At 40.6% G+C, this 266834-nt stretch overlaps 2 protein-coding genes across 5 annotated transcripts; one reads left to right on the forward strand and one right to left on the reverse strand.

Moving 5' to 3' along the window:
• The first annotated feature begins 28090 nt into the window (after positions 1-28090).
• On the forward strand, positions 28091-228103 carry TBL1X (transducin beta like 1 X-linked). Of its 4 annotated transcripts, none has more exons than XM_084289294.1 (17): positions 28091-28190; positions 82272-82344; positions 131913-132020; positions 169862-169969; positions 189956-190101; positions 192854-193103; positions 199269-199401; positions 207692-207833; positions 210658-210721; positions 210825-210922; positions 212456-212516; positions 215860-215981; positions 217458-217532; positions 220040-220167; positions 221317-221482; positions 222536-222637; positions 223771-228103. In XM_084289294.1, exons 4-17 carry the CDS (start codon positions 169912-169914, stop codon positions 223795-223797), a joined length of 1572 nt encoding a protein of 523 aa, XP_084145420.1. In that variant the 5' UTR covers positions 28091-28190; positions 82272-82344; positions 131913-132020; positions 169862-169911; the 3' UTR covers positions 223798-228103. The 4 variants fall into 4 exon arrangements, with proteins under 4 accessions (XP_084145420.1, XP_084145422.1, XP_084145419.1 ...); XM_084289296.1 differs by having other exon boundaries at positions 82272-82340; XM_084289293.1 differs by lacking the exon at positions 28091-28190 and adding an exon at positions 28396-28797.
• Positions 228104-241461: 13358 nt separating this feature from the next.
• On the reverse strand, positions 241462-255062 carry GPR143 (G protein-coupled receptor 143; the record flags this gene model as incomplete). The annotated part of the gene is made up of 8 exons (XM_084297975.1): positions 241462-241761; positions 243188-243305; positions 245818-245926; positions 248210-248319; positions 248599-248691; positions 250136-250230; positions 253135-253244; positions 254819-255062. The coding sequence occupies 8 exons, from the start codon at positions 255060-255062 to the stop codon at positions 241462-241464; spliced, it is 1179 nt and encodes a 392-aa protein (XP_084154101.1).
• Between the last annotated feature and the right edge of the window lie 11772 nt (positions 255063-266834).

The following is a 266834-nucleotide window of genomic DNA, read 5'->3' on the forward strand; positions in this document are numbered from 1 at the left end:
CTCAGCCTCTCAATTCAGCCGATCATCAGTTCCTATCTCATGCTCTAAACAAATTACCCACATTAAAAATGCAAAGCCAAACCCCATGCTCTGCTGGCTGGCATCAATCCCCTGGCTTGGGTGGCCCCGGTCCAACGGCACCATCTGAAGATCTCGCCAAGAAGCTGAGTGAAAGTGCATTCGCTTGGGGCTGGTGCTGCTGCACGGCTGTTCCCTGCCTCCGAGCCAGCACCAAGAAACATCCCCATGCCCTGCAGCCTGGCTGGGGGCAGGAGGGCAGCAGTCTGAGCTTCCTTATGGCATCTCCCTTCCCTTCCCTTCCCTTCCCTTCCCTTCCCTTCCCTTCCCTTCCCTTCCCTTCCCTTCCCTTCCCTTCCCTTCCCTTCCCTTCCCTTCCCTTCCCTTCCCTTCCCTTCCCTTCCCTTCCCTTCCCTTCCCTTCCCTTCCCTTCCCTTCCCTTCCCTTCCCTACAACGATTCCATAAATTGCCCCAAATATGATTTCACAGTTAACAGAGCCACCCCAACTTCTGTGCTTAGAGCAGATCATATTTCACCACTGAAATTTTTAGAGCAACACTGACAGCATTTACTTTTCTAAATTTCACTTTTCTTTTGAAGTAGGAATGGATTTCTTTAATCCTTTTTTTCTTATCAGAAGCCAAATGAATAAACAGTGTTGCTGAACCCTTACACTGAGTAAAGGGAGGGCAAGAGAGAATTGAAAAAAAAATAGGAAAAAGTGGATTTTCTCTCCACAGTTTGTGGAGAACTTGTGGTAAATACTTTGTTGCAATTTCAGTTTCAACCCAATCTGACTCAAATGATAGGTTTTTTCATTATATGGCAGCCTTGCAATCAAGTGTTTATCTTTGTACCCCTATGTATTCTGTACAGATACTGAAGATGAAGCTTTGTTCTGTGCCTATCCAATATTGAATTAAGAGCTGGGGGAAGGCAGGGTGAAGATGCTTACACTCAGTATGTTTTGATGACTCATTTTACACTGAAAAGTTGCCAGATATGCATCATTTCCATTTGCTGGGAAATGCTGTTTCAGTCGACTGAAATTGTTTTTGATCTAGGGTGGGGGTCTTCAACCTACAAACAAATGGAGACCACATGGTAATTATCCTCATGTTGATGCCAAAGCCAAAAAGCTGCTGTTAACAAAAAAAAAAAATAAAAAGAAAATGAACCAAAAGAAGAGAAACTGTGTAGCTAAAATCTGTGCACATCTGGAGTATAATGAAAGGGATGTCAAAGACCACAAAGTAGATGTGATGAAACAAGAAAAAATAACATACATCTTCTCTACGTGATCAAAACCTGAGTCTATAGCACTGGAGCACCTGAATATCGGTAATGCCTTAAGTACAGTAATACAAAAAAAAAAAAAAAAAAAAAACTTGCAAAGGTAATTTAGGTAGCTGGGAAACTAGGGCACATTCTGGTTTGGAAGGAATACACGGATTTTACATAACCTCTGTTCTTCCCACTATCTTAAAGATGAAGATTAGATACTTGTCAGATATCTGATTTCAAAGAATTTCTGAGGCATTTTTATCGCACTACTTTTTAAAGAGGTGGAGCTGCTAGTGGTTTTATAATGGAAACAGTTGCTATTTACAGGCTTTAATTTAATTGCTTAATTGCCGCTTCAAAATGCAAAGGACTAGAACTTGAGCCAAGAGTCATTTTTCTCAAAGAAAATATTTATTAAAAATGAAAGCCAACCTTCGCCGTATCATGCAAGCTGGAAACTGTAGCAGAGCTGGTTGGGGAAACCGAGTCAACTGCTCAGCCACAGTGGAAAAAGAGACCAAATAAGAGATACTTCTTTGCATTTCCCTCCGCCCCCAACAGCCGCACTTAATTTCAGTGACTTTGTAGAAAGAAATCTCCACAGTTTTCTCCCTCTTCAGGAATGTCCATTAATGCAGCCTTTAAGTTCCTTAGGGTAAACATACGCTCTCCGAAGGGCTAAGAGCAGGTCAGGTAAAGGGTTTACCATGTTGCCTAAGGTACACATCTGCTTAGTGAAGTTCAGAAGGAAGTCTAAACGAGTGCCGTGCCTAACTTCTTTTGACTGGATTGTCTCGTTAGGTGGCTTGCCTATCGAACATGTATGCCTAAGTACACATGGAAATTGGCCGTGTGATTGCAGTAGTATTCTGATGGGCATCAGCTAACAAAAATTCATATCCATGGGGTTTTCAATGAAGGATAATCATGTCTAAGGCATGAATGCGATTGTCTGGAAAAAAAAGTCCTCTCTGTTCAGATGCCTGGTTTGACAGTTTACAGCTGCCTCTACATATCAGAGATAACGAGAAAAAATAGATGTATGGAAATCGGACACACATTATAGAGATAGGAGCTATCTTATTTCACAAGGCTACCTCATGAGATGACCATTTCTTGGCCCAAAGCTCATGTGGCAGGCATGTGTGTGAACATCCAGCAATAAAGGACTCGACTTTGAATTCCTGGCATCCTCAGCTGGCATCTAGCTGAAGAACCCAGGTGATTCCAGATAGGTTGTTCTCATTGCTTCTCTTCTTTGGAGAGCTTCATTTTCAGAAACTTTCTAATGGTGGGTTTATCTCCAAGCATGGGAAGCAGAGGTGGTATGCCTACTGACGGATAAAGAAGTATTTAACACACCAGTACAATCCGTTATGGTAATATATTAAGGAATATCTTGTGCATCTGTGCTATAGTAGACTTTAAGAATGAACAAACTGACATTTGAGGAGCCTAATGGGTCATCTAATCCATCCATGCAATATGCAGAATTAATAACTGTGAGCCCTTGGATATTATCCTGAGAGTAAGCTCAGGAACAATAAATAATTTATAGTCCATTTATGGTTGCAAGTCTTTCATTCTTACAGATACATTTGGAGCAGGAGCAGAATTTAATAGTGCAAGAAGCACAACAGGGATGGCAGCAAAAAGCTCCTCTTTGGTGTTATCTTTGGACACAATGGTCTGCGCCAAGCTCTGCATAACTCAGCCAATTCTCACCCTTGCACATTCAGGCATGAAGTTTAAATTCTCAGTAGACCATTATAAGCTCTCATTGAAGTTGGTGTAAGTCCAGAGCAGTTCTGATGAAGTCAGTGGATGAAATTAACCTGAATTTACTGCTGTGTAACGGGGAGTGGATTCTGAGCTCATCCACACATTTTGTTCTCTAAATTTCTAGGCCAAATCCTGATAGCTTCATGGAGGCAAAACCCCCGGTTTGTCATCAGCAGAAATTCTGACTGGGCCAACAGCCCTAGGTTTAGCCCTTTAGTCTCTTCTTATGGAGACTTTTAGCCATGCACTCCTAACAACTCCATCTGTCAGCTCCCCACTCCTTTTGGAGACTGACAACAGGGACTGAGGGCATGGAGTCTGGAGACTACTAGAGGTATTTCCAAACTGTATGTCTACCAGAAGAGCAAAGGTGCTTGGTAGGGCAATGCCTGCTATGCCACCAGCCCACCCCTCCCCTGAAGGGCTTGAGCATTTTCTGTTTGATATCTGATCCATCCCCACTTCTGAAAAATTCACCTTTCATTTCTGCTTCCTCATTATTCTGCCTCCTTGTTCATCTCTTTAAATGTTATTCAGGCGATCTACTTTACTACTGCTGTAGCAGAGCAATGCAGAGATTGGCAACCTAAGACTCAAATTTTCCAGCGGAGCTTATCTGCCACAAGCTGACAGACCACTGCTCTTCACCGTGCAGCCTGTCCACCAGGCATCAGTGATTAGCATGAGTCCCTTTGAGTCCCTTTCCTGCATCCTCAAAATCCTTTTCCCCTTGGAAGCAAGCTCTAAATTGCACTGCATCTGAAATGAAACTCTCTGGGCTTGTACTCTGAAGTGCTATTACAATTGTAGGTGCTGTAATGTAGATGTTTTATACAACAAAGTAATGTTTTTCATGAGAGTTTTATGTTAATTTCTTCCACTTAATTGCTATCTACAGGGGGATCTCTTTTCATTAATTTTATAACAATAGCCTTATTGCTCCATGTTTTTATTAGACCTAAAATTGGTATAAAATGACAGATGTTTACAGTTTCACTGTACAGCAAATGGAAAGAAAGACTCGATACAAATACAAAGAAATTATATCAAATCTAGCTAATTACTAAACACAAAACACGTAGGTTCGGGACAAGAAAGTGGCACAGGAAATAGTGAATCATAAAGGCAGAGAATAGATAGATATAGTACTCTGAATTGTAAGTCTCTGAGAAACAGACAAATGAAGGACACTGACAGTTTTCCACAATAAAGTGTCTTCCTAATGCACCGGAACCAAAATTTTACTTAAAGAAACCAAAAAATCCTTCTTAAAGATGGGCCTGCCACTCTGTTCAGACTCTGACAGTAAGCTTGAATGAATTAACTGGCCATAACCCAAACCACTGTGACTGGGAATTTATGGAAACATGGCATATTCCCTCTTTTTCCTTTCCTAAATTGTGATAATTTGGTGTTGAAAAATGCCTCTTGCTGTGTTTTGAAGCCCATTCCTAAAATGATCGATGATTGCAAAATTGCTTGTTGCAACATCTTGAATGTTTTAAGTCCAGTTTTTAAATGTCTCTGATCTCAAGGCCAAAAGACAGCTTTCTATCGACTCCTGCACAGCCTGAGACCCATGCTGAGAGGGTCCCAGACCTTCACCAATGCAGGTAGGTGCCCGGTGGTGAAGAAGACCGGGCGGACTGGGGGGCAGTGCCACCAGGCCGCGTGCACCCAGGCTGTGGTACCACAAGGCCTTTGTCAACGGGACTGCCACAGAAATGTTTTTGAGTGACAACGCTGCTGTACAGACACCTGTGATGACATTAGGGTCCAGTGGTGCTAATAATTTTGTACAGAGGGGTGGTGGGTCATGGCATGCCCCTCCCCACATGCTCAGAGGCAGCGGCAGCGTGGTGCAGGCCCTGTGCTGCCCACCTGGGCATGCCTGCAGCCAGAGCTGCCAGCACAGCCCTGAGCATCACAGCTTATAGAGCACGGACACAGCCACCCTCCGGAGCCCCAAGGATGCTATTTTAGCATTGCTTCATCCAAAAGAAGCTATTCAGTGCTTCAGAGAAACTTTGGCCGTTCTTTCTTCACTCTTGTAACTTCAGCTGGAGATGATTTTGTTCAACCCTCTTCATTAGTTATTCAGTGATACAGAGGGCAAATAAGTCTAGAAGAGAATTGCAGAATTCTTTCTTTGTCTTCCTACCAAGGCAAGCCCTTTTCCAAAGCAATCCATAAAGGATTGCTCTGCTCGGCTAGATGGTTTTGCAATGCCAGGCCTAAACTGGTGTCAGCAGCAAATGAGGACAGCCCTGCCAAAAACCTCTCCTATTTCCTTTACAAAGTGTCCACTTCTGGAAAAAAGATCTAAGATTTGCAGTTCAGCTACGATGTTACTTAATCTAAGTGATTTAGCTGAAGTCACAGGTGCTACATTTACACTTGCAGCTTTGAAACAATTGGCGTTTGCCAAGCAGAGATAAAGTTAATGCTTGTCTGCAAGTTTGGAGGTTTTTTCATTATTTTGCTCATGAATTTAACTATTTTTTATTAACTTTGGATGACTAGAAAGATATAGCTGGCTTTTTAGTTCCAGTGCTAGAAGAATATACCTCCGGGATGATGGTCTAATTTTACTTCTTGACATGCATTTTATTTAGGGAATGATATATATCCAGCCCACTCAGCACCTGCTGTCTTCAGACACATCAGTCATTTATGTCAATTATGTAGGGTCCCCCTCTAGACTCAAAAGAGCAGCTCTTTCACTGCAAAGCCCCCTTCTGCCCTCACTTGGTTTTTATCAGATTCTCATCTCAAACTGCTACCACAGCCAGCTGTGCTGGAGGGGTCGATGCACAAGGAAAGGGCATTTTTCAATTTTGAGGTGAGATACCCCAAAGAGCTCTAGCTCTGAAACTTAGACTCTGGAAATGTGTCATTCCTTTCCTTTCATCCCATATTCCTATTTGCTTAATGCTGTGTTCATAATTCAATTTCACCAGCCCACCAACTGGCTTTACTATGCGAAGCAATGCCTGACTCACTGTAAAGATCTACATAAACCTGCAACAGAGGCTTTTGAAGTCATGCAAGGCTGTTCAAAAAAAAAAAAAAAAAAAAAAAAAAAGGGAGAGAGAGAAACCAAAAGCCATCTTTGTTTCATTATGGAATTTTAGGGGAAAATTCTTCCCATTATAAAATGAGAATTCCGCAAAATGTTTCAGCTGAACAAATGAATGCAAATTTGTAGTAACTAGTATTTAAATGAGAACAGCTTTTGCAAAGCACTCTGATGACACGTGGATTCATTAAGAATGACAGGAATAGGGAATGTTTCCTACATTTCTGCCGTAATGCTCTTAGCTCCCCAATTAGGAGCACGCTAGCTCTGCTGTGCCACAACTATGTATATGTTTTACATACTGCTCCTGTGGGCATGTACTTCAGGCTTGCCATGTGGGACACCAGTGTTCACAGGGGCCTTGGTTTCTGGTTTTGCCCTAGCCCCGCTGGTACATGGACAAGGTCAGTGGACAAAAGCAGCATAAATGCATACATTTGGGCACAGAAAGTAATAAACAAAGTAATAAAACAAAGCATTGGCATCATGTCAACAAGAAATTTAAGAACGTCACTTCAATTTCTTTTTTCAGAGCAGCAAACACTGATAACTGTTTCCAAAATAAATCCTGAAAGATATACATTAAGTCTCTGAAAATGTTTCATCACTGTTATTCTACTTGTAGACAAAAATGTCTGTAATCTGCATCAGAGAAGCACTGAGGGCAGATCTGCATTAACTGCCTCTGACTGTTGTGCTCAGCAGGCATGTACAGCTGCTGGTCCTCAACTAGCTCTGGGTTCTTCTAGCATATTTTTGGATGAGCGGGATGCATAGCTTTAAAAAGAAAACATTTGCCAGACCACACATCATTTCATTTTTGCAGCCCTTATGTTTAATAAACTATTACTTCTTCCACAACACTGTAATATTTTCCACAACACTTCACTTTTCCAGAGCATTGTCCAAACCTCCTCTGGGCTCTGCAGCAGCCAGTACTCAAATTCTCACATGATTTATTTTCCCAGGCACCTTTAGTTCTCTCATGGATATTAAAAGAGTAAGTTTTAAATATACACACATATATAACAAAATATTTTTTGACAATTTCAGAAAAGTCCTACCATTTTTATTTCTTTCTTAAGTGTGATTCAGTCTTTATTTTAGTATGAAGTTAATGTTCTGTGTTTCCTCCTGCAACAACATATCCTGCTTTTCCTTTGATTTGTTACTTAATCTATCCTACAACTAGTGTTGTGGGTTTTTTTTGTTTGTTTGTTTTGGTTTTGTTTTTTAACAATAACAATTAAAAAAGAAGAAAAAAAAAAAAGAAAAAATGAAAGGAAAGGAAAAAAAAAAAAGCAATTGTGCTTCTTGGAAGACCTGCTGATCAAAGAATGACTGTATTGTATTTTTGTTCTTCTGCTCTGTGAGCATAAAGATACACAAAGCAAAAGTGCAAATACAGATACCAAAACTATTATGCTCTGCCAACTTTTTGGACTGCAGAATTTCATTTTTAAATATTTTCATAAGTGTATTTTTAGGCAGGAAAAGTTAGTCCTTGTTTTCAAGAAAGCGTTTTAAATAACTTCAGAAGAAAAACTTAAAACTAGTGTCAAGCATGGCACTTCAAATAAAATATTTTACGACTTGAATGTCCAGAATTAGATACACAAATAATTTTTTTTTTAATGTTTAAATTTTTTTTTTACATGTTTATGAAAACATGTATCCACCATTCATTTCAGGTATATCTGAAACTATCCAAGTATGAGAAAACTCCACATAAATGTGGAAGAAACTGCCAGCCCTTTGTCATCAAGGTCTGAATTATCTGGCTTGTGAATGTGATGTAAAGCACTAATTACATAAGACTAAAACTCATGGAGCTTGTAAACAACAACAAAACATTTAAGTGGCTGTACTCAGAGATTTAGTGACTGACCTGACAGTGCATATATTTTGAGTAATGCTGAGGAAGCGGAATCAGAGAATCATAAAAATGTTGTTTGTAAGGGACCTCTGGAGGTCATCTGGTCCTGCCTCCCATTCAGAGCGAGAGGATCGCCAGCGAGCTGCTTCCTTCTTGATGCACACGTTTGATGAAGCTAATTCAGAACTTCCTCCCAAAAAAAGCCTAAGCCGGGACATCTGGAGCATTGGTTGGGTTGCTACTGCACATGGCGGGATAAGATCAGCACCTTTGTGCGAGTTCAGCAAGGCATCCCAGAAAAGCAGGAAGCCAGATGAGGGGCCGCTGAGCTCGGCCTGGGGAGCACACAGATTGCAGTGCTCATTTCTCAGCAAAGGCATTGGCCACAGTCCATATGTCAATAAGTCCAGTATTGTTCCAAAGTCAGACATTCTTAATTATTTTGGACATTTTTAAAGCCAAAAGATCATCCCATAGAGAGATGAGGCTCTCCCCACAGATTCTTACCATAATCTCATAATCCTTCACTAAGCTAGGATATATCGTAGAGAACAGTGTACATCCTGATTAGAAATTTCAAGTTTTGAAGACTCCATTGCACTTTAGAAAGTAGTTTCAGTGATTAATTAATCTCACTACACAAATTTTGCTTATTTTTATTCTATCTTCTTCTAGCTGTAGTTCTCTGGCACTGCATTTTCCTAAGAATTTTTTTGCTGGAGCAATTTACCATAAAAAAATTAATGTTTCTGTCCTGATGGTACCACAGAACAAGATGTTTTTTTACATGATGTATCTTCTGGTCATGGTCCTATTTAAAGCACAGATTTGTCTGATTATGATTTATTAGTATTTTATTTATCCCCTCCACTGGAAAAGTTAACACACAAGTCACACAGGCTGGCACACACACACATGCACACAGAGGTATTTTGTTTCTCTTTAGCCTTCTTAATCTAGCTAAAATGATTTATAATGTTCAGAGACAGACTGTAAGGTATTTTACTATGTCAAATTCCAAGGATTTTACCATTACCCCAAAAAATAAAACAACACTATGAAACCATAATGGCATGCACAGCAATCACATATGAGTACTTCTGTTTGAAAAATTATCTTTCTTTTTTTTTGTCACCGTGCACAATTACAGAACAGATGTCATGTTGCTGACTCAAGTAATTTTCACCTTAGCTGTCAGGTTACTATCCAAATAATTTAAAGGAATGTTTTGCTAGAGGAAGAGTCAACCAACTTGTTCAGCTCTCACTGAAGGTGCTCTATGAAGGTGTTAATTTCCCAAGCAGGAATTTGAGGTCCTTGCAGCTCTTACTTCTCCCATCATGAGCAGATCTAGTAGGGATGCAGGGAATTTAGGTGAGGAATGGGGAGGTAACTCACCTGTTGGTATCACCAGTACCGCCCATTCTCCACGTTATTACCACTAACTCTACTTCTTTGAGCAGCCTAACTCTCAGCAGTGAATGAAGTACCACATTGACTTCCCACTTTTTCTTTAGATGTGTGTGAATGCTAAAGAATAACTTGAATTCTGTATCATATGCATTAAGAACATATTAACTACCATAGTACCTCAACATCTTTTTGCAATGATTGCTCTTCTAAAAGGGTAAATAGCCTAGAAGATGGATCATAACTTGCAAATACTATCCCATACACATCCACAAAAGTAATAGTAAGTAATAAAAAGTAATAATCCTTCATATATTTGCAGTGAGTTTTTTAAAGGAACAGGCCCTTGTCATGCTTTTCACCCTCTGCAGTGTGAAGTGGGAGACTACTCTGTTCTGGGACACTTGCCCAAGGAGGAATGCATAAAAACTGACATTGCAAATAAAATTAAATAATCTTGTGCCTCATATATTTGACAGAATTCACTGCAATTCTGTACAGTTGGTTTATTAAATTGAAATGTTCAACTTTCAAACTGGTGATACTCATATGAAATGATATAGCTGTGAAATAAGAGTGACTGGGGACATTACTGAAATACAATCCTCAAAATAGAAAACAATATCAATGATTTAGGATAATTTCAGTGTTTGACTCAACGTAGCATTATCCTGATTTTTTTTTATTAATTTTGATCCATTTTAACTAAGATCTGTTTCAACAGTAAGAAGCAATGACACCTAACAATGAGGAAAGTTTAGTCTGCGCTAGTGCATATAATAAGTAAATATTTTTCCTTAAAATATAAAAAACAAACAGATTTTATAGGTGGGTAAAGAACGATTGGTCAGAATAGGCCTGGCATTCTGAAGTAAACTGATGGATTCATTTGAGGTTTGAAATATGCTCTATCATGAAGAAGGCCAAAATAAACAGCTAAAGTGATTAGATATTTCAGTTCATTAAGTGAATATTTTAGTATGGACAAGTAATAGATTTGTAGTAGAATATTATTGTAGTCTTCATTTTTAGTTCTTTTTTTTTTTTTTAATAATTTCAAGAGTAATGATTTGATTCTTGTCATTGTATAACCCTTTACATTAACTGCTTGGTATGATCATTAACATAAACTCAACAAGCAGATAAGAACCAATGTCATTCAGTTCATACAGAGATGTTTCTTAGCTAGTTTTATTGGCTTTTTTTGTCTTTATTTAATACGAATATGTAGGCTTTCTTCCATACATGGAAGTCAAATTTGAAATCGTGGCTGGACATACAAGTCTTATAATTTCTTGAGATGCTAAAGCATGACGGCAGAATGGAGCATTCGGTAGAAAGATGGTGGCAGGAGGTAATCATTTTAATTACATCTTATTCAGAAGTTCCATTTCTCAAACTCCACTTCCCCGTGATTAGATTTTGTTATGCCTTTGTGGAAAGGTCAAAAAGCTCACACCAGCAAATAACTGCTCAGTGTGTAAATGTCTATCCATAGTCATCTTCTCTTCTAAACTTGTAAGTTTAATTCCTTGCATGTAATGAGACTTGTCTCACAGTTTCTACATCATTTTATCTATTTTTATCTTTTTCTCGTATTTCTGATTTCATCCTGAAATGCAAGTCTCCTCCTTGAATATAACGTTCTACATGCAGCATTATGTGTATGGGCACAATCACTTTTCAGCTTGGTACCCTATTTTGTACATCTGAGATCACAGATGTCTCCTGGACATTTGCTTTCTTGCCCGTGGAGCTCCTCTGAGTGGTCACTTAGAAGCGATTACCACAGTTACTTAAATAATTCCCTGTGTGACTGCTTACCAAGACAGTCTCCTGTTCCCAAACCATAACCTGCAATTCTGCTCTGTGTGCATTTTTTTCTGTTTACTTTTATTAAAATGCATCATGTTCATTGTGACAACCTAATTAAGCCATTCAGCTTGCACAGCACAGGTAACCTTCTTCCTTATTTACTACCCTGCCAATTTCTTTGTCATCTGCACACATTATTAGCGCAGATGCTATATCAGTGTCTGGAATGATTGCTCATCAGATGGAACCACTCTCTAGCAAACCCACCAAAAAGGGCAGATATTTTTATACATTTCTAATAATAACTCCATTTTGGATCTATATGTGACCCAGGTTTCAATCATTTCCTCATTAATACCATGTCATACAAGCTTTTTAATTAAATCATCTGCAGTTCTAAACTGATATTGCAAGCTCAGATAAAACCTTGTCTTCTGGGAAATAAGCTTTCCCATAAACACTGTGTAGGTGGGGACTGATGGGGATAGATACTGCCTTATTGCGTCTTCCTCCTTCACTCAGTGCTAGGGAAGTCCAGGAGGACTGTCCAGGCTCAGAAACAGACCAGGAGTTTCCCACGTTAGTCCCTGCATGTCACAACATTGCCCTGGCTGTAGGGAGCAATCTGAGAAAAAATGAGTCCAGAAGGTTTGCAGTACCTCGTTCCTCAATAGGCCTGCTTCAGCAGTATTCAAAAGCAAACAACGTCTTCCATTAATTTACAAGGATTTATTTCTGTGCTCTAAGTTAGATACCAGTTTAAGATGTGGTTAGAAGTTTTGTATGTGCGTACACAACACATTTTTTTGTCTAAATGGTGAAAACAGATAAATGCTCTGGCCACAGAGCCAGGCCTAAACATGCAGCAACGACAGAGTAGTCCTTGTCCAGAGGGACTGACATTGCCCTAGAGACTAGGTATCCATCCTTTTCCAGTCCTGTCAGCTATGTGTGAAATCTCCCATTAGTAATCTTGCACTCTAATGCATCAAGGCCATTACACGTGAAACGATCAAACAACACACAAGACACCAGCTCTGTTTAATATGAACACAAGGGGCCTGGTCTTCCACAGTGCCAAACCTGCTCTGGCCAGTTCTGAAAGCCTTCGAGGTACATCATTTCCAGTGTCAACTCAGGACTTCCAGCATTTCTGAAGAAGTGTTTGAATCCTGCCAGGTGGGTTTCAATAAATAGCTAGCAGTATATTAATAAAATCACCCTGACAGTGTGAAAGTTTTGGCACAGCGTGAGCAAAAAAGAGCCAAATATGCACCTCAGGTAAATGGCAATACTCCCATTATATATAGTTATGCCAATTTATACTATTTCCTGAATTTATGCATTTTCCATTGGACTTTAAAAGAGGTCCATGGTTTAGGCATACTTATATTCACACTTTTCAAAAGACTTTATTTAACTTCATAAGAGTATCTTTTCCTGTTTCCATTACACTTCTGAGTAAACTGCAGCCAAAGCAGGAAATGCCTACATCCACAGCGAGGACGGGTGCAAATCAACATTGTCCAAACAGATTCTGACAAATAATAGTCTTGCAGCCTTCTTGTAATTATTGTTTTTTTACCTATGACACATCCCACTTATCTTCCCTGTATTTTTTGCCTATTCATTTTTGAGGAGAGCTATTACGTACTGCACCTTGTTTTTTTTGTTTTTTTTTTTTTTTTTTTTTTTTTAAGTCATTCATATCCTGGCTACAAACCTGACTCCTGTTTCTTCACGCACCTTAAACCATCCTGATTTGCAAGCTAGCCATGCTTAACCTTCTCCTTACATTTCATTTTCTCTGGTCTCTTTCACTTCCCTTCCTCCTAGGCAAATACTTCCAAAAGACCAGATCCAAAATGCATGCTTGAATCCTGAGTTTTATATCTTTTCTTTATTTTCTTTTCATTAAAAAAAAAAATAAGTCTTTATTGTGGTTGGTTTTGGATTGTTTTTATACACTTAGTTATGATGATTTCTGGCCAAACCAAAGGAACTTCAGTAAATATTTTAAAAGCATTTCCAACAGTCCTGTTAGAGGCTTCTAACATTTTTACTTCAAACTTTCCCTGCATTTGTCAGCCTGAAGTTAAATTTCTATTCTGACTTAAATGGACAGTGTACACCAAGTGCCTGCCAAGAAAACCTGTAGATGTATCTACCCCAAACACTGCAGAGTCATACGAAGATATCAAAGCCAGTCTAGTCTGGCTGCTGGCAGCAGCAGCAAAAGGAATGCCTGTGAAGCAGTTGCTCCATTTAGCCCTGGAAGAGATTCCACAGTGCACTGCACACAGTGGCATGCACACATATACCCTTTAGCTGCTTTCAAGTCCATTACTGTGATTTCCAAGAGCTTTCAAGCAAATTTGGGGAACAGTGGTCCAAAATAAAGTTTAAGTGGCCACTCATAGTATTTTTTTCATATAAAAATTAAGTGAACAGAGTTACTTTGTCGTTGAAATAGTCAGAAGGCAGAAGGCCTGTCATCTTTATAGAAACAACCCGTCTGAAGTAACTGATCACTGTCTTCTTCTTGGCCAAGTTGTAAATGGTTATACATGTAAAATGTCTAATAGCTACAGTGTGAGGGAAATCTTAATAATAAATATATATATATATATTTGGCTTAAAGTCTTGAATGTCAAGAGCTTTTCCTGAGGTCCATGTCTTACTAAATGCAGTCAAAATTTGTAGATGAATTGGGAAATGATTCAGTGGAACGAATAGGGGTGTCTCTAAGCAATGCCAGAGAAGGGAAATCAGAAAATTTATGCTATCCTTTACCTCCAACTCGGAGCCCCAATTAGGTGACCTAAGCTACTAGGACATCTATCAAAGGTAACTGCCAAGTGATCTTTTAAAGCACACACCTGTCCAGTTAAATAAAGGAACCTTTCATGCTGCGGCTAATATGGCTCTGCGATGTAGCTAGACAGCGATACTGATACCTTTAAAATTGTGCTGTTCTCTTGCTCCTTTAATGTATTTTTACACTGACCGCTCACACAGCAGAGGTGGCACTGGCAGAAACCTCAAAGCCAGTAGAATCTGCTCCAAGGGCTAATGAGGCTGGTGGAGAATCCAGGCTTTGGATGAAATTCTAGAAATGCAACACAATGAAATGTATAATGTGAGGGATTTGGTGGGTAAGGGAAATGTGATCCATGATTAATCTGACCTTCCTTTACCTTGTTGAATCAAGCTCCTTATTTGGTGCGGGCTATAATCAGTTCTGCCATCTGTGGCTCTTTGTTAAACCAGCGCTGTTTATGTTTAGTCAGCTGTGAAAAGGGACTGAGAGAATAGTTTCTCCAGTGCAAGGTGTTAATGTCATTCTCCCACCCACATCCACTTAAAAAGAGAACAGAATTTCCTGTTAGAGGCTCTTCAACTTAAAGGTGAACGATCTGAATCACAGCTCCACACACAGTAGATGTAATTCCTTTTGCCTGGCTTACTTGAGGACAACTAAACTCAAATATCACCGCTACCTACCTACCTACCTACTTACCTTTCTTTCTTTCTTTCTTTCTTTCTTTCTTTCTTTCTTTCTTTCTTTCTTTCTTTCTTTCTTTCTTTCTTTCTTTCTTTCTTTCTTTCTTTCTTTCTTTCTTTCTTTCTTTTCTTTTCTTTTCTTTCTTTCTTATTCAAGTTTAAAAGTCATATGGAGGTTTTGTTTTAAGACTGAAGCAAGAGGCTGATTTATGTTAAAACATTTTGCTACTTTACCTTCATATGATACAGCTAGGAAAATTCAGATACAGATGCAGTCATTCTAGCAAAATGCACGCCTTTTATCTACACATCTTGGATTGGAGAGCTGATTTAAATGTATTAAAACAGAACCCTTTCTATGGCACAAGGAACACCTCCAGCTACAGGGTTTGCCTTTTTAATTTCATAGGGTGTGTCCTCTCAGGTATAGGCTAAGTTCTAGTAGCCATTAAGGCATAATGATAAAATAAACCCTAAATGGTGAATAAATCCTGAATGTGCAGGCTTTTTGGGTAGGATGTCACTGTAAGCATTAATTAAATGCTATAAAAAATAATTTTATTGTGTTTCCATAGACAGCTAAAAAGGGGAAAGCAATGATATAGACAGAAAAAAGCAAAAGTTTAAAAGGTCAAAGTTTCAACTACTATAAATGCCATAATTCCACGGACTGCAGGGGATTCATAGCAATGTACATTTGTTGAAAAGCTGGCCCCACTTTAAAATGACAGAATTCATTCAATGACAACATCATGAGAGCCAAGATGCAGCAGTGTACAGGATGAGTCAACAGAGAGATCTTTTTTGCCCCTCTCTTTCTGAACTACCTTAAATTCCACCATTGCCCCCAAAAGAGGATTATTTTCTTGCCTTTTTTTTTTTTTTTTTTTTTTTTCTTTCATTAAAACCCTTCAGGAAAGAAATCTCTCTTGGCTTACCCTAAAGCGCTTGAGCAAGGCTACCCCTCAATACAAAGTTCAGTGCTGGCCTCGCTGGGGTACAATGTAGTAAAAACTGTATTTGACACTACGGGGACTTTAGAGCAGGATAGCAATGCATATTTTTTTCCCCTGCTTTAAAAACACATCTTTTTGGTCGTGAAGAAACACCAGTCTCTGTCCCAGCTGAGAGCAAATCCCATAGCAAATGGGACCATTTGTTATGGCTCATGGAAATGTATATCACTTCCTAATGTGGGAAAAAAGTAATAAAAAGATGGATGAATGCCCATCCATTTCTCTATTTGCTCAGAAATCTAGATTAGAATGTTTTAAAAGATAAACTATTAATTGGCACATTTCTCAGTAATTTATAAAGAAGGTCAAATGCATGATAAAATGTGTCAGAGGAAGGGATTTTCTTTTTGTTTTTTTAACCTTTAAGCTACCAGGAAGGCTAATTCTCTCATAACTTTGCTCGAGGAGTCATTGGAGACCTCACATGCTCGCTTTGAACTTTTCTGCCCTGAAGAAACAGAGAGAGAGAAATTTTCTTCTGAGTGTTTTTCAGTACTTGAGCTAAAATCAAAACCAAACAGTGTGAATAAAACTCACCTTCCTCTCATTACTCAGGATTTATTTGCATAGATTTTTCTGATGTCATTATTCTCACCTGATCTCCTTTGTCTTTGCCTGGAGACTGCAAGGAATTGCCCAGAAAAGGGTGATCTGAGATAAATTTCTACCACAACACAAATGGGAAACTTCCCTCTCTTACTTTTCAGAGATATATACATCATCTGATCTTTATAATTAAAGAGAAGGAAAAAGACCATAAACTTAACCTTCCCCTCCTTCTTTCATAATCCATTATTAGTAACAGTACCGTTTTCTGTAGGGTTCTCACATGTGTCCTTCATTATTCCAAAAGAATAGGATAAGATTAGCTTGATCTATCAGTGACATTTTTCCCTGACCTTAAAAAAAAAAAATGCTGCCTTTTAATCCTCCCCATAGAAAATAATGCTGAATGAGTTTCTGAAAGGTGGGTGAAATAGCTGCCATGGCCTCCAGGCAGCAACAACACAAACGCTAACAAGTTATTCTGGTTTTACATGTCTATTCACCTTTATAGAGATTCTACCACCTCTGCTTCTCAGGCTACATGTGTTAATGCTCGGGAAGTTCTTTTGGGCCCTATAAACAGTCCCATAATATACTTGAATGTAAACTGAAATAGTTTCCTCTAATTCTCTGTTGCCTATTTAATAAGCATATTCTTGCTCTGCACAACATTTATGTAGCGCCCAGTCTTGCCACCCATACACATTCTCCCATTTTATAACCCTCTTTTTTTTAATTTAGCACAATAGCTTGGATTGTGACAATTGCTTATTCAGGTTCGGGGAAAGTAAAAAATGCAAAATCTCCTTCTGCAAGGCCAGCCCACATCTTGAATCCATCTGTTGGCGTGTGTAGGAAAAGTGGAGCTGATGCCCCCGCCGCGAGAAAAGTAAGTCAGGAAAGGGTTAGGATAGCGATAGGAAGGGCAAGGAGCGACTGAATCTACAGCCTCGTTCTTTGAAATTGCTGGAAGGAGGCAAAGCGCAGGGAAAAGATGCTACGTGTCATTGTGACCCACTGTGTAGAAGGTTTTCCTTCTATAGGAAGCCCAGCACCAGCCACATCCCTGAGAGCCCAGCACGGCCACAGACGTGGCAGTGCTGCTGCTGCCAGCAGCTACAGAACAATCCAACTCTAAGCGACTTCAGCATCACGACCAGTGCGATGAGGTCCTTTATTTTTAATGGGAACATGCCGCTACAGTTTAGGGAATAAATATGCAAACGTCAAGGCCCCGTAGGAAGAACACAGGAGCAGAAAGTAGAATATTAGCAGCAAGTGGGGGAAAGGAGAAAGAAGACAAGCTGGAAAATGGCTAGGAAGTGACAAGTAAACAACAGAGCTCACACCGTGCCAGACTGGCGGCGGATCCAAGCTGCTGCTGCACACCTGCAAGCACAGGCTGGGAAGGGACGCCTCGGAAGTTTAACCAGACGCTATATTCGGACAGGCAGCTGCGGCCATGCCGAACCCAAACGTCTCAGCAGGGACCCACCTGTTCACGATCCTGCGCTAGATTTTAGCCTGGGAAGGGGCAGGCTACAGTTAGGACTGCCGAGTCTGGCCCCGGTCTCTCTTGCACAGAGCACACCAACAGCTACGGGTGAGGAGTCGGCAGCGTGAGAGGTGGCCGTTCCCAGCCCAAGTTTCACAGACACAGGAATGAAAAATACCAGGCAAAAGAACAGGCTTCACGTTAACAGAGCGGCTGGAATTCAAACCTGAAACATTTCAGGGCTTTTTTTCTTTTCTATTTATATAAAATTTATAATACAAATACAAGTGTATTTTTGTACGCGGTGCTTCTCGGCTCTATTTATAATTTGACCGTCATTTTCAAACCTGCCTGATTAATACTAGGCCATTAAAATCATGCTCAAATTTCTAAACAAACATTCTCCTTTTCTTATTGTTGTTGGAAGTGTTGAACTCCTGCCTTTCCCTAGGATGGTTTTGCCTTTTAGCAGACTCTTAGGGCGAGGTAAAACAAATACTTTGCCATCACGTAAGAATCTCAGAAATGAGGCCTCTGAGGATATCCTGGTTTTGGCAGAGGCGCTGCTTTTGCCCCACCTCCCTTGCTCCAGCAGAGCTGGTGTGTGAATGCAGAGTGACAGGGCCGCCCAAAAGCTGGGATGAAAGGGGGTCAGGGGGTCATCTGCCCCAGTCCCTGCCCAAAACCCTCATACCCCTCTGGCTGCTGCTGCTGGGGCTCACTCCAGCCCCAGGGCAGGGCCTTGCTCCGGCCTGTGCTGGGGATGGGGAAGGTGAATGCATTATTAATGCAGAAAGCATTCAGATTCGGGGGGTACAAGGCACCAGCTCCTATGAATCATCTTATGACTACAGTATAAATTATTCAGTAACCATACGTCCTTCTTACAAAGGAAATGAGAGTTTTTGGCTTGACCGAGCTGACGGATTCCTAATGAGACGGGAAAAAAAATTAAACCCTAAATTTGTAAATGTAAACAAAAATGGAAATACAAATGGAAATACTTTAAAACACCTTATTGACAAGATTTGCCCACATGTCACATTTTACTTTAATGGTAACTTTGTGTGCAGACATTTTAGGAAAAAGAAAAAAAAAAAAAAAGCTCATTTCTTACAACGTACGCTCATGCATGTCTAATTTTACTTTGGTAAGTCCATTTATTAAACTATTTTCTTCGTTTAATTGCTTTTTTGGTAGAATGAAATCTCATACATTCCCTAATGTGCTATTTTTATTTTTAAAAAATAAATTTTGAGATTAAATGTGCGCTGTTATGAAGCCTAGGGTCATTTTACCGTGAATTGTAAAAAAGCCAGCACTCCACCCCAAAATCTTCATAAACTGCAGGAAAGTCTGTAGTGAAAATGTGGAACCCACTGGACTTTACATTGCTTTTCTGGTTTAAGCTGCCACTGTTTCAGACCTGTAGAGGCTCGTGCTTTAAAAGACAAGGGCAGTTAGGGTACAGCAAGTGAGGCATTTTGGAATTTGGGATTGAAACTTGCTTTTCTTTTCAAACCTTACACAAAGTACGGGGGGGGGGGGGGGGGGGGGGGGGGGGGGGAATCCAAACTCCCCAAACATGTTCTTTCTAATTTACTTTGTTAACTGCAGTCTCTCCCACTCATCGGTGTACTTCAGCAAGGAAATTGTTCTGCCAGATACAAATAAAATGTACTGAAAGTACTTAACCGATCTGTTGATGGGTCATGTAAACACACTCCTTAAAAGGTACTAATTTTAGTGATAATTACAAGCATTTTACCTGACTACTCTTTTTGTTAACAGTATATCTCAAGCATTAGCAACCCATTTTAGGAATAATACAGTCGTGCCATGAGGTACCTATGTTCGCTGCAAAAAACAAGTGCAAAAGTCAATTTAGAGAGGAAATAGCAAATTAGGCAACACCTGCGAGGTGACCTTTTCTCTCCTGGTCATTCATGGGAGCATCTCTAGGCAGTACATTAACCTGCTACCTACCCACCGCTTTGCAATAAATATCTGAAATCTGCTTTGGACATTTTTCTGCAGAAAGAAATTAGGGGTGAACCCTTTGACTACTGTAAATGGGAAGAAGTGCATTGGCTTTAATGAAGCTCTGCTGTACTGTGTGACGTCTGGATGTCCTCCCTTCATTTTGGGGCATTTCTGATGCAGAGGAAAATGGAGGGGTGTACTCCTGTAGCTGGAGAAGAGGGTCTGGAGTGTTATTTGGGTATCTGTTCTCTTTGCTGCCTCTGAGCAGTCACTTCAGATTGAAGCAAGTTAGGAAAAAAACAAACCAAACCAAACCAAAACAAAAAAACACTTTGGTTTAATTACATTCATTAGGAATGTGAATTTTAATATATACCATAAATCTTTGTTCCTTACCCAAACACAGGTTATTTTGCTCTCTCGTTGACGGGAAGGCATACCACTGCAACTACCTCTACACAGCAGAGTTTTCACATAAAATGCCATCTAAAAATGAAACTAAATCTGTAATCATCCTCATGTACACAAGCCCGTCATTCACCTTTGCCTCAGCTTACCTTTGCGGGATGAGGAGGGCATTACTTCGCATGAGAAGGACGTTGTGTGCTGGCAGGCACCCACTCGGGTTTGCAGTTGCTGTTCCCAGGTGCACAGAGAGCAGGCACCTGCAGGGACCTCGTGCCGACCGACAGAGGGGCACGCGTGCTGTGGCACAGCTTTCCACGCTGGTGACCCAGGCCTTCAGGAAACTTGCCCTTTCTGATTCACTCCAGCACATCCACCAAGCTGGAGGGTTCATGCCGCTATTTAATCCTCCTTGAGAGCATCCTGGTGGAAACACTTCTTTCTGCAAGGAAAATGTTTATGCGCACAACTCCACATGTGCTCTTTGCTGTGTTCGGCAACAAAATGGTATGATCAGCTCTACAAACATACAGGCTGGAGTGTCTAGCTATATTTCAAGCTTTTTTTTTTTTTTTTTTTTTTTTTTTGGCCTTTAAATAAAGTCAGCTGATGACAGTGTGAACTTTGTTTTAGAAAGAAAAAGGGGAAATTGCTTTTCTGCAATTCTGTCACTACACCATCTTCTGAGAAGAAGAAAGAGAGAGAGAGAGAGAGAGAAAGAAAGAGAGAGAGAGAGAAAGAGAGAAAGAGAGAGAGAGAAAGAGAGAAAGAGAGAGAGAGAGAGAGAGAGAGAAAAGAAAGAAAGAAAGAAAGAAAGAAAGAAAGAAAGAAAGAAAGAAAGAAAGAAAGAAAGAAAGAAAGAAAGAAAGAAAGAAAGAAAGAAAGAAAGAAAGAAAGAAAGAAAGAAAGAAAGAAAAAGAAAGACTATAACACAAAATTGATTTGCTACCTTAAAAATGAGGGAAAAGCTTCAGAAATGTTTGTTCATCTGTTCCTGGGTACGGATAGATCTGGGATTGAACACAGATTAATTCCAAGCTTTGAGCCTTGATTACTACTGAAAAGTAAAGAGTACATGGCTGTAAACAGGTGGATGTAAATAAGGGTCTGAATATATAGCTAAACAATAGGAATCTTGCTATGCAATAGCAAGATTCAGCAAAGCCTTTCTTTTTGAACTATGAGGATGCATTAAAGGGCTGTTGGCACATCGGTCCCACTGATTTCAGCTGGACTCTGTGAAAGTAAAGGCTAATGCGTTAGATCCAAGGTGTGTGCTTTTAAATGAAGCCCGGATGCATATTATGTTCGTTGACCATACATACACATAAATAGTAATTTCTGGTTGTGAATGCTCAAATAATACGGAAAAGGTAAGTTATTTCATGGCTCTATTTTTGTTGGTAAATCTGATAATTACTTTGCTGTTTTACAGCAATTTTTAGATCTGTAAAATAAGCTAGTAAGCAAAGTAGGCATACACCCTACCAGGAAGATTCAGACAATCTGTGTTTTTGCAAGCAACCAGGAAGCTTCCACTGCCGCCCATCCTTACGGAAGGCAAGCTGTTTAGATTCTCGAGGCACTGGGCTAAGGGAAGAAATAAAAAGTAATTATAGTCTGTTTAGTGACCACACTCCAGTTGCACATGTTTGCATGGTTGTAGCTTGCAGATAAATCTTTCTAGCTGGGCTACTCATTACTAATACAACCATAAATATAAACATCGACGAGTGCAAATGTAGACTGTTACTGAAATTGCAGGATATCTGAAAATCTTGCAGCTGCTCTTACTCACAGCTAAGTCCAAGTTCAGCTTGAGGGATGGGATTTGTAAAACTGAGAGTCTTGCAGAACTGAGACCTAAAAAAAAAACAGCCTCTTCTCTGTCTTGAGAGTTTCAGAGCAATCAGCTTGAACGATAATATACTCCTACCCTCATCTTGAAGCCAATTCTATGAACACTTAGTGCTGAAATTAGATGCCATTTTATTTGATATGTTTCTAACGTCACAGCATCCCTTTGTTACAAACAGTCTTTGCATTGCGTATTGTTGTAAGTATTTTTACCTAGCGTGATTTCAGCACCTGGCCCCTTCAAGTTCCAGTGGGTAAACAAGTGACTGAAGGCACAGATATACCACAGTAAGGATGTAAAGACACTGTCTCTGTTCTTATTATAGAGGTCTAAACTTAATTTGTTCTAACATGTAAGAATGGAGAAAACTGCGATTAATGTTACAGTAAAACAAGGAGAAAAAATATTCATTAGTTTTTGATTTTCCATCTAACCTTTCTTTCAGAAGCATTTTATTTCTGATAATGTATACAACAGCTATTTTCAATTCAAAGTTTTTCTTAAAGAAAAACAATGACAAAAACACAGCAAGTTTAATCACTATATACTCAAATGTACTTTCAGTTCCACTTTTGGTATTTTTATGAAAATTCTGGGCTTACCTTGCATATCTCAGTTATGTTTCTTCAGTCTTTCATGGTTGAAAGACTGAGAGATATTTATTTAAGTTACAATTAGATGGTTACTGCCATCTAAAAGAAAGAGAAAAAAAAAAGGCTGAAGAGCTAATTCTATTCTAATGATAAGTATAGAAATAATTTTATAAAGAAGAATTTTATGTAAGTGGTTCAAAATATTTCAAGTGGACTCACTTGTATCCTTCATTACAAAATGTTTATTTAATTGAAATGAAAAGTTTAACGTCTTGACAATAGTAAACTGATAAGAGAACTTGGTACAGAAGATACAAAACAATGTAGCCTGTTTTGTCTTCTTAACATTTCCCCTCCTCATCAAGAAAAAAAAAAAAAAAAAAGTACCCTACCCAAGCCAACAGAGGAATCATAAGCAACTGAAGCTTGTGAAAATATTGCCAGTCACAAATTTAGCATGACATAATGCAGAGGAAGCTACAGTTCGAAGCCAAAGCTGTCACGTCTGATTTTGGAAGTCTCAAAATGTGTAGTTAAACTTAGCCACATCAGGCAGATATTCAAGGAGGATGTCTAAGGGGCATACAGGAACTACCTCATTCTGCCGTCTTTCCTAACTGTTGTTTCTAACACCAACATTAAAAGAGATGCTGAAATCAGTGAGAACAAGTCAGCACTAGGGAACTCAGAGACAAACAGAGACTGGAAATAGACTTGGTACCTGAACATCTGCATTTAAATACCCAGTTTTTAAATACAGCTGGACAGAGCATGAAATTAGGAAGCATGTTTTGAATTTTTAAATAGTCACTAATACTGCATTTCAAAGACAGTAATGCTGTCTTTAACACATTTACTAGACTGTATTTTAAATTTAATCACAAAAATTAGCTGAGTTTCTTTCTCCCTCTCATGCATTTTTATTCATGCCTGTATAGAGCACTGGGTCCTGTGAAAAGAGGCTGTAACTGTATGAAGTCAGCTACAATCATATGAAAATTAAGACTGAAAAGCAGGTTTGACTCATTAGCCTTGGAGTAGTGTGGTTTACTGCTAGAGAGAAGGGTTTTGATATTATATTTTTCTTTAGATGTCCTTTCTTGGTTCAAAAGTCCTTGAGAAGACTTTTTTTTTTTGGAAAGAAAATGCCTCAGGAAAAAAAAAAAAAAAAAAAAGTTTGCTTTATACAAAACTATTTGTATTAAAAATATAAAGACAGCCACTTTTCAAGGACCTGTAGAAATACTGTGTGTGCAAATTCAGAAGGCAGAATAAAATTCTCTGTTGTCAGATATGGAGCTTTAATGGAAATTTGTGTTAAATACACTGAAGGTCAAACAGTCAGCCAACCAGAAATTCCACTTCTTGGAAGTCTGTGTTTGAAGATTTTAAGGGTAGAAAATGCCTTTGCCATAGTTTACTCTGAGCATAATACGGGCCATAGGTCTTCTCAGTGCCTTTTGAAACTCAGCAGCTGCGCTTGAGTTAAGATCCCAGTTAAAGAGGATGCACACCAGTTGTTTCATTGGTTAACTTTACCTTCAGAAACGTCGTTTGCTGCTTTGTCTTTAACTTACAGCTCCAGATTCTCCCTACATCGGTGGGATAGATTGAAGAGTCCTCTCAGCAATTTTTCCACATGCTGGTCCTTCTAGATGGCAAAGTTACTTCACTGATAAGTTAAACAGATTGCTATCTTTAAGAAATAAGCCATTTTCCAGTCCTTTAGTCATTATCAGTGCTCTTGTCTGTAGTCTCTCCAATTATCATCACCTTTCTTGCAGTGCAGATAGTCGAATGGGATGACTTTAGTAGCAGTCACACCGGTGCCAAACCCGGAGACAGCATAACCCTGCTCTCCCTCCTTGCATTTCCCTTGTTATTGGGTACCCAATGACCAAGCACAGCAGCTCTTTTGGCTGTGGCAGCACACGAGGCGCTCCCATTCAGTTAGTTTTCTTCCAGCATGAGCATCACTTGCATCAGTTTCCTCAGGATCCTCCACCTCTCTATTCATTGTCCCTAAAAGCAGCAGTTTGCATCTAGAAATGATGCAGCACACCTTGCATGCTTAAGTAGCTATAGAGATTGTGTAGAAAAAAAAAAATACATAAAAAACACATTTTAGACTTCTTGAACCCTGAATTTTGCATTTGGCAAGGGAAGTGATCCATGCATTTTACATTTCACAACAGTGAATCATGCTTCATATCCTGAGTAATCCCACTGGATTAAGAGGAACCTTTAAAAGTGTAAAATATTATAACATCTAATGTCAACAGAAACAGGGAACCGTCGCTGACTTCATCTAGAAGAGTTTTAGTTTGACTCAGGAGCGCACTTCTGAGATTCATCTCCTGACTGCCCCCCGCTTGCTTTACTTGGGCACACACAGCAGAGCAGTTTCAGAGCAGGGGAACTTGTTTTCCTCTGGGTGAAACGAGACCAGCCGAGGCACCTCAGGAGCATGCCCAAGGCGCTGTGGCTGACAATGCTCTCTCAGGCAGTGTGTGGGGCCGGGAGGTGCACCTGGAGGGACGAACGGGCCTGCAGAGTACCCGAACAGCTCAGGGGGATGGCGCCTGGCTAGCATCCCTCACAGCCCTAACGCCACCTCTGCGTAAGGCTGGCTTCCCTGCGGGAGACCTGATCCTGATAATTCTTGCAGTTTTTCACTCTCTGCAGCCAGCTCCTGCTTAGAACTGCTTTCTCTTCTAAAAACCTTTCATGGGAAGAAAAAAGACTTGAAATCATAAGCTGTCCCACCTCCCACACATTAATTCGGCACAGCTGGGGACATGCAACACTGCATGGATGAGGGAGGGCAAGGGAAGAGACGATCACCTCTCTGTTCTGTCTGCCCCAGACTGGCAGGAGGCCAAGATGTCTCTGAGAGTAAATTAGAGCAACATAAAAAATATCTGTTCCATCTGAGGATCCTAAGGGACCCATATAGCTAGCTCAGCCCATCGTGTCAGCCCACTAAATAGATCAGAGAAGCGCAGAGTACTTGCATCAAAGTTTCTGATTTATTTCACCTTAAGTAATAACAATTATACATGTCCCACATACTAAACAATATGCCCCATGCACTAAGGAAGAACGTTTCCCTAACCTATTTAGCAACTGTGCCTTGGAAGAGTCACTGAATATGTTCTTATCATCTTCTATATTGAAGAAAAAATACACTTGGCTTAGCACTTAAACAACATGCAGCACGCTTGAGGAGTGGAAGGTGCGCACTGATCATATGATGGCACGGGCAAGGGACTATGAATAGTGCATCTCAGTTTGAGACTGCGGCAGAGCAATAGCATCAGAATTGCTGTCAGAAATGACTAGATTCCTATCAGGCTACATCTAATTCCTGTCCGAAAAATTTAGATCTCCACATCTCAAAAAGGTGGATGAAAAAGTATCAGAAGAAAGTGCAGGTGTTACAAGCCACATGAAGCAAACTATGGTCAGAAAAAGGGTGGGAAGAAAGGATGGGACCATGCTTTCTCTGAAGAATCAAAACAACATTTTTACACTTTCGACTTCCCCAAACTTTCAGACTTTTAAGACTTTAGGTCTCCCACATTGCTCTTTGGTTTCTTTTCCTCTTCAGACTGGAGAAATGTAGGGATTACAGAACACTTTTGCTCATGTCCGAGAGCATTTGGCCTCACAAATAATGTTGTTCCACTCAAGAGGCCTGCTTGCGTAAGTGCTCATCAATTAAGCAAAAGCTTTCAGTCTGGTCCAAAGATAACAATTAAGTAATATGTGAGGAAAAAAATACCAACGACGGTCTCAATTCCTGAAAATATCTTAGTCAATCAGAGTTTCCTTTTAAAATTGAAACTCTCGGTGTGAACAAACAGCTCAATGAGAAACCCTTTGATGCTGCGGAGCAGTTGCTCACATGACCGACTCGTTAGGAGTTTAGGAGTTCATTTTTCAGATAAACTGAGCGTTTATCTGAAAGATATCAGATACTGTACTGCAAAGGTGCTCACAAAATAGGAATCAAAGCTTGCCACTGCTGATGTGCTAAATTATTGTTGTTGTTATTATTATTAATGTGCTAAGAGTCTTTGGTTGCCCAACACAGGCCGTCTGACGGGACAACTCATAACAAGAAAGCTCTCATAAGCGTTACAGGCCCGGTGCCTGACGTGCCACCTCTCAGTTTAGAGAATATCCGTGGATTACAACACAGGAGTTACGTGTCGCAGCTGTACCCAAACAGTCTACCCAAGGTGAAGCTCCAGGTCAGTTTTCGCTGTCATATCAGAAGTTTTTATACCAATTCTCCTAAAAATGTCACGAGTTCATTTTTATTTTATTTTTTACAGTTTATAACAGGAGCAAATAACTGATCTGTATTTCTGTCACTTTTGTGAGGAGATTTTTATTACCAACGCCTACACACGAGTGGAAGCGCTTGTTTATTTCTAAATGTCTGGCTCACTGAAGGGGATTTGGTGCCATTTGTGCAGTCGGGGGGTGGAAAACCACGGTGGGGGGGCAAAGACAGAAAGAGTTAAACACACAGCAGGAGGCACCGGCAGCCCAGCCCAGCCCAGCCCAGCCCTGCCTTTAATCGCTGATAACGGGGGACATTTCCCGTGGGACGCAGCCCCTGCCTGTGGCCGCCCCGTTACGGCACCGAGGGGCCCAGGGGCACCCCCGCGGCCCTCAGGGCCCATTTGGCGTGCGCAGCTACTCGGCGCCGGGCGGTAGGGCGGTGACGTCAGCGTGTTGTTGGGTCTCGGCGCGGGGTGGCCGGGCAGGCCGAAGGGAGCCCACGTGACCCGCCCGGCGGAAAGGAGCCGGCGGGGGGAGGGGAGGGGACGGGACGGGAGGGGAGGGGGTGGGGGGGGCAGCGGGCGGGCCGTGCCCCAGCCCCCGCTGCGTGCGCATAAATAAATAAAATAGAGACATCAATAAATGAATTTAGGCAGAAATAGATGTATGCACGCACCTTATATGTACATATATAGAGATACATATATATATATGGGGGGGGGTGTACGTGGAGGCCCGCCGCTAACGGCCGCCGGCGGGCGGTTGGCGGTTAACGGGCGGCCGGTCTGTGTGTGTGTGTGTGAGGGGGGGAGGGGAGCGGGGTGGGGGAGGGGGCAGCCCGTTTAACTCCAATTCCCTTCGATTCGGTTCGATTCAATTTAAATTTATCTATTTCTGGCGGGGGGGCTGCCGGCGGGGGCACACGGCCACAGGCGGTGCCTGCCCGCTGCCCCCTGCCCCCCCCCCTCCCCCCCCCCCCGGCCGCCATTCCGCCCCCAAAGTTTCCTCGCCCCCCTGCCCGCCCGCCCGCCGGGGCTCCCTCGTGTGCCGGCCGTGTGCGCCGGGGGGGGGGAGGAGGAGGAGGAGGAGGAGGAGGAGGCGGCGGTGGTGGTGGTGGTGGTGGAGGAAGGGGGGGGGCAGCAGGCTGCCGGCAGCCCGGCCGGGACCCGCGAGCTGCACCATGCGCGGCAAGTGAGGGCAGCCGCCGCCCGGCCCCTGCCCGCAGCGCCAGGTGAGTCCCTGCCCGCGGCGCCCCGGCTCGGGGAGGGGACGGCTGCCCCCCCATCCCCATCCCCATCCTCCTCCTCCTCCTCCTCCTCCTCTCCCTCCTCCTCTCCCGGGGCCCCGCCGCGCCCCTCGCCCGTGCGGCGGCTCCGCGCCCCCCCCCCCCCCCCCGCAGCCCTCAGCCAAGTTTCGGGCGCGCTCCTCGCTTCGTTATTTCCATTATTATTATTTTTATTTTTATTATTTTTTTTATTTACTCCTGGCTTTTATTGCGGCAAAACGTGCGGGGGCTGCCTCCTGCCAGCCGGGGGCTGCGCTGCGCCTCAGCCTGCCCCCAACCCCCCCCCCCCCCCATATCCGCCCCCTACCCCTCCACCGTCTCCCCGCCGCCCAGACACCGGCCCCGGCCGTGTGCTCTGCCCCCCCCCCCCCTTCCCCGTCCCGTCCCGTCCCGTCCCGGCTGGGGGCAGGCGGGCGAAGCGCCGAGAGGGAGGAAAAACGCGAGGCTGCCGCTGCCGGCCGCTGGGGGAGGGGAGCCCATTCATCGCCAGGGCGCGGAGCGGCGGCAGGCAGCGAGCGCAGCCCGGCTCCGGCACCGCCAAGTTTACTTCCAAGTAGGTAAAAACCCGCCGCTCTCACACACACACACGCACATATACACACTTATACACACATACACACGCGCACACCCGGCCCCGGGCTCCCCCCGGCAGCGGTGCGGGGAGGCCGGGGGGGGGCACGGACCTGTTGCACGCCTGCCAAGTGCGGAGGGGACGGGGAGCGGGGAGCGGGGAGCAGGGAGCAGGGGCAGCGCGGCCGGAGCTGCGGCTGGGGGCACCTCTCCACCCTGTGCCCCCTCCACCACACCCCCCGGGACAGCCTCGGTGCTGCGGGGTGAGCGTGCGGGGAGCGCGGTGCACGGGCGGTGACCCCTGACCTGGCTCCCCAGGAGGCATCCTGCCCGGCGCTGGGAGGGGAGGGGAGGGGAGGGAGGAAAAAAAAAAACAACAAAACCACCAAACACACAACAACAACAAAGCCACACCCTAAAAGTTGGGCTCGGTTATTAATTTCTCCAAGTGGGCGTCCGGCTGCCCTCGCGTCGCCGCCGTCGCAGCGTGCCTCCTCCTGCGCTGCGCCACGAGGGTCCGGCCGTGCGAGGCTCAGAGAGGGGCGTGGGGAGGGCGAGCGGCCGTCCTGGTGCGCCTCGTTGCGTGTTGTAGGAGCAGGGACACGTCCCCGGGTAATGCTGCAGGGAGCTCGGTGGAAAGAGCGCCCTGTCAGGGATGGTCGGAGTAAAATGGAGTGCCAGGTTAAAATTTCGGGTCTGATGTTTTAGGCTGGTAGTGTGAAAGTATGTTGTGCTGGAGGGGACTCTGACTGTAGGTAATGAATACGAGGTCTTTGCTGGTGACCAATGTGTTGTGTTGCATCTTTCTTCCTTAGCAATCCTTTAACAGCTTGCCCGTGTGGCAAGTACCAGATTTAACATAACACACCTTGCTCACCGTGTGACTGCACGTGCTGGGCTCAGGCCTTTCCTGCCCTGCAGGTAGTGTCCCATCCGACACAGGGACACCTGGCAGGGTTTGAAGTAAATACCTTCCTTCTGAGATAGCTGATACGGTTGGCAACAGAGTGGGGTTGTCTTGGTGTGTTTTGGTGGTGTTTGTTTACGTTTTTAACAATTACAGATGATAATTGCAACGCCTCAATGACGGTTGTAGTAGTAGAAAAGGGAAGCTCTCCCACAGAGGGTTTGGGGAGGGGGTGGGAGGGAAAAAACGAGTGCTAGAGGGGGAGGATGCTATCACCTTAAAAGTACATTAAACCTTTCTTGGGCTGCATGCGACAACAGTAAAACGTTAGAGATTTGAGCAAACTGCTGTTCCTTGTCTCTGTTTAACACCTTCAGTGACCTAGCGAGCAGCCATGGTTGGTTTTTCACCCTTCAGCATCCTTTTTGTAAGGAAAGGGGGTTAAGAACTTTGTGCGCATGTGAGCGCTGCCAACTACACAACTGTCCGAGAGTCTCATAGGACGCTCCCTCCTTCCCCCCGCAAATAAGTTGTACCTGAATACATCCTCTGCCCTCCTGCTCTCGATGAAGTAAGACAACTTCAGTGTCTGATGCCTGTCACAGCACAGGCAATGAGCTGCGTGCACTGCTCGCTGTTACGGCCAGCGAATTGCGCCCCTTGTTCTATTCAGCGGGTGGCGAGTATCCCCTGTGCTCAACAGGAAGAGTATCAAAGAGCAAAAGTAATTTAAATTATTGCTAGAGATGGGATCGTGTCTGCACTTAAAATTGTACGGCTTCTGCTCTGCCAGTTTTCCCAGTTTGGGCCCTCGTGTTTCTTTGCGGATAGGCCTTTCCCATTCCCATGGCAGCACGGCTGGAGGTGGACCTGTTGGCCGCTTGGTAAACGCAGTGTGGCAGCCCCCTGGGAGAGCTCCTCAGCTGAGTGAGACCCTCCGGTAGCAGCAGCTATTGAAGGCCTCTGTCCTTGGGCACGGAAGGTATCGATGAGAACGTCCTCGAGTGCGGATGGGCTGTTGCTTCTTGGTAGGTGATACAAGCCCGTCGTGAGATGCGCTCAGGACTTGGTGGTGTTCTGAATTGGGTTCATCTCGGAGATCAGGCGGGGAAACCTGTCCCAGGGCTATAGCTGGCGTGCTTCGGTGTGCTCTTGCTGTTTTCTGTTGACAGCTTTTAAAGTTCAGTGCTAGAATTCGTGCTGTAGTTTGTCCTGAACTGATGTTGTTTATATTTTAGTAGTGCCAAGGGGCCCCCATTCAAGTCAGGGCCATGTTGGGAATATCCTAGATGACAGTTGTTATCCTGGAAAGGTTGTAATCGGAGTAAGTGAGAGAGACAGAAAACTGGGAAGGTAAATGGTGGAAAAAACTGGCTCCAGGGAGCAGCAGCTGATCGTGGTGCCCGATCTGCTGGACAACAGCCTAGGACCTCGTCTGGAAGGAGAGAGGAGAGTTGTTCGCACCGGGAGGTGCCATGTGGAGGTAAAGGATCAGATTGCTCCATGCAGCCGGGCTGTGGCCACTTCTCACCTTTGCAACGTGCAGGCCTGACCCTGCCGTCCCTTCACTGCTACTCCTTGGGTTCGTGGTATTAGTTCATGTTATATGCACCAGCCTGCCTGTAAAAACAGCAAGGTTTTGTAACTCTTGAGGGCAGATTCTTTTTCATAATCTTCATTATGAGGCAAGATGGAAGTAATTTTGTAAACTCCTTTTCAGCTGCTAAATTAAACTCCATTCCCTCTTTCCCTCCCTCCTCTTGCCTATTTTTAGTTAGGAGGAAATAGCTGACCTCTTTACAGCAAGAGCCCAGACCCCCTGGGTGCCATTTATAGGTTTCTACCAAATGGCCTACTTGGACAAGTTGGTTGAAATTAAACAAAACCATTGGAACTGCAGCTCCACACAGGAATAGCAGCCTTCCTTAAACATGAAATCGGTCATTTTAACAATACTGCAACCAACGTCCAAAGGTGAGAAACAGGTTTTAGGTTATTTTTCTTTTCTTTGGTAGACAGGGAATATCTTATTCATTCATTTTTTTGTTTTCTTCTATGGCAGTCTGACCATCAATACCGTGGAATTTTGGATAAGAATGGTGTTTTGTTTGGAAAACAACACAAGAAGCCTTTCCAAGTTAGGACTGGGTGAAAACTAGGTGGAATCAGAAAAGGATGTTTGATTTCATAAGAAAAAGCTATCCTTTCTTACCTGTTTTCTTGTATAGGCATCTTATCCTACGCAGAGAATAATAAATTACGGCTACTAATATTTGTTAATTACATGGAAATACATAAAATACATTCTGCAAGCTTGACTGAAAGCACGTTGAACTATGGTTATATGACTTTTTGCCTGTTAAGGGGCACGGGCATTTTGCGTCACCATTCTCGTGCGTGTTTGTATTTTGTTGAAGTGGTATTGATGACTTCAAGCGCTGTGCTCCAGCAGGAAGTGACGGATTTCTTCATTTGTTGCTTAAGGAGAAAAGAGCGTATGGTTATGTGTGCAGCCCGTGTGAGGCCTCAATAACGCCCTGTCCAGCTCCCAGCCACCAAACCCGTTTTTATGTTTGGTTACCACTATGGCTGCGGTAGGAAGAGAGGCTTGGTCTTAGGCACAGCTGGTGGTTTGGCTTCCATTTTTATCATTTTGTGGACTTTATGCAGTAAAAGGGCCATCACAGGGTTTAACCCCATTTCTTGACCTTCTCTGTTTGTCATACAGGCGATCAATACGTGTCTGCTTGTCCTATTGAAATCGGAGAGTGTGCGGAGATTCATTAATTTGTGCAGAGTAGAACTTTATGCCCCAAACCCTACCGTAGCCACGCAGTGTAAAATCATGCCAGTAGTACCGTAGTGTGAAGAAGCAATTATTTCAATTCTTAATAAGCGCGTTGCGTAGATACAGTTTGGCTTGGGTGTTGAGCCTTAGTCACTGGTTACGAGAAGTTACGCAGCCCGCTGAGCATGTGGACAGAGCTGCGCCTCTTGATCCTGAGGTGATAAGGCTTGTGGCTGCTTCTGAGCAAACGAGCAGCGCTAATAATGCACAGTAATTATGTACGTATGCTTATCATGATACCTTTGTCTAATTAAGTGCTGAGTTTTATTGACTGCCATTGGAGGGTGAAACGAGGCTTTTTAAAAAGCAATATTCTCTGCTGATACGTAGCAGTTGGTCTATACGTCAGTCTGCTGCCATTCAAAACACGGCTGCGTTTACTTGACCTAAATCTCATTTGATCCCCTAATTCTTGGTTACCATTCAACTTGCTGTTATGTTGTGGGTTCAGAATGTGTCCTATCATATGAAACCGTAATTTTCTTAGGTGGAAAGATGTGGTAACATCAAATGCGACTTTACTCTATTTCTTTCCTACTGTAACACAACTTTTCCATACCTACAATAAATTATTGATACAGCAAAGAAGCAACTTTTTTTTCCCTTAGGCATTAAAATACTTGGAAAATATCCTTTGACATTGTCTTTGGGAAAACAAAGAGGATTTTCTTTTGGTGGATAGATTCCCTTTGTCGTTCTGCAGAATAATGCATTTGTTGTGCTTCTTTTTGAAGACAGCAAACTACACTGGGCGTGCAACTTTGGTTTCTGGGGCGTTTTGCTGTGCAGCACCGTTGGCTCCTCGTTAATCCCTTACCACTGAACCCAGGCTGCAAGGTGTGCTCCTCAGCTCAAGAGCGAAGCCAACTACATACGATGTATATGTCCGAGCAGAAGAATCGTGTGCTATAGGAGCGCTAGTGAAAGGATGCTGTGGCACTGTTATGATTTACGTGGATAGGGCTGCTAGTGTGTTTTTCATGCTTAGAAGTGTCTGCTGATGAGCCTGTGCTGATTTGACCACGGTCCAGTAGCTGACAGCAAAATCACTGGGAAGAAGTTCTTCCAAAAGAACTGACCTTCACACTGCATGGTTGGTAGATGTTAAGTCAAAAACTGAGCTTTTGAAAATCCATGTATGTTGGTAACTTGTGCTTACAAATTGTTACGGCCATCTGATAGCTTCGGTGTTGTTCAGCAGCTACAGGTTGCTTGTTGTCTCCAGCCCGGTCGCTGCTGGCAGGGCACGAGTGCGTCCAGAGACCCATTAGGGTTCAGACTTGTGTTAGCACGCAGTCTCAGCTGGGATTGTTAACGGGTTTCACAAATACTAATCGTTTAACATGAACTAACTAATTGTCCTCTCTACGTGCACGTGCTTACATACACACAGCCTTAAGGTAGTCAAAAACCCCCAGATTTAGAGAAAAAAGGAACCGTCCCGAGGCTGAAGAAACGTGCTGCGGTGCAATGGTTATGCTCTCGGGCCCTTCACCAGGATATGCAGGGATATCAAGGCCCAGCAGCAGCACCCGGGGCGGTGCAGAGGCAGTGAGATGAGTGTGGGACGGGGCCAGGCTGGCCGTCAGGCCCGTGGGGAAGGTGGAGGTGAGGCACAGCGGCGGTGTGCTGTGCTGTGCTGTGCTGTGCTGTGCTCGACCTGCTCGCTGGAAGGTGGCCAGCTCGGGCACGGCCGCTGTGCTCCTGCACCCACGCCACGGACCAGGGCAGGCGGGGAGGCTGCGGCTGGGGTGCCATCACAGTCATCACCTCTTCATTTCTTCCTCCTTGGTTATTTTAATATTATTTTAATCTTATTTTAGTCCACTATTTGGTTTTTGGTCACTCCTAGAAGTAAAATGCAAACCCAGATCTCAGCAGAGATGGGGGCAGAACTCCCCTCTTTCCTAGCATTCCTCGCAGATAGGGCTGAGCTTTGCTGACAGGGTAGGACAGAGAACCCTAGCACAGGCGGTGCCTATTCATATTGTGGGGATTAGTTTCCAAGGATATATCTATCTGGTGCTTTTTACAGTTACAAAACAAACTTAACTCTTCTTGTACCCCTTTACACGCGTGTAGGAATTAGACGTCTAGGAAAGCAATGTGATTGTAGACTTGATTGAAGCACACCAAATCCCTTTGATTTTTCAGAAGGTATTGCCAATTATCTGTACACAACTCTCTTTCCTTTTGGTTTAACTTTGCTGTTTTTTACTTTTTGGATTTAATTTTGTTGCCTTTTTCAGTCATTTAAAAAAGCTTGTATAGTTCTGTGTAGTTAATATAGTTTACTTCTTTTATTTTTACTCTTAAAATAATGTAAGCTGGAAGGCATAGATAAAAGGCAGGCATGAGAATTATTCTAATGAGGAGCGTATCTTCTTTCCCATCCATCCAGTTCTCAGAAATGAAAGAAAAGAACAGGAGCAGGTGAATTTTTAATAATGTGGCATGGTGTTCACAGGACTTTGTCATTCTGTGTGAAAGGTACTGAAGGTCTCTTTAATTCCATTTTCATTAGTACTTTCTATTTTGTACTGCTGTTATTATATAATTCATTAAGAATTTGTGGGAATCTGTTTTTATATTACAAAAAAAAAAAAAGCAAACTCTAGGCTCTGATGCTTCTGCTTGTATCAGTAAGTGTCTTAAATAACCAGTTAATTTAAATGAGCCAATTAATTTGAAAGCAGAGCATGACAGTGTATCATAAAAATTCATCCAGCTTCATTCTCACAGGATTTTATGTGCTTAGAAAAAAACATAAGGCGAGCTGAAAAAGATGGCCCTAAATACAATACTGGAGAAGAAGAAAACAGTGATTGTGAGCTCTGTATAATGCATGGACTGAAACGGTCTCGTAATGATTACTTTCACTGCTGATGAATCAAGCCAGCTTGTCTGGGGGACCACTGTCATGTATCTGCTACGTAGTCTGGTGGTGCTGGGTAGAGGTTAGGTAAAAAATAGAATGCAGTTTAGGCCATGACGGGCAGTTTACAAGGAAGAGGAGGAAGAGTGGGAGGAGGTTGCCTCAAAAGCCAGGCTCCACTGGTTTTAACTTGCAGACTGTCAAGCAGCCAACAAAAAATTTTTAGGAATGTTTTGAACTGTATTTTTTTTCTTGGCTAGGATGACACATCTTCAGAGCACTTATTCCAGTGCATTTCTTCACTATTATGATGGTAGCATATAAACTATGTGGGTATTTTCTAATATGTCAACGTTATTTTGTGGTTACAGCACTGGCTTTTTGTGTCCGTTTTTTCTTTGTTTTTTAACGCTTTATGTGTATGTATGCATATGTGATCACTGATGTGTATATAATTTTTTTTTCATTTAAATTTTGCTTAGAGTAAGAAGTATATTCGTCATGGTGTCTATGACATTACCAGCAGCATATATTCTGGATTTAAAAAAAAAAAAAAAAAAAAAAAAAAAACTTTTGACACCTGGACGGGTTCAGTGTTCTCTGATGTCAATGTGTTTAATGCCATTATACACCGTCAGTTTGATCATAGTCAGTGAATGGTGGATTTGTAGATAAGCTGTGTTGTGCTTATTAGTGGGTGTGTATGTACATATATCTATACACCTGCTGTATGTCATATAGCATGAAATTAATTTCTCATATTATAAAAGTAGCATGTCTTCTGCACATATTTTAAAATACATATTTTTGTAGTTGCTTACTACTATCTTCAGATCACCATGGGGTTGTTTGGAACTACAACTTTATTCCTTGATTTTTTTTTGGTAAATTGGGATATGTATCTGTTAAAAGAAAAATATGTTACTTAATATCTTTACAAGACGATTGATAGGGCACTCCTTTCTGCAGTTAGATAATTTCAGTGGAATGTGATGATTTATCTGCCTGACATCCTACAGAACTACTATGAAGTTTCTATTCATGTTTTCTTAGAAATTTCAAAGATCAAAATACATTGACAATTTATTTTACATCTAGTTTATTAAAAAGTGTGAATGTCAAGTTCTGCTTACTATAGTACAATCTTACTTTCCATCAAATTATAAATAAATTAGGATAGCGAAGTATCAAAAGGAAATTATGAAAAAAGTTTTCTCTTTTGTTGAAGAGTTCAGGGTTAGAAGTAATGATTGCTTTAATTTGTTAATCTGTAAATTATGTTCTTGGCTAACAGAGTTGAATTTAGTGTATTAGGTTGCTGTGGAACAAACCTCGGTTGCGTTTTTCCAACGTTTTTTTTTTTAACAGCTTTTAAACTTTTTTTTTTTCATTCTTTTTTTCCTCATCTGCTTAAAGACTATTGGAGTTTCCAGTGGTGTTTAAGAGATTTCATTTCACTGGAGGCTTTTAATGTTTCACAATTTTTCTTTGTCAGCTCCTCAGTGTGTGGGTAGTGCTAGCAAGGGCCACGTTGATCATACATTTGTGTTCTGAACATGCAACAAATCCAGTTATAGATATGGTCTGAAACTGTAAAAACTTCCTCAGCAACATGCAGAAGACTTCTAGGATCAAGCCTTACATGATGACGGTACAGATTCTTGACTGGTTAAGTCAGTGTGTTTCAGTCTTTTTTAAAGTGCCTGAGTAATGGTGCGCGTGATTTTTAGCTTTTACACTGAAAGTCAGTATTCTGGTAATGAAATAGGCAATGCAGTGTCCCTTCCTCCTCTTGTAGCCTAATTAAGTAGTCTTTTTCATATAGTATAACTTCTATTATCTGTTTTGAATACCATTATTACCTGAGTCCTCACGGTGTTCTTTGAAGTTCGTGTGGCTGACAAACATGAAGTCCAGATTTGGAGCCCAGTTTCTTTAAAATGTGCAAAAGCTCTCTTGACTTATCTCAGCATTTTCAGAGGTGTAGTATTTTGCAGTAGAAAGTGTGAAACTTAGCAGCTTGAGGTTCTAAGTACGTATTTTGGAAAATGTCCAACTTAGGTCAGTGATTAGAGCCTGTGGCTTTTCTCAGACAAGCGCCCGTAGTTTTTTCAGGCCAGCCCACATCAAAAGGTCTCAAACTCTAGCAGCAGCCGCCCATCGAGCACCTTGTGAGCATTGGCAGGATGCTCTTGTTGTTGTCCATCCGTATCATGTATAGTCTCAAAGCTCTTCTGCTGACCGTGACCTGTTAAAACAGAAGCCCTCAACACAGCCCAGCAGCTGATGCACACCTTTGCCTAAGCGTTACCTGCATCATACCCTCTGGGAGGACCCCAAGCCAGGCTTCACCCTTGGCAGTAGAGCACCCTGCATCTTTTGCATCTGCTCAGTAACAGAAGCAGTGCCTTCTGTAACCCGTGCTGCTACCAGTCTCAGCAGCATGGCTCTGTGCAGCTTGAGATGGATCACAGCCAGCTGACCCAGGCCATCACAGCAAAGCCTTGCTGAGCTCTCAATCCTGCTGCTGGCTGGGGTGGCATCAGCTGGGCTGTGCTTAAAGGCAGAAACCTGGCAGTGCACGGTGCCGTGCTTCATCTGTCATGGGAGATGTTGGCCATAGAAATAAACATGATTTGCTGCTCCCAAGTGAAGGGGGAAAAAAAAAAAAGCCTAGAATGAGTATGGCTGTGTATTGGCAATGTGGTGTATGTGGGCTTTTTTACTTATTGGTTTGCTCTGGGGTAGCTGCTCTATATATGTCAACAGTGGAAAACTGGGTAGAAAGAGCATTATATTCTCTAGTTTTAGAAGTAAATTTTATGACTTGGACATTTTTGATGACTTGGACGTTCTATAGATAGTTCTTTTTTATGTAAATATCTAATTGTTTGCGCTTTAAGCATTGTCTTAATTGTTCTTTTTGTCTTCGGAAATGCATATGGTTACTTCTCTGGTGTCTCAAGCAGAGAGAATGTCTTGCCAGCCTATTTAACGTGCTAACGTATGTGAGAAAGCATGCCCTGTGGCCTGAAACATCGTTTATGTATTCGCCAATTGCCACAGCCTTTTAATTTCTGTTTGTATGCACTGCATTTGGTTAGGTTGAATTTATTATTGATTTCAACAGTTTGCAAATATTATACTGACAGACCGTTTGCTTCTGTCTCCTTTGAGCCAGCATTTTACCCTCATTAGTCTATGGATGTGTTCTTTTGAATGTTAGCCAAATGCGTTCATAAAAATGGCAGAGTTAGAGCTGTTTGACCTATTACTGGTAAACAACATTATCAAAATGTATTTCAGCGTTATACTCTACACCATAATATGTATAAATAGGTATATATTAATTTTTCCCAAGTTTTCCCTTTTTATTTTCTCCAGTTTTCTGAGCTCCCCATCACATGCAGACATTTGATCAAATGTTATAGTTGTCTTCTGGTATTTTTGTGCATTCTTGGTTTGTTTTTTGAAGACTAAAGCTACTAGGTAAATAACAGCAGTAATATTTATCAGTTCTCTAAATCTGTAGTTTCAAACCACAGCTTACAAGCTTCTAGGGGACACAGACTTTTTTTTTAAGAGATCTGTGGGGGAAAAAAAGGAAGTCTATTGTCCTTCTGTTCAAATTCACTATTCAAGGTATCTTTATAGGTCCACACATTTTAAGAGATTAAAAACCACTGATTTAATTATATTGTAAGCTTCTAAAGGATGTGATGATATCTTATTTTTTATGACTTACTACTTTGTGGGTGTATATATCGTACACAAGTAATAATCTTTGTTTTTGCAGGTGGTAATTTATACCAACATTAATTTTTGGCGTCAGTTTTGTTACATTGTGTAGATTTTTTTTTTTTTAATAACCCTTCTCTTTTGTAGGGCTGTGATCTGTATTCTCTGACAGCACAGATCTATCTGGCTGATCTTTAGTTGCACAAAGAGTGATCTATACACAGGAGCATTTGGATTCCTTTAGTTTGTGTTTACCAGGTCTGTCATGTAGCAACAACTGCTGCTCAACTGATTTTTCTTTTCTTTTTCCTTTTTTTTTTTTTTGGTCTCATGCAGCATTGTTTTTGTTTTAGTCTCGATCCATTTGTGTGGTACTATCACATTTCAGTAAATCCAAACCCTTGCATCTCAGAATGTCAGGAATTTTGTTATTTGATGTTACCACCTCTCTGTTCTCTCCTTGGCTTGATGGCAGCTCTCCGTGTTGACGTTGGGAGGTTACGTAGAGGAGGTGAGAGTGGGGGTGGGAAGTAAAGCAGGCTCTGGCTGTTTACACATTCCAGGCAACCATAGATCTGCTCTCTTTGAGGCCAGAAATATTTTCCTTTTCACTATCAGCCTTGCAGATCTGGGGTGTTTGGGCACACTGCCAATAAAAATAAATAGTAATGTGTTAATCTCTTAGGCTGAAATGTAATAAACCGTATTTTACATTTTTGAGCGTGTGCATAAGAATAAAGATTAACATCACTGTAATTAGAATGACATTTTTAGAAATACTGAGGATTATGACAATTGCTACACTTTCTTCAAGAATTGCCTGTAAAAGGACAAAGTCAAATTTGACTCCTTCCTTCTTCCTGGCTTGTTCCAAAGAGAGAGCCACATAATCAAAATATTTTTGCTAATTAGATTCTGTATTTTCACCATGTTTATCTTTTGGCTCAAGGAGCTGACAATGAGACCCTTTTTCTGATTGCTATGTCATGTGCACATTACGTGCATTTTTCATCTAATTTGAGGTGGGTTTAGTCTGCTTTGTAGTCTTTCATTTGGTTACTCTGGTTCCCAGCGCTTACGTTTCTGAGTTCTGATGAAATCAGATACACAGTCACCCACCTGCATGCCTATATTTTTTGACCATGGGAAAGTATTTCCTGCAGTCTACAGTAAAATCCAGACTGAGCAGGCAGGCAGATGAATAATGATTTCTTCCAGGTTCTGCATAATGTAATGAACAGACCTTCTGTTTGTTATTATTTATTATCAGTGTTTGTATACATGTGATTTCCTTCCCTGAAGCTTGCTTGCTTGGGTTTCTTAAAGCTGTATGCTACGTATGCCATCACTGGTTTCCCAAGTGGGGCAGTAATGCCACTTTGTCACTCCAGCAGTTGACGTGGCTCAACTTGTTGTTATTTCTGCTTCCAAAACAAGAGTTTTTGCCCTCCAGAAATACTAGTGTATAATTATGTCACAAAAAACAAGACAGTCCTACTGAGATAACAGCTGCTACCTTCAGTCTTAAGACCTTCCTAGGACATGCAGTGCAAAAGACAGCTCAGGCTGCATTTTTTTTTTTTTTTTTCCAAAGGCAACTAATTGCTTAAAACTCTGCTTAGCTGTGACTGTCATCGAACCGGATTATCAAAATACTAAACCATTTTCTGAAAAACTGTAGACAACTTCAGCTGGACTCCCAGCAAGATGGATAAGTGCATGGTAGTATTCCCTTCTTGAGTACACTTTTAGGAGCAGAGCAGGTGCTTTAACAGGCCGGCACTTTTATATATAGATACCTAAATAGGGGGCTGGGTGTTCGGAAGCTTTGAGGACACACAGCTCTGATTGAAATCAGGAGAATTAGTGGCTGCTTAGCACCTGAGTAAGTAATAAGTAATTACCATTGCTCAGGAGCCTAAATATAGGGGTGCGTCATAAAATTCTGACAACAGGAGATTATGTCCCTCTTTTTCACTTGAAGTTGCATTTTTAAAAGTATTTTAAACAAACATGCAAGTGATTACTGCCAGTATGTATATAGGTGTTTGTTTTTTTTTACCGTCATGCATTTCTCGAAAGGCCAAAAGTTGGTCTCGGTCCTCGGAAGCAACATCTCACATTTTGCCGATGTAAAATACGGGTAGCACCTTGAAGGTGGTGCATGGCCTGTGTTGAAGTGTTGGGGCCTTTACAGTAAACAGGTAACTATGTCTGTTTCTAGTATATGTTCAGTTTTATGTGGTGTAACATTCAACTTAATGGGACAGTGTGCTACCACTGTAATGGTGGTTTGTTTTAGTAGCTGTAACAAGTATTTTCTACCATAAAAACATGAAGACATGTTTTGCGATTGAAGTAGTGGCAACTGGGAATCTTGTTCTTTATTAAGCAAACAGAAACCCTAAAGAAACAAGCATATGAGGTAAAGTGACCTAATGCAAAAACAAACAAGCAAGCAAAACAAAACAAAAATCACACTTCTCAAAATGAAACGTGTTAGTTATGTGCATAAAATATCTAAAAATGTTTAGGGTCAAATAATGAGCTTTGCTATATAAGAATTGTATGCAAATTTCACAGTCTTGGAGGTGTGTTGTTTTTTTCTCTTGCCTGAGTAGTTTAGAAACGTCAGAATGCTGGTTAAGGCCAGATAATATAAAGACATTTATTAAAATAAATTTGATGTGAAGAACAATATGGGATGAACCGTTCCTGTCTGCAGAGGACTAGAAGTAGTAACTTTCCTCTCGTTACATTCTCAACGTATAATGAGAAAGAAGACAGGTATGAGGCATATTCTAGGCTGCTTAAGTATCAACAATTAATTTCAAGCCACAGAAACTGAAATGAAATCGCAGATGTGCATTTAAAGTTTCGATTAGCACCTTTTTGCTAGTAACAGCAGCCTTTTACAGCAGATCACAATATAGCTAGCTTGCACTGTTGGCCGACCTAAAAAAAAAAAAAAAAAGCCTAGGGTTAATTGTACAGCGTTACAGGTATTGCTAAATTACTTTAGTTAAAATTGCTAATTAGTACTCTTTCTAATTATTTCACATTTTTTCATAAGAATCTTAGTTATGAATCTAGCTGATGTAGTATTAAAAAACAAAAAGTAGGGCCCTGCCAAAAGGGCATGCAACCTGTAATGAAAAGAGGCCATTTTAATAGTTAATTTATTTCTTCAACCCAAGTCAATCAATGAGTAATGTGGGCATTTACGTACTTATACCAGAATCTAACTTTGCATCTTCATGGGTTTATGCTTAAATTAGGGAAAAACACAAAAACGTAAAGACAGTTTGTAGTATATCGGCAAGCTACTGTTTCAACAGACTTTCATAGTTAAAAATAAGCTAAAGAAAAGGAATGCAATTTGGCTCTTGCAGGAGGAACACCTCATCCAACTGACAGATTTTTGTTACTTTTTCGCAATTGCTGTTTAGAACAGGTTTCTCTCATGATTGGTTTCACAGTTTTTGAACCTGATAGTTTCAAAGCCTATTCTAGGCTGGTCTGCTTCCTGTGAAGAGTAATGTTGAGTGAGATATGACTAGATGCCACATCACACTGGTAAGAAATCAATTGTGAAGTGTTTTGGTCCTGCAGATTGTGCTTCATGTACTAGATTGTATATTCCTTTGGGGGGGGGAGGGGGTGCAGCTGATGGTGATATGGGGACGTTTTAGTGGGGAGAAAGGCATTTATGCCAGCTTTCCCACATGTTTTGTCTTTTCAGGGCATCCTTATCAGTGGTAGATGTGATTGAGGCTGATAGCAACAAGGTAGCTTAAAGAAACCGTGAGCATTTGCAGAGTGCAAGTTGTCAACCCTAAGTTGAGAGGTGGCCTTTCCAAAAGAGGAAGCTGCTTCTGCAAGTGTTAGTAAATTGCTACGAATTGTCACCACAATGAACCTTTAAAAACAAAAACAAACAAACAAAAAAGACCCTAACAAATGGAAGTAAAAGCAAAAACAAAAACCCTCAACAACCCTCACCAAACTGAATTCAAGCAGGTGACAGACTTGTTACTGAGCACTGGAGGTTGTCTTAGGACCTTACAATTTGAATTGATCCTCAGTTGTCAACTTGTTGTGTGTGGGAGGTAAAGTGAACTTTTCATGAAAAACATTGTTATAGGAACAGTTGCTATTCGTGGCTAATCTGGTATGTTTTTCGTCTATGTTTGGGGGGGGAAGGGAAATGACATGTTTCTAGTCTTCCAGATCAAAGAATTACCTCTTCTATTTTCTTATTTTTTTCCAAGTAACACATCTTTAGATCACATCCTATTGTTTGGCTGCTGGGAAGATATATTTAAATTTTCAGTAAATGCAGTTTTCTTATTTTACAAAACTGTAATTTTGCCATTACAGTTTCAAGCATTTTAATTAAAATGCTGATGATAAAAATAGTATTTATATTAAGGAGTTGGTTTAGCCTGCTAATACAAGATCAAAACTAGGCCAAGATTTTGATATTCTTCATTATGCTTATATAGGCACGTGTATACCTTTCTTCCAGTTGTTCCAGTAACAGGTTGCAGACCATTTCAGGTGCTGTATGATAGCTGGTACTGTACAGGTTGACACTACTCTAAAAAGGGGCTGTGTTGAGAGCCAAGAGCTGATCTTTCTACCAGTTACAAAAATGGCTCTTCCCTCCTTGAATGTACCTCAATTTAGAATTAAACTTAAAGCCCTTTCCTCCCTGCTATCTAGCTTTCCATATTATAAGCATTAAAACCAAAGTGCTGTTAGCTTTTGCTTTGATGAATATGTTTTAAGCTGAATATTCAAATGCCTCACTTGAGAGAGAGACTTCCTTTCTAAATGTATTTATATTCTTAAAGAATACTTCTGTGAAATGTCTGTCTGTATTATAGGCCAGACATTTCCTTCATATAGCATATGGCCATAGGTATTAAATATTTATGCCTGTGCTTAATTGCATGCACAGTCATTTCAGTGAAGGGAACAGTTGTACTCACATGCAGGAAGTTTGGTGTGTGTGTGTATGTTTAGGACTTGGGCATTAATTGCTAGTTTATAAAAATTTACTGTCTGGAGTATAAATGTTTTAAAATACGTCTTAAAGATTAAAAAATAAAATCCAGTTATTAAAAGCTTTCAACGTATAGAGAAAAACTGGTTGGTAGGCCTTCTGGTTAGTCCTCGTGATCCGTGTTTTATCTGCTGTGCAGGTACCGTAGATCTCCTTTCAGTGAAGCCTGGGTAGAGATTTCTGCCCGCTGTCTGCAGCGCCCCTGAGAACAAATGAGTCTGGGAGGCTTCTGTGTAAATAAAATGGCATCTAATAATGAGAAAGTTAGCATCTCTGTTAATTGCCTGGGAGAAATACCTAGTTAGACTTGTGCTTTGAAGGTTTTTTCCAAGTAATCTCCATATCTAGCAGTCTGAATTTTATATCCACTGGCAATGCAGACTCACTCTGCAAGTAAAAGCAAAAAATGTGTATTCTAAGCATTGTCTAGTCACAGTTGGTTTCTCCTGCTTTTGTCCTTAGCAAAATTAATGCTCCCCTTCTGAGATGAAGGTGGCGTGTCACCAAAGGAATGAGATAAATTATAGTGGTATTCAAGGAATAAAATGGGAAGACAAGGTGTCGATCACAGATGAAAGTTCAGTTAGATGAAGGAACCACTTGTAAAGACGCAGTCTAGCTCATAATGTAGGAAGAAGGGAACTCAGTCCACAGACAGCACCTAGATAGAGTTGATGAGCGATTTGTAAGTATTTGTAAGGGGTGCTTGTTACCACATTTCCTCACACAGCTGTTTTTAGAGGCTTTCTGTCCAAGGTACGTACCAGACTTGGTTTACCAGCCTACGTTTGGAAGCAGTGCTGATCCTTTTGCTGACCTTTTTCCTATTGTGAGGTGCATGTGATGCTTGCCCTGTTTTCCAGACTGTCTCTGTTGGACAGTGCCTTGCGCGTTAGCATGCCGGTGCCCGGCTGCAGCCCGCCCGCCCTCTGTGAGCTGTGTTGGCGAGCTGCTCGGCCTTGCAGGCTGCTTCCTGGTGTCTGCCTTGGAAACACGTGCGCTTGGTGGTAGCCACAGGTCTCCTCTGGCTTAGGCGAAGCACCTGGTGGGACCTCGATACACTCTGGTGGAGCCTTGGTGCCTCTTCCAGGTGGAAGAGCATGGACAACCATGTTTTCTGTAGGGGAGTTTCCTGTGGTAAAAGGGATCCGTCTGCTGACTCTGGGGAGGCCAGCGAGGTGTCCAGCAGCGGGTTGAGTGGCACGGCCCCGTGGTGGCCGGGACACCATGGCCAGGCAGCCCGCTGTACTGCGGGCAGGGGGTGGCAGGGGCTGTGCCCCGGGGTGCCTGCACCACGGCCTGCGTTTGATGCAATTAGCTTTTATCGACTAGGACGGCCTTAATAGGTTTCACTTATGTACCTTGGCTTTATTGCAGTCTAGCCCTCTAAATACCCAGGAGGCTCCTAAAATAACAAAGATACTATTAATTAGAAGTCAAATGGCATGTGAGCTTTAGAACAATGCTTTCTTTTCATTTTCTCATCTTACTATGCGTGTTCGTATTGAAAGCTATACCTTCAGTCTTGGCGTTGTGCAACAGCTAAACTGTTCTGACAAGTGATACCTGAGGTTACTGTAAAAAAAAAAAAAATCTATGTAATTCTTTTTTCTTCTCTTCCTCTTTTATTTATTTTGCATATCTGAGACACTGTTGTCACAGTCGGCTTCATTGCAGTCCTCTAAGGCCACTGTTTTTCTCATCCAGTCTGTTGGCTGTTCTACCCAATAGCAAGGAGTAGTTTTTACATAGCAAAAATAACATGCAACGTGTTTTCAAATCCATAAAAGCACACGTAAGAATTGGGACTGATTTAACCTCTCACACTATTTTGCCTCACTTGTTTGAACAGATTTCGCATTGACGGTATCACTTAAAATGGGGGGAAAAGGAAGAGAAGAAAAACTAGCTATAGCTGAATAAAAGATGTTGTAGCTAAAAGCCTCAATAGAATGCATTTCTGTAATTTGTTTTATCAGAAACAAAAGAATAAAAACAGTGTAGTCCAATGTACATTGGACTACAAGCTAGACTCTTCTGTTGCGAGATGAAAATTTGTCTGGGTTATTGTACTTTCAAAAATACATTTGTTTTCTGCTAATGAGTGCATGCCAGATGAGTTACCATTCTGGTCCAAATCTGAATTGAAGTTGGCACAACATAAAGGAAATCTCAAGACAGCTCAATTTCGTAGTCCAGAGCTTCATTTACTGTATGTTTTCTTAGTTCAAGATTACAATAGATCAGGGAACAGGCGATTTTGGGTTACCAGCATGATGTGGTGTTCAGTTCAAATAATTCATATTTTTAGGGATTCTTCCTGCTTAAGCGTTGATTAAAATCAGTATTAGTGCCTTTACAAAATAAAAACCAATTGACTATTTAAAATGGAGCTGTTCAGAGTGGAAAGCTAGCACAGACTTGTTTCTTGCCTGTGGGTTTGAGTGTAGTATTTCCATAAAACCTGTGCACAACCAGCAGTGGAAACTGAATAATCTAAGATAAAGTCTGGAGGCCAATGACCACTACTTACCATCAGTGAGGAACTACAAATAAAGCACAGTGCTTTTTCCTCATGGGATGGTCTGATTGGCTCTGGTGGTATAAAATTTTAAGTTGCTAGGTGTTTTGCTCGGCTGACAATTAGAGCCATTTTACTGGATCTTAATTTGAACTGCCTGACTGTAAGAGTGTGAAAAGGCCGAGAGGAAAAAGAAACTGAAATCATCAATCTGTGTGCGCTGAGCATATCATATCGAGGGCTACAGCCAGAGCTGACTTCAGGCTGATTTCAACACTTAGCAATAGAAGTCAGGGTTTGTGTGGTAAAAGCTAAATGTGGGGCTGGTCCAGAAACTTGCCTTGGGCAATGCTCGTGAGCACGGGGACTGCTCGTGAGTTGGTGTGTGTGGCATATCTTCATGGTCCTGAGATTTTCCTAGGAGGCAGTGCTTGAGTGGTTTGCATTGTCCATCCCTATGTCTGTTAAGCTGTGTCAGCCATCACTGATGTTGTTAATGCTCTCAGAGATGCAGAATTCCTACAGGTTTTGTGAAAATCAGTGGATGAGGAGATGGAGACCAAAGCAGTGCCACGCCCCCCAGCATAGGAAGAACACAGCTCATTCTCTTAGGCAGCAACCAACTTGGTGATTGAGTATGTGCGTGGCCAGATAGAGCATGGCATAATCATATGGGTTAGAGCAGAAGGTTGTGAGGCAGAAGTGGGATATGAAAGTGTAAAAAAGCAACCAACCAAAAAAGCAGATTTCATTACTTCTGTTCATAAAACAACATATTTATTCGTTATGTGGGCTGCAGTCTGTATAAACTTGATTCAAATGCTGTTGCAAGTGCCTGTTTGCAGAAGGGGTATGAACTTACTCTTTCTGAAGTATGCTTTTTTGACTACAGTTGTGAAACGTGGATTAAAAAAAAAGTTATAAATCCATCAGTGAACTGACTATTTTAAGCCTTTCTACTCATGTTTCCAGAGATTAGATTTTTACAAACGAGATATTTTTAGATGGATGAGATGAGCATGTACCACATGCTAGAGTATGAAACAGCTTTTTAAGTTGTAAGTTTAAAGCCTTCTGTTTACAATATGATGTTTTGAAATCTAATGGTGTACAGTGTTTGTCGTGTAGTGTATCATTACAGAAATATAACGCTTTTCCAAATATGTGCAGAATAATTCATTTCTGTGTTGGTTTGAAGAATCATCACATAAATTTTCTGTTTGTCAAGCAACCAGAAAACTTATAATGATAATTAACACTTCTTACATAGTTAATTTCTGTAACTGTTGCATTAAGACTTTGTTACTAAGCTATGTACAGGAACCTGTATAAATTCCTTTGAAATACTCATGTGTGATACGCAATACGCAAAGACTTAATGGTGTGTAGACCGTGGCTTCATCCTAAGCCACAGGAGGACTGTGGATTTGCTTTGTTTTTATTTTGTTCTGTACAGTGGCGCAGCTGGCATTTCCTGATTCGTCCTGTATATAACAAAATGCCCACCTCCATCAGTACTTGCTATATGGTTCTCATCCAGGTTGGTCCTTTAGCTGTGGACCTCCTGTTAATTTTGTTACTAGACCTGTAGAGCTTCGTATCTCCATAGATCAGGCCGAATGTATGTCCTTTAACCGTGCGAATCGTAGAAGAAAAAAATACTCAGGTGTTCCTTTAGACTGGGACCTAATAGAAAGTGTGCTTGTAGCATGGGGATGTGGCAGCTCAGGTATTTTGAAACATCCACGCTTGGCAGTAAAGTGAAGAAGTTTGTTACAGCTTCCACTTGGTGTCTGTTTTTCCAGGCATAAGAAGCTTTATGGACCAGTGATGTGTGCGTGTGATATCCCTGCATCGCTTGCACAGATGGACTTTTTTGTTAGAGGTGCTAAGGTGTTTGTCTGTGGTTTTTTTGTTTTGTTTTGTTTTGTTTTGTTTTGTTTTTTCTGGTTTTATTTAGTCTGTGTAAATCTTGGTCCGTTTACCTGCCCGCTTGCCGTAAGCCAGCTGGTATGAAGTGGTTTAAACAGCGTTACGTTTGGATTATGAAACATTTCTCTAGTAATTAGGTGCTTATTATTAGCTGCGATTACAGCAAATGTAATAGGCATAAATATATGAGTCTCCATACGACTCTAGAACAGGGAAAACTGGCTTATGAAATGACAATATAATGGCCTATTGAGCAGCAATTTTTGCTCCATTGCAAGCATAACAAACAGTGCATACTGAAAGCGTGCAAGTCTTTCTGCAAAAAAAAAAAAAAAAATAAAATCCAAACTTTTATTTTTGAGACAAGGTTATAATGGTGACTGGAAGAGAGCCCAAGAGAAAAATCAGTTGTGTGGTGTTAAGTTCATCTATGATGATGATTTTTCTTGGACTGCCACATCCAACATAGGTCTTGCTTTTGCTTCCTTACCATGTTCAGATTTAATTATCTATATTGGGAATAAAATCCCTTAAAACAGGAAAAAAACATTTGCATTACTTTCCACCCGTTTTGAAATGCTTTACCCACTGCAAGTCACTTTCCCTCTTGCTGCAAAGAAAAAGCAGTGATGAAATGGTGCTTTTAGTGACCATACCAAGTAGTTGGATGGGGTGTGATCCACGGATGGAATGGTTAAAACTTAAAAGCCTCCCTTCACCTGCTTTTGCTCTCTATCCATTTCTCTGAGGAATTATTAACAGGTGCCGAAGGCACAAGTGCTGCATGGCCCTGAACTCTGAATGTACAAAGAAAAGATCAAACATACCTTGGAAAAAAAAAAAAAGTGTGTGTGGGGAACCACTGGAGTTGGAGTTCATTGTGACTATGGAATAGTCTGACAATACTTAACCGTGTTTGAAGTGAGAGTGAAATACAACTGTTAACAATCACAACTGTTGTTTTCCAATCTGTTTTTCACCTCCTACCAAAGGGAGGGCACTAGCAGATCTAGGAGGGACCAGGGAACTATTTTAATCAAATGTTAAAAACTTGAGACAGGTATGACTGGGGGTGCTGCACTCTGAGCGAGATACAGATACTCTTCAAAAATAAGTAAGACTATTTTCCCCTCCCTTTCTTCCTTACATTAGTATATATCACATCCTGCACATCATGTTTGTAAGGCTGAAGATTTTGGAAAGATAACATTTCCTTTCTCCTCATATCAAGATCTCAATCCCGTCTGCGCTGACATTTTAGTTTTTATAAGGGAGAATGCATTATGTAAAGTTTCCATTAGCCTGCGAAATATTAAATTAAGTGTTGAAAACATGAGTTGTTTTTGGTGAGTTAAGCTGAGAAAGCCACTGAGAGGATTTTTCCTCATCAGAAAGAGACAGTGTTTTTTAGGCTAAGTGGAGAACTGAGCTTCCCTGACGCTTGCTTTCCTTCCCCTTTCCTTACCTTTGTTCAGAGAATGAAATGCACTGAACAGAGGCCAAGTTCTTAGTAACACAAGTGAAAGCATAACTATAATTTGTAGTTGGGAATACTGTGAGTAGCATATGTGGCCGTACATTCCTTTGGCAAGATGTTATTCACATTCTCCTTGAACGTATAATTATGTATCATTGCTTAATAAGGAGAGAACTTCTTTGTCAAACATTTCTCTGTAGTATTAAGCTTTCGAGCTGTATATTGTAATGCTATGTTTTGGAAGGTATCAAAAAATTCAACTGCTTCTTTTTTTCTGATTGGAGATAACATTGCTGCAGCATTATCTGTAGTCTAAAATAGGTAAAAGTGTAATATGCTGTAGTGTATTTGTGCATAATAAGTGCGGGAATATAAATGAAATCCGTCTTGACATGCACTCATGGTAACATTTTTCCTGCTTGTTTACAAAATGAAGGAATATCTGTCTCTGGTAGAAAATTCTGTGTTTAAAGCAGTCTCCCACTATCCTTTGAAGTGTTAAATCCTCCTAGGTTTCATTTTTTTTGGCACAAGAGTAGTGGATGTTTAAGAAGCCAACAACATTAGCTTGCACAGGAGCATTCCTGTCTTATTTTTGTTTCTAGGTCTGTTTCCTGTGTTGGGGGAAGGGGAGTGAGAGCACAGCTGCTCCCAAAGTTCAAGATGAAGCTGCTTCTTTGCTGTGTGTTATAAGCCTTAGTCACAGTTTCTTACTGGAAGTCTTTAAATGAGCTTTAGTCTGATCTTCAATTGCTCCTTTATAGGTATGAAATCTCCTTCCTTCTCCCCTCTCTTCCCTCACCCCTCATCTCAGTCCCCAGCAGCTAAACCCTCTCGCTAATAAAACAAACCTCCTGATTATCTGCAAAGCAAATATCCAGGAGAACCCTCAGAAGCAGAGCATTTCAACATGCGTGTTTCTGAGATCCCTCTGGGTAGTTGGCTCAGCGTCAGCTTGACAGAGTGATCGATCAATATTTGGTCTGAGATTTCTTTTTCTTTCATCTTCTTTAAAAATTGCGATGCTTGCCAGCACAATAGATTGACCAGCTTTGGGATCCAAAGTAACCAGTTTGAACCTTTTTTTCTCAGATAAGCTGAATGTCATAAAGAAGGGGAGATTATTTTTCTGCCTGGTTATTTATGGTACCGTAATTCAGATTGAAAAGTCTCTGCCTGTTCCTCTCTCACACCTCCTTATAAATATCTTAAACAAAGTTGTCAGTCTAAATTTTGGCACACATGTTCCCCAATCAGAAACGTTTCTAGTTTTTCAAAGTTATACGAACAAATGAAAACAGTCCCTTCTGCTTGCCAATGTAACATTTTTATTGGCCTGTGTTGCAATCAGGTAGAAAAGGAATAGGCCAAGCCTGCAGCAGGAAGAATGTGGGTGTTGCACCATCTTCTTTTGTGCACTGGTAGGACTTTCTGATGAGGTGCCTTTGCTCATACAGAATAAAATGTTTGGGTCAGAAGGGGAAGCACGTACTGTTGGTTGTGTGCATTTCCTACCTGAGAGCACGTTGAATGTTGGTATAAGAAGGGTATGTTTTGTTTGAAATGTAGAATAATGGAAATTAAAACTGTTGCTACCTCTCCAGAGGCATGTCCAATGGATATGTAGATGGACACTGAGTTTTCAGCTTAGTTATTTTAAAACCTGCAGGTAGTTTCACCCCAGAAAAGCTGACAAAGAAGTTAATGTTAGGCTCTAATGTTGATGTTAAAAAAAAAAAAAAGTGTTAGAATACCAGGAAGGTAGTAGAAAGCTGGGTGAGAGCCAGTGCTGTAGATCTGGTAAATGAGGTGGTTGTAAGCCAAGATACTGGTCCAGGTGAAATAATCAAATAGTGGGTTATTACTGGATTTCATTAGGGAAGGACAGAGGAGAGTCACAGGACATAACTAGTGCTTATCATCACAAATCTGTTAATCTAAGTCTTGCTAAACTACTGGTACCATAATTGTGTTTTGGAGGTGCTTATAGCTGGGTTTGTTTATAATGAAGTAGTGTGAAAACACGTTTAGGTTTCTATAAGGGTGCTCCTTTGGGTGCTGCTCACCCTTGTGATGAAGAAACAAGAATGATACGAGGTGCGATGGACACTCGGTAAATGAACTAGCACAGAAGGTGATGCCATTTACAGTTGCGTCTGAGGCCTGTGTGTACCTGTGAGTCCCACTCCTCCACGCTTCAGCTCTTTCTGTCTGTGCCCTTGTAAACCTTGTTACCACTCACAAAGTTTATATTGAGAGGTCTAAGGCTGGATTGTTTTGTCTAGTTCTGGGGTCTGTAGGTAAAGAAGAAAATAGGTAAAGGCTCAAAGAAGAGTCACAGGAGTGATTAAAGGGCTGGAAACAAGTCTTAGGTGAAAACATTGACGTTGAGGTATTGAGCTTAACAAAAAGCTAAAAGGTATTTTCTGCAAGCCTTCGTAATATCTAAATCTCTGAACTTCTGATGTTTAATTACATAACTTATATTAAATAAATTAAATAACTGGGAGAATAATGGAGTCCCTCTATTCTGTTTCCAGTTCTGCCATGTCCTGACAGCTTTAAAAGCACTACAGATATTATATACAATCAGGGCTTAAGACTGTTCTGTTAACTTTTAAAAATGCACCCTCTTATTTGTAATGAAAATAGTATATCAACCAGTGTATATATATATATAAATATATTTATTTCTGTAGAATTTCTGTGGAAATTAAAAGTTTTTTATTAAACGCCGTATGCTGATGTTGGAGAAAAGTTTTTTATTGTATTTTCTTACAATTAAAATATATATTAAAGAAGAAGTAACACAACACCTAAATTATCAACTATGTTGTAGATTTTGCATAAGTATTCATTATGCGCTGACTTTTCCTATTTAAGAAGTAGGAGGCAAATAATGAACTAAATAATTAATGCAGTACACAATACAGTATTTTCAAGCAAAGTGCTTATGGTTACATAAAGCCGGAAAAATACAACTAAAACCCAGAAATGCGGAGGGGAGTGGGGGAAGGACTGGAACCAATGGGATTAGACTTGTAAACTTTCAGATCTTATTTTCATGTAAGCAATTTTCATATTGGTACATATATATATATATATATTTATCTAAACAGAGCTTGCCTAATCATTCCCCATTTGAATTTTCTCAAGCATGTCTGAGTACTTGCTATCCTATGTCAAAACCAATTATTTTTCAGGTATAAACTTGTCAGCAGATGTTCCAAGGATCCAGTCTGCTTCCACCCTCATGATATGATGGGGTGTGGTGCTTCAAAACTTGGCTACTCTGTACCTGGGAAGAGTGAATCAACCTTAATTAGGTCAGTCTTTTAATGCCAAAACCCTCAAGACTTCCACTGTCCCAACAGATGCATGACAAGAAATTAAACCCACTGGCCCCAGTGCTGTGTGCATGTACGTGAACTCTGGGAACTTCAGTGTTAGGGGAGTTGTAGGCCCGAAATTGTTTATGGTACTAACAGATAGCAAAGGGCCTGCCTTCGGCCTCTTCTCAACTCTCAACAACTGAGCAAAAATGTTCCAAGCAACTTCTGAGTGGTAATAGTCTTTCAAATTACAAGAATATTGAGAACATGTGTTTTTTGAAAGTATTAGGCAGATAATCCAGTTCAGTGCTGAAGTTTCTGGGCTCAGCCCTGCAGTCTGACATAGAAGTTGTGGCTGATTAAACCTGAGCTCATTTGGTTACTGTGTCAGAATTATGGCATTGCTCGGAGCCTTTTTAACTTGTTCCAGGTGAAACAAGGCTCCCTCTTCTAGCTGGTGTTACTTTAAAAAGCGATCCCAAGTTATGAAGGTTACAACAGTCTTGTTGACTGATGTGATCAACAGGGAGAATGATTTCTCACTCATGTATAGCTGTTGGGTGGCTGGGTACACTGGAGTTCTTTAGGACTTGCCTGAATTTTGTTCTAAATGTTGTGTCTGTACGGTCAATGTTCATTACTCTTGCAGATAAGAGGTGGAACATGCAAATGCGTTTATAGCAGTGGTTGCATAAGTCTGTTCTAAAACGCTATATTCTGTTGCCTAATGCTTCTGAATTAATGTGTTTTCTTCACTCAAGAGTACATTATTTCACCTGAACAATATGAGCAAAAATCCCAGGCTTTGGAATAGAGTGATACCAGGGAGGTTCCGTATAGTTTGTGTGAGTACTTGAAAGGGATGGGGGGGGAACCTAGAAAGGAATCTTGTTTACAATCATCCCCTCCCCCCTTCCTTTTCTAGTGTTTTAAGACCACAGCAGGATTTTGGGTGTAAATGATTCACTTGACATGGCATGTGAGAAAACTTGTTTTTAAAATACATACAGATAGATTTTAATGTTGACTGTTTTGCTTTGCTCCTACTTGTGTTCAGCACCAGCCTGTCTGTTTGAGCCAGCATCCTTTTGTGAGATGTGTGCCTGGGGGAAGGGAGGGTGACGTGCCTTTCTGAACTCTGCTGTGATTTACAGCAGTATATTAAGAAAATGGCAGGGCCCGATGATACTGCATCATACATCGTCATCGTTGTCTTTGCTCTGGGTATACTTCCTCTTCCATTATTCTTCCTACTGTTTTCTAGGTCAAAATTTAGGTGTTTGTCTGATTTTGCCCCTGTCAGCTGGCTATCCCTGTAGATAAAATGAATCCTACATTAACTGCATTCTTTTCTTGAAGAGCTCTGTCCTAAATTTCAAAGTGCTTGGAGATGGAATCATGATTTATTACACAGTGTTATCCAGTGAATTGCTTCACATCCTTACTTTTTTGGACGAGCAGGGATGGGGCCAGGGACAGTAATGTCTTCCACCTAGCCTTCATTTTAAAACTTTTTTTTTTTAAACCAAATTCATTCAGACACTGACCACAGGGAATGTTGACATTTTCTTTTGTTTTCTTTTATTATCACAAATTGAAATGAAAAGATGTTAATTTCAAATTCAACACTAAAAATAAGACCAAAAAAGCCTCATTTTCATGCAAGTTATCAGTCCCGATTATCAAGTTGATTGCTTTGCTTGGACCATTTCTACAACATTAAGCATGTATGATACTTGTTTAAAGTAAATTATTAAAAATACAGTATGCTCTAATATTTATATTTTATCCTAATTTGCATTGTATCTTTAATTATATTTGTATTTCTTCCACTAACTTTCCACAGAATATGTTCTTCCTTGGTGTGTTACAAAAATATTTATTTTCCTTTGTATTGATGGGAAATGCTCTTCTGTGAAAAATCCTAACCAGATGTACTTAGAATTGTTGTACCAGCAAAATGATTTCTCATTCTGTGGGCATTGAGTAACTACTTGGTGTTCATACCAAAAAAGAAAATAAAATATTCTTGGCAAGCAGAAGGTACCACGCCCTATCCATCATTATACCTTCTCCTAAAATTGATCTGCTTTCATTATGGCTTGAGATGCCATGGAGCTTCTCAGTATGTTTTCAAGTGCCATGTATAAGTGTTCACGACGAAATAAAGCTGTTTTGTGATTTCCATGTCTCCTGCATTTTAAAATGCACTACAGAGAAAAATAGATTGTTTTGTATTATATATGCTTAGCTTTCACACAGCTGTGGATGTTATTGCTGTAGGCAGCACTTAAAAAAGAAATCTGACTTCAAATTTTGTTTGTCTAGTCTCATCCACACTATTATCTATGCCCAGTGCATTGAACAGTGAACTGAACTACTTCTGGAAGAGGCTTTAAGCCATTCATAGGTGCAATTCACTTGTTGGGAATCACAAGGAAAATTATTCCTGGTTACTCACAAATTTGTCTGCTTTTTCTAACAGGCAGTCCTCTTACAGCACAGAGCTAATGTAGCAAGAGAACTTATTAAAAAATAACATAATGTGGCAATGGCAACACATAAAGTGCTTGCTACAGTTTTGTCTGTCCCTTTAGTCCAAAATAAAGTCTCTCAAACGTATCCTTACTCCAGAATACATCCATGAGATACAATTGAATGTGAAGTCATACTCTGTAATGCACTGATTGCTTCCTTAGGAAGTCATTTGGCATACCATAAAATCAGTATGATCGTAGTAACATGTAGAATTTTCATAATTGCCCTGCAAAGCTCATTTATAACAGTTTCAAGTTCAGGCCATCAAAGCTGAGCTGTTACAGAAACCTAAAGCTAAAGAACGATGTGTTATGTGTGTATCTTTGCATGGTGGTAATAGTCATAGGATCATGGAATTGGTTTGGGTTGGAAGGGACATTAAAGACCATCTAATTCCACCCCCCTGCCATGGGCAGGGACACCTCCCAGCAGACCAGGTTGCCCAAAGCCCCATCCAGCCTGGCCTTGAACACCTCCAGGGATGGGGCATCCACAGCTTCTCTGGGCAACCTGTGCCAGGGCCTCACCACCCTCAGAGTAAAAGATTTCTTCCAAATACCTAATTTAATCTATATTTTTTTTAGTTTAAAGCCATTGTACCTTGTCCTATCACTTCATTCCCTGACAAAGAGTCCCTCTCCTGCTTTTTTGTAGGCAGTAACAATAATGGTTCAACTGGAGAACTGCACTTCCAGCACTACAGCATCCTCTGAGTGCTAAGTGTCACTGATAGAACAGGTTCAAGTGCTCATGAAGAATGTGATCTTTCCGGTCTTGCTATTTAAATATAAAAGGTGACCATATACGGTAGTCTGAAGGTACCTGGGAGATCTTTCTGCAATCTTTTCACAAATGGGTTTTTGCATGAAGATGAACAACCACACCAAGAAAGCAATATGCTTATATCAAGTTGTTTTCAATCCCTGAGTGCAGAAATGAGCTGAGTAAAATGCAAAGTATGCTGAAACATTGTGCGTGGAAATCAGTCATGCCATCTTGGCGAATTACACAGTTTTACTTCTGTGCAGAAGCCAGCAAAATTGCCATGATACGTAAAGCTCCAGGCTCCTAGAAAATTTCAGCCAGCTCCGCAGATGGAGCAAGAAGGGTGAAGGTGCCTTGCTTTGAGCTGTTACATCCCATTTGTCCACTGACTAGAGGAAGAACAGCCAGTCTAAGCTACAAGGGAAAATGGAGTTCTCTCTTTCTCATAGGAAAAATAAGCTTCTTTGTTTCTGGTCCTTCTTCCTTTCCCCATCTAATCGTTACCTCCTCAGGCCTGCTTGCAGGTATAGGAGGGGAGGTAGCCTTGGGCCTATGTTGTGCCTCACCTCTGTCTTCCAAATCTGGAAAGAAGTGGTTGACCTTACTTCATCTGTCCTTGGCCTGAAAAACAGGGTTTGGGTAGACTTTGCTATAGCAGGAAGAGCAGACCTTGTTTAAGAAGAAGAAACACATGTGAGTGCAGGTAGTTGCTGATCCAGGGTAGAGGCAAGCATAAGGTTGTCAAAATGGATACCTAATGAGAAGTTTGGGGAATAGCAGCAAATGATGCTGCACTGTTACGTACCCAGGGAGTACAGCTGCAGCAGGAAACAAGATTACTGTACCCTGTAAAATGGCAGCCCTGTAGCTGCCATGTGTATTATACAAGCACAAGAGTTAAAAAAGTCAAAGAATGTTAGGAGAAAACTAAAGCGTATTCTTACCACTCCCCCCCCCCAAAAAAAAAAAAAAAAAAAGGGTAATTTTTAAGTCAGGTGTTTCTGATTTTTGAACAGTTACCATTACAAGCAAAACACTTGGGCTTATGCTTAATGGTGAACACGTCTTACAGTATTTCAACAAATCTGACACCAAGTCTAATTTTTACATATGGTTTGTTTGCTGCTGATGAGAATTGCATTTCACTGGGGTTTAGATAGAAGAGATACTTGATCTGCTTCGGCAACATCATTCTGTTAACAAACTGCTCCTATCCTTACAGTGATCAGTCAGTTACTTTTCTGATTAAGAAAGGTATGTTTTGTAGTTTGGGTGGGGTTTTCAGCTGTGGACGAATAAAGATAGGTATGACCAAAAAAAAACCCACAAACAATGGGAAAAAAAAACAGTTAATAATATTTGTGCTTTGATCTTTGAAAATCCAGTCATATTTGGAGACAAAGGCAAAAAAAAAAAAAAAAAAACACAACGTAATTTAAAATCTCTAGGCAGCTCAACCAGTGTTGGCTGTTTTAGCCAAATAAATTTAAATTCATACAAGCTGCTGAAATTTATAAAATCTGTCAGTCCAATAGAAAACCCTTTTTTATCCTTATCCATTGGACCAAAACTATGATCATTTGATAAGACAGATCTCTTGTTTCTAGTCCAACTTGATATTACAATGTTTCTGAGCCTTCCTTCCCTCAGCTTCTCCCAGTTAAAACCTTGTCATGAAAGGTAAATAAAGTAACCTTTAGGGAGAAAGCCTGTGTGCCAAACTCTAGGGAAAAAAGAAGTACCAAGGGTCTATATGATGACAATGAAAATCTGCATAATGATGGAAAGGATTTTCACAGCAGTAATAATGCAGCAGTGGTAATTAAGCCACTTAAAAAAAAAGAAAACGTTTGTATGAGGATAAAGTTTTGCAACTGCTGTTGCTGTTCTGCAGTCTTAACAATTGTGCAAAGATGTGTGAAATACTAAACCAAAAACTACCATTGATTTTTTTTTTCAGTAAAATCAGCAAGACTCGCATTCAATCAACTATACTTGTGAGCACGATTCTGCTGTCTGTGGGCCTAGTACTGCAAATCCGTAATGTGTGCGTGCCTTTGTGCTGGATGAGATCTGTCACGTGTGGAAACGTGCCATAGGCCATGCTGGTACAGTGTCTGGTGAAACTTTCACGAAGCCTTTGACATAGCTGTCAAGAAATTCCCAAGCATGTATCTGGAATGGAAGGAACCACAGAGGTGACCTTGGAAATCAGACTTTGTTAGAATATTATGCAACGTATTTTGTAAATCCTACTTAAATGTTTGCAGAAGTAATTCTACAAGTTGAGTTGTATTGCACAGTGCTACCACTATTAAATGCTGAACAACACATTGCATTCACTACTAATAGTGAATGTAAAAGTCATTTAAAATAAAAAATCCTCTGGGCTCTGGAAACCCATACTAGCTTTAGCTTCTTCCTGTAGCTAAAAAACTCAGCAACCTGTTGAATCTGGAGCTGTGTTTCACGAGGGAGGCAAGATCAAGCTTTCCAGCTCCAGTAGAACTGGAGGCAAAGCATGTTTCTTCTGTCTGTAGAGATGATAAGGATCATGTTTTAATAACAAAAACAATAAAAAAAAATAGCAGGATGATTCACATAAACTATTTTCCTGCCTTGGGAGGCCAGTTACCCATGTTAAGGTCTAATTACATGTCACTGAAGTCATCCTTTTAACTCCATTTCCCTTATTTGGATAATTTAGCAACAAGATATCTCAGTGAAAATAGGACAAAACAAACAAATAAACAAAAAAATCTCTCCATGAAAACAGGAATGAAGACACTTTCCAAACACTACACAATAGTCTCAACTATTGTCAGGACTACAAAGGATTTTTTCAATGCTCTTCTTCAATAGGAAGTGCTGTGAGACCAGGCAGTAGCTCCCTAACTGCTTATGCAGTTTTGCTTCAGCACTCTATTCGTTAAGGTTTTCCTTCTGCTCTAGTAGAACAGATTTGCAGGCATGGAGATATAGATGGACAGTATATTTTTTCCTTGTTACTCTAAAATTTAATGTCTCTCATAGTTAAAACTTTTCATCCAGAAAAAAAAAAAAAAAGCCTCATCAAATTCCCAGCAGAAAATACAGAAATAGGGAAATTCTCAACTTTGAATTGAATTCAAGAAAGTTTCTGATACGTCACTAAAATAGTCTAATGATAAACAAATCCCAGAGGAGACCTCCCATAGTGGAAGCCTTCTGACCAAACTCAGCAATTAATTGATCTATATCTAAGATAAAGATGTAATTAATTTTTGATATAATTATATTGTCAAGGGTTATCAAATCAGTACCCAAGGATCTGCATGTGACTTTTTACAACTAAATCAATAGCCCCTGCCCTTTTTTCAGAGATAAAACAGAGAGTATAATTTAGTCACTAATACTGTTTTATACCAATTAGAAGATTAATCAGAACATTTCTTTTTCTCCAGATAAAATGGTCAGGTCCCTTCTCTTGTAGGTGTTGCACCTCCTTAAAATTTAGCTACTTGTCCCTCACAAATTTGCTCTACATACCTCGTGTAAATGGTGAGGCTGTTGTTGCTGTTGGGGTGAAGGGCTACTTGTCCCCAAGGAGCGACCTGAAAAGCTCACCTACAGCAGAAGAAGCCACCCCAAACCAGGCAGTGGGAAACACTGAGCCACGGAAGGGCTGATCCATGGTCTTGGGCTGAAGGTGCACTGGCCTCTGCAAACCTATCTGCACACGCTTAGGTGTGCTGTGTAAATGTTTTTGGGCTGAAAACACACCTCAGATTAAGTAGTTGGAGTTTGGGTAACCCAGATTGCTTTCCTGGGGCTGAGGGTTAGGTAGCTGTAATCCATTCAAATCCCGTGTTACATGCTGTTGTGGGTCTTGTCTGTCTGTGCATTGGACGGGGGAAGGAAACCTAACGCTGGCTGGCCTGGGGAGGTGAATGGAGCAAACAGCGATAGCGATCACCAAGTCTTCCTTCCGCCAGCCCTGCCCTTCACTGCGCATCACCAGGGGCTGGTAGGCTTTGAGGTGCTTGCACGTTGTAGAAACATGACTGATTACCCTAAAAGGCTGGGAAGTCGAGTGCAAGTGCCTCCCTCCTTTGTCTGGGGCTTCGAGAGAATTGCCATCCTTTCCGGGTCAGGAGGGGAGTTATTCGAGTCCGTTCTGCACGTGCTAATCCTCAGCCAGCTCCAAAGCCCATAGTGCTTTGGCTTGGCTGTTGGAGAGTGACGAGAGGTGGTGTGTACTCGCTTTGCCACTACTGCACATTACGCCTAACCCCTACCTTAAAGCTACCATCTCGATGGCTTTAGCATGCAAGTCATGGAGACAGTGGAGAGCCTGGTTAGAGGACTTACAACAGAAGGGAACACAGCATGCATGTGGCAGGGGTGGCTTTCAGCTTGCTGGGTTGATCTGCCCCATGCCTGTCCTCACCTCCTCTCTTTGCTTTCGGCTACAGCTGTGGGATCAGGAGGTCCCCTGCCAGCGAGGAATAGCCCAGTAACCAGGGGAGCATTGCGATGGCCCCAGCAGTGGCAGGCCCCAGCTTGTTCAGATGCAGAACGAAAATCATCTGCTTACCAGTCCTTAAACCCCGTAGTAGTTTGTGTTTCGTCTGCTCCTGGAAATATACTCCATGTTACATTTCCAGTCTTCTCACCCGAGTGAGTTACGGTAGGTGAGGCAGCCTCACTCCATCCTTGCTCCTCTGCCTTCATCTCCATCCTAGGCCGAGGGCTTTCCCCAGGGACTGCAGGGCAGAGGGGTCACCCCCAGCTCCCCGGGGCAGCTCCTCGAACCCCACAGCCGCAGCCGCCCTCCTGCAGAAAGCTACGGGACTGGCAGCGCGGGGCCCCCCAGTTCCCCCCAAGCCTCCCTGCTGGAAGACTGGGCCGCATGTCCAGCACCCCTTGCACATGGTGACGTTTCAGATATTTATTTTTCTGTGGCCTCTAAAGCAAAGTCTACTGTACTTGGTATACTGTGTCAGCTGAATGTTGCCTACTAGGGAAGTTTATTATGTATTTTTTCCAAATGTACTGCGAATACTTGATCTTTGCTTGTTCCTTCTGCCCTTTTTAGTGTGTTAGGGAGAGTGGGAGCATGCAGGCTATGCTTCTACACGGTATTTTTGAGCAGCTCTTCTCTTTCTTGATCTTCAAAGTATGTATTTTTTAGAGCAGAAGGATTTTATTTTTTTTGTGGGCTATTTTAACTGATTAGCCAGTGGTGTTTTCTGTACATACACACACAGATGAATGTGTGGACACATACAGACACGTATATGTAAACAAAGATATGTAAAGACTCTGGACTAAACTCTTTTATAAATTGTGTTCTCATCCTGCTTCACTTTCTAAAAAGTAATTGCATCAAAGGTTTTAACCCAAGTGTATCCATTTTCTGCCTTCTCATCCAACACAACATTGTTCCGAAGTCTGGCCTAATTCTTCACAGAAGTATTCTTGACACTTACAGCACTATTCTGTGTTTGATACCAGAAAAATGTGCAGCAATCTTAAACCTTTGCCAAGTCACTGTTTATCCATGTCTCTTTATCACCATATTTACAGTGTGGTTCTCTTTTTTAATATAAAATGCCAGCATTTATATTGGGACATATATCTCCAGGTATTTGGAGAAAGTCACGACACAGCTTAAAGAAGGGTTAGGCCTTCAGCTGAGAGTAATGCTTAATGTAATCCTTACCTGCTACAATTACGCTGGAAGTAATTTTTTGCAGCTTATTATACTGAAAATAGTTTGTCAAAAAGAATTGATGATCATCTCTGATAAAGAGAGGAATTTCACCATGTAAAAATCTTAGCATGTGTTTTGTTTTTTCTTTTGTGATTGATAAATATTGCAATAATCAGAAGTCTGATGCTCCAAACAAAAATTTGAGGAGTGCATTAATTAATGTAATGCATTTGGATTTTTGTATATGCAGTAATGTGTGCAGCTGTTTTGCCTCTTAAATACTTGGTAAATACTATTTATGTTCAGTGTCACTTTAAGTCACCGGATCATATTGCAGCTGGCTATGTGCAGGGAACTCCTGAATGGGTCCTCCACCTGAAGGACAGTTGAAGCAGCTGTCCAGTATAGAGATACCTGCTTTGGTCTGGCAAATCACACGGATTGCATGGTAGTACTGAGTTTGTACTACCTCGTTGCTTCTGACGAAGTTGTGGTGGTGTAGAATAAGGTAGAAAATGCTGAATGTAAATATTCATTTGTAGTTGTTCCAGGCTTATCACCATGCATTTCTAGCTTTTTCCCTCTTTTTCTGGTATGAATTGATGGTTTTCCCCTTTTGCTGACTAATTTTTACTGTGTCTTTCTCAAATTCCCTTCCTTTCATCTCCTTTGATCATCAGACTATGTTCATCATCGAGAGAAACTGTGTTTCAGATGCTTAATCTTTGACTTCTTCATCCTTAAGCATTAGAGGGTGTTACTGAATGACAAAGTGAGTTAGTAAATGTGATAGCCACTATGTGCTATTCTTGTGATGGCTAAGCATACAGAAAGAAAGACCTCTGAATCTGCGCAATTTATTGGTAACTTGCTTGTCTTGTCAAATTTTGCCCTTCCAGTCACAGAGGAATAGTTTGTTACACTTCACATTTGACAGGGAGTGAAGAGTGGCTGGCGCATGAGCTACTGAAGGCGCCATGGGAGAAGGGGTGGCCAGAGGATGGTTTGTTTCAGGGGTCCTCAGATGAAGGACAGGCACCTTTGGCAGCCGTTAGCAGCAGCAACTTCATCTAAGACTCTCTGGCCTTGTTGCTCTCCCAAAAGGAAAGAAAGAAAGTGCAACAGGCTCACAAATCATTTCATTAATAATAGATGTATATCATACTCCTGGTTTGCTTGGCATGTCTAGTACAGAAAATACTGCCCTTACTTGACAAGGGAGGCGTACCTTATTTTGAGATACAGGAAAGCTATATTGTCATCCCTTGCTAGAAAGTAAGCTTGCGTTCACAGCAAGCACTGCGTTTGCTTATTGCATGTTATATAAAGTCTCCTTTGAACTTGATATGTGTGATATTTCACAGGAACATGGGAATATTGCTATTTTTCAGAATGCACTGTCAGGCAATGCAAATAATATCAGTTCTCAAAATCCCAGGTTATAGGAACATAGTATTTTCTGAAATACGCTATTCTAAAAATGATGATGAAGTGATGACACAAATCAATAAAGCTAGGGGATTTTCTAAGTGGAGACAAGTCTGAAACATCTCTCCTTCAGTCTTCCTGTTGTGCTCTGATGCCAGCTTCTGCTCAAGCTGTAGTTGTAGTGTCAGTTCTAATTCTTCTGAATTTATCTGTCAGATTTATCTCTGTCAGCCATAGTATTTGTGTGCCATCTCATGCTTCAGTTTCTAATGTCTGTACTTAACTGATTTGTTTCCTATCTGCCTAGTCCATCTTTTCATTTTTTTTTTGTGAAATGGATTTATCTTGTTTTTATGATTAAATGGAAGGAGTTGCTAAGGAATCAGATCTGGATCCTTTATTGCATTTTAGCATCGTTCCTTGGAAACCTGATTATATCTTGCAAAGCAGAGTAACATCTCAAAGGTAATAAATCCTACGCAGCTTGTTAAATATCCCACTTTTTTTACTTCTAGGTTCTTACTGAAGCAGAATTACATTATTCAAAACTGTGCTGTGTGTGAAGTGTTCTGCTGCTGCTCTCTGCGTGTGTTAGCAACTAAGCATTTGCCATGCTAGGGCAGAATTACTTTGTCTCAAAGGCTGTATGTTCAGAGTATGATTTCATAACTGTCAGCTCAATGACTTTTTACTAATGATATTTAAATATTTATCACCTCTCAAAAAAAACAAACTGTTGTGAAAAAGCAGGGGAAAGACTTGTGTAGACAAGTTCAAAGCCATGTCTATCAACTACATGGCCGATACTTGTTTTTTGTTATTACTCAGTGGGCTATAAAATTCACTTTTGTGTCTGATGCATTGAAAATGTGCAACATAAATGTATATTTTGGTATTGCTGATAATTGGATTGGAGTTTTGCCAGTAACAGCTTGCTTCTGAGAGTTTACGATACAGATCCATTTCCATTCATGAAATAATTTTAATTGGTGTTTCTGACTGAGAGGTGTTCAGAGTATGTACGTGTGTTTTCTGCTTCTGTCCTGGCTTCTGGATACCTTCTAACTTCATTCATGTGGGCAACCTTCATTAATAAAGAGCTCTTTGGATTTGAGGTATTTCACGTTTCTCTGTATTTTTCTCTGGGGAAATTCTTGTTGCTGCTGACAGTGAGACACCAAAATGGAAACAGTGTGGAGAGCTCATAATACCAGGTGCCTTTGGACACAACGCATTTTCAGTCATCTCTAGATGAAAATCTTGAAAATAAAAGTGTTGTTTTTTTTTATTAAAAAATCCCCCATGAGTTTCAGATTTTGATTTCTTATGATTGATAATGATGTAAATGAATAATCAGTTCAGGAAAGTAAATATATGATGTGGTTGCCTCTGACAGCAGAACTTGAACTTGGTGACCGAAAAGGAACCAGGGAGAGTATTTCTTCAGCAAATCAAGTGTATTTCAGTAACACTTACACCAAAATCAGGATTGTGATGGGGGACTAAAAGTGCTGGGTAGCAAGACCGATTCTTGCTGGCAAGGAAATCCAGAGGATTAACTAAGATGGCTTAGAAGTAAGACACAAAAAAGATGTGTATTCAGGTAGAAAACAGAACTGAAAATAGAAGCGAGCAGATCATGCGAGCACTGACCGCGAGGGAAAGAAATTCCTGCAGTAGGTAGGTGGATCCAGGAGTGTTTCCCAGCCTGGAGGTGGCACCGGGGTCATCTACCAGCTGCCTCCTGACCTGAATGCGAGGGGAACCAAACCTGCCCCAGCTCTTTCACCTCAGCTTCCACAGCAGGGAGGCTGGTGAGTGTGCTGGGGCTTTCGGGAGCGTGGTTGGCCCCTGGTGTCAGCGCCATGGCAAGAGCCGACCTTCTGCTGCTCGCTGGCAGGGGTCTGGCAGCTCTTAGCCCTGCCCCAGGCGGTGGGCAGCGCGCTGCTGCTGTGGGCCCTGAGGCTTGGGGCTGCCGGCGGTGAGAGCCAGCGTGAGCAGAACGTCCCCGGACCGGCAAGTGCCAGCAAAGCAAAATTCGGAGAAGTACAAAGAAGCAATGAAATGAAGAATTATTTCTGTTCTGCTGAGGGATCTAAGATAGGCTGCCCTCTGTATACAAGCAAGCTTCCAGCAGTTACTGAAAACAGACTTGACAGCAGCATTTTTTACAACTCCGTCAGAACTTCCAAGGGTAATGTGGTGAAACTGGAGTTTAAAACCGGCAGGCGTCCTATTTCTTCACTTGTTGAGCTTCCTAAAAAGAAATGTGGCATTTTTTTTTAATTTTTAAATACTTATTACCTTTATTTTTAATGTAAATTTCCGTGTTTTCAATACAGATCTTCAAACAAATAGTAGTCCCTAATAAGCAGCATTCTTTAAGTATTTTTTTGTGTCTTATTTCCTCTTTAAAGTAAGCGTGGTTTGCCTAAGCTTCTTCCCTGCAGTCGATGTCTGCTTGGATAGGGGAGCAGATGCACTTCATGGAGAGGCATGACTGCAGTCAGCAAACTCCCGTTGTGCAGTTTCCTTAGGAATCGTAACTCACAGCATGCTAAGGTTTACTCTAATTTATACACCTAGGACACGTTTCTTAGCTAGTGCAACGCAGTGAAAGGTTCGTGGTGTGGGAGATCTCTGCCCTGGCTTCCACATACCCCTGTCTACTGCTGGTGAATGGCCAGGCTGGGAAGGAGAAGGATTGCTTTGCCAGTTCTGTGTGGGATGAGTGGTCCTGGGCTTCAGCACGGCTGTCTCACAGCTCGGAGAGGTTTCAGCTGCCTCCTTGCTGTAGGAATCTGCCCGGTACCTGTTACAGGAACTGCGTGCTGGGATCAGGTCATGTTCTTGTTCTGCCCTGGAGGGCTGGCAACTTCGGTATCCCTGCTTCATGGCAGCATATCGTGTGTATACTGAGGGCTGCCACCATTCCGGAACGGTGTGCTGCTGAGCCATCAAGAGTTGCCAGTTAGAGAAGATGCATGGAGAACCTCATGTGCATATCGTAATTTCCAAGATTCCCTGACCTCTTGGCATATAATTCATTACCCAAACAACTGAGAACCCACACTTAAAGTGGGATATAATATTATACTACTTCATCAAGACTTACGTGAAGCAAAGAGGAAACAAAGGATTAAGACTGTTAGAGGAAAACTTCTCCCCTCCCCCACCAGGGCTAGTTTTGCTCTAGTTTTTATTTTAAAGTCAAGAAAATTACTGTTTTACAGACTTAACATCTAGCCACTTCATTTAATGCCTAGTACACAGGATGGCTAAATAGAGGAAAGCACATGCAATATTTATGTTGCTGTGAGAAAGCATTGTGTTCTCAACTCGGCCTGATCTGAAAATAAAACCTTTTGTGTCAGGATAGCTCTGTTGGCGAGGATTGCTATTGTTTTTTAAAGTCTGTAATCATATTTCTGCAGCCCCTAGTATTAACAATATTTACAAATACATCATATTTCCATTTGGGATTAAACTGGTCCCATGAAAACACCTACTGCGTCTGATAAACAGCGGTTCTGAAATATGTGGAGCAGTGCACACTTCATGTATAACATTCAAAATGTCACTCCTTTTCCTGGGAGGTTGCCTTTTTGGGAAAATGTTGATTCATGGCCACTGACAGATTCTGCATTTTCTTTTCAAACACGTTCCCCGGCTGTACGTCTGTGCTGAAGGGCTCAGCTCCCTGCTGCCAGAGTAGGTCACTGGAGAAACCGTGGCTGTTTGTGGGAGCGTCCTGTATAAATCTGGGCCACGGGAGGAAAAGGTGAAACCTGCAGTCAGTTCAGCAGCAGCTCTTGAGAGTGATTTAGCTGACGCAGACTGTGATGCAATACTGATAAAAATGTGTGCAGTGCTGAGCAGCAGAGACCGCGGGGAATTCTCCATTTCTGCTTGCCCTCTGAAATCGTAACCACAATACGTGTAGTCTTTGAGGTGAAGAAGATCCCCTTGTTATTTTCAAGCTCTAGGTGCAACTATAGTGTCACAGGGTAATGCCATCACTTTGACAAGAGGATTTCTTTTTTGTTTTGTTTTTTAGCAGGCATGGCTTGCGTGTTACACGAGTAAACCCACCCGTTCTTTCCTGCAAACTGGACAGGGTCAACATGACTGGTAGATGGCAAATATTTTGGTACGGGCTGTTTTCACAACATGCAGAAATACTGCCTGCAAAAGATAAAAGAGCTGAATATAGGAAAAAATCTAATTTCCTTGGGAATAAATAGAATAGAAATTTTTAAGCCCTTAAAAATCTGTTTTTAAGCATTTCGCTTGCTTTCCCTTTTCTCTGTTTCTTTGAGAGGAGAAAACTTAGAAGATGGGAATGCAAAATGGAAAAAAAAGATTATAAAAATTAAAACACCAAAATATTTAAATGTTTTAAATGAACTAATTTTAATGGAAAACCCACCATTTCATTGGTAATTGCTTTTACTTCAGTAAGTTTCCCTTGAAAAATGTCAGTGTTCTCCATATGTGGAAAGGAGAGTGCATATCTTGCAGAGAAGTATTTTGGAGTGGAATATTTCTGTTCTTTTTTCACATCTGCCTCTCCCAATCTTAACAGGATTTATCAGAAAACAACCCATTCACTTTGTTAGCAATATAACTTTGGCTTAATATCTAACATTGGGTGTAAGTGACTTAATGCAGCATCTAGCCAGGGGTCACAACTGCAGGTGACATTTCAGGAAAATTTGAAATTGCTCCTTTTTTCAGCTCTTCTGCATGTAAGCATCTTATATTCACTCCTGTTTTCAGGGAACCTAATATGTGTGAAAGATGCTTTACTGTCATTTGCACTGAAGCATAACTCTTGCAGATGGCATCGAGTCTTTTATCGTTATATTCGTGTCTGGGATAATTATGATGTAGACTGCCATGAGCAAGCTTGGTCTTAAAGGCATAGACATATTGAGGTAAAAAAGTAGTATCTGGTGTCCTTTTTCTGTTGCTGTAACTAGACACCATCGCCCTTAGAGGCCAGCATTTTTTTGAATAGATGTTTGACCCATATTTCATCTAACCAAAAGCCTAATCCTGCAAACACCAAAGCAAGTGTGAAACTTGCTCAAATAAGCGTTTTTTACTGACATGGAGATTGCTGAGGTGAATAGTGACTTACTTGCATGTAGTAAAAAATCCAGAAATGGAATCATGATCTCTCAGAAGTGTAAAGGTGCCCTACAGTTAGACTTTAAAACCTGTTTTATCTTAGCATAAAGAATTGCTGTAGGAGAAAGCACTCCTCTGTGACTTATTTGAAACAAAGCCTTTCAGAAGTCTTTCTTAATATGCAGAGTATGTCTCTTCACATACGTCAAAGAGGTCTTGACTGTGCCGTTTAGTCTGACATGCACTATAGGAGTGTGTTAAATAAAATATATGTAGATTAAAATTCCTGTGAAATTACATTTGTTTTTATTTTGTTTCTTCATCGGTAGGTCCTAGATGAATAATACGAAATTATATTTTAAAATGCTCGCTCTTCCACACTAATGCTTTCTGCTTTTCACTAGATGTGCCTAGTTTAATACTTTGGCTCTCATGTACTAACCAAAAATTCTTGCACCAGTTGGCTGGAACTACATCAGCAGGTATTTAGGTCCAGCCAATTTATACGAGGAGTTTCATACAGTTTCTAAGTAATGCAAATATTTCTGCTGATCTTTCAGCAAAGCCGTAACTTTTTATCTCAGCATCCAACATGGTGTGTTAAATATCAGGTGCTTTAGTCTGTGGAAACTTCCCAGTGCTTTCAGTATATTTCCCTATCATCACCTGTACCATGTCCCTGAGAGCTACATCGGCATGGTGTGGAGATTCCGCATGGTTTGGTTTCAGTGTCAGGTTGTGGGCAACCTTTTCCAGACATCATCTGTGATATTAATTTAATCGGTTATGCTGAGTATTTTAAACACTAGGGTGTCACAAAAGTACTAAAAAAGATGTGTGACCTAATTTATTGTCTGCCGCTCGGAGTCTGGGTGTCCAACCGGTTACTCCGTGTCTAGAACTCCCGTGGGCCCGTGCGGCACGAGCAGTTTCAGGAAATCTTAATTACCTACGCTGTTGCTTTGATGCAAAATCAAGACAATAAACTGAAGGAAGTAGTTCTGGTCTTGTGTGTTTTGCTTTTGATCTGAACAAGTTTAAATTTACTGTAAATTGATCAAAGTTCAGAAACGGAAGCAAAAAGTATCAATGAAATGACGCCCCCAGCAAGCCTGGTAAAACTCCACTTGTAAAACTTTTTGAGTGGTCCTTCTGTAGTCTCTTGAGTCCTTTGTATGGCCATTAACTATACGGTATTAGTTCTGGTTTGCAGGTTATTATCCACCTGAAATTTGCATATGCTGAGTCTTAATGCTGAGTCGTACCTATAACTTCTCTCACATCACACTAATACATACATGCCGCACAAAACACATTCACTGGAAGATCCTCTTCATTGTTGGGTAGAACGGAGTGTGCTGTAGGTAAATGTACATTTAGGAGTTGTAGACTCCCTGCATTTGAAAGGAGTTAGGAGCTAGGCTCTTCAGCATAGGCATAGGCTCTGTCTTGTGCCAGTGCTTTTATTTTTTTTTCTTACTCTGGTGGTTTTTATAAATAAAAGATTCCAAAAATTTAAAGGTGAAATGATGAGGTCAGTCGGAAAGAGTGAGTGGGACTTAGTGACTAGGAGTGGAAGTTTTTATGATAATGATATCTGTTCAAGTGTGTTGTGATTTAAAAGCCTGTTTCTTTCATGCTAAAATCAAAAATAAACAGTGCTCAGATATAGATAATTTAGTATTCTTGAGAAATTAATTGAAAGATCAAGCACCACAAGGCAGCAACGCAAACTTCCTTAATTGAGTCTCGTAACTGCGTATCATCCGTGGCCAGTAGGGGTAATTTACTGTAAATCACTTTAATTCTCAAAGTTAACCAGATAACACTGGTACTACAGTGTCAACTTGAAACACTGCCTGCTCATTTTTGCTTGCAAATTGCAGCGTTTCTTTTACCATTTATACGTACAAAGATTTTCCTATGTATTTGTATACACACAAACTATTTGTCCTATTTGCAAATCTGTCCGGCACATGCATTTGCCAACCAGGAATGTGGGTGGCTTCTGCTAGCAGGACTTTTGCAAGAGGTACTTGCAGTCGGATTCAAGTAAAATTCATTTTTCAAGTCTTCCTGAAGTCATGCTGGTTTTCAACGTGCAGATTCCACATTAGAAAGAGGAAATACATTTCTGTTTTACAAGATTTATGGACTCTGGTATATAAACATTGTCAGCCTAGATCCCAACTGCAAATATCAGGAGATAATTGTCCTGGTTTTCAAATTACTTGCTTTTTGTCGGAATAAGTCAAGTGTATACTCAATCAAAAGTGCGTGTATTTTATATTCCATGTATCATATATCAGAGGCCTAACCAGAATTGTGCCTGATACCTTCCTACAATTTCAGTGAAGCATAACCTTTTCCATCATCCAGAAGAAAAGGGCCGAGGTGATACATTCACATCTAGTTAATGAGTCCATGTGGCACAGAGGACAGAAAACCATCTTCAGCCTGGGGCAAATGGCACTTCTGCAGATTAATAAAATGCTGGGAGTTGCTGCAGCGTTGTAAGGGACAGGGCATCAGCAGAGTCATCCTAACCGGCTGTAGGATGGCTTTTTCATCACTTCAGTTGTAAAGTAGAAGATGGGCACCAAAGCCACCTTGGAGTTACTTTTTCCCATTGCTGGGCAGTTGGCTCACTGCTGCCTGAGAGGAACACATCCCCTGCAGTTTACAAGCTCGGCCCCGCTGACCTTCAGAAACGTGCTAGGTCATGTTAGCTCGGTTGTTTCTGGTCCGTTCCTTCAGTATGCATGAAAGCTCTCTGAAAACATAACTACTAAGGTATTTGTATTTCATATGCAGGAGTGGTGTAGTGAGTATGTAAGCATACAGCTGCTGAGGGGCAATGCTCACGGCTTTGCGCAGCTCCACTCCTTCATCCTCGTGCAGCACTGTTCTGAACAGCAACTTTTACACCACTAGGTACTAGTAGGAGCCATCCCATCTGACTTACGTATCTGTGAGCATTTTTTAAATGCCAGTGGTATGTTCATGTGTGGAAGACAGCTCATAGTACAGCCTTACTGTGAAATGTTTAAGGTATACACGTGATAATGGGCAAAAAGAGAGAAGCCGAGTTCAAATATAACTGGGATATTTATTTTCTTAGAGGAAGCGGTTGTGTGCTGTTTGACTAGAATGCCTGCCTTATTTAAAGAAAAAGACTCCCGTGTGTTAGCTCAGGGGGCAGTGCTGGCTCTGCTGCAGTTGCTTGGAAGAAAAAGTATATTTTGGAATGTAACTGCAAAACATGTGTGGCATTTCTGAGGCAATTAAGAGATTTCAAGCTTTAAGGGAAATTAATTCGTGTTCTGTCTAGTCCTAGTAATGGTCATGTTCCAGGCAAATTTTTCACAAAGATAGGGTTTGTTAGTGGGAATAAGTTGGCATTAGGAGTTTTTGAGTATTATTATGAAATTAACACTATGATGTGAGCAGCTACAATACACTGGTTTGTGTAGGAACCATCAAGCTCTTTCCTTGCTTACCAGGTCAGCTCATTTGTCCATCATTCTTTGAATTTGTGCTGCTGCGTTTTTAGATTTTTTTTTCCTAGTTTTATTTTGACCTGTGACTTACAGTGTGATCTAAATTTCAGAATAAGAAGAACATTGAAATTAAAGATTCAGAGTCCTGAAAACATTTTTTTCGGGAGAACGTACATGTGTAAACACGAGCTTTGAGAAAAGTGGTTATAATGGAGCAGCTTTTGCTCCAACAACTAAGAGCAAGTATGTGTAGGAGGTGGTGACCTAAAGCCTAGAGGCTTGTCTGGATGGGAACACCACAAAAGGGCACTTGCAGTGCCAGCTGAGGACATGAAGATGAGAGCGAGCTGTGATGAGCCGTGAGGTCTGGCCTTCCCGGGTATGTTCTGTGTGGTTCCTCGGCAGCAATTACATGGTGGGGGAGAGAAGTGGCCATCTATAACTGTCTGTTTAGAAATGGCTGTTGAGTGCAGGCACAAGCATTTGGCATGAAGTAACAGGAGTACCCTTGTTACGGTGCTCTGTCAGTTCATCTGTTTGCTGCTACTGTTTGGAGGTGTATATTTAGGATTACGGATCAGAAAGTCTCAGTTGCTAATTCAGCTCTGCAGGCCCCCAGTGTCTGGTCTCAGACAGGTCGTTCTGGTCTTTATCTCGATATGCAAATATTTAAAATGAGAAGAACATCTGTTAACATCATAGGATGCTGTGTAGATGATTTAATGGTTGTAGCAGTCTGAATTAGGTAAAGTGCTGTGATAATGCCATTAATATGGCTCTAAGCCACCAGTATGATGCAGCTGTGAGAAAGGCTAATGTGCTCCTACAATGCATTAGATACAATATTTTTGTAGAGAGAGGGAGAAATGCTAATAGCATATTACAAAGCCTCCCTGAGACCTCATTTGGAATATTGTGTCTGATGCTGGTCACTTACAGTCAGGAAAGATGGCCTTAAATTGGAACAGGTGCAAAGACAGACTACGAGGCTGATCAGAGTAATGGAGTACTTATCTTTCAAAGTGCAAATTAGAAAGCTTCTGTTGTTTAGCTTGGTCAAATGAAGGCTGAGAAGGGATAAAGCTGTTCTTTGTAAATAAATTTACGGATAAACATCAGGACTAAAGAACTGTTTCACCTAATGTATAACCATTTTGTCTGGTTATTGATATGATCAATTGGCCTTGAATGAATTTAGTCAAGAAATTATAAGAAGGTTCCTAGACATTATTTTTTTGAGACTTGGATTTAAAGTATTTGAAGTATTGAGGTCTCCAAGAGGTCTGAAGGGAGACTGAAACTGTTTATTTTCATTACACTTTTTTGGCACTAACAGCATACCTCAGGGTTTCCAGTGGTTGCCTGTGGATAAGAAGTATGTTTTTTCTGCTCTTCTCCTCGTGAACCCTTTAATAACTTATTTTACTTGTCCTCACTTCTACCCCCCATCTTCCCACATTGACCATTGCTGATTACAAGATCTGGGATCAAGGATGAATGACTCCTTGTGGGGAAATAGGCACACAATGGTAGATATTTTAATCCTCTTTTGTTGTGTGATGCATGGCCCATTTCTTGTGATAATTTAGGAGAAGTTGTTACTTTGCAATTAAAAAAATATATCACTGTTATTATTAAGACATACGATATGGCCAGTGACCTTGATCTCCATTTCTCCCTCTATCATATTCTGTAAGTCTATTCTTTCATATACCTACTGTGCTTTTAGTAGGGTATTGAGAAGGTTTCTGTGGTGTTTAGAGCACAAAGAACAGATATCTGTGGAAGCTTCAAGACCAAGCACTCATTGCGTGGTTGCCTACAGTTGCACACCCATCCCGGAGTGCCCATCCTGTGTCTCTGAACTATGTTGAGGTGCACGCTGAAATGTTGCGCTGGTGATCCAGGCACGATGTTGTGGTCTTTCTACTACTAAAACTTTTCTGTTTTCTCCGGAGAAGTTTTTCTGTCTTGATGTCTGAAGGATATATGAGTTTGGGTTGTCGTGTACCCAGGAGGAATGTTGTTAGTAAGCGATACCTTGGTGTTTGGTCATCCTCTGCCATTGCTTTGTCCGCATCCGTGAGAAAGTGAACTTCCAGGGAAATCAGCATATCGTCAGAGACCTCAGGTTGAAAGGGGAAATAAGGAAGGAGAATGAGATGTGAAATTCTTTCACAGGGTCTAACTTTGGTATTGAATTAAGTCATCAGAATGTGGGCAGGAAGTAGCGGATGATAAAGAGCAGCACTTCCATTAGGTTGTCTTGTTTTTCACTAAGCCATACAACCAGAGAGTCGAGTAGTGTTTATAACACATTCATGGCATAGCTGCTTCCTGCTAAGTGTGCAACAGGAAGAAGTGGTGTTCTTAAATTAGTAAGTTAAGGTCACAGAGAAAGCAGCTGGTAAAAGATGGAGTACAGCTTTCTAGATTTTATTCTGGACAGGATTTAAAGAGAAAGATTCCCCTCAGTGTTTCACTGGAGGGCCAGATTACAAATTAAGTCTAAGTTCTTAAGTTACTGTTTTTTTAGACCCAGGCCATATCGTGCCACCAAATGTTCAGCTGACTGTGAAGAGGACTCTGTGCTTTATGTGACTGTTATCACCAAAAAAAAAAAAAAAATTCTTGCAGGGAGCAGCTATAATACTGAATATGAATAAAATACCTTGTTAGTCAATGGAGAACTCTTAGCAAAGTAAATGAGGTAAGCAAGAGACTATAGCTGCTTTTACCAATAGCTTGCCATGTGGTTTTGTACAAATTATTTGAAAAGGAGTCAAATAATTTTGAACAGCTCATTAATTTTTCTAATTGGGGCCAGTTGAACATCGCTTTTATTTTCTCCATAAAAAGACTGGAGCTCCACTTTAGGATGAATTCTCTTTCAATAAATGAGTTGAATTCAGAAGAGTATACTTTAGCTTTGCTGACTAAACTTAATAGCCAGTCTCTTGAAAATTTTAGCCATAATATTTATAGTATAGTAGACAGTTAACGTGATTTATAATTTACTTTGAGATAAAACAAGAAAAACACGCGAGGGAATAAGTTTTAATTGAACAGACATACTTTGGCATATTTCTTTCCCCCTGTCCAACAGTTTATAGATTGTCAATCTGAACAAAAATGCACCAAGAACTTGTCTTTCATTGACAACTGTGTGACAGCAACTGTGCTGTTTATATTTAAACGATGGGATTATCTCGAATACTTTCAGATGGTCTGAAGCGGACTTCCAGCAATGCCCTTCACGATGAGTCGCTATAATTAATGGTTCCTGAAACTACCAGGCCTCCGGCACTTCCTCTCTCCCACAACTCTCCGTGAACTGTGAAGCCTAAGGATCAAAGCAATGCTAACGATATTGGCTTCAGGCTGTACAAATATAAACCCATATCACTTGTGCTGAAATGTTTGCTGAAAAGTTCTAGTGCTTGCCTGTGTGAGCAAGGTAACTACCATAAACCAGACTAAAATTGCTATAGCCGTAACGTTAAAGTCCTCTTACTCTAGTAAGAGAGGCTTTTCTAGGTTGAAGGTTGTTAAGCTGGCAACCTGTTTATTACAAAAACCAGAAGATACCTCCTGAAGGTTCGCAGTGGTGCATTGTCCACACGCAGCAGCCATCAGTGCCTGCATCCCGCTCGTCCTGCGGCCAAAGGGCCGTGTCACCATGAGGGGGGATTTGCAGGAGATGAGGCGAACCTGCCTCTCTGCGTGACTGTCCTGGCCTTCCTGGCAAGGAACAACGCGGGGCTGAGCACGGTGTCCTTCCAAGTCATCTGGCAGGAACCGGCACGTAAACACCATGCCTCTGCCCGTCTCAGGCCAGGGAGCGTCAGCCGGGAGGAGTAAAATAGACTGAGGAGGATGGTTTCAGAAAGTGTGCAGGGACAAACACTGAAGCTCTTCTTGTGTCTTAAAAAAAATATTCAGCATCAATCTACAGTAGTTACAGATGTTTATGTACCCGTTAACCTAAATAGCAAACAAACGGGAACGTGCTGGTGAATAGGAGTGACTTAGAGTGCCAACTTTTGATAAATGTTTAGGATTACGAGTGATAATTGGCTTCAGTATGAGTTATAGCCATTGGATTATTTAGGTTTTGAAGCCTAGTTCCAAGGTCATGACTCACAGTAACAGTCCTGCTTCCTCCACGGGATGTGCAAGTGGTGGATTTGCAGGGTCGGGCCAAGCCGGTGGTGGGAGCTGGGATGACTGGGTCTCAATTTAGCACCATCAGCCAGTGGTATGCCAAGCTGGAGAACGGGAGGTGGCACAGCATTAAATATATTGGTGTTGCTGTTTGAGTCCTCTTCAGAAGAAATAAGGGTGAATACCATCTTACATTATCCTGACACATACCTTTTAACATTCAGTGCTTATCAGCAAGATTCAAGTGTTTTGAGCAGTTTTGTCTCCCTGCATTTAGGGGTCAAATGAGGATAACTAGATATTACTTTGAGCGTTAAGGTGTACGTAATGCAGTGGCTGAGCAAAGGAATGAGTAATTTATTTGTAATTATTGCATTCATTAATGGTACTGCATCTTAATTTTTGTGTCTCAAATACCCAGAACGTTTCTTGGAAGGCTGTCTTGTAGCATACATAAATATTACCCATCATTTGTTTTTTAAATATAAGATATATCAGTGTACTGTCTTTATTTCAGATAAATCAGAGTTACTTTTCTTTTGTTTCAGTGTTGAAAACATGGAGATGTGTCTCTTTAGCAGTCACCTTCTGGCATCGAATCATTTAGCTGTACTCTTAAGTATGCTGTTACTAACTCACCTCCCAGCACTGCAGTAGCAGTATAGCAGGGATAGGTATTTTTTTCACTGAACCTACATTTCAGCTGACGGTGAGATTTTTAAATGAAGGCAATTCAGTCACATAGGTTTTATTACAGGCTGTGAGAATCCTTGAGCTTAAACCTCCTGGCTGTGTTCAAAAAGTTCACCCCTAAGAGAAAGGCTGTCCATTGCTGCCCCTCCTGAGCAAGCACTCGCTCTTATGCATACAGGCACCTACACACACACACAAAATCCCTGCTTAGCCTCCTGGGTATTTCATGGCAGGCCAGAGGATTCAGGGGCTGACCCCATTAGTTGTTTGGGAGGTATAGGATTTGGTAGTGCAGAAGAGCACAAGGGTAGATGAGCAACTATGACTGCGGTTGTTATCCTGGAGGGGTGGGATTGCATTTGAGTGAAGAGGAACCCGGACCTGTTGCTGGGGCAGAGAAAGGCAGAGGAGCAATGTGACTGACTGTGGTACTGTCCTAATGAGATGGGGAAGTCTACTGGTTCACAGGAAGCAGTGAAGAAAAGCCATGTGTCTTTTGCATTATTTTAAATGAATCTTCAGGAAAGAAACCCAGGGCTTAGGCGCAGAGCAGTTTGCCAGCACATGAAGCAAAATGGCCTGTGCAGTGTGCCGTGAAAATGTGACCCTGTGTATTAGAATGAAGTAGGGGTAGAAGACAAATAGTAAGAATTTTAAGCTCTGGGTAGCAATTAGCAACAGAGCTGCTTTTAAATGCAATGCCATCCTTCTAGATTTGTCTTTTTCCAGAACTTCTGTATTCTGGACAGTCAACATGCAGGTTACAGCAAACAAGATTACAAACTTTAGGAAGTTACTCTCAAAGGTATTATGAAAGTTTAATATCAATTTTTCACTTACTCCAATTTAGTGTTTCTGTTTACCTTATTCACCTTTCTAATATACCAGTCCTAAATTGTATTAAAGCTAAGGAAAAGCTTCTTCAGTACTTGCAGCACATGTAGGTTGTGACTCGTAAAGTACTGATTATACTATGCAGAAAGGCAATTGTGTAGTAGTATAATTGTGATTATACTAGTATATACATACATACTATTACACATAGTGTAATTGTGATTATACTATGCAGAAACTGAAATCTGGGTTGTATTTCAGTGAAGAAATGATGGGGAAGAGGAAGAAACAAACATAGGGAGATGAATGGAAGAGGAGGAGTTTCATGAGACAAGAAAATGTTTATGAGAAAAGAAAAAATAAGATAGCAGGGCAGATTAGTGAGAGAACTGACAGGTTTAGGATATATATGTAAATTCACGTTAGGAAGAATCCTACAGCATGTTAGGTTTCATTTATATGAAGAGATATCACATATCCTACTCTATATAAAAGTCTGTGTTACCTCTTCCTTTTTAAAAATGCTTGTTACAAATAGTGGTGATGTCATGGGGTAGTCCAAAGAGCTATTTTTGTGTGTTCAAAGGTGGGAATAATGTTCTTAATGAAATTCTCATCAGATTTGAATTTATTATATAACTGTGACTTGTTTGTGTTGATTTACTCTTAATTCTGTTGTTACAAACCCTATTGTCACCAACCCAATTATTTAAACTATTCTAAAAATAGGACTTCTGCAGTAAATCAAATGTCTTTTAATTTCTTTTATTATTTTACATTTTGGAGGAAATAGCCTCTCACAACTGTATGAAATCATCGTAAATTCAGACTTAACCCCTTTAAGCCTCTTCCCAGAAAAGGGGGAGCTGTTTGAGACAAGATGGGAAGGTATCTTTGGTTGGTTTGTGCTTTCTGGAAAAAGAGATGAATGTATGCTATCATCTGTTTTCTTCCAGTGGAATAAAGATAAGTGCACTTATCCTTGGTAAACAGAGCTGAGAACAACCACTGTTAATTAAAAACTACCTTCCCCCCAGTAGTTAATATACGTGACTGAATCAAGGGCTGTTCTGTGTTAAGAAAGAATGACTTCAAGAAGTGCTAGCGTATTAACTGAAATGTAGAAAGAGTTTAGGTTAAGATTTACACTCAATCTAATTGTTTTTTTTTTTTTTTTGGGGGGGGGGTCACTGTACAAATGGAGGATAAGGAGATGTATTACTGTATTTTTTTAATTTTAAAGTCGAGATGGTGTTAATTTAACATCAAGACTGAAGTACGTGCAATCCACGAAACCGTCATATAGCTGCCCCGACATCCAAATATGTATAGTTGTCTGTGTTTTTCTGTAGTAAAGGATTTCAGTGCCTAAAATTCTACCTCTTCACAGATAGCACTGCTGCTTTGGCTTGTCTCTTGGGATCCTCAAATTAAGTGTTCCTGCACATAAGCAGCTCTGGTGCAGATCTATTTAACACCCATCACTGGAAGCGAGTTCAGCATGGAGCACAGCAGCCATAGCTATGGCATGCGAATCACAAGGACTGTGTGGGAGCCAGGAAAGGAAATACAGGAAAGATAGTCAGCTGTTGTGTTGAGAATAAATCTGAAAGTAAGGTAGGGCAAGAGGGACGTGCAGAAGGGTGAGAGGGAGAGTAAAACAGTGGGAAAACTACTGGAAAGTAAAAAGCAGTGCGAAAGAGCACTGAGATCTATCGGTGGAGGGGACAGAAAGCTGAGAGATGATGCTGAGATTAGAAGGAAAGGTAGTGCTTGAGAGCTGGAAACTGATGGGAATGGGATTCTCATTGGGGGGAGGGCAGGGAGCAACATATCGTGTAATGAAGCGGATGAGAGCAAAGCTCTATTCATCTCTTCTAAAGAGGCAGGGAGACAGGACTGAGATCACAAGGCTGGGCCTAATCACAGGGAGTGTGATACGGGTGGGTGGTGGTGATTGCCCCGTGGTTGGCGCTGGTACAGCTTGGGTGAGGAGAGGTGGGCAAGTTCTGGGGGAGAAGCTGGGTGAGCAAAATGGAATTTCTCCTGCCCCGTGGCTGCTTTCCCAGCAGAGCTGGGAGTTAAACCAAGCTCAGAAAGCTGTCTTGAAGAACATTGTTAGAGCTATGAAGAGTGAGCATTGCAGAGGTGGGAAAGTGAAGAATTAAGGTTGTCTAGACCTTGGTAACTGTGCACCCTTGGATGTTATATTGCAGTTAGAAGTTATATGATCTCAGAATTATATTGTCTTTTTGCAGGAGCACAAGTGTACGAAGACTGTGCAGCAAAGGAGACAGGTCTTTGGAAAATTGCTTTAATTTGTTGTAGAAGCTTTGGGATGGGTAGCGAACAGGACAATGTGCTACACGAAATGAAAGATGCATCACCTAGTTAAGGCAGATCACTACAGCTTCTGCAGAAAATTAAAAAATGTGTAATGCTAGGTGCTCTAATAAATGTCTTTTAGAAATATTTAGTTGAATGCTAAGGTTTGTAATACTCTCAACTCAAAAGTTTAATTCTTTAAGTTCCCTGTCTGTGGTGATCATACATGGTACTTCACAGGGGACTACAGTGCGATCTGTATCATGGCAGTAGCAAAGAGAAGCTCTGTGGGAACCCAGAGCAGATAAATTATAGAGCTGTGCCGTGACCATATGTAATTCAGTTAACGTCAAGATTTTCAGTACTCTGTTTTCTTCTACCTGCTGTGTTCACTGAGTGAGGTGGGGGGTACTGTGGAAGGAAATTGCACCTCATCTCCTAATAAAATGACTGGATATGAACCAATTAACTAGGAATACTTAAAAAATAAAAATAAAAATTTGGACTTACATAGTGTTTGCCTTAAAAATGTTAGTTTCCACCTCATCAGATACCTTTCTTGTTTTGAGACTTACGGTTTTGAGGATGTTAGCACATATATATAGCTTGCTGACTTTATTTATTTATTTAATGTATGCTCTCCTGGGAAAATCTGGATGCACGATATGCAAACAAAACTTAAAAACTAGGAAGCATAGTTATAGTCAGTTTTGAAATTTCCAATGACTTCTAGTAAATTCTTCTTTGAAAGAGAGTACCTTGCTTACTTTTAGGGTGATATATCTATTTGCATGATGGAGAAAATTAAAAATAATTTTCTTTTGACCTGATGTAATTTGAATTGTGCTTTAGGGAAACTAGTTCCACGTTTGTTTTCTTTTTAATTTGGTTATATTCTGACCATGGTAAAAAGTTAGGTAGTAATTACTATTTAGAGAGAATAGCTTCGGTTGTTGTGTTATATCAAATGCATTGCTCTTCTCCTCTGTTATTGTTAGATGGGCTGGTCTAAATTAGATGGTCTAATTCTGGAAAATTTGAATATGTGCAGGTGGACTTTTGTGTCAGTAAAGCCACGCTTATTTAATTGGAACTCCATATGTCTGCAGAAATTGATTCCATATGGTTGAATAGCACATTTTGGAATGGTTCTTTAATCCATACTAGTGCCAGGAGAAAGTAGAATAACTTTATTTTTTGAGCTCCTCCTTAACTGAGTGACAGCACACCTGTACACAAACCTTCTTTCAGTTTTTAAAGTGGCAATTGAATATGTAGGGTTTTCTTGTCACATGTTAACAGTTTTAAGGTAGCTTAAATCTGTGGCTAACAAAGCCTTAACTGTGTTACTTTCTGTTTGTACTCCTAAAAACAAGTGATGAAACATACCTAAATCATGCAATCCCACCTTCTACGAGGTTGAATTTACATAAGGTTTCTCACAGAAAACTCTTTCATTTAAGGCTGTGCTAAGTCTTAAAAAAAATGGTCAAGTAAAAAACGGTCTTTCTGCAGAGAAAAAAGCTCTGAGTTTCCTCCTGGTTAAACCAACTGATGGGAAATAATCTTGTTAGAAAATTTCTTAATTGCTGATAATGTTGGGTCGTAAGAGTTGATTTAATCAATAGATGAACCTAAGAGGAGTTACATAAATTGTTTTTTTTTTTGTTTTTTTTTTCCCTAGGTACCTAAGGATAAAACTGGCGTGAAAGGAAAATCTGGGGGAAACTGGGGAGCTTGAGTGTACTTGCACGTGAGTAAGTGAACATTTAGCCGGAAATCAGCTTTGCAAAATGTTGAAAGTGTTGACTGTTTTTCAGCATCTTCTCACCTACTTGCAAAGTGTAAATTGAGACAGTACCTTAGCTTTTGGATTGAAAAATACTAGAAGTAGTGGGGCTAGCTAAATGGAATGCAGCATATAACCTTCAGTGCTTTTTATTCCTACCCTTAAAGCCTCCATAAAATTAAATGTAGATTATATGCAAGATTCAGGTATTTTGCCTTTTCGGTTATTTATCTGGAGACTGAATGCTGAGTTTGAGTGACCTCTCTGTTTCTTAAACTCAAACTTGTGAGTTGCAATCATTATGGGGCACTGAGGTTCAGCAGGATTGAAGTCCTAACGAGAGGCCAAGTTAAGTATGAGGCCATCAGAGGGTGAAGTCTAAGAAGAGGACCTCGCAGTGGCTTAATATGGTTGTCTTGCAAGGGGTAAATTAGCTACCATTAAAATAGGACAAGAAGAGATTTTATTCATCAGTTTTGAAGGGGCATGCGACAGACCTTCTGAGGCGTTGGAAGGTGGCCAACAGTTCCAAACCCAACCAACACAGGTTTCTCAAAAGGCAGGAGAAAAAGAGTTGTAGCAGTTTCAGCTATAGCAGTTATCCGCCTCGCTTCCTTTCCTGTCAACCCAAGCATTATTTTGGTTACAATAAATTATTCTACATGTCAAAAAGGTACTTTGTTGTATTATTTAATGTGTTTATTTATTCATATGTATTATTATATGAAATGCATATAATTTAATGAGTGGATAAATACAGTATAGCACAAAACTTCTTTCTACTGGTAACATATTTTTAATAATGGGCAAGTTAATTGAGTTTTCTGAAACAATTGCCAGAGCTGAAGCCTTTCTTCCTGCTGGCATTTATCACGTTAAAAGAATTAGTTTTAGTTTTGTAAGACTTCAGTAAGTTGAATATTCTTACTGGTATTAAATTTTACAAACTCTATTTCTCAGCTGAGAGTCACTCAATTTAATCTGATCTTGTTATCAGTGCATTTGATTCTAAATCTGTTCTGTGGTTTAATCATGTTCTTGTGCTGAACTTATAGACTGGTATCTGTCATGTCACTGCGTAAAAAAGTATATTACATTTTGCCATAGTATTCACCGTGTTTCTCTCTTTGCAATACAATAGAAGAAAAAGTATTCTTCATTGGTTTTAATATTAAAGAGAAATAAATATGTACCTTAAAATATGCTAGGCTTTGTAAGCTGTACACACATAAGACTTATAATTAATTTACAACTTGGAAACATTTCATGCCTGCATTCTGCATGATCATTCTTTGATTTTTAAGTTAGATATTGAATCACAAATAATGCTAATGCCTGAGACGTTATTATAAGTAACTGGTTGCTCTCTGGTGCATTTGTTGTTCTCACCAAAGTTCTGGTTCCTGCAAAAATGTGCATCGTCAAACTCGCATTCATTGTGCACAGTTGTAGGAACTGGGACCATGAACTCTAGTGAACAGGTGTAAGGTTTATTAAAGGAGAGAAACTCGGTGTTCTTAAATGATAATGGCATGTTTTTAAATTGAAATTGGCTCAACAGCTCTGTTTTAAATCCAGCAGGGACCTTTGAGAGAGCTTTTTGCCTTGCTTCTTTTAACTTTTGCACTAACGCACAGCAAATGTTTTCATTTATTTCCTGTGTTATCAGTCCTACTCTGCATATTTTAGCCTATTGCTTTTGACAGTGATGAAAGGCAGGTATTTCCTGACCTTTTGTATTTCGGGTGCTACATGAGTTCAGCTGTTCATTTCAAGAATATTTTCTTCTTCTGTCTTGTTCCTGTTTTGTCATTTTGAAGGTAGCGCTAGAAATTCCAGGTGCAATTGCAGTCCTTTTGGAATGGCAATTTAAGTGTTGTGGTTGTGTATGTGAAAAAGGAACTTGGCCATACGAAAGAAAGGTGGTCATTCTGCTGCTGGGCTTGAGTATTTGTAAGGGTAGTGGCTCTTGGATGAAAAAGAGATCTTGTCAATTTTCTGTCACTTTTTACTTGGAAATTGTCCATAATTGTTGTTTGAAGAAGGCAGAATTGTCCTTAATTGTTGTTTGAGGAAGGCAGAAATCAAGAACTATTGGACCAACAGGTGGAGATAATCTAGCTAAACTGTATGGTCTGTGCCTTTATGAATATGAGGTTGATCCCTACTCTAATTCAGGTGTTTTATCCAGTTTATTATTTGCCAGTTATTTGTAGTTACTGCATCACTTACATTTGTCCTCATAAAGAGTAGAAATTGAGTGCCCCAAGGCAAGATTTTCTCAGTTGAGCATGGAAATGAACTGGCCATGCTTTTGAAAGCATTTCCATGTAGCAGCCCGTGTGCCTGGTGTTCTGAAAAGATCTTCGGCTTTGTGGAAATCTGCATCTTGGTGTGAAACAGCATAAAACGTGTCAATGACGCAAGTCTCTGTGTACTGTATTGTGTTATTTTTCAGGGGTTGGTTAGGTAATGTTCTGTACCTTAGTTTGTGGGCTGAAGTGAAGCTGACTGATAGAGCCTGTTGATGCTGTAGGATAAAGCTCTTCAGCTTATTTAGCAGTTAACCTCAGGGAGATTGTTATTATTTTTGTAGATCATATTGTATGTTTCTGACAGTTTTTCAAGATATCATATGCTCTGCTGTTCCATTAGCATGAAAAATAGTCAAGAAGTCTCAGGGGGTTTAAAATGCTTTTTCTACAATATCTTTCTCACGGAGATTGATTAAGTTTCTAATTAGAGATGTATCAACTCCGAATCCACTGAAATTTAAAAAGGCTGATGTATGGTGAGACAATTCTAGAAGGTTGTTTAATCTTATGAGCAATTTTTGGTTGATTTTTTTAAATATATATAGTTTTCAGAGGGCTTCTTTGGTTGGAAAGTGACGTTTGAGTAATGGAAAGTTTCAACAGCTGAAATTCTATTAAAAGGAAACCAAATTTATTTAAACAATTTTATTTATTAAATAATATGTTCTCAGACAGCTAATAGAATTGTACTTGCAGCCTTCCCCCATGCTTTCTGTCTTTGAAAGACAACTTATTTTGATCTGACCTAAAATGTTAATGAAATTATATCTCCTTGTGTTAGTTGCCTGAAGCCAAGTGTCACAGTTTTTCAGTGGTGTTTGGAAAGTTGTATATCACTGAATTTGAAAGGTACAAAAGTCCTGTGGTTGGCCTCAGCATTAAAATATATAGACACTTCTGCTTTATGAGGCTGTAAACCAGATAATTCATCACTAGTGGGGATCTGGAGGTAGCCATGGGCTTTTAAAGAACAATATGTTACATTACAAATTCCTTTGGAGGGGGAGTGTTTGTTTTTAAGGGATTTCTGGAGAGTGGGTGCCAATTATGAAGATGTTGTTTATCTAATAAACCATATATTTACCTGCTTGGTTTGTTTCTCTGTTTTGTTTTCCTAAAAGTCTGAGAGCATTCAAATCTTCTGTCATAATAACAATAACAAGTACTATTGTCTCTTCAAGCACAGGAGGGGAGGGAAAAAACGATTTATTTTTTTTCTTAAATAGGTGAAATGTTCTCACTGCCTGTTCAAATAAATGATGGTGTGTCTACGGTAACACACACTTCACATGAACAGCAGTGCAGCTGTACTGCTGCTGTTTGCCCAAATAACGAGAAATGAGAAGGAAAAGGAGGATGACAAGGGAGATATGTTCAGGAGATTGGCATTGTGGTATGAACAAATTTACTCTGTGGCTTTATGGGGAAGGGGGGCTCATTACAGGATGCTTGATGTGTTTGCTGCTTTTTGATATTATGAAAGCATCTTTAGTGATCCTTTTTGCAAACCAGCTCATGCAGTAACTGGCAAAACAGAAGCAATTAGTGGTGTAATCTCAAAGGGAATCTCAAGCTTCACTTTAAGTGCAATGATTAAATCCACTAAAATGATAACCATTGCTGCCAAGAACTCCTGTAATTGGTCACTAATGTATTTTGTTGTAGCAGTCGATAACTACTAGATTTCAGGCATGTAATTAGTAATGCATACACGTTTGGTCAGTAAAATTGAAAATCCTAATAACCGAGGCTGGAGGGGGCAGAAAGGAACACAGAGCTGGAGAACTGAAATAGCGCTCTGTTGATAGTACCTAACTAGAACTGTATGCTTCAGTAAAACAAGTGTCCTACTGTGCTGGAATACAAATGGGCTGTCTGTGGCAGGATATAGCAAAGACGTTTGGCAGAGAGGGATTTGAAAGCTTCTGGCATAATGTAATTGAATTGGCCATTTCTTTAAAGATACAGCAAATTGTTTGCTGCAGCATTCATCATCATAAGGAAGGTCAGACAGCTTGCCAAACATATGATATTCATAATAAAAAGTAAAACGGCGACGCTTATATTTAAACACAAATCATATTATCATATTTGTAAAAGCTGTGGAAATGAATGGGAATATTTTGGTGGCGCTGAGGCATTAGTAATTTAAGTAAGATTGTAATTCAAGAGGGGAAAAGCTTGTAGTCAGGGAAAAGACCCCCAGGGGACTTCAGCTAGTGAGCAACATATGATCCCCCTGATTTGCGAGGATAGTGGGTGTTTTGGCAGGAGTATTGCTGACTCTTATTTCTGATCACTTAAGGGAAGACAAGCTTATGTCATCCTATTTTTTCCCCTTTTAAGAAGACAAAGGGGAAAATAACAAAGAAGAAGGAATTAAGTGTTCAAAAAGAGACAAAATCTAAACTGAAGCATTGCGGGTGTTTGTTAGAATCGGTTATGTTGTGACAGAACAAGATGATGCAACATGCTGTAGCATATCTGAAATGTTATATGAAATGCTCAGTAGCGGTACACTGGGAAAACCCTCTCAAGTCACATCCAGAACGCTGAACATAAATTGTATGATGACAGGGGCTTTGGGCCGCACAGTGATGCCTCTGCAAATGAGGAGCTGTTAGCTTTTGGGTTCTAACGCATTCAGGAGACTGGCATTTTGATTTCTTGCACCACTGCACCACTGATAGGGTTGGAAATGGGAATCAAAATAATTAGATTGGATATATAGATCCCTGCAAACCAGCCAAGAAAGCGGCGAGGGGTGGGGAGAGCCACTTTCGATTCTAAAACGTGCCTGTGCTTTTTTATGAGAGGGTGAGGATGGAAGATGTAAACTAGAGTGCAGATGCTCACCATTTATATTCAAAGCATGTAATAAAATAATTGAATATATGCTTCCTCCCATTAAAGCCTGTTAAAATCAGTAATAAAGTACATTAGGATTATTTTAAAAGGCAGCTAAATTTTTTGGGCAATATATCTCAGTTACAGTACCAGAGAGGTACTGTACAGAGATAGGCAAACTGGGAACCGTTCTTATACATCACCTGAGGCATTACGCTTTGAGGATTCGGGATTGTTTTCATCAGTGCATTTGCCATTATTTTGTCCAGCAGTAGCTTTGCAGTATGCCCTCTAGCAATTTTTCCACAGGCCAACAGTTGTTCTTCTCCAGAACAACATCTTCTTGCTAAGTCACTCACCATTTTCGCTTTTAAAAAAGACATCCTTCCCTTTATTCCCGAGTTTCCATATCTGATAGAAAATGCTCTCCTTTTTCTGCTATGCAGATTCCTCCATCGGGTATTTGTAAATTATTACCCCCCCTTTCTCTTATTTTGTCATTTTTCACCTGCACAAATAGCTCTTTGCAACACCTAGTCAATGCAACAGTCTAGTAAATACTGAGTACAAGTCTGAAATAGCCTAGTGGTTTCTGTGCTCATCAGTGACAAGGAAAGCAGTGGACTCGGATCCTTTGCTTTGAAACCAGGTGTCCAGATCAGTCTCTGCCAATACTATATGATAATAACACATGCTTGAGTATTTGCCCACTTTTGCAGAAAGCTGTCCTGTGTCCTGTCCTGAAAACAGTAGCTGGATTTGCAAGCAAAATTCAGCAGTTCTTACCTTGGGTTTTAATCACTGGAAAAAAGCTGTGGTGAGCAGTTTCTGAGCATCCTTGTTTGGAACTAAATGCCAGCATTTTTTCTCTGTCTGGTTCCCTGCTCCAGGTCTCCAAGCAGTTTTAAAAGTTAGTTTTCTTACTATGCTCCTCAGTTCATTCTTTCACATTAGGCTACTCAGTTATAAATAAAGACAGTAATGAGGAACAGCAAAGTGATCTTTTCTTCCTGATCTGCAAACCCATAATATCTAAAGCTCCTTCAAAAGTTTTCACTTGTGTACCTCAAGGTGCACTGCATCATATTGTACAACTTGCATCTGACACCACCATTCAGTGATTTGGCCAAAAGTAAATACGGAGTTTTGGTATATGATTGCAAGATAACAAATAAACGGTGTATTTGTGCTATCCATATGGAATGAATGATATGTAAATACTATGGAGGTGCAGCAAAGGTGCAACGTGTAGGAGCAGCACTTGTACTTGACAGCTGGAATTCAGGGCATCTGGGGAAAGAGTTGGGAGCTCTGGAGGAGCTCATCTTCCTAGTAGGAAAATGGTGTAATCCAATCTGTTTTGTCAAGTAGAGACTGAAATTGAGAAGTAATCATCATCTGGTAATGAGCATGTTAAGATGTATGACATGAGAAGGATCTCTTATTTGGAAGATATGGAAATAAGACGTTTAGATGTAGAGCTTAGGGATATGGTTTAGTGGGGACTGTTAGCGTTAGGTTGGAGGTTGGACTCGATGACCTTGAGGTCTCTTCCAACCTAGAAAAATTCTGTGATTCTGTGATTCTGTAAAAAGACGCATTGGAATAAACTAACGGTAGAGTTCAAACAGGAAACAGATTCTGCTATTCCCCCAAAATTTGTAGCTATTTAAGTTGGTAAATTGTTGAAATTGAGATGAGGAATTCATCATTAGCTGACATTTTTGCATCCCATTCAGATTAATTTCTTAAATACAGATTTCTTTCAAAGTTATTTTTAATGCAAAAATTGCATCTTTGAGTTAAAAAACAAAACAAACAAACAAAAAACTCGCATTACTGAGGAAACCCAGTTATATAATACTGGTCTCTTTTGGTCTTTGTGCTTCTGAGGGTCTTTCAGTTAGAGGTTGTCTCCATATATATGCAGATTATTTAGCTGAGGTGACGGCCATATGTTTCTGTGGAAAGTCACCACACAGTCGTCACTGCACAAAAAAACTGAAGAAATAATTCAGTAATTTGTCCTGCTCCTAAAATTACCTCTGTAAGCACTGATGTCCAAAGTTTACTTGAGTGTTTGGCACTTGTTCGGCACTGATGTTTCACATAAAGAATTCGAAAAACTGTTGTGGTTTTTAGAATTTTTCCCTCAACCTTTATCTACAGTGGAATGGGCTGGCAGTATTACAGACTCTCTAAACAACATTTTATTTATGGCAATAATTCTGTAGAAGAATAAATCCCACAGAGAATTGGAAGAAAACAGGGAATGATGTATCTTGGCTTTTTCAGATTGATAACGTGCTGAATGTGAATGAATGCAAATGTGACTGACTTGAGCAAAGAGACCAAATGAAATACCTTGCACAGGTTCCATAATGTCAAAGAGGACTGCCACATTTGATCACCCATGTTTTACTTGCCACCATTCAGTGAATTGTATTTTACACTGGCTGTGATAACAAGGCAGTGCGTTACACAGGTAATGTTTTCTATACCTGTTAAAGTGTGAAATGCTAAACAGTATTTCCCTTTCCAATGTATCAATATCCTTCTATGGTATGAATTCTGAGTAAAGGAAGCACCTTCAGCACCCCAGTATGGTGTTTGTTTTGTCAAGAGACTTGCAGACAGCTTTAATTTTGTATTTTACGTTTTTAAAATAACACGATACAAACATCAGGATGTGCCACATGCCTAATTGATAGTACTGTAACTCAGAGCAAATCAGGCAGTTTCTTCCTTATCGTGAAGACTTTTCTGTGCATTTTGTTATCTTATCCTTGGTTATTGGAACCATGCTTAGGTTATATTAGAAGAAAGCTTCTACTATTGTCTTCAGAATTATGTTCCATGAATATCTTACCCAAGTTATATCTTCAAACTTTTCACTGCCAATGCACGTGAGATGGGACTTTGTCTTTTGCTTTACAACTAATGAACCCAGCTCTTCATTACTTCATGTTGACCTTGCTTTGAAAGCTATCTGAAAATACGCAAAAGCATATGCAAATTCTTTTGCTTTTTCTGATCTATTTAAGTGAATATTTAGAAACATGGCGAATGATCTCCTCATGTGAGGTCATGTAGAATGGTAGTTTCTTTCTAAACTGGTGGAGGAATTTCATTTATGCACAAACTTAGCTGTAAAGAGATGCATACAACTTGTTACTTAAAAACATAGATAGGATGGCTGCCTGGGACTCAATTTTACCAAAGATGTAGAAAATGTTTGTTTGTTTGTTTATTCTTGAAACAAAAACATTATGTTATCCTAGGGGGATATGTTTTTGAAACTTACTTTGTTACTGTAATGGGATTTTTAGACTTTTAAAGCATTAGTTAGTTGTTAAAGGAACAAAACCTTTCTCCTACCCATGGATTGTTTAGAAAAAAATTAGGCTTGTTTAGGAAATGATAAGTGACAGCATTAATATATTACCCTCCCTACCTGGGGAAGTGCTTCCCTTATTTTTCTTTTCTATGCCCCTCTCCAGGAACAAAAGCAATACAAAAATGCAGATGTTGAAAGGCACGAAAATGTGTTTAAAGTATTTTCCTTCTGTCTTGGAACAATGGTTGCTGACAGCAGAAGGCTTGCTTGCTTGTTAAAATTAGATTTGAATCATCAGTGTAATAGCTGTAGGAAATTGTAGGATGGAAGGATGCCAGGAAGCCTATCTATATCTACCCTTGCAGTAAGTGTAAGGTGGTCCCTGAATGACTTTGGCTGGTTCCTCAGTTGAGTAAGCTTGCTCTAAATGATGAGTTATGGAAACTACTTTAAGCATCCTTAAGATAAAATATTTTGTACCTGAGCAAAAGCTATTTAGGTGGGGTGCCGAGAAGAGAAACAAGGCTTTATCAACAAAGTAAGATTGCTGGTACAATTTAGGCTTCCTGAGTGCATGTTCTTGGTTCTTACATCTCCCTTAAGCGGGCCCAAGCTCTTTGCCTCTTACCATTTGCCCTCACTAAGATAAAAAATATATATATCTGTGTTTGAGGGGTTGGTTTACTGGGCTTTAATGATCTTAAGTACCCTGAGAAGTTCTCATGAGCCAGCTGTGAGTAAAGTAGGGGACTGTGCCCTCTCAGAAGCTGCGTCAGAGCCATGATCATTTGGCTTACTCTGTTTCTCCTCAGCTGTTTTGAGGCAGTCCAGCACCCAGTTGTTTCCTTGCTGTAGTTGTTATCCACTGGCTTTGCAGTAATCCAATCTGGAGAAGACAGTGACCTCTCTATGCACCTTAAAGCCATTCACAGAAATGGCTGTTGATGCAGAACACAGCTGCCCATTTAAATCTTTTTTTTTTTTTTTTTTTTTCCTTTCTTGCAGAGGGTCTGGTTGTATCTCTGCTGTGTACTGGCTTCTATTTCATTCCTGATGTGGTTTTTGTACTATTTCCATAAGCAGCTTGGTTCCTGATTACTTCAGGGAGTGCTTTACGTGATATAATGGTAATTGATATCAGCTGAAGTGCTAAAGCTACCAGTCTCTAATTTAAATTAGTGCCAATTTGAGATGGGAGGACTGAAAGCAGAATTGTGCCTGGGAGAGGCCCCTGCTTTTGGAAATTATTTAGTTGGTTCTCATAGCAGAGTAACAATTTTCTGACCTTCAGGTCGTGTGGTTATTCTTTTCCTGGGTGGTAAAACAGAATCAAAGTGGTCGTGAGGGATGATCAAGGGGGAATTTCAGTTTAAGTGTTTAATGATGTTTAGTGCGTTACTGTTCTCTTCATCAGTGCTATGAATGCAATCAGACATATTTTAAAATAAATCTACATAAATAACTGGCTTATAATAATGCAGCATTGGTTTATATCTTTTTCTATCATTTGTTTATATCTACTCCATTTAACACTCTCTCTCTGTATTGTATGTATGTATGTATCCATCTGTATATATTTGGAGTTTATATATACAGTTATTTATTTTACTGAGACATAAGCAGTTCTACAGCTGGACTGTATCGTTTATAGGTATTATTTAATTGTTAGCAAATATTTGGAAGGCACAGGACCACCACAGTTTTGTGAGACTGGTATAGCAAACTTTGACAGTATACCCAAGAGAAAATTGGAAGCGTTGCTTGAGCTCACAAGGCTGCCTTGAGTTGACCTGCTCGTGTGTTCAGTTTATAGATCGTAAGCTGTGCTCCTGCCCGTGTACCAACTGGAAGAGAAGCGGGTTATGTGGGAGATTGTGCTGGAAGTTACTAATGTATTTATGGCTGAAGAAATTGTTGGGGGTTGTACTGTTGTTTTGCCTGGAGTCCTTACAGGGCAGGTAGAGTGATGTCCTGTCAGGTAGGCTTTGGGTGACCCATGTGACGGTGGTTTGGTGGTTTGCACTGTTGCACTCGAAGCTTCTTCTTCTGCTAAGTTCTTTCCAGAAACAGAGCTCAAGGTGTTTTGTGGTTGTGTTTTTTTTTGTTTTTTTTTTTTTTTTCTTTTTTCTCCCCTGTACATTGAGTTCATTATTTATCATTATATCTTTGATAATTAATTCAATTGCTCGTCTTTTTTGTAGTATCCTCTGTCATATTTATGGACTGTTGTTTGCCACGTTTGTGAAGAGGAGGACAAGAGCCATTACTTTTAGTATTCTAGTTACTTGAATTACCTAGAGCTTGGTCTTTTTCTTGAGTGTTTTTCCGATATATGTTTATAAAAGTAAGTCTAACCTAGTCTATAAATGTAAGTGAAACTTAGTATATTAAGATTCTCATGGCCTTACTACTTACATTATTGTTCAACTCAGCGCATTGTAATATTGCGCATCCTCTTAATCATACTGTTAGCCAGTATCATCTTTAAACATATTCTATGTCCCCATGGTGTCTACCTACCATCTGTTACTCTATCCCATTAGATTTCCACCAGATTTCCCATTTTCTCTCCAGCGTACCATGCTGAAAAAAACTCCTTATAGTTTCCCTCATTGATCTCCCAGTTTAGTCGTAATTACACAGCTAATCAGATTATGGTGACTTTTTCTATTTCTCAGCACCTTGTACTTTCCAATTAGACCAAAACCATACTGCAGAACTGCTTCTGTTGTTGTTTGGTTTTGTGTATCTGGAGGCTGTTCTCTTCGTTTCTACACTCAGGTATTCATATGCATGCCGAATGAGTGCAAGTGGTTCTTTTAAGCACTGTTTTCTGTTCAGCTCATTTTATGTGGTAGGTATAAAGACTTACTTTGGGGTCTCGTTCTTCACAACTGCAGCATCTGTTCATGGAGGAGGGATGGCACAGCAGGGGCAGGCTGCTGCTGCCCCTGGCTGTCTGTCCTTGTGCCCTCCGCTTTCTTCTGTGGGCAAAGGGGAGCCAACTCCTTCCATGGTTGACCTCTGCCAACATAAATGCAGGCTGCTGCAAAATGGACTATCCTGCCCTCCCCTTATCCTTGACCCTCTGCTCCCAATGTTGGCTCTATAATTGTGCTGGTGCACAACGCTGAAAAAGTGATTTTATTTGCAAGATGGGCTTTCAGTCCGATCAACAGCCTGATCCAACTCGTATCCCGGCCACATGGCAATGGTAGAGTCTTAAATAAGCCTAGGCTGGCTATTAATACACAATGCTGAGTCACTGCTGAAGCACTTTACTTTACTGTGCACCTTTTCAAAGCAGACTGCTGGTAATTCCAGCCTGAGCAGAATTGCTATAAATTGCAGTTTTGGGCAATCTAGTGTTGAGTGGCTTAGCCGCTGGTGCCGAGAAGCAAGGTAGGCAGATGGGAGAAATACTTTGGTGGGTGTCTGCAGCTAAGCTGTCACTGCTTGAATATCACCGCCCAAACAAAAATTGGTGGAAATTCAGTCCAGTTGGAGAAAGTGGTTTTCAGTTTTCTGTAAAGCCTGTAAGAAATGTAGGATTCGTAGCAAACCTATGAGACATACATATGAATGTGTGTGTTCTTACAACAAAGATGACTGATGTCAATAAATGTTTTTTTGTTGTTGTTGTTACTGAAATATTTTAACAGGCTGGAGCTCAGATCTGATGACAGTTCCAAACAACTGTAATAACATCATTATTGTTAACTGCAAATTCCTCTAAAGTTAGGTAGCATTGTTTTATAGGATAGGAAGGTATTCAGTCATTCCCTACTCAGGTTTTATATTGCCAGATAAAGGCTTGCCTGCTAAGACTCCATGCTTTCATGACTAATGAGCTCAGCCAGTCCTCGGTTTCTGTCCATGTACTACGGGAATTAAACCGTATGGAATATTCCTGTGGAATATTTAGGTTCATTTAGAAATACAAAGATTCATGTGTACAAATTAGCTTCAGTCTTAATTGATTTAGAATACCTGATTAGACAACACAGCTGAGCCAGTGCAACTCTTGCTGCTGCTGAGAGCACTGGTCCGACCCTCGCTTTTGTCTTCCCTCACTTCTGCCCATATGGTGCTTGTCTGACTCCTTGCTACACCACTGAACTCCTTCCTGGAAGAGATCAAGCCATTCTATCTAGTGTGATGTATGAAACAGGTGCGAGAACTTTCTTTCTGGAAACTGTATTTCAGCACAAGGGCTGCAGGCCTAATGAGAAAAACTCTGGTGCCAAAAGGTACAAGCTAGATCAATGTGGGTTCATTCGTACTTAGAGTTTACAACAAAAAAGGAGTGGTCTAGTTTTACATATGTCTTCCATGATATTTTTTTAGATATTACCACTTGCACACAATGTAATAGTCCTGTGGCAAAAAAAAAAAAAAAGGCATTTCTAGCACAGATGGCATGACTGAGAGAGCTGTGGTTTTGCATACTTTGAATTTTAGTGGAGTGAGTGGACTTTCTACTCTTAAACTTATGATATCCTGCATTCCAAAATAAAAGATATTAAAAATGCTGCGATGCATGTATACTTGGCACAGAAACAATGGTTTATTACTTTGTCTAGCAAAAATCAATGGCCACAGAACCAAAATGTTCTTCACCAGCCAATGATGTTGAACTTCGCTGTGTTTCAGTAATTTTCATAATTGATGATGGAATCGCATGTCTGAAATATGGGTGCTCTGCCTGTGTTTATTCTGACTTACTGGGCTTCTGCAAAACTGGGAAGCCGCCTTTGGTACGGTGCCATCCCTTACAGCAGCCTCGCTGTAAAGCAAGGCACAAAGTGACGCTGTAACTTTGGGGAACAGTTCTGCAGTTCGCGGTGTTAAGAGTGACTGGTTGGGTACCCTCTTGGTTTAAAAACAGCCTTGGGAAGCATGGCACAGATGTAAAGGTTGCATGACCAAACTCTGTTCTTGTGCTCAAGAGCTGGAGCAGGCACTCCACACAAGAATCACCCATGTTGTCGTCTGTGCGCAGCGGGGCACCTGGCCTGGGCAGTTGCCTTGTGCCTGCTTTGCCTCCGGGTGGGCGAGGGCCCTGGTGTGGCCCAGAGGTGGCCGTGTGGGCACAAGTCCCCCACCATGTGGGCAGCCTTTGGGCCTTGGGGCCCGAGCAGCAGAGCCACATGCTGGCTGGGCGCTGCCTGAAGGTACATTTTGCATTTCGGGTGGTGAAATGAGCCAGGGCTCAGTGGGCGGCAAGAGTGGAAGCAGAGGGATTTTAGCAGCTTGGTTTTAGCTGCCTCTGCTGACAAACCTGAAGTGGGAACTTTTTTTTTTCCCCAGCAGCCTTGAGCGTGGCTGAGTCTGAACACATTTTGCATGGGACAGGAAAGGCATCTCCCTGAGCCTGGGGCTTTTCGCTGCCAAATTTCACAACACTGCTGCAAAATAGTGAGGTTTCCAAGAATGACAAGAAAGGGGATTACAATGGAAAACAGAAGTGAACTGAACTATAGGGGCATGGCTTCTTGCCCTACATGTGGGGCCAGCCCTTTGTATTTTCAAGTGATTAGCCATTTTGAATATTCGGAGCTGTGCACTTTAAAGAGTGCTCAGCAGTTTTGGCAGTCTGGTCCCCTAGCAAATTATTGGAGAGAGGTTACTTGCAGCTGTGTCACTCACAGAAATTACATCAGGTATGTATGTGCATACAGGTGCACGTACGTGTGTGTTTCTGCCAACTGCACATTAAGATTGTTTTCTTCCCCTTCTCACACCGAGATAGAGTTGTTTTTAAAAACAAGTCTGAGGCAATGCCTGAGACCCAATGGCTCTGTAAAAGCCAATTTCTTTTTTTTTTTTTTTTTTTTTTCCCCTAATGGTAGTTAGTTTGGGGAATGCACGCACATAAGGAAGCAGCATTATTTCAGGGATCTCCACGGTTTTGCAGGGCCGCAGGGTGAAGCCAGCTGAGAGGGTAAGGCAGAGCGCTACAGCATATCGATTTGTCTGCATCCAGGCCTCCCCAGCCTCCCCCCGGCCCCATCTGCTGCCACGGCGTGACTCATATCAGGCAAGTGCAAAAATGGCTGTGGTCGCTACCTGTTTGTGGGTGATTGGCTGTTTTTCCCCTCCGAGTGCTGCAGGCACGGAAGAGAGCAGCAGCGTATCAAGCACTTCAATCTGGTTTGCCGAGTGTAACAGCTTAAGAGAAAATGGCTGCCTTGTTTTCCAGAGCTGTCCTAGGGATGACCATGCAAGAGAAAATGAGGATCTGAGCATGAGAAATCTCTAAGTAGTTTCCCGGGCCATTTAGCATTTCTAAATACACGATGAAGGATCCTTTTTCTTTCCAGGTAGCTGCATGACTTCAGTCCTTTAAGATTTACCATTCAGCACGGTGCTTCGGGCTGGTCTGCCTGAAGGATGGCTGGCTCTGCTTACAGGCAGCAAAGGAGCTGCTCCAAATTGTCATAAATACTCCTTGGGAGCCTGCTTGATGCATGTGTCTGTGTGCGTGTGTGCGTGCGTGTGTAGATACGCATACATACATGCATATATATAGGAGGTGAGATTTTAGGCTTGAAATTTGTCATCCAAGGTGTTGGTTCTGTACTCACTCACTTCTGACTGGTTATATTAATGAAGTGTTGTTTTCTAAAGTATACAGTGCTTTTCTCCCTAAAAATGGCTTTCTTCATTTTCTCACCTTTTGAGTAACACGGCATTATAAGCAGACATTATGTGACGGGAAATAGAAATGCATATAACCGTTACATTGCAGCATCTCTAGGCCAAGAAGCTTTTAATATTAATGCAGAAATGATCTGCACAAAACAATTCCCTCTGAATAACCTGCTACAGAATTGTCGTCTGTTTAAGTGCATTGTGGCATTTTTAGGTACGATAATATTTTTTTTAACCAAAATGTGCTACTGTTTTGCAGGGGTAGGTGGTTACCTTCCATTCTTCAAAGGATTCCAAAATGCTTTAGTGAATTAATGCTCTCAGCATCCTTTTGAGAAAGGCGGAAATGTTATACAGACTTCTGAATTCTAGGAGAGCTGGAAAATAACTTAGTTGAAATATCATGGGAAGCCTTTCGAAAAGAGTGAGTAGGTTATTTGACATTTGGACCTTTAATGTAAGTGACTGTCTCACAGTCTGGTAGATTTAGCTGTGGTGGTTTGAGATGTGACAATTATCTGCTGTACCCATCTGCAGGGCTTAATCCTTCATCGACTGCTCTGGCAAATGTGAGCTGGCCTGTGGGCTGGAGTGGGAGCACTGGGGCCCTGTGCTCGTGTAGCCCCTCTGCCTCGTAGGCGGTGGTGGGGCTCTTGGGCCTGAAAATACCAGAAATGTTCAACAGCCAGGCTCGTGACCATCCTCATCTCTTTAGAGTGTAATAAGGGAGAGGAAAAAAAGAAAAGGGAAAAAAAAAAAGTCGGTTATGTAGCCTTTAAATGTGGGCTTCCCTACCAGCTTCCAAGTGGCGCTTTTAAAAGTGTTGATTTCAGGTTACTAATAGCAATATCAATATTGTGGCACTGATGTATGTAGATTTCTGCAGACTCGTTTCTTCCCTTGAGTAGGCTTTTCCTCTCCTTCCTGTCATCTCTTTAACACAATAGCACAATAAGCCTTTTCTGCAGAACCGGTGTTGCTTTAGAGCATAATCACGTCCTGTGCAGTCCTCATCAGTTGAAAGCAGAAGGGTAGCATACCCTTCATTTTGCAATGGAGAGCTGTAGAGAGGGAGAGAGGTTTTGCCCCCCTTTTTCTTAAATTGACAGCACTGAAAAATCTCTGCTAGAGCACCTCCAATTCTGTGAATGCTACACTGCACATCAATGCACTAGAAAGCACTAGGAAGCACTAGAGAGCAAATGTAGCTGATTCCCAAAGACTGGCTGTGCTGCTTCAGTGTCACTGCAAGCCCAGGGACCAGTTTGGAAAACTCTTTAGAGAGATCACTGCAGCTGTGCTGGTATCAAAGATAAGATGTGTTTCTGTGAATCAAACACCTACTTTATATTTTCTAGAGATGTGTAGATAACTGTTCTTGTATTGGGAAAAAAGTGCTTTATCAAGGAACTATACATTCACTTTGTGTGTATATCAAAGGAATAGGAGGTAAACTAATTTGGAAGAGATACTGTGTTGTTGTTGTTTTTTATGTATTTTTCTATCACTGTCATTTCTTTTTCCTAATTGTTGCCTTTGGAAAAGGGGAGAGGAACACCTGGAGCAGAGGAGGTAAAAATGAAACTGGAAAGTAAACTGCAGTTTTTGTTCTGAAAAACCCTTTGGAAGGAATACCTGTTTCATACTGCTGTGCCAGCATGGAAGCTGGCAGCGCTGCTCCTTCCCTCAGAGCAAGGCTCCACCGCAGTGCTTTGTGGAGTAGACTGGCTGTGCCACTGCCTGCTTTCATTGCAGCCCTGGCTTTGGGTAGGTCCCGCAAGGTCTGCGACAACATGAATTCAGGCAGAGAGCGACAGTCTCGTCAGGTGTTGTCAACTCTTAGAGATACCCGCTTCAAAACAAAGAACAAATTATTGTATCGAAAATGATGATTGATGTTTGTTCATTGGCCGTAACAGCACTGCACGGTGTGGGGTGATGTACAGAAGCACAAGTTAGTGTGGTTAGCAAAGCAGTGCAGCTTCTTCAGGGCTATGCTTTACCTGGGCCAACTATATTTTAATACAGGAAAAATTATACAATGTGGGACGTGCTGTGTCCTGCAGTACTCAGGCTAATAGGAACATCTCCTGTGCAGCATGGCCTGGAGATACACCCATTGTTTTATTTCCATCTCCCAGAATACATCTACCCTGTGTTGATTTTGTTCTTGGATTATAACTTGTGAGGCAAGGATTATCATGTCTCTTTTTTATTTTTATTTTTTCTGGATTTTAATAATTTAGTATTTTTAACTTACAGTCTTACATACAAGATACAGGCAGCAGCATAATACAAATAAGTCTACATTATTATTCATCAAGGCTTCCTGTCCTTTGTTATATCATGTAAACAACTGTCTGGATTGGATGTTTCTGAGTTTCTCTTAACTGGTAGTTCTCACTAACAATTCACCAGTGTATAATTCTACAGAGAAGAATAGATAATTAAGGTCAGGCTAGGAGTTTTTATTTGTCTTTTAAAAAATTGTTGCCGAAATACGGTTTGAGAATTAGGCTCATCTAAGTGAATTCCAAATAGGTAAACAAAAAATAGAAAACTTATGAGAGAATTATATTGATGTTCTATCTTGCCACATAAATAAATTTTTCAGTAGGTTAATAATGTGGAGCTGATTTGGAAAGATCTTTGCTGTTATTTTTGTTACACTGTGTGGATGTTAGGCTGTGGATGTTAGGCCCTGAACCTGACCTCCTGTAAAATGTTTACAATTTCGTGTTCTCTGTGTTCTAAAAGTGGAGCAGCATCCATAGTCTCTTGTTCTTGTAGAAGTTCTCCTTTTTGACACAGTGAAACCAGAAACCAGCTGTTTGGTTTGCAGGGCTGATGTGCTTGATGCTTTATTTTTCAATTTCCTCAATAAGAGGCTTTTCCCAAATTGTAATGGTGCTCTGTTAACATAATGAAGTTATTTCTTATTCACACCAAAAAATCTGGTAAAGTCTCTCCACTGATTCTAGTGGGGTTATGTAAATGAGTAAAATGATCTATACTAATAGCTTTAATTTCTCAGCTCTTTATTGTAGGTTTTCTTGAAATAGAATATTCATTTACAGCACTGCTTCAGGATGCATTGAGCCTCCCTGTCTGCTATACACCCCTTCGGCTTCTGTCTTAGCTGGGCTTTGAAGCGACAGGATGCCGTGCACATTCTGGTTTCCACAGAGTGGGGACAAGAGAAAAATAAAACTTTTCTTTGGGACTTTTTAACCTTCTTAAAGAATATGGTACGTCTCCGTCTTCACAGTCAGGATCCGTTTGCATGCCCACCCAGATACAAAACAAGTATATTCAATATACAAGGATTTGTTGAAAAGCGAGCCTGTAAGCACAGTGTTGCAGCCTCCCATCAGGGAGGAAATGTCTCTGTTCTCTCTCCTTTCTATAGCATTTGGCACAGCTTCTGGGGATCAGCAATGGGTGTTTAAATGAGAGTCCAAAGAGTTCTCAGAGGACCGAAAGTCACAAGGATGCTGACAGCTCCAACGCCGAACAGAACTTTCCACACAAATAGATTTTCTTGCTGACATTACCAAGTAAATTCCATATCAGCCCTTGGATTCACAGTGATACACGAGGCCTAAACAGTCTGCAAATGGATTTTCTTCTATTGCAGAAAGCGGTTCTAGATGGAGAACCCCAGAGACAGAGCTTGCTTTCAAGCTTGAGCTCTCCTGTCTTTAAGCAGATGGAAACAACAACAAAATAACAAAGCACGTGTGGTTTTGTTTATTTGTTTTCTCTCTTTCAGTCATGGGCTTTTCAGTTGCTCTTCACTTAGTGTTGCATTTCTCAGCCTAGGTTTCGAGGCCAACAGCCCATCCCCAGCTGCGTGTTGCTGCCCTGTTTAGCTGTTTGCTGTCCCCTGAAAGCGGGGTTGCCCTTTCTGCTGTGGTCAGCTCCAGGTGCCTCTGCTGAGGAGGAGTACAGAGGAAAAAGGGTAAATGGGCCTCCTCTGGGCCAGAAAAATGCCAGCAGAGGCTCTATCTGCCAGACTGTGGGAGCTTCTGTCATCGAAGCCAGTGCCATTTGGGAAGATGGGGCCCTTAATGATGCAGATACACTTTCTATGCATAAGCATGGTATCTCAGCTGGGCCAGAAGCAGCTTTCTAATGGACACAGGTCCTCAGATCTGACAATCTGTTCTGCTTTAGAAAGTCTGGCCACCAGAACTTAAGCTAAGGTGGATATATTATTCTTCCCTGCCTGCCCATTTAGGCAGTGAAGTACTGTCTGTCTTCCATCCTTTGCTTTGGTGGAAGCTACTTTGCACTGCTGATAGCAGTGTGAGGCTAAAGGTTGTTTCTTAATGCCTTTTGGCCCCCAGAGCATATCCACATGAGCAACGTGCCATTAACTGCAGGTAGCAAAGGCTTTTTGACTCGGATGGCTGTGGTTTGAGAGAGTTAGGCATAATTATATTATTTGTGACATGTACGAAAAAAGTTGATTTTGAAAGATGGCACATCTATTCTAAGGAAAAGGGGGCCACTTACATTGTAACATTGCAAGGTACTTTTTTAATGTGTACTCTTGAGGGAGGCTTTCTTTGTTTGTTGTTACTTCTGTTAGGCCTGAAACCATGAGGAAATAAAACTGAAACTGTATTTTTTTCTGGAGCATAGAGTTTAAACCAAGGACAGGTGAGCAAGTTACTGTGTGCTAACAAGTTACTTCATGTCTAGGGAAGAACACTAAGTTAATTTGCACTACTTCTTGTGTATCTGAAATGTCTGCACAGATACAGCACTCTGTTCATACCAGTAGTAAGTTACATGATGTCTACAGGACCAGTGACTAAGCCCTAAATGCTGTGCTCTCCTGGGATTAAATTTAGGGAGGGACACTGGGGTCAGTGATAGTCACAAAGGTAGCCATGCACAAAAGGTAGACTACACAATTCCCTAGTTGCAACAAAGAGCAGAGTAAAATATTTCATTGTAGTTGTTCTGAGGAAAGGTATCCACTGGACTTTTTGATTGTAGCCTAAATTGAGAGCATCAGCAGTTTGAAAGCTGTTCTTATCTGTAAATTGGACAAATTTGGTCTGGAAGTAGCAGAACACAAAAAGCATGGAGCTCAATAATGTTGTCACTAGAATCAGCCTTCACATTAAGATTTGCAGACCTGGGTTTGGACCTCAGATTCACCAGTGAAAATCTGGAGCAGTTTACTCTGTAATTTGTTTGATTCCCTCCAGACATACTTTGCTGTAACTGAGTTCAGACCCGGCCAACACAGTCCAAACTAAATCATTCACCTGTTTATTCACCTATGCGCTCATTCATCTACATACCCACTAACACACATTTCCTATAAAGCCAAAAGACATGCACATATTTGATAAAAACTCAAAAATTTGAGTAATCTTGAAATTCATGACTTCTGACAGCCATGAAAAGTAAGCAGCCATATCCATTGCCAGTCCAGACAAATTAACTAGAGTTATCTAGTATCCTTTCTTTATATAGTTTCTTATTGTATTTTTAATCAATCTTCTTTTCACTCGTTATTTATTATTCATAGCATTAATGAGTTCGCTTCTTGGCTTTTATTTTCATAATAATTGGTGTCTCGGATGTTTTAATACAGTATCTGTGCTTGGTTTGATTCCTTGCTGTAGATGTTTTAGTGCTTTTTTCACTGTGTGTTTTCCTATTCTGTCATCTGGAAATATTATTAAAGATATTATATACCTTTTCTTTATCCAAAGTCATGGTGCATCTGTTGACCTTCAGGGCATATTGCTGGGCCATCTGGTTTTCAAGGGAAGTGGGGGTCGGGAAGGAATGGGGAAGGATTTAAGGCAGAAGGAGATATTAGGTTACGTATTTATTATTTGATTAAGGTTTTGTTTTGTCAAAGGATAAGACTGATTGGCACTTTGTTACAGTGTTTGACTTTCTGTAGTGTCTGTTTTTTCTTGCTGTTTGTTTTGTTTTGGAGTTGTGCTGGTCCCAGAAAGTTGTGTGCGCCTGTGCTTCGGTGTATCAGCATAAACAAAGCAGTGTGGCCCCAAAGTGCTTTGAGGAGTTGACCAGCACTGCTGTCTGTTAGCACCGTGATTGCATTACGTTGTTTAGAAGCTTGTTCCTAGACTGTGCTCATCTCTCAACTGGGGACAGTGTTAGTTGCTAGTGAGGAATTAGCAGGACAAGGTACCATCCTCATTTGAACCTAGAAAAATGAATATCTAGAACACGGCTGTGTTCTGGAAAAACACTTTTACCCCAGTTTTCCAAAAAAGAACCTGATTGTGCCCACATGTGGCTGCCCAGTTTAGATGATCCATAGCATGTGCACACGAGATCCCGTTCTGTTTCTGCTATTGTCTCTCCAGATTGAAAGAATCTGATGTGCTTCTGTGGATCTCACTGGGGGCTGGAGGCAGAAGGGAGGAAAACAGAGAGCATTATCAGCTCTGAGGGGTCCTAGCTTTTCCAAATGGCCAATGTGGCAGTGATTCCCTGTTTTTGATGAGGAGTTTAACATTAGCTAAAATCTTCCATTTTTTTTTCATTTTTTCTCTTAATGCCCTTAAGAAACCATGAGATGACGATCTAGGGTATAATATCTTTTTTTTTTTAATTATTATTTTCTCAGTGTATGTTATATATCATGAAATACACTGTAACACATAAAAAAAATCTTCAGTTTTCATTTGTTAAAAGCTCGGTTAACCAAAGTCTCATGAATGAACTGAAAATATGGCACAGGCTATTTTAGAATGAGAAAGAAAAGGCCTCTTAAGTAAATTTGCAGGATAAAGTAATTTGTTTCAAATGAAAACGAGAAACAGCTTGGTTATAAGAAAAGTTTAAACTCACATGTTAGAAATAATCTTCTCTAAAATAACAAAGAGCTAAGTTAAATTAAAGCAGAATTTCCAACATGAAATTATGTTATTGCTCCTGAGTTAAAATCTGCTTAAAACACAAAACACATCCCAACACATCCCTGGTATTCAGGGGCGTGCGTGGGGCAATTCTAGTGAAAATTTTGATCCCAACCCTTCTCTTCCCCGTGTAATCTCCCATAACTGATACCCTGTAAGACAAAATCTCCCTCGAGTCCAGCTTCTCTTGCCCTCTTGCACATCTGATAACCTAGCAAGTGAAGTGTCTATGTTACAGTCGTGAGAACGTGATAATCTCATTGTACGCTCCTCTATTTACTAACGTCCACGATGATTATTAAATACTCAATTCATCGTCAGTCTTCTCAAAAGATTTATTTCTCCCTCTCAGTCACTGCATTTTAGAAGGAAATAAGCCAGCTGAACAATACGTTTTCCTTACAAATAAAATATCAGTGTAAATGGATGGAAAAGAGTAAAAGAAGTGATATACCTTTGTAATGCTTAATCAGTTCTGCCTGAAATTGGGGAAGTTCACAAACAGAGGGAGAAAAAGCTCTATACTTCGAAACAGAAAATTAAACCACATTAGGAAAGTTTGCTTCACTCGTGATTTCCAGGGATATTTCATGTTTATTGTGCTTTATCAGCTCGATATGTTATTCCAGTCTTGCTCCTGGGTATTTTCTTCATTTTCTGTTAGATAAACTCTACATTTCAGATTGAGGCAAGAGTTTTTAGGAGTGTGCTTTGATGTTTTCCTTGTAAGCTAACAACATCATTACAAAGGTTTACCTAAATGAACCTCTCGGCCTATCATCCTTCTCACTTCTTTTTTTTTTTTTTTTTCTTTTTTTTTGGGTGGGAGAGGATGGGGCGTGAACTAATTCCAATTTTCCTAGCTATTGTGGAACAGCAGACAAGCAAAAGTTAGCAGACTATTGTCTTTGCCCTGGGATTTCCGATGTCTATGATCAAAAGCCTTTCTCACAAAGCCAGGCATGGTTTTGCAAAAATTCCACCGAGGGGTCATAGCTGCTTGAGTTAAAAAGCTTTCAAGACTATGTAGCTTTTCTTAGGAAAACATGTTAAAACATAAAACATCTGTCAGAAGAGTTCTTTGTTTGGAAGGCTTCTTGAAGCACACCTTGGAATTTCCTTCCTTGGTGATCGTGGTTTTGTGTGGTAAACATGAAATAACCAGCGGTTATGTCACCTGGGTTCAGCATCTGAGGCGTTTGTGGAGGTGTTAAAGAGACGGGGCTTTCAGAGTATTTCATTGTGCTGTAAAATATCGTCTCGATACACTCTGAGGTAATTGCAGTTTTTGCCTTTTTTCCACAACAGGCATTAAAACCAGACACAATAAGAACACGCAAAAGCAAGGAAGCATGTTGTGTTCAGGATAGCATACGGTACTAAAAGTTTAACATTTAAAACTTTATTTTCAAAACTGTGTAGATTAATTTGTTCGGCTCTTTTTATTCTGTGGATCAGATCCTCACCTTCTTTGTATTTGAGTGTGCTGAGCTCCTGCATACCACTTTTTTATTCATGTGAAATGCTTATGGAATTGTAAATTAGATTCCTTTCTGGCTCAGACATCAGCTACATCATTAGCTAAAGTCTAAGAGTTGAGCCAAACCTTATCCTGGCTGCCTCCATAACGATAATGGAATTACAACAGGTGTGGTGGCAAAAGAATTTTACGACGACAATCTTGATTGCTTTGGTTAGCCATAACAGAGAAAATCTGTTTGACTTTCAAGTCCAGAATGAAATTGTAGGATGTGAATCTGGAATAACCCCAGTAAGCTGAACAGATTTAGTGACAAGTCGTTGGAGTCCCTTAACAAGAGCCATTCTTCCCATTCTTTTTTGAAAATATATCTGAAGGAATAAAATGGCTTAAAATTCTCTTGACTTTAAGAAGTGACTTTTTTTCCTCACGAGAATAGTACTTTTTGGGTTTCTTACCAAAGGTATGTTTTTCATGGAAAATGATCATCTTTTCTAAGGATCTAAAGATTGCAAAGGACCTTAGTGGAGTAGCTCGAGGGATGTTTATACGAAACATTTTCCAGATAGAATGAGCAGCATGAAGAGAAACATAAAGACTACAGTTTGAAAGCGTAAGTAGAGTAAGTAAGTAAGTAAGACTAGGATGCAAATAAAAAAAGGAGGTTGGAGAAGGATGATGAAGGGCCGTAAAAAGACAAAAATTACTTACATTTGAGCTGAGTATGAATCATTGGTAAGCTCATTAGAAATGTTATGCACAAACTTCGTAATTAATAAGAGTTGCACATGTGTATTATATATATATTAAAACAACAGTAAAGTTATTTATATGACCCAGAGATGGTGATCTAGAAAAATTTGTGGGTTAAAGATAATGTTATCAAGGGTCACGAGTCTGCATGACAAATAAGGTGACTGTCATGTTGACAGTCTTGACAAAAGTAGCAGTTCAGCAAGAGGGATTGCAGACCAAGGGGAAAAAGAGTATTGAGTGTTCAGAGTGGTTCTGGAGTTGACAGCCAAAAGTCCTGATTGCATCAGAAGAGGCTGGAGGTTCAGGTCTGTGATGAAAACGAGGCAAATCTGGAGCACAAAGTATCCATGAATAAGTGATAATTAAAATCACTTTTGCATGAGATTCCCTGATGAGCAGAGGAGAAGGGAGTCAAGGGCAGAGTTCTGTGGAATCCCCAAATGAAGTATAAAATACAATTAACAGTGATAAGGAATGTTTAAAACAAAGACGTGTTACGTATTCTGAATAGCTTATTTAAGAAGAAATTTTAAAAATGAGCAGTTTCTTTTTCAATTGAGAGCGTGTTTATATGCTGCATTCATGTTTCAGTTGATGGTATTTATTTTCATTTTATTTTTTGGCAGTAGGATCAGATTTCAAAAGTAGGAAAAATCAAGAGTATGCAAGAGTATTTTAGGATATGCTAGAAGCCGGAGGAATAAAACCTACCATCTTCTGATACACATTTTACATCTGCAGTTTATGTTGGTTGCAAAGGAAAAAAATGTTGTTTTACAGTTTATTGAGTTAAATAATACACTAGATTGAATTAAATCTCCATTAAACAGGAAGGAATATTGAGGAAACCAGTTTATTTACATGAGAGGTTCCATTAAACCCCATAGACAATAACAGCGAGTAAAATAAACTGTATAATGTTGTATCCAAGCAGACAAGAGGAACATGAGGGCAGATTCATTTAGATTTTCAGGGTGATGCTATCTGACTTTTTGTTTAAAAAAAAGTGCAGATTCAGACATGCATTTACATACATACATGAGAAAGAAAAGTAGAAGGCAGTATTTCTAGCCTGTTGGCTGTATCCCTGTTACTTATTAGCATAGGGTCTTTTGGGTGGGATCATCTCACCTAACTTCTCAGGTAACAGAGACATCAAGTAACAGAGGTGTCTTCCTTCATCATCAGGGAGTAAAAAATGGGTGCTCCCAGCACCCGACCTCTTTCCTTCTGGGGCAGAGTCTAGCCCACAAGGCGCATCATGCTCCAGAAGTGCCCGTCTCCTGACTTGGAGAGGAGCCTTGCTCGGACACAGATGTCTGTGCTGTGCCTCTCACAAAGACGTCAGTGCAGGTACCAGCGTCTGCCGCATTCCTGTGACCTGAACGTGGGACTCCTTAGTGCTCCTGAACGACTTAGAGAGCTGAGCTTGTGTTTGTTTTGTCTGTAGTTTTAATCAGCTGTGCCCTCCGGCCAAGGATTTTATTTATCCTAATTGATATTTGGTGTTATGACCTTTCTGAAATGAAAGTAACGTGTTATAAGGTACTTGCTTAGAGGAGAAATTGAGGTAAGTTTCAAGGCAGAGAAGACACTGAGGTAAGAACATGAGTGCGCTGTCAAAGAGATCCCACAGCAGACGGTACTGGAAGGGTATTGAGTGAGGTCAGCATAGTCTTGGGAGGAGCTGGGTAGCTCCAGGCATGTTTATAACTAATTTTTGAAATACTACAAGTGTAGCTCACATTATAAATAACCATATGTTCATTAAATAACTGAAGAAGGGAAATCTGGGAAAAGTTTGTCCAGACATTTATAACTTTTTAAAAGGGCAGTTGATTTTTTCCATATGATTTTCAGGCTAAGAAACTATTTTCATCTCTTGAGACTGCTCATTGTTGTTGAGAGCTGCAGTAAAAGAAAAGAGCGAAGTTATCATCCAGCCTTAAATGCAAAACATTTGGAATTTAAGCAGACTCTTGGTTGCCTGTGTAGCTTTTACTTTATAGATGAGGTCTATAGAAAGGCTTCATTGAAAGCTTAATTTAGCTTTTTGGTTGGTTGGTTGGATTTCTGTTTGTTTGCTTTTCCCCAAAGTCCAAGGGGATGGTTGAATGCTTGACCAGAGAAAGAAGAGTGTGCTTTCTGCCTACCAAGTTGAAGATGAGATGTTCGATACATGTTATGCAATTCATCCTCATCTTGTCATGAGGAACGTACAGTTACTCTATTTTAAATTTTGTACTCAACTATAATATAAATGTATACCAAAAACGATAAGCTTTATATGAGGAGTATACAATGGAAGTGTATTCATAAAGTAAGAGCAAGAGTAGTTCACAGGGAAGAAACTGAAATAGATACAGACACTGTTATAAATGTCAAGTAGAGTTTGACAGCTGGTAGGTTGGAGACATAATTAAAAAAAAATCCATACATGTACAGACTGCCTTTTAGCATGCAGAATTGGCACATGGCAAAACAAGAAGGTGAGTGGCATATGGGGATTAAGGCAGCTGAGTTCTAGCGGAAACTGGAGGCAAACAAATAGGCCTTTGAGACAAAGACAAAATGGTAGTGGTAGTACTGGTGCCATGTATTTGTTGATTCATGGCACAGCAATCTACACTAATTAAAGGAAGGCTGTCTTGTGCAGTTTCCTATCCCGGTCATAGCCACTGTAATACAGAAGAGAGAAAGGTATCAAAGGAAGGCAAAGATGCCCCTCTAACAGGCTGGTCTGTGTGACAGCCCATTTTGATGGAAAGGAGCAATAAGGTCTTTGCACACCAAACCACATCGTTAGAAATTGGGGTGGATTGGATTAATAAAGACATCTAGGGGCGATCCAGTTTTAAGCAAGAATTAGTATTTCTGTCAAATGTCTTTTTTTTTTTTTTAAGATTCTTTTGCATTTAGACATCTTCTAAAGTATTCCTAGGAAATTAAAGCTTGAAGGTGGAATATTTGTGCCCTTTATATATTATTTCCTTTGTATTTATTTTTGGCTTCAGTTTAGATTACAAATACATTGGCGCTTGGCTGTGACCCTACAGATGGAGAAATTAGTTTGGTAATGTAAACTATTTTAGGAACTGAGCCTTGCATTTATTTATGCATCTTCGTTTTTACTCTGTTGCTTGGATTTCTCTGGATGTTTGCATTAAAGTTGCATTTAACCACTTCCGTTTTTTCAGACATGCTTTTTAAATCAGCGTTCTGCAAGTCTAGCAGTATTCCCCGACACGCCGCATCCACTGTGGCCTGTTGCTGAAGCATGAGAGTATGCTGAATCATAAGTCAATATGAATCTATTAAAAATAAAATACTTTACTTTTTACTAGAAATGGAACAGATTTTCTTTACATATGAAATGCGAAATCACGAGCTATCATTAAATCCTGAATTTATTTTATTATTTTGATTGATCTGAGCAAAATTGTATTCAGACAGTATTTGCTGCTGCAGTTTCAGAGAAAGTCATCTACTTAGCTCTGAGTAGACTCAAATTATACCGCTTTCTAAGTAGTAAACCTGTAACTGGTAGCTGTAGCTTTTCCAGCAGGTGAAGGGCTTTTCTTCATTTCTGTGTATCAGTTTAGTGAGTGGCTTAAAGACGAGAAACTGCCTGGCAGATTACTGGTAGGAAAGCCCCTCCTTTCTTCCAGTTAGTAAGTTAATTAGAAAACCAAGACAGAGGGGCTGGGATGCATTGGTTTTACAGTCTTGGAGGATATGGAGACCAGAAATACTCACTTCATTTCACTAGTTATAGATTCTTCTTGTATGTATTGAATTGGTTCAAAATGCAGAAAGAACTGTTTTATTAAATGTCATGCATGTTTTACATAAGCTTGTGCTAACTGGTAAAACATTGCTTCTAAATGGTTTCCTATTATGGTTAAAAGATGGATTTTTTTATATTTGCATTGAAGTTTAATTTCTGTGTTAAAAAATGACCTTGTATACAAGAAAGGGTCATTCATTACTTTACAGTCAAATAGCGTGCAAAAATAGTAAATGTGGGGCTTAGCACACATTATTCCTTAGGTATGCATGTAGCACAGCTTCACAGTAAGCAAACCGCAGTATCAAGTTGGAGTAAAGATTGTATTTCATTATACATTAATCAGTGTATACTGAAAAAACCTGGAGAAAAAAAAAATAAAAATAAAATATCACTGTTTTAAATGGCTTCACAACACCAGAATCTTTTTGGCCATAATCAGTAACCACATGCAGTGTAGTTGGGTTGAAGTGGAGTGTGAGGTAGCAACACACCTTTTGCACCCCTCCAGGATGAGGCTCGTCTGGGCACATCGCTGCATCTCCGGGCACAGGGGTGAAGCCATGGCACTTCTGGCCAACTCTCTCCCACCTCGCTTCCCCTCCCATCCAGAGGTGCAACATTCCCTGTGCTGGGACAGTGCCATGGCCCCGTGTTGGGACAGAAGCCATGGCATAGGAGCCCAGAGCTGGCCACCTGTAGTTGAGAGGGAGTGAAGAAACTAGAAAAGCCCAGGTGTGTTTGAAGTTGTTTTACTGTTCTTCCTGCAATTTGTAAGGATGAACATAGACTGTGTGCTGCATGGCATATGTTTTCTGGATCCTTTTGAGGGAGGTGCTAGCTGAAACACACTTCATAGAGCTTGAAGTAAATCTTGTTGAGACAAAAAAAAATGAGATCTGTTGTAAAATAGATACCAAGCATACAGTTTCTGTTCCCATTACCAATAGGTCTGGGGAAAAAATAATGTTCTTTTGCAAAATTGAATTTCAACTTCGGAAAGTAATGCTTCTGAAAGTATAGTATCAAGAGTCATCAACTACTTAATAGTTGTTTTCCATTTGAAATGCTATCTATTCTTCAATAGTCAAGAGTTGTTAATTTTATACTGTGCATGGGTTAAAGTTGAATTACAGTGTTTTATAAATCCCGTATCTTTAAACGTGAAATACAAGAAGCAACTCAGAATTGAAGGGTATAGAGTATGCAGAGTCTTCGCCTCCATGTTGGTGGCTTGATGGTGTTGTTATCACTGTTAATTAATTTATTTAGTCATCTAAAATTGCTACTGTTTGACTTGCAAGTTCATTTCTTGGCCTGGTTTTAAGTGTTTCTAAATTCATTAGAGAATTCCATCAGAAAGGACGATAGTTTGAAGAGACTTGGAAACTGTCTCCATTCCTCTGTAAATCTGAGTGTAAACGTGATAGCAGGGCAGCGTGGGGAAAATTCAGACTCCTTCACAAGCATCTTTCATTTGTTGGGAGTCTCAGCCTAGGACTGCTTTTATTAATAATGCCCTATTGATTCACTGCAGGACAAGAGAAGAACAAAAAAAAAAAAACAAAAACAAACACATGACTTCTTTAGAGTTTCTAGAAAGTCTCCTAAAATTCTTGGAAACTTAAGTTTTCCTAAATTTGCATTGAGCAGACTTCAGATAGTATTTATTGTATGTGGCCTTTTGTTTGTCTTTCCCTATTGCAATCACATGGTAGAAGGTTCAGAAATAGTTTAATGCAGTAAGAAAACAGCTTTGTCTAAGAAACAGTTTAATTCATTTTTTTCCTGTAAACTGAATACTTTAAATATTTTTCCACTGAGAGTTTTCTGTGATTCCCTGTGACGATTCCCTGAAACCTGTGAAGATGGGGAATTTAGAAGAAAAGAACGAGAAGTGTCTGTTGGTTGCTGTTGTAGTGTAACAGATCTCTGAGCTTAATCTGAATTCCACTGTGCATTGTTGTGTGCATTGTTTGTTCACAAGTGTGTGTGCACGTTTGGTAGGACATGTAAAATGCAAAAAAATAATAATAAAAATAGTCTCCTATTCTTTTCCCTCTTGCCTTATCCATTTTGCTGTGTGCAACAGTTGCCTAAGCCTAATTCCCTTTTATGTGATATTGATTAACAGCCATGCTGTGTAGGACTGTCAGAAGGACTAAAGTGTATTTAATTATTCAACTAGAATAAAGTAGAAGGCAGTGCAGCAGCTGTAACATAAGACATGGGCACTTCATCTCTAAAATGTAAGAACTGTTCAGTAACAATTTTGCAGTTGTGTCCCCCTGGTTTGAAGGAAATTCATAAAATGCTGAAGACTAAATACAAGGCTTGTCCTCATGAGCTCTCCATACTTTGGGTATGTTCTTTAGGCACAGTGCCTAATCACATGAAAAGAACAGCAATTTACCAGAGATACAGTATTCTTAAAGGGAGATTTTCAAAGGGGAAGAATTGTGTAAGAACATTTCTCTGGCTAATTTCCAGGTAGGTCTGTCACTTCTACAGGTTGTATTTTGCACATGTACATTAACATTTGATGCTGGATGAATAGAAGTTTGTGAAAATCTCCAGTTCTCTTGCATAGCTTTCACGTGAAGATAAATTGTAGAAGCATTCACTTATTTGCATGGTTTTGAATTTGGGCTGTATTGCAGGTTCCAAGGAAGGAACTGAATGCTAGGATATTTTTGAAACTTGGAACATGACGTACAAAAATGAAGGACAGAGTTACACTCAACAAATAGAGTTAAGATAGCTAACGCCAGAATCAGGTATTTAGTAATTAAAATGATACCTGCTACAAATCTGCAGAAGGATTTTTTTTTCTCTGTCATAAGTAGCAAGTAGCATGCATTAATGTTCCACTAAAATATGTCCTGGTGTGTCTTGATGCTGGAACCATCAGGAGGTCCCAGAGCTGTAGGCTGCTGGGGGTTGGGAGAGCACTACTGCGTCCTTGCTTTGTTCATACACGTACGTTCTTCATTAGATAACTACTTTTGCCATTGTTAAAGAAGACACTGGCTAAAGTGGATGTTTGACATGATGTTGTAAGTTTGGTTTTTATGATCTTTTAATTTTAAATTTGAATTAAAAAAATATGTTACAAATACTATGCAGAACTGTGCTTTGTGGATAGTGTTTACATAAAAAATGTAAAATGCTTGAAAAGAATAACTTAGGTGAATTGAAAAGAAATTAATTTCTTTTAGTGTAAGACGGTTACATTTATCTGGATTAAACTGTAAGAAACAGTTCTATAGAAAAGGATTTCTTAAATCAGAAAATACCAATGTTGATGTTTGGTAGTTTTTGGTTTTCTTGCTAGCACGTTTTAGTTCGGTGTTAGGAGCAGTGGCTGTCCGTAGCAGAGACATGTATTTCTGTCCTTAGCATCTGAGTGTTTGGATGTGATGCCATTAATTTACTTATGGGAAAAGAAAACTCCAGTCTTCTGATGTTTAAATGGGCATGATTCAATTTACACATGTTGTTATTCGGTCTTCAACTGTATTTTTTCCTTTTCTTGTTTGTAGGGGGTGGGGTAGAAAAGAAAGGACAAGGGAATCCAGTAGCTTGTTATCAGTTTTTGGAATCATTATTTTTATCTTGGTCTTTTAAAACACCCCAAAAACAGTTCTCCCTGTTTCATGCAGCCTGTGTAGTATCTGTAAAATCCTCATGTATGTATGTTTTTGGGAGGGGGAAGGGAGAACTCTCGGAAAAAAAAAATAGAAGAAAAAAAAAAAAAAAGTGGGTTTCCTGTGAAAAACTTTTAAAAGGTTGTGTTACCTATTGAAGTAAAACAAGACCACAGCAGTTTCTGTTCTTCAAATTATTGAGCCAAGTGGGCTCCCTCCTGCTGCGGTGGGTGGTGTGGCCTTTCCAAATTACCGCTACCTCGTCTAAGGCCAAGATGCGTTTTAGTCAACACTTCTTACGCATCAGGGCTCGTCAGAGAGGTGTAAGACAGAATTGATAGGCGTTGGTGAAATAGCTCCCTGCCTTGTCTTTCCACCTAATGAGGAGAGCTTCACGTCTTTTATTCTCGGCCATGCTCGTTTTCATGTTAAGCTGAGTTTTTAGGAATCTAGTTGGAAGGCAGCTTCGTGCACCAGGGTAGAACAAGTCGTGATCCTCCACTGGGTGTTTGTGCTACCTGCGACAGCCAGTGACTGTACAGTTTTGAGGTAAACCTCTGAGACTTGTTGTGTCACAGAGCTGCTTTTTTCCACCCTGTAAATATCTTTTTCTGCACGAGATAAGTCTAAACCCATTCAGTGCATGTGAAATAACACACGAAGCTTGTACGTGGTTTGGTGTGAGGTTGTGTGGGGCAACTCTCTCACAGCCCTCACCATGAGGCGCGGCCATGTGGGCCTCTTGGGGGAGGCCTCCCGGTCACAAGGCACAGCAGAAAGAGGCTGAGTGCATGGGAAAAATCAAATGTTAGGGTGCAGAGTATGGATTAAAGCTGGCTTGTCACGCTGTTTGTTTAAGAGGTGAAATTTGCCGTGAGTGGAGAACAGATCATGAACCTATATAATGGAGTTGTTTTACTCATTAAACCTGAAGCCAAGAAGTAAACATAACGTGCACAACTCAGCCTCTGTGCACCGTCTCTTCAGAAGGAAATGAGTTACTGCTGTTAGAAAAAGCAAATTATTTTAAATTAGTTCTTTGTTGCTTCTACAAGTAGACGTTAATTAATTGGTATGTGATCAGGATACAGGCCAGTTGGTGAATCCTAATGTGACTGGTGTCTGGCCAGTCCTTTAATACTTGTACATGTGTGAGCACAGATTTTTTTTAAACAGATCCTGGACCTCCAGTGTTTGGGGTGGTTATGGTATTCTACAAGTAATGTCTGGTCATACAACAAAGTATATAAATTTCTGTGTTTAATTTTTATTGTATGTCATTTTTCAGAACTATGGTTTCTCAACAATATCATTTATTTAGTAATGTTCATTAAATGCACAGGAAATCTTTTTTTCTGTCTATGAATTCCGTGTCATGATAGACATGAGTCTCTCAAGCTGTGCATTTCAGTTCGATTATTCTTGCATTTATTGAATGGTTAAAGTTACTCAGCCTTTTGCCTTGAGCTGTTGTAGCATGCCTCAGGTGGTAAGTAAATTGCCTACAAATGCGCTGCTTGTCATGTCTTATTGCTTAATTTATTCTTTGAAATAAGTTTAGTCTCATAATAGGCAGGAACATTATGAAGCAAAGAAGCATTAGACAGGGACAAAACAGTAGCCGTGTAAAAGTCTTCCCAAAGTTGAGTCACTTGCTTTTCGTAGAAAGCAAGAAGTGGCAACATTAATGGCACACATCTGCATTAAAGAATTGTGCAGACTGTTTGCATATCGCAGCAGGCTGCTAATGAAGTACTACCCTTCACTATCCCTGTGATGGGCGTGTGTACCATCCAATTTTAATATTTGCTTCACCATTTTCCTGGGAAGGAAGAAGTGAAGTTCCTTGGAGAGGTGTCTGCACCCAAAAGATCACCAGTGAATTAGAACATATTCAAGCAAATTAGAACATATTCATCACCTTCAATGGTAATGACAGTCTAGGGTGCATTTTTAGAGTCATACAGTCAGTACAATACAATTTGATGGCTTGTTTTTAATGTGATATTTCTAAGAAAGTCACGCTAGTACCTCTTTTGGAACCAAGGTGTTTTTTCCATCTAAAAACACCCTTCAGTTACATAATTTTGAATAGATCAGCAGCTCAAGAAAAAATAAAGGAGAAACAACAAGAACTTCTGCATTATAAACTTTGTTCTTCCAGAGTACAGGTTGCAGTGTACACAACAAAGAAATCATTCAAGTGTCAGCCTTGGTTTGTGTTGTAATCATGTTACTTAATGATAGATACCTTTATACATTGTTCTTACATTGTTTTTTGTTGCATTTCAGTATATCTTGCTATTCTTTGGTACCTGACTCTAGGTTGTAGAATGAGCTATTGTTTCTGATGGCACAAAATTATTTATCAGTTGACTCTTTAATGAGATTTCATGCTATTGTATCTTACTACATTCAATAAAACTGAAATGTATTTTTAGGTTTGTATCTCTGGTAATTACTATGGATAGTTGATTCAATCTTACTAAAACAGTTGGTTTGGTTTCCTTATTCATAGAATGGTTTGGGTTGAAAAGGACCTCTAAAGACCATCTGGTTCCATGCCACCCTGCCATGGGCAGGGATACCTCCCACCAGACCAGGTTGCTCAAAGCCCCATTTTCCATATTGTGGCCATTAGCAACCACAAATGAATTTCATCATACCATTCAAAACCATGGAAAGCTGTACAGAATTTTAACCATGTGAATCATTGAATTTTAAGCTATAAGAGGAGGCTCTAAAAATAGATTGATTAATCACTGTGTTATAACAATATAACACCTTAAATTAGACTTCTACTTTGCTGAAAAGTCTAAGATAGTGGTTTAGTATCAATATTGGAAGGCAGTAGTCTCCTCAATCAGTTCTGGCTCAGTAACAGGGTTTGCTGTGCTTTAATCATTTTAGGATCATTTAAGATTGCTTTTATAGTCATCCTGTGCTAAATTTGGTGCAATGTCTGTGCATACACACTAAGCACATGAAGCCCTAACAGGAATTTGAAGTGTTTTTTTGTTTTGTTTTGTTTTGTTTTGTAATTTGCTCACCTATGACAAGAAAATGATACCTGTTTCAGCTATTCAGTAAGGAAAATTGATGTTGAGACATTTTTCCAGACTTTCCCACAATTTTCTTTCTACATAGGGGTGAAAGTAGTGTTCCCAGTTTGATATGAAAGGGTTTGTTGGAGTTTTAGTGTATTACAGTACCAAGAACAATGGTATGCACCTCCTGAAATCCTGGTGCTGGAACCAGTGGGCCCACAAACCCATGCATGGTTCTGCAGTACAGTTTCTGACATTCAAGTTACTCATTCAAGTAAATCCTGAGCCATCTTGGTATGGAAAACTGGTAACATATTTCTTTTTCCATGTTTTCTTTCTTTTTTTCTTGGTTTCCTCTGTGAAAAAATATGATGTAGGGAAAATGGCAGCACAGCAATCGGTAATTCTTTATGTAAAGTTATGTAGCAGCACTGTGCACAAGCAATAGTAGAAGTGCAGATAGAAGTGCAGTTAATAGAAGTGCAGTTGGAAAAAAAAAAACAAAAACATTTTCTATGAGCTTAGTTAGGGCTGAAAATTGGCTAACAATATGTATATAAGCATGTTTAAATAATATAAGCATGTTTAAAGCAGCAATAGATAAATGTAAAAGAAATGTTGTGTTTCAGTTAAAATCAGATTTTGTGGAGTATGACGAGGTAGAGTCGTGAAGTCTGCAAGATTTGTTCCATTTGCTGTTATGTTCAGCTCTTATGCACTGAATTTGGTACACCGAAACAAAAAAATATGAGTTCTCTAGAATAATCCAGCTTTTCATTTTATTTTGCTGCCTTGTCTAAGCAGATGAATCTAATAATTCCTTAAATGGGAAGCTTGCCAGCTGAGAGAAACCTAGAGGGCAACAAATGGGCAGCGATGACAGAATGTCTTGAATGCTGGGAATGTTGTTTTGATTCCAGCCTGTTTAAAAATATATTTGTCTAGTGGAAGGTAATGCTAGACAGACAGATAACACAGGAGATTTCCTAGGCATTACTTACACACACACACACACACACACAGTATTTATATATATATATATTTATATATATATATATATATATATATATATATATATATATATATATTATTTCCGTAGGCTTAACCCAGGTAAGTTAAATTGCAAAATCTTTCACTTAATAAATAAATAAATAAATAAATGAAAGAAAATAAGTACAGGACACAGAATAATGAAATCAAAGCAACCGTGCCTTAAGGCTGCAGAGATTTCCTTATCTTACCCTGCTGTGTTTGAGTATTGCAAAACATACGGCTCACCTTTAGGAGGAGTCTCCTCCAAACAGGGAGCTGCCACATCCCGTCTGTGCCACAGTAACTCAAGGTGCAAGATCAAGGTGAAGCGAGGACACCGGGATGACTGTCTTTAAACTGGCTGCTGTTTTACTGAGGTGGTGTTGGGTGTGGGTGGGGGTGCTTGTTTTGGTTTTTTAAGCTACCATAGCCGTGTACCTTGACTTTTACAAAAGTTTTAACACTGGTATTGGCGAGGTCATTGTTTTGAGGAAACTTGGAAGCCTGAGCCAGGACTAAGAATGCTGGATATTAAGTACTGGCAAAAATGAACAAGTATCAGAACAAGGGCAGCCCTGTTTCCCACATTTTGTTCTGGCAGCAGCTGAATTGGCTGAGTAGGCTCTGGTCCCCAACTGTTCACAAGGGTTCATTACTGCTCCCCAGAGGTTTAATTGATCATGTAGTCACTCCCTAACCTGATTTGTTCGCTATAGTCTGGGTTAGTTCAAACACTTTTTAACACCAAGTCTCTGAACTCTTTTAATCAGAATCATTCTGACATCAGCAGTTATTCCACAGATACTGAGGGGCAGGAATGTAAGGGAAGAGTGATTACGAGAAGCAAGGGAATAAGTCTGCCCCAGTGAAGCTTCAGCCAGAACAAGAAGTGTAACTGCAGCCTGAAATTACAAACCACAGTGGACAGAATGGGGAATATGGCTAGGCTTACTGCTGCCCTGGTAAAATTTAACTTCTAATACCTGTCCTCCAAAATTCTTAGTAGAGCTTCTCAACCTAGAGGCTATGCCTCAGCATTTCCCTAAATAATTTCAAAGGATAGAGCAAAAAGTGACTGCAACACCTTGCATCTCACTAAAGCGCTTATATGCAAAGCAAACAAAATCTGTAAAATGACATGCAAAAAAATTATTAACGATCCTTCTTTGTTGTTGCTATCTTGTTGATATTCCTCTTTGGCTTTCGTGAATCTTCTTTGCTATTAGGTTCTTCTTCTCCTGCTAATGTAATACAAGAAAGCTACTCATTATAATGAAGACTGAATATTCATGCAATCCAGCTTTAGGCATCAGCATCCACATACTTAAATTGGAATCAAAGTTAAGTGGCATCCCTGACATGTTCCATCATGAAATAAAAAGGTTCTGTTTCATCTAATCTAGCATGATAAAAGCAGATATCTTTCTGTGCAAATAGTTGTTCTCACTTTTCAGAGTTTTCTCAATTTGCAGAAGGAGAGTTTAGTTTCCAAGATGAAAAGGCTGACATGGTTTCCAGAGCTGCAGGTTGTTTCCCTTTTGTTTTGAAGTCAGTGGCACTTGCACTTCTCAGACCCTGGGAAAAATAACTTTTTAATGCTGACTATACGTAATATCGCCTACTGGCTGCAGAAAAGTTAAGTGCTATAAAATTTACATGAAGGCATGGTGTTATGTTAGGTCATACACATATATATTAGAATTTAAGCAATCTGGATTGTCATTCAGATTATTGCCCTGATCTGTATGACTTTCAGAGGTTCTTAATTTCTCACTTTAGCATTTGAAAAAACAGACCTGATGTTTATTGAACAGAGCTGGCAGAATACATTAAAGTTGGTGTACAGATAAGCATTAAGCACCATGAGACACTCAGTGGTGCTGAGCGTAATAATCATCATTTTCCCCTTTCCAATCTTAAGCTCTTTGGTCCTTGGTCTTTAAAGAAATTATGTTTAGAGTAACAGAATCAGAACCTTTGTGTTTTCCTGCTGGAGTAGCAAGGCCAAGGAAGCTTCAGAAAGGCAGCCTAACTTTGCAGTTTTCCACGTTTCAAAAGTCTTTCTCTGTCCTCAGTGAGTTTAACTAATTAGTTGCATTTTCAAGCTTTGGGTTGTGTGGTTTTGTCTGCCTTTTATTTTTCCTTAAGTTCTGATATTTGATAAAGATTTTTCATAATGGCTTTGGAACATACTTTACAAACTTCTCTCTGTCTGAACATAGCATAAGATAGAGAATATAAAATATGATAGCCAATTAATAATACTAAGATCCTGACCATTCTTTATATGTGGTGTCCTTCAATAAAGTACAGACTAGAGAGTTGTTAAAAATCTAAGGGCTACGTTTGCTGAAATACTTCTTGAAGTAGATGGAGAAATGAAAGAAAACACACCAAAGATGGTTGGATCATACTGTTTATGGTATCAGAATTGCACTGAAACATAGAAGATCACATATATTAAGAGACAGTACTTTACTCAAATTCATTGTGTGTATTTCTCCCTATCTTGTTATGTTGTTATACAAACAAACCTTTCATATATATGCTAGTCAGAAGAGGTGAACTTGTCATCAGTGAAGAGAAATAGTTACCCATTGATTCCTGTAAGGAATGTGACTAAGAGGCAGCTCGTGTCAACCATCAGGTTACTCAGGCTGCCCGATCAACTGGACCACAACTTAGAGCAATATGTCCTGTAACATGCAGCTGATAATTTTGGTATCTTTTTTTTTTTTTCCTGGAATTTCACTTCTATTACAGACTCCTACAGTATTTTATTAAAAAGTTCCAATATGGTGAAATATTTAGGCTACCGGCCAGCTCAGAGGTTTGGCTTCCTTAGACCAAGAAGCTGCCAGACCAGTTTTCTTTACTACAGAGTCTACATGATATTTATGTGTGGTTTTTTGTTGCTTTTTTTTTGGTTGGTTGGTTGGGTTTTTGTCTGCACATTTGGAAATGGACAGGTTTTTCCCTGCCCTGTTTTCTGCAGATAAACTCATGTTCCTGCTCTTTATTTAATTCAGTGTATTTCTCTAGCCAGTATTCTGGGCTGCATTTTTAATACCCAGACAGTATAACCTCTCGCTGTATGTCATGCATTTTAATTGGGGGAGGATTATAATTCACATAGTTAAACTGTGAGTAATTTAATTTAAATAGTTCTAACCACTGTAGCTCTACAAATGATTTAAGTAAAGGGAAAAGGTAAAGTTGGAAAGTAATTTGCAGCATAAGAAAAAGTTTCAGCATCTTCAGTCTTTAGTCTTTACCATAGTTATAGTTGCTTAACCAGCATAAACTTTATATGAGCAGAATGAACATCTGTTTGATGTTTCTAAGACCTTTGGTCTTACTAAATAAAATATGTATGTTTGTGCCCCTAGTTTTCTTCTTAACACTCCTTATTTTCTATGTAAATAGCAAAACAGGCGTATGTAATTTAATATGAATAAATTATTATCGCCAGATCATAAGATAATTCAGACTGGAAGGGATGTTGGGAGGTGCCTGGCCCAGCACCTGACTCAAAGCAGGGCCAGCTCGGGGTCAGACTGGGCTGCTCAGGGCTTGGTCCACTCCATTCTAACATCCAGAGGTAGAGACTGCACAGAAGTCTTCTTGCAGGAAAATTCAGTCTTTCTAACGCTGAATGTACCAATTACTCCGTATAAAAATCTAATTTTCAAATAGCTTTTACTAATCAGTGTTCTCTTTGGAGATTGGGTCACTTCTGCCACGCTTTTTAGAACAGCTATTTATTTGCACTCCTAATACCGGCTGCATTTTTGCAGTGTCGAACTGCTTAGCATGCCATGCTTTTCCAAGTGTACGCGAACTGAAGTATGACTCCAGCTGTAAGTTTTATTCTTAGATGATTCCTCTCCTCAAACTCTTTTTCTGATTCTAAGCAAATAAATAAATAAGTAATAGTGCAACCATTTAACTATAAAGCTTCTGCATATTTGACCCTGGCTTAAAATAAAGGGAAGAATCTATTTATGTAATAGTTTTGCAAAGTGCTTTAAAAAGATATTAGTTACCTCAAGAATTAAAGAATTGTTTCAAATGAGAAATAGTACCCTGGAAATGAAGCTCCACTGACAATACAGCAGAGTTTGTCTTAAAGCATGGAAATTAAGGTAATATTACATCCCCTGCTTTGCCTAAGTTCGTGACCATGATCTATTTTATTAGGAATGATTAAAAGGAGGAGATTTTTCAACATTTTTTGCTTAGGGAATGTTCCTTAGATCAGATCTGATGTTTGTGTTGTTTAGTGCTGCTGCCTTTTAAAGGAGTCTTTGGAAATGGGAGCGTGAAATTGTGAAATCACGCATTTCTCATGAAGTGACGAGTATTGAGGTTAGTACAGTTGGGGCACACCTTGCTCAGGAAACTCTCTGCTCTTGTGTAGAAGTAGAAAACACGGCAAGCAGAGAAGATGGAGCTCAGAAGAAAGGGGCTGGCTATGGCTGTGGGGAAGTCGGCTGGCTCCTGCAGTGTCGGTATCGCTGGAATGAGTTTCCCAGTTTCAGGCCGGAGGGAAGGAGTGGGTGGAGGGTGCCTGGGAAATTGAGATTGATGCCGCTGGATGATGCACATGAAATCTCCCACTCTCCAACAGCTTAGCGTTTAATAACCTGCTAGGTACTTTACCAGACAGTGTAAGCACCTGTGACTGTATTTTCAAAGCTCAAGTGTGGCAATGTCCAAGCAGCTGCCATTTGTTAGCCACAGCCAGAGACTGATGGTCAGTCTGTGATCCCAGGAAGAGCTGCCTGGGTCTCATCTTTCAGCTTCCTGACTCACAAGCTAAATAAGCTTGTTTTTGATCCCTGAATAACTAACTATATTTCAGCTGTATCTTTCCTTCTTACAAATTTAAGAACAGCTTTTGCAGTCACTCTTTGGAATTGAATTCATATTCGTATCTGTCTTTCCAAGCAAAAGGATGAGACCGTGTGTAGGTAGGTAGAAGAAGACAGGATGGAAGGATGTGTAAACTTGAGCTTTTTGCCACGTTCAGTGTGTTGTTTCAGAGTGAGGCTGTGGTTTTTGCATATTCTCAGTAGGCTAGGATTTCCCAAGAAATTCAGCTGGTGGTGACCTGAATTAGGTAAAATTTAAAATATAAGCAAAGGTGGTGGGGGTGGGGGAGTGCTTATCTTAGTGCTTAGCTCTGAGTTTAGAATCTTCATCGTCTTACGTGGTGCAAAATCCAAACCAAGGAGAGACTTGTTTCTCTCTCTCCCTATTGCATGTGAGATCTTCTTTTATAAACCTTTTTCTTTCTTCTAGAAAGCTTGTCCTTATTTAAATAACCCATGACCCATTGTTCCTCTTAACTTCAACCCACATTACTAATTTAAGAGAGTTCATGAATGTTGACTGTCAGCTTTACAACAAACATATTGCGTGGGCCCATGTAGAAGAAATACAAGAAATTATTTCTTCTTCTGTTTCCCTTACACTGGGGTATATATGTGTTTTCCTTCACTTACACTCTTATTATGTGCTGTCCCACAACATCTTTTAAAGGAAACATGAGTGTAACATCCTAGAGTATTTTTTAAATGCTTTAAGGAATTTGATGAGAATTTCACATTTTTACAATGATATTTTTCAACAGCATGGTAGAAGACACCTGCACTCCCCCAGAATTACAGCCCCTGCAGAGGTCCCTGTCTGGAAATAAAAGCCACAGGGATACAATGATAAGATAGTTCATGTAACAACATTGAGAAACTGCCAAAGAAATGTATTTTTTTTTCTGTTTTTGTGAGACTTCTTTAGCAACTTGCAAAATGAATAGTTCTATGTCAGCATGCTCTGTAGCATAACGTGTCCATTTGCATATAATTCAAGCACTTTTAAAATTTCTTTTGTCACCTATAATTCATGAGGATGTGGAAGAAGTAAATAACATGCAGAAGTATTGGCTGGGCAGCTATCGTCAGGCCATCTGCGGGAGGGATACCCCGAAAACTATCCTCTGGTCCAACTTCTGAAAACTTTTGAATGGCTGGAAAGCTGCCAATAGTTCTTCCAGTGTTTGTGCATTTCCCTGTTATTTTTGGCACTGTACAGTTCCACAACATGTACGTTTCTTTCCTATTTTCTGCCCAATAACTCCAGCATCACACTTAGTGAGCTAATCAAACAAATAACATTGTTCAGCACTGTGAAGAGATGAGCGAGTTGTGTATTTTTTTCTTCCCTCTCTGAATAATGCAGATTTTCCATTGCAGAAATTTACCAGATAAGGAATGAACCAAAACGTTGGCTTGAGAAATGTTATTAGTCGAAGGGTCCATAGTACTGGTGATTCAGTCATCTGTCAGCCTGATAAATGGATTAGCGTAAGAGGTGTTCCAGTGGGGAAATGCAGCCCATAGGGCTTCCAGCTAATTATATTTAAGTTGTTTAGTACTGCTGGGAAGCAGCATCCAGGCAATTACTGAAAGCTTTGATGCAGTGTGCACTATTAGAGTGTGTGTTCAGAAACTCATTACCCTTTCGTGCTTGTGTTGGATGGATTCTAGGAAGCTGACATGAAACAGAGAGCAGGAATCAATAACTGAAAAGACATTTTAGTTAGCTTCTGATCCATTTCCTGATTCAGCAGCTTCCAGCCTCGAGTGTTTCATACAGTTGCTGTAACATAAAGGGAGAAAGGGACTTAAATATATTAATTATCATATGTACGCATCTAGTTACGACAATATGCAGCGGAAGGTCCTCCCTAGATGAAGCTGCAAAAGGCCCTTTGGGGACAGGCCCCTCTCAGGTGCCCTGTGGCATGCCCAGAGCGCCTGCCCTGCCTGCCCCTAGGGCGGTGACTGCAGTCATTCCTCTCGTGGTGGTTATTTTTGCCTCCCCAACAGCAAGATTGCGTTACTGCGGCGTCCGTCATGCCCCCTCCTCGCAATTTCTTGGAAACTACAGCTAATCCGAAACAAAGCCAATGATATTGCCTACGCATATTAAAGCCCTTTTAGGAAAATTGTGCTAGCTTTGTCTTTGCTGCAGGCTGCAGTTCCCGTTACTGATGCACCTCTAGAAAACTGTACACACTCTGCATCATTCAAATGTGGAAAACAATAATTCTTATCATGTGCTGCTCATCTGTTGGGTACATGCAAGAGGTGCACGCTAAAAGTAATGCAGTATTTGCACAAACGGAGGCCTATATATAGTGTATTTTCCTTTTTAAGCATTCAGTTATTAATCAGTTAATGGAGATTGTAAGGGTAATGCTGAGGAGACTAAATTCATCTTTTCTGTTTCTTCTACTTCTCCACTTTTGCCTGAGGTAGAGCTAAATAGACAAAATAGAGGATTACAGCTGAGTGCTTCTTAAGGGGATAATTCTTTCCCACCTTTAATAATTAAAAGCTTTTATTTATTTCTCCATCACAACAATCCTAGTCATGCTGTGCTTTGTGTTTCATATTTCATAAAGTTAAGCAGAAATCTCATGACTTACTATCAAGAAGCAAGTGGGTTGTTTTGTTGTTGTTGTTGTGGGATTTTTTTTTAATCTGGGCTTCATTGTTAGAAAATATTTTTTTGCTTGAGAGTTGCCAAGATAAATGTTGCGCTAATTGGTACATATATATCTGTCTGATATACAATAATATATAGTTTATCTCTCTGATAAAAAATTCTTGTCAGAAGACCATGGTGTGGTGTTATAGGCTGCAGTACCCATGAATCCACATACTGTAAAAAATACTCTTACAATACTAAGCATGGTCACTATCAGTACCTGCCTTGGTTACTGACAGACAGAGGAGCTTTCCATAAATTCATTAATAGTGCAGAAAGTGCTGGTCTTCCAAGTAAAGACAGATAGCTCACCTATTTCCTATCTCAAAAACTATTATGCAATGATAGTAGAATATACACAGCTAAAGCAGACAAAGACTGAGGCTGGCAAAGCATCTGTGCAGGCAAAGTATTAACTGTGGTAAATAATGTTGAGAATCAGTGCTCTTAACTTTGGCTTCGAATCTGGCTCCGAGATTGCTTGTCCTGAGTTTCTGTTCAGGATGCTAATAGTGAATTTACTTCTGGATAAAGAGCCTGCACACAAAGCATGGCAGGATGGAGCCAAATTAACGATACCATGTTTCTGCAATTCTTCGTTTCATGATGTCCACTAGCTTTGACTGAATTAGTTAAGAAGAAACATGAAAAGAATTTCCCCTCACAGTGAAGGCTGTAAGTGGAAGTTTTATGTTCCCTAGAGACTCTTGCTTCAGTGTTTCAGCCCAAACTCTGAACTACACCTGAATGAGTAAAATGTTCTGGGGAGCGGCTCTTGAGTCTTAAGTATTTTAAGATTTTCTGGAAGGACGGGGGTTATTTCTGAGGTTTCTTTGTTGCTTTGTCTCAAACTTTACCCTGGGAAAACTTTTTGCACAAGTATTATAATGAATATTTATTTCAAAGTTGACTCTCTGATTTCTGACTGACTCATGACTTGACTTCCTTCATCTAATCTCCCTTTACCATTCATTTATGGTAGATTTAAAATATTAAAAAAAAAAAAAAATCAGAACCCTCTTCTAACTTCCTTTAGAGGAGGTGGCTGTGGGGAAAAGATTGATAAGTATTGAGGTAGAAAAGAATTTTTATCATAGCAAGCCATTAAATAGTGTTTATTTACTCTATAAGACCTCAGGGCAAATACATTAATATGCAGGCATTGTGTGGGTGTTTCTGAACAGAGGCTGAAGTTCCAGTGCATCCATATTCTGTGGAAATACATTAGAGAAAGCCAGCACGTTGTGTTGAAAATGATGGACCTGTTTTTGGCTCCACATGACTGCAGGGTTTTGTCCATGATCCTTGGACAGGTGAATTGCTGGTCGTGTCCCAGAGATGGCCATGTCTGCACTGTCCTGTTGTGATTATGTTTATGTATAATGTTAATCCTTAAAGAAACTGAAAACCCAGCACAACAGTAGAGGTTTTGCAAATGCTGGAGTGTTTTCTTCACTGATTCGTGCACTTTTCAGGAATTGTTTTATCTGTTTTGAACATCTTCAGAAAGGACAACTCAGTTTATTTTTTGCTGGAGGTGGCATAATTATTGATGTCCTGCTGGAATCTTCTATATATTCCTGTTTTCCTGCGAGTCTAATCCCCCAGGGATTGTTTGAAAATATTAAAGCTGTTTGTCAAGTTGAAAGAAAGCAAAATATTCATGTTGCGCACTAGGTATCCTGTACTTCTTTTACAGAGATTGATAGCGAAATCTCTCAAAAATGCTTTTGTAGTTCAGTGTCTGCTGACGATGGCCTATTTATCATTTAAATTCTCCCTTGCCTTTAAAATTTGGAAAGGAGGGGGGATAATAAATTACCCACCCAATTAATGCTTTTTGTTACGGAACAATGTTAGAGAAGTGTGCGGAAAGAATAACGTCACTGGTTTGGTTTCTCCTTATCTTTGTTGTCTGGTAGAAGTAAATAGAATTATTTAGGTGAAGCTACATAGAAATTGCATTTAAACATGAGTCATTTTAGAAACATATTTAAGTACCTAAATCTATTTAGAGGAATTCAATAGATTTTATAAAATAGTCTTCCTAAAGAATGTGACTAAATACTGTAAGTCAAGAGTAAATCTGCTATACCAGTCAGGTGTGTGACTCCTGGACACCTGTGCAGCAGGTATTTTCCAGTGCCTCCTGTAAACGTCTGTGTTCTGGATTTCAGTGGGCACCTTCCATACAAGCTGGGATTTTCCAGTTGCGTGTACGGGAGCTGAAGCCCATATTGCCTGTGGGATTGCTTCACTGAGGTTGTGTCCTATGGAGTACCTGCAAGAAAAGGGGGTTGGTGGACATCTCTGCGTTGTTTGGCCAAATTTTCTGCTTATAGTAGTACAACATCCAAAGTCAAGCCACATGTATGAGATTTGAAGTCGGTGAACAAGAATGAGGTTTTGTAAGACTTATTTTCAGTTGGTAATTGAACATGGATAATTTGTCGGGCCATTTAGCAGCCCAGTGCATCGCGACAAAGATAGCTACCTCGAGACTTGCAGTATCTATCCTCACCTTTGTGGAAGAGATGAAATTTTTTTAAGGTTGCTGACTCCGGTGTCACTGGTTCACAGCGGTTCCTCATGGAGACACGTGAGTTGGAAGTGTTGGGAGCCCAGCAAGCTCCCTGAGGCAGCGGTCAGCTCGGCCGTGGCTGCTGGCACCTGGGGCTGAGGCGCGGGTTCAGGGAGCCGCTGCCTGCGGCCATCTCACCACCAAGCTGCATGCGCTGGGCAGGGGAGCACCTGACACCACTCGGCTTTGACAGAGCCCTTTCAGCTCCAGGAGGAGAGCACTGCTGTCCTAAATTAGGAGCCAGAGTATTATTCACAGCAGAGTTTAGTCCACCTGTCTCCGAAGGGCTGCTTGCCATTCTCGGGCCCTGCATATAGCCCATGTAGCACGCACTCCCTCACTGCAACCAGCGGCACTGCCTGCTCACCGCCCGTCTCCCCCTGTGCTGCGGTTACCGAGCCAGACCATGGCTGCAGATCATAAGATACTTAATTTATGAGCAGCAAAGCGCAATTACATCACCTGACTTCCCTCCTCTGTATTACAGACTTTGCCCAGCCGTCTTTGTATGAAACCCAGGAACTTGTGCGTTTGGCTGCAGGGTAGCTTGTGTTTTCACATCAGTTTGCCTTCCAGAAGTCTCTCCAGACGGGCCTTGCTATCAACAAATGGAGAATCTCTGCATTCTCCTTTTGATAGCTACGCGAATGGTTAATCACAGGTGATGATGAGCATGTGCTTTATTTCTAATTTGAACTTGGCCTCAGCTTCCAGGTAGTGCTTTGTTTTATAGATACCCTCCTGTGCTAGACTAACAAGCCAGTTGGTACTTAGCATTTTCTTCCCATGGAAATACTTACATGCTGTAATCAGGTCATCTGTCTTTTTTTTTTCCTTCTTTTGATAAACTGCGTAGGTTGAACTCTTCAAATATTTCATATTAAAGTATTTTCTTCAGCCCTCTAATCACTTTTGCAGCTGTTTTCTGTGATTTCTGTTTTTTTGCAACTTCTTTCCAAACTGTGGAGATCTGAATCCACAGCTGGTTATCAGATGTAATACTAGCATTGCCAATGAAAGTCTAAAAAGTGAAATGTTAAGACAAATTTTCCTTCTTTCTACACTGTTTATTTCAAAGCTTATATTAGCTCTTATTGCAATATGAAATTTGATTTTAAGAAACCTTTTTTGTTGAGTAAAGACTTATGTGTAGGGGCATCTGCTAACAAAACAGGTTATTACAACCATCCACGAATGCTCTCACCCAGTTGTAAAGGAAATCTTTAACTTTTAAGTGTCACTGACACTTGTGGATAATAAAACCTGAATATATATGCAATTTCTTTTTATCTCCAAGTTGTCTCTTTTCCCTTGCTTCTTTCTTGCAGATCATTAATTTACTTGACTCTAGTCTTAGTATGAAAGCTTTTTCAAGTAGAGAGCTAGTGTAAATGCTTTTACCAAAAAGTTGTCTGGCGAGGTAACCAAAACCAGTCTTAGAATAGGATTTGAGACTTTTCCAGCCTGTGTGACCTGTGTTACCTGATACCTTCTGTTTGTCCATGGGCAACATGGGAAGATGACAGGCCTTCAAGGGATTCCAACACTGATAAAAACTGCTGGGGCCTGGAGCACCTCTCCTGTGAGGAGAGGCTGAGAGCTGGGGCTGCTCAGCCTGGAGAAGAGGAGGCTCAGGGAGAGGAGGCTGGGCCATGTCTATAAATGCCTGAAGGGAGGGTGCTGAGAGGATGGAGCCAGGCTCTACCCAGTGCCAGGACAAGGGGTAATGGGCTCAAGATGGAACACAGGAGTCTCCCTCTGAACATCAGGCAGCACTTCTGTGCTGTGTGGGTGGCTGAGCTCTGGGATCTTCCTCCCTGGAGATTTTCAAAAGTTGCCTGGACATGGGCCCAGGCAGCCAGCTCTGGGTGTCCCTGCTTGAGCTGGGGATTGGACCAGATGAGCTCCAGAGCTCCCTTCCCACCCCAGCCATGCTGTGATAAGGTGATCCAGTATGTAATATTATGTAACAAGACAAGTGAAACCATAGTCCAGCCAATTTAGGAGTATAATTAGGACAGAAATAAATATATAGCTCACATAATACTTCAATTTACATTGCTGTAATATGAGCCTGTATCTGGTATTTTGCGATATCCACTAAACTATATGAATCCTGCAGAAGCCTTCAGCACACGAGTCAGTTATTTCCCTTGTATTTCTCTCCAGAGCAGCCCCTATGCATTAGCTATTGTTGTACCCCATAATGTCAGAGTATTGAATAGAGTTAATTTTAATATACTAATACTCTTAACAATTTTACCATAAGACATTGAAGTTGTAACAGCAAAATCCTCTAATTATTGCTGGGATTTTCAGATTGCACATTTACACAGAGCTGTATTTTTTGAATGTATTGTATTTTGCATAAACATGACATGCTCCACAGAAAAATTAGAAGGAAAACAATTCCAATGTCTTCTGAGAATTAGATAGGCAAGCATATGGGTAGCCAGACAGATGGAGGTTCATACGTGTTCAACAGACAAACTCGGAAAACATACAGGCTTATAGCTGATGATGTATCATGAATAATTTGTGATGCTTAAATAGTCATTTCTTGTCCCTTGTATAGTCATTCAGCTTGGATTAGAATAGGTGTGTGTCTTTCTCATGTGAATAGTTGTATTTGGTTAGATGGCATACTTGTCTCACGGTGTTGTGTATGAGAACATGTTGTTGTACTGCAGACTGAGAATTAGAACTGGATTTATGAAAGCTTCTCCTGATGATGTTTTTAAATATGCTATTTATTAAATTGACTGTATTATAAAGTGATCCTCAATGTATAGTTTTAAAAGCTGTTAAACATTTGTGTGGAAGAGTATAATTAGTTTAAGAAGTCTCTAAAGAATATCTCATTTCACTTTACAGCATTTAATTATTATATTATATAGAAAAAACTGAGCATAAGACATAAGGCTTGAGATGCAGGAGTAGGAAGATAGTTAAGATACATTGCAGTTGAATCACAGAGGAAATGTGAAATAAGGATTTACTCATCGTGTTTGATGGCAGGCATGGAAAAGTCTGTAAATAGGTTTATTATTGCAGAAGAATGCCGGACTATCTTTCATGTTTGATTTTCACAAATACTTTCTTTTAGGCCTTGCCCAAAAAACTTAGAGGAAGGTAAATTCTTTGGCCTACTTCTTTTTGCACAGAAATCAGTTTCCACTGGCATTTTTCTCAGAGACAACTTTTGTGTGCTGCTGTGAGGCAGTGAACCAGCTTTTCAGTGCTGTCTTCAACTGTGGTTCCCTAGCCTGTCAGCTAGATGAATTTCTTGCTGATGTTTGATCAAAGACGCTGGAGATTGTTGAGCCAAGTTCAGTGTGCATTAGGTTCCTGGAAAAGTGCACTTAGCTTTGCAAAGCACTTGAATGCTTTGGGTCACTGGGTCTTGCTCTTTCTCTCTTTCTGTCACAGATGGTGTTCTTTTTCCTCTTAGGGTTCTGCCAAAGCTCCTAACTTGGGAGACAGAACATTGGCGAATGCCAAAAGAGCAATGGGTCAAATGCTCTTGTTTCGATGAGGCGATGCAAAGCGGCTTGACCGGTACCTCTCTCTCTCTTATTGCAGCCCTCTCCGCTGTCAGATGTGGTGATCTCCATGGTAACTCAAACCCCCAGACTCTTGACAGCAGCCTGCGAGGAGCAGCATTCAGCAGCTCAAGGGTCTCACGACCAGGTAAGCCAAAGTACGCGCCAGGCATGAGCCTGCCTCGGGAACACAGTCTCCTGGCCAGCTGCCTTTCAGATTTTTTCATGGTGAAACCACACATGCAGCTCAAGCTTAGCAAGTTAATTCCTATGCTTGTATCTGATGATAAAGTTTTACCAGTGCTATCATTCAAGGGTACCGCAATCCAGCCCTCGCAAACAGAGACATTTGACAAAAAGTGTACATTTACTCAGAGACGACTTCTAAGCTACAGACTGAAGAGCTGCGATGTAACAAAACAAAGTACTTTATGATTCTTTAAGTGGCTGTGCTAAGTAATTGCTTTGGTTGGAAATAACCCCAAAACACATCTGCATTAAGATCTGTCTTTCTGCTGTACCCACACTGCTGTCAGTACTGCTCCTTCTCTGACAGGAGGTTTGAGCTCTCTTAACCTCCTGGAATCATTTGTAGAGCCTGTTTGGGTGTTTATGTAACCTTCATTGGTACTCTGTAGCCTTTTCAAATTGTTGTTTTGCTCTTTACACACTGCTGCCTTCTAAATCCCTCACTATGCTAATTACAGCATATGGGGTGTTCTGGTTAACATCGTAAGGAGGTACAAAATTCTTCCTTTTTTTTTTTTTTGGTGAATGATGGAGAAAATGTCAAGAAAAAACAAGATCCTTCCCATTTGGGGAAAATACAGGGAACTATACAGCTGTATTCACTATTCCAGTATCCCTAATGCTGTGAACAAAAGTAATATCTCTGTTCTTACATGTGTGGAGGTTTTATTAACCCTTTTTGTCATAAGGTTTCACTAGCATTTGTATTACATTGTTTCTGTGACATGAAAATTATATTATTATTTTTTTAAGTCCCCAGTTTCTATGCACCATTCTCTGGGTATGACCTACTTTCTTTCTTGATACTTAAGTCCACATGGCTATAATACACTTTGCCCATCCTATGAATTGATGCATACTGCTCTGAGTAAACACTCTGCTACCCTTATCAACCACTGTGCCACCTTCTGTGTCATAACTGCTATCAAGAATATTTTATACTTACTTTTGTATCAGTGATTAGACTCAGCTAATGTTGAGCTAGTACTGGATGATTTTATTGGGGAAGTATAGAACAGTTTTCTTCAGTTATTATTTTCTGTCAACAAGTACTATTTTTTATCTGTCTCTGTCTTAATCCATTTAACTCACATTTTGATACAACTGATAATACAGAGAGCAGATTTCTTAATCTTGAATGTGTGGCTGTAAGCTACATGCCTTTCAAAAGTATCTGTGTTTCACCTATGAAGTAACTTTTTTTGACCAAAATTCATAACTTTATCAGATGATTAAATCCCATCTGCTGTATTGACCAATTTGCTATAAAATGTTGTTGACTGGTGTTGACTGTTTATTCTTATCATTTCCCAGTGAATTTATACTTTATCACTTTGTCAGTTGTTTTGCCTGAGATTAATAGTGGCTTAGAGCTCTATAATTACTCATATCATACCGTTTACCAGCTTCAAATATTGGCAGAAAATGCTAGCAGTCTTACTGAATTTCTTTGGTGTTCCATAATGTATTGAAAATTAGCGTCATTGAAATGATACTCTCTCAAACACTTTTAAGACTCTAAAGCACAAATTATCTGGGTGTGCTGATTTAAAGTTGTCTTTTAACATTCATTTTGGTTACTAATGGCCCCCTCATCTGTAAAAATGCTTTTTTCTACTTTCAGAGACAAAATATATATATATATATATATTTTTTTTTTTTTTAAAGCATACCATGTTTATATTCTGTTAAACATAAGTCAGAAGTTGGAGACTATCAGCTGATAATTTCCTATTTAAATTAATTGTATTTGAATACTTTTTTTAGCAAGTGTAATGTGTATTTCAATCTAATTAGGGCCTTAATGCAGGACTAAAGTAAGCTTTTTGCCACAGGTTGCCATTTTTTTGTTCTGTTTTAGTAGTGGCTTTGGTCCCTGCTGGTAGTGGGGTGGGGAGAGTCCTTCCACATTTTCATCTCTGTACTTTCTCTCAAATGTATAGTTTTCCTCAGGTTCACAAGGCCAATGAGCTTCTATGCTTGTGATTAACCAGTCTTTACATGCTGAATATGCAGGTTTAGAATGGAGTTATCCTTTTGGTGTTTGAAGAAGTATTTTAGGAACAAAATTTAGGAGTGGCTGATATTTTACTACGGACTGCATGTTATTTCTAGATGACATCTGAGATGGAAATCCTTTGTAGTTATTTTCATGTTTCACAAATACATTCTTAAGGAATAGATGACCCAGTTTTCTGATACGGTTTGGTGGCTTGCTTTATCTCATCTTACTAACAATATATTCTCCTGAGATCTCCTAGTTTATTATCTATGTGTATTCAGGATCTTAAGCCTTTGGTTTATCAATAATTTGGGTAGATAATGGTACCATCAATGTGGTGTATCATCCTCTATTTATTTTTTCCTTGCTTTGCTTAATAACAAGTTTTCCTGAAAAGTTAAAAAAATACAATTTCAATATTTTAATTGTGGAGATCTCCCCAGTAGTTTGAAGCAACAGCAACTATACAAAGTATCTCCTTCAAAATAAAAATTTACAGCCTTGTTTGCTGGCTTCTCAGGCCTCTGATCCTTCCCTCCACAGAGGTTGCCATATGTAAGGCTGAGTTTATAGTGCATTTGTTTCTGTAACACCTCACAGTTTACTTTAGAAGCCTTTTGCCTGCCCTAGCTCATCCTTATCCGAAGACAGTAACCACATGTCACTGACATGAAGCTTATTCTGTAAATATTGCTCCTTCTCTCCATGGATATGAATTGCAGTTCCAAAGACCAGAGTCTGTCAACTCTTCACCAGAAACATAGCCAATAATTGATCCTCAGTCTTTTTACTTCTTGTTTTCTGTCACTTAGAAGATCAGGCAGATCTCCAGGACCTCTTTCACGTCTTTCTTTCTGAAATGTGCAGCTGTTCTTACTCTAGCCAGAGATGATGTAAGTTGAACTGACGATATGTGCTTTAGCACTTTTCCGTCTCATAGTAACACTATCTCCTGAGGAGAATGGCTCTCGCCAGTCTACAGTGAAGATGGAGCCAATATAGGTAGAAAATGTCACGCTTCAAAGAAAGAAGTTGCAGAAGAAATTCATGCAAATTCACGACATCAAGTGCTGTAGAAACCCTTTCTTGGATTTTGGAGAGGTACTAGGAGCAGCTGGTGCCAATCTGCTTAGACAGTTCTGGAGTAATTTCTTACTTGAACCAGTAAGAGGAAACCAAAAAGCTACAGGGTTTTGCATGACTAAAGCAGGTATTTCTGAGGGTCTAAGGAAACAAACAAACAACAAATAAATAAATAAAACTAATTTTGCCACTGTTGTGAGAGCCACTAAGCATAAAGTTAGGTAGAATCAGGTTATTTTGCTAATTCTCATCCTTACTTTAATGAAGAAGAACTTTGCATTTTGTGTGTTGTTGTCTTCATACATAATGCTTCACAGAAGCAATCAGTGAAGAGGATCTGTGCTGTCTCTTAGATAAGTAACCTTTCTTAATTCAGGGGTCAAGTTTTAGAGACAGAAGAGAAGAGCTTCTAGAGTCTCTTCCTGTTCTGCCCTTAGTGTAGTACTCTATGCCTGTGTGCTGTACAGCTTTTTCAGCCTCCCCGGGGTCTGTTCCTGCATCTAATTTTGATTCTTTGGCTCCTTTGGCTATGCAGAGAATGTTGCATATCTTATTTATTCCTCTGATTCATTACAGAGGTGTAATGTTATTTAGCTATTAAGCATAAAAAATCAGTAAGATTTTGCAAAGTCAGTAATTGATTGTTAGTGGATCTACCCTTTTGCCCGGTATTGGACTACAGAAGTTTTTTCAGTCCTGTGCTTTAGTACTGCAGTTACACAAACACAGTTTCCATGTTGGGTGCCAGACCACTTTAGTATCTTCTACTAGGTAGCCACTGAAATTATTTCCTGAAGTTTGTAGTGGCTTTTGAAATTCAAGGCTAAAATCATTATCAAGAGTAACAAAAAAAAAGTGTTTTAACAAAAAAAGTGTGTTGATTTTGTCACATGCATTCTTACTGTTATCACTCTATTACTGATATGATGGGAGTGGCAAATGAGGTCATGTGTGATGTGTTGTATGAATGCATAGGGTAGATGTGAGAGTATGAAAAATTGGGTAAGATCAGTTAGGAACAGTAAGAGTATGCATACCATACCAGGAAGAAAGAGACAAACCTTTACTAGATTGATGCTTATTGCATTAATTAGTTTCTTTGAATTTAAGAATTGGATGGATAGGGCATAAGTGAAAGATATTTCAAGCATATTAGTAAAAAGGTTACAATGGTAAAAAGGGGTCCTGTTGGCAGTAGATCCTACCAGTGCATTTCGTAGGTCACTTAGACTTATGAACTACAACATTCAAGCTACTTTGAAATAATATCCTTTATAATGTTATTCTTTTTTTTTTTCTTTTTTTTTTTTTTGTTGGTAAAAAAAACTGTATATTGGTTTTGATTTCTAAGATTGCTTTTCAGATATAGCCACCAACTAATTCAGAGCCTGTGGGCCGACAGGAGAACTTCTCGCTTTGACTGCTCAGTGTTCATTATTTCTTATTCTGAAGTTATTCTTACAAGTCACTGTTCACTGAAAAATAGTGAACCGTTGGCATAATATTTTTAAAAGTAAGCATATTTTAAAATAACGTAGAATTTTAAAGGATGTTTATTTTTATCATTTGTGGTTATTTCAGGTCTAAAACCGTGTTATGTTTGCATATTTCCTGATACTGCCCTTGCTAGTTGGTGCATCAGTTTACTGAACTCTTTCTTTTTGTTCATGAAAATATTATTTGATTAGTTTGTTGGTTTTTTTTTTGTTTGTTTGTTTGTTTGACCTTCTAGATGAGTCAGAAGAAAGTATATCTTGCTAGAACATGAACGTTTAGGGTTATGGTTCAGTGGGTGATACTGGTGGTAGGGGGATGGTTGGACCAGATGATCTTGGAGATTTTTTTCAACCTTAATGATTCTATGAACTTGAACTTGGGTGACAATTTCTATGACTTTACATTGTCCTAAAGAGGTAAGGAAGCTACTCTTCCTGTCATGGCCAACTTCTGAGATCCTTGTTTTGAGCCTTGCTTTTTCATAATAGCAATACTTCAATCAATTGCTACTCTTCCTCCCCCGTCCTCCCTCTGGAAGGTTTTTGATGATAGTGGAGAGTCTTGAGGATGCATTCCAAAATAAGATGATAAAATGTATTATCCTTGGATTTTTAAACTAAATTTGTGATTATTTAAGGCATAACGCAGATCTTTTAAGACTGAGGTCTGACCATCCTGCACTCTCTGTACCTGATGTGCAGAGCTTGTTAGGATTCCATGTTCACCACGTCAATCACCTGAAAGTGCTAGTAATAGATACAAAGCCTGGTGAAAGATGATTTATGTGCTAATCACTAATAAAGTCTGTATTTAGTTTACCCAGAGTGCCAGACTAAGTCAAAGGTGTGTGCGTACCTCCACAAGTGTCTTGGTTTAACCCGGCTGGCAGCTAAACACCACGCAGCCGTTCGCTCACCCTCCCCCCTCCCTCTCTGGGACGGGGGAGAGAAATGGAAAGTGAAGCCCGTGAGTTGAGATAAAGACAGTTTAATAAGACAGGAAAATAATAATAATAATAATAATAATAATAATAATAATAATAATAATACAATGATGATAATAGTACTACTACTAATAATATGTACAAACAAGTGATGCACAATGCAATTGCTCACCACCCGCTGACCGATGCCCAGCCTAACCCCGAGCAGTCCGGCCCCCTCCCCCCGGCTAGCCACCCCTATATATTGTTTAGCATGACATCAGATGGTATGGAATACCCCTTTGGCTAGTTCGGGTCACCTGTCCTGGGTCTGTCCCCTCCCAGCTCTTACTGCACCCCCAGCCTGCCTGTTGGCAGGACAGAGCAAAAGTCTGAGGTGTCCTTGGCTTGGTATAAGCACTGCTCTGCAACAATTAAAACATCGGGGTGTTATCAGCACTCTTCTCATCCTAAGCCAAAACACAGCATTCCACCAGCTACTAGGAAGAAAATTAATTCTGTTCTAACTGAAACCATGAATGAATGAAATCTGTTTTAGAAATCTGCCACCGCTCCGGTTGGGAGTGTGGAGCAGCCGCACAGTGATGTTGGGGAAGGAGAACTGTGCCTTGTGGAGACCACGCAGCCAAGCCACTCTTCTTCTCCACCTGAAGCCTGCTTGACTTGTCTGGGCAGAACTGAAGAAATTCACTGTCCACATGGATTCAGCTCAGGCTGTGGTGCTCTTGGAAAACTTGGTATGGCTGGCACATACTGGAGGCATAGTGTCTTCTGCAAACTACTGGTGATGAGAAAGTATGTATGAGCAGTGAACCTGCTGCTTCCCAAGTAGAGTTAGAGCAGTTTCCTTCTGAAGAAGACTAGGATTTTCTGCTTTTCAAATGTTTGTTTACTTGAAGCCTTTGCTTTAAACTAAATTCTTTTCTTTTATCACATTTTTCTGTCGAAAATGAATTATTATGAGCAGTCTAGCTGAACGTACTTTTAAATATCTGAACATCTCCCAGATTCATGCCACAGAGAAAAAGGACACATAGTATACAAGTTTTTTCAGTAAGTTCTCTGTAAGAGAAGCCTTTGAGATGCACAGGATCTGTGTTGCTATTTACTTACTTGTATGGGCTGTTCCTACCTGAACTGCTTTGATTTAATGGAGCATTGATAGAAATTATTGATAATCATGCTTCTGTATAGATTGCATGTGCTCAAGATTTGCGCCCAGTATGTGGATTAGCATCAGTTCCTTTTATCAGCTTCAGTGAATAATTTCAGTCTTCGGTCAGTCTGTGAGGATTTTCACACAATATTTTACTGTCTAGTCTTCACTTCAAGTGCTGCAAGTGAAAATAAATCAAATTATTATTTTTCCTCAAAAGTTTAATTATCTGCAGTCGTGAGAGTTAAGACATAATTATTCAGTGTGAACTTGTGAGATTTGAGGTATAATTAATCAAAATGGAATTGCAAGTGTGTCTTTGCTGGCACAACATTTTTACTTACACACTGAGGTCACAGGTTCACACTTGACTTTGTAACGGGGAACCTTGGCCCAAGGAATGTGAATGTGATTATGCAGACAGACTTGGTAGAGTTGTAGCATTACAGCTGGAGAGGAAATATCATCACCGAGAAAGCCGTGGTGGAGTAAGATACAGCAGAGCCTGCACCTGAGCCACAAGAGCAGAGCTCTCTGGTGTCCCCCACCATTTGGTGCAAAGTTGGTGCCCAGCCACCAGTGGCTGATCTCAGCTGCCACATGCTGGGATGTAGGATGGAGGCAGCTCCAGAGCAGGCAGGGGGAGATGAGGCAGCGTCCTGCTGTGCCAGACCGGAGCTCCAGCTGCCCAACAGAAGCAAACGCTGCTGCTCGCTCCGTGTTGCGGTGGGCAGCCGACCCTGCAGTGCTTTGTGTGGGTTCGGGCAAAGCCCTCTGAATAATCAACGTTGCCTTCAGATGGTCACAGGTGAAGTGGCTTCCCCGGGGCTGTACAGCATCGTACCTTTTTCTGATATGTGGCTCCAACCATTGGGTTTTATTATGTTTTTTACCGATTCAGAAGATGTATGAGGAATAGAAAGGGACTTCTTCAAACAATGTGTCCATTTTAATAAAACAAAGCTGTTTTATAGTCTTTATTCTGTATGAGGTGGTTAAAGTTTTCATGTTGGCTACTCTGTGAGCTACAATGTAGGTTAGCAACTATCCCAAATCTGTCTAGCATGAATTGTATTTATGGTCAACTTAAATCAGTTTAAATAATCTTAGTTCAAGTGATGCATGCACAAATTAATTTCCCATTTATCTAGCCTGCTTCCAGTCCTAATAAACAGAATAATCAATCACAGGAACCTTCTTCTATAGCATGCATGTGCATCTCTGATCAAGGAAATGTAAAATAATTTCTCCCTAGTCTCTCTTTGGTTCCCCCAGTAATCAAGGTCTCTGCATTAATGACTCATCTTAATCACCATTCCGTGCCATTATGGAAAATAGAGAAGAAAGATAAGAACACCCCTTTTTTCTTTATTTGTATATTCATATATTTAAAGAGTGATTACATTCAACATCATAAATCTAATTTTGTAAGTATAAGGTACTCCCAGTTCCCCACAGCACAAAAAAGATGCCAGTCTAACTCAGATAAATCTTTACAAACAAAAAGGCAAAGATGCCATGTTTTAGTGTTTGTATTTTAGTGGTCTATACTAATCTTTGTCAGTAATGGCTTGTCTGAAGTCACTGGCTCCTTTCTTACTGATTCCACTGAGTTCGAGACTTTGGCTAGAAATTTTCTGTCTTCATTGAAATGTAGTATAAAGTGCCAAGCAAAACCTGATGTTACTTTATAGGAAAGTACTAGGAAAAAAAAAAGAACAAACAATTAAAAGCTTCTCTTCAGGTCACCATTTGAAAGATCCGCCTTAATGAACTAGCTACATCCCACAGAGTTACAGTCACAGCGTGGCTGAGGCTGGCAGGGAGCTCTGGAGGTCATCTGCTCCGACCCCCTGCTCAGGCAGGGCCACCAGAGGACACTGCACAGCATCACGTCGGGGTGGAACAGGACAGAGCAGGAACTGGCCTGACAATGCAAAAATGTTCTTACTTTTATGCTGAACTACATATATATAAACTGTCCGTGGTATTTTAATTATATACTTACATAGTTTATTATTTATTTAATAGACTTTGCCTGGGTACACTATTGCGAAAAATGTATAATATCCAAAAGATCAACTTGCAGTTTGTTTCTTGTAGTATTTTGCAACTTCTTGGTATATTTTTGCCTTCATAAATCAATTCCCCCGCTTGCAATCACCACAGCATTAAGGCAAACTTGTGTTCTAGCTGGTTTATCTAAAAAAGTGTTAAGAATATGTCCCATTAAGTGTAGTTGACAAGATTAGGAAAACAGCAATCCATCTTAAGTATTCCTACCATGCTAGTTAATGGCAGTGTCGGGACTGCTGGTTCAGAAATACTTTTCCAGATCATGGTATAGCAAGGAGTTGCTTGCAAATGGTATGTAAATACATCCTGAGCAGTCCAATGCTGCTTCTGATGTTTTAGCTTGGAGGTGCTGCTGCTGTTTCTGCCTCTTCTGCTCAATGCTGATAGCACAGTAAAATTAGTTTGGGGAAATCTGGGTGTAATTCAAGTGTAGCTGCTGGCTTTTTTACAGGAATTGAATCGTGTCCCATATAAACTCAAAGTAGACTTGAAACATTTTGTCATCTTGCCTTGTTAATAATACACTCAATGTTAAATACTTGTTTAATATTAGAATATCTTCTTATGTCTGTAGAGAAATGAAATGCAGAAAGTATGCTTATTTGTCCTGTGAGCTTCCAAGTTACAAAATTTGTTCCAAAAAAGATCTGGCATGAATACATGAATATGCTTTGACATTGAAAAGGGGCTTTTGCTCTATATTAAAAAGTGAGCATCGTCAGGCAAAAACAATAATCCTTTTATTGGCACAAAACAAGGGTGTAGCATACCTTTTGAATAAATATTGCAATTCAGACTCAAAAGGAAACGGTGTCTTCTTTTTACTTATCTGGTTCTGTTCCATGAATACAGATATTAAATAGCTTTGGTCATTTAAGGCTTAATTACTTACTTCAAGATGTTTATTGACCTGAAATGGAAGTTAATTCCATGTTTTAAAATTTCTTGATTTCTTGCTAAAGTTTTAGCACAGTAACATCTTTTTACACTTTCTTTCATGATTTTTTTCCCAAATTCTTTCTTCTTTGAGCCAAAAGTTCAGCTGCGATAGCAAGTTTAGCCTTAGGCATATTTTATCTGATATGCCAGCAGGTTTGTTTCCAGCCATGTTTTGCCAAAACCCTGCTTCAGACCTTTCTAGATCATACATTATTATTCCCATATTCTCTCCCCCCCCTGCTTTTACTTTTAACAACTCTAGCTTTATGTCAAGCTGTTAATCATAGTGAGATGGTTCTGTTTTAAACAATTTGATTAATCTGTATTTAGTAGTAAACAGGAGAAACCATTCTTCCCTTTATATGTATGCATTAGATTTCTCTCTAGATACTGACGTATCTTTGCAAGTTATCTGCTTAAGGGTAGACCCAAATATTTTGAATTCATCCTGATTAGATAACGTTTTGAAAATCTGGTAATAAATACAATCTTTGTAAGCTCAAAGAATGAAAAATCTCCCCATAAGTGCATATCTAAAATTATGCAGAGATCATTCAAAAAAGCACGTAACTAATTCAACACTAGTTTGAAATAAAACAGCCCAAGGTCGGAGCAGCAAAAGTGAAGGACACAAAGCTATCTGTAGTGACATCAATCTGAGGACTGTGCTGTGAGGGATGAAGAAGAGGATCAGTAAAAGCAATTGGAGCAGTGCAGTTGAGTGAAAGGGGAGAAAAAAATGGTCTGACCAAAACCCAGCTGGGAGGCTGGAGGCAGGAGGTCCTACGAGTTTTTCCAGTCCATAGATGCTTGATTGGCTACAGCAGCCAAAATCCAAAAATGAGGGAAAACGTGGTATCTATCTGAGATAGACTAAGCCTGTAGTTTTTGCTTAGTACCAATTTTGTAGTAGACATAAATAGCAGCTTACCAACTGTTTTCCCTATTGTTCTATAAACTAACGATCTTTCTCTCCCTTTATATTAACTTTTCCATCAATATTTCAAAAATTTCCAAAATCTCCTTCCATAGAATTTCGGTTTCTCTTGCAGGTGCTTATTTCAGTCATTCCCCAAAGCGTTCATTGTGCCGTGTCTCTCAGAGCTCTCTCTTCTTGCTGTGTCACCAGTCCTGTAATCACTGTCTGCCTGCAGTGATGTGATTAAAGAGGGTGGCAACTTTGCTGGAGGTTTTTAGAAATCTAGTGTTTTTGCAAATGTTCTCCTCTTGACTTGTAAGTCACATTTGCTTATGGATTTCACAGTAGAGAGAACGTTAATAATTCATTGTTAGGTGAGTGTCACCACCATTACATAATGCTTCTGTTACTAAAATTTTCTCACATGTCTATCGGAGACAGATGAGGTTGCATTTGTATTGATTCAAAGCATTGGTTCCATGCAGGGGAAGAATTGCATGTTGCTTCAAAAGAGGGAGCAAAGTAGGGGTAGCCTTGTTTCTAGAAAGATGGAGGAAATATAATTTCTAGTACTGTGGCATGTCCATTATTACTGAAGTCGATGCGTTGATGAATTATTTTAGCTATATGGCTTTTGCTGCGGCTTTGTCACATTTGTTCTGGCTGACCACTGAACTCGGCCCCAGGGCTTGTTTACATAATTCTAATTATACTTTTCAGTAGATTTAGAGGGAGTTTAAACAGCAGATTATATTCATCTAAATGATTGCCTGGTGTTCTAGAAGCTTGCATATTTCTCTTCATTGTAGCTGCTTGTCTTGAGAAGGCACCAAAAGCTTGAAATACGTTTGCAGAGAATGGGGGTTTAGCTACAAAACTGTGAACGTAGCAGATCGCAATCTCTCTTTCTCCCATATGAAGATGTTACCTTGGAAGGCAGATGCTAAGCTGTTTACCACAGTCAGATGTGATCACTCAGCTCTAAATTAAATCTACCCATGATGGTTAGCATGAAGCTAATCAAATCACTTGCACCATTTGAGCTGGTTCCGTCACCTTTCATTATCAAAGCTCATTTAAACTGCTTTAAACTAGAGCTGAGCTGATACAACAGATAATTTCATGTATCTGTGATCACATTTTCCTACTGTTGTGTTTTTGTATTATCTGAGCCTAAAGACTGGGCGTTAAAAAAACACTAAATCCAACAACAATTTATCTTACACTTTATCTTGTCATGTTAATATTTATATTAATTAGCCACTCTTCATTTACTTTTGTTCAATACAGAATAAAGCAGAATAGGGTTTGGGTTACATGTAGGGTTTCTAATTGATACAGCACACACAAACTTAGCATTCTGCCCTTAGAAATTGCTTCTTTCCTACTGGACCATAGACAGTTAATAAAAATTTACTTGGTCATTGCTTTAAAACAACAGCGACTTCTTCCTTCTATTGATTCCAATTTAGCAGCTGAGAACAACAATGATTTTGCTGTGGATGGTGTGTAATCTCACATAATTTTGAGGCTTTTCAGTCCAGTGTAAGAATAAGAACAGTCAGTGACACACTGTCTTCACCCCTACACACACCCATTTGTATTTTACCTTCTCCACATAGTAAACATGAAGAAAACAGACTTAGGAGTGAAAACAGAGCATGCTGTCAGTAGGATTCTGATGAAGCTCTTACTTCCCATGCATTTTGTAAAATGACAAGTTCTGGTTTGCTCATCAGCAGCATCTAATTGTGTCTAATCCTCAGGCTTGAGTTCTGCTGTCTGCGTGAGTGTCATCTGTGATACCTTCAATCTGGCAGCTAAGGAAGCAACCACTGAAGGCAAAATAGCCACTGGGACTTGAATTCTGCTCGGTTTTGCTGGCATTTTTAGTGCTTTTCCACCTAATTAGTAAACCACTATTTAAATTAGGCCCGCCAAACTGAAATAGAGGTAAAAGGATGTGGTCAAGACCTAAAAACATGATGTGGTTACTTATTGTATGCAGTACAGATGTGACTAGATTTTGCAGAACCCCAGGGCTTGGGAAAGTGATGACAGGGTGCATCTTTTTTTCCAAGGGAGTTTAAACTACAATTGAAATTATTTAGCTCTTAGACAGGCAGAACGGTTGAATTATTTCAGAATCCGTGAAGATGTGGGGAGGGGGAACAATTGAAAAGTGAGCTTTTGGGTACCTTGCTTAGTGATGCCCCCGTTTTTAGATGTTAGGATTGGATGTTGGACCCACTGAGATGAACTGTTACTCCCTGCGTCTTCAAAGGGCATTCAATTATGTTAGAAGCTAAATTATGCCTTCTAATTTGCATGCAGATTCTGCGAAGTAACTGTGTAGCTTGTAGCTGTAATATCTTTGATTTACGACTGTCTTCAGCATGTACTTGGAACTGGTGCTGTTGCTCATAGTAACGAGGGGCTGTTGCCTGTGTTTGTGGCTATTAGCCAGAGTCAGCACTGCCCCCAGACAGCCAGGTGTGACTTCTCCTCCCTGTTCAACAGTAGAGTGGTTGAGTAAGTTTTAGTTTTTTTTCAGTAAGTTTCAGTAAGTGTTCATTCCTATCTGTGTCAGTGACTCTGCAAAAGAGGTATTGTACTCAAAGATCTGAAAAAGATTCACTTTAAGACGTCTTCTTATTAGTAGTGATGTGCAAGAAGAAAAACTATGCAGGTTGACTTTTGGTTCCCACTCACCGGATGGACGAATAAAAGGCAAGTGCATTTTGCATGGGAACAGTATCACAAAAAGCAACATGAAATCCAAAGTCCATAATGCCATTTCTCATATTGCTATGCAGCAAGGAGTGAAAAATTCATCAACTGGACCACAGTACTGTAGTAATTCTGCTTGACTGTATCTGAGCTCCCCGCAGCGTTCTCCCACTAAAGAAGTTGTGTGCATCCTCCTAGGATCATTTGCCACTGTCAGCTGAACTACCAAAGTCTCTCCGCTTTTGACCATCAGGTTTTCATTAAGGAAAGAAATTGAGGGCATATAAATAAAATTGTGGACTACTTTTAGCTCCAGCCCTTCTAAATGCTGACATAACTTGGCACAACTGAGTCTGAATTGTATGTTTTTTACATATAACCATTTTCTCTTTCAATGGTAGCAGTAAAAAGTGACTGATATCAAAACAAGGCAGATGACAGTGATCAGGTTTTTTTTTTCTTTTTTTTTTTCCTCCTTTTTTTAATGTCAGTTATCTAGCCAATGCTACTTGGTATAGAGGAAGTCAGGTGTTGATTTCAGCAGATACTGTAAATGTTGCCAAATTTAGTCAACTGTGTCTTGGAAATAGAAAACTGTGAAGTTTCAGCCACCCCAGCATAAAGCTAACTGTTCTGAATACCCCAAACCCTGAGGGGAAATAGGGAAATTCTAAAAGAATAACAAAGAAATGATAAAAGACAAAAATAATCAGGGGAGGTAATGCAAGAAAGATAGAACTGAGAAAGTGGAGAAATCAAATTTTCTGTCTATTTGTGTGCTAGCTCCTGCATCCCTCCTCTTTTTCCTCTGAAACTTTGCCTCCGCTAGACCTGCAAGAGATGAGGTCCTGTAAGTACACTGGAACTGCTGTCGTGCCCCTGCTTTCATTGAGAGCTGTAGCGTCTTAGCCTTTACTTTAATAACCCCTGTGGGTTTAGCTTAGAGCTTCAAATGCAACTTTTATGGGAAGGCAGCCTTGCCTTTACATCTTCTGTCTGAGGAACTTGCTGTGGTGTGCAGTGCTTAAAATATAGCTAATACAAGTGATGAAAACAAAGGGAGAAAAAAAGGCAAGGCTATGTGTTTCTGCAGTTGCTGAAAAATTGTTATACTTTCAGCACTTCGTCATTTTGAACTAAAAACTACTTCTGCTCTCATTCTGTTGCTTTTTCTGGAAGATGAACAGAGGGAATAGGAAGATAAGCAATTGTAAAGGGAGTTTTTACTTGTGTAAGTGCATACACAAATTAGATTTCCCCTCCTCTGCTCCTTCTGGATATATGCCAATTAATAATTTGAATTAACAGGAAGCTGAAAGGTTGAGAGTGTGACGAAATTCAATCAACCTTGAATTCAAAGTCAGGGTCATTTTTCTATTATTGTGATGATGATGTATCTCAAAGCAAAGATATGCGGTGGTTTATATCCTTTGATAAGTTTAGTGCTACCATTTTGTTTTTCATTTCATTTTTTCTTTAATTTTTGTCTAGTTAATTACCACAAAATACTGGTGAGGTAGATTTCCTAAATGAAATATTATAAAGCGCTTTACAGTGGGCTGTAAGTAAAAAGATGAAGTTAGTATTTCCCAAGGTTGCAGAGTTGGAATTGAGAGTCAATTATGATCTTCAGGAATTAGTCTTCAGCTTAAATGACCTAGTATATCTCATTGTTTTGAATTATAAACCATACTTCAACAGGGCAATATGGAGCAAGCTTGAAATATTTTTTCTTAATTCCAGTGTTCAAATGATGGTTTTATTTACAAGTAAGTTATGGTTCCAAGGAAATGCAGTAATTTTCAGTACTAAAGGCTTGTTTTCTTCTCTGGCACAAAGACCGTTTAGGGATTATAGAAGATGAAACATAAGACTTTATAGCGAAGGATTTTCTCTCTGGATAATACTGTTTTTCTGTGTAGGTGCACGTGGCTGTTACTAAATTTTGGAATAGTTCTGACTTTTTAAGGAAAGGGGGGGGGGTTGTATAGGATAAGAAAACAAATCTATGTCTTTTTAATAAACATTTTTATGCTAACACAGACTTCAGCAGTTTATAATTAATCACTGGGCATTTGCTGCTGCCTGGTGGCACTTGTGTCTCATCAGGCACCTGCCAGAGCCACATTCCCTCTCGCTGGTTGGAGCTGACAGAAAACCCCAGTTGAGGCGTAAACCCCAACACAAATCCGTGACAGAGACGGGCTTCAGAGCCTGATTTTCATCCCCTTGCTTTTATCACTTGCTGCCATTCCCATTAGGGTGCCATCTAATGCTAAGCTCAGACTTTGGGGCTGAGGGCTGACCCGTCCCCAGAGGCAGGGACGGCCACAGTGCCCGTTGTGACTGCCAGGCCATCAGGGCTCTGTCATGGCCCGCTACCTTAGTTAGCACCTGGGCCCTGATGGTGCCACACGCCCGGGCCGCCTCCACGGCAGTTTTCTGGCCACAGCAGGCAGCAGCTCAGGGGAAGGAGCAAAGCGCCAGAGTCAAGGGCATGCAAGTCGGGATTTGCCTCAAATACATACGTACCTTGGAGTTTCTTTCTGCCTTTAGCCACAGCTTCTGTAGCTAAGCACACCAAACAAAACGTGTCCACATTTTCAGTAACAGAATATTGCCCCATTTGCAGTCCTGATTCAGATACCCAAGGTTAGCATTTCTTGTTTTAAATTCTTCAAGGGCATTTGTTTTCCTTAGTTTTGAGGTCAGAGAGATTAATCTGTGCCTGTATGGAGTACCAGGCTTGTTTTTGAAACTAGAGTTTTGATGGCAAGGAAGTAAAACATCAGTTGTCTGTCAGGGTGTAGACCAAGGAATTTGATAGTGGAAGGTGCAATTTGAACTTCAGGCACCTAGACCAGAGGTTACCCTTGTGGCCCTAAAGAAGAAAAAACAAAGTTCCTTGGTGACTTTTGCTATAACAACACTGTACTAAAATTACTATGTTGCTCCATGTGAGGGAGAAAAGGCGTGTTGCATCCTTCACGTTGTGTGTCATGTGGCTTTAGCAGACTGACACTTTTCCCTTATAGTCACAGCTCCCTAAAATGTTCCTCATCTTCTTTATACAAACCTATTTGAAACCTGTGTGCCATTCATCATCATCATCAACAACTTCTCTTTAAGCTGTTGTAAGTTTATTTAGTGCCCAGAACTGGAGCAGAGTATGAAAATTGGTCTAGCAAGTGCCTGGAATAGTTGTCATAAAGAAGCTATTGAATGCTGTCACAGTTGCAAGTCCAAGTCTGGAAGCCTTTTCTGTCATATGTCAATATCATCCATTGATGTGTGGTTTGGTTTTGGTTATGGCCTGGAGCTACACAATAATGAGCCAAAGAGGGCAATGGAAGCACCAGGGACACTTTTAAAATTCTTCCCCCGTAGCTAATATTCTTGTACAGATAAACAGTCGTGTTCACTTTTGCAAAATGGGCTTCACCCTCATGCTGGTCCCCCAAGCAACAGTTGCTCTTTGCTATGCTTCAGGGTCTCAGTAGTGTGAAAAGCTGTAAGCATCCTGACCACATCTAAATTGTTGGTTTATTGCATGGTCTAACACCATTTATATCTGTTGTGTGTGATTTGTGTACAGGTTGTAAATTACCCATTTTGTTAAGCAGCAACATGTAAGGATAACCCATTATCCCCAGAAAGGAATGTAAGTTGTGGCATGTTTTCCACTGGGTTTCCTAGATGTAGTTGGTGGTTAGGTTTCAATCACAATTTTAATAATGGCCAGAGTACTTGAATCTGAAAAATCCAGATACTTGTTGTTAGCTCCAAGACTATGTGAAGACAGCTTCAAGGGAATCTTCTGCAAGTGTTCAGGTCATGCTTCATTGCTACCTCTTCTAACATAACAAGGCTGAATATCAGTAGTATCTCCGATATAATTTTGGAAATTGGTAATATTGCTGAGCGTTCTCTGTCAAAATATGGGGCTGAGGTCAGAAGTACCAATCAACTCGTGAATGCAAATTGCTTGTCACATTTCCCTTTGGAAGCAGCAGACAACTGGAATGAACTGAAACTGGAGACAGTGTATTTTTCGTGACACAAATTGAACTCCTGCCAATGACAAATGCCAAGGTACATTGTGAAAATAAAATAATGTAGTGCTAGCTAAAGTGCATGACATAGCTATGAATAGATGCACCCATGTGCACACCACAGCTCCTACCTTTCTTTTCTTGGAGAGAACAGTTTCACATGCACCAAGGTCGCCAGAGTGGTTGTATCCTGTAAAGCGCATGTCATGCGTGAAAGTATATAAAGACCATCTGGGAACTATAAAAATAGCCTGTCCTGACTAGATGATTTGTGTGGTGGCCAAGGATTGATATGCTCATTCAGGAAATGGCAAAAGAACGTCGATTTTTTGGGGAAACTACCAGGCTCCTTTTCATCCTTGGGAATGGCCTGGTATCTCATGGAACTAAATCCACAAGGAGTCTTTGGACCACATAGCTTCTGAATGCCCTGAAGGAGACTGTGTGAACTGAAGCATTTCTATGCAGGCAGTGGAAATCCTAAAATATTTACAGGAACCTTAACATTTCAGGTTTTGTGGTTCTGGAACGGGCTGAGAGTGATAGCAGAACTTAACTCGTCTGTAGAAAGAAGGTTTCAAATGAAGTTATACCAGATCTGTTGGATTAGTTACTACATTCTGCCACGTGCCAGTCAGCTTTATTCAGCCATCTTGCAAGTGATTACTGTTATGATCTTGTTTGAATATGGTTTAGAAAGCATCACTGGATTTTTCTGCTTGACTTACAGGAGTGCAGGACATCTGACTTAAATCCTGGTAACATGGACCTGATCTGTTTTTTAAGCCTGATCTAAACAGAAGGTTCCTAAACTAGTAAAAATAGCCATAAACAGTGAAACTCAATTGCAAATTTTCCATGCAGGAGAAAACTACAGATGCTGTCAAAAAATATCTATGCTATTAAAAGAACCATCACAAACCACCTCCTTGATCTGTTTTTTTTGTTTGTTGTTTTTTTGTTTGTTTGTTTAATACTGATCATTAATTATCTTAATGCAGTTGCAACTTCAAAACTGCTATTTTATACTGAAGAGAAAGTATTAGTGTGAAGGACCTGGATTCTATTGTATAAAATAATCTGTGAGTCCTCTGTTTCTTACTTACATTACCTGCCAAAACAGGTGTCCAGATAAGTCCTATGTGCCACATTAGTTCAGTAAAAACTAATTATATCTATGTTATCTTTCATGCTTCATGTTTGAACTTGGATTGAGATCAGAGATGCAGCAGGCCCAAGCCATCATGCCCCAGTGCCTGTTCCCTACCCCACCCCACCCCAGTTGATCAGCCAGTTAGCTTGCTCCAGATTCAGCCAAAATCTAAGCTAATACATGGGGGAATAGGAACAGCTGGAAAATCAACTTTAGAAGAAGTTTGGTTTCTGAATTAACATGAGATTAGAGATGTAGTTACAGTGTAGGGGATTTGAGCATTACATACGTAGGGGATATATATTCCATACCATGAGGAACTTTTTATATTTTTCCTGAGATACAACAGTGTTTGCTGTGTGTAAGAGTTTCATGCTGATGGGCAATGAAACTCCACCACACCAGTCTCTCACTCCCCCTCCTCCAAGGCACAGGGGGAAAAAGGCAATGAAGAAAAGCTCGTGGGCTGAGATAAGGACAGAGAAATCTCTCACCAATACCATCATGGGCGTAACAGACTCCAGATGAGGAGGTTAGTATAATTTATTGCCTGTTGATAACAGACTAGAACAGTGAGAACTAAAAACAAGCCAAATTAACCCTCTTCTACCTCCTCCACCCAAGCAGCACAGGGGAACAGGGAATGGGAGCTGTGGTCAGTCCCTGAGGCTTTGTCTCCGCTGCTTCCTTACGGTCACTCCCTGCTCCTGCTCCCAGTGGGGTCCCTCCCATGGGATGCCGTCCTTCCTCAACTGAGCCTTCGGGGGCTGCCCACAGGCAGCAGCTCTTCAAGCACTGCTCCCACACGGCTCCGTACCATGGGGTCCATTCTTTTTGACAGTTTCCCACAGCATCCTCCTGAAGAAGCTGGCTTCTCAAGGCCTGGACGGGTGTACACTTCATTGGGTTAAAAACTGGCAGGGTGGCCAGGCCCAAAGAGTTGTGGTGAATGACGTTAGACCCAGTTGGAGGCCAGTCACAAGTAGTGTCCCCCAGGGCTCAGTACTGGGGACAGTTCTTTTCCATATCTTTATCGATGATCTGGATGATAGGATCTAGTGCACCCTCAGTAAGTTTGCAGATGACACCCAGTTGGGCAGGAATGTTGATCTGCTCAAGGGTCGAAGGCTCTGCAGAATGGTCCGGGTAGGCTGGACCGATGGGCTCAGGCCAACTGTGTGGTGTTCAACAAGGCCAAGTGCACTTTGGGCACAACAACCCCATGCAGTGATAGAGGCTGAGGGATGAGTGGTTGGAAAGCTGCCTGGCAGAAAGAGACCTGGGAGTACTGGTTGATAGTCTGCTGAACACGAGCCAGCAGTGTGCTCAGGTGGCCAAGAAGGCCAGCAGCACCCTGGCTTGTATAAGCAGTGTGGCCAGCCGGGCTAGGGAAGTGACTGACCCCAAGTACTCTGCTCTGGTGAGGATGCACCTCGAGTACTGTGTTCAGCTTTGGGCCCGTTGCTACAAGAAGGACATTGACGCCCGGGAGCGTGTCCAGAGCAGGGCTACGAAGCTGATGAAGGGCCTGGAATACAAATCCTATAGGGAGCAGCTGAGGGAACTGGGATTGTTTAGTCTGGAGAAGAGGAGGCTCAGGGGAGACCTTATTGCTCTCTACTGTTACCTTAAAGGAGGCTATAGTGAGGTGGGGATTGATCTCTTCTCCCAAGCACCAAGTGATAAGATGAGGGGAAATGGCTTTAAGTTGTGCAAGGTGTGCTTAGGCTGAATATTAGGAAAATTTCTTATTCATTGATGTTAAAGATATAGGTACTGATTCCACTAGAATGAAACCTGTTCATTAAACTGAATGAGTACAAGTTTTTTTTTTCATGTAAATCTTGAGGGGAGTGAGAAATTAAGTGGGTTCCTGTTCCCCCACCCCCTCATTTTCCGAGCACCTTTGAGTGGTTTCAGTGCAGGAAAGTGATGTGGATGTTGCAGGAAATTGTGAAATCCTTGGCATAAAGATGGGAGGAAGAGGCAGTTGTGCAACTTTTCAGTTTTATAACCTCACCTTTAATCAAAGTAAATGATGTTTCCTAAATACCATTGGAGAGTGAAATTAAACAGCAGGAATTAAATAGGAAACCCTGTCTTTGCTCTCAGAATCATGCCTCGCTTCAGCCGGCACTCCCACCCGTTATTGCTCTCACTCGGCTGTTCCTCCTCAGCCTCCATCCCTGGTTGCTCTGTCAGCTTCCTGCTTCTTCGCTGTGTCTCTGCCATTTCGTTGAAGCTTCCCTTCCACACCCCCAAAAGTTTGCACACGTTTCTGCCAAGCAGCCCTCTCACCCTGCAGTTTGCTGCCAGTCCCCTGAGGAATCGATGAAGCCCTGCAGCTCAAACGCTGCTCAGAGCTTGCTACATGCAAACGTTTGTGATGCCTCTCCTCTGGTTCAGCTGTCTGCTTCCATAAAGAAGCCTCTGTCCCTTGGATTACTGATTGCAGAGTGAGTGTAAAAGCTTAAACCCCTTAGCTTCACTTTATAGGCATTCTTGCAAGTTGGTTTTAAATAACTGTGTGAGCACAAAATTTAAATGAAAGTGTCCCTACGAGCAAAAAAGATCCTTGTGGAAAAATAAGTAAGCAGAAGTTGTGTGTTTCACTGTAGATGAACTAATTGCCCCAATTTAAAAATAAGGCTGTTGTAACAAAGGATTTATTTGGAAAAGCGAATATAGCAACTGATGTATTGAGACATGCTATTATTCCCTCACTGGTTAGCTCCCATAAAGTAAAATAATTGTAAGGGTTTCATTTAATATCCATTGTGTCCTAGTGACTCTACATGTCTTACAGACTATTTTACAGTTTTTGATAATAAAAGGAGCCAGACCATGTACTTAGTGATAAAATAACAAGGCTGTGCATCCATTCAAGGGGCTGTTTACTCACTGGAATTATTTCTAAGTCAGTGATTGGTCTGTTATTTATTTCTTCCTCCATGCTGGTAGAAACATATTTGACTTCCTGTCCTCAAGCATTTCCTTCTTCCACCTTGTCTTGTTTTTTATACTCAATAATACGCAACTCAGCCCGGAGATCAGTCACCTGGAGACTGCTGAGCCCTCACACCTTGCCCGGAGCATGCCAGCTCCCCTTGCAGGAGTGGTGGTGCTTTGTGGAAGTTCATCAGTGAGGATGGATGCAGCTCTGCTCTCTGCTCTTCTCTGCTGCCATTGTGGCAGGGAAAATCAGGACGAACTCAAAGCCAGGTTAGAACAAGGCTGGTTGGGGAAAGCAAATAGCTGACACATGGGTGAATGCTTCTGACCTTTTTTAATATGTTGTGTCAAAGTCTCCTAAGAGCCATTCTTACATACCAGTAATATTGGCAGGTTATATTGCGGTATAGCTTATTCGTATGAGGTGGAACTAGTAAGAATATGGATAACATTGCTTTTTTGAGTATCAGTCAAAATGATTTTGTGCTCCATACTAAGAGCTGAAATGATCACAGAGGTTACAGATTTGAATTTGTGAAATATTTGCTTTGCATTTATCCTGGTAACAGATGCACTGTGTTCCTTCACGTGGAAAGAGAATGGATTTGACTTATGACCAAAATGGTTAAACCAGTGGTGACTTGTAATAAGCACCTGAGAAGTTCTGTGTTACACCAAAACCTGTACAGAAACATCTAAGCTGTATGAGTTCATGTTTTAACAGCACTTTGAAAACACAGAACAGTAAAAAGTCACTAATGGGTGGTACCGTTCACTTCTTAGGTAGGATACACGTTTTCTCCTTTCCTTAAGGAGAACAAAATGCTACTACGTAATGTACTAGTAAGAAAAATAAAATTGGAAAAACGTTTTCGTCTCTTAGGAAATCTTTCACAAGATATTTGATGGAAAGGGAGCTAATCTGCATCAATGTATTGAGTGGGGAAAAACGTCTTTCAGACCTGTGAGGTTGGAAGCATTCCTAAACAACAGGTTACGTTTTAAGGCGTCTGTCAGAAAAGAAAAGAAAGGAAGTATTTTTTGCAACATCTGTGAAATTCTTATGAATAAATCTTTGTTTCCTTTGTAGGCAGTAGGATTTAGCATGTCCCTGTTCTCAAGCTCCAGATCAGCTCTCTACAAGTTTGCAGTGAATAAAAAATTGAAGTGATGGCTCTTCACTGATGATTTTATTTGATTGCCTTCATCCAGTTTATAGTACCAAAATATTGTTCAGTGACAGCTGAAAAGACTTAAAAATGCACTTCCTCAAAACCCAGCATTTTAAATATGTGCTAATGACAAGAAAACGTTCTGTTGCTTTTCTGTATTTAATTCCAATCCCTGGGAATGACCGTGAATTAAACAGTGTGTGTTTATATGCATTTCTGATGTTCAGAGGAATTGACTAAATATTAGCAGTTCACTGAATGCTAAAAATTTCTTCAGTATTCAGATTAAATTTGACCAAGGTGAAATACAAGTCCGTATAAGCAAACAGCCATGCTTGTTAAGTGTATTCTAAACTGACAGAAAACAAATGGGAGAGGAAAAAAAATAATCTATTTGCAGTTTTTGGGGAAGGGGAAGAACTTTGTTTTCTTTTCTTTTAAAGAATGTCCCAATCTAAGACTTGTAACTGAATGCCTGGGAGGAAAATCCTTAATTCATAAAAGCAATAAAAATAAGGTTGTTAAAAAATACATCTAAAAGGCATTAAAGGCCACATAGTCAAAATGTGCAGGAGTAAACTGCTGATAAAATATAATATGAAAGAGAGCAGAGGTTTCAAAATCAGTATTATACCTTGGTTATAATTATTTTTCCTCTGAAGTACTTGTTGGGAAGAAAGGGTATTTTCTGCTCTCTGGAGACAGGACATCAGCAGAACTGCATGCGTGAGTGAAACCAGCTCAGTGATCTGTCAGCTTGTAGCCCTGATTCTCTTTGCCTTTCACAGCCTGCTGTCCCATCCCATACCTTTGCTTCTGCATCAGGATGTATCTGTGTCCCCTTATGTAAAAAGAGTCTAAGCTCCTGTCGCCTTAGGATGCAGCAAAGTTAGTGAAATGGTAATATTTTGTTAATGTAATTATTGGCTTCCAACAAACCTGTGCAGTGCACATAAAAGTAGTGTTTTCAGGGGGGGTTATTTTAGTTCAATTTATGTGGATTTTCACTGGGATGGAAAAGGCACATCGCCATCAGAGCAACCTCTCTGCCAAATGTCAAGTCCTTGCTCCAAAGTATGGAAGCACTAGAGATTCTCATTGAAACAGCTGTAAAAATATCAGCAACACTATTTTCCCCAACTGCACTCTGAAATGACTGAACTATTTTTGCTTATGCCTTCCAGAAAAAAATTTAGCCTGAGGCACACACTCACCATGGAGCTTTACAGTCCAAACAGTTAAAGTGTAGTGAAATTATAAGTGATAATGTAAGCTTATAACGTGTCATACTTAAATATAGGTGTTGATGTCTGCTCCTTGCATAATACTACAAAGAATCTTGAGTTTCTGTAGAAATAAAGGGACCAAAATTATCTCTCCTTAATAAGGAAATGTAAAACATATGTAAAACAATAGTGGTGAGGAGAGAAAAGATTAATAAAAAATGAGTAAGCAGTATGTGAGTACTCATACGTAGTATGTATATTTTTTCATCAATGCTGAAAAATTGAAATGTTGATTGTTCACTATCCAGCTGCGGTATATCTGCAATAAGCAAGGAATCATTAAGAGGAGTTACGGATCTCTGTTTCCCCCATCCTTCTGGCTCATGACTCCCACGTTCTTTGCTCCTCAGGGTTTTCATTTCAGCAACCTGTAACCAGGTGTGAAGTGTGCTCTCCTGAGAGCTGGAAAATGCAAGTTTGAACCAGCTAATTCTTAATGAATTCTTTAACCTTTCATCTCTTAAATCTCTTATACCACTTCCCCTGCCACCTTTCTGCTATATATTTTTTTTTTATTTTCAAATAAAGATACTGTGTCGGTTCTCTACAGCCAAAGATACAAATTGGTGCCTAGATTTTAAAGGGAAATCTGAAGCAATGAATCCCAGCCTCAGACAAGTGTCTAATCCACGGCTACAGGAAGGCACATAAATCTTTGAAACAGGCACATTTCTTTCCCCTCCTTGTAGGGGGAATTGAATAGCTAAGTAGTATGTGAGAATTACATTACAGGAGCTGGATGGCTAAAATATTCGCTTGGTTATTGCATCCTTAGAAGGTCCAGTAAGCATGTCAGTGTTGAGTATTATCCCATCTACCTCTCTGTGTGTCTTTCCCAGATGAAAATGATTTGTCCATATAAATTAGTAAAGATGGTAATGAGTAAGACTGTTTCGATTTGGAAGAAGACTTCTACTTTCAATTACTCAGATGCTGATATTCATTTTAAAGCCCTATGTAGATATTGCATCTTTATAACCCTACTGTAATTTCTCTTTGTGTTAACAAGAAGAAACACATAACCCTGGGCTATCTGAGCGTAAGTGTAGCCAGTTAATCAAGGGAAGGAATGATCCCCCTCTACATGGCACTCATTATAGCACATCTACTTTTGGACCCCACCAATGACAGACATGGGCAGACTGGAGGGTTTGTAGAGGTCTGTGGAGGGTGCCCAAGGTGGTGGGGCTGGAGCACCTGCCCTGTGAAGAGAGGCTGGGTCAGCTTGGAGAAGGGACAGCTTCAGGGCACTTAACAGCCCCACAGCGCCTACTGGGTGTCACTGAGGAGATGGAAGTGGTCTCCTGGTCTCCTCATAGTGGTGCAGAGAGGGAGGTTGAGGGAGAAGGGGCACAAGTTGACACGGGAGAGCTTCAGGCTGGGTGCAAGGAAAAGCTGTTTCCCTGTGAGGTCAGCAAGGCAGCGGCAGAGGTCACTGCGAGATGCTGGTCCACCTCTGTCCTTGGAGGGTTTCAAGCTTTGACTCGACCAAGCCCTGAGCAGCTTGGTCTGACCCCAGAGCTGGCCCTTGTTTGGACTACAGACCTTCAGAGGTCTCTTTGAACCTCTGATCCTCAAGCCTTTAGGCACCCAAAATCCTACTGATGTTCACTGGCTTTTTGAACATTTTTGTGATAGTAAACATAAGACTGACAGCTATGTCAACCCTTATGATCACCTCTGGCTTCCCTAGCATCCTTCTGAGAGGGAAGGCCAATGACATAGGATTGTTTTCTTCTCCGAGGAAACAATTCTTGTCTAGGCATTAAGACCTTTAAAAGCTTCTCAAACTCTGTATGTATGGATTTAAGGCTTCAGTTCTCTATGTGTTGATTTTTTAAGCCTGGGAGTGCTTTTTTATTTGATCTGCTCAAACTAATAACTGTGTCATAATAGATTAAAATCCTTCCTGAGAAGTATTCAGCTGATTTTTTTTTTATGAAAAACTTAGATTATGTCATGTCTGTCTCTGACTCCCCAAGGATTTTTGAGTTCATCTTCGTTTTTAGGCTGTTTAGCTTTAAAAAAAGTAGGTTAAAAAGCTTCCCTCTTAATGGTGCCTTTTAATCTATAGACTTTGCTGTTTATACTAGGCCTGTATAGAACTTCACCAGAAATTTGTCTTCATCCGTCTAAAATGAAAAATAAAATGTAGTCAGGACTGGCAAATCACTGCTATAATACAATCTCAACAGATAAAAAGAAACCTTACAGTGCTGCTGTTTAAGTCTTCTGCTGTCCCTAGACCAGAGGAAACAATCAAATATGATATTGAGATGTACCAAAATTGCTAAAGATTTGGAAAGGAAAAAACCTTTGTACATGTTGTGTGTACCTCTGTGTTCAGCCTGGAGAAGAGAGGGCTCCTGGGAGACCTTACAGCAGCCTTACAGTGTCTAATGGGAGCCTACAGGAAAGCTGGGGAGGGACTCTTTGTCAGGGAGTGTAGTGTCTTCAAACTAAAAGAGGGTAGGTTTAGATTAGCTGTAAGGAAGAAAATTCTTCACTCAGGGAGTGGTGAGGCACTGGCACAGGTTGCCCAGAGAAGCTGTGGATGCCCCATCCCTGGAGGTGTTCAAAGCCTTGGGCAACCTGATCTAGTGAGAGGTGTCCCTGCCCATGGCAGGGGGGTTGTATCTGGATGATTTTGATGTCCCTTCCAACCCAAACCCTTCTATGATTTTATGGCTGGTAAAGTGTTTGCAAAAATGGGCGGACACCCTCCATCTAAAGAAGAGACGCATTAACTATTCCACCTATGGTCTTACCAGTAAGACAGAAAGCCAGAAAACTTAAAGTGACAGAAAGAGTCTGCCTCACCCTGATCTTTAAAAACAGCATATAAAGGAAGAGGGATGGATGAAAAGACAGATATTATGTGTGATAGTGTTGTACAGGACTGTACTACTGGATACGTTGTGACTGTTTTTTCTTCTCTCTTTGCAGTCTGTATATACAGCATTCAGGTGAAAAGTTAGAAGCAAACCCGCCACACGCACACACAAGAAAACAAAACAACAACAAACTACCTGAAATTGGTGCTTGAGGTGGTTTTCATAAGACTGAGATTGCTCAGTCTTAATTCTTCGTATTGATTTTTTTAATGGGAAGTTTCTGTATGAAATATCTAGCAATGTGAATGCAGAAAAGTAACGTAGAAGTAAGCTTTTACTTCAAGGGTAGCTTAGAAGTGTCTGCAGGCATCCTTTTAAAGCTAATTGAGTCTCTCCATCCTTCCTTTGCCCTTTACCTTCCAACAAGGAAAGTAGTATTATATGTTCCATAGAAGTGGAGGCTTTGAATGACGCGTCTCCAGAGCTCAAACCAGTGTAAACCAGAAGTCCAGTGAAACTTCTGTTTTTTTTTTAAAAAAAAAAAAAAAAAAAAGATTTCTAGTAAGACCTAAACCTTGGAGGTATAAATACACTGCAGTGAAATACCCTGAATGTGTGTATTTATGTTTCTGTTGTTCTGTTGCATACCCTATCTAATGTTTGTCCTTACAGCATTCTCTTAAGATTATTCAAGAGAAAACATTAACAATTCATAGCCATAGTTAATATGTTTATAAATAGTTTATAGCAGGGTTCTCCACAATAAAAGTGCAAAACAGTTTCCATTGTAATTCTTTGTTTTCCTGTATTCTATAATTTACAAGATGTTTGTTTTGGTGGGTGATATTTTGCATGTTGTGAGCCTGAAAAACATTTTTCCCCTATAACTCAGAATATAATGCTTTGAGCTAGTTTGGAGTTACAGGCGAATGGGAAAAATACTTTTTCCCTTTGTGTAATAATAATAATAATAAAAATAAGGAAAATCCTCAGCCACACTTTTAACAATACTACAGGGAAAAGAAGTTAAGGTTGAAATATGTGGTAAGGTCTATTGCCTTTGCTTGCTCTGAGGAAAAAATTAAAAATAAAGTTATAAATGATGGAAAAATAACATCAGACTGTTCCCAGTAACATCTGCTAAGCTTATTAGCAGAAAGTAATAAAACCCCACCCCCCGAAGGACGTCACTGCACATTCCCTCTGCCTGAGGCCATCCAGCTGTGAACTAGCGGGGCTCCCCCTCTCACGTTATCTCCAGACCTCTGCGGGTCTCCCACAGCCCTCGTTCACTTGGCATCCACGTGGCCTGAGCTGGTGGCACAACATAGACTTGTCATGATCAAAGCTGGTGACAACTGGCCAGTTGTCCGCTAATCTACTGCTCCGCAGCCATGTGGAGCTAGCTTGTACAGCTAAAACACTTCAGCTTTTTTAGGCCAGCACAAACTCCTATTGTTTTATGTCAACTTAAACTTAGAGTTTTGGTTAAGTCCAAGAGCTGGTTTTATCATTCAAGTTGCAGGTATTGTCAGGAGACAGCACCAGAATGGCTTTCGTGTTTCATAGAATCACAGAATGGTTTGGGTTCAAAGGGACCAACTAAAAAACATTTAAAGACCAAATCAAAGACCATGTAATTCCAACCCCCCTGCCACGGGCAGGGACACCTCCCACCAGACCAGGTTGCCCAAGGCCCCATCCAGGCTGGCCTTGAACATTTCCAGGGATGGGGCATCCACAGCTTCTCAGGGCAACCTCTTCCAGTGCCTCACCATCCTCTGAGTAAAAGAATTCTTCCTTATATCCAATCTAAATCTACCTTCATTTAGTTTAAAGCCATTCTTCCTTGTCCTGTCACTACCCTCCCTGACAGAGTCCCTCCCCAGCTTTCCTGTATGCCCCCTTTAGGTATAGGCCCCAGAGCCTTCTCTTCTCCAGGCTGAACATCCCCAACTCCCTCAGCCTGTCTTCACAGGAGAGGTGCTCCAACCCTCTGACCATCCTCGTGGACCTCCTCTGGACCTACTTAGCAGTTCCGTGTCCTTGTGCTGAGGGCCCCAGAGCTGGACGCAGTGCTCCAGGTGGGGTCTCATGAGAGCAGAGTAGAGGGAAAGAATCACCTCACCATGGTCATGCTGTTAGGTCTTTTTCTGACTGTACTTGTAACAAGCAGTCCCAAAAGATAATAAAACAGCATAAAATTCAAATGTACATGGAATTGAAACAGGTTTGTCTGAATATTTGGTCCTTGTGGCAGAGACCCAAACCTGTAAGTTTCTGGACCAAGAGAAACCTCTGCATACTGTTGGTGTTAACACTGCAGTCTGCCCATGGTCCTGAGAGTATTTCCTGCATGCTGGAGATTTGGAACAAAGAAACAAAATTAGAAGACCAAGTTCACGTGTATGAAAAAGAAATCAAACCCCTTTATGCTGCCATCATTATGTGTCACTTCACTGGTCTTGCAGTGCTCATGTGACATGCCTACCATGCCTGTCCATCGAGTGTCGAGTAGTGAAGGTCCCTATCACTATAGCTGGCACTAACACCATTCCAGCTGGTAAGCTGATAGCGGTCTGGTTTTGAAAACAAGGATTTGCCTTCAGGGCATTAAAGGAAGCAGTTTATATAAGGGGCATTGTAAAAAGCACACATGGATTTTTTAATGTTATCTCTCTCTTCAAAAATAAATACATCGAGCAAGATGCACTCTGATTCTGCAGCCCAGTAAAAATGCTTGGATGCATTGGGAAAAATCTGGATATTGGTTCCTGCTCCCAGAGTTGAACCATTTCAACCAGTAAAGTTGCTGGATAAAAGTCAGAAAAAATCGAAAAAGCCTTATTCGGCTATTCCGTCTTTCAGGCAAGTCATGGCTGTCCTTTCCAGCCCATAGCTCTTGTGTTCTTTGCCTCATTTAAAAGATAAATAAAGTAGGCATCATGCCTGCTAATCCCAACTGCCCATGCAGCAGGTGGCTCTGGGCCTTTGTGGAGGCTTCTTTATCTGTCCCAGCTGCATGGTGTCACCTCAAAGGCAAATGTTTTATCTACTGGTCCTTGGTCTGTCTCATCACAGCTGGGTGTCTGCATCCTTACGTAAAGGCAAGCCTGGGACTCAGATTCCTCAAATTGAAGTTTTAGTGTATCTTTTTAGGTATTAGAGAAATTCTTGGCAGCTGAAAAAGCAACTGTGCTTAATTCTAAATATTTGAGGCGATGTTCGTTCTAAAAATTCATCTATGTTATTTTACTCTGATCTGTGGTTACAGAAAGAAAATGAAACAGGTACAACCAGTTCTGGCAGGAGATCATCCCATCATACTCCTTTTATCTCAGCGCTCTGTGAATATGAAGCACTGATGAAAAATGTAAATGCTAATGTTCGTCCTTTCTTTAAGATTTTAATAAAAATCCAGATAATTTTGGTGAAAAGTTAAATTTGAGATAGTATTATTACACTACTTCTCTTGCCAAAAATCAAGAAAAGTAAATACCAGTAGGGTAATTGTGCTGTCTTCCTAATGTTATAAGTCTTCATTATCTTTTTTGAATGTGTAGCACTACTTGTAAGATCTATAACTTACTTCTGGTTGCATTGCATACATGGGGAATACACGTGTGCACACAGAAGTAGGTGTACAATCAGATGATCATGTGTTTTAGTCTAATTGACTTGACGTGAGTGAACATGTAGTTTGTCCACACTATTGTTCTGTGCTCATGTGAGGAAGAAAATCTTACTTCTGCTTTCTGGCAGCATTCCCAATTAACTTCAGCTGTTCAAGAGTGATGAAGTGTCTTGATTCTCAAACTAAATCCAATCATGTGGTTTGATTTCTTAATCCCCTAGTCCCTTCTTTAAAAATAAAAATAAAATAAAAAAACACCAAAAGTTCATTTCATTTCATTTGCAAGCTCTAGGGCTACCATCAACCTTTACTTTCCCCTCAGTCGTATTTTTGGCTTCCCTGGGCTTTCCATATAATATACTGTTGTAAACATTAATTTTATTTAAAAGGAGAAAAAAAATAATTGAAATTGCCTCTTAGAACTAAGCTATAAAAGAGGTATAACACAATTGCACTAATTAAGAAGAGCGGTTGCTTTTGTTTGCTTTTTTTCCCCTTAGCGAAGTGCCAAAAAGGAGAGATCAATACAGGAAAACCCATTTCACTTTATAGCAAAAGGAGTTGGAAAAGATCCACTTGAACTCTTAGAACTGAAATGCTGGAGGCTGATGTAATTAAGTAAACCATCCGAGAACTGAAAAATAACCTGATCAAACTAGGAGATTAGAAGTATGAAAGAGCTGATGCACAGTTGTTCTACACCTTTTGATGGAGTTTGCTGGGAATTTGGTGATGAAAGGCTTGTCTTCTGTTGACATTTATTTTGTGCTGGAAATTGTTGATTAATTGGAAAATGTTTGAATCGCTCTTAGAAATTGCTGGAATATCTCTTGTGCCATTTTTAAAAATAAATAGATACAGGTATGATTCCAAATAGCTTTTCAATTTGAAATGTAATTTATAAGTTAAAGAAAGGTTATATTAATGCTGAAATAAAATGTTCTGCAATGGTGTTCATCAAAGTGTTTAACTGGCCAAGCTATTTTACTAGTATTTTTCTGTTAAGTTGGATTTTAATTTTTATTTTTTGGTATTTTACTGGATTATTCCTTTACTAATTTATTTATTTTCCAGGACAGGACCAACTTTTTGTTTGTTTGGTTGGTTGGTTGGTTTTTGTTTTATTGCAGATTTTTAATAGGATAAAGACAATAGACACAGCTAGCCTTTAATACAAGAGATTCATCTGTTCAAAAGTACATCTTTCTAAGTACAGCATAGTAAACTGACATTTCTGAACAAAGTTTTTATTTTATTTTGATAGACCCTTATATTCAGATGAAAATCCTATTTTTGTCAGATTTGCCCACACAGTACTTGATTCATCAAGAGTGACCTCTTCAAGACAGAACTGCAGGTTCATTAATCATTGCCAAATGTGTATAATTGTCGTTTCTTCTACCTCCGCTTTTTTCAATTGGCACCAGATTTTGAACTTTGGTACGGTTGAATTCAGTGATTAATTGTATGAGATGAGAACATGTTAGGATCTGAGCTAGACCTTATTTATATCAGTACCATTTTTCCTGAAGATCTTAGTCAGATGCTGTTGTTACTTCTCGTAAGGATATGGTCTTCAGGTAGCAGTGTGAATGAGCTGGAGCTTCCTGGGTTTGTTTTGATTTCGTGTGGCCATTTTAAAATCAACAGAAGGTCAACACAAATAAATAGACTAAAAAAAAAAAAAAAAAAAGCCAGCCTGAACATTTGGCAGTTCATGTTTTCTGGCAAGCCTGTTGCCTTTTCTTGAGGTCTCTGCCCTTACTGAGCTGCTGTAAATGCCAGCAACAGATCTGTAGGTGCAACAGCAGATACTGCATAGAGCACTAAGCATTCTCAGAGATGATCCTGTAGGGCAGTATATCAGGCTTTATTCCCCTGGGAGAAAAAAAATGTTTGTGAAGAAACCCCCAAAATACTAAATGTAAGTGATGAAAAGACATTTGTGAGCATCTGTAATAGAGTCTGAAAGTTACGCATGCACAAGCTGCATTGTGACCAGGGCTACCTATTATTTTGATGACTAGCATAGGTGGAGTTTGGAAAGAATCATCCTGCATGCTCTGGACCTTGTAATCGGAAGGAATGAAATTGTATCACTCCCATGTCAGGATGCTGGAAAGAAAAGATGTTTTACTATTTAGCTTGTTGAGATGGCAGGAGGTGCTGGGGAAGAGGGAGCAGTGTGTGCGCTTTAGCTCTCCAAAAGTTCTGGTTTGGCGTTTTGGGGAGGAGACATACTGGATTTTCTCCTCCAGAAGAGGCAGCTGCAGTAAAAGTCAAGACTGAAGAAGGCAATGCTGTGGGCCAAACAGAGCTTGTTATCCTTTGGGGAAGAGCTGCAGCCTGCTGCCTGTGTTTGGGCTCTATGGTAAGACACAGCCTAGAAGTGTGGGGCTCGAAACTTTCTGATTTTCAACAATTTTCAACTGAAAATACTGAGATTTTCATAAGTAGGTTGCTCTGTGAGAAGTGGTGTCTGGCTTTGGGAAATGTTGTTTTTCATTAAACTACAGAGCATATGCAAAACAGTAACCTACTGCTCTGGCTGAGCACTTAGGATGCCTTCTGAGAGCCTCTCTTAGCTCCCGTGTTCGCATGCTCTGCTCCGAGATGGCAATGCTGTGCTGGGTCCTGAGGGGTGCAGCTTCACGCCCGGAGCCGTCTTGGACAAGAAAATGGGAGCACGAGCACAGGAGCTTCACCTGCCATGCAGCAGTGCAGCAGTTTGGCAGCACTAAATATTTGAACTTCCTGGAAGGTTTCCATTTTTATGAAACCTCTCAGTTTTGACTAATGTTTTTTTGTTTGTTTGTTTGTTTTGTTTTTCCCAATGGAAATACACAAATTCTCTTTTTAATTTTCCGTTTTTTTTTTTGTTGTCATCAGAACTTTCATCAGGAAAAGACATTTTAGCCTACCCGTGTTGAAAAAGTAGGAGATAAATGAACATTTGCGGGTTTGTAGGGGCTATTTAACAACAATGGGAAAAATTAAAAAAAATCCTCCAAGGAGCTGAAGGCCGCTCAGCATTCAATTGAAGCAGATTGAAGCTTGCAGCTTTTCAGGGGGTAACATGAGGACCTGGCTGGCGGCCTGATGAATTTCTGTCAGGAGGGCTGGGTGCAGAAATAGGAAGCATCCAGTTTTCTATTTCGGTTTCAGGTCAAGGTTTTAGTCGAGGTGTTTTCCCTAAATGTCTGGCCTCTTTCCGTCTTCCCGAGGGGAGGACTGACTGGCAGTGCTGCTGCGAGTGGCAAGTGTGAGCTCCTTTCCTGAACTGGCCCCTGCATCCCCTGGCCATGCTCTGCCCTGTCCCAGGCGAGCCCACAGGCCAGGAACAGCCTTGCCGGGCCTGTGGTCACTCTACAAGGGCAGGAGAGGAGCTATTAGGTAGCTTTCGGTGCTATTTTCAAGATAAAAAAGGTTATTTTCCTGTGATTCTGTAGCCGGATCTGCCTTATTTATGGCAACAGTGCTACAGTGCTCCTGGAGAAGGAAAAGCAATCGCTCGCTGTGGGTACGGGACCCTGATGCAAGTACGCTGCTCCTGGTGGACCCGGCTGGCGCGGTGCTGGAGCACAGCTGCTCCACAGGCCTCCTCTCCAGCCTCTGGCACAGCCGCTGCGTTAGCAAGGCTCCCGGTGCTCCAGGAAGGGCTAATCTGGGAGCAGTGGGACACCAGCACGCAGAGCCAGGTCAGATCCAGCGCTGAGTGCCAGGAAATGAGCTTGCCCGGTCACCCCAAGCAGCCCGAGAAGCACACCCGTAGCGTATCCAAACCCAGATCCCTAGCTCTGCGAGCCAAGGGTCTCCGCCAGCCTGCTCCTGTAGGACCGACAGCTGAGCCTGTATTTAAAGTAAAGGTGGAATTTAATTTTGCCTGCTCTTGACGACCCATGCACCGAGGGGTTTTCAGTGTTTGGGGCCCATAACACATTGGGAAGTGCACAGTCTCAGTAGGCTCTGCTCACTTTGATTGAACATTCCCAAATATCGGCAGGATCAAAGCTCGTGTTTTTAAGGCAAGGTTGGAGTAAGTGGAATTTTCCCTCATGTGTAACTGGGTGCAGGAAAAAAAAATGTTTCAAGAAAAGAAAGCTTGAGCGTGTGTTTGAATGCTTTTTGTAATTCCGCTTGAGATTGTGAAGAATTAAGATGTTATTGCTGGTTTGAATGCGGAGTGTCTCCAAAGGCACTGCAGTATTGTTTCTAAGCTATACTTTATTAAAAAAAAAGTAGTATTAATCTCAGTAGTAGCAGTCTCTAGTAACAAAAGAAGACTGTCAGTTAACAGAAATAATTCTTTCACAATGATAACTAAGAGTTTCTGCCATTCCCATAGAAGTTTGCATTTCTGCATTAAAAAAATGTATTGAGGGGGAGGCCAGTTGTTCGCTGCTTATGAATCAGACTTAGAGATACCCAAAGGAGAATTATATTCCTCTCCTCCCCACCGCATTTTCTGTAATCTTTTTTGTTTGGGATGTTTATCCATGGGGAAGAAGGAAATCAAAAAGAGCGTTAATGAAATTGAGTATGGTCTTTCAAAGCTCAGCCAAATTTCTAATGAATAGATTTCTCTGGGTCAAAGCCAAGGTCTGTGCATCATTTTGGACGGGTAAAAGCATTGCAGTTGTATGTCTGATTGCTCCACTGGCATCTCTGGGAGGGAAGAAACCTTAAATGTATGAGTGGGGATCATCTGGTTATTTATGGCATGGTAGCAGTGTGTATAAAGATATGATCTGACACATATGTCAAAGTAATTCCTGTTGACTGACTTCAGGGAAAATGCATTGTAAATCCAGCTCCTCAGTGTGTTTGGGATTCTGCTACAAAGGTAGCTGCTGTGGAGGTTTTTCCGTGGCTGTCAAACTATTTATTTTGCAGTCAGGCTGATTTTCTCTGGTTTTAATTCATTTAAGAAAAGTCTTCTTTAGAAAAACAAACAAAAAACGACATCCTTCCTTTCCCTTCCCTTTCCTAAAGCAACTCTCTGTATGTGGGAAAAGCAATGTCAATGGCTTGAATTAGCAGGATGCATCCAGAAACAGCATTTGTAGGTTCTTGATTTTTTTAAATAAAGTTCATTTTACCACAAAGTACGTCATTGCTGAAACTGAATTTTTGTAAGAGGTTTCAACTTTACCAACTTTCCTACCACCAAATATTGAAACCGCTATTTTTAAAATACTTTTAAAAATGTTATGTTGGGTGCTTTTTAAACCCACCGCTATCAAAGTTTCTTTATCTGTTGTTATCATCACTGCAGCAGTGATACGGAAGTATTCTGTGTAGCTGGGGATGAAAATGACGTTAACTGCTGCTCTGCATGCTTTTTGTTCTTCATCGTATGGCGATGACTATGCAAAAAGAGGCGCAGCGAATTATTAATTATTCAGGAACAAGGATGTTTATCTGGAAGAAGTGGTATTTAAAAGCCACCGCTTTTTATGGAGCTTATTGTTTTGGAAAGAAGTGCTCTCCTCTCTGAATATTCCTGATGTAGAGTCTCAGGTGCTGCAGGCTGACCTGCTGACGTGCTGGGCATGGAGCGGAGGCTGTGGCTGGGTGCTGAGCCAGCTCTCCAGCCCTCCCATGGTGCTTCCTCTGCTGGCTCTTCACGCCTGTGAGCGTACCATGTTCACCACGTGCAGATGTCTTTCTGTCCTGTCTCTGAGCTAAGGCAATGCCACCTTGGTATCTAACCCCCCTGCAGCCACAGGTGCCTCCTGACTGCGTGGCAGGGAAACGTCAGCCCCTGTTACAGACGGGGAATCGAGGGGCAAAGACACCAAACAATTTTCCAGGGCGATGCATGACATCTGTGAGAGAGCTGGATGCTGGGTGCAGCTGGTGGTGTCTTCCCCAGAATCCTAACAGCAGGGTTCCCAAAGCAGAGGAAATTTTCCCAGCTGAGCCTGTGAGATTTTCGGTATTTTCTTTCTTCGTGTTCTCCGTGGAATGCAATCTGTGATGATAAAGACTAGATTTGTCGAGGAAGGTGTCTCCCAGTTTACTAAGGTGTGGTTCCTTATGGCAAAACAGCATCTGAACAATTGATGAAATTAGCAGCACAGGAGAATAAAAGGCTTAACAGGGTTCAAAAGACCTCAATTTCCATAAATATGCAGAGACATCTGTTACAGGCAGGAGTGACCCGCCGGTTGAAATGATCAGCCGGGGAAACTTGTAGTTGATCAGCGTTGCCCTCAGTAGCAGGTGCTTCTTTAGGCAGCAGGAACTGCTGAAGAGGTTTTCGATGAACAAAGCCCTTTCTGCTTGCCAAGAAGAGACATACGGGAAATTGAAACAAACAGCACACGCCTACGGTGTTTCATTTATAATTCGCAGCCAGTGTGTGGCATGCGCTTCTATGTCCAGATCTTTACATTGTTCGGTATAGGTATGGTGTGCCTGACAGAGCGGCAAGGGTTATGTCTGAGAAGTACTTACAGCTTTGGAAAGCAAACTTCTTAAATCAGATTTCCAAACAGAAATGAATCATCAAGATTTAATGGAAAATGTTCAAAACAAATTTATTTATTATCAGCGTACATGCCCAAAATAGCAATGTAAAACTGTCATCCTAAAGGTTATGATTACTTAAGTGAATAATTCTTGCTCGCCCATAATCAGCAGAGACATTATAATGTTATAACTTTATATAATGCCAGGATATTTGTATTCCTTGTTGGCACGAGATATATTGCATTCTCTCTCTCCTCCCTCCCACTCTCTCTCTCATGTGCACACCCCTGTAATAAAATTTGTAATTTCATCTTAAAATTAGATTTTTTTTTTTTATGTTATGGGAACTTTATTTATGTCCTCTGCATAACTTGTTTTTGTAAGGAAAGAATCTGTCTGTTAAATGGGTGAGCTACTGGATGGAAAACTAGATGTCAGATTTGGGCCTGCAAAGAGGTTATGATTTGGTGTGTTATATGTGACTGCAATTGCCAGCAGTTCTGAAACAGCGATACTCTTACAGTAAACCAGGAGCGTCCAGAGAGTCTGTAGTAAAGCCATAGAAGTAAAAGAGTTAACATTTGCAAAGGCTTTCAAGACTTAAAATGCTCCCTGAGATTCTTGTATATATTAAATACTCCTCTTTAATTATAATAAAAGGTATAGTACAGCTCGAGTACTTGACTCACGGTATTTAATGGTTGCCTCACATGGGGATATACCAGCTCTAATAATGAGACCGTAAAATACCTTAACAAATCCCACCTCTATTTTGCTAACAACTTTATTAATAAATCAAGATAAAACAAAACCTGTTCTTTTCTTTCCCTTTGAACAGAGCGTGGATCACACTTCTCGTAAACCTCATCATATTGAGGTTGGGCTAAGATGAGCATAACCAGTGACGAAGTGAATTTCTTGGTGTATCGCTATCTCCAGGAATCAGGTGAATTTCCTGTCTTTCATCACAACTCCAGGTCATAGATGAAATGGGGAAACTGGCTTATTGCACGGTGTTGCTTTAGGAATGTTGTGTTGAGTGTTCAAGACTGATAAACCCAGACTAAATATTTCTTGCACAAACCCATGCTTCGTTGAAATCATGATCCTGAACATAAGAAAAGTGCAAACATACGCAGGTACAAAGCAAACATTGCAGTTAGGCAAAACAAGAAAGTAAATAACATTGTGTTAACAAATGTTTGTAGAGTTATATCATCAGAGCCAAAGTCATTCTTGGCAGCACAGGCACAAAGCACATTGATTTTGTATCTTTTTTTCTTAGCTTCTTGAAATAGTCCTGTCAGATATTTATTAATAAAGGGTGATTGTATACATTAATTTTATATTGGGCAGATGTTGAGCTCAGAATTGGAAAATTGGGTGCAAATGTCTGACGTTTTATAATTTCATTAAGATAATTACATATGTAAAATGACCTGTGCAGGTGATATCTCTTGTCAGCGTAGCTGTGTCTTAGTATCACTTCCACCTCTGTCTGTCTTCATCTCAAAAAAAATAAACAAAAAAACAAGAATGCCTTTAGAAAGCCTTTCCTTTTGGAAGGAACGCTTCATCTTTCCTTCAAAAAAAATGGAAAATGAAACTTAAATGTAGGGTCAATTTTGTTTTCATAGTGTTGATTCTACTCTTTGTATCTCTATTCACAAATGGAGAATGTTCTGTTAAAGCAGAGGTGATTGGGAATGTGAGAAACACTGACAAAGCATTTATAGGCAGAACTCCAGTTTACCTAGGACTGGCCCTGTGCTCTGGGTTGGTTGAAGTCTTGACTGAAAACATCTGGTGTTTCATATGCTGAAAAAAAAAAAAAAAAAAGTTTGTGAAAAATATGAAAAATACGTGTCTTCACATCAGAAGACATGAAGCCAGCTTTGGAATAAGCCCCCCGGCCTTGGGAGATGTCTTGGATTGAGGACCAAAATCCCAGTATATTTTGATTGGATTTTTTTTTTCTGATGGGGGGGAAAAAAAAAAAGCAGCCTTTCTTATCCCTCTTGGTAGATTGGTAGTATATGGATCAGTGTTGTGTAATGATTCATAAAGATGCTTTACAAAGCCACTCAAGAATGGTGGTATCAGGCAAATTTCAGGCAAATGTTCTTTTTGGTGATGCCTCTCCCACAAGCAAACAGTAACTTCTGCCATTTTAGGGAGAATTTCACACAAATCTTCAGTTTAATTGCAATCTGTACTGCTCTTAACTTCTTATGTAAAGGGCCAAATGTTTTTCTTACTGAATACACTCAAACTAAGGGCATTCACAAAAACATTGTATTTCCGCTGTTGTTTTTTTTTTTTGCGTGTGTGTCTAACCCATATAAGAGAGTAGAAATTGAGGTTAAATACTTGAAGGAATATTCGAATGTGGTTCAAACCGAGCATATTAAAATCTAGATGTTAGGCATTGCTTTAACAGATATACCTGACAGTTTGGAAGTAATTCCATTCAGCAAATAAGAGCTATAAGCAATGATGAATCCTCTAATCTATTTAAAGAGCTTCTCACGTTCTGTTTAAATCTTCTTTCATACCCTCTTGTTTTTTCCATGGAGATTTTTGTATCTTTATTTTCAGATAAAGTAGGGTAACAAGACAGAAATTGTTATATAGTATCTTGCCTTCCTACCTGCTAATACAAATGCCATAGGATGAGGCAGCAGATGAAAGATGGTCTGAATCAATAGCTTACAAAATAAGGAGTGATAAATTTAGAGGGCTAGTGATTAAATACAATTTAAGTTGAAACTCCTACAGTTCAAAGAGTTTTCCAAAAATAAGGTTATTGGATTAATTATGGTAACATTAGCTGAACTCTCAAAAATTGTATTAAGCATAGCCATAAAGTTAGCTTACAAGACCATACAAATGTTCAGTTTTCCTTCTTAGTTATCTGTTCTTTAATCTCATCCTGTAAAAATTCCTGTCTCTCTCCTAAAATGTACGCAAATAGTGGGAGGAAGAGAGAAATGACAAAAGGAAATATATGTGGGAGGAAAACTGTGTAAAAACCAAACTATACCTATAATATTTCAAGTGTTTTGCAGCTGCAAGGCACAGAAGCATTTGAGATTATTTGAAACATTATCACAGCAAAGATACTGATTGGTACTTTACATTTCATGATGAAAATACTTGCTGGTCATTCCTATAGAAATTCAGCTCTTCTGAAATTGAAGTTAAAAGTGAAAGTCAATAATTATATTTCCCTTCTTAATTCTCTGTCAGACTAGAAAACTTGCACAGGAGAGTACTAATAGAGTTGACCCGTCTAAACCATTATTATTGCTTTTTAACAAATTTTGGCATACCAAGGGGAGTTCCAGTGAAGGACAAAAACAAATGTTGTGCCAGAATTTTTAAAGGTAAACAAGATGATCCAGATAGCTAAAGGCTAAACAAAATCGCTGAAAGTTGAAACTAGATATCTATAACAAAAAAAAAATAAGATATGACAACATACCTAATACCAACCAGCAAGTTTTTGTGGGTAATAGATCTTGTCAAACAAACTAAAGACTGCTGTTTCCAAGATCACAAATTACAACGACAAAGATAACTGTGCTGACAGTATTATACTTAGACTGCTTTACGACATTTACTTAGCCTTGTTGACACACTGTCATTAAAAGCAAAATAAAACTGTGTAAAATCTGTGTAATCCATTGTTATCAAGTGGATTAAAAACTGGCTAACAGAAACATCTTATAAGGCTATGGGAGATGAGGAATATTCATCTCAAAGATTGCTTCTAGAGGGAACTCTCAGGAGTCTGTTCTTGCCATGATGCTTCTCAATAGCTTTATCAGTGACCTGGAAGGAAATATGAAATGATTCTTGAATACATTTGCAGATGGAATGAAATGGTGAATAGTGGCACTGTATGAGTTATAGTGACTGATCCTGGGGTTTAACAGAGAAAATTACAACCAGGGAGACTGTGTCCTTTGAGTCCTCTGCTGCTGGAGAAGCAGGGCTGGAGAAGGGCTGGTCTAGTGGCAGTGGATTTAAATCTCTTCAGTACAAGACAGGACTTGGACAAGTTCAGGCTCTAACTGCTTAGCTGTATTAAAATAAATGCATAGATAAATAAATACATGTATTGTCATATAGGTGCCTATCTCAGGGCGTATCTGTGCCCAGAAAAAGAAGCAGTGCATCATAATTTTCTTGTAGGCTCTCTGGGTTGATGGAATAAAAATTCTACCACTGAGACGGCAAAGTGTTTTTACTTCCGCAGTAGGGCCGTGCATGTCCCCTTTTTGAGCTAAAAAGAAGCTGAGTATTTGGTTTCAGTTTCAGATTGTTAATTCTTATCCAAAAGCCAAGTCCTGCAATGTTCAGTTCGGTCCTTTTTGAATGTGTGCTTTTTGGCACACAATTTGAAATGGCCAAGTTCTTCAGAGTGCTGAGTGCTTCTGAGCTTTGTTCATGTCAGGAGTCAGACTTCTAAAAGTCAGGTTGTGGTTATTTGTAGGAGTTTTGATTCAGAGACCACTTCTAAGGGAAAATGTTGGCCTCAGTTATTAAAAGCAGGCTTGGATGATGTCTGCACTGTGAGTGTTCTACCGGTGTGGAAGTGCGAGCACACAAAGTACTGCTGTGGTGGACATAGTTATACCAACAGGCAGGTGTATTGACAGAAGTGAAACAAGCTGTACCAATGAAGGCGTAGTTCTGCCATCCAAATTATGTTGGTTCAGGTTTGCACCTCTTCAAACTCCTGAGAAGCATATTCTTGCCAGCAGCCATCTTCACTGCTGACATAGTCCTTCTGCTGGTTTTCTTCAGCATGAAGGATTGTGATTCTACAAAAACAGACCGAACTCAGAAGACAGAGAATTCCCATTCTGCTTTGTCTGCCCGAAACAGAAGCAGTTACTTGTCTTTTGGTATAAAGGGCAGAGCAGTACAATGGGAGTAACCAATGCACAGTAACAACCTTAAAGACAACTGAAGAGCAGGAGAATGGCAAAAACAAGTCACATCAAATCTTTCGTGTACCTTTAATCTACAATGTGCTGCCATCTGTTGTGAGTGACAAATCCTAACATAGATTCAAATGCTACAATAAATTACCTTCCCTATCCAGCCTAATATGCCAACTCGGTTATTAAAGCTTTTTCAAATTTAGTCCTTTTGACGTATTGATTGACTGATTTAATTGTGTTCCTTTTGTAGCACTTACATGTATTTTGCAGTACAAAACCTTTATCTGAAAAACAGCTCCCCATCTGTCTGTGGCTTCCACTGCTCTCTCGTAGGACATCTATTGTAGTGTATGTCTGGCAACGCCTTGTTAGAGTTAAGGTTGCATAAGTTTCCATTTTCTCTCAAACTTTCACTGTTTGGTTTGAATTTTTCCATGTATGACATAGACTTGATAAACTATTCCACAGCGTACAATCAGTACCATGTCCAAGACAATAAAAACACTAGCTGGATGCTTGTGCTAAACACATCAGTGAAATTTGTAGCTGCTGACTTGGGACAATTTACCATTATACTTCAGAATTGTCATTTGTTTTCTTCCCAACCATATGAAATAAGGCAGCTAATAACATAGTTGTTTTCCTTCCGTAGATTCTGGATGACAGCACTGTACTGGTTTCATGTTTGACAGATTTTCCTTGTTTTCCTAGAAAATAAGATAGGCCCAAAGGGCACATACAATGTGAAGTGTTTCTGTGAATCACAGCACAAAATCCTTTTAGAGATAAGCACATGTAAACAAGGGCCTTTCCTGTTAGCCACATCCAGTGCATCTTACTCTCATTCTGCCTTTGGAAATCACAAGTGGCATGGATATTCTGAAGCTTTGGGGATTTCAGCATTGTGATATTGTCCACACAGATAGTAACAGTTGGAACTGCACTACATTACATTTTTTCCAGTGCCAGTTTTACAGTTCTTTGAAAAGGAACCAACAAAATCTGAAAGAAAACCGTGTATCATAGAATGGTTTGGGTTGGAAGGGACCTTAAAGACCACCCAGTTCCAACCCCCTGGCATGGGCAGGGACACCTCCCAGCAGACCAGGTTGGTCAAAGACCCATCCAGCCTGGCCTCAAATACCTCCAGGGATGGGGCACCCACAGCTTTTCTGGGGAACCTGTTCCAGGGCCTCACCGCCCTCATAGGAAAAAATTTCCTCGTAACATCTAATCTAAATCTACCCTAGTACAGATTTTCTACCTTGTCCTATCACTGTCTGCTTATATAAAAAGTCACTTTCCATCCTCAATAAGCCCCTGTCATGGTTCCGCTCAAGTGGGCAGCCAAGCTCCACCACAGCCGCTCTCTCACTCCCCCTCCTCAAAGGGGAATGGGGAGAAAATATGTGAAAAGGGCTCAAAGGTTGAGATAAGGACAAGAAGATCACACAGTAATTATTGTAACGGGCAAAACAGACTCGGCATAGGGAGATAGTAAGATTTATTGCTCATTACTAACCAGCTAGAGAAGTGAGAAACAAAGGAAAGAAACCAAAAGCACGTTCCCCCCCATCCACCCTCTTCCACCTCCTCTCCCCGAGCAGCGCAGGGGAACGGGGGAATGGGGGTTATGGTCAGTCTACAGCACTTCTTCTCCGCCGCTCCTTCTCGGTCACTCTCGTCCCCTGTGCTGTGGGGTCCCACCCACGGGATGCAGTCCTTGATGAACTGATCCAGCATGGGCTTCCCACAGGCAGCAGCTCTTCCAGAACTGCTCCAGATATGGGTCCGTACCACGGGGTCCATCCCTCAGGAGAAAACTGCTCCAACCTGGCTCCCCTATGGGCAGCAGCTCCTGCCAGGTCACCTGCTCCTGCGTGGGCTCCTCTCCACGGGCTACAGGTCTGGCCCGGAATCTGCTCCGGCAGGGGTCTTCCACAGGCGGCAGCCTCCGTCGGTGCAGGGCCACCTGCTCGATCGTGGTCTCCTCCACGGGCTGCAGCATGGAACCCTGCTCCACTGTGGTACTCCATGGGCTGCAGGGGGACATCCTGCTTCACCATGGTCCTCACCACAGGCCGCAGGGGACTTCTGCTCCGGTGCCTGGAGCACCTCTCCCCCTCCTTCTGCACTGGCCTTGGTGCCTGCAAGGCTGTTCCTCACTCCTCTCACTCTCCCAGCTGCTGTGTGGCGCAGCGTTTTTTTCTCTGTCTTAAATATGCTGTCACAGAGGCGCAAAACAACATCGCTTATTGGCTCAGCTCTGGAAAACAGTGGGGCCTTTACCAAACATGGGGCAGCTTCTAGATCCTTCTCACAGAAACCACCCCTATGGCCCCCTGCTACCAAAACCTTGCCACGTAAACCCACTATGCCCTGTTTAACTACCAAAAGGCCACAATGAGGTTTCCCCAGGGCCTTCTCTTCTCCTGACTGAACAACCCCAGCTCTCTCAGCCTTTCTTCACAGGCGAGGTGCTCCAGCCCTCTGATCATCTTTGTGCCCCTCCTCTGTACCTGCCCTAACAGGTCCATGTCCTTCTTGTGCTGGGGGCCCAGACCTGGATGCAGTACTCCAAATGGGGCCTCATGAGTAAACTAAATTAAAGCCAGCCTGATGTAACCCCATTTACAAGAATCCTCTGGGCCAGAGCCATCAGCCAGTTGTTTACCCATCTTATTATGCTTTTATCTAACTGCATTTTGGTCATTTTGTCCAGAAGGATGCTGTAAGAGACAGTATTGAAAGCTTTACTGAAATCCAGAAAATTACATCAGCTGGCTTCCTTCGGTCAACTAGCTGGGTGATCTTGTTGTAGAAGGAAACTAAGTTTGCTAGACATGACCTTCTCTAGTGAACCCATGCTGACTCTGACCAATGACTGTTGTCCTTTAGGTGTTTTTCAGTAAGTCCCAGGATAATCTTTTCCATAATTTTACCAGACTGAAATGAGACTGACAGGCCTGTAATTGCCAGGATCTTTCTTGCCCTTCTTGAAAACTGGGACCACATTTGCCAACTTCCAGTCAACTGGGACCCCTCCAGATTCCCAAGACCACTGAAAAACAATTGAGAGAGGTCCCGCGGTGACATCAGCCAGCTGTCTGAGTACTCTGGGATGCATCCCATCAGGCCCCTTATCAGGCCCCTTATGGGGCCTGAAGATTAATATTAATCTGTTCTTTTAAATTTGTGCCTTACGCAATGATCTTTACTCACATAAGCCTATGTATTTTTTTCTCTGAAGTCAATGTTTTTTCCTGTGTGTGAAGTATGTTTACATTATTTTAAACAACTGTGTATAGCACAGAGTTCCTGAGTCACAGATGTGAAAAGCGCATGAAAATAATTCAGCTTAAGCATAGCATAAAATATTGGCATATATAGGTCAGCTAAATTTGCTTCAAAGCTGCTTCCTTTGCATAAGAAGGCTGCTGCTAGGTAGAAGGGGAAATGTTCAGTGCATGGGGTTTGCTTAAATTATTAAAATATACATCTTGAAGAATAATTCATTAGAAGAATGAGCTACTTGGTCAATAAAGGTTCATGGCCAGTATGATCGTTTAAAAAAAGCACAGTGTGCGCTGTTAATAGGGTCTGCAGATAATGATTTTTCTTTTTTTATTTTTTTCATTTCTAGTTTGGATTATTAGGATCGAAGGAGAGTTCAGGCTGCATGGCATCACAGGATGTCACAGAATGAGAGAACAGTTAATGTTGGAAGGGACGTTTGGAGATCATCTAGTCCAAGTTCCCTGCTCACGTCAGGGTCAGCTAGAGCAGGATTTCAGGGCTGTCTCCAGCTGGGTTTTGAGTATTTCCAAAGATGAAGGGTCCCAGTATTTGACCACCTTCATGTTTATTATGTTTAAATGGAATTTCATGTGTGCTTCCATTTGTGTGCTTTTCTTCTTTTCCTGTCACTGGGCAACACGGAAAGCTCCATCCTCTTTGCACCCTCTCAGGTATTTATGCACACACATAAGATCCCCCTGACCTTCCCTGCTCTAGGATGAACAGGTCCAGCTGCCTCAGCCTTCCCTGATACGTGACGTGCTCCAGTTCACTGGTCACCATTGTGCCCTGTTGCTGTCTTCTCTCCAGCGTGTCCCTGTCTCTTGTGCTGAGGAGCCCAGAACTGGGGCCGGCACTCAGGTGTGTCTGAGCAGCACTGAGGAGAGGGCAGGGATCACATCTCCATCAGCCTGCTAGCTACACTCCTCGTAGCACAGCTCAGGATGCTGTTGGCTTTCTTTGTTGCAAGGGCACATTGCTGGTTCAGGTTGAGTTAGGCCAGCCTCCTGCTCAAGGGTGGGAAGATTCAAAGGTCTTTGAGAGCACCTGTAGATAGAGGTGCCATTAAACATGGTCGTCACTGGAAGGCTCTTGAAGATGTGTACATAGCTGTACGCTAATGGTAAGGATGGAGAGTTTTTGTTTGCTGAGAGAAAAACACATCATTGAAATGACATCCTGCCACCCAAAAATAAATACATGTTGGTCTAGTAACCATCCATGGCTGTATTATTTTTGTCTACATATGTATGATCACTGACTCTTGGGTCACGTGTGCTGCCTGTGATGTACAAAATGCTGCCCGTGAGACAAAACTCAGCTGCATTGATGATATAAAGATGCTTGTGTATTTGCTTAGCTTCTATTGCACAGGTACCCTTGTGCTAATGTAACTGGGCACTGGACAGGTATAACTGATTAAATTAAGGAATACACTTTTTTAGGAAATACATGAAAACTGTGTGTTTGAACCTGGCCTTGAAGTGTTTGTGCCTCAATTTTCTTGTTTGAAAATGAGGTTAATGCTAAGTACGGTACCTCACAGCAGGTAGTAAGAGGTTATAGTCCTAAAATGTACTGAAATGCTCTGAAGATCGACTATTAAATGTGTGCTAATACAGTATTTGACAGTATTTTTCTATTACTTTAAGATACTACTTCTGAATTTATAGGCAAATTTATGTAGGTGAATATATATAAATAAAGTATGAACGAGATGCTAACTGTGTGTTACTATTCAGGAACTGATGTTAAGACTGAGGGCAGGGATTCTTTCACCTTTTCAGCTGTATGATGGCTAGGCTTTGGAGCAGTACAAAATCCATTTTTAATTCTCATGGTTTAGCACAGATCTGATTTGTGGGCATTCAGCCCTATTTATATGATGTGTTATCCTCTTTAGGGCCAGCCTACTCAATTAGAATAAAATTACTTAAGCTTATGATCCAAATCTCTGATCAACTGGAAGTTGGTTATAGAACCAACATTTGTGACCTTTCATGAATTACTGAGGTAAGTAAGAGCCACAGTGTTATTCTAGGAGTGGAATATGTATTATAGTGACTTTCTGGATAGCAGTTCTTGAGATATTTGAGAAAAGCAGTTTTGGTTTAAATAAAAGTGTTTCCTAAAAGTCACCCCAGAATTAACATTCCTATCTACTGAGGAACTGTCTGTTACTAGATGTTGCTTGAAATCTAACATAATATACATAACCTCCCCAGCATAATATGTAAAAAGGAATGTACTGGCAAAAGGGTATAGAGATTTTCATTAAACTGCTACTCTTTTTTAAAAAAAATCTCCTCTACTTTCTGTATTTCTTCTAAATTAAGGAGGAAATGACTGTATGATTCCAGAAACAGTGAGACTGATTCTGAATATGAAATGATATTTCATAGTTGGAGGATGGATGGCTGCTGAAGAGACATATCCATTTCTTGAATAAGAACTCTATTATTATGCATAGTTTCTCACTCTGCTAGTAATCATTTATTCTCTTTGCAAATACTAAGTAGAGTTTAAGAAAATGATGATCGGCATTAGAAGACAGCCAGCTTTACTGGGTTGCAGTTCCAAAAACATGTTTTTTTAAACTTATCAAAACTATAGATCTTGAGAACGGTGAAGCTATTAGGTTAAAGGTAAATATTTTTGCCAGCTTCCTTTAAAGAAAAGCAAATTGGTTGCTAAGCTGACAGCACCTCTGTATCGTGTGAAACAATGTGCAAATACAAACCCCATTGTGTGCTTTTCTCCACAGAACAACGAATACAAACTAGCAGTATTTGACGGTCAGCTTCCCAAAATCCAAATTCCACAATGGAGAGGAAAAAATATTTTTACAGTTACGGACCTTACTGTTTTTGTCATAATTTGTTCTGGTTATATTTTCAAAAGAACGTAGTAAGCTGTACGAGGGCTATTTTTGTGTGTGTTTATATGCACAGACTTAAAAGTTATGTGACCAGATAACTACTTTACAAACACACATATAATCAATAATTTTGAATGCTTCGTGGTACAGATCAAATGGTCCTTTTGAAAACTTCTTTCTCTGTGTCTTTTACCCCTGTTGCATGACAGCAATATAAATGCCATGTAAGAAAAGCGATACTTGGTGCAGGATTTTGTAAGTTCCTGTAAGGGAAAAAAACACACTGAGTATCTTGTTCCTTTGCCATCTGCAAAACTCTGCTTACTTGGTATTTCCTTCTAGGTCACTCAACAGTTTTATACACTTGGCTGTTTTAATTTTTCTTTGGCCTGAAAGTTGCCATACAGTGCTGGATCTCAGACATGGAGCAAACATGGTGATTTTAAGTTATGTGAACATAAACCTGTGTAAATTTATTCCATAGCACGGGCTTTCGTTCTGATCAGCTGATGTCCTAGTTTTTAAAGCTTGCACAAAAACTATAGTATAGGGTTATTAAGAAAACAGGATATTGGGGGCGGAGGCAGATACTTTGCTGTGGGGGGAAGTCAAGATGGCTTTGCTTAGTGAAGCCAGCAGTGTTACACATCTTGTCAATGTACTGCTTTTCCTGATGGTTGTCCAGGCCCAGAGAAAGAAGCTGTATCTGCAGCACCGCAGTTTTGCTAATAAGCTGTGTGATGGGGACTTTCTGCCCGCACAGCTATGGCAGTTATAAATCACACTTCCTCACATCTCCAACCAGCACAGCTCTATTAGGATGTGTGTAGAGGCAGAGAGCAGAAACAATCCTGGCGCTGAAGTTCATGACTGCCCACTGAGTGTCAGCCATGGTATCCTACTTGCCACTGCTCACAGGTGTATATTACAACTGATAAAAAGAGTACAGCTTACAGAAAAAAAAAAAAAAAAAAAAAAAAAAAAAAAAAAAAATAGACTGAAGTATACAAGACTCTAAAAGCTTCTCATGCATGAATGTGATCCTTCCAATGATCCTCATCTCTTTGGATGGTTGGTTCCATGAACAGGACTGAAAGATAACAGCATCCCTTTAATTTAGAAGGAAAAGATTATTTTTTTCTTGCAGTGGCCTACTTCAAATCTTGTCCATAGTTGTATTAAAATGCTAGGTCTATGTTGACATTTATTTGAAGTTGTCAGTCTACTTACACAGAGTGACTGAAAAAGGGGGATTGTTTCAGACCTTGTTTTCAAAAGATTTTTTTGAAGTTCCTCTTTTCCATTGCTCGTGTTCTGTTTTCTGTCTGTATCGTATTTCTCTTTTTGTCAATGTTCAGCATTCAGAAAGACTTAAACAGTGAGTGCCAAGTATTGCTCATCAAAAGATCGTTTCCAAGTAGTATTAATCTTTTCCAACATATTTTCCTTCTTGAAAAAGAAAAAAAAATCTGCCAACAACATTCTTTGGCACGTAATAAAATAATTTTGGGTAGCGACATTTACTCTGAATTCTTGGCAAAAGGTGAGCAGGTCAGATATCCAAGAAAAAAGGGTGTAACGTTTAATATTAGTGAATAATCGCTTCTACAAACCTTAGGGTAACCAGGCACATTATAATGTTGGCGAATGACATAAGCTACAGCTAGGGATCCTTTCTTTGTATTTCCCAGGGGCTGGGAAAGAGCTTGTAATACAGGACACATTTCCCAGGGTTCTGGAAATAATTTTAATCATTCAGCAATCCTAATCTTAAAACAAATGTACAGGCCCTATTGTTCAGCTGATTTTTCTAAAAATATATTTCAACTGCAGTTCTTATTTTAAATTGCTAATGTGTGTCCTTGTTAAGACCTTTATGTAATTGCGAAGGTAAGTCTTCAAAACGAAGCAGACGCTGCCAAAGAGAGAGGCACTCTAGGATGTATTACTGAGAAAGAAAAAGCTCAGCTAGGAGAAGAATCTCAGTCTGCTGTGAATAATAAACAAGATGTGGCATAGGATTTTTGCCCACCCATTTTTTAACTGTTTGTAGAGTGTTACCAATGGCTGTATACACCAAACTGTTACTAGCTGCAGCTGAAGGTATTTCAGAGAAACCAGTGTCCTTTCTGTGAAAGCTCTGCGTACGTACACTGGGATTCTGTGGAGATATTTTTATGTCTGTGGTGGTTTCACCCTGCTGGGCAGCTGAGCTCAACCACAACCACTCTATCACTCCCCCACCTCTAACGCACAGGGGGAGGAAATATGATGAAAAAGGTCTCAGGGGTTGAGATAAGGACAGGGAGATCACTCACCAATTACCATCATGGGCAAAACAGACTCAGCATGGGGAGATTAATATAATTTATTGCCTATCACTAGCATACTGGAGCAGCGAGAAACTAAACGCAAACCCAAAACACCTTCCCCCCATCTGCCCTCTTCTACGTCCTCCCCCCAAGCTATTCAGGGGAACAGGGAATGGGGTCTATGGTCAGTCTCTAAATCTTTGTCTCCGCTGCTCCCTCACGGTCACTCCCAGCCCCTGCTCCACGTGGATGCCGTCCTTCCCCATCTGAGCCTGCGGGGGCTGCCCACAGGCAGCAGCTCTTCAAACACTGCTCCCACATGGCTTTGTACCATAGGGTCGATCCCCCAGGAGCAAACTGCTCTAAAATGGTACGCCACAAGCAGCAGCTCCGGCCTGGGGCCTGCTCCTGCGGGGGCTCTCCATGGGCCGCAGCCTCCTCCAGGCCACATCCACCTGCTCCACCGGGGGCTCCTCCACCCATGGGGGGGCTGCAACATGGAGATCTGCTCCATGTGGGACCCGTGGGCTGCAGGGGGACAGCCTGCTCCACCAGGGGTCTCTCCACAGGCTGCAGGGGAACTGCTGCTGCCTGCCTGGAGCACCTCCTGCCCTCCTGTTGCACTGACCTTGGGGGCTGCAAGTCTGCTTCACCCTCCTCACTCTCCCAGCTGCTGTCACGCAGCAGGTTTTTCTTCCTCTTCTTAAAATCTACTCTACCAGAGATTCAACCAGTGCCACTCCCTAGCTTGGCTCTGGTCAGCGGCAGGTCCCTTTTGGAGCCAACTGGAGCTGGCTCTGGTCTGACATGGGGCAGCTGCTGGGCTTTGCTGACAGAGGCCACTCCTGCAGACCCACCTGGTACCAAAACATTGCCACATAAACCCAAAACAAAATCTACATAGTTACATTGAGACAGAAATGTAAGGAGTAGCAAGGATAGGGATCTGTGCTACGTCTGTAAATTGCACTCAGTGCATCCCATGGAAGGGGAAATCCTGGACTGCAAAATGGCAGGTGCAGTCAAGTACTGTGAAGAACATCATTGGGTTCTTTCTCTGGGGCAATGGGCAAGAAATAATGTAAGTTACTTCAAGATGTAGACTAGCATGTGTTACGCCATGGATCAAGAAAATATGAATGTTTTATGTTAAATTGTTTACTTCTGGTTTTGAAGCCAGAAATTGCATTCTTACGTGAACCATCAGATAAGAGCATAGTGATACATGCTCTTTGCTTCTCTACACTAGCAAAACTAGATTTTCAGAAGTCTTAATTTAGCATTAATTATGTCATTTGTGCATAATTAGTATTTAGAGGAAATATTTTTCTTATTAGTCCTATTTCACTGTTCTTCAGTAGAATTTCTTTAAACTGCAGTAGTGGTGCTGTAATTTATTGCAGGTCACCATGTTGCACCATTCTTCCCTTCTTGCCTTGTTTCTTAGATAACATTCCCGAGACCCAGATGTCAAACTTCGGAAGATCTTTTTCCACTGGTTTCATCTGGTTTCTTTGGCAAGCTTTGGAGTTACTTGGGTTTGGTGTCATGGTACAGCCGTCCCCATGCAATCCCATCTTTTCCTCCTGTGTGCAATATACTTTTGACTCACTGTGCTGTGGAATGTTTCTGCTTGAAGTGTCTAAATCTCCCACAAGTTTTGCATTTACACCAATTTATGGTGATAAAGATGGCTTTCTTTCACCTCCTCATAGCCATCTTTCTTTTCCTGCAGCCTGTATAGCTGTAGTCATCTCTTAGATGCATTCTGTTCCTGTATGTATTTTACGTGAGTAGACATCTCAGCAATAGTGCCAGATGCAAGAGTACGTTAGGAAAACAGTCATTCATACAGTCAAAAGACTTGAGATTGCCAGTGGATCACGTTGTAGCAGTTACACATTGGTTCCACCAAGCTAGAAGTTTTAATCATGTGCACAGCTTTGCCTACTTTCATATCCTGTACCTGCCAAATACTTTATAAGAGAACAGTAAGAGAACATCTTCAGAGATGAGAATTGGAAGAGTTAGTATTGGGAATTTCCATAAAGAAAGATAGCACAGTATTAGAGAAATCAGCAAAATAGGAAATGTTGATTATTTAACAGTGCACCTGGAGATAGTTAAATTGATATAGAAAATGGTGACAGATAGTTTATGTCTTTTTTTTTTTTCCTATCTATCTCTTAAGGTAATAACATCAGTAATTTAGTGATCTCAGGAAACTGAACCTAAGATTCTTGCATTTGAAAATGTCAGTCTGGTCTGCTTGAGTGAAAGAAATCAGAAAATTTATTAAAGGAAATGGCACAGACCTCCATATGAAATCTCACTGGTTTTCTGGACAGAAGGCCACACCGGTCATGAGTTGTACAAAGATTTGTAAGAACAGGTTATTACTTGTACTCAGTGTTTGGATAGAGGCTATTCCTCATACAGATGTCTGAGATGTGTGTCAAAGACAATTTGACATTCATAATTCTTTATTCTCTGTTTCATTCTACAGTAACAAATGTTTCAGTGAAGAATCACATAGTATGAATAATTAATCTGAGTAATTTGGAAATACCTTTGAGAGAAAATATTTTTTAAAATAAAAAAATGAACAGTATATTAAGTGAATTTTACAAGGAAAAAAAAAAACCGGTTAGTTCACAAACAGAAGAATTGCACAGTATTCAGTAGACAGCTTAACTATTGCCAATTATGGCCTCTCAAGTAACCAGCTAAGACTGAAATACTTGGGAAAGTGTTGCTTCTGCAGACCCTTTTTTGCCACTCTGCTTGCCTGCACAGATGCAGCAGTAAGTGCTGTAGCTATTGCACTTTAAGGTCGCAGTTTAAACAAGGCTGCTTTTTACGATGCTAAAGGAATCCAAAAATGAAGGGAGCACTTAGGGAATGTCAGTCAGTTTAATCTATCATAGCCAGATCAAGTAGCATGGGGAATACTCAGCAGCACCCCATTTGTGTGCTTAAAAGGAGGAATCCTTAACCCTCAGACCAGGTGAGGCACATCTCTGGAGAAGGCAAGACTTTCTCTGGGCTGCATGGTAACCCAGCTCTCTCTCCTGTGCCTGCATTTGGTAGGCATCGCTGCTGTGAGCCAGGCATATTGTAAATGATCAAAATTATGTAGCCTGTAGATCAAATCAGCACACAAAGAGCAGTGTTACGTTCGTTAAACAAAAACTCATCCTTCTATGATCAGTGGCAAATGCTGTGTTAAGAGGAGGCCATTTTTAACTGAAAAAGGAGCAGCCAAGGGGAAGAAAAAAAAAACAAAAAACAAAAAACAAAAAACACACAACAGCTCTATCATCTCTATTTTCGCAGTTACAGCAAAATCTATCAGTGAAATTTTGTAAAACAGCCCTACATATGCATTTTTTGGCACTGCCTGGGGCAAGAATTCCCAAATGACTGTGTATGTACCACTGATAGTATATACAGACACCTCGATGTGGGAAGAGATACAGCGCAGAACCAGGATCTGTTATCACTGTCTGTACAGAAGTGCAGGAATCTCTAAATGAGGAGTTTCAAGTCAAAAACATTTGCATAACATTTTTTTATTTAGTGGGGTTCATTAAAGTTATTTTTTTTCTGCATTCATTATGTCCTCTGTGCTTTTATGCTCTGTAAAATCTTTCAAGACCAACTGTCCAGCAGCTGATACATCACCTTCCTTTAAGGTGATCATACGAAGTTCTGCAGGTAACCCACTGTTCATCTGGATGTTTGTTCATGTATGATAATATTTTAAACATTGTATTTTGGACAGTTTGTGTTTTCCCATCTTTTCTCTAGATTGAGGCAGGAAAGACCGTGAAGCCATCCTCTCAAGTCTGCTGAATGATGACATTTAGGGTAGCAGTCCCGTCACTTCAGAAGTGACTCACTGGTCTCACTGGTGCAAAAGCAGTTCAGGATGTGGCCGTGGTCTCTCCCCTTCAGCTCTTTGTGTTCACATCTTCAATCTTAAAAACTCAGAGTCTCATAGCATATGTCCTCAAAGGATTTACAACATTAAGACTTCAGTTATTGGTGCTATTTGGGTATAAATCAATGTTTTATAGAGTGATTGTTATAATCACTGGACTGAGAGAATTTATGAGAAGTGATGCATATGGTGGACACAGATCTGCAACTTCCTTCTTTCATTCATTTCCCTGCGACTGCAGCATCTCGAGTTTTGGTCTGCTGGAGTTGCATATCGTCCCTGTCACATCTGTCCCTAAGATTCCCGTTTGCTGAGCACGTTCTCCTGCTGTTCTCGCTCCCTGACTGCCTTGACAGCCTGCACAGTCACCAAGGGGGTGGTGTGCTGGTTTCTTGGCTTTGTGCTTCCTAATGTGGTTTCATGAACTTCAGAAGGAGGGCCAAGTTAACATTTGTAACACAAGCATTTAAATAGCTAGCATTTAAAAGAAACTTGCCTTCGTTTAATAGAAATCACCTTTTTATATGACTGAACTATAAAGAGCTGCAACATCACTATATAATTCAGTGCACTCGCACACAGAGCCCCGAAGAGAACTGATGACATCTGGTAACTATAAAAGTGAAGCTCAAGTGATTCTTCAGTGTTATCAGGAACCTGACGTGGGTACAGCTTCATTCAGGATTTTCTTAACTGTGTGTGACTTTTAAAATCCATGTACTTTCATGTTGCATTATATAAATTCTATGTTTTATCAGGATACAAGAAATTGGGAGATAATTAGCTATCAGTTGTTTGTTTGAGTTATTTCTTGGTGTTTGCTTTTCTTTTAAATACCATGTTAGGACCATGCTATGTCAGGATTTTTCCAAGAGGAGTGAGGAACACAGTGTCCAGCGGCACCCACTTAAGCAGTTCCACTCTGTTGATTTTCAGTACTTTGATCTTACCAGATAAGATTTTGGGAAAATTTGTCACAACTGCTGGAGATGTGAGTGAGATTGCTATTCCGTGAGAACACAGCCAAGAGTTTTGTGTTTTGTCATCTCTTGAATGCTTTGGTAACGGTTTCTTATCATGGAGAAAAACAGTCAAATGAAAGGATTCATTTCAATAACACCTCTAGGTTTTGTGCTGAGAAGTCCCTTTTCCCACACGCAGTCAGGTGAGAGGTGTTGCTCTTCAGGGATGTGGCAACTGGCCGAAGAGGTTAGCTGTATGCAACATTAACCCGTCTGCTGGCAAAGATGTGACTTGAAATGAGATGTGACAGGAGCCAGCTAAAAGTCTGCAAGATACCAAATGTACTAATGACAGGTATAAAGTCATAGCTAAAATTAAGGCTGCTGTAGATCCACAGTGATGGCTATCCACTTTTTTACCATATGTATGTTGTTGGCCATTTTTATGCTACCTGCCTGTTGATCAAATCAGAGACCATTCTACAAAATTCTGAGCTACCAGCTCACAGATAAGCTACTGTCTCTCTAAGCAGTGAAATTCAGTGCTTCTGGACAACAGCTTAATTATCTGAGTCTTCTGCATTTTTAAGTAGATTGGCTGATTAATCCGTCATGCCTTTTAAAGTCCACTGCTTTTCAAGAAGGTGTTATTACTGTTGTTGTTTAATTTAAATACACATAAATATACATTAAGCAGGATCTGTTTCCCTAATTCTGATTAGTTGCATGCCGTATATGTATACATACATAGAGATCTCAGTGTTCAGCCATCAAACCCTAGGTCTCCCTGACTCAGGCTGTGTATGCTCAATGCTCGATTTCTTTCTTGTTGTGGTACCCAGAAATGTGCTTAGATGTTCTGCAGAACAAATAACAAGGCAAAAGCACTGCCCTGCAGATCTTACAGTCTATTTTGGATGCAGCAGGAGGTCTAGCAGCTCATAAACTAGACCACAAGACATTAAGAGCAAGACAGAGTAAGAGGGGTCCAGGGATTAGATGAATGATGCTGCAATTTTTCAGGTTTTTTTTCTTTTTTTTTTTTTTTCCCTATGCTTTGTTTTCGTTCTTTGTAATCATTTGTAAGTTTGCTGACACTTTCTAAAAGGTGTCCCCAAACATCCCAAAAATCTGGGGAAGTACTAGGAAGGGGAGGCATGGTAGGGAAAGGAGAGGACAGAGGCTGTTACATGGAAGAGAAGAAAAACAGCGTCGAAATAAAATGTGTAGGGGAAGAGAATCGCGGAGAAATACGTACCTCAGTTTTCACACGTGGGAGGCATTCTTTTTCTTTGTTTTTGCTGCCTGCGAGCGTAATTGAGCTGGTTGCAAAAAGAGCCTTGAAAACAGTTTGAGAGAGGGAGAGAAAGCAGTGCTGTGGAGCAAGCCCCAAATCCCGTCCGCCAGCCCACACACAATCGGACACTGCAGTGATACGGGGGAAATCCCTTAACGGACAAAACTATAAATGAAACCACTGTTGACAAGGGGAAGCGGCATAGCTATATTTAACGGAAGTATTTTCATTTGTGAGCTGCCTTCTTTTTCTTCTTTTTTTTTTTTTTTTTTTTTCCTCTTGTCTGGTCGGTGGAGACTGCTAGGGCTCTTCCTGTTCGAGACAGCGCATGGGTGGTTTCCCCAAGGCTTTTAATGTTAGATTAATGCTCTGGAGACAGCGTGGTGATAAATGGGTTCCTACGGTTATATCTACATCCTGTGCTCCCTTCCCCCCGCATCGCCTGCGCGCGGTCCGCCTGCGGCGCCTGCCTTCGGACGCTCGAGCCGGTCCTCGTGGCAATGACAGCACAGCTCCCAAAAATTGATCCACTTCGAGACCAGTTACGTCTAGGCCAACAACAAAAATGAAATGTCAAAAAGAAAGAATTATGGTTGAAGGGAGGGCCGCCAAATTGGGCCATCATCTGCTCTTTTGATCATTGCTGATCCCGATTAATTACTCTTGCTGTTACTGTTCACTTTCAGAAAACGGGTTTGCGGGAGAGGCCTTTCTGTTGTTGCGTGTTTTAATGGCAGCGCTCTGCATGTCGTGTTAGCGATAAATGTGGTGACCAGAGGATTTGAAACCTCTTCCCTTGCACAAGAGAGCGGCTTCCCTGCATGAGCTGCGTCGGGGCCCTGATTTTGTACAGCCTGCGCGCTGACAGGGGTTTGAGTCTATAGCCTCAGGAAGCACCGATACGAAAGCGTAGAAAGGAAGATGAAGATCCGAGTCATTTTTATTATTAGCTGGCCTTGCCCTTGCGGTGACTCATATTTTTTCATGTTTGTGTTTTGGTTTTCAGTCAGCCGGCTCTCCTCTCCTCCGTGTGCATTGCCATTTCCATGTGACGCCGCCTGCCCACGAGACGAGGCATGTGGGGAGGGGGACAGGACAGGACAGGACAGGCGGCAGCAGGGGCACCAGGATGGCTCTCGTTAACCTCCAGGTCGCCTGCAGCCCGCCCGCCTTCCCCCATTTATGCTGCAGCGTCTTTCTGATCTTGAGGCAGGATTATTTTTAGATCGTGAAGGTGTATCTGGCTGGTGCGTTCAGATTTCATGTCATGGCTTCCTTTTCCTGCTCTCAGGTTTCTCCCACTCGGCCTTCACGTTCGGTATCGAGAGCCACATCAGTCAGTCCAACATCAACGGAACACTAGTGCCACCTGCTGCACTCATCTCCATCCTCCAGAAAGGGCTCCAGTATGTGGAGGCTGAGATCAGCATCAACGAAGTAAGTATAAGTACCCCCATCGCCACCACAGCCCCTCACATCCATGCCTGGGGACTACTGAGATGGCCGACCAGCATGCTGGAGGTCGCCCAGCGATGCCCCTCGACAGCCAGATGCACCAGCCACCCATCCTCAGTTTCTGTCCATTTGGTGCCCTTTTATACCTCAACCCTGTTCTGCCCTACCACGTGCAAACTCTGGGACACGTTGCACAGTTTTCTGCTGTGGCACTGAGGCCCCCGTTGCGTTGCTTAAATGGGTTTTGTGGTGTTTCAACTACCTCAGTCAGCAAGCCAGGGGTGCGCAGATTCCTGCAACAAACAGGAAAATGTGTCTGCATTTACAGCCTTGTGTTTTCAAGGTGACAGCAGAATTTGACAGGAAAAACGTGCAATACCGCTTAAAACTTCAGTCCCTGACAGCTATTAGAAGACAGTGCTGCTTGCATGCCGTGAGGAGCCTGACTAAAAATCCACTGAAGTCACTGGACCTTTCTGATATCAGTTACTTTGGCTCAGATCGTACGAAGACCAGGCAGCATCCCTCAACGGACATGCCAAAACAATTGTGTGCAAATTCTAACCCTGCCTGGGTCATTGGTTGTGTGCATTGTGTGAGCAGCCACAAAGTGTCCCTGTTCACACTGAACTGCAAGGGGAAGCAAAAGGGGCATGTAGCAGAAGCCAGGATTTTTGCCCTGACAACCTTAAAGGCACAATACTTCAAGAGGGAGGGGAGCATGACAGATAAGCAAGTGCTGCCTTAGGAAATATTTACCACAGGTATTTGTATTTGTCAGATATCTGTAATAAATATTAATACATAAAAATACATGGAAAGCTATTGTCTTTTCCTCTATAGCTGAATGTAGAATGAACGACATGGGTGAGAACAAAGGAATATAAAGTAGATAAAAGGCTGTGTTTATAATGTGTGGTTTGGAAACTCGTTTGTTTTTATCACTAACATTCTATATTGTTTTCTCTTTATGACTCGATACCATGTTTAAGAGTTGTGTATGTATTGTTTTTAATTGGGGCAATGACACTTGACATTCGTGCCAAGCTGCACTTTGATGCAGTTGTAATAACAAAGCAGTGTGAGGAATCTGTCTCAATTTGCTACTACTTAACATTTTGCCCTGTGCCTGATATTAGAGCTACACAGTTAGAGACTCACCAGGAAAAGCACCTATTGGTTCAGGTTGTACAAAAGGTATAAGGCCCTACTCCTGTGAATTCAGCTTCAGAACTGGCCTCAATTGAGAGAATAATCTAAAAATGCATGTGTTGTCACACTTGTATTTATTTTGCTTTCGTAGGGGTTTGATTCTGTTCAAATTCATGGTTGTAAGTACCGTACAGCAAAACAAAAGCCGTTCTTTCTACAGTCTGCATGCCAATTAAGGCTACAAATCTACTTCTATGTGTATATTCCTTAAGAGTGGCAAGTAATCAGTGAGTTTATAAATTATGTGTACGAAATTAAAGTATTGTTTGTGATTTGTGAAAGGACAGTTATGGAAATACTCCAGTGAGCAATTTTACAGTTAAAAATGTAAGATGCCAAAATTCATTGGCAAACATTTTTTTCCTCATAGTGTAGCAAGGACTTGAGCCAGGATTCAAATAAATGGCTATAGAGACATTTGCATAAAAAATGTTGAGGAGAAAGAGAACTTACATTTGTCTTCTCTAATGACTCTTTCCTCTTTTTTCCTCCCCATAAGGAAACAAATATGTGTTATTTTAACAATGTAATTGTAAGGGATAATTCAATGAGTAGTCCAACAGAAGCAGACTACTAAGCCAAACTGTTATTTTTCCTTATTAGTTATTGGTATCTCTTGAAAATGATTTTGTTTCCCAGCTGCCTCATCTGTCCATATCCAAACCTTATGTGCTGTTCCTAAAACCCAAATCTTTCACTGCTGAGTCTTGTTTATTTCAATTAGATGGAGTTTGCAGAAGGTCAGTAAAATGCCGCAGTATAGAGCCTTCTAAAACATTTTTCCCATAATTATGGTGACAGGAAAGTGAAAGCGAAGGAAATCTAAGTAGATACAGTAGTTGTTAACCCAAGCCTGCATTACGTCTTTAACCCTTAAAGGTTAACTCAATTGGTTGTTAAACCTGAAGCCTAATTTACAGAAATTAAAATGAGAGTTGTAACTACTGTTAATGGAACTGGGGAAAACCAGGAAAAATGATGGTAAATAAGTCCTGTACAGTCAGCTACAACTGGTGGTACTGGGCTGGTGAATGTGATATAAGAAACCAGTGAATTTGCACATACACTTGTTTTGCCTGAGACTCGTTATTCGTCTACTGCTTCCAGTCATATGTCCCTGCTAGTGCAGGAAGACAAACCATGAACCAAGGTCTGTCTCTGTATGGCTTTGTAATGGCTTTAGCTATCGCTGGTTTTGTCAAAATACTAAAGAAAGAGACACTTTCTGTCACTGAGACAATTTATTTTCATAGCATAATATTTTTGCTTCTGTAAAGAGTTCAGATGCCTGACTCTTTCTGTAAAGTTCCAATAACTTACCCCTTCACAGAGCAGATCTCTGAGTACCACCATGGTGCATCTGAGAGAGGGCTGCTCTGTAGAGTTGTGGCGCAGTTGGTTAGGTCGAACCGCAGTGTCTTCTCCCAGCCTAGTTTTGCTCCTTTATAGCATTGCCTCTTTGCCAACCTCAGTGGTGGGGATCCTAAACCTGCAATTTGACTTCGGCTCGTTTTCCCCGCAGGATGGTACAGTATTTGACGGCAGGCCAATAGAATCACTGTCTCTGATAGACGCGGTGATGCCTGATGTTGTACAGACCCGGCAGCAAGCATTCAGAGAGAAACTAGCTCAGCAACAAGCCAGTGCAGCGGCAGCAGCGGCAGCAACGGCAGCAACAGCGGGAGCAACGACGACTGCTGTTTCCCAGCAGAACACACCAAAGAACGGAGAAGCCACTGTGAATGGAGAGGAGAATGGGGCACATGCAATAAGTAAGCCAACCCCTGCAGCTGCTTTCCTCTGCTGGGGTAGATTTGATTTTGAATAACCGTCTTGTACTCAGTTGGGGTCTGTAAGGTGCTGGAACTCGGGGGAATTACTTCAGGAGGATGGGGTATTTCTGGAAAAGCTTCTGCGTAAACCTCACATTTCCTGTCACAATGCTGTGTTTTGCTGGTGTGCTCTCAGAATCCAAAATCCTCAGATACCTTCAGAAGTGCAAGTTGAATCCAGTGTCATCAAATGGAGTAGAGCTAGAGAGAGGTGGCTTGAGAGGCTGGGACCTACAAGCCATATTTGTGTAAATAAAGCAAGGCCAAAGCATAGCCTTGAGCACTAACTACCCTGTGATGATCCATAGCCTTACTGTCATGGTCTTTGGCACAGATTGGCCTATCCTTTCTTATACAGCATGGCCAAAAACAGGGTAGAGGCTTGTATGAGCCAAGGACCACTCCCAGCAGACAGTTTGGAAGCAGTCAACTTGCTTTTAAGGCACAGAGGATAGATTTCATTGCCTTTTTATTTCACAGCACATGCTTAGTCATCCAGTCTACTGCAGGAATCTAAGTGAAGGTCCTACCTTCCCTGGGCTTCCTTAGTCTATGGGAACAGTCAGTCCTCATGAGCTCTGAATTCACCTTTGTTTTACTGGTGACAGACTGAGCTCATGTCCTAGACATCTAACGTTAGGCATATAAAACAAGGAGTGCACGTAGCTGTGGGTGTAGCTAAATCTCGATGGCTGTGCTAACATTGCGGAGCAGATGTGATTCATGGTTCTGGTTTCTGTGTGCAAGCCATATTAGGGCACTGGGTAACATCTGAAATGAAACCTCCATGCATGATTTCCTTCAGAAAAAATGCTAGAAGAACGTGCCTGGCAGGTTTTGTAGGAAACCCCAAGAGCTCTTTGGCTTAGACAAATAACAGGTCAAGACTGCTGTCACGTAACAGATTTTCTTTGTTCTGCAGTGTAGATGCCTTTATCAGTCTCTGTCTTCTCTTCGACCTGAATAGGTTCCTCTACGGGTCAGTGAGAAAAATGCTTTCAAACCAGGTTTTTCTTCAGAGAATTCCAGTTAGACAGGATGGTTTTCCTCAATAACACTGAAAGGATTTAAATTACATTTGCTTTTGAGAAAGCATTTTTTTAAGTTCTGAAAAATTCCAAAATGCTACCTGTTTTTAGACCGTGAAACGTTAACGTTTTACTTGAAGCTGATCCTTTGTCTTGAAATTGAACCTACTTCATATACAAAGGGGTACAAACAGAAATGAAAGTACTTTTAAATGTATCAAGTGCTGAAATTTGTTTTTGTTGACCCTTTCCTTCAGCCCACTGGTAAAAAATTTCGGGGAACATTTTCCTGTCTCAGGACAGAAAACAAATTCTGAAGGCAGAAAACCAATTACCAGATCATCACAAATGCAGAACCTCTCAGACTTACTTCCTCTGATCTGAAGAAGCACACATGGTATTGTGTTAAAAAAAGGAGAGCCTTGCAGATCAGTTCAGATGTGTGACCGCGCTGTAAACCTCAGTCTCTCAGATCTGCCATGTTATTATTAGAAATAATTATTCTCGCAGTGGTTTTTAATGGGAGTTTCACACACATTTGCAGACCTTTCTTGGAGTACCGAGGAGGAAAAGTCCCATATGACTTTGTATCATCTAAGAGCTCTGTCTGGAGCAGGATGCAAGAGCAGGACATGGGTGTTGTCCAGCAGTTTCACAGAGGCAGGATCCATGTCAACCAATGAGACAGGCTACCCGACTGCAAATTTCAAAGCACTGATGTGGCTATGGAGCCTGCCGGGCAGACAAGTTAACAGAGCAGTGGCAGTGGGAAGACAAAAGGCTCTTCAGGAGTAGCTGGCCAGGTGGCACGTCTTGTTGGCAGCTGCTGTTGTGCCACCTGGTCATCGTGGACAAAGAGGTGAGGTCTGCAGTTTATGGAGAAGGAGGCTTCAGAGAGAAACTGCTGAGAAATCCAGGGACAGCTGACTCTCTGATCTGTGTCTCCTTTGCCTTGGGAGGACCATAACCTTTCTGTCTGAGTCACTCAGAGGATGTCGGCAAGGTCGTGTAGCACAGCTGCAGGCTGAGGATTATGCATGGGAGATACGTACAGAGCTGCACAACTAACATTCTCACCTTTGAGCGGACCTGTGCAAACTGCAAGAGATCTTCCTCAGTAATGATCAGAAACCACTAGAAATAAGGACTAGCAGATCTAGCTGGCATAGATCTGTTTATTGCATAGGTCTGGTTAGTGATCTTATGCTTACATTTCCTTCTTTTATGGTAAAATTAAAAAAAAATATGATTTAACAAAAAGGCAATGCCCGTCCATTTTATTGCTTACACATGGCAAACTGTATATCCAGCCTTACCGTCTCCCTTATCACTGTGTCTAGAAAGTCTGCTCAGTTTGGGATGTACTAAGAAGAACGATCTGGCAAGAGCTTAGGAGAAAAGGTTTAGGATAGGTTCAGAAGAAGGTTAAGATGGGAGATAAGATGGGTAAGATGGAAGCTGGGAAACCTACTGGGTAAGAAAGACTGCTGATATGAAAGAGGTGAGAGTCTTCCCAAACCTTAATTTCCACTGTTGCTGGATTCCACAGGACTGGTATATACTGGGATGGCCTTGGGGAGTGTGCTGGTCCTCAGGCATAGTCTGGAAGTCACCCATGTCAACCTGTCGTAAAAAGGTGGGGTGGGGAGCAGGTGGAGGAGCTGTCTGGAAGTTACCTTTTTTGCATTTTTTCTGACACGGAGTTCTCCTTAACGCTACAAGTTTCCCAAAAAAGCATTAATATATTTAATATAGTATAATATATTTTTATGTAGTATAAGTAATATGATAGGTTCATTTGATTTAAGAAAAGGAGAGACAGGAAAAATCTTATACTAACAAAGCTTTTGTTATGAGATGTAAAGATGCAGATTTAAAAAAAAAAAAAAAAAAAAAAAAACAGGTAAAATTGCTACCCTCTTATGCAGCTTCCTGAATAATGTTTTCAGTTTTGAGTCACTTTAAAAATTAGTTTAAAAAAAAAAAAAAGAGGCATTTAGAAATGGAGCCAAACTTTGGGTTGTTTTCCAACTCAAATATTTTTTACTGTCATTTGTTTCATTATATTTGCAAGGATTGGCTTGGGTTTAAGAAAAATAAAGCTCTGGAAAAAAGACTGAACCCAGTTCCTTTATTGTAACTACAGCCATAAAGAACAACTTCAATGAATGGCCTGTCAAAGATTTAAGTCAAAAAACATTTCCTGAGAAAAATCAGGGTTAGCACTGGTAAGATCTTAAAAATACATATTATTTTTTTCATTTGCTGGAAAAAAAAAAAAAAAGAGAGAGTTGGAATTACTCATTAGTGTGTTAAAATTATATTTAAAAAAGAAAAAGATCATAACTTTGGGGGAGGGGGAATATAACTTTTAATTTCCAGTGGTTTTATATTTTTAATATGTTTGAGGAAAAGCATAAGAATATAATGAAGTCTTAACCAAAGATCCCCTGGCCTTTAGAAAATAGTTTGTATTAACATTTAAGCACCATTCTCCAATATGTGACCCACAGGCTATGCTTTTCGCCTGTGAAGATCCATTCCACTTGGTACAACTTCATCATACCAGTTTTGTATTGCCAGTGTCTTACAAATCTGAAAAGAGTTGAAAGCAGTATCCCAGAAATAAGAAGCATCCTGTTTATTCAATGGGGTATTTTAAATTTTGTGCTTAAGACTAGCCCTTTAAGTATAAATGTTCCTTAACATCAGTATTTAAATACCAATGGAAACAGGAAGTAATTGCAAACAATTACTGAAAGACTAATCATCTTTCCTTCATTCTCCTGAACCATTAAAGCTATGGTGTCAAAATCAGTAGTGGAAAATAATATGAAGTAATTTTGCAGGTATTTCATTGCTCCCTAGGGCCAGTCAGTCTTGTGTGTACTAATGCAGGTAGCAGTTGATCAAGGATCAAGGTTTCTTTTCCATAGCACTTTGTTTTTTTCGTGTGGTTTTTTTTTTGTTTTCACAGTAATTAGTAACATTCAAAGTGTCTGTGTAGGTTCCTCCATCTGGCCATGTACAAACAGAAAATGCTTCTAAGTATCAGGCGGCCTTGCTCTGATAGCACCTCATAACTCTAGGACCTTGGAGTAACACTGCTTCCAAGCCATCATTTCGTTTTGTTCAAGAGTGAAAACCAGATCTGCCTTTAGAGACAGGCAGGTAACAGGAGGATCGTATGTGGTAAGAGTAGCATCTCATTTAAATTTTTCAAATTAAAACACTTGGAAGATCTTACTTCCTGATTTAGCCTCAGCTTCCAACTCACACTGTGAGCAAGACACGCATGAATACATAATAGTTACCATGCTGCTGTTTTTCTCATCAAAGTGTGCTTTAAACCTGGTGATTTTTCATTGCGGTGAGACACAGAGGAGGAGTTCTAGGCTCATATCTTCTGGTTGGCTTTAAGAGTGCTTTGCTCTTTAGTGCCCTGATTACTCAGAACATCATATCAGAGTTCCAGCTGCAAAAGTCAGGCTATATCTCGAGTACTAGTATAACCTGACAGTATTAATTTTAATACAGAGAGTTATCAAGGACCAATGCTTAATGCAGGGACTCAGCGCAGGTGTAGGTTTTGTGAATAGACATTTGTAATATGTTTAGTTTTATGCAACAAGTCCATCAGTAATAAATATCGTTACAAGTACAGGTATGTTGAATTCAGAATGTGATCTGTGAAACTAGTTAGTTGTTTTCAAATGTTAACATTCAGTGCTATGAAACTCATTGAGTTAGTTGTGAATCTGTGGCATAGCTATGGCACAGACACAGTTAATAGGGTACCTACCCAAATACGCAGTGGTACATATACAAGTCAGCATAAATTAGAGCAAACCAGGGTATTCGAAAGCATGGGTAAGGGTAGCAATCTGGAGATCTTCCTTCCGATGGCAGTTGTGTAACATCACAGTCTGTTTTGCCAGTCAGTGGGCAATAGCTCAACAGAGCATGAGTATCAGGACAGATGGCTGATTCTAAATGCCATAAACATGTGGCAATAAAGGAGCATAATTATTCTACTTGTGAACCTATGGATCTCCATATGTGATTAAAGAATGACTAACTAAAAGACTTAACCCAGAATGAGAACTTGGATTTTGATCAATCAGAGCAGATCAGCTGGCCGAGGCATCGATGAGATAACACGAGGCTGCCTCCCTGACAGCCTGCCAGCTGCCTGCTCTTGGATGTGCTTTCTGTGAAATGGGCTGCACTGCTCTACGTAACATCTGGCCGTTGTTCCGCTGCCTTATCTGCCCTTGACTGGTGTCTCGTTCACGAGGACAGTAATCTTGTGTTGCTGCCAGGAGGCGTCGTTTGAGCTGAATGATGAACATCTATACTGAAGCAATGAAAATCTGGAGTGAAAACATTGTTTACGGTGCAAATTGGAATGAAATGTTGACGCTAAGAGAAATTCATCATTTAAAATTCACTTCTTTTTTTCCTTAAGGAAATAAAAGAGCTTTATAGAAACAAAGTTGCTTATACTGTAGTCTAAACAACTCCAGAATTACAGCATGCAGGTTACATATATCTATACATCAGCTGGTCCCCTAAATTTGGTCCCCTTCTTAAGGAGATTACTCACTATTTCCCTGCTGTGCTCAGGGCATATGACACTCACTTGATAAATCCTTCATCTGTGAGTAGCCCCACATACTCTAACTGGATACTGTCTAAAAAAAAGAATGTGTTGTATGCTGCTTTTTTAGAAGAACAGCGTAAAGCTTTTCTCAAATGTAGCAATGTCATACTTTAATAAATCTGTCAGCTGATTTTAATGAAGCCAGCTTCAAGAAAAACTATACGGAAATAAATGCTACCTATTTAAATATAAAACTACATACATTTATACAGAATATTTTCAAAATCTCTAAATTTTGAGGAAATACCATAACTTTGAATCACCTTAGGGAAGAAAATAGAATAATAGGGTCAGTGACACAACACAGAACAGTATTTGTAGTATATGTGTTGCTTGAAGTTCTAGGCCACAGGTAGCCAGCTGTTTTTAATGCAGACCTTTGTAAATTACTTATTCTGATATATCTCCTTACAGATAATCATTCAAAGCCAATGGAAATTGACGGGGATGTTGAAATTCCTCCTAACAAAGCAACAGTCCTTCGGGGCCATGAATCAGAGGTGTTCATCTGTGCCTGGAACCCTGTCAGTGACCTGCTAGCATCTGGGTAAGACCATGACCGAAACCAGCTGCTGCAATTACCGTCTATTTAGAGATGCAAGAACTTGAGAGCACGTAGTAGAGGTTAAACAGTAATTTCTCAGCTTTTTTTTCAGCCTGCAACTGTTTTTTTCAGCAGAACTGTACCTATGTAGGAGTTAAGTAATTATAAGGTGACGCAGAATATGAAGCATTTGCACATTTAAAATGTGCGCTCTGTGGCCCTGAATACACATTAACAAATTCTAAAGTTTTTTAAAACAACTGGATAATTCTCAGAGTATTAGAAGTTCATGCAATCTGCTCCCGCTCTTCTTAGTTAATGGTGCACATTGGGGTCTCAGAAGGCCTTTGCCATCCAAATTCTCTTTTAGAAAGTATGGAGACTAAAGCAGAGTTCTCCTTTTCTGTGTCTGCATTTGCATGGTACAACACAAATTAGAGGTCTGGAAAGCAGGGCTATTGCGTGAGGGCCTTATGTCACCACTGTTTGTATTGGAGAGGGGTGCTTCAGATTGGACCTGGTTATGTCTGATAAGCTAATCGTTAAGAAATGGTTTGAGGGCATATTTTGGCTCAATTTCATTGAAAAATAGTCTTATTTGTGTTCTCTGGTGCTGCTCAGCCATGACAACCAAAGTATGCAAAGTAGGACAATCAGCAGATTGACTTAGAAAAAACACTTTTGATCCAAACTTAAATGCTAATGTAAACATACTCTGAGAGCTGTGCTCAGTGTTGGAACCTGTATTTGTCCATACTTAAAACCTTAAAATGAAGGCAAAATTTAAATAGTCTTACTGGGAACATGTAGGAAAGCTGATACAAGTTAGAGGAAAGGAATGAGTCTTCATCATTCAAATTACCTAACAGAATCACAACACATTTCTCACAAGGAAAAAAAAGAGTCATTTTTTTCCCCTTTTTGCAAGATTGTCAGAATAGTCTTCTTATGAGATCTTCGTCAACTTAATGCATGAAAGTAAATCAGTGTTCCAGCCTTGAAATAATTAGGAGAAAAAGCGTAATGAATTAGCAGAAATAAATATATTGGAGAAGTAGCACAAGGTCTCTAACAGAGTTTCTGAAGAATGATTTCAGATGACAGGATTTTTCGAAAACAGAATCTTTCTGAATATAATTTATTTCTGGAATGTCCAGGCCTAATACAACTTTTAACATTTATAATACTAGCTATCTTCATGTATTTATTTTAAGTGGACACAGAAGCAGAATTTGCAAAAAGTGTATGTAGGGGTTTTGGGTGAACTGCTTGTTTTTTTGGCTTTTTTTGTCTCAGTGAGTCTTCTGATCTGTGATAGTCTTTGGGTGATTCCATGATACAGACAAGAGCAGCGATAGCAGCCCTGCTCCTGTGCCATGCACTTGTATTTTTTGCTAATCTTATTCTTCTACCCACTCAATCTTCTAGTATCTCAAGCAATATTACTAGGCAGTATTACTTATTCCTAGCAAAGATCCAAGCCAAAGTATTATTATTGTTAACAAGGGAACTTCTGATCATTAAGATCACTCTCCTATTAAAACAGGTCAGCATAAAGTAGTTACTTCTTCATACAGACTGTCCTCTTTCCAGCATATAGTTGAATGAGCCATAAAATGAGATTTATGTCATAAATAAATAAAAATTAGGATTGATGGATGTGGAAGAACTGCAGCATATTCCATAATTGTCCTGACCCAAATCTGAGAGGTTGTTTTCAAGGGAAGAAAATGAATTAGGGGAAGGCAAAGTATATGCGGTCATGAAATGTTACGTCCTATGTAATGACTTGTAAATAATAAGTGATGCTGAATGAATATGCTTCTTTAATCGTCTAACGTTATTTTCAATACATGTATGCCTAAATGCTTTAATTACCCATAGATAATGCTAAATCTTGACCTAATAGTGAAGGAAACCTTAAAAATTAAGATGCAGTTATTTACATAAACTCATTAAATTGTTTTCATGGTTCATTCTTATTAAACATGAAAATCTAGGGAAGGTTTCATAGAATCTGGGAGAGTTTTTCAGTAGCGGGGGCAAACTTAGAAGTTTCCTGGGCCATCTTGAGGGCTGTTATCCTTAGTACTTTATTTAGGATCATTCAAATGAAGGCACTGTATTTGTTGATACAATAGATCTCCTTTAGCCAAGTCATCCTAAACAACACGCCTTATAAATGTATCTATACGTAAACGTATCTATTGTGGTATTTATTTGAATTTTATGGAAAACAGCCTTCAGGTGATCCATTAGCACAAACACATTATCTAAGGAAAAATCCATGGGGAGAAAGAATACCATACAGAATTATTCTTTAGGGACACCTGGTGGCGCCTGAGATGAAGTGAAGAATGCTGCTTTATTCTGGAGAATACCTGCACAGCTGAAGTTAGGCATCTACTCAAGTGCTCTGTCCCTCTGCAGGTACCTACATCTCTCAACTCATTATGTAGGGAGTTAAGACTCCTCAGTATAGGTGCTCAGACCTCATCTGTTGGCTTTGGCATTGGTAACTACTTCCTGGTATCCAGCTCACTGTCTTTACCAGTGCTTGCCATGCTACGTTGATAGGGTCTGTAGTTCATCGTCCTTGTGTGCAAAGTTTAAACTGGGACTGAGGAACCAGTGGGTGATGAATTCTGCTGCAGAGAGTTAAGCATTAGTAGATGGATAAAGAGACAAGCACAGTGCAGTGATGTCTTGCACAGCTTGCCGTAAAGCTGGAGGACAATAATCAGAACCATTAGTTATATTTCTAAGGTAGAGGAATGCCCTCTCGCTATTCCTTCAGTTAGGCTTTGCCCTTCAGAGTAGTAGGTCTTTATTAATAAGCTTTGCTGTTGATACTGGAAGCATATAAGTGCATGCATGGGTAGAAAGCACAGCCAGGTACTGTATCTCAAGCAGACTAATGTCAGTGCAATGAAAATGCAAATGATTTAGATTCCTGTGCATCTTGATCAGATTTTAGCCTGCTCGTAAGAAACAAAGTGAATTCAGTTAGCCTTCAAATAATGCAGCAATGAGTGAGTGCCTTATGAAGCTTACACGACTGAAATAGCATAGATTGCACAGCAAAAAATGAACCAGAAGGAAGGGACTGGATTGATGATGCCATTGCACAAAGAAGTATTTGAGATGTCTGGCATAATAATAGTGCAGGTTATCATCTACAGGTAAACTATGTATTGTGGCATTGGTTAAACAAGGGAGAGAAATTCCCTAAGGTATACAGTATGCTGCAGTTCTGTTTGTCCTTTATGAAGTAATGCTTCAAAAAATAAAACTGCAGTTAGTCTGATGTGCAAAAAATGAATTGTTAGATTCTATAGCATCCATATTGTGCTGCCCAGTCCTTAGTTTTCTTATGTTTCCCCATCTGCCTGATTGTACCCATCTGTTGTCTCCTTAAAAAAGTACATACAAAGCCCTAACTATTAAATAAGTGAAATAACGCATTTGTTCTGTTTATATAGTGCCAAGCACAATTGAATCTCAATTTGTAGCAAAGTATTTTCTTCAAGCCCTGTTATTCAAGTAATAAATCCAACAATTCGTGCCAGTTTAGAAAGCAACCTGATGCAATCTTCAAAGCACTAAAAGAATAATGCAGGTTCACGACCTAATCTGAAGCAAGCTGTGTAAGGGAATTTGTTGGCATAACAAATTATCCAAAATTAGAGCATTGGTTTCCAGAGTTAGTGAGTACCCCACTGACAGAAAGGGAGTTGTATATTTGATGTTCCATCTACTCAGTCTACGCAATGACTTTTAAGGGTGTGAAGGGTAGCACAGGAATGTATACTCTCTGGAGTTTGCAAAAGGCTATTTAAAACATAAATGTGGAGACTGGAATTTCTCTAATCAAACAGTCAGAAAAACATATTCTGCAACTGCTCTTCGTCTTCCACCACACCCATAACCCTTGAAGTGGAAGATGGAGGATACCAGAGATACTAGTGAAGGCTATCAAAGGCATGGCTGTCACCAGGTGCTTATGAGAAGAGTGCTTGGATGTTACAAAGGGAAGCATTATGATAGCTCAGTAAAGTACATACATGCCGTTTTTTTAAGAAGATTCATTACACCTTATGAAGGTAATCAACATTCTGAAATGAATAATTGCATATAGTGTTTTTGAGTAGTTAATTATATATAAATAATCTTGAGATTTGGCCAGTCCCATCCATAATTCCAATTTTGCTCATACAATCCAGGTGTCCTCCTCTTCGAAGACTGATTTCTTCCACAAAATATCTTTTAATTTCTATTTTGTAATTGGACGACACACACAAATTGTTACAGATGGCCATGTTCGATGGGTGGTGCAGAAAACTCCTTACGGCTACGTCCACATTAGCAAACTAAACATGCCTGGGAATATTCCGAGGCAGGGAGGCCAGCTGGCACGCAGCGGCCAGCGTCTGTGCTAGCAAGCCGTCCTGGCTGCCAAACGGGGTGGCTGCCCACGGGCCGCACGCTGGGGCTGTCTCTGGTCTGCTCCCTACGGCCAGGAGTTACTCGGGGATGGGCCGGGCCCTGAGCGCAGCGATGCGCCCTAATGGCCCCGGCGCAGAGAGCCAACTCAAACAGGCCACGCGCTGGCCAGGGAGCGATCTGCCAGCTTGCTCGCATAGGTGATCATGGTCCAGTGACCCAGAATGTTCCTGAACATGTTTGAATTTCCCAGTATTGAAGCAGACTGTGAATGTCAAGGTTGCTGGAGCCTTGAATTTCAAAAGCTTTTCTGGTTGAATTTAAGATACTTCTGTCTGGACATCGAGGCGGTTTCCAAGATCACGCTCTGTTCTCTTACATCCAGCCATGCCCTTGCAGTAATTCTCGTGGCTGTGAAGCAGAAGAACCTGGCCTCATTCCCAAAACCCAGCAGTAGGTTTCTTGGCTTATCTTTGCTGACCTACACTGGCCTCTTTCACACAGGGGAACTTTGTATCTTGCAGAGCTCTGCATGCTTCTTTGCTCTCCTTAGTCAGCATAAGAATTAGCCATAAAAGCTGTTGTCCATAAGATCTTTTGAGTAAGGCTGTATATGGCAGAGGCAGGAAAAGATGTTGCTGGGATGTTTTCTGCCTTCATCTCAGGGGTTTTGCATAATGCTTTGAGTTACTATATTCCTCACTTCAGCTGTATAGGACCTGTTGTGAACTACCTCCTGAATAATCCTTTTGCATTACAATTTGAAGGAGTTGATTTCAACCCCCCCTAGACAGTGCCAGGTGTTAATTCTACTAACCGTAAGTGCTTCTTCATTAGCAGGTGACTTTACTGGGGCCAATTTCTTTGTTGTACCAAATCTCTTAATGCAGTTGGGTCAGCCATGAGGTGAGCTCTGTTTGAACAACCTGTTGCAGGGAGCAATACCGTAGAATCAGCAGGACAGGCAGTACGTCTTCCGATAAAGCTTAGGCACCTAACTTCTCCCTCTGGGTACCTCTGAGGCACTTCCCTCTACAGAGTCTTTAGGAGACGTAAACACTTACTTTACGAGACCTGTTTTATTAAGGAAAAGTTAGGTGTGTGAATGAGAGGAGCTTCTTTCCTTTATGCTTTTAATAATCTCTTTTAAAACAAAATAAAAAATCCAACCTGTCTAAGCTGGAAGTGTTAAATACATGTTAGCAATACTGGCTATCAAAAAAATCATAATTATAAGACTGCACCTGAAGATTTGAAATACCAAGCTTCAACAATCATCTTGAAAATTTCTTTATACACTGCAGTTGTTTTAACCTCACTGCTGGCTATTATGGAATAGGGATTTATATGCCACAAATAAAATTCTGCAAGCGTTCTTCCACCTTGATTCATGATTATACAAGGGCTGAAGGGCATGAAATAAAATTCCTTCAGAAGTAAGCCTTCCTAAAATTTGGCAGTACTCTTCCGTAGTGCAGAACAGTATACCTATTACTCAAGTGTTCATGACTCGCATGTTGGAATGAGCTGCTTTATCATGCAGATAGAAATGCTTCTGCGAGCTAAGGAGATTAAATATCTTTCTGAATTGTGCTTGAACTATGGTTCTCTAATAAGGCAGGGTTCACTGAATCATTCAACAGAAATCAGAATACTTTCCAGAATAGAGAATACTCTTTTTTTCTTTTTTTTTTTTTTTTCCCCAGCAACAAAGGGGAAGACACACAAATACCCCTGCCACACACTGGTAGGCTTATAAAGCCTCTCTGCAGGGACACATAATAGCTTATGTAGCCTTAGGAAGAAGAAAATGGAAAAACAAAATTAAAATACTGGAAAATAAGATTGCCCAAGCATAGCCAGAAAACTGACTAAATAAAACTGTTGAAAAACAAAGCATAACCCTTTTAGAACTAGCAATAGGATATTGTGTTTGATAGCCAAGTGGCTGAGTGTTTTATTCAGAGGGTCCAATAACAAACTGGATTATTACAGTAAGGGCAGAACTGGCCCGGAGTCTTAGTAGTGGAGAAGCCAGCACTGAAGCAATTTCCTACTTAGCATGTTAACCAGTAACCCCAGCCTATGAAAGACTTATGTTCCCACTATTGTGAATTACCACAACTAAAAGTGTTCCTCATCTTCTGAGCCTTATGATTAACTTAATTGATTTTTTTAGCCAATAATTGCAAAATTGGTGTTCAGTTTTCTAAACCTTTGAAGAAGTTGTGTTACAACCCTAGCTCTGTATGATGACAAAAATTACCCTGATTCAAATTGTTTCTTAATCACTAATGTGAAAGATGTGTGCCAACAATTAAAGAATGGCTGGATAGCAGTAGCTCCTGGGTAGCTTGCCAAAGCCCTGGCCAGCCATCACATCTCAGCCTGACACAGAGGGTTCAGAGGAGAGGGGGGCACATTCCCCAGGTGTGCCGTGACCCAACAGACCTCAGAGCCACCGATACAGGCAGAGAAGTTTTTTCTTTTATGGTTGAACTACTGATCATGTAAAATCTGGCTAAATTATTGATACAATAATACACAAAGATCAGTCCAGTTGGATGCTCTGTTGGTCAATATTTGCACTTGAAAAGTATGAAGTGTTTAAAATTTGCTTGGTACTTTTAGTATAAATAATTAAAATGTTTTATTAGTGGACCAGAAGAAAATTTAAAATTCTCTTGCAATGGATTTCTTTTTCAGTAAAACACGAGTTATCAAAGCAAAAGTGGATCTCATGTTTTTAGTTTTCAAGGAAATACTTTTTATCTTTGCTCCTCTATGGGAAAGGAAGTGTTAGTCATTACTTGAAAAAAAGGAAAAGCTAACACATCAGATGTATCAACAATAAAACGTAATGTTGACTGTATGAATTGTAGGAAATAGAAGAGAGATCCCAATGCTGCTCCAAGCTTCTGCTTACTGAATGTAAATGAAAATTACATTCTGGACAAAACAAGCAATCTATCTTACTTGATTGTTTTGGTTGTTGTTGTTGTTGTTATCGATTGTTTAAAAAGAGAGGAACAGGGAGAAGCAAGAGACAAATCCCAGTAAACTAGAAAACATAGTATCTTCCACCTTGCTGTAAATTGATTTCTGACCTCAGAGACATTTTTCATTGGAAGGAAGATTTATGCAAAGTGAAAACAAATATATAATTCATAAGGAGATAATAAGAAGTTTCTCACTTCCTCTTCACATTTTCTAGACAAAATCAAGGTTTCAGTCTTCCTAGAAAATAGTCTGACTATAAAGGAGGTTAAAATCCTCTGTCAGGACCAGGGAGCAGGCACTGCAGCACCTCTGTCACACTGCTAGTGGTCCCTTTCCCCACGGCAGCTGCCAGGTGACACTGCTCCTCTGTGGATGATAATGCTGCAGGTCCTGTCCTCCTCTCCTCTGAGTTTTCTGCTACCCTGGGGAACACCAGAGACTCTGCGAGCCATTAGGAGTTAATGTGTCTGTGCACCCCTTTCGTGGGAGGCATGTGGACGCAGCCTGTGTGTTTCTGTCTCAATGTTCGTTAAGTTCCCCAAGACCATCTCAGTCATGGCAATGTGTCTGAAGTGCAAAATGTAGGGAGCAGGCAAACGTACAACTTTTTTGAATAAAGCAAATTATGTTATGTTGTGGGTTCGGATGATAGGTGTAACTTAATCATGTTTTAGCCTTTAAAATTTCTTCTTGCAGGTATGGGGAGTGCAGGAAGGTCAGAAATGGAGAGGAAAGTTGCATTTGAAATTCTGTGACATTATCTCAAATAAAAGCAGAAACAGAGGTTTTTATTTTGTTTGCTGGGTCACCACCAAGAGAAGTTTTCATCTCTGCATGATTGCTTTTATAGATCTGGAGACTCAACGGCCAGAATATGGAATCTCAATGAGAACAGCAACAGTGGTTCCACTCAACTAGTTTTGAGGCACTGCATAAGAGAAGGAGGACATGATGTCCCCAGCAATAAGGACGTGACTTCATTGGACTGGAATGTAAGCTAGCTTCTAAGACTGTGCATGTTTTTTAACTGTCTAAATTTAATTCAGAGGCAATTACAGCTGCTGCTCTGTATCTTTTATATCTGAGGTGACCGGAACCTCTGTTCTAACCTACTGACCTCTTGTTTCAGATACCCATAATAGACTGAACTTTCCCCTACATGCTGTCATTTTCCAGTACTGCTGGCATCTTCAAGCCTAACGATGATGTATTTATATATCTATTTTTAGGAGCATGGGTAAAAATAAACTCAGCTGACTTTAAGAATGAAGATTAAATAAGCAATCTATGTAGTAATGAAAGCTGATTAATAACGTATTTGCATCTCATAACTACTTTATTTTGGCATGCAAGGACATATAAGCACCAGTGAAGCTTTTTCTGAGATTGGACTGTCAAGATCCTCACCTATTTGAATTAATGTTGTGCATAACAAAATGTGCTCACATTATAGTCTGTCTTGAATGGAGCATATGTAGTCATCCTCTTTTACCTGTCCGCTTTCCAGGTGGAACTCTCTTGCCTGATCCTTTGCTAACTTTCATCCTGCAAAATCTTTCATCTATCTTAGATAATACAGTCTTGCACAGGGATGACTGAAGTGAGCAGAGGAGACGAATACTGTTAATCCCCAATGTCTGGGCAGTGTCTTTGGGCAGCGTTAAAACTGCTTAATGTCTCCATTCTGTCACTGAACAGCGTAAAAGGAACTTAAAGAAATCTTGCAGTAACCTTAATTAATTTTGAGATCACTTTCATTCTGTCCCTTTTGTTGATATCAGCACAGACAAGAGTGATCACATTATTGTGGTTTCTTAGGAAAGCAGATTAAAAATTAAGTACCAGAAAGGATTCTCATCAGTTTCAGTTGCTGGACAGAGACCAAGATTTGATTAATCTTTACTGCAATATCATTGGCCTTCAGGTGAGCTAGGTGCTTCACAAAAGTTAAAGATAAGGCCACTGCACAAATCAGCTTCCCATATGTATTGTTTATGTGACATGATGAAACAAGTTGATGAATAGTACAGAAAACATGGGTAAGTTAACAAAGCAAATAAAAATAAGGCCCAAGAATGTTTATTACTTGTTTCCTGTGTACATCATGGTGAAGAAAAATTGTCAGGAAAAAATGAATTGACTAGGTAGAGGGAAGATGAAAGACAAAGACAAGCAAAGGTGCAGAACAGTTACGAGAAAAGTCAAAAAGGCATACTTTCTCTAGTAGTTCTATGCCTTATCAATCTTCAGTGATCACTGATACAGTACTGCTATTGTGCTAGTACTTAATGTAGGGAAATGTTCCTAATTTAAACCATTAAACTGCTTCCAACTTGCTTTGCGTTTTCAAAAATAAAAAAAGTGAATTACCACCAAGGACTTTGGATAAACCATATGACTCTTCGCTGAACTTTCCTGCCCTTTTCCCTTTTGCTGTCACCTTTGTCCTTATCAGTGGTCCACCTAAGTGTATAGCACAGTGAAGTTGGCTTGGGTTTTGATGTTCTTCCCCCTACATCATTATACCTTTGACTTAAATCTACAGTTGTGCTGACTCACTGTCTATGGAGGGTTGAAGTGCACATAACGTTTTAAAGGATTATTGTATGCTTTTTCCTAATGTTCTACTCATGATGCTAGAAATGCCATCTGCATTTATTGTTTATTTAGAACCACAATACTAATCATAGTCCACTGTGAAATTAACATACTGCTTAATATATTACATCAGTTCTTCTCTGTTTTATGTGATTTACGTTATAACAGGAAAGGTTATTTCTAGAGTTCATATTCAGATGATGTGCTTTGGTACCAAGGATAGGATTCATCTTTCTTAGATTTAGCCATCTAAACTAGTCATCTCGGTTCCTTCTAAGGGACACGTGCCTTCACAGTGGTCTGGGCCGAGTCTAAAGCAAATGGCATCACAAGTTATGCTCCAGAGGTGGTGCTATTATTTGTGGAGGGAGACTAGGCTACTCCCTTAGACTAACTCCTGACTTGTGAAATTGTGGAGGTAAAGGGGGTGAATCTCACTCCTAATCCAGATGCTAAAATGCTTGAAGACTAAATGCTCAGTGCCAACAGTACCCATCTCACCAGGTTACAGAGCCAAGTTCCTTTTTGATTACTCTCATTCTGGCCCAGTAAATCTTCCACTGTTTGCCACGCAGGAGTTATCCTTCAATGAAGGCCTCTCTCCAGCAGAATACATATAATTTGCCGATTATGATTACTGGGCTTCTTTCCTCATAATTAGGACCAATGAGTTCAACTTTTCTGAGGCTGCCCACGATGGTACTGTGCCTCTGGGCATGTGTGGGAGTCTTTGTTTAGACAACCTGGAAGCAGTTTCTTTGTGTTAGGTAGCATTCAAGGTGTTAATGGTGAGTGTAGGTGGCTTAGGTTTTTAGGTCCTACTTTCAAGTATAGATGCCTGAAATTCACTTAACTGGGATTTAGTAAGGATTTACATGATTTGTTGATGATTTATAGGCTCTATATGTCTAAGATGTAGTAGTATCTGTTTGTTACCTGGAACAATCCCAAAGAATTTGTTATATCTTGTTTTCCTTGTCTAATCCTTTTGAATATTATCTGATGGTGTAGCCCAGTTTTTCAGAGGATGTTCGAGGGTTTTATTTCCTCTTTGTATTTGCAGTACTAACCTTTACTTTAGGTGATATAATAATGATACTATCTATTCTCAGTATGTGGCCTCAGATTTCCCATAAATCGTAACGCACAAACCTTAAAGTTTAGCTGAAACAGATTTCATCTGGTATTGACCTTTGACACTGATGTATATCCCAACAGAGTGATGGAACACTATTGGCTACAGGCTCATACGATGGTTTTGCAAGAATATGGACAGAAGACGGTAAGTCAAACAACAGTTATCGTTCTTAAGCAATTAACAGCAGTCAACTATAAGTTGGGCAATGTGTAAACAAATTGTAATATTAACCTTTTCTTTATTCCAGGTAACCTTGCAAGCACCTTAGGTCAACATAAAGGTCCGATATTTGCCCTGAAGTGGAACAAAAAGGGGAATTATATTTTAAGTGCTGGTGTTGATAAAGTGAGTTTTAAAAATACATAATTCTAACATTTAAATGCGCTGACTCAGAGAGTGCTGTTGAATTCCATAAGGTTATTTTCTTCTGCTCCAGGAGTCCTGGGGAGTGTACCTTTCTTTAATTTGTTCTAGTGAGTGTTGGATTAATCACTTAATCCTTGGATCAAGTGATTGATTACATTTTTGAGGCTATGTGTACATTTTAAGTGTAAAAGTTTTTTAAAAAACGAACTCCATTTGTCCCCTGTGTAAAATTGCATCTTAAATGTTTCTGTTAAAGAAATAACTGCTTCCACTGCTTATGTTTATAGTTTTATCAACTGTAACTATTTCAAGGATGGAAGTTATCTTACAGGTACTGCAGTTTTTAGCTCATCTAATTATTGAAACTTGTATTTGAATAAAATATATATGGTTTCCTATGCAAACATGCAAAATATGGTGGTTCTGAACTCAAAATCAAGCCAAACGTGGTAGTTTCAGCTGAGTGAATATTAGAGATTGAAATGGCAGATGATTGCTAATGATGAGCAGAAATCCGTTAAAAATGAAACTGAAAAATAAACACAGCTTTCATCTTACCTAACTTTTGATGTCTGAAAAATTAGATGGATCCTTGGCTTCCTTTTAAAATATGGAGAGAAAAATGGCACTTCCAAGTGATGAGTTGCATGGCCTGTGTTACAGTTAGATGCACAGACAGCGCTCCTCTCCTGCATTTGACAGAGGCAGTCTAGGGAAATTCGCTCACACCTGTACATTTGATTTGTAGGATAGATGAATCCCTATATTTTCACATACTTGTGAAAATGGAGTTTTATTCCTTTTAATACTAGCTCATATCCAGCTACGTTTATCTCCCAGTAGTAGTTCCCCATAACAGCAGTGATTCTTAAGATGATCATCAGCACTAAGGGGAGGACCCCTGAATTTGTTTTCTGAAAGTATGTACTCCCAGTAAATTGATGGTTCACCCAGAAGGTAGTACTGAGTTGGGGAATTGCTTATGTGTGCTGCAGGTATGGTTTAAACCTGTAGTAGGCAAATTACACTTCTGTCTGTCCCACCCTACCACAGTGGCAATAAGTGATTTGTACTCTGCTGTTAAACATTTTGCTTGGTGATTTAATTATTAGAAATGTAGTATCGCTTCGGTTTGCAATAGAATTCAACTTGGATCTTACTAAAAAGGAAAAGTCTGCAAGTAACAGAAGATAATTGAGCCAGCTGTAACGAAATGCTTATTAAAATGTTGTGGTACTGTTCTCTAGCATTATTCAAGAAGAAAGTGTCCATTCTTAGCCATTACATTACTTCCTCTGTAGGGGTGATACTTCTATATCTACACTTATATAATTATTCTGTAATATTTGGAAGTTATTTCTGTTCATTCAGCTGTGCAGCACACAAGGCTCTCTGTAGTCAATAATTTTATCAGTCCATCTTCTACAATTGCTCCTTAGTGAGTGCTCTCTCTCTTTGTTTTCTCTGAGCTGAACAGTCACTAACCCTTTTTTTCCCTTCTTCCCAATGCAGACAACAATAATTTGGGATGCTCACACAGGAGAAGCTAAACAACAGTTTCCTTTCCATTCAGGTAATTCCTGTGGAATTCAAATTAGTAAAATTAAATACACATTTTAATTTTGCCAGTCTAACTCATCCTTTTGTAAGAACCTGTCTGCCAGAGGAAAGCAAATTTTGAACCAGGATTTTTGTGCCTTACCTATCCTGAGTTTTGTGGGTTTGTCCCTTTTTCAGAAAGATGGGTTTCTGTGAGAATCAGTTTTGAAAGTCAGAGTGAACTCTACAAGAGGATTTATATATCAGCTGTGCCTGCTCAGCTGAACGTTTGTACCATTGTCTATGTGCTTAAATAGTATCAAGGTTAATATGGAGACTTCATAAAGAAGCAAATGTGGATCTCTCAGCAACTTGCATTCACCACTGCAAGCATGAACGTCCTCAGGAATTTCTCAGCTTTTAATTTTGACTTGAAGTTCTTCTGTATTGCTTTGTCTAATTATCAGAAGTCAACTGCCAACACTGAGTTCCTAAACCTTACTTGGACAGTCATTTGTGCATCTTGTGCATCTTCTTTTCAAGAAGACAGGAGTTGTCACAGATACTGAGTAATTTGGAGTAACAGGCAGTCATTGATGTAATCTTAAATTCACCTGAGACCAGACTTTTAAGAGGATGACTGAATTCATGATCCAAACCTGATAAGTTGTCGCAATTAAATATTTTTGATGGGCATAGTCAAACTGAGCTTAAAGCCATCAAAAACATTCCAGATTCTGATGCTAGAAATGTTCAACACCCTGTGTGTTCGCTGTAACAAATCCATTTTTCATACAGCAGACTTACAAGGTGCTTACTGGTGTTTAAAAATATATTTATCTTGTGATTTTAAGAAGCTAATTGGCACATTTTTCAACTCAGTTTCTAGATGGTCTCATTCTCAAATTTTCACAGATGTTATTAATATGCAGTAGCAATAGAAACGGTTATTCGACAGAAAACAAAACATATGTCTGTGCACACAGCATATCCATACTGGGCATTTTTGTCACTCATCTTCTCGTTGATGTATCTATCAAAACTGTTCCACTACAGCAAATTTTGCACTGTGTAGTGACGTAGGTAATGAAATTCCTAGGCCTACTGCTTCCTAACTGTTGATGTAAGTGGTTGTGGACTTAGAGCTGGGTTTCCCCTTCAGAATCATGTTCATTGAAGTGTGGCTGTCTTAGCAATGATGTGCATCAGGGACACATTGCTCCAGTCTCCTCTTAGCAAGTTGAAAACGTGCCTCCATCTCCCAGTGCAATCTGTTGACATACACCTACATTAACAGACTTCAAGAAAAATTGTTACTAAGTGTGTTGTTTGTCTTTGGACCATGAGACACAACTGAAGTGGGGATGTGGAGAGGCTATTGTTTTTTCTCTTATTTCAAATATGTTTTCATAGGGAAGTAAAGCAGTTAGTTATCAAGACAATTGTTGATAGGCAAAAAGCATATGACCAAAAATAAACCCTGTAAAATCAGCAGGAGTCTTCATTCCTACATGATTTTAAAGACACAAAGACTTCATCTTGATCTCTTGTATCACCTGTTCACCAGAACAAACTTAACAGCAAATTACTCACTGTATTTGGCATCTGAAAACCTTGTTTATAACCTCAAAGTTTCTTAATGGCCTCTTGCCCTTACTTTTACTGGATGACATTCTAGATGTTTTTAAGCAATTGGCCAGTATCCTGTGTTTTTGGAGACACTTTGACAATTAAATTACTTGCGTAAGAAACTACATTTGGTGTTTTTTTCCACACCATTTTATGTAGTTATTTATCCAGTAAACATATGATTAAATACGCCAATAAATGAATCAGTATTAATTACCAACACTATATGATTCAAATTATTCTGTAATGAAAATCCATTCCTTTAGTTGCCAGTGGCTCTCAGAAAATTACTTTTCAACTCATATGTATCATACTAGATATTAGCCCTGAAGGCATACAGCTATCAATGAAGACAGACTTTTTGTTTGCTCTGAAACAGTAATACAAAGCTTGCAGCAGGAGAAACAAAATCCTTTGCTGTTCCTGATGCTCATTCATGTTCATAGGAAATCTCAGAAGTAATCTGCCTTCCTCACACAAATTTCCTTTATAGTTCTGCAATACAGAAATTCCTTAACTGTCATGGAGATGTATTGGGCTTTTTCATTAGTATTCTAGAAAATATTAGTATATGATACAGTTTCAGCCCTCAGTTCTCACTTAAAGAGCTATCTGATGATTCAGAAGGTGATGTGGTTCTATCTCACTCTGCAGTTCATGAAAATCAGAACAGAAAAAAGCATTTAAATATAATAGGCTTGGCAGAACAGGTATCTTTTTACTTCTGTATTATAAAAGTGTTTCTCTAAATGTCTTTGAGTAAGGCATTTCTTGATTTTATTTTAATGATAAACTTCCATTATGCTGTTGCCAGGAAGAGATTCAACTTTGCTATCTAAATGGTGGTCTCGTTCTGACGCATCTGCTTTTCACCAGAGTGTGCAGAAAATGGCGATTTCTGTATTTCAGCATGTCTTATGTTATCCTCTGGAGGGCAGCTAAACTCTTTCTTGGGGGGTAGGGGGGAAAAAGCACAAGCAAACTGTGTGTGAGGAGTCCTCACCTGCTCTTGTGCATGCTTTCAGTCTGCAGTGAAGTGCTGTAAAAGTTTGTGTTTTTTTTACATTTTTGAAAAGTGTGTGTGTTGCACGCAGGTGCTGGTTACATGTTTAGGTGCTACCTGTGTACAAAGTTTCATTAGTTCAATCTTCATTAATGCCAAACCCACTATGGAAACAACCTCTGATTTCAGATGGTCTTGACCAATGTACCTATTTTAAATCAATTCCCAGACAAATTAAACTGAACATAGATGTTACTGATCCATACATGTGTCTTCACAGAACAACAGGTTTGCACTTGCTGGTGCATAAATACAGTATAAAGGAAGATGGCCACATGCTGCTTCTCCCTCCTGTATGCTGTGTCTGGAATTCGTAGGACCACTTTATGTGCTGATTCAACCCAGCCCCAGCTGAAATCATCCCCTTTTTTCAGAATTAGTTTTCTTCCAGCTGCTTTGTAGAACTGGCTTACAGAGGAATGCAAGGAGGGTGGAAGGGTGTTGCCCACTCTTACCCAAAAGATTCACGAATAGATGTACAAATCAACCAGTTTATCCAACTGCAAGAGAAAACATGGTGCCTTTCAGGCACTCCCTGTCATCCCTGTAACTAGTTGCAGGTAACAGGCCAAGGGACTAGTTTTTAGTCCCTGTGATCCAGATGGGTGACAGAAGGAAAATGATTTGGGCTGACTGTTTCTTTGCTGTGTTCCCTAATGTTCCTTCTGTTGTTTGTACTTCACAGCTCCTGCTCTGGATGTAGACTGGCAGAACAACACTACTTTTGCCTCCTGCAGCACTGACATGTGCATTCACGTATGCAGACTTAGCTGTGATCGCCCTGTTAAAACCTTTCAAGGACACACAGTAAGTTTAAGAAGTCCAAACTGTTGGTGGTTAAGTCATAGCTGCATGTAACAATGATGGCAGCTGATGTGTTTGCAGGGTGCATTCTAGCACTGGAGGTGTTATATCCCATTGCTTTCCTAAAAGCGTATTCTTCAGGAGTGAGTCACTGCCTGTGAGAAGGGATAAACTGTTCTAAATCATCGTAGGAGGCAAAACCTGCAGCTTAAACAATGAGACTATTTATATGTAGCACGAGCTGCAGACTGAAGGCACATAAATAAATAAGGTTTTGTTTTCCACTGGTGTATTTTCCTTAGTAAATGAGAGCTATGAATAATGAGAGAGCAGTTTACCTCCAGTCGTTGTTCAGTTTTAGAATCTATTACATCTAATATCTGTTTAAGCTGTATTTTGTGCCTCTTTTCTTTAGTATTTAATGGCTGTCAAAGGCTATTTTTTCCTTCTTTCATTCATGCAAAAACTGCTATCAGATACTGACCTGCAATCTAAATACTAATGTCCAGACCTTGCTGTCTCCCCACAGAGGAAAAATTGTGCATCCTGAGACCTTTAGCTTGTCTGTGGTTAAAATAATAATGCACTGATATTTTGTGACAGGTTGTATGTTCCTACCAACAGAATGATGGTTTTTATGATTATATGAAACGCAGCATTTTGCACATGGACCAAAATTTGACTTCAAATATCTGTACAGTTCCTTTTAATGATAATTGAAACAAGTAAAGTGGATCAAATAAAATTAACATATCTTCCAGGATTGTTTTCAGTGGGCCAATTTATGCTTTTTAAAAAACAGTATTTTCCCTCTTTGTGGAATGTTTCTTTCCCAGTGTTACTACATATACGTGACCCTGAAAAAAAAGCAAAGAAAACTTCCTGATTACCAAGGGGACACATTAGGCTTACTTAATTACGAAGTGCTAGAAAAATTGATCTGGAAAGAGTCATAAAATATTCAGTATTCCCTGCTGGATTTCATTTACACATACAGCTCTTTTTATAGAGACCTGTATTGTTGTATTGCTGCAATACTAAGAATAATCAACTCAGTAAAACTTTATGCCCCCCCCCCCCCCAATTTTTTTATTATAGATTTGTATCTCTGAGATCTACAGAATATTAACCTAAGACATACCTCAGTTTAAAAATAGGTTAATACTGTCATCAATCTCTCTGGTTTGAGGGTTTATTTAAATCATAGCATTTGAGAAGCATGAAAGACTTTGTACTAGAACACATATGAGAAGACTGTTTGTATGTATTGTCCACAAACACAAAGCGGTTACAATTCCTAGATGATGTTTAAATAGCATGTTATGGAAGCAGCACTTCTTTGTTCACTCCCAGAGCGATGGGGGCTGTAGTTTGCAGTTTAACTTGCTGTAGACATAAACCACGAGTGCCCTCTGCTGGGTGCCCAGTACCATGCAGGTAACCTGAATATTCACTTAATAAAATCGCTCTTTATTTCAGAACGAGGTTAATGCTATCAAGTGGGACCCATCTGGCATGCTACTAGCATCTTGCTCCGATGATATGACATTAAAGGTAATATAATTTCCATTCCTGATGTTGAAAAAGTAAAGAAAAAGGTTATTTCTATTTTTTACCTTTTCTGGAATGATATACTGTATGATTTAAAACTCTTTGTGAACAATAATTTTACTTTATCCTGTATTTCTTAAAGCCAATGTAAAAGATTAAACATAGAGAAGCAGTCACTGGGAAAACTGAAATATCCTATCCAGATAAGTGTCAAGTGACTGATATGTCACTGTCACAGAATATTCACAGCTTAAATATACACATAGATATAGATATATACATACATATCTATGCATATATATAGATATATACAGCTACTTGCCTGGCAGCAGAAGCTCACTCCCTATACCAAAAAGCAGTCTGTTGGTTAATCTTTGAGAAGAATATAAAAATAAAAATAAACACTTTTCCCTTTAGAGTCTTTTTGTCTGAAAGTAATTTCTTTGGAGCCATCTGATTATTATTATTATTTTTTTTTTTTTTTGTAAAGCCTTGGACTAATCAGTGGGGCATACATATTCAGAGCCCAGCAAAAAATCTGAAGTGCTCTCTGAAGACGCCTATCCTTATCCATTACCTGTACAGGAAGCCTAAGGCAGCTACACTGCTGATTTACATGCCTCTGTTAGGTGCCTGAAGGTAGAGGGATCCATCTGGCTGGGAGATAGCACAGGCTGCTCTACCAGCACAACTGGGCCATTGCACTGTGCCAGCAAAGTATTGCTAATGCGGGGAGAGTCTGGGCTTGCCAAAATGCTTTTCACTCTAGAGCTCTAAAGCCCAAACTCCTCTTGGTCTCGTTCCCTCCCCAGCTGCATTAGATGAAGTCTGTGTATAGGAATAGCTGTATATCGTAGCAGCAAAGCCCTTCGGCTGGACTTCAGAGCTAGGCCACCACTGCTGTTGATGTATGCTGTTCCCTCTGAGCAAAGCAAACATCCCAGGCAAGATACAGTTCTGCAAATAGAGTTCTGTAATACAGATTTCTCATAGCATGGTTGTGTTAATTAAGGCTCATATCTCTTTCCACTGCTGATTGGAACAGGTAAAGCAAGAGGCATTTCTAGTACACACACAGCTTGTGTGTAAGAGTGGAAACAGAACAGCAAAACTTGCAAATGTAGATAAGAGCTAGGTCAACACTGCAGTTAGGAATGTTTTCTCTTAATATGTAGCCACGTGGTACGTTCTGCTCCATTCTCTGCCTTTGCCACATACTCTCTGGGATCTTAATCCCTCCAGTTTCTAGATACGTTATTCCAGACTATTCAGAGAACTGGAAATTTACAGACAGTAGGACTAGGGATACACAAGGAGAGCACCTCGTTTGTTATTCTACCACAATTCAGTCTTGTAGTGACCGATAATATCCTGCTAAAACATTCTGACCCAGGGGTAGCACATATTTTGGTGCCCATTTCCACACAGGATGTGTTTCAAAAAACACTGTGACTTGGTACCAGTTCAAATTTCTGGCCACTGAATTTGGCACCAGAGTTAATGGTTTGCTGTCACTGGCCTAGCTGAAGGCCTCTGTCACCTTGCAGTAATGGACACTGCAAGGCAATTCAGGCAATTCTTCTTCCGTTTCCTCTGTAAATTAGTCTTCTCTGGCTTCTTTATTTTCTCTTTTTTGGAGTATTTGATACTTTTCTACAACTTCTTGGAACATACTGCCTGTTAGCCATAGAATATGCTTAAGCTTCCTGTAACATTTCCAAAAGCAGACGGGTATGCTGCCGAAAATTCAGCATTAGAGCATATCATTTCCCTCATAGTACAGATTTATAACAAGTGAGTTAAATTTTTCCTACATTCTCGGTATCTTTGTGAAACTGCCTGACCAATTTTGAGTTATTTGGCCTGCTGTGAATTCACTTATTCTTGTTTCCTCAGTTTTCTAAGATTTACTAAATTACCTGTCTTCTCTATTGGGCATATTCTTTGTCTCATACCATTTTCCAAAGTATTTGGCCATGTAATACTGCATACGTAGCTGATCTTGTTCCATCATCCAAGCTGTTAAAAACACCAGGAAAACAAACAGAGTTCGGGAGGAATAGGAAAATCTGCCCTGGCTGCTGACTGACATAAGAGAAAATTGTTAGGTTCTAAGCAGTTACAAACCGCTTTATTCTCATTCTTTAAGGTGAATGCTATTGTAATCGGTGACTTAAATTGCAAGTTAAGCCTCTCTAAATAGAAAACCTTCAGCTTCTGTATGAAAATACCAGTATAGGCTATGGACAGTACAGTGGCTATTCAGTTCTGATCTATTGAATAAGTACTATTCCATGCGTAGCACTTGCCCCAAATGGGGTTATTCTAATATGTGCATTGTAGGTGCCAAGCTGCTGTATTAATAAATTCAGATTAGGTTATGTTTATGTGTATACGTGTGTTTCAAGATATTACATTTAAAAATGGCAAGAAAAACATGGAGTGAACTGAAATAGTTCAGCTGAGATTAACACTGCCATTTTTCCCCCTTCATAATTACCCTGACTTAGATTTGGAGTATGAAGCAAGATACCTGTGTACATGACCTTCAGGCTCACAGCAAAGAGATTTATACTATCAAATGGAGTCCTACAGGACCAGGCACCAGCAACCCAAACTCCAACATCATGTTAGCAAGGTAAAAATAAATCTTACCCTGTTTCTTACCTAAAAGAATTGTCTTTTTGATGTGTAACTCCACCATTGCCTTGCTGTCAGTCTTCCTGTCTACAATTCTAGTAAGCCATCTGCTGATAACATTAAAAATATTTGTAAATCAGGGAGGTTACAAAGGGAGAAAAATCATATTTGAAAAAGATGAAAAAGGGGAGAATTGAGTCATATGATACTTAATTTTTTAGCTGTCTTAATAAAAAAGATTGTAAATGTAGCATCATACCTTCACATCCAGCATCCAGTTGTTATGAATGACTGTGTTTAGTGAGACAGATGGCAGCCCACTAAGCCAGTTGGAATGTGTTCCAACAAGGGTCATGCAAATCACCTGAGCAGATACTGACAATTTTTACAGTCTTGTTAACTAATCAAGAAATGCGTGGATAATCTTTAAAATTCCCCTTTAAAATCTGTTCATAACTCTTTGAGTTTAGGAAATATGTTTACTCATAGAATGCCAATTGATGGTAGTACCATGGGTTTATGAATTAAGAATTGTGTTGATTTTTATGTATTTTACTCCTCAGTCTGAGAGTAGACAGGGAAGAACTTGGATTTCTTGGAGTTGTTCTTCTAATATCATTTTTAATACCAATTATTTCCCTAGCTTTTCTCTAAACCCACAGTTGGGGATTTAAATAGATTGTTGGGGAAAAAAAATGCACTGAAACAAAATGAAAAGAACCACAGTTCTAGAAAATTGTGGAATGATAATTTATTAAATAGTAAAGTCATTAAGGACTGAAATTTCTGTAGAACAGTTTATCCTATTAATGACAATATGTCTTTTACCCTCCTGAATAATAGCAGACAGAATCTCAGAAAGAGGAGTGTGACCCTCTTTGGGCTTGTGATCTGATCCCCTGTACAATAAATACCCTCTTTACATGTTAACCCTAGTTAAAGGGTTCACATGTAAGAATTCGGTTCTGTAGATAACAGTTCTTATCGTTCAGAACAGAAAGTCTACAGTGTTCTGCTTTTCTGCTTAAAACATTTTCTGCTTAGCCAAAAAAATCTTGTGGTATTCTCTTCAAATGTTTACAGCATCAAACTGCAAATGGATTAACACACAAATTAAAACATGTCTTGTGTTCAATGCATCTTGCAGTGCTTCATTTGATTCCACTGTTCGGCTGTGGGACGTTGACCGAGGAGTCTGCATCCATACGCTAACAAAACATCAAGAGCCTGTCTACAGTGTAGCTTTTAGTCCCGATGGAAAATATCTAGCCAGTGGGTCCTTTGACAAATGTGTCCATATATGGAATACTCAGGTACTGTTTTGAGTCACACGAAGCACATCTGTTTTAGCTGACACATTAATAGCAAAATCCCAAATGGAAAATACATGCACCTCGGCAGTGCGTGACCTGCTAGCCTGGGTGAACCTGATTGTACTGACCGATAACAATTGCAGCACAGCTGAGTCACTCAGGTGGAGTGAGGTGACTGCGCAGAACATTCTGCTAAAGCTTCTTTGTATGCCAAAGCAATAGCATACATGAAAATAACCACATCACGCCGTGCTGCCAGTTTTGTGGAGCAAAGATCAGGGTTGGTTTGTACGAATATGTGATTCTTACATTTAGTAACAAGCTGAGTTCAGATGCCAGTCTGATGCACCTGGCTTATTCCTTATGGCAGTGAGGTAAAGGATATACAGCCCGGGCACTGGGGATACTCTGGAGGAGAGTGGGGCAGTTGGTGTTTTTTCTTCCTAGTCCCAGGAAGTTCTTACGTAGTAGGTGGTAAGCACTGGGAGCAAGCTAAAAGAACTGAGCTCTGCTTTCCTGCACACAGTTGTTTTCTCCTGAAAGTGCTCTGTACGTGATCTGCATGTACTTAGAAACTGGAAGCTCTCCTGTTAGGTTGATCTTATGCATGGAGATGGAGATGGAGATGGAGATTGCATGAAGAACTTAGGGAAGCCTCAGTCTCTCTCACAGTGTTGCCAGAACTGCCTTATGCTTTCACAGACTTAATTTAGGATATCAATGCCTAACAGCTGGATTAAGCAATAAACTTTAGAGAACACCTCAGCTTAACTCCCACAGCTAACACTCTCAGCTTTACTGCTACAGAGTTGACAAAAATATGTGTTTTTGAGAGCCATATTGTAAATTGCTTTCTGGAGAAGCTTGTCTCTCTCCAGTATCAAAGACCAGTTTCCTAACTTGAGCATCTTACCAAGGTGACTGTAGTTAGGTAGTTAGGTGATATGAGTAGCTCGCACGTGCCACCACTGTCATTTCTTTGATATAGTGCCACACTACAGAGAAAAAGGGGAACTTCCATGCTGAATGTTTGCACGCTGTTTTGCTTTGTAGAGTGGAACTCTAGTACATAGCTACCGAGGCACCGGAGGCATCTTTGAAGTCTGCTGGAATGCTAGAGGAGACAAAGTGGGAGCAAGCGCATCAGATGGATCGGTAAGAAGCTTTACACGCTGTAAATGCTGGGTGAAGGTTGCTCTTTTGGAGAGTGTCCAAAAAAAAGCAGATACCACATTGCCTTCTCTGGATAGTGCTCAAGGTGTAGACAGCTCAATAAAGAAATGAGTAGTTCGTAGGAGCATATTAAAAATGCTCCTGCTTTGAAAGGCTTTGAATACTGGGAGGTGGTACTTTTATTGGAAATGAAGAGTGCCTCTGGAATTGGTGAATATTGCTGAAGATGGGAATAAATTTAAATGCATACTTGATAAGAACAACAATAGTGTTGTTTCTATCATTACTCTTCTCATCTGTCTGTTCGTACTGAAGATCACAGCAGGCAACTTTCAAATAAAAGTTGTCTTGGGGCTTTCTAGTCCTACCCCACAGAAGAAATACAGCCTTGAATAGTAGCTGAAGGAGGAAGTTTGCAGCATGATGTCCAAAGATTTCATCTTGTGGTAAAGAAGTATTGCTGTAAAGACACTGATTATTACATACTATTTTTTTCTGTTAGTTACTTGATAAAAATTTCAGTTATAGCATGATCAGCTTGTAAAGGACACACATGTTATAACACACTATACAGCTTTCAAAATAACTCTGCAATGTGTCTGGCTGGCATAACTCTAGAGCAATATTTTTCAGCTGTTTTTAATGAAGGGTACGGTACACCTACAACATCATCCAGTTGCTTGAGTTGTGCCATCTGAAATGGTGCCATGCCTGGCTCCCAACAGCTGCTCCAAATGGGCATGTGCCTGCCGTAGGTCCTGGATCACACCTGCCAGGCCTGGGCATGTATTTTGGAAATACTTCAAAAACTGAAGTGTTTAGGCAACTAAATAATGCCCATGGTCCTGTCGGGGATGCGCCACCAGAGTGCTTGTTTGTAATCTAAGGAAAGCCCAGCTAGGTGCTTAATGTACGTTTTTCATCTCTGATTTCTCCCATGTTGGCTTGTTCTCTTGCTTGTGTGCATGGAAACAGGCACTGAGACAGGCTGATGTGGAGCTTGGGATAGCTTAGCGTACAGCTGACTGTATCAGCTGGTGGACTGGGCTGTACATAAATAGGAATTCCAACTAACCTGCTGAAATGGTTCTTAATCCCGAGTCTTTTCTCTCTAGGTTTGTGTTCTAGATCTGCGGAAGTAAAAGTGAAATGTTTTAGAAGAAATTTCAAATGGACCAGCAGTGAATGTGTGGGGAGAAGCACTCTTCAAAACTATTCTTAACAGCTCCAGAACTGTACGAACTTGAACAAAGTTAGAGTGTACTGTGAAACCAACTCTCCCTGGCCACAGGTGTCTAGTATTTTGTCCGTAACCTTCATCAAGGAGTAAAAACACAGTCACTTCAGAGGGGGAGGGAATGGTTTCCACCTGGAACATTCAGCCTTGGAAGCATGAAGCCACCAGCTAGGCATTGCACTGTTTGGTTTGCGTCTGAGAACTTGCTCTGATGGCTGGGAAAAAAAAGCTGTGCCAAAAAAAAAATTAATAAAAAAAAGAAAAATGCTGTGATAAACCAAAAGGGAAAAAAATCCTCCTCCATGCGGTGTCGTATTTTTTCCTTCCAATTTGGACACTACAGTTGCTCTCCCAAAGGACGTTCAAAGACCAGTTTGTACTGATGAAATGCTCAACTTTGTAATCACAACACTTTCTATTTTCTAGACTACTTTTTTTGTTCAGTGTTTTTTCTATCAGCTGGAATATTACAGCCTGGAGGATCCCAGGCTTAGGATGAAACTTTTGTTTTCCTTTTATTTCTCCCTTCCACTCCCGACTTCTCCTTCCTTTTTTTCTCCTCTTTCTTCTTGCCCTTTTTTTTTCTTTTTTTCCCTGTATGCCCATAGTAGATGCAGCCAGGTGGACATGACAATGAAAATTTTTGACAGACTGCTTCTCCTCTCCTCTCTTTCTTTTCCTTTCTTTCTCTCCGTTTAAAAGAAAAAAAAATCCTCCATGCTTCAGATCTTAGCGTCTCAAGGGCACTTTCAGCAAATTGTGTAATAAGTGCTTTATATAAGAATGCAGTGCTGGGGAAGATTTTTACAGGAGAAAGATGACTTTTAACAGAAAGAACCCAGTGTATTTTTGGAAAAAAAATATTTTTTATGTTAAACACAGTTTTAAAAGCCGAAAATGGCCACCAAATGTAGACCAGTTGTGTAATTCAAGCAGAAAGAATGACACAGAGTCCAAGGAGCATGAAAGATGCAGTATCCTTTTCCTCTTCTCTCTCAGAAAGTGCTGTAGGACAAAACGCTATTTGATACAATAAATGCCCGTCATTTACTGAGACCTCTTCCAGCAGCCAGACGTTTGTATGGTCTCATTCCATTTCTGTGGCTGTTTGATGCTGTACACTTACTAAAAGGAATCCGTAAGTTTGAGACCATAAATATAGCATTCATTTTCTCGAGTGCATATTTGTGTTTATCCTTGGTGACCAGGGGAACACAATCGTGCATCTTCTTCCCTCCAGAGACGGTTCAGGTTTCACGCAGAAGATGCGTTTGGCGGGCAGTGCTGTCCTCCTCTACTCACCCACGCAGCTGTCTCTGTTCCAGTAAGCCTGTGGGGTTTCACCAGTGACTTGATGGGACCAGTCGGACCAAACGTGCTGGCTGTGCCTGTCGCTGTTACGCGTGGACTCGTGCCAAGCTCCCAGCCAGCTCTGGTCAGCGCACACCTACAGCTGGGCTCTGCCATCGCGGCTGGCGGTACGTCGTGCTGCTGTCAGCCTCAGCCCTGCCTGCTCCCCGCCTGGCGGGGAAAGCTCTGGGCCTGCCTCTGGAGGTAGGCTTGGCTTCAAGCATGTCCTCAGTGGGGTGCTCAGAAGACATCGCAGAGCTCTCCACTAGGCGAGGACGTGATTTATAACCTATTTCTCAACACATAAACCACTGTGAACTTACAGTGGGTGAAACGATCGGAATGACAACAAAGACTTCCAAAGCACCACCTGTCGGCTGGGACGCGATTTCCTTGCTGCGAGCTCGACATCCGCAGTGATGCCTGCCGAAGATTTCTGTACTGCAAGAGCAAACGATGGATCCAGAGAAGCCACAGGAAAGCCAAAGGCAGAGTTAACTGAAGTTGGTGGAAACTCCAAGGCAGCCTCGGGGTGGTGGTGGCCATTATTTAGACAAATCCTCAGACTGGTGTCTCCTCTAGCCTGCAGGCTAGGATTTGTAGGATGGAGAAAAGGAAGCAAGAGAGCCCCCTTGGAATCACAGCACATTCCCACCCAGTCACCACTTCTCTCACAGAATCTTCCCTTTGATCTGACCACAGCTGCCGAAGTGGTGATTTGATCTGAGCAAGAGCAAAACCAGAGCCCCAGTGCAGAACTGGTGGTGCGAGACCCGCCAAGCATCACGGCATCAGGGAAGTTGTATGTCCATTTTTTCTCCTGTGTTTTCCTCTCTTTACACTTCATATCTTTACAGCTTCTTAGTCCTTTCAGTGGAACTTGCCACTGCCAGCTTCAGCTGCTTTTCCTAGAGACACACATTGGGGAAGGAGAAAATAATGAAAATAAGTAACAGCTAACAGGGTTACCTGGTCCTGAGGGGAAAACGGTCACACAGGATTCTGGTTCTTAGTTACAGTTAGGCTTGTTTGTAATTTATATCAAAGAATTGGACGCTGGAAGGTACCAGGGATTATTTTTGGTGTTAAATGTGTCTATGTGTTGTTTTCAGCCTTCTGCTCCAAGAGCGTGGCTGTAGGTGACCACGGCACAGTTTTGCACTGGTTTGTAACAACGAGCACACCTGCTAATTTAAAGTCACTACTTATAAAAAGAGTACTCACTAGGAGAGAGGCTTGAATCTGAATACAGAGGCTTAACATGGCTTTCTGAAGCGCAGCTGGGTTGACGATTTGAGTAGAGTCATTGCACATCCGTGGCTGGCCCCCTAAGCTGCCTCTGAGTGGCGTTCCTGAGAGCAACTCGCAGAAGCTCCCGGCCCGCAGGCAGTGGGGGTGGCATGGACGGGGCCCGGGGCTGGGCTCTGCCTTGTGCTGCACCTGAAGAGGCCAGGCCTCGGGGATCAAGGAGATCCGAGCCCAGCCCCAGCTCGGCTCTGCCCCACGGCCGCCTCCATGCACAGCCCCCACTGTGTCTCGTGCCACGAGCAGCTGCTGCAGGTAACGCAAGGGGGTTCAGCACGCGTGCTTCTTCTTTCTTTGTCCTTCTCCCACGCTGTCGGTGAGAGCATCGTCTTTCCCCTGCCAGTCCGCGTGGAGGTAAGAAGCCAAGAGCAGCCAGGTTTCAAGATCAGTCGATTTGCAAAACCTGGGCGTGAGGGAGGCTGCCCTCCTGGGAGGTCTCTGGGCGGACCGTCAGATAGGAAAGCAGCATACGGGAGAAACTAACAAAATTCTCCTCTCATCCCGTCCACAAGACCCTAAAGATCAGGAAAACCATCAAAGATGTAGTAGTAGACAGTCTTCAGGCGCAACGAGGGCAGCTATTGAGATTAAGGAAGCCTGAAGACGTGAAGTCTAATCCTAGCCTAGTGGGCTGCTTTCTTTGGGACGTGGGCAGTGGGGAGAGCAAAGCTTCGCCAGGCTTCAGGTGGAGCTCGAAACCTGGAGCTGCCCTCGGGGAGCTCTCGCTTTCCTCCTTGCTGCAGCAGCACCTCCAGGCCAACACCGCCCCTGGACAGAGCGGCGAGAGGCAGCAGGCGGGTGGGCTTCAGCAGGGCTTCACCCAGCGCTTTTTGATCATTTTGTTCATGGCTCTTTATAATGGAAGAGAAACTGAAAAACAAAACAATGAAGTGACCGAACAGGATTGTGAAACATCAAGAGGCTTACTGGATTTTTGTCGTTGCTGGCTGCCTGGAACTGGCCTTGAAGTGAAAAAAAAAAAAAAGTTTCTGAAAAACCACTCAACTCTGTGGGCTAGAAGGATACTGGATCTTTTATGTAGCAAACACTGGGTCCCTTATGGGGCACTAACGGGCCTGACTTACAGGGTTATACACACATTAACCCCATGCTACATCTTAGAAATTTCCTTTTAATTTGTTAAAAAAAGAGAAAAATAGCTAATTTTAGAGCCAAGTGAAGTGCACTTTGTCAAATGTAAGGGTCTGCTTTGTTTTTGGGTTTCTTTTTTCTTTTTCCCTTTTTAATTTTTCCTCCTTTTTTCCTCCCTTTGCCTTTTTAAAAGATGTGGTTCTTTGTCAATTGCAGAAATGTTCTTTCAGCCACTCACTGAAATTCTGAATTCTGGCTTCTGCAGTTTTTATTGTCTGTGTCAGACTTGCAGCCAGACTTGGTTCTCATTTCAGCATTTCCCAGGTTCTGTTGAAACAACATCAACCCTTATTTTGTTTCTCCCCCACCCACACTTTCTTCAAATTCACCTTGTGTATTGTAGCTCATTTGTTTTAAGGAGAGAATCAACAGATCATATTCAGTGTCTTGAATAAATTGCTATATTTTGATATTAGAGAATTCTGTGCGTGTTGTTCCTTATTCTTTCTGCTGGTTTGCATCCTGTGTTTAAGAGCTGGGGTCGGGTGAGTAAATGATAACATGGTCATTGTTCCAATTTCATTTTACCCCAATTACGCATTTTTGGACGTCCTTTCTTCTAAAAGGAGCAAGTAAAAAGTGCAGTACGAGGCATTGAGCAGCTTAAATGGTAAGGAACTGATCTAAGTAAGACTGAATTATGGTACTTGGAAGAAAAGTTTCCTCACAAGGAAATTTCTCCAGATAAAATAAATGGGACTCATGGTGGAGCTAAACGAATTGTTAATCTTTTCTTCGCTCTGTCAAGGCTTTAAATTCAACCTTGCTTGGGCAGCTGGAGGTTCTTGAAGGACTCCGGCATACTCCAGCTCATGCAGTGGGGCTTTGGTCCCTCTGCTCAGCCATAATCAGAGGAGTCTCGAAGAGGGTCCCCTTGTCCTCCGACAGGCACCAGCCCCAGGACTGCGGGATTCCTGCAGCCTGTCCCTCCGACAGCGCTGTCTGCCCGGGGCTCACAGCGCCAATGGCTCACGGATATGGTGGGGTTTCTTAGCTTCAACAGGACGAGTGTTGCGTGACTTTTATTCCACAGAAATGGGACCCACAGTACATGTGGATTTTTTGCTTTGTGACCGTGTACCATGCTGACCATTTGCCTAAGCTAAGGCTTAAAGATTGTCAAGAGTCAGCATGCTCTAATGCTCAGATCAAACAGTCTTATGTGTCACATCATCTAATATTTGGGTATTTAAGGACCTAAAGTCTTAAGTTAGAATTGATATGCAGTATTTGTGAAGAGTCAAGTGTTAGGAAAAACAGTATGCTGCTGATTCTAAGAGAATGGTTTTGGTTGGAAGGGACCTTAAAGACCTCCCAGTTCCAACCCTGTGCCATGGCAGGGACACCTCCCACCAGACCAGGTTGCCCAAAGCCTTATCCAGCCTGGCCTCGAACACCTCCAGGGATGGGGCATCCACAGCTTCTCTGGGCAGCCTGTGCCAGGGCCTCACTGCCCTCTGAGTGAAGAATTTCCTCCTTGTATCTAATATAAGTCTAACCTGTTATAGTTTAAAGCCATTACCCTTTGTCCTATCCCCATACCCCCTGACACGGAGTCCCTTTCCAGCTTTCCTGCAGGCCCCCCTTAGGTTCAGGAAGGCTGCTAAAAGGTCTCCCCGGAGCCGTCTCTTCTCTAGGCATGATCATCATGTTACCACATTACCAAATATTCAAAAAAGAGAAAATAATGCTGTTTTTGTCTCAGTTCATGCCCTGAGATTTGTACAGCATTAATATACAATTAATTCCCTGTAACTGTCTGAGTTGAATGCAATAGGGCAAATAAGTTCAGCTCTCATGCAACCACAAACCACCTGCACTCTTCATAAGTTTCTCAAAGAGCAAGAGAGCTACGGAGAAGAGTGAGCCACTGCGGGTCTAGAGCTTTAACACACAGTGCTGCATAAAAGCTGTCACTTCACCTGCTTCTTAATAAATGCTATGTTATAGTCCTACTTTTAGTCACATCATTTCCAGGCGTGTTTCAAGAAAATGCACTGCTGTCAAAACTAAAACTAAAGCTGTTTTTCCTTTCTTTATCCTACAAATATTTACTTAGCCTGTAAACTGTTTGGCAAGTAACACTGGAAGCATTGAGCAGTCCTAAGCACCTGCTTCTCGCTCTTGTCAGGGAGCAACACAATAAAAAGGTATTTGTTAAGCCTGTTCAGGGAAGGTGTAATACCACAGCACGGCACTCGAAACCACTTATTTCCCTGCCATCTTTCTGTATCATTTCCCATAAAGGGAAAGATCAATGTCATCCATTAAAAGCCCACACAAATTCATATCTAAGCTCCATGCCCTGGAAAGCAATTTTTAAAGCACTGAAGTCTCTCCAGTGAAGAAATGACTCACGTGGCAAGAAATGTATCATCCTTGCTGACTCTTTCCAACAGGAAGGAAGATCTTTGCTTCCTTAGAGATAGTTTTTTTCTACTTCCTTTTGAATGTATCCACAAAACTGAAAGAATACAGAACCTAATAACTGCAGGAAAACAGCTACAGCCTCTTTTCCTGCTGCAACGTCCAACTTCTACCTTCAAAGAAGCAGCCCTGACTTCACTGTGTGAATCACTGGTATCTATTGCAATACAATAGGTCAAGGAAAGATTCTGCTCATCTCTTTCCAAATCCTTTCCATTACAAACCAAGACAAAATTGGCATCCCAGTCCTTCATGGGAGTGATTCATCACAGTAAGAAATGTGCAACAAGAAAGGCTTCAAGCTGAGCACTGATGTCCTGCACTTCAAAAACTCATGCTTACTTTTCCAGGCCTCTAAAAGTCAGTGGAGTCAGGAGAGAACTGCACCCCTACACACCGTTGCAGTTGCTGAAAATCTCTCAGCAGTTTCTCAGCAGAGGTAAAGGCAGAAAGGTCGAACCCTTAGAAGGGTTTCTGAGACTTCCTGCAATCCCTGCAGCTGCGGTGTCCTGCCGGAGGGACTGACAGAGGTGTCAAGTGCAGAGAACACCTCCAGTTACTTACGACCCTTACAGTGGTGGGATCTCAGGCTCCTGAGAATAAGAGCAATCTGATGGAAAAAGTCTGTAGAGTGCTGCCACTACCACTCTTTTAAGTCCTGGACAACGGCTGCTTGTCAGCTTCTTTCCCAGAGGCTGGTCAGGGGAGAAGCTTGAGCAGTTGCAGTCCAGTAACACGGCCATGTCTGATCGTCCGCCCACTCACCCTCCTCCACGGAGGAGGACACGAGCAGACAGCCCGAGGCTCGGTCAGCCCACACCCACACAGACACCCACTGTGTTTTATAGCCACATTAAAGGTCTGAGCCTCATGACTTGGTCAGGGAATACAGATCAAAGCAATTAATAATCAAACCTTCCTAATCCACCAGCTTTTCAAATGGCAATCCTACTTGGGCCTGTTTCAGCACAGAGACATTTCCAGGTTAGGGTAAGATCTATGGAAATCTTCTCACAGACAGGAAAGATCAGCCTGTGACACAGAAAATCCAAGATCTCATAAAGAAAAATTTTTAAATTGTCCTGGTACAAATAAACAGACTCTGTGCTTGCAAAATTTCTACAGATTCAGTTGTATTTTTCCAAGAAAATGGAAGTGTTTGTATGGGAATAGCCACCATTTCTCATCTCTGCAGAAGGTCCAAGAGCCCTCCTGAGGCTAGTGAAGATTAATAACATACATCACTGAAGACCCCTTACCAATAAAAGCTGTACTTATCAAAACAAAACAGCAACTTGCTGCCTGCTTTTTCTTTCCATAGCACTAATGAAATGAGCAGAAATGATCACAGCTCAGGTGGGGAGAGAGGAGCCAGCTTATGTGCAGTCTCGAGTAGTGGAGAGCTTGTCCCACAGCTTTCCCAGGAGACAACATGTATTTACATAACATTTACTTTAAAGAACAAAAAAAAAAAAAAAAAAAAAAAAAAAAAAAAAAAAAAAAAAAACACAGAACTGTTTCTAGAGCCAAATCCATTCCAGTAGGAACAGAATTCACAGCAGCATCTCCAGCAGAACAGAAAAAAAAAAAAATCATCTCATTGTCTCATTACACACCACCACTGCACTACTCCTTTCCACTCTCTGAACCACAAAAGGCTTGAGGCTCATTGCTCCTGAGCGTGGCCTTCAGTGGAAAGATGAGCTGACCAGTTCCCAAACTAAAATTAAATTTAAAATTAAATTTAAAATTAAATTTAAAATTAAAACATTTTAACATTTTAAAATAATTTGACTGTATTTGTTAACACTGTCGTTCTCCTTGCTATGCCCTTTTATGCCTTGGGCTTGGGAAGATATTATTGTACAGAAAGAACAGTTTGCCTGGATTCTTTTCTAAGATGGACTTCTCCTTTGGACTTGCTTCGCCTGACCAAATTTCCTACAGTAGCCTTTTGAAGGTCCAACTAAGAATTACTGCCTGGGCTGGCTGAAACCACCAGAGACACAAAAATGAACAACAACAACAAAAACAAAACAAAACACCACAGTTGTCATTGGATAACGGCCCTGAAAAAATGCAGAGGAGACAAAGCAATGTCAATTTAATGAGAAAACGTTGCTGGATTTTTTATGGAGTTTTTGAAGGGTATTTGGGGGAGTGTTAGAAAAATGTATTTTAATGAAAATTTAAGTTATGGTAAACAGAAACTTTGCTTATCATTTCACTAGTGCCTTCTGCTTGTTCTTTTTTTTTCAGTAAAAGTTGTTAATATTTGGGCAAGAACCTCAAAAAAGTTCTACCAACAAATGTAACTTGTAGTTCAGCCAACATCAGACATTACGATGTTATAGTGCTAAAAATCAAGGAGTATTTAGGCATGTGTGTATGTGTGTGTGAGAGAGTGTTGCAGAAATATGTGTTGTTTGTGTAGTGCGCCTGAATATTTCTCATTTTCTTTCGCAAGTCTCTACAGGACCGGGACAACGGGCAATCCCACAATTTTAGAGGTATGACTGGCATCTCACCTGGAATAAAATGAATGCAGTAAATGTGTATCTATTTTGTGATATCCTAGTAAAATAAGCTAAAGCAATGTATAGCATTTTTGTCACCCAGTATTGCAACAAGATGCACAAAATCAAAAATAGCTCCTTTTCTTTTGCTAAAATACCAGAACAACAGTAAATTAGGGAGCATACTGAAACCTAACTCTGATGACACTACTACACTGAAGCAGCACTTTGAATGAAACCCTTTTGCTCCACCATGAATAAATATTCTTTCACCTGTGCCTTGTTGCATTTAGGTAGTGTTATATGGCTGTGAAATATCCTTCTGGTTAGGCTGGATCAAGGTCACAGGTGAACAGGAGTGCAGGGGCCACAAGCCTATGCGTATATACTGTACTTTTTCAGACAGTCAGGGTCACGCCTAGATCATCCTGGGTTACTTACAGCTCAGGTATTTCTGGTCTCCTTGCAATATAAGGGTTGTCTATTTGCTTACATCATGAAGACTGAAGTCTATATTTAGTATAGTTGATTCTGGAAGAAGAAGCTACACAACAGCTTCACATAGCAAGGAGGTCAGACAGGCTGTGTGTGGGAGAAAATGAAATATTTTGCAATTTCAAATTTTTTTCCCCATTCTGTACGAATAAAACTAATACTTCTCATGGGCGTCATAATAAATAAATAAATAAATAAATAAATAAATCAGGTTTTACAGCCACACAGCCAACAGCCTTACTTTCAGGCAGCACTCGGGATGTCTCCTGCAGCCCAGGCAGGAGCCCTAAGCATAGGGCCCCCTCTGTGCCGGGTGGCCAAGCACTCCCCAGGCTTCCTCCATAAAAAACAACGGTGCCCAACTGGAGTAAAGGGTCTACTACCAACAGCCTGTAAGGTCAGCATTGCTTTTTCCTCCCTCCTTTTGGCCCAGTGACGATTTAATTCTGAGTGCAACAGAGGCACACCAAGAGGGAGAGGAACTGGCTTGGTGGCAAGAACAGCAGTTCTGTTCGTGCATCCTGGCCCTGCTGGAAGATAAGTGCCTCTAGAACAGGGAAGCAATTCTCACATCCTTGTGGCTGTCTTTGTCTTCACCCACTCATGCCTTTCACAGTTTTCCAGTTACTCAACATCAGCCTCTTACCATTTAAGTGATATAGCTCACTTGAGAGGTGGACCTCAACTGTGCTAGCATCAGAACCTATCAAACAAAAGAGAAAGGGCTCTATTACATTTAAAGGTACTTATTACAGTCTCTTGTCTCTATCAAAAGGTACTTTGCCAACATAGGCATAATTTCTTTTAAAATTAAAGCATTATATGAAAGAATCTGGTGATACTAGCTCTTAGACTATAAAATCCCTGTAGAAGGCCTCCTCACTCAGCCTCTGTCCTGCTGCTCTCGGTGTGACTGCGTTCACAGGGGCACCGACAGCCTTGCACACCCAGTGAGCAGCATGGGGCTGTTGATGGGGTCGTGCAGCAGGGCTGTGGGAATGTCCCCGCTCACTGGCACGCTGTGTCTGGTGCCTCGAGCAAGCGGCTTTGAGGAGGAGGCCGCGCTGGCCGTCACATGGAGGCGCATGACTGGGGCAGGCTAGGAGAGAGCTCTTTCATTGCCTCATTGCCCCATAAAATGCGGTATATCCTCAAGTGCTTTAGCCTAAGGAGAGAGATGTGGGATTGTGTTTCTTTTCCTTTTTCTCTTTTTTTTTTTTTTTCCTCAAGGAAATTCACTTGGGACCTTCTGTTGCGGCAAAACCCAAGCAGATCCTCTGAGGTGACAGGACACTGCAAGGACAGCCCAACCAACACAGCTGGTTCCTCGTGTTGCACAAAAACACACACTTCACTGTTATAAATCCATGTGTCTAAAAACTAGCTTTCTTAGTAAGCACTTAAGAAAAGACCTCGTTTGGTCTTACCCATTGCTAAGGTTTTTGAGGAGGGTCTCAGCTGCATGACTGGGCGTGCACCTCTCAGGAGCAGCAGGAGCTGCGCCACATAAAAGTGCTCAGTGGTTCACGGCAGGCAGAGGAAAGCTGGTAAAAAGCCAGATTAGGGCAAGGCTTGGCCAGCCAAGGTTGTCTGTATTTACAGACACACCGCAATCCTGCTCTCCTGACAGAAGGAACCCATTTCAAGCTACCACGACTCTTTCCCTGCCCTTAGGCTCCGGTGTCCTCACCACAGAAGCAATGGCAGATGGCAGCGGCAGCCTGAACCTCATCCCAACAGGGTGGCAGAGCACAAGGGTGACTGCTGCTCAGTGTGGGTCACCACAGCAGGCAGAGCCACAGGCTGTGTGAGCCACTGCCATGCCAGCCTCCCCAGGCCACGGCCCTGATCTTGAAAAGATACAGATTTCCCCTGTGGAGAAGCCTGAAAGTTTAAAAGGCTTCCTGGCACCCCAAAACATGGCCAGCCCCAGCATCCAAGAGATGAAGGAGCAGCAGAAACCCTTCATATCACTGGATGGTTTCCACCATGTGCTTGTGCTCTCTCCCCTGCCACCAGGGCTGGGAATGCAGCACTGAGGCTGGTGAACCCTGGCAAAGTAACAAGGCCTGATGAGAAGCGTGTGGTAGGACCCCCACTTCTGCTGCTACAGGGAGAAGCAGTGTCCTGAAAGCTCTCTCAGGTTTATCTTAGCTGCAGATCTTCTCATTCATTAACGGATGATAAAGAGTCCTTTCATACAGCGTGCCTCTTTTCCAGGGAACATGTAGGTAGATTTCACTGATGTCTTTCTACTGTATTCAGGCAACACAGCTTACTTGGTAGACTTTTTTGGCTTATTGACATTTTCAACTGACTGGTTATCATTTCACAAATTGACAGTTATGTTTATATAAATATTATTTTTACCTTAAAGGAAGAAAAGAAAATCAATTTTTTTCTATTCAGGCTTCAAAGGGCAAATTTTCCTGTTGTCAGTTTTCATTCAGGTTAAGATCATACCATACTTATATTCATAAATATAAATAACAGGATGTTTTTCATTCAGAGGCCTTACAGAGAGACACATGCTAACACGCACACTTGTTACAAATAATAGTTTCTAACCAGAGCAGACCCACATTTCCAGCAGGGATTCCCTTCCTTTCCTGAGATGACAGCCATCACGTGAGGCACAAAACAATCTGCTCTCCTATTTTCCTAAGCGAATTCAGAGACCTAACGGGGTGAGAGCCCATATCACAGGTGGCTTTGAATCACAAGACTGGATGAGGTTGGAGGGGACTTCTGGAGATCATCTGGTGAGCCCCTGCTCCAGGCCAGGACAGTGGTGTGTGATCTGGAGATCCACTTCTTGCCTCTGAGGAAAGGACCAGGAAAGGTGGCCCCAGGGCAGCTCCCACCTGTGCTCTGGGAGCTGGGTGAAGACTGCAGGCTGTCTGCCAGGAAGCCAAAGCAGTGTTACCTGATGACAAGGGCTTTCAGACCCCCACTAAAGTAACACTAGATTCATGCCAGAATGACAAGGACTGAATCTCTTCCTAACCCACAACTGACTTTTAAAACATTGGAGCATTTCCCTGGCCTAGTCACCAGAATTTTAACCTGTTAAACAAAATGGAAATGTGAATTCAAAACAGCTCTGTACAGTTCCCTATGTAAAAGCTGCATTCTTTCCTCAGAAGGTTTTCCATAAGTAAGTATAAGGAGAAACTCACAGTTGCGTAGAGAGCTACTAGTACCTGCTGGGAGAGAAAAGCTATCACTTAGACTATTACTCAATGTCTGCTGAGTAGCTGCAAAAAATACTATCAGCCAAGGTCTTTAGCAGCAGTAGATCACATCATGCTTGACAGCAACTGAAATAACTTTTAGTGAACATTCCGACTAAGGAACCCTCACAGCGTTTTGTGGCTGAGACTTTCTGTCTGCAAAACGCTAATCTTGTCTGGATGTTACCCAGAACACATCACTTATTCAACATCATAGGGTATTTTCATTTCAGTGGGACTGCTCATTTCACCTTAATCAGATGCTAACTCACTCTGGAGGGAGGAAAGGGAAAGTTAGGACACTTTCACTCTGAAGTGCTTGTTTCCTCACGATGCACAGGTAACTCCCTGCCTAGGAATTCTCCCTCATTATCATCAGTCCATATTTACTTCAAAAAACATGCTCTGTGTAAACACCCACACAAACCGGCGTTCCTATTTGCTCCACATTTATGATACTCTCAGTGCATCATTCAGTACAGTTCCTGGCTTTCACCAAGCCAAACTCCAGCTACAACACCATGGACTGGTTTTATGTTTCTCCAATTTTCCAGACACATGCTAGCTTTTTCTACAGCTAAGGTTGTGATAGTCATTTGGGCATAAATGGCCCCTACTGTAATATTGTTAACTAACAAATACCTTTTTCTAGGATATCTTTAACATAATTTTGCATTTTTACCTCTCATTCTGCTTGTAAAAGGTACTTGGTAGAAAAAATGAGATAAATGTAGGGTCAGCCATGCAGTCATGGAGAAGCAAATATAGCTAACAACATATTAGGGTCACCAAGTGATCACATTAATTAATGCCCCAATAAATATGATTGGCCTGAACATGCCTTATCCCATAATAACTTGTGAAAACACACATGATATATAAGGTATTGAAAGAGCCCATCAGATCTGTTTAGTTTTGTCATCAACTAACCACAAAAAAAAAACACTCTTGCAAAATATGGAGAAGCCTGAACTAATTCCCAGGGCTCTAAACACTCCCTAATTCTGGAGACATTCAAATTGAGAATTATAGCTGTTCTTGCTACCTCCAAGACATAAATCTTTCTATGTCAATTAGAAACACGTGCTTTTCTATGTGTGGCTGCTGCCTTCGGGTCTCATGGACATTTCAGTTGTTTTGTGCTTGACCGAATTGAGATGGTCCCATGGGCTGGGGTGAACTCCAGTGAGGTCGCCCATCCCTTCTGCCTTTCAACCCTCTCCCCAGAAATGCCATCAACTGCAAAACATCTTCTTAGGGCTTACAATTACATAGCACACAGGAAAACATCCTAGCGCCTGCTGGTCCTTTCTGTAATTAAGTGTATGAGACTGGCAGGTCACATACAGGCCCATGCGTCCCCTTCCACCAACAGAGGAAATCTAGGAGTGTTTAAGAGAGTATTGCAGGATACGAGAGGACACTTCTCCTGGAAGCTTGCATCTTACCTTTGAGGGCTTAAAAGTAACTTTTGGTCAATACAGAGAATGGTTGGATTTGATGAGATAGTTGGAAGGTGAGGAGAGTGTTAAATAGAGGGAATTCAGCTGTACTGACTGCCCCGTAGGCACAGATATCTTCTTTATGAGATTCCAGTACATCAATTTTATTTCAGTTCACAGATTCAACTTTTTTTATTATTATTATTTTATTTTTTCTCCCTTCAATAAATTCAGGAGGGTTTTGTTGTGCTCAAATGTGTCCAAAATATAATAAAGCTAAAACTGACCGTTGCTGTACTCCCAAAACATAGTACTTCAGCTACACACATTTTATTAGATGGTATCTTATCTCATTCCCCATTTACTTCTCCTCTGAGTCACCCTTTGCTGCTCCAGAGAGACTTTTCAATATTCCTGCTCACGAAGTGATGTCCTGTGCTAAGGGAACTACTCCCACAGTCAGTATCCAATGAAGACCATAGACTCTGTCTGCATCTATTGACTTCTGTCTTGACATTCCCCCTTAATCCGAGTCACGTTTGAATCGTACCTTAGAAGGCAAATATTCGTGTCAGAGACAAGCACTTCCCACAGGCACTAGAAGCAGCCTGCCTGTATGCTCATAAAATAAGCATCTTTGAAACAGCCCTTTGTACCATAATAGGCTTGAAGTTCAGATGCAGAGTTAACACAATATGATGACTATGCAGATACAGATCATCTAAAGGAGAACCAGGATATTTTTCTGCTTAAATTGTACCATTTCTACTCTGATATGGAGTTAAAGCCAGAGGCAGACATCATCATCATTTTTTCTTAATTTTCAACCCATTTAGGGAACTTTCTTAATTTTCAACCCATTTGGGGAACTTTATGTGCATAGGTACTTAGCACGCTGCACCAAATCAGATGTGGTTAACCACAAGGCTCCTGTCAGCAGAGGTTACATTTCAGAAGGTAGTGTTTGGGGTGCTGTTCCAGCTACCCTGTACAGGACACGGTGTCTATAGTGTGCCCTCGCTGACCCTTGGCGCAGGCACTTTGTTTCACCCAAAAGCAAACCTGGGAGGCTGGTCCATGATATGCATGAAGGAAGCACTGCCGGGGGTTTACCTTGAAAGCAGACTCCAGACAGAAAGAGCCAGGCACACCTGTAAGGCTTGGAGAAGGCAATGCTTTTCTTGAGTTGTTATATGGTAAGGCAACAATAAGATCTGTGCAGGCTGAAATCACATGTGGTCATGGTGGTAAACGAGCAGAAGTGTTTATCACCCTGTGTTAAGCTGTGGAGGAATGCACACCTCATGTACATCCACCAGAGGCTGGGAGCAGCAGGTAGGAAAACTCAACACCCACTTCTTTTGTGAGTTAAAAAACGCCATGGGTTTGCTCTGCTGTGCTCCATATCAAGATCTCAGTGCACCAGACTTAGCTTACTTGTCTGCCTTCAGTGCTGGAATGAGCCCTAATCTTTCACAATGACACCCTACTGGATTGCTGATACATAAAAATACTGCACACATCTCAAGGACAGCCTTGAAAGGCTGAGAAACGGCAGGGAGCAAAGCGCTGCCTGGGGTCTGCCACATGGGTGGGTGCCTGTCTCTCTGTGTCCCACATACACCCTGCTGCAGCAAAAGGAGGGAGATGAATGAGCAAGCTTAGTTGTCCAGTCCTCTGGCAGAGCCTCTTGCTACAGCCCATCACCTCCCAAGTGCTTCTGTGCCACAGGATTATTCCCATGAAGCCAGAGGCCGTTTGTTTGGTTTTAGGGTTTGGTAGCTTGGCCCACACCCTTGCATCTGAAAAGGCTTACCAACAATTCCACCTCCGCCTTTTTCCTGCTCTTTTGAACCATTCTGCGATGAGTAGTGCACAGAAAACGTGTCTCTATTTCTTAAGGTTCAACATGATCTGTTCCCCAAGTCCCCGTGCTTTCTCTTCATATTTAGCCAGAAAATAAATCATTGTAAAGGCAGAGGACCAGAATTTCTAGGGAAAATACTGACTCTTAAAAATAAAGCTTTGGTTATCTGCCAGTCTTTCCAACAACCAGAATAGGAATGTAAAGCTATAAAACCACAAAGGTTTCCACAGGGCACAATTTAAAAGATTTGCTAAAGACCAACACAGCTCTGTAATGACCTGCCTAAATAATTGCCAGTTCGTTGTTTAACACCTTCCCATCATATGATTAATTCAATAAGACATTTCTTTAAAATAGCAAATCAATATTTTACTGTATAGTTTCTGCCGAGCCAACTTGCCTAACCATCCTGGGACTCTCCTAAGTAACACAGCAGCTTGAACTTCACGCTATGCTTGCACTAACCTTTCAGCTGTCTTTAATAATGTATATGCTTTTTACAATAGCTGGGGCTGAACTGGGCTTGAAAAGAAGGTGTGAACAGCCAGGAAAGTTCAGCCAAAGTGGATATGAACGGGCTTGAAAAAGGAGAGTTTGTTTTCCGACCATACCTGGCCACGTACTGAAGGAAGGGAGAGAGGTTAGCTGAGGACGAGGAGCTTTCACCAAACTGTCTGTCAAATTGTATTGTAAACAGCTTCCAGTGCAACCAGGCTTAAATTGTACCATTTCTACTTTGATATGGAGTTAAAAGCCAGAGGTAGACATCATCATCATTTTTTCTTAATTTTCAACCCATTTGGGGAACTTTATGTGTATAGGTACTTAGCGCACTGCACCAAAATAGATTTGTATCTGAGAAGATACGGAGAACAGATTTAATCTCTCTCCATTCAGCAGCTGAAGACATTAAATAGAGGACACATCAGAGAAAGAACTGTTGATTCTATTTATTCTATTTTGACGACTGCTCAGATCACCTCAATGTTTTTTGCAAATATTATCTCTTAATGCAACTATCAGTCATAATCCTATTAGACAAGTACACATAGGAGGATCAAACTGAATTCAAATTAAAAAAAAAAAAAATAGTTTGAAGGGTAGTTTTTGCTTGGAGCAGTAGAGAACTGGAGCCATTATTCTGAAGTGTTTATGGAGCCTAGGCTGTGTCTGAATTTGTTTTATAAGACTTTCAACTCCCTAGATAAAAGCAAACTGAAAATTAATATGAACAAACAAAAAGAAGACTGACAGTGAGATTCTACACAAGCAGGGAAAATCCGTACTTATGTCAAAGTTTTCTGTCACTCATGTTTTGCTAGAGTGTCAAGGCTGGAAATCGCATCTCAGAACTCTTAGAACTGTAATCTGGGTGAGGAATTTTATGTTAAACAAGGCAACCAAGGGAACACATTTAAAAATCCAACATATTAATAGTCTGTTTATTAAAGAAAAGACTCTTCTACCGTATGCAGGTTACAAGAAAGATTAAAAGAAAACAGATGAAACATAAGTAACATAGATCCTTGCAGAGATATACTCCTGCTGAAATCTTATCAGGCCTTTATACCTTTCTACACATCTCCTATAAGGCAAATGAAGACATTAACCATAATTTCTCTGCGTCTCACACACTCTCTCCCAGACACACAAAAGTTAAAGGAAATGACATGGAGCCATTAGGCACAAACCAAATTCCGGAGTCAGCAATGGTCCACACAGTGATGTGGTTTTACGAGTCTTGACAATGGGAGAAGTGAGATTCAGCTCTGCACCTATGAACTACCAGCCCTGGTAGATGGGAGAGCTCCTGGTTATCCTGTCATCACCACTGGTGTTACCTTCAGACAACATGCTTATAGCCTCGTCAGTCTGCTGGCTGTCAGTTGTTGATAACTTCTTTGGATCGTGGAGGTTGGTTTGGTAGTTCACAGGTGAGGGATAGGCATTTTCACCCACGGTTGACGAGGACATGGATTCCCAGGGTATTTCTCTCTTCCGCCATTTCAGGTCCACTCTGCATCCCGTCCAGCCATAGAAAGCCAATGTGAAGAGGAAGCCTTGCATGGGATTAAGAATCCCCTAGAAGAGAGCCGTGCAACAGGAGGTACATCAGCAAGGCTTTATTTTGAACTCCAGCAAAACATTAGGCACACGTTAACAACTTCCCTTACTCTGAACAACTGCTGTCTTTAAAAGATGCTATTTGCATGCAAATAAGTGCACGGTTGTTCCCACTACAGACACAAAGCAGGGTGAGATACCACAACCTGTTGTTTCAGTATGCTGAGGCCATCCCAGTGAACAGTAGGCGCCAAGTGGGTTTCTAGCATGAATTTTAGCTGGTCAGTCCCCCAGTGTGTTTTTAACATTCCTCACAAGCTCTACACTTTTTAATTCACAAAAGCAAATATTGCATTTTTTGCTAGAAGCCAAGTCAAATATATGAGTAGACATTAGCACATACAGGCAAGATTTTTAAAATAGCAGCAGTTGATCTGTCTGGAATGGCTGCAGATTTCTGAGCCAGTGAAAATGTCCATCAAAGTGGAATGGAAAAACAGGGAGAGACACTGAAAAAGAAAATCCCCAGTGATTTCCAAAAACTCGTCTGTTCCCATTGCCTTGGGATGGTTGACAAATAAATGGTTTTAGCGGTTTCCATTCTTCTCACGGGAAAATTGCAAACTTAGTTTACGGACAGTTTAAATACAGCTCTGTTGCTAGACCTGACCTTGTGCCCTCCAGGTGAGCAAGAGAAAGGTCCTTGTCATACAAAAGTTTCCATCCTTGTCAGAGGAGGAGGTTGCATCAAATCAGTTGCATTGCTTAGCTCTTCAACACCAAGCAGCTCAAGGGCTTAACTGCACAAAGCATGCTTACGACTCACAGGTGTTTAACAGCTTCAGAATAAACTTTCTTGAAAAAGGAACCATCAGTAACACCTCTGTAAAATCCCCTGTCAAATATTCCAGTAGAAGGATAAAAAAGAGTGGGGTACCATAAGAGCCTAGTATCTTATAGCTATCTTCTTGTGCTTTGTTTTTAAGAACTATCATGTATTTTTCCTCTTATAGCTATCCCAATGTTATGATATAAGATGTAATTATTCTTTATAAGCCACTAATAAAGAAAGCTCTAGTTACAAACACACAATTAGAAGAAAATGTCTGTTTTAGAGGGTAACCTTCAGGAAGCATGAGCTAAAACTTTGCGGCTTGCTCTGGATCAAAACTTTGCAGTCTGCTCTGGATCTTAAAAATGAGTAGGAATCACTCACAAAGAGACTGCATACGCTAGTAAATGGGAGAAAATGTTGGTCTTTAGTACCGTTTTGGTAAAGTTTACATGTGAGGAGCACTCCCAGGGGCTGCTCTTACATTTGGCTTTTCTTCCTTGATTTCTGGAGTGCTTACATTCCCCTTAGTCATAACCCACCCATCACACTGTTGCTGCTCCACCAGTCTTACACAAGCAATTTCTAACTCTAAGAAATGCCATGACCTACCATTATAATCCATGTGATCAGTGCGGCGCTTCTGATGTTTTTCAGAGGCATTTCATTGATATCTGGCTGCATCTCAAGATAGAACAAAAGGCTCTCATTGACGATATTAGATGACCAGCTATTGCGGAAATAAAGAAGAGGAAGAGAACAAGACAGATATATATGTATATGTATGCATATATAAAATATGATCTATTTCAAATTATAGGGATTAGGAACACCAATAAGGAGAGTGAGATTTTTAAAATGTCTCCATATGAAGGGACCCATAGCTTTCTGAGCACATAATCAAAAAACAGACATCTACAGACATCTAGCCCAGGCCTAGACAAAGAAATCAATATACCCAGACAAAATTAAACCTGAAGATTTGAGCTTGCTGCAGGATAAAACTGAGATTATAAACAACTGTGAACCATAATGGGAACATCACAGATGGCACCTTCTTTTGCTTGCATCTTAAAAGCATAATACTCACAGATAAGGAACCCAAATATATTCATATATGCTGTAAAAGGCTGCAGAAAATCCAGCCTCCCTAAATTTTCATGGTTAGATTTGAGCAGATTTTCAAAATGTTTGTAAAAAATCTACAAATCAAAACTAAGCTTGACTTTAAAATCCTTGAAAATGCCATCACATTTTTGGAATAAAGGCAATTTCTGTTTGTAAAGAAGGATGAGCATAACTAAGCCACATCCTGTGAAAGAAACTGAGAACGTTATACACTAAATAAAGGTTATAGTAAATAGTTGCAACTTTGTATGACTTCAGAACAGTCTTTCTTTGTATTTCTGCTGCAGTTTCAGAAAGGAAACCACCAATGTCCACGTCATAATTTCTATAGAGGTTTATAAGCATCCTTCTTGCAACTGTATTTTTTCTCAGTGTAGAACCTTCTGCTCATGCCTTCCAAATCTGCAGGCAACTCTTCTACCCCATGCTGCTACAATTTGTTTTCCTTGACAGACTCATCTCCTTTTTGACCTCTGGGATAGAACAGCATCTCCCCTAAGCTTCTGAGATGGCACTGAAAGAGTTTTTACACTCTAAAGCTTATGTTTTATCAGAAGAACAAAATCCAAAATGAGAACCATTTTTTTTTTTTAAATAGGAAAACTCATAATGAGACAAAGACAAATAAACAGATGTCCCCACTGTGTTCTTGTGGATTTGCTCCCTTCTTTCATGCTTGCTCCCATACCATCAAGCTGGCCACAATCCCTTAGGTTGTAATAAACTTCTCTGGTGCCTCCAGGCTCCAGAATAAGGCTCTTTCTTTCCATAACCCTAGAAGCCTGGCTAAATCCTTGGTATTTCCAGCAATTTCCAAGAAGCCATGCTGCAATCTGCTTTTCAGCTGCCTTTCTCTCCCTCTCCTGCTGCCTAAACCACCCTTTGCACTAGAAACCTCTCTACTGAGCCAAGCAGGCTCTGCTATTCCCAAAGAAAAGACAATAGTTTCCCTCCAGAGCACTCCAGTATCTGTATACTGTATACAGCAGCTAGGACAAGATAAAAAGGCAGCCTTCCTCCCTGCTCAGACTTTTAAGGCAATATAATATGAATTAATTACCGGTGTTTTTTTGTTTTGTTTTGTTTTTTGTCTTTGTTTTTTTTTTTTTTTTTTTTTTTTTTTTCTAATATATATATATAAAAGTATTTGTACAGACCATTAACTTTGACCAAGTCTCTTCACTACTCCTGGACTACTTCCTCCCTCTTGTGTTGTTACCCACACAGGTGGTGAACGCTCACCAGTAGTAACCCTGTCTTGCTAGGTCACTGCACAGACCTCTGTATGGATCACCCCCTCTTCTGGTGCCTTTAGTGGTGTGTGACAATTGTGAGACTGCAGTAAAAACTGTCTCCTCCTAAAGCAGTCCTTCTTTCATCCTAGATTTGTTGTGTGCATCCAACACCTTCAGTCCCAGTCACCACTCAGCATCTTTCACACTGGATGGCACTGCTGGAGCAGAGGTGCAGGAGATTTGGGGATGAGGTGTGTACCCTCCCTCCTTCCCCTCCTGCCCTGCCCCCTCCCTGTCCTACCCCAAACTTCTATTTGCAGAGAGGAAGATGGAATATTAGAAACAAGATTAGATAATCAGAAGATTTCTATTTTGGGCATGTAACTCTGTATTTCTAGCTAACACACAATACCTGTTTCACACATTTGAGATATCCAGACCGTAGAGATGATGCGTTATATCATCCTAACAAGGGCATGAAGCCAGTGGTAGAAGCATATTTATTGTAGGCTTTCAATGGCATTTTTGATGACAAGAGAGAAGACTGGGCTCTGAGGAATATTTCTGTTGTTTCATACAGCTTTAGGTTGTGCCCAGCCACTTTTTTTTTTTTTCTTTTGGTGTTGTTGCTATTGTTTCTTAGTGTCATTGTTTTCCTTTAGATTAAACATTTTTATCATTTCCTTGCAGCCTTGTGACGCTGTGTTAGTGATTCAGCTTGTCTGTGAACTAGTTTAGAACTACGTCTTCCTTAGAAACCTTCCCTTCCAACCATAAAGGCAAACAAATGAGGCAAAACATCAGTCTCTATTCCTGTCCCCATCACTCTCCAGCTAGGAAAAAAAAAAACAGTTTAAAACAAAATAATGCACCTCTTACCAAACAATGAATACCAGCATAATTTTGAAAAAGCGCATCTGGATCTCTGTCCCCAGACGTCTCTCATTCTCCGTGTAAATCCCTTGTCTGCCTTTCAGTAAAGAGGCAACTGGAAAGTATAAAATTGTGTTCATTAAAATATGTGCATCTCATTATTTGAACACAAAGATCCAGAAGACAGATGTCTGTAAAGAGGGAACAAAGGGAACTGATGGATTTGTCTCCAGCAGCAGTTTGGATGCTAGAAAGACCACCATCAGGTGATCTCACACACAGCCTAATACTAAAGGAAAAGAAGCACATGCATTAAGGATTCCTAAAATAGGTGGCATTCCACTAGCTGTTCTTTCTTCTCTCAATACCATTGAAGAAAATAGCATGGTCAGCATACTCTTCTTTTATAATAAAACGATAGTATTTACAACTTCTATATGATGTGTGTGATCTAATGTATTTATTACATGATGTTTGGACCAAAACAGAATACATTCTACCCTATTATACACTTTATATTTAACTGTGCAATTAATACAGCATTGGCTACTACACCTTTAACACTTGAAGCTGTAATGCAACAAAAATAGTTACGCAACATACTGTTCAGATATCACAAGGAATATACATATGCATAAAGATACTCATTGTATATTTTCCCATAAAAAGAATAGGCTTTGAGAGATTATCCAACTCATTCCCTGCCCCTGAGCAGTTACATCTAGGTGTGGCTGTTTGCTGACTCTGCAAGCTTGATGAAAAATCAGGAACACTCAAAGACCACTTCAGCCAAGTTATTCCAGTGCTTCATTTGTCTTTACCATAATAATTTATTGCCTGACTTCCTACTTACACGACCTTTTCTTTAAGATCAAGCTCAATGCTCTTTTACTATCCTCTACAGTCAAGGAGAAATTCTGTTTTTAGGAACAATTAAATTCTCACTTGATTACAGTCTACAGATCTCATTATGCAGACTTTCATGTGTTTGTTTTTTTCCTTGTTATCTTTCTGTATTACTTCTGTTAGACAACAGAGAAACTACAGGTTGTTAGTATAAATTTTTGTTCACTTCAGAGCAAGAAAACACAAGGCATCATCTTTAGCAACAGATATTTCTGAAGGTAAGAAGCAAAAGTTGAGCCTTAGTGCCTACAGAACTCTAAGTACAGGTAGAAGAGGTAATATAGGCACAGATATTAAAGTATCTGTACAACTAGATACTTTAGCCATAGAATTTGTCACAGGTGTATGAGCACACACACATACATACTTACATAGAGCACACATGGATGCACAGACACAGATGCATATCACATACAAGCATAACGATTCATTATTGTGTTCTCATCAAAGACCTTTGCTGCCGACTGTAGAAAATGTATTCCCCTGTCTTCCATAGGACATGCTATGGAAGGGAAGTTTATCATTTACCAAACAGATGATTTCAATACAATCAAAAAAAGCCAGTGCCTTCAAAACACACAAATATAACAGTTAATGCAGAACGTAGGTGTCAATTTACTGAGTGCTATCTCAGAAATGCAATTCTTGGTACAGGTCACAAGAATGAGATAATACAATGATGCATATATGGACTGTCTTTGGTACCAAATGTACAGCACTGTGGGTCTTTCAGATAAGTGAAATACAGGAGGCTCCTTGATACAGGTAATTAGATGTATTTCTGTTGTGCAACTGATACAGCATTGTCTACACCTACAAAAATTGAAAGTGTTATGTCAGCAAAAAGAGACAGATGCACTATATGTGTAATATTTAAATAAAGTGTTCCACAGTTTCTGTCAACTTTTCCTTTGATAATAAGCATTACAGGGGAATACAGGGTAGACGGGATGAAGACTTAACTCAGAATAGTAAGTCTCTGTTGCTGTTTTTATATATTGAATGCATAGATGATGAATTCAGGTACTGAAAACATCTAGTGTGGATCACATTACATGAAATAAAGTCACTGAATCTGAACATTACCTTTAAAAAAGAATAAACTGTATTCCAAAATCTACATTGGTAAATACTACAGTAGCATTAAACATCCACAATACATTACCAGAATACTTTAAATAAAGAGTATTGCAGTAACATAGCAGTGTCTTTGCCAATCTGCAATAGCAGAGGTAACTAACAGCATAGCTTCAGTATGTGATCAGAGTGTGTCTCTAGAGCAAATTTCCCACTGAGATGGTATCTTCATTTTAGTAGGCAATTCCTTCCCACCCTTGGCCCTACTTTTTGTGATTTAATGAGGAGCTATCCCACATCACTGTAAAAAGGAGCTATCCCACATCATATGCAAGAAGTCATAAGGCATGACTTTTTACATTATTACTATTTGGCTAAATAACACACTGATTCACACTGGCCGTTAGAAACATACCTGCAGATACTGTCCTTCTAAACAGGATCGGGTTGACCACCAGCACCAGCAGCAGTGGGGCGTAGGTTGTGATGTAATGGGGAATTGCATGCTCCAGGCCTTTTTCACAACTGAGAAGAAATCGTTAACAGGTTATTCATTATTTTCTTTCCACATCTGACAGTTTAGGCTATTTCATCTATGTCACCTTTAGCTTAAAAAAAGATAAAAGGAATGAAGTAAACAAATGCTAAAATTTTTTAGGATTGCACCGACTCAGCAGGAGACAGTTCTTCAAGATCAAAAAAAAAGCCCTGTGGTTGGAAGTCTGTCTCCAGTGCTGACCAAAAGACACCCAAGTGCCCACAGGTCACTATGGCTTTGGAGCCTGCCCCTGGGGGCCCGCTCACCTCGACAGGGACGGGTAGTAAAGCAGCGCCACTCCCTCCACGCAGAGCAGGATCGCCAGGCCCCAGGCCATCATGTGGTACAGCACGATCGTACTGGAGGATCAAGCAGGACATTCGTCATCTTTAAAGACACCAAACCTCACTCTTCCCACATGGCAACGTGGAGATGGGACTCTTACAGGCATGAGATGAACAGCACTGTCAGTACCTCACACCTAAAAGAGCAGGAGGGGAAAGGGGGCCCTCCTGACAGGAGGAAAGTCACCGCAGTATCGCATCCTCCAGCCTGTGGGGTGGGAAGCCTCTCCCCCATCCCCACACCTTCAGAAGGATCCCCTGCACCCTTCGTTGCTCATGAGGAAAGCACTTGAGGGGATAAAAAATTGATGAAGGGAGCCAAAGAGCCAACTAAGCCACTCTTCTGAAGGTTGCAGAGCATTATGTATAACTCTGATGAGAGTCCGACATTGCTCCCATCCTACAGAAGTGCAGATTTCTGTGCATAAGCGTCTTTCATCTTTTACTCTGATCTTAGCATCAGGCCCAAATACACATTTTATTTCATTTCTTTGGTTAATGGGCATGGGGGAAGGAGATAGGTCCCAGCTGTTTCAAACTACAAGTATGGGACTTTACAAAACCAGGTTTGTCCTCTGCAGGCCTAAGTTAACCCAAAAACCTCCATTTTGATAACATGCACCAGATGAACCATGCCTCCAGTACCTTCTTACTCAGTATCATCTGGATATAATGTCACAGAATTCCCCAGTTAGCAGTGGCAACTGAAGGTCATTTTGCCCTTCTCATTACCAAATTAGAAACACCTTGTATTTTCTGTCTGGCATTACAGTATGGAAATTTCTAAAGTGTATAGGTTCTTCTAATAAAGGCATTGCAGAAAAATGTGTGTAGTAAGCACATATTTTTCTTCCTTAAAACTTTACAAATGTGATCAGAAGTGTAATAATGACAATAGAGGAAAAAAAAAAAAAAAAGAGAGAGAGAGAGAGAAAATCTGAGAAAAGATAAACAAACTGGAAAATGAACTGTATGAACTTCAGCATGTCCCCTCTCCCACTATTTTTATTCAAGTTAAAACTTTTCCCACAAGGATCAATTTCAGGTATAGAGAAGGGACAAAAATAGCATCTTGCTGCAATACATACATACATACATATATATATATATATGTAATACATATATATATATATGTATTACAATACATATATATATACATATATATATACATGTATATATATACTGCAATACATATATATAAAGCCTGATCTGCACCTTATTTTTCTGAAGGTTAAATGAAGTCAGTTACTTTAAATGCCAGTTGGGCATAAACAAATCAATATCTGAGCATTGCCCTGACAATTCAAGCACTTAGCACACCACCCACCCATATCATTATCTGGTAACCATGTGAACATCAGATGTTTGTACAGGTTTCATTTATACCCTTAGATAGCTGCATGCAAATATGGACCTTGTTGGAAGTAAAATAACAATTTCAGAGCTTTAACTGTGGTACCTCAGTCCTGCTGATCTTCTTACCACCAAGTAAGAATCGACAGCGTAGCAAAACAACCACCAGAAGCCTGCACTGTATAACAGCTGGATCCACATCTGCAGGAAAAAAAAATGGCAAATGTCACAGCTGCTCATCAAGTGCCACTGTGGGTGGGGGGTAGGCAGACTCAAACCTTTCTCCCTTGTACTTTAAAGGTGTGTATTTTCCAAATGAGTTTTGTGAAGTATAAAATCTTACTCAAAATCCCAGGAACAGCATTGGTGTAGCCAAGGCATCAAGCCATAGGTAAACTGAGAAGCATTTGCCTTTGCAGCTGAGACTATTTTTTTAGAAAACCTGTTATTTCCCTCTCCAATCTTAGCCTTTAATGTCATGAATGAAGTCCAAAATAAATTCTTAAATACCAAATTTAGAGTGAGGATGTTTTAATTTTAAATTCAAATTTCATCAATACAATTTTCTTTTTTTTTTCTTTTTTTTTTTCTTTTTTTTTTTTTTTTTTTTTCTACTGCATTTTAGTAAAATTTAGTTGCTCAGTAGCTGAGGCATGAAAATACAACTGAAGACAGCTGTTACCAGTGTGCCTTTGCTTGGTGGGTTCTGTGTGTGATGGGTATTTTCTCCATGTTCAGGAACTTACGACTCTATGACTCCATAACTTAAGTGAGGGAACAGTTACTACGAATAAAAATGATACGCAACAAAAATACCCAGCAACCCACCCTCTGGAAAAATTCTCCATACTTAACTCCTTAACTAATTTCTTCAATAAAAGTCCAAGTGAGACAAGTTCAAGTCAAGTTAAATTCTGCTGCATTTGTGAGCTGACCCTATACATTTTTTCCCATGAGCCTATAGAAGATAACTGACCTTTCTTTGCCTCTGTTTATAAATTCCAAATCTCTTCCCCATAGGAGCTGGCTCTCTGTAAGGGTCTGGAACTATTTTAATATTCAGATTACCTTCCCTCTGCGCCCTTCTCTCAGCTCTTATCTGAATATCCTTTGCCACAGCTTCACAGCAGCATCCTTTTACAGCTGGAGACCAACATACTTGTTACTGAGCCAAACATCGGTGGCTAGAGATCTACTATTCCTTCTTCCAAAGATAAATCAAGCTGGGAAATATTTCCTTTCACCATGGGTATAGACCCTACATCTCGTCATGTGTGACATGAATTATTCAGCATATAATTCAAATGCCATGACATTTTGCTAGTGCACAGAAGTCAGAAAATAAAATTCCAGTCTTCCTGTTAATACACTTTATCCATAGCCCTCAGCATGTAACTTCATCTGCATTATTAAATATTTGCTGCAGTTCAGAAATGCATAATTGACTATATACAGACACATATACACAAATAAACTGTGTGGTCTTTCCACCTGCAAATTCCAACATAAACAAGACTGTCACCAAAAATAATGAAAATCAGATGTACCTATAACCCCAAATTTTCATATGCTTGTTTTTTTTTTTTTTTTTTCCCAAAGAAAAAAGTGCCTGAAAGGGTATCCATCTACAAATCAGAGGGTGTTATTCAAAGGAGAAGCTTCAGGGCCTCACTGTTCAGATTTCATTGGTTTGTGGGTAAATGAAATAAAACAATAGCAGTAGAAGAAACTTAAAATAGAATCAGAACCATTTTATTAACTCACATGAGAATATGTTAGGGGAAGTGAGTAGAAGAAGGGTCATTTTTCATTCCAATATAATTAAATTTAAATTTAGCAAGTGACTCAAACTGCAGCACTTTCCTGGAGCCCAAGAAAGGGAAAATAAAAATTGTGGTAGACCACTGTACTGCTCACCATCTAACCTGAGATCAAAATGAAAAACAAACAGTCTGCATACGGTGTCTTTGTCACTGTTTAAAAATATTACTTTTTGTGGTAAGGGCAAGAAAGTGAAACTTAAGACATATGGAAACATGTTTTTCAAATTGGGCATTCTTCTTGTAAGATATTGATGTTAGTGGTTTCACTTTCCTGCAAAGAAAAAAAAAATCAACTTTTGCATCTAATAAGCAAAAATGAAACATATGAGAGAAAATTGAGAACCGATAGATGTGTAACTGATGCTTGCTTCTGCTATAATGTCTGAAATTGTCATTAGGCATATGAAGTACAGTGAGTTGCATTTTGGCACATCTTGTTTTATTTAAAAACTAGTGGAACTGAATAATTCTGTTTATATGCAGCATCTCCTTTACTATATTGTAAACTTTGAATTGTTAAGCTACTGCTGTTATAGTTCATGTGTGAATTCTTTGGCTAGCCTACATTCCTACTGAACTGGGGTAAATTTATGATATTATTTGTCATTCTCCATGTTTTGGTTAAAAAAAAAAAAAAAAAAGTGGCCTTTTTTCTTGTACAGTAAACTCAGAGTGTATGCCTCAGGCAGTACTGTGACTGTAGTATTTGCAACTGAGTTTCAATTTGTGCTTTTGGAATGCGTTTACATTTTCTTATTCCATGCGCTTGAATCCAGAAGACGCTTGGTTATGTTTGGCCAGGTGCCCATGTAAAGAGCAATCTGAGCTGCAATCCCACGCAGCAAGGACGTCGCTTCTGCCATCGGCTTTGCCTCATCAGGCGTCCTCGTGCCACGGCCACTGGCCCAAGCCCCCCGCGCTGCTGTGGGAGCAGTCAGTGCTGGCTGTCTCTGTGCCTGCCAAAATCTGGCATCCCTTTCACATTGTCCCCTCACCATTTTGTGTCCCTCACAGCTCTGTGTCACAGCTCTGCCTTCTGTGACCACAGCATTTCTGTGATGAGCCAGCTGCAGGACAGGCCAAGCCTTGTGGTACACCTCTCCCTGCCGCCCTCAGCGGGACTTTTGGTGGGAGGCACAACAATGCTTGCACAGCGGGGCATAGGTTGAGCCCCATCTGACCAGACACTGGCTCGGGGTCTAACCTCCTTTGGGACACCATGGTTTGCCTTTCAGATCCCCCATGCACAAAGCAGACATGAGAGGATGGGCTTGGTACCTACCGCGCTCCCCACGCAGAAGGCAGAGGGCCACATGTCGGTCGCGTTTGCCACCGAGATGTTGGCGATGAAGCCTGGAAAGCCCAACCAGACACTGGATCTGAAGATCACACCTAAAGAGAAACACATGAGTACTTTCCTCCTGTCAGCGTGACCAGAGTCACATGAGGATGCCGGCTGCATGTTTTGCATTGCAGCCTGGATTTTGTGTGCTCACAACAAGGCTGCGGCTGCACGGGAGCACAGCGGGAGCGCCGCTGGGACAGCTCGCTGAGAGCAGCCCCCAGGGCCGGGGGTCTCGCAGTGTTATGCCACGTAGATTAAAATCTCACTTACCTACAGATACTGCCACACGCTCCCCTAAACTGAATCGGGCAGATTGACATGAACCATTAACTATTGATAATTTTACCCCCATATATTCATATCCTAATGTTCATTTCTCTACAATCCCTTGTTTCAGGCAAGTGTAATTTCACACTTTTCGCAGTCTTCATTTTTACAAGAAGCTCTTTTCCTCTCTGCCCAGGGACTGAACAAAGCAGGGCTTCACAATTAGCTGAGAATATTGACTTTTTAAATGAACTTTGTTAGTGAGATTTTATGGGTTTGCTCAAAATAGGCATCAAAGCACCCACATTCATTGTAACCAGCCCACCAGGCTCCCCACCACATGTGAAGGGTTTCCCACCCACCGAAGTGACCCTAATTCAGAGACAATGATAGATAAAGTTTGCCCGTGAAAGAGAAAGGGAGAAAAGTAACTTTACTGCTGGCCTCATCTGACTGAAAGGACCTTTTCCAGGTGAAAACACATAATGCTCTTTCCACATCTCTCTAAATTTTCCTATCCATCATTTGCTTTAATATCGTTAATTTTATGTACTTTGAGAGAAGCTGGCTAGGTATGAAGGGGGAAAAGATGTAAAATCCTACTCCTTTCAGAGGCAGCCAGAGACACTTATAAAACAGTAATAATTCTGTTATTTAATCTGAGGAGAAAAAAAAAAAAAGTTATTGTAGAAACAACTCATCCTGCGTTTCCACAGCGTGTGGTGCTGTGATTTGTACCGACTTTGGCAGTAAATGCCAGGCAGATCTGGATGCATTATTTTTACACCTTGTCTCATGCACACTGGGCAGCAGGGTGTCCCCGGAAAGGGAGCTTCTCTCACTCCCCAAAAGCTGGCACTCGGCGCGAGCTGCATGGCTGCGCTTCTAGCCAGCCTGCTGTGCCTGGAGGAGTGGCTGGCATGTGAAGAGCGGCACAGACTTGGTCTGAGAGGATTTACGGACGTGGCAAGTGTTCTCTAAATACAGTCCGAAGGATCAGCTAAGTTTTGGAAATCAGCTCTAGTTTTAATTGTGCTCCCTCACCTCCGCTTCCACGCCTTCCTCTAAGAACCAGCTGGTTCCGGATTGTAATTTGTTTTGAAGTAGAGATTTTGGTGTAGATATGCCAAGAGCTTTTATTTTAAAATGCGACTATTAAGCAAGACCTTCTCCCCCCCAAAGGCCCGTCCTTTTCAGATCTCACTCAGCCCAAATCTTCCCAGAAATACAGGCAGGACGTTTCCCTCAGATGTTTCCCTCTCGTCTGCCTGCTAACCGGCTCCTTTGGCTTGGGTACCTCAGAGCAACCAGAGCCTGCTACAGCAAGGGCAGGGGGCATCGAGCCGGCGCTTACCTAAGCCACCGAGGATGTCACAAACAGAGATAAGGAGAAGGATGGTGGAGGAGGAGGAGGCTTTGGGCATCTTCCGCAGGATCTGTCCCTTCTTTGGCAGGAGCTGCAGGACGGTCAGCATCACGCTGACGGAGGCGCTGCCGATGCAGACCCCGCAGAAGACCTCGGGCTGGAAGCTCATCACGAGCTGCGTGGCTGCATCCCGGTTCGGGCAGCAGTAGGTTTCTAAGCGGGGAGAAGCCATGAAGCGTCCGGCTGGTGGAGGGGGCCCACGAGCAGGAGCTGCTGTTGGTTCCCCAAGGCAGCGTGTGCTTTTTCTTCACCCTCCCCATTAGTCCTCGGTGGTGAGAATCACGCGATTGAGGGATCATGTGCTGCTGCTGCTGGAAGTAAATCCCCTAGAGCGGCCTTTCTCAGCCTCTCCTAGCAAGGAGATCAGATCAGAACAACAAAACACGGTGTAATCTGAAACATGCCCCATGCTTGCTCAGAGCCATTGGCAGGAGTTCACTCAAACATTTCTGCTTGCACAGTACGTGATACAGGAAGACATAAACTCATCAGAGCACTGGAGATGGTTTAAAATGAATAAGGATGGAGATACCAAAGGAGAGGCATTACATTTTAATTGTATTTCATTTTAGCCCCGTCCCACACATCACACTTTAATTATCGAAAATTAATTGAAAAGATGGGCCCAGACACAAGCAGTCCCCGGCTTTTGCAGGGAGGAGCAGGGCTATAAATCCACACCCTAACCCAAATTTAAATTTTAGGGATCCAACCCACCCACCTCCGTAATTAAATTTAGAAGCAATACATCCTACCCCTGTAGAAAGAGATTACATTTAGGAAGCCATATTAACCTCATCGCATTTAAATCACAAGCTCACAAGCACAGTCTGTGCTGTTTGTGTTAGGTCAGTTTGACGTGGAAAATTCCAGGACTTTTGATTCCTCAAGAATATTTTTCTTTTCTTTCCATTTTTTTTTTTTTTTTTTTTTTTTGGAATGGGTTTAATATGGAAACAGGAATTTGACCTGCAATGTTTGTTTTTACTTTATAAGCTAGACAATATCCTTTAGTCCTGTTGGACACAGCAGCATATACTCACAATCATAAATAAAAAAATTAACTCTCCCCTCTCAGACACATTCAAATGCCCTGTGTCAGCCCCAACCCCTGCAGAAACTGTGTTTGTAGAAACACGTTCAGGAAAAAACAGGAGGGAGCATTGCCAGCATTGTTGAAGTGAACTGGATGCTACATAACACAGTCATGGATTTTATAATTAGTTCTTGTAAGAACAAATGACCTTTTATTTTTTTTCATACAGCCCTATTTATTTTTTTAGCAGAAATTATTACAGCTGGATGAATGACAGTGGCATGCTGTGTGTGCAGGGGTCACAGAACTCAGTGGCTTCAGCCTCTCTTGGCAGAAAAAAGAGCCTTGCAGGGAAGCAGCAGGGCTAGGGCTGGTGCCCACACTCCCCAACACACCATGCACCCATCACCTACTCCCAGAGGGTTCCTCCAACTCTGCCAGCACTACAGCACCAGCAGAGCGGGATGCTAGCTTGCAGACCCAGGTGTCCATGCATCAGTGAGGTGACCCTGCTCCTGTCAGTGTTGATCACGATCTTAGCCAAGTTCAGAGTCTGGGCTTAGTCTAGAGAGCTGTTAACCTTTTCCTGACAAAAACACACACAGTGAGCTGAATCGCTGAGCAGGTTTTGCTGAATGTAACGGGGTCTTAGGCATACCCTGCATTAAAGACTCCCACATTCCGGCAGCTGAATTTGAAGCTGAATGGTATCTGGATGTTTTTGCAGCTTTCCAGCACACAGAGATTTTCCTGCTCCACAGATGAGGACAGGTGAGTGATCCAGATGTTGTGATCCTATGTTTTGCTGCTACCACGGGCACAGAAAGTATTGTGGAGACAGCAAGGGTGTGAACCAGGTTGCACTGCTCCAAAACACAAATTCTCATTGAGGTAAAGGAGAATGTTTATGCCCTGTTGTCAGTACAGGATTGGGACTCCTCGGACTTCATTCCATCTCAGACGAGCAGCAGTGCATGGAGTTGCCACCTCTCTGTCAAGGCAGTGCATTGCAATCTACCTGGCTAGCTGTGTTATCAGTAAGGGTAACATGAAGTGCTCTCATTTTTTTTTCCTGCAAACCACTGCCTAGAAGCCAAAGTCAGCAGCTTCATTTTCAGGCAAAATTTCTGGTATATTTATGGTAAATGCTAAAAACTGGTCTGGAGGAAAGTACTAAAATAGGTTCAGAAAGGAACAAGTTCCTGGGCTACTGAAGAATAAAAAGATAACACAGAGACATAATTATTTAAAATAAAACCATCATATACCACATATACAATGCAAATAAATGTATATTAAAATAAATGATGCTTGCTCTCATTTGAAGATTAATTTATGTAGCCTGATCTATGCTTGGAATGGCATGATTTTTAGATTATTAGGCAGAAAGTGAAACTGTTCCATGGAAGCCTTTCATTGCCACTATCATCTTCTAAAAATGTTTCCCTCGCTATTCCTGTTGTCATTCTCCTTCCTTTAAATGTTTAAAAAGCGTGTCGAGTTGTTATCCTGACCATTTGTTCTGGCTTCCATAAAGGAGTGTTTGGTGTGTTTTGCTTTTTCTGCTTATCGTTTGTTTTCACTGATCCTGGCTGTGGTTTTCTAGTTTGCCCATGTGGATTTACCATGTCATTATTTTAACTTCTTTCTCCCTTTTGTTCAGCCACCTTGAAATTACTTGCATTCCTCAACTATAGACTTATATTGTGGAGGCTATTATTTTATATCTTTCTCTCCTTTTCTTGCCATAAGCTTGCCAGCCGTGCACCTTCAAGTGTATGATTGCTTTTTCATCCACTTCTTCAAGTGGATGATTGCTTTTTATCTTCTTCTTCTGGGTCCCTTTCCTCCTACTCTCTCAGGATTTGATTATGCAGTTACTTACAGAGCGATTCTTGCACTGCTCATTTTTATTGGAAGCAAAGAGTGCGACCTGTGGAATGACAAATACCAAAAGAAAATAAAGTGACTCAAGAGTGAACAGATACCTGCCACGACACAAGCAGACATGTCTTTACATGGGGACAGCCACAGCTGAGGCTATATGGGAGATGGATCTGCCAAATCAATGAGCTGTTCAGCCTCTTGGCTGGTACGATCTAGCAAGCCTGGCCCTTGCTGCTGCACTCGAAGTATAAAGAGTCAGAACAGTCACAGAAATTCAAAGCTGGTTTGGCAGTCTTATACCTGAGATTACTTTGGCTTCTCGTGATTATGAAAATAAGAGGATAAAAGCCAGGGCCAAAGGCAAAGGAAAGAGAAAAGCAACAAAAGAAAGTAAGAGAAGAGTTATTTTGCCTTGTTGAGGAATATTTATTTAGAATTCAGTACAGCTTCGATTGTTCTATAGGTTTCAGTTCCCTTTCCTCTGAAATAGGGTTCCCCTGACGGAATTACCCAATTACTCAATTACCCAAATGCTGTAGCTTGAAAAGAAACATTAGCACACCTATATGAACCTTAAAAAAAAAAAAAAAAATGCGTTGCAAAAAACAAACAGAGGCACAGAGCACGATCAACATTGCACAGTACTAAAAATTCCAGCCTGTTTTTAGACGCCTATAGCCCTGTGTCTGAGAGTGAGACAATAATACTGCACTCCTGGCAAGGAGAACACACACACAGCTTTTAGAAGTACCCACTCATGCTCTCCTTGGGCCTGGGAAATGACGCTTCCCAGGTACAGTCCACGTTCATCGTTAAGATGAAACACTGGCTTGTCTGGCTCTAAAGCAAAACAATAGGTTTACAAAAATATGTCAGACATGCGTTTCTGCTGTTAAGGAGTGTGCTACAGCTTATGCGTGAGTATGCAGTTACGGGTATTTTAATCACTGTCTTAATTAAGTCTGGGACTACAGCACTGCTTTAAAGGCAGAAGAAAATGTTTGCATATAGAGGCAGAGGAGAACTTTATTTGTTTATGTGTACAGTTCAATGCATCTCTGCCTCCATTTAAAGCTTCCAATAAAGATCTTAGCTACCTTACAAATGTGAAAACCATATTTTGTCAACGGTTCACGATCTCGTAGTCTTTGCTTCTCCTAAACACGCTACATCACATAGCATTTCCTAAACGGATGAAAGGTGGGCCTGTCTTCAAGCTGAATGGATGCGATAAAACCAGTTATGATCTTCCCAACAGATCCTGCCATACATTCTTAAAGGCCTGAACATGTAATTCTTCTATGTGCTCAGCACAGTTCTTTATCTGCACGGACCTGCAACTTCGTAAGAAGCTGGACTACTTTTCACAGTAAGATATGTCCTTCCCATTGTTATCAGTACTCATTTTTAAAGCTATTTTTAAAGTGGCATTTCTCTCAGTGCCTAACTGAAATGAATGGGGAAATTCACACCCCATTGTTTCTGTTTCAAGTTTTCTGTAAATTTAGGCAGGAATATCAGAACAGTGATATGCACTGTAACATGCCATGACTGTAACAGCCACAGATTCCATTAAAAAGAACTGGAAGAAAAAGAGAGGTATCACCTCCCTTCCCTCAGTGATTTGAATGTAACTACACAGGTGTAAATCATTAGTTTATATTTAAGGATGGTGAACATTAATTTAAAAGGATGAGAATGAATGTATCTCTTTTGCATAATAATAATGTTTGAGTTTTTTGTTTTCTTTAAGAATAAAAACATAAATACACAAGATGAGTTCATTTGAACAGCTAAATAATTGTGCGTACTTGACTGATGAAATCATGTTATGTATATTTTATTGTTTCTTTTATACCTTCTCCAGAAGAATGTTATCCTACCTGGTTTTGTGAAAAAGCATACACAAATTTGTTACTGAAACCGTGCCTCTTTTGCATTAAATTAGTAGACAATGTTTATATGGATGAAATATAAAGTAGCCAAATGGAAAAAAATGCATCCATAAACCAGAGGAAAAAATTTTCTTAGGGTTTGGAAGAACAAAATCCTCACTTCTCTATGCCAATGTTGAGCACATTACAGTCTTTGAACTTCCATTAAGCTAGATTTTGTGGCCACATTTCTGGAGAAATTCCACCATTAATCACTGTCATCTTCAGAGAATAAAAAGATACCTCCTTTTCCACATACACTCAAGAGACCTTGTCCCACACCTACACAAACTATACGAGACACAGTTTGCATGGGAACCGACTGATGAAAGACTGTGAAAAGGAAGAATATTATGCTTTCTGCACAGAATGATACTGAATATTGGACTTGTTATAAATATTTACCTCAATAATTGTAAGCCTGCAGATGGTCCACTAAGATGTTCAGTGTCTATCCTGTCCTCAGCACGTTTAGAAGGCATCCCAGGCACCACTATTTCCATGATCTTTTTCAGAGGTTATGTTAGTTGGTTCCATCAGGAGAAATTAGTTGGGATATTCTTATAACCTTGTTATGATCACTACACTGTGGGATCTCATTAGGTTATATCCCCTGCTACCAAAAGTTAAATTTCCAAAGCCCATTAGCACAAGAAAACAACCTCAAAACCTCTGTTCCCAGGCCAGCCTATGTGACCAAATCAAAATACAGCTCTAATTTCATAGCTCTTACAACGCAAAAAAAAGTCTCCAAGGACCTGTTAATGAAATCACTAAAAATGTCAGCATATCATGGTGCCATGACCAACTAGATGGTCTTGGTGAACACCGTAACCAAACATTGAAGGGAATTCTGGCAGTCCAAGCACACAGTCCAGCTGCAGACCACAGGGTCCATTCCATTCTTCAGGACTGAAGATCACGGCTTCATTGTCAGAGGTGGACTTCCCAGACCAGGGTAGACAGAGGAATGAGACTAATTCCTCAGCACCCAAAGTAGCTTACTGGGTACACTGATCTGGTGGGCAATAGGGCTACACTACCCATTTATATCATAGCCTGGCTCCTCAGATACGCCCATTAGTCAGCATGCTGGGAGCACAACCACAAAAAAATTGTCTGGTCCTGAAACTGCTTCAGAAAATGGAGTGTTCTGAAAGAAATACTCTGTATTTCAGACTTTCAGAAGAAATTAACCTTTGGGGTTGTAACAGGAACTGTGTTCTCACGGAAGATGGGCAGTAAAAACAATCCCCTCAACCTGTTTCCCCAGGACATTACTGACAGTGCCGTGAGTAAACGCTGCGCTGTAGACAAAACTGAGGTTAATGAAGCAGTACCTCCCACAACAGCCTTAAGCCCTACATAAGCCAGGAAAATGTTGAAATCTGAGTGTTGACACCATTTCTCATTTGTATGACTCAGAAGGATCTCCACAAACCTCCCAACAGCAGCTAACTTTTTTGCCTTAGACTCTGGAGAGAGGAGAGCACGTCTGTGCCTTTAGCACAAGAGCGTGACAGCCGATGGGGAAGTGGCATGCACAGAAAGAGCTCCTGACCGTGCGGACTCATGGGCATGCTCAAACTGGCCTTACATCAGCCATAACACTGCCAGACTCCTGTAAAATCACAGACGGTTGTGCATAGCTGATGTCTGAGGGCAACCTGCTGCAGCGCTGCAATTCATGAGCACTCTCTTTGTGCTGCATCCGTGCTTACAGGTACGGTCACGAGATGCTGCATCCTAAGACTTCCACCTGGACACGGTTCAAGTTCCCTGTAACCAAGCAGAGAGTAGAAAGGTCATTTGTAATGAAGGAATTGGGACTATTTATAGAACGCACGGAGAGATTTATTTACATGTCGCTGATAGGCAGAAAAAGGGAAGGTCTGTTTGGGGTTAGCTAGCAAATGAAGACAAAGTCCAAGTGAAAAATAGCAGATTACGAGGCTTTTGTCTGCTCTCATGCATACTCTGGCCTCTTGCTATTTATCTACCCTTTAAAAAGCTTATTTCACAGCATTCCCTGAACAAAGAGCATTTGAAACCCTCTTTTTGGCATTTTCCCTGTTCATCTCTCTCATCTTTGAGTACGAAATTTAGATATAAAATGTTGTGGTATCAGAGTTTAAATGCTTTAAAGTCTGCTTGTTAGCCTCTGAGACTACGTCACTCAACTAATTGAAATGAGCCAGTGCCAATTTTAGGCCACATACAAGGCCAAGTGGCACAGCACCATTTGTATAGGGAATGTTATTACACGACGTGCCGTCAAAAAGGGTGGACGATGAAAAACATTTTTTAGTGTACCGAGATCAGAAATGCAGCAGCAAGAATGAATGTCACCAATGATGCCTCACTGAAATGATGGCACTTAACGAAGCAGGACTTCTTGATGCAGCTGTAACCCACACATACATATAACCAAGATATAGCTATATAACATACACATGTGTACACACACACTGCTGAAACTCTCTTCCCCACTGAAGAAGTCTGTCTTCATCTGCACTGCCTAACAGTAGCTGCTCCATGCTATCCCCCACAGCGTGTTGCCCAGTTAGCATGCTAGCAAAGAAACAGCACGGACAGCACAGACTGTCACGTGCCAGTGCTTGAACCTGTGTGCTCTCACCCTGATGTTTAGTTTGCTTGTGAAGTTGTAGCCTGATATCCAGTAACACGATTTGACAGAGGGCTCCAGTGCAGGAACTGGAAAAGGAGCAGGTATACAGACACCAGAGGCACTCTGGCCCGAGGCATGACTTAACTTGTGCCTGAATTTGACTGTCAGCTGAAAACCCCATCCCTAGGTAAAATGAGTTACCTGTTCACCTCCTGCTAGGCTGTATGTTGCCTTCTGACTTTGCTACCACATGTCGAGTTGCTATTGCCCTTTTGTTTGACTTCCGATTTTGTTATCATGCAAAATCATGAAAATGTTAAGTCCTGAAGCATGTTATGGATTATAGAAGTCAGCACCGGGCTCATTTTTCTCTGCCTACAGGTCTAATCAGTCTCAAGATCGAAGCCAAGAATACTTCTATTAGCAAATCATGTGCTTTCTTCTCTTGGTCACCCACAGCCACGGTTTGTTCCACAGCGTTCCATCTAACCCTCAGCAAGCTGCTCCGAGGCACAAGGCATTTCTGGTGATGTGCTGCTCACATGCCCCCACATGGTAGGGAGCAACACTGTGGCAGCAACAGTTGGCTGCAAAGGGCACAGATTTCCAGAGGGCATGCTCTCCATTACAAGACTTGCTTGAAATTACATCACTGGGCTATACCTGTGTCATTTTTTCCTTTTATTTTCTCCTTCCGTTTATAATCTGGCTACCCAGCAGATGCAGGTGTGAAGGGTATGCAAGCATACACTGGGTGTGAAGGCAGAGTGCAAGGACTTGGTGGTGCAGTTCATCACATGTGGCATTTTGTCAGGAATTATACAGGAGTCCGGTTATCCAGCCAGTTTTAAAGTTATTCTGGAAGTGCCTGTAAAGGGCCGTACTACATGGCTTCCTGAGACTGCTCCAAAGCTGGAAGATTAAGGCATTGTGAAGAGGAAGAGTTATACCTCTATCAGTGGACTTGTGCACAGGTATGTAGCTGGGTACAAACATCTTTTAGGTTAGATGTTAGGAAGAACTTCTTTACTGAAAGGGTTGTGAGGCGTTGGAACAGGCTGCCCAGGGAAGTGGTGGAGTCACCATCCCTGGAAGTCTTCAAAAGACGTTTAGATGTAGAGCTTAGGGATATGGTTTAGTGGGGACTGTTAGTGTTAGGTCAGAGGTTGGACTCGATGACCTTGAGGTCTCTTCCAGCCTAGAAATTCTGTGATTCTGTGATTCTGTGATCTTTTCATCCCCGCTTAGTGTTCTGCACACACCACTTGGGTGCGCCACTGCTGTCCATATGAAGGTTTCTTCTCCCCCGATGAAACCAGTCTGGAAACTGTTCTCCACGGGTCTTTGGCAGCAGGAGTGTTACAGGACCGTGCTGATGCAATCTGGGGATGCAGTGCCAAACAAAAGGAGTCCAGCGAGTAGGCTTGAGCTATGCCTCTGACTGCCCCTGCTCTTTGCTGCTCTCTGCCTTTCCAAGACCGGTCTGTTCCAGTGGAGATCAGCTGCAAGAATAGTGGGAATCAAGGCAAATCTGAGTTAGTTGTCACTGAAGCAGATCAGTCCCCTGGGTCTCTTCTATTCAGCATTACAGGTAGAAACATGGAGACTTTCCCCTCCCAGATTTATCCCCGCAGCTAAGACAAAGATGTTGTAAAAATCCTGGCTTACTGTCTCAAGATCCAGCATTTTGAGTAAGAATCTAAAAAAGTTTGAATCAAAAAAACGTTTTGAGTATAGGTATACCAGAATTTCATATGAAATGCTATTCTTTCACAAATTTCAGCTTTATAAAAAAGCCCTAGGAAAAGAACACAAAACTATTTTTCGGTCCTAAAGAACTGAAGAATTCAACATATATTTGAGCATTTATCTGAAAGGTTAAGGACTTCTAAAGGTTTATCCAGCACTAATTATGTGCTGATGAAGCCTTATTTGCAATACAGGAGGAACAAGACACACTTGGGAAAGGTTTTAAAGTGTCTAAATCACAAAGGAGACATCCAGCTGGAGTTTTTCAACACAGTGTTTTTCATTCTGGGAAAAGGGGTAATTTGTTGAAATCAAAGTGTTCAGCAGAAGAGCATGATTATGCTGAATCCATCAGAAGGAACATGGCAGGTTTCCAAAGTAAACCCTCCCGTTTTCCAGCTATGCCAGGATGTCTGTCTCTTGGGCTGCTACACAACCTGTTTCTCCAGGTTCTCAGGACTTTCAGACTCCACAATAAAATGCCAGCAGCTTGCCACCCCTTGAATTACTTTATCAGAAAACAAAACAAAACCTTCTGCTAGAGGAAATTCTTATCACTGTTTCAGTTATTTTGGTCTTTGTGATGGTTAGTTTCAAAGACACTAGATTTTCACCATATGTTTCACTAAATGTCCCCTTGATGTTATTAGGAAGGATCCTTTTGCTCCCCATGCAATGTATGCACAGTTTCAACAGCTATATAACAGATTGCTGAGCTGGGGGAATTGACATCTACAGAGACCTCTTTGGGAATAAGAGAGGCACGTCCATAACTCATGCCTTGTAATCCATTTTTCCCCTCAAGTCTGTCAGCACTCTTACTGGATTCACAGTGTTCTCACAAAGCTCTAGCCTTTAGGAAAGCAGGTGTTGAATCCATTCATTTTCACTACAGAGACCAAAGTACAGATACATGTCTATGTATCAACATTTCTTCCACCACTGGTGACTAAAAGCAACAATGCAATTGACCACATGGAAGAAGTGGTTGGCACCACCACCAAACAGTGAGGCATTTAGGCGGATGGCACTGAGGTTGCGGACAAGTCTGCTCAGACTCTTTGCTGGAGGTCTTCTCAGCTGCCCCATTTCACAGCTCAGCATCTTAATTTAAATTGTCGCTGAACTGTGCATGTCCTAAGGCATCAAATCTTTATTTCAAATGGCTGAGGCACTTTGTCTCTTCACCCAACTGTGATGTTTGGTGGTAAGCTCCAGGAAAGCTGTGATAACAAACAGAGGGTGGTTGTAAAGGCATAGCTCACCTCAGGTCTGTACTCTGCAGCTATGACTTCTTTCAAATATCTCTGCTGCTGGAAAAAGATAAACAAACAAACAAAAAACTCACAAAACACTTGGCATTGTAAGGTCGAGCAAAATGAATGCTCTTAACGTGGAAAATCAAATGCCTATTCTAGTCATTCTGCAGGTATCCTGTGCAATTCATTGCCTTAAGGAAAAGATAACGTGTCTCATAGCCATAAAAGTGAGATAGGCTGTGTGTTTACAACATACTGTGGTTGATATTGTCTTTAAAAAATCCTACTATAGAGGAATTTATGCACAGTTTTGGCAGTCTCAATGGCTAAGTAGGGAACATGTATGCAATCTGTGCAACAGAAAGAATGAAGGCCTGGTAAACTCCATGGAACAAAATTTCACTTGAAATGGTTAATTAAACTTCAAGTACCAAGGTCTGCACAGAAGTACTGTGGAAGGAATCTGTTTTATTGCAGAAGGCTTTTTTTTTTTTTTTCAAGCTGACTTAATAAAGTTTGATAGCTCCTTGTGCATGGCAGGAGGAGGCATTTGGTAAGTTTTGTTCATCACTGCAAAGTAGCTTTGATAATATTAATAACATACATGATTACAGAACAGAATACCTGTTATACAACATTAGGCATAGCTGCATTATTCTCTGTCCTCGGCATGAAAAAGCCTGTCACTTCCCTCCATACCTTTATGGCCTCCTAATGTATCTTTTAATTTGTACCTTGTATTACTAACATTTGTATATTTAGGCAACAATTGACAAGTGAAAACAAGATTGAAGGGAAATTGCTTAGAGACTTCCAGGGTTTTGTTAGAAAATACAGCTATCATTAGCATTGTTATCACTCAAATGAGTAGTATTTTAGAACATATTTACTGAATCCTTTGTTCTTTATGACTAACTGAAACCCTATGAAGGGTGACAGAAGTTACAGAAATCAAAGTAATCAAATTACCACAATATTTTAAGAAGAGCACAAATACAGCTCTCCAACAGGGTTCTGAACAAGCTTCAAATCCCATGGAGAAGGAGGATATAAAAGATGTGAAGAAAAATTTGACTGATATGACAGGAGGACTTATGCCTTGCTTTTGTCTGGTAGAACTTACAGGTATGAGGAACTTCATATACGGGTCTCTTGGCTTTCAATTGATAACATTAAAGGAGGAAAGGGAAGAAAAAGTCTGTTATGGAAAATAAAGAAGTCTGATTTCTGAGCTGTCAGCCACAGGATCCACTAGAAGAATGACTGTCAGACCCTCAGGCTCTAAGCAAGTGTTAGCTAGAAAATGGCTCTTTACTGAGGTCTCCTGTAATTAGGAGCATGAAAGCTTTCAGATAATTGTTCTTTAGGCAACTGCTTTTCAAAGAGCTATACATGTCCCCATCATCCACTGACATAAATGACAGCAGCAGAGTTTGAATATTTCCACTTG

Source organism: Netta rufina (assembly GCF_964035555.1).
Source record: "Netta rufina genome assembly, chromosome: 1".
In the NCBI taxonomy this organism is placed as follows: domain Eukaryota; kingdom Metazoa; phylum Chordata; class Aves; order Anseriformes; family Anatidae; genus Netta; species Netta rufina.

Bases quoted from the DNA above. Each gene is read 5' to 3' on its own strand.
- TBL1X (XM_084289294.1), top strand. From the start codon at position 169,912: ATGAGCATAACCAGTGACGAAGTGAATTTCTTGGTGTATCGCTATCTC. The intron at 199,402-207,691 runs GTAAGACCATGA...TTGCTTTTATAG, and splicing joins AGTGACCTGCTAGCATCTGG to ATCTGGAGACTCAACGGCCA. The intron at 210,923-212,455 runs GTGAGTTTTAAA...TTCCCAATGCAG, and splicing joins TAAGTGCTGGTGTTGATAAA to ACAACAATAATTTGGGATGC.